A 272171-nucleotide genomic window follows, 5' to 3' on the forward strand; every position below is an offset into this window, starting at 1 on the left:
TGCATCTATGTGGGTGGGGGACATGTGTATGTTCTAGTGCCCAAGGAGGCCTGAAGAGCACATTGGATCTCCTGGAGCAGGAGTTACAGGTAGATGCGGTGCTGGGAAACTCCAGCGCTCCTGAAGAGCAGTGTTCGCCCTTAACAGCTGAGCCATCTCTCCAGCCCTGCAGTATTTTTTTAAGGGAAATAAGCAAATAAACAAGTATGGATCTAGAAAGAGCTGAACATCTATGCAGATCTGCTCAAAAGGCCAAACGGACTGTAGCTATTAAGTGAGACTCTTACTGTGTCTCTGTGGAAGTCAGGTCTCCTCGGGGGACAGGAACTGTGACATAGAAAGCTTAAAGACACAAGGCAGACTCCCAGGGAATAAGGGCTGCTCTTCCTGATCACACAGCCACAGTCCCCACTGCTGTGAGGGGCAGTGCTTGTCTCAGGAGCACCCTCCCCCTGAAGGACAGCAACAGGCTTCAGGCTAGAAGCCGGGCTCTAAGAGGTGCACGATCCAGACAGTGTAGTTTTTTGAGGGTGTCAGAGGACCCTACAACTCATGCTGCTTTCTCACAAAGTGAGGCCCAGGCCCCTCAGTTAGGCACTTGGTAAGTGCTCAGAGAGAGAGAGAGAGAGAGAGAGAGAGAGAGAGAGAGAGAGAGAGAGAGAGAGTCAGCTGAGACCCTATAGGATGGAAGAAACACCCAGTCCTGAGAGCAAGTGGAATTAGAGATGAGTGCAATTGGGGTGCATGATGCGAAATCCACAGAGAATCAGTAAAAAGTTAAATTTTTTTAAAAGGGCTAGAGCGATGGCTCAGTGGTTAAGAGCACAGGCAGCTCTTCCAGAGGACCCAGGTTCAGTTCCCAGCACCTGCATGCAGCTCACAGCTGTCTGTACCTGCAGTTCTAGAAGATCTGACACCCTCACATGACATGCATGCAAGCAGAACACTAATGTATATGAAATAAATAAATAATTTTTTAAAAAAGGCAACACAGACATCAGCATTCACAAACCCTCGAGCAAAAACATCAATTACATCTAGGAGAAAAGAAAAAGGGACAGAGGAAGGAAGGAGGAAAGGAAGGAAGGAATAAAGGGAGGGAGGGAAGAAGAGAGGGAGGGAGAGAGGGAGGGAGGGAGACCTTATCTTTGAACCCCTTCCAAGAGAAAATTCAAAATGACAATTATGAGCACTGCCCAAGTGTCAACAAAACATTGTAAAACTGTGCAAAGAAAAATATAAAAGTGTGGTCCATATTCAGCAAAGCTCAGTCAATAGAAGCTTACTCTGAGTGAGGGCAAATGTGAGATTTTGCAGATTAAAAATTTCAAAGTAACAATTGTGACAAGGCCAGAACGGTGTGTAGTGTACGTTCCTAGTCTCAGCTGCTTGAGAGGATGAGGCAAGAATTGCTTGAGCCCAAGAATTCAAGGCTAACCAAGCAACATAATGAGATCCCATCTCAAAACCAAAATTTTAAAAATCATTTAGGGAACTTTAAAAAATTATGTTTAAAGATCAATGAAAATTATGATAGCAAATATGTAAAGGAATATTAAAGACTACAGCAGAAGAACAATGTGGAAACCTAGAGCATTAGCCCTAACTTTGATGTAAGTAGCTATGAGTGCTTGTTCTTTTTTAAAATTTATTTACTTATTTATCACTATGTATACAGTGTTCCACCTGCATGTACCCCTGCAGGCCAGCAGAGGGCACCAGATCGCATAGATGGTTGTGAGCCACCATGTGGTTGCTGGGAATTGAACTCAGGACCTTTGGAAGAGCAGCCACTGTTCTTAACCTCTGAGCCATCTCTACAGCCATCTCTCCAGAGTGCTTATTCTTATCAACATTTTATTTGTTTGGCAGTCCTGGGGATTGAACTGTCACAGTGCCCCAGACCTTAGTAGTCCCCGAGACATTAGCACACCTGACTCCGTGATGGAAGTACCATTCAAAACACAAAACTCAGCACGTGGACAGCACCGCCTGCCAAAACTAAGACAAAGACCTAATCCATCGAAGGCCGCAGTTCTGGGAAAGCCGTTAAATGCACTAGCCTTGCTTTCTGGCTTCTGCCGTTCCACTTCTGGCTAACTGCTCTTGTTAACTGAAGTGTGTCAACCCAGAAACCGAAGTTTTTGTGCTTAAAATCTTACCCTGAGAAAGGCCTGGGGCTACACTGGGATCCCGAGCTACCAGTACAGTCGCCAGCTGGGGAATACTTTCCATTGGCTTAAATCGTGTCTGGGCAGCCTTCTCTGGTGAGCACCCCACAACAGAACTGGGGCCTCACAGATGCTAGGCAAATGCTCTATCACTAAGTCACCAACTTAAACACATTTAAGACATTTCACTCCCAGCACTCAGAAGGCAGAGGCAAGTGGATCACTGTGAGTTCGAAGCCAGCCTGGTCTACAAAGTGAGTCCAGGGCAGCCAAGGCAACACAGAGAAACCCTGTCTCAAAAAACTTTAAAAAAAAAAAAAAAAAAAGACATTTCACATCTAACATACAAGGTGTTTGGTAAGTTTGCAATAGGTGTAGGGTAAAAAATAACTTATTCCTTCCTAGTGAACAAATCAATGATGTGTTGATTTTATTTAGTGCGATTACTGATAACTAGGTAATACTTCTAACACAGGGTAAGATCAGAGTAACCAAAGATAATGCTATGCTGCCATCAACAGTTTTTAAGAGTTTAATTTTGCTGTTTTCAGCATTTATCGAGAATGTTTCTACAACTTTCAAACAATTAATAAAATAGTATATGCAACCAAAATTTATTCTGAAACTGATGCATACATTAATACTAATGATTAGCTGGGTTATAGTACTCATGAACTTGAAATATATATATTTATGTCCATATATATATATGTCAGCAGGGATATTTTCAATTGAACAATAGCATGATGGTGATTGGTTAGTATTTTTTTATTTGTAATTTCTTAGTGGCTAACTACTTTAAACAGTTTAGTTGCCTTTCATTGCTTTGATTCTTTGTGTTGTCATAATAATAACAACATTTAATAAGCCATCCCTTTTTATTTATACTAAAAACAACCTATGCTGCAGAAGCACTGTTTTCATATATTTCTTAAAATTATATCATGGTTTTATACATAACAATGTTATACATTTGCATTTCTCAAACTTAAAAAAGAAAGAATGAGAAGGCCCCACACCACTCCCAGTTAGTGCTGTCTCTGCCCTGTGTGTGTGGGCCAGAACGCAAACTCTGAGCCACTGCTCCAGCACGCGCCTGCCAGCAGCCATGCTCCCTGCCACGATGCCTGTGGACTCAAACCCTCTGGGGATTAAATGCTTTCTTCTGTAAGTTGCCTTGGTCATGGATGCCATAAAAAAGTAACCAAAACACACAGTCATAAAAAAGTAACCAAAAACAAGAATAAATTAATTTTTAAATTTTTTTTTAAAAAAGTAACCAAAACACACAGTCTTTGCTCTAGCACCCCCTGCTGGGCATCTGGGACCTATATCAGCACTACAGAGGGAGGCTTTTCCCACCCAGCCCTCCTCCCTTCACACTTTCCTTCTATATCCTCATGTGCCTGAAAGTGTCCCCAGGCCACTCTTGCCCCCTCTTCCCTTTACCACTCACAGATGTGACCCCTTGCCTTCTCTTTCCATCTCCTCACAGAACCTGAGCTGAGAAGGCTTTCCTCACCATGTAGTTGCTGGAGACCATGGGAACGCTCCTCCTAGCAGGTCAATGTGTCTCCCCCAAAAGACGTGGAAGGGCTTACGCCCGGAACCTGTGACTGAGATTTGGTTTGCAAAGAGTCTTGGGAGCTGACCACATAAGATGAGGCTGTCTCTAATCCATCCAACCCAACTGTACCCGATGCAAGGCCAACGTTTGGACAGAGACAGACAAGTGCACACAGAGAGAGGCGCATCATGGGAGAACGAAAGTGAATACCACAGCAATGTGTCAACAAGTCAAAGGATACAGAAGATTTCTCTGGAACTACCAGCAGAGAGAAGAGGCTTGGAGCAGACTTTCCCTCATAGCACCCAAAAGCAACCAGCCCTGCAAGATACCCTGACTTTAGCCTTGTCCCAGGACCAGGAGTGTGCACATGTGTAAGCATGGGTAGGGCAGGACCTCTTGTGGAAATCAGAGGATGGCTTGTGCAAGCCAGTTCTCTCCTTCCACTGTGTGGTGCTGGAGTTTGAACATGCCTGCCAACACACACGCGCGCGCGCACACACACACACACACACACGCGCGCGCGCGCACACACACACACACACACACACACACACACACACACAGGAGATTCTCAGACCTCTGGGGTGTTACCCTTAGGAAAGATTAAGGTAACCACCCTAACTCCACTGATAATTTTTGTTTGTTTGTTGTTTTTGTTTTTTGTTTTTTGAGACAGGGTCTCTCTGTGTAGCCTTGACTGTCCTGGACTCACTCTGTAGACCAGGCTGGCCTCGAACTCACAGTGATCCACCTGCCTCTGCCTCCCGAATGCTGGGATTAAAGGCGTGCGCCACCACGCCCGGCTCCACTGATAATTCTTAATAGAATGGCAAGAGCTTGACGTGGGTTCTGTTGGGATGTGGCCACTCATCACTGTGCATCCTCCCTCCATTACCTCCCACCTTGAGGTGGTACAGCCAGGGGAAGCCTCACTTGAGCCTGTGCTATGATCTCTGGACTTTCAGCTGCTGAGACTCCTCCCAGGAAATGTTAGCCTCGGGTGTAGCATCACCATCACAGCAAGTGGACTAATACAGGAGACCTCTGCAGGCTAGGAACTCCGCCATCTCGGTCCTGAGGTCCTGCACCATTCATTCTTCTACCTGTCTTCTTCTGTGGAAGAGAGGGTTTCCTTAAGCTGTGCCAAGAGCCCTTCAGATCCTGTCAGTGAAGACCAGCCCCCACTCCCTAGCCTGCATCCTCTGCAAGCCCACCCCACCTCACCCCACCCCACCCACCCCCATAGCTCTTAAATACCAAGAAACTCCCTTAAATTTTATCCTGAACTTTGTCCCTGGCCATCACAAGCGGTCAGCCATCTTATGCCAGGGACAAGCAGCAATGGACTCCTCATCACCAGGCGCCAGAGAGGTGTCCATCGACAGAACCCCACAATTAGTTTGCTTCCCAGGGTCCATCAGCTTAGGTGGTCCCATGAGTACGGGTGCCACTCTATACAGGGATGCACAGCACAATAGGGCTACACACCAGGCGCCACACAGAATGGATCCCTACCTTTGATTGCTTGGGAGCAGAGCCTGGGATCAGAGTTTACTTACTAGAGGATGGCTGGCCGGGGCAAGTCCCTAGAGGGTGAGGACGGCGAAGGGAGGGGCTGTACAGACGCTATGGATTATCTCCTTCCAAATGAGTGTTGAGGTTTAATCTCCATTATCAGTGATTAAGAGATATAAGACTCGGCCCTCCCAGGTGGATTAATCCACTCCTGGGATTAATGGACTGATGAGTTAATGGGTTATCTCCAAAGTGGCCCCGTTATGGAAGCCAGCTGGCTAGGTCTTGGCGGATTCTGCCAACAAGAACCTCACAGGTGCAGCCCCTTGACCTCGGGCCAGAACCATGAGCCAGAAGTAACCTCTTTTCTTGCTGGCTTACCCAGCCTGTGGTATTGTGTAATCAATCAGCAACAGAAAAAGACTAGGACAGAAAGAATGCGGTCTCAGAGTAAAGTTCAGCCCCAGACAGATTCAGGGAGGCTTGGGGACATCAGCCATACACTAGATTCTTGCATGAGTTAGCTGTTGATTGTGGGCTGTATCCAGGGCCTGCCAGACACCGTGGCTCAGTGGCGGGCCCTTCTCCTCAGAAGAGAGATCTGTTGGGATGCCAGACAGAGCACGTATGTCCCAGAGCACAACTGTCTCCTCTGCTGCCTCGGGCTTATCCACTGATCAATCACCATTCCGTTGTCTCTGGTGCGTGTCAGTCACCCGTCCAACATGTCCCCAAGTAACAGGGGATACAAATCAAGTTCTGAGAGGCGCCTCACTGTGCTGACACCCTTCTGGATTCCTGGGGGTGGAAAAACACATTCCCCGGCCCCAGCCCACCTCTGGGGTGCCACCCTGATAGAGTGAGGGGGTGATCTAGAAGCCCCTTCTTGATGGCCAGTTGGGTTTGAAGCCACACTGTTTCCTTAAAGCCTGGATCCCAGCATGAGCTGCACCTAAGCCCATCTCCCCCCTCTCTTGCCCACATTCCCCTCCACCAAACACTGCTCCTGCTCTCCCCCACCCCCCACTTAAACGCAGTGGCGATTTACTAGGAGCCCAGAGACAGGAACCAGGTAGCTGAGAGCGCCATCTAGTGGGTGACAGGGCAAGTCACTTAGAAGGATGGAAGAGCCTGGATTGTGGCCCTCCCACCCCCACCGCATGTCCCAGAGAAAGCCAGGCCAAGGTGCTGAACTGTGAAAGAATTAAAGGGTAAAGGCGAGGAAGAAAGACCAAGGCACTTCTGGGGGAAGGGGGTGCCTGGAACCCTGCCCCAAATGCCTCTGCCTGCCCCTAAAGGGACATCCAGGACACAATGGTCACTTTCTGCTCGCTTCTCTCTCTTCTGGAGCATTTAAATCTGGTTTTGCTTGCTTGCTTGCTTGCTTGGTGACTTGTTTTGAGGCAGGCTCTCATTTAGCCATAGCTGGCCTTGGACTCCTGATCCTCCTGCCCCCACCTTCCAAGTGCTGGGATCACAGGTATGTGTCATTGTGCACTACTGTGGGCCACGTAAAATGATCCATTTGGGAGCCCATAAGATGACTCAAACAGAGATTGACAAGCAGTGGAATTCGACCCTGGGGGCCCATCAAGCTGTCCTCAAGCAAGCACATGTTCAGACTCATATGCACACCAGATAAATCAAAATGGTTTGTTTGTCTTTTAATCCTGTTTGGTTCTGTCTGCTTGTTACAAGAAAAAACACTAAGGAGGATTTCAGAAAAGTCACCGCTGTCATCATCATCATCCCCTTTTGGACCGCACTGGCCTATGGAGCGTCTGGCTGCCCTTTCAGCCCTCCAGGAATCCCAGAGGCTGCTGAGGATCCGGAGTCAGAGCTCTGACCTTCCCTGTGCAGACACACCTGCAGGGCAATACGGAGGCACCGCCTGGCTGGAGATGCTGCATGCCCTGGGCTCTTACCCTCTGGTTCTGGGAAGGTGGGAGGAAGCGTGCCATCTGCTCAGCAAGGCTTGTTAGGGGCATAGAAAGTGGCCACCAAACAGAGAAACAAGACTTTCACTTCTCAATTTATACACTTCCCCAAAATCATGGTGGTATCTGGAGCCAGCCAGGCTTTGGGGTTTGATCACTTTTTTTTCTCTCTAATTTTTCAAGAGAAAATGCAATTGGGAACACCAGACATTGACTGCCTTGGAACGGAAGGCCATGTCATCCCCGGAAATGCAAGGCCGGTCAAGCTTGCGCTCCGAGCCAGCAAACAGCACTGCATGGGCTCCGCTGGTCTCTCAGTGTCTTGTCTTCAGTGACTTTCTCACTTCCATAGATCAGCCGAGGTATTGCTACAGAAACAGTCATAACTGGAAAATCCTAAAATAGTTCCTGTCTGGCCCTTTGGAGAGCAAGTTGGTCACTGGGCCAGTGAGACCGCTCAGCGGAAAGAAGCTCCTGCTTCTAAGCCTGACGACCCGAGAATGATTGCAGGAACCCACACGACAGAGAGAGAGAAAGAGGCTGAGTCTGCAGGTGGCCCTCTGAACCCCACACAAACGCACCAACACAACTAAAATAAATAACTGTTAAAAAAAGAAAAAAAGTAAAGAAAATGTTGGTGACACCTTAAAAAAATTACAACTACAAAATTGCAAGAAATATGAGAAACAGCGAATTGGGGTCAGTGGCGTGAATGTCCCAGCCAGTGGAACCCAGACAAAGGGAAGGGAAGGCGAGCTTCTGACCCATCAACACAGCACTTTGCATCAACAGCCCTAGATGGAAACAGAGGTAGCCACAGGTTCCAAGAGCCGTACAGGTGATGGAGAGCAAATCTCCTTCCTCTGGGTAGCAGGAGAGCAGGCCAATGGCGGGAACCCCCACTTTTATAAATAGAGGCTAGAAGGATGAAAAAGAGGAAATGCCTATTAAAAAGATGAAAACGTGGTGGGGCGGGGGCCCTCTTGGGTAAAGGCTCAGGCCTGATGACCTGAGTTTTTGACCCATGTGGTACAAGGAGAGAACCACCTCCTCCAAATTGCTCTCTGACCTCGGCGTGTACATACAAACACAAATGGACAAAGCTGGGCCGGGCAGCACGCACCTTTAATCCTAGGGCCTGGAGTTGAAGGCCAGCCTGATCTACACGCTGACACACCCTGACTCAAAAATCAATGAAGAAACCAAGAAGCCGAAGATGGGTTGGGCGTAATTACACAGGCCTGTAATCCCAGCTCCTTGGGAGAAGAAGGCAGGAGGATCAGAAGTTCAAGGTCATCCTTAGCTAGGCCGTGAGTCAGCTCCTGGCTGAGCTGCATGAGACTCCATCTCAGAGGATACAAGAATGTTAAAATTGGAGAGGAGCCAGAGATATGAGCAGAACATTAATTAATTTTTTATTTTAATCACGGGGGTCATGTTTAAATTGTTTGTTTGGGGGCTTTGTTGTTTTCGGTCAAGGTCTCCAGTAGCCCAGGCTGGCCCCGAGTTCTTCATGGTCCTCCCACTACCTCTCACATGCTAGGAATGTAGGTGTGTGCCAGCACACATCAGCCATCAACCCTTAGTGTCTGTGAGCTCCAAATTCAGGGATTCAGCAAACGTTTGATCTAAACTATTAAAAAAAAAAGGCATCTGTACTAAATAAGAACAGACTTCTTCGTGCCATTATTCCTTATTTACATAGCATTTGCATTGCATTGGGTCTTAGCAGAAATCCAGAGCCATTTTAAACTATAAGAGAGGATGTACCTAGGTTATATGCAAATATCATGCCATTTTATGCAAATCAGCATCTGCAGTTTCCGGTCTCTGTTGTGGGGAGGGCACTCCTCTGCAAATACTGAAGGACAGCTTTGTATGTTTAAAATATTCAAGAGGTGGGAGGTGTGGGGGGGGGGGAGTTGAGGTGAGCATTCTCTTAACCCCAGCACTCCAGGCTGAGGCAAGCAGATCTCTATAAGTTCAAGACCAGCCTGGTCTACACATTATGTTCCAGGCCATGGCTAAGCAGTGAGACCCTGTTTCCAAAAATAAAATAAAATAAATTATTTAAATATAAATATTTATGCCAAAGAATAACTTTAAAAGTTTTAAAGACACATGAAAGACACCTGCAATCCTAACACTCACAGGAGTAAGAGACAGGACTTCCAGGCTGTCACGGTCAGCCTGGACTCCATATTGAATACCAAACCATCCTGGGGCTGGAGAGATAGCTCAGCAGTTCAGAGCACACCCCGCTCTTTCAGAGCACCTGAGTTCGGTTCCCAATACCCATGTAACAGGGATCCCAGTGCCCTCTGCAGCACGTGAGTGAAAATCAGAAAACAATGTTTAGAAGTCAGGTCTCGCCTACTATGTGGGTCCCAGGGGTCAAACTCATGTTGCTGGGCTTGATGGCATCTTTACTGGATGACGCGCTGTCTCGCTGGCCTGTGATTGTCTTTATAATCTTGTACATGGAAGATCTTCCTAAACATATCTGAAAAGACAGAACAATGAAATGGTGCTCCATTTGGCCACGTAAGGATCTAAGATCAGAGCCAGCAAGATGGGTCAGGTCAGCAAGTCAGAGTGTGTGGAGGTAGCAAGAAACATGAAACAAAACAAAACCAAAAAAAAAAAAAAAAAAAGCTGTGCAGCCTCACCAACATAAGCAGCTGTTGGTGGGTGCCTTCCCAGATCAGCCCCACCCTCCTTCTTCCACCCATTTAGGTTTATACCCCCCACTTGCACAAGACTTGACACAGACTGCAATCCAGCCAATGAGCAGGGGTGGGGGGTGGGGGCGTGGCTCAGGAAGGAAGGGTAAGAGAAGGGAGGGCAGAGGAAGAAGGAGAAAGGTGGAGTGGGAGAGGGCACTCCAGGAAACATGCCTGTGCTAGTGAGCATGAGTCAGCTGCTGTAACAAACACACCCCAAATCTCTATAGCTTAACACAAGGTGACCCTTTGCTTATGTGAGTGCAACATGAACTTTCTGTTTGCTGTGTGGCCTGAACTTTCCCGTCTCAGGCCCAGGAGGCCCAGCTCTCCCCATCCTGGAACTCTGCCACCCTCCAATGAGGTCAGAATCGCTACATCCAGAAACGCCGTGGGAGCGGCATCTGTGTTTCTGCTCATATCTGACTGGTCAGATCGGGTCCCGTGGTCACATGACCCTCACAGCTGTAGGGGAAGCTGGGAAATGTCATTTATTCCATAGGGAAGAAAATGAGCCTGGTTAAGCACTGCCTAGCCACAAGGTCCCATCGGGTCCCTTCCTCCAACACAAAGGCTTCGGGGAACTGGAAACACAGGTTCCAGAGTTTAAAATTCAATAGAGGAAGTGAAGAGATGGTGGTTACTCTGTAATCTACATTTGGAAAGAGGAAATGGAGTGGGGAGCAAGACCAGAAAGAAAGGTGAATTTGACAAAGAGACTCAAGGCTGGATCTGCTCCAGGACCAACCTTGGGAACAGACCAGTTTCTAAAAGGAGAGGTGAGCAAGTGAGGAGAGACACAGTGATTTAAGAAACGGGTGGGAGCGTGAATCAGTGGGTAACTGCTTGTCAAACAAGCTTGAGTTCGAATCCCTAACTCTCACATAAAAAAGCAGGAGGTGGGTATGCTTACCCCGTAATCCCAGGAGTGTGCACACAAAAGAAACACTGGCTCAGAAGAACCTCAGGAGTCTGGGGATCTGAAAAGGCCTTAGGCAAGGATGGAAGAACCCAAAGGCAGCACACGCGTAGCCTCGGGCTGGCCTGGCAGTGGAGACCTAGGGCAGACAAACCTTCAGAGCCTGGGGGCTGAAGCACCTGGGCCTGCAGAGGCCGCATCTCATTTGCTCATTAGCAGCCTTGGAAGGGAGCAGCGAGGGAGTTGGCGGGGCGTAAGAGATCCAGAAGGGAAACAGAGCAGAAAACATTTACAAGTTCAAGATCAGACCCAATCGGAAGACTGAAGAGCCACAGTGCAGTGACAAGGCAGGTGCGTGGTTAGGCTACAGTAGAGGTAACATGGCTGAGCATGTGCAGGAGCTGCTCCAAACTCAGGGACCCTGGGAATGGATGGCAAGGGGATGAGAAAGGGGAGGTGAAAGTATCCCCAAGTGTTTTCTCTTGGGGTGCTGTGGACAGAGAGAGAGGCTGAGGAATAACGTTGGGGTTATGTTTAATAGTTTAATAGGTAAAGGGGCCTGCAACCAAGCTTAATGACCTCAGTTTGATCCTCAAGACCTCCACGGTGGAAAAAGAGAACTGACTTCCGAAAGCGGTCTTCTGACCTCTGCACACATACACGCGCACCCACGTATGCGAAACAAGTATGAGCCTGTTTTACTACATTCATCCTGGATATATTCGTATATTTTAATATATTTATCCTGGCAAAAAAAGAATTGGTTAAGTTGCAGCACTGAGCATCTGCAGGGGTGCATCACAGCGTGTGCAGGGCAGCTGTAAAGTACGTGGGAAAGTGGATGCAGTGACACCTGCATGCAGCAGAGTTAGTTAGAACCTGGGCCAGCCTCTGGGGTGGTGGTGGCTGAGCCCTCAGCTTCCTGACCGGAACCGGAAATAGCAGCTCTCTTTTGAGTTGGTTCCATGGGAAAAAGGACCTACCAGTAGCACAAACTAGAGAGCTTTGCTCTGCGACAAACTGCAAGCCCTCAGCCCCCAACAGCAGCGGGTGGAAGGTCCTGACTTGGACTGTACTGGGTTGGTATCTGATACTTCACCCCGTCTTCTGAGATTTATCATTTGAGGTGCTCTTGAAAACCCAGGAAGATACAACCCAAAGGAAGGGGGGGGGGGGGTGAGGCATAAGCAGACACTCTGACCAAAGCTACATTCTTAGCTCGTAGCCACTAATTCCAGCACCATGAGCCTGAGGCAGGAGAATTGCTCCAAGCCTAAGCTAGCCTCAAAAGCAAACTTGCAAACAAACAAAAAGACGTACACGAGCATGCGTACTGAGATTGAGAAGCTTCTCCAGAGCCAGTGAGTCCCACCCAAACCCTTTGGTGGCTGAGCAGCCAAGCAGGGAGGAGGGAGGGAAGGATGTTGCGGCGGGGAGGGGCTACTGTAGAGTCCTCCCAGGCAGCTCTTACAACTTCCAGAGGCAACCTCAACTTTAGCAGCCCCAAGATTAGATCCCACTCCGGGATGTAGAGGACAGTGGCTGATTCCTGGCTCAGGTGACAAGCCATGAGGCACACGAGAGAACCTCAGGGAGAGTGAGCGCCGCAGAAGCCAATGTCTCCCAGAAGCACCAGGGAGGCAGCTTCAACATGGCTGCAAACAAGCTAGCCGGCAGAAAGCAAGCGATAAAGCCCAGACAAGCTTGCAGTACCGCCTTCTGGCCACACCCTCTCTGGCCACTCCCTCCTCGCTCTGTACAAGCGCTGGGTCTCTTGATTGGACCCCAGAGCCAGTGGCAGGAAGAAGAAAGTGCAATGTCTGGAGAGCAGTTTGAATCCCTGACTGCCTCTCCACAGCTCAGACCCCATGGGCAGTGGGCTCGGCTCCCTTCAAGCCTGAGAGCACCGCTGCCCTTGCTCCTCCAGAGAACTGTGCGGAGGATGGTGCCTGGGCTGGAGCCACATGGTGACTACAAGCATCGCTTCCCACACAGTCTGTGCAGAAACCCTGCTTCTCCCTTCTGCCAGCAGAGCTTGTTGCTGTGATGGTTGGCAGTGTGGCATCACGTGAAAAAGAGCAGCTATGAAACTGTATTTATATCCGGGTGTGGAGTCACATGCCTAGAATTCCAGTGTTCAGGAGGTGGAGGCAACAGGGTCAGGAGTTCAAGGCCCACCTCAGCTACATGACACCTTGTCTCAAAAAATAAAAATCAAGGGGCTGGAGAGACGGCTCAGTAGTTAAGAGCACTGCTCTTTCAAAGGACCAGGGTTCAATTCCTAGCGCCCAGATGGTAGCTCACAACTCTCTGTAACGCCGATCTTAGATCTGATGCCCTCTTCTGGCCTCTGTGGACACCAGCCACACACGTGGTGCACAAAAGACATGCAGACAAAACACTTATACACATAAAAATAAATTAATCTTCTAAACATAAATAAATAAAAACAAGGGCCAAAGAGATGTCTCAGCAGGTAAAGACACTTGCCTGCAAGCCTGACGGCCCAAGGTCAGTCCCTAGAACTCACCTGGTAGAAGGGAAAAAACAACTGTCCTCTGACTCCACATGCATGATAGCAAGTGCACACACACACATACCTGCACACACACACATACCTGCACACACACACATACCTGCACACGCACACATACCTGCACACACACACACCTGCACACGCACACATACCTGCACACACACACATACCTGCACATGCACACATACCTGCACACGCACACATACCTGCACACACACACATACCTGCACACGCACACATACCTGCACACACACACACCTGCACACGCACACATACCTGCACACACACACATACCTGCACACGCACACATACCTGCACATGCACACATACCTGCACATGCACACATACCTGCACACGCACACATACCTGCACACACACACATACCTGCACATGCACACATACCTGCACACGCACACATACCTGCACACACACACATACCTGCATGCGCACACATACCTGCACGCGCACACATACCTGCACACACACACATACCTGCACACACACACATACCTGCATACACACACATACCTGCACATGCACACATACCTGCACACGCACACATACCTGCACACACACACATACCTGCACACGCACACATACCTGCACACACACACATACCTGCACACGCACACATACCTGCACACGCACACATACCTGCGCACACACACACATTAATTATAAAAATGGAGGAAATAATAGAAAAATACTCAATTCATAGTGTAATATTATTCTTAAGGAAAAAAACCGATATATGTCACTGTAGGGGCCTCTCAGTAAAATGGCTTGAGCTCATGAGATGACTCAGCAGGTAAAGGTGCCTGCTGCCAAGCCTGGCCACCAGTGTTAGGTCCCTCAGTCCCAAGTGATAGAAAGAGAGACTAGACTCCTAAAAGTTGTTCTTTGTCTTCCACACATACACACTAAACAAATGCTTGGTTGTCACTTCTCAAGAGGACATGGGGACAGGCCACAGGTACTTGTAAATACCCTTCAACACCCAGCTCATCCCCATTCAACACAATCACAATGTTAACAGCCCACACGGAGAAATGCTCCCAAAGCTGGGCTCTCAAACCAGCAGCAATACCCAGAAACTTTAGAGAGGCGTGCTTTTTACCTCTCCCCAAAACTGGCTCAGGCACTCTGGGTGTGGTGCCCTGAAATGCATCTTGCCAGAACTGCTGAGAACATAAGGCATGGGGGGGGGCGGGATCCTGGGGCGGGGGGAGACAGTGCCTTGGTGGTTAAACAGGTGTTCCCTTGGGGTTCAAAGCACAATCGTCTTCATCCATCAGTGGAGCTCAGGGTCAGCCGGGAAGAGAACGCAAAGGGCAAGACCAGCATTTGCCCTGTTTCTGGTTCAGAAGCCAGCAGTGGGGGGCTGGGGATGTGCTTCAGTTGGTAGAGTGCTTGCCTGGCATGTACAAACCCCTAAACTTCACTCCGCAGGGCCACGTGGTAATATACATCGTAATCCCAGCTCTTGGGAACTGGAACCAGGAGAACTAGGAGCTCAACGGCATTCTCAGCTATATGGCAAGTTCAAGGCCAATCTGGGATACAGGAGACCCTGGAAGGAAGGAAGGAGCCAGCTGTGTGCCTTGCCGGAGCATGTAAGCACAGTGCTGTCTTCTTTGCCTATGAAATGGGTCACAAGACCCCTATGGTGCCATCTTACACGAGGGTAAAATTAAACCCAGTGGGAAGGACAGCAAGAGAGCAGCAGCTCCTGATGGTAGGAAAATCCCAGAAGCAAGGGGAAAAACGTTTCTAAGACAGTTCACAAGGAGGCCTGAAGCAGGCGGTGGGCCCTGGGGGGGGGGGGCAAGGGCACAACAAAAGGTGATTGTGGCTGCTCTAGAAACCCACTGTGCTAGCTGGGCAGTGGTGGCACACTCTTGTAATCCAAGCACTTACAGAGGCAGAGGCGGGGGAATCTCGGAGTTTAAGGGCAGCCTGGTCTACAGAGCGAGTTCCAAGGCTCATAGAGAAACTCTGTCTTGGAAAAGAAAAAAGAAAAGAAGAAAGAAAGAACACTGTGCTGTGTTGTCTAGTTTTATACCAACATCACACAAGCCTCATCTGGAAGGAGGGGACCTTAGTTGAGAAGATGCCGCCGTAAGATCAGGCTGTAGGCAAGCCTGCATAATGTTTTCTTAATTATCAGTTGATGTGGGAGAGCCCAGCCCACTGTAGGTGGTGCCACCCCTAAGCTGGTGGTCCTGGGGTCTATAAGCAAGCAGGCTGAGCAATCCAGGAGGAGCAGGCCAGGAAGCAGCACTCCGCCCCCTCCCCACGGCCTTTGCATCAGCTCCTGCCCTGGCTTCCCACCTGGCTGAGTTCCTGCCTTGGCCTTCCTCCATGGATGGTAACTTGGTATATGTAAGCCAAATAAACCCTTTGTTCCCCCCAAGTGGCTTTGGTCATGGCATTTTGTCACAGCAACAGTAACCTTGAGACACCCACAAAGACTATCACCCATCAAAAGAAATACTAGGTCAAAAGTGGCAGTAGAGACTTTCTGAGCCCGACCTTGGGGCTGAGGTCAATGTTGAAGTGTGGAGTCCCATGAGGATGCCCTACACTCTCTGAAGTCACCAACTGAAGCCAGGCGACAGTGTCCTCTGGTTTCCCCAGGTGTCAGCCCCCTTGTCTCTCAAGGGCCACAGCATAAGTCCAAGCTAACTCTCCTCACAAGTAACTCCTGTCTCTGTAAAACCCCAAATGCATGCTTGTCCAGGGAGGCATGGAAGGGTGAGGAGAGATGGCAGCTCTTACAGCAGAAAAGAAGAAACTGTTTTAGAGCTAAAGATGGGCAGAAGTTCCAGGTCCTATAAGGAAGGAAGTCCTGGAGCCTACTTCCAAGGACACCAAGGGACCATGGGGCACAGCAAAGGGCACCTCCTTGACAACTGTGTAGACTGGAGAAGAGCCTGAGTTGGTCTCTGCTGTGGTCCCCAGCTAGCAGTGCTGTTTCCAGGGGCTGCAGGGTTCTTGGGTGGTGGGAGTAGTTCACTAGGGAGCAGCATTTGGAGATTCCATTGGGTCCTTGGTCCTTCATGATGTAAACAAACCCTGCCACAGCCTCCCACTGTTATGTTTTCCCAAGCAACCATGATGGCCTTAAGCTGTTTTTATCAGGTATCTTGGTCACAGTGACACAAAGGTATCTGGTCCCCAAAGCTGTGAGCTGTGCAAGCCCCCACCCCCACCCCCCGCCAAGGTAGGCTTTAGGAAGGGGCACCTACTGATGGCTGAGACTCCTGCCTGGAGTGAGACTGGATTGGACATAAAAGGCTGGCAGAGCTAAGAGCAATTTACATTTTGGAAATGAAACCGTCCCTGTTGGCACACATATCACACCCCCCAAGACAGGAATTACCATCACCCTTTTATAGGTGACAAAGTGAACTCACTGTCAGTTATTGAGATGAGATTCATGCCTTGGTCTCTGCCAAGATTCCTTCTGACTGGGAGACTTTATTATTTGCTTCTTACTGTGTGTGGCTTTTTTCGGTTGGCTCATCCTACTGTAAAGGGTATACTTGAGTTGTACCCTGAGTTCTCATTGTGGCCCCAACACACAACAGTTGGATGGACATGGGAAGCTGGCATCCCTGAGCTCAGAGGCTTGGCAGGTACCTCAGCCTAGCTCACACTTCAGGATGGGTAGCCTCCAAGCCAAAGGAAGCTCCATCTGGGGCAACACTTCATACCCCAGCTCCCTTGTGCCAAGCCTGGACCAGCAACACTCATTGGAAGAGACCGCACGACAGTGCAAATGGCTCCAAAATGCCTCTCCCAAAGGACAGAAAAACGGGGTTGGATAGTCTGGGACTTTCGCCTCTGGTCTGTTATGGTCTGGGGAGGGAAGCCTTAGGAAGTGTTAGAACCAGAAGAGTGGAAGCCAACAGGAGCTAGACCCAGGGAAGGTAGTGCCCAGCAGACCCAGGCAAGATGGTGCTTGGCAGACCCAGGGTCCTCCTGTCCATTTGGAGTGCTGATGACTCCTCCCTACTGTGAGCCAAACAAACTTCACATAGTCTGAGACTTTGTAGGCCACAGTGACTTATGAGTTCCTTGTATCCGGGGCTCAGAGAATGAGACCATAGTGGGTGATAGCATTTGTTTCCAAGGTTGGAAGGGCCCCGTCTGTCTGGCCCTTCCTGAGGAGGAATGCTATGTGTCCACTGAGCCACTGCAGCAATACTGTGTGTCCACTGAGCCACTGCAGCAATGCTGTGTGTCCACTGAGCCACTGCAGCGATGCTGTGTGTCCACTGAGCCACTGCAGCGATGCTGTGTGTCCACTGAGCCACTGCAGTGATGCTGTGTGTCCACTGAACTACTGCAGCGATGCTGGCAAATACTACCAAGAACAAGTGAGATCCACCCTGCACCAAGGATGATGCATAAGACCCAAAATAGCCCAGCATGAGTGTGAGTATACATCCACGGCTGACACCCAGACTTCTTGTGCTCAGGATGAAGCCAGCCCTGAACTTGGATCCTTGTGCTTGTGTGCCTGTTCTGCATGGTCCCCCAACTGCTGTCTGTCTGAGCCACACGAGGAACTCAGCCACCAATCAGAGTGAGGCTACAGCTGACCCTTTATATTTCATGATGGACCAGCTGGAAAAGCCACACACCATTAACGGTAAGTAAAAACAAATCATCAACAACAAAAAGAACAAAACCCAAAAGGTCAGGTCCTGGGAAAATGGCTTAGTAGGTAAAGAGTTTGCTTGTCAAGCATGGGGCCCTGTGTTTGGATTCCCAGAACCATGCAGAAGCCAGGCACAGCAACACACACCTGCTGCCAAGCAATGGGAGTGTGGTGGGGGCGAGGATCCCTAGGATCCCTGCAGCTTCCTAGCAAGCCATCCCAGCCAAACTGGTGAACTCTGGGTTCAGCGAGAGACTGTCTCAAAAACAGAAAGTGAGCTGGGCACGGTGGCACATGCTCGTATTCCCAGCACTCAGGGAGGCAGAGGCAGGTGGATCTCTATGAGTTCAAGATGAACCTGGTCTACATATCAAGTTACAGCCTAGCCAGGACTACATATTGAGACCTTGTCAAAACCAAACCAAAATAATAAATTATGACAACATGGAGCTGGAGCAGTGGCTAAAGGACCAGCACACAAGCCCAAGGATCCAAGTTCAGATCCCCAACATTCATGAAAATGCCAGGTAGGTATGACAGTCCATCTGTAATTCCAGAACTCAGAAGGTAGAGACTGGGGATGTCTAGAGCAAGCTGGTTAGCAAGGCCAGCCCAATCAGCAAGCTCTGAGTACACTTGAGAGGACTTGTTTCAATGAATAAGATTGAAAGTGATCAAGAGAGACCCTCTAGCTCAACCTCAAACACACACTCATATGAACACACACACACCTCACACATACACACTCACATGAACACACACACACCTCATACATGCACACTCATATGAACACACACACCTCACACATACACATATACACACATGCACAAAATAATCCGTGAATTAAATAAAGGGGAGGAGAGTAATTGAGCCAGACCCCTGGCATCACTCTCTGGCCTCCTCTGACACAGGTAGAGACTCAGGTCTAAGTCCCATCCCACAGGTGAACAGCAGGGGGTGCTTTGGGTGACCCTGAGCACAGACTGACCTTGCCAGGCCTCACTCCCTCCTCTATGAGACACAAGTGCCTCACATGCTGCAGCCAGGAGCTCTGCAGGGCTGGGCACCCCCAACATCAGCTTGGCACGTGCTCAATGCCTCACGGCCCTCCTCTGTCTCTGACAGACCTTATACCACACCCAGGGACACAGGAGAGTCACCTATGACTCCAGGACATACCATGAACTTTGTTTTTAAGGGTCAGATTCAGGCTGCTGTTCCTACAGCACAGGAGCAACAGAATCCTCAGGCCCCATGATCTCAAAGCAAGCCTGGAAGGCTCTCTGAGGAAAGGAGCTGTTGGGAATGGAGGGACAGCTTAGCAGCTAGGAGGGCTTGCTGCTTTTCCAGAGGATCCGAGTTTGGTTCTCCTCCAGCAACTGCCTATAACTCCTGATTCTAAGGGATACAATCCCCTCTTCTGGCCACAGACACCCACACACATATGCAGCATATGCTTCCACAGGCACACATGCATACGCATATATAATAATAATTCTTTAAATACCAAGTAAACTATTGTCTTCTTGTAGGGATAACACAAAACTATAGGCTGGGTACATTTTAAACTCTAGAAGGGCCGGGCGTGGTGGCACACACCTTTAATCCCAGCACTTGGGAGGCAGAGGCAGGTGGATCACTCTGAGTTCGAGGCCAGCCTGGTCTACAAAGTGAGTCTAGGACAGCCAAGGCTACACAGAGAAACCCTGTCTCGAAAAACAAAAACAAAACAAAAAGAGCCTCTAGAAGATGTTTGCCTCACAATCTGGAGGCTGGAAGTCCAAGATCAAGGGTCCTCTGGCCAAGCCACCATGGCTGAGAGGCAAGCACTGGGCAGAAGAAAGGAAATCAGACGGAACTCATTTTCATGGAAAGCCCACTCCTGTGACAACAGACCAGGCCTTCAGTAGCGTCACTAATCCCACCTGGAAGCCAGGACCCTCAATCCCAGTCACCTGTTCAAATCATATCTTTATTTTATTAGTTTCTTTATCATTTTACATATATGGGTGTTTGGCCTGCATCCATGTTAGTGTACCACAAGTGTGCCTGGAACCACAGAGGCCAAAAGAGAGCACTGGGGCCCTAGAACTGAAGTTACAGAGGATCCCATTAGGCCATGCAGGCACCCTTAAGAACTGAGGCACTGCCCCAGCCCCTTGTCTGATTTTTGAGACAGAAATCTCACTACATAGCCCAAGCTGGCCTCAAATTCAAGACCTTCCTTCTTGCCTCACCCTCCCAAGTGCTAGGATTACAGGCCCTCAGCAGCACACCTGTTCCCAGTGTTATAAGTGCAGTTCCCACTGACCCTGAGTTTTGGTGGGCGCTTCCAAACTTTAGCAGAGGATCAGCCCCATGGAGTGCCTGGGGGAACTGCCTTGGGTGTAGCCCTCACTCTAAACATAGCGCGAGAGATTTGGGGAGGGTGTGTGTTTGAGAAAGAGCAAGGATCTGAAGATGAAAAGGAAATGGCTGCTTCTAGACTCGCAGGTGCCCCTTCCCTGAGGGACCCTTTCTGGTGCCCGCCTCAGCTCTGAGGTGACAGAGGTAAGGGCACCTGGCTATTAGCAGGACAAAGGATGATCTCAGAGGGTTTGAGGACTAGCTCTCAGTTGCCTTGGAAACCAAGCTCCCTGTTCAGCCTCCCTAGGCATCTTTCTACCCACCAGTCTCAGTCTTTTTCTCCAGCCTTGATCCCAGCCAAGAATCAGTGAAGGGCAGGTCACACCCCGGCAAGGCAAGGGGTGGGGGTGGGGCACTGCTGGAAAGAAAAGAATCCCACAATTGCCAAATCTTTTAGGAAGCCCTAGGGTGAGAAAAAGAATTTCTGCTACTCAACATAAGAGGGGATATAAAATTAAAACGCAGGGCTGGTGGGATGGCTCAGCAGGTAATAAAAACGCTTGTTACCCAAGCCTGACAATCCAAGTTCAATTCCCCGGGTCCCACAGTACAAGGTGAGAATAGACTCCTGCAATTTGTTCCCCAAACTAGACACATTGTATCTTCACAAGCATGCTTGCGTGTGCAAACACACGCACATATCATCAGCTCATTGTCATAATAATAATATAAGTTTAATTTTTAAAAAAAGAAAAGACACAGCTTGGCTCGGCAGTTAGACCCAGGTTCAGCTCTCAGCACCCACATAGTGGCTCACAACCATCCACAATTCCAGTTCAAGGAATCTGATGGCCTCGTCTGAACTCCCCAAGCACCAGACTTATATGTAACACACCTACACACATACAGGGAAAACACTCACAGACATAAGATAAAATAAATCTATAACAAAAAAAAAAGTTTTTTTAAAGAAAAGAAAGGAAACCAGGGCTGGGGTTTAAATCAGTTGACAGCGTGCCGGCCTACATGCCAGAAGCTACAGGTTCCTTCCCAGCACCTCATGACCTGGATGTGGTAGTGCTGCCAGCAATCCCAGCACCATGGAAACAGGAGAATCAGAAATTCAAGGTCATCTTCTGCTGCATATTGACTCTTAGAGACCTTGTCTGGAAAAAAAATAGAAAAAAAAAAATTTTAAAGAAGAAACCCAGTTTTCAGCCTCTGAGAAGACAATTGTGCCAGCAATGGCTGAAACGTCACAACAAACTCTGAGGAATGTCATTTAATATCAAGCCATCCCTATAAGTGTGGTCTAAACACTTTTGTATTATTGGCCGGATTAGCGCCTACTGGCCTCAGCAGCATAGATCCCACCCAGGGCCCCACACGGGTACAGTCAGGCAGCAGCCTGTCACAATGATGTCATCCTCCTCAGGTTTTAACCTCCACCAAGATGGCACCAGGGACTGGAGAGTCCCCACCCCCATCTCCACTTCGGAAATTTTTAAAAATTCTGTGTGTGCGAGTACAGAGGCATATTCACACACACTCAGGCGTGTTGGGGGTTGGTCTGGTGCTCTGTATATTCAAATACTGAACTATGGGCCCCAAAATCTGTTTTCAGTCCAGATGAGGGCATTGTCATGTACATTGATCAATGTGTAAATTTTGCTCCCCAACTATCTCTGATTTTGTTGTGAAAGTTTGGGTTTCTTTTAAGACTCGGTTATGTTATGTAAAGGTGTTTTTGTTTTAATCCCAACGGTGGGATTTTAGTTCCAGCTTTAGTATGTCCACAGCTGATAACTGCTTCCTATAGGGCGTGGTCATTGCCAGGTGGTGATGGTCTGCTTCATGTAGGATGGAGAGGGCATGCCTAGGGTCTGAGGAAGATAAATATTCGAGAGCCCTGAGAGAGAAGGAATAGCATGTGGACCTGTCTACATACTAACCTTTCTCTCTTACCCAGGGTGAAGGGGTTGGTGGAAGGCAGGTAGAGGGTTCAGTACCCCAAATAAAATGGAGTTTAAAAACTAGTGTCAACAGTTAATAAAGAAGCTAGACAGCCAGTTCTAGACAGAGGAGGTAGGTAGGAGGGGACTTATGTTCCCCAGACTTGGGGTCTCAAGGGGGGAGCATTGTTGTTGTTAATTAAAGTGTAGTGTCTAATAAACGTTTATTATTAACTCTATAAATATTATTATGGTGGTATTTTCTAACCCACTGGCAACCAATGGAGGAAACAGACACTTGTTGTATTTTAAAATGAGCCTTTCCCTGGGGCAGAGCAGATATGACCTCCTAACCAGTCCTCCAATAACTCGCAGTCTCCGTTCCATCCCATCTGCTTCTAATAACTTCTATCTATGATACTTCCCACCCATAATCCCAAAATACTTGCTGTTGTTGTTCATTTTGGCTATCTCTTCCCATGAGGAAACTCAGAATCCCTTCTCTGGGCCATGTGGGTGAGCTCCTAGCCCACAGCAAGTCTCCACCTTGCTCTTCCTCCATCCAAAAGCCAGGGAACTTGAGCCATGCCTATCTCATTTGCCTGCCCAAGTGTGTTGGCTTTCTATTGGTCAAATAGGAATAAGTTTTTAGACAAGGTTACATAGTAATCTTGGGACACAAAGACAGCAAGCTGTAATTAGCCTCAAAATACATCAGGCCAGCCTCCAACAGCCCATAAGGTGGAGAGAAGAGAGGAATGGGGGATAAGAGGGGAGAAAATATAGAGAAAGGGCGTGGCCTGACAGAGCAGAAAGGACTAATATGACAAGGAAATAGGGGTGCATGGCTGGGAAACAGCAAGATTAGCATAGAGGATTAAGATAGATCATATCTGCCCAGTTATTGAGCTAAAAGCTCATTAATAAACCTTAAGCCTCTGTCTCATTTATTTGGGAGTTAAAGCGAGTAACTAGAAAAGCCCCCCAAAATATGAATTATCTTCATCATAGGTGTTGGTTGTTACTTCCGCCTTCGAGGTGGGAAGTCACAGCAACAGGAGCAGGACGCAGCAAAGTATAACACATGCTGGCGCTCCACTCCCTTTCTTCTACCCCAGCCCAGGGAATGGCGTCACCCGTATGTAGCCTCAATCGGTCTAATTAGATTGTCCCTCACGGACAGGCCCAGAAATTTGTTTTGTTTTGTTTTTGTTAGCATATCTGCCCCCAGTCTGCCTAGTAACCTATGATGTCATCACCAGCCCTACACTAGGTGGGCCAGCTGCCCAGGATATAAAAAGCGCAAACTCACTTTGTCTCCCTCTCTCCTTCTTCTGCTCTCTTCCTTCCTCTTCCTCTCTCTTGTTCTGTCTGTCTGTCTGTCTCTCTCTCTCTCCCTTGGTGTGCCCCTCCCCCTTCCCTGCTCTCCCACGCTTCTACAGTAAACTTCTCCATACCATACCTGTTGCCTGGCATCTTATCTTTCATATTTAATCACTGTAATTCTGAAACCCTTGATGCTGAGAATCAATACTGGGAGATCAATACTGGAGAGGGAATACCAAGCAAGAAATGTCACCATGGAGAAATCAGGTTGACACCCTTTGAACTCACCACAGTCAACTGTAGCATCATTAGATGAGGGGTAAATGGACCACAGGTGCCTCCTGTCATGATACGGTAACAAACACCCAAGGCTATCAACTTTCCAGAGAGCAAAGGCTTATTTTGGCTCACAGTGTTAGAGGCCAGGAGTTGTAGTAGTCTGCCATTGCTTTGGTAGGACCATCATGACAAGAGCACACAGTGCAGCAAAAGAGCAAACAAGATGGGTTTGTCACACTGTTGCCTTTAAGGGTACCCTAATGACCTAACAACAGCCTGCCCCTTAGAGCTTCCACTCCCCTCCAGCAGAGCTATATTGGGGAGCAAGCCCTTAACTCTAGGGGACATTCAAGACATAAACCACAGCCAGGCGTGGTGGTATAAGCCTGGAGCCCACCACTGGAGTTGTGAGTACAGGGTCAGCCTGAGCTACACAGTGAGTTCCGGGTCAGCCTCAGCTACATGAGACCCTGTCTCAAAACAAACAACAACAAAGAAGGTCCCAAGCATAGCACCAGCTGACAAGGAGGCTGGAGAGACGGCTTGGAGGTTAAGAGGGCTTGATGCTCTTGCAGAGGACAAGGGTTCAGTCCCCAGCACCCACACTGGGCAGCTCAGCACTGTCTCATCTCCAGCTCCAGGAGAACAAATGCCATCTTCTGGACTATAGACACACACACACTTAAATTTTTCAGTAGATAAGTATAGAGAGGGGGTGGGGACGCAGGTTATAAGACAGTGAGATACCCAGGATATAAGTCAGTCCTGGAGTCAGGAATGACTGGGTTTCTGGAAGGCCAGTGGTGTTACACGTTTGTAAAAGGAAGGAATGAGGGCTGAAGAGATGGCACAGTGGTGCTCTTGCAGAGGTCCCGAGCTCAACTCCCAGCAACCACATAATGGCTCACAAGAAAGAGGAGGAGGAGGAAGAAGAGAAAGAGGAGGAAGAGAAGGAGGAGGAGAGGAGGAGGAAGAAGAGGAAGAAGAAGAGGAAGAAGAAGAAGAAGAAGAAGAAGAAGAAGAAGAAGAAGAAGAAGAAGAAGAAGAAGAAGAAGAAGAAGAAATAGCTGTAGAGATGACTCAGCAATTAAGCGTGCTGGCTGCTCTTTTAGAGGACTTTGGTGATTCCCACCACCTACATGGCTGTTCACAACTATTTGTAACTCCAGTTCCAGAGAATCCAACACCATCTTCTGACCTCCATGGGCACATAAAAAAATTTAAATAATAATAAAAAAACTTTTAAAAAATATTAAAGAGGGAAGGTAGGCAGGACATGGTGGCACACATCTTTAATCTCAGCACTTGGGAAGCAGAGGAAAGCATATCTCAGTGAGTTCAGGGCCAGCCTGATCTACAGTAGACTTCCAGGGAAGCTCAGATTTCACAGTGGGATACTGCCTCAAAAAGATAATAGTAATTAATTAGATTAAAAATTTTTAAAGGAAGAGAGGCACCTGAAAAATCAGAAAGGCTTTCCCAAAAGCAGCAATCAAACCACCCCAGCTTTTCAGTTCCCAACAACCAACCACGGAGACAAAGGACACTTTTAAGACAAATAGAGATGGCTGATCCTGTCTCAGTGACTCCATTTTTTTTTTTTTTTCTGACTATGATAATTCTCAGCTTTGTGGTTACTTGAGAAAACACCATCTTTTTTGAGAGAGGGAATTACACAGGTCACAACACATGAAGTTACTTTATGATTGAGATTTGCTTTAAATGTTTCAACGGCAAGGGAAAAAGAGGGAGGTGGGACAGAGCCACAGGGACAAAATCCCTGCTGTGGTCCCTGGGGGCTGTGGGGCTGTGGGACAACCAGGGCTTCATCTTCCTGCTCCCTCCTCTGTGTGTGTATTTGACGTGTTGGTTGTGAAAAGGGAAATTTTAGAGAGAGCCTTTTATCTCTCCCGGTGTTCCTGACAGCAAGGCAGAGTCCTTTGTCACAGTAACTTTGAGTCGCCCAGGCCGATTCGGGAACAAACACAGCCATTCAAAGTCACCTTTCCTAAAGCCAGAGGCCAGGCTTGGAAACTGCAGTCCCCAGCTGCGGCTGTTCGCTGGGCTTCTTCTGTTCAGCAAACTGGCAGGTCTCAGCACCTGGAGACGATTGAACGCCCTTCCCCACAGAGACAGGCTCTCCTGTCGCCAGGGTTATTCCCCATTTCAAAGGTGACATCAGTGTCAAATGGACCCCACGGGAAGGCGGGCTGGATGCAGGACTCTCACAGCCACCTGTGCGAGGCATCCTGCTCCCTGTGGCAGCAGAGCTAGGTCAGGGCTCCGCACACCTCACCAGGAGTTTGGAGTTTTGGTGGCGCCACGGCCTGGTCCCAGATCAGCACTTGGGGGCCTGCGGTGTTCTCACATGGGCTGAGTCAGGGCTTCTTGACCGGGCAGGGGTGAAGGACGCAGGTAGTACCTATACCCCAGCAGCGCTGAAAGAGTCCCCTCTTCTTCTGGTGCCGTTTATAAATCAGAGTTTGGGTCTTCCAGTCTGGCCGAGCTGGTAGATGGGTGTGTTGAAGGACATTGGCTGCGGAATTTGTGATCTGGGCAAAGATTGAAATCATGGCTGGTCCAGAAAGTGATGGCCAATTCCGGGTCACTGGTGTTTAAAAAATATTTCAACTCTTATACTCTTCAAGGTAGAATGAGTTGTGTCCTGGCCACATATGGAGGCACTGCTTTGTTGGTCTTATACTACAAGGTAAGACCTTAAAAATAAATAAACAAACAAACAAACTCAAGCTGTGAAAGCAACATAAATGGATTTTGAAATGTCTGACCTCATCTGTTAAGTTCCATACCTTAAGAACCTGATGTCAACGCATTATGTAATACTCAATTTGTACAATAAATTATGAACCTTGAGAGATTTTGTGTGTGTGTGTATGTATGCATATAGGCACATGTATATATGCATGGGTGAGGACAGAGATCAATATTGAATACCTCAGATTACTCTTCATCTGATTTTTTGAGGCAGGGTCTCTCACAGAACCTAGAAGTCACCATTTGGTCTGGACTGCTACCCAGCACACCCAGGGACTCTAATGTCCCAATATCTCTAGCACCAGGCTTACCAACATGCACCAATGTGCCTGGGTTTTATGAAGGTACTGGGGACTTGAACTCAGGCCCTACTGTTGGCCAGTAAGTACTTTACCAACTGAATAACATCCCCAGGACCCAGATTTTTTTTTTTTTTTTTCTGAGACAAGGTCTTATGTAGCCCAAGCTAGCCCCAAACTCACTGTGTTGCAGAGTGATCTTGCTCCTCCTGACCCCACCTCCCAAGTTCTGAGATCACAGCCATATGCCATCCAACCAATTTAGGGACCAGATCAGAGGTTAGTGCCCGGGTCCCCCATCCCTGTGTGTCCGTCCCCACCACCTCCCACCCCGCTTCTGGGATTCTGCTCACTGTAAAGGGGTGAGGAGAAAAATTTGGAGCATGGTGCTAACCCTCAGTGCCTGTGGATAGCAGCCTGGTTTCTTTAACTTGAAGCAACGCTCCTCAGCTGCACGTAAGTCTGATTTGTCCAGAGCAAGCCGGAGTTTTACAAATAGCACCCTTCCAAGGAGAGTGCAGGCCAGGCTGGCGTCTCTCCGGGGAGGCATTGTCTAAACCCTGTCTTGTCTAAGCACTGGAGAGGCAGCTTTACAAAGAAGGCACGTGGGCTCAAAATGGAACAAACATTTGACCGTGTTCATGGGGACAAGGCTCTGTGCCCTGTCGAGGACGTCCTCAGAGCCATGACATTCTCTGGAACCTCCACATAATCAAGCCTGCATTCCCCAGAGAGTTCACTAAAATTCACCTTTCCCTGGGCTGTGGGGACTGCTCAGTCTATAAACTGCTGAGCTCAGATGCTCATGACCCAAGTAAAAAACCAAGCACGAAGTGACACGCACTGGTCCCCTCAGCACTGGGGAGGTGGAGACTGGAGGCTCCCTCAGGCTTGCTGGCAGCCAGGCTAGCCAATGGGTGAGCTCCGGGCTCATCAAGCGGCCCTCTCTGAGGGAGTGAGGGGGAAGGCCAGTAAAATGGCTTACCAACCAACCTTGATGTGCAAGCCTGGAGACCTAAGTTCAGTCCCCATGGAGATAGGGACACCAAATGACCACTACCCTTCATCACCAGCTCTCAGCACAGAGAAGGCCAGAGAAACCCCCTCAAGAACTAACATTTGGCCGGGCGTGGTGGCGCATGCCTTTAATCCCAGCACTCAGGAGGCAGAGGCAGGCGTGATCGATGTGAGTTCAAGGCCAGCCTGGTCTACAAAGTGAGTCCAGGACAGCCAAGGATACACGGAGAAACCACGTCTCGAAAAAACAAAACAAAACAAAAAAAACCTAATGTTTGGAATCCAAACAAAAACAGGTTTATCTCTACTTCAGTCCCACATGTCATGTCATGTACTAGGACCAGCACTTCTGGGTACCCACAGACCCTGGGTCTGTAGGAACACGTGACCCCGCCTCTGCTGCCATGGAGGGTGCCATGCAGGGAGCATTGGCTGTGCAAGGAAGGATCTGAGAAAAAGAGAAAAAATGGTCTCTCCAGAGGGGACGGTTTTACCTTAGGACAGTCCCCGAGAGCTGACAGTGCACAGCATGGGCAGAGCCCCGGCATTCCCCCACTGGACTCCATGGAACCCCAGGAACCAAAGTGGCCTGTCCTGCCACATCCCAGTAGGCCCAGCATGGAGCTGATTTTTTTCCCCTCTCTCTTGACTCAGTTTCTCATCCAGTTCATCAGACTTGGATTTTAAATTTGGGGTTGGGAATTAGGTCTTCTCTGGGGGTGGTTGGTTTGTTTTGAATGTATATGTGAGGGAGGGCTTTTGTGTGCTGTGGTGCACATGTGTGAGGGAGGGCTTGTGTGTGCTGTGGTACACATGTGGAGGTCAGAGGGAGAGTTTCTATGCTGTTCATTACAGCCAAACTGCGCCAGGAGCTTACCAGCTTCCAGCCAATTCCCTTGCTCCCTCCCACCTTCCACCTCCTTGAAGGAGCACACTGGGATTGTACACACTTACACTTCCAAATCCAGCTTTTTAAAACACATGTTCTGGGGAAAGAACTCAGGACATCAAGCTTGCACTGAGTGAGCCATTTCCCTATGGCAGCAGTGTGAACTTTTGACCTCAGATGCTTGCTAGTGTTGACCAAAATACCTCCTGCACCCTACCACTGAGCTACACTCCCCCATTCCAGTCATGTGATCTGTGGCAGGTGGCAGGGGTTGTTTCCCTAGAGCCCTGGGACCCTCTGTACCCATTTGATTTCTGTGAGACTTGGAGACAGGGTTAAAGTAGAACCACCTACCTACATGACTGACCCCTCCATAAAACTACACACACACACACACACACACACACACACACACACACACACACACACAGAGCAGGGGGTGGGACTCTGTACTGCACTCTCAGTGTTGTGAGCTGTCCATAGCTCCAGCTCTAGGAGATCTCTCTGATTCCCTCTCTGGACTCTGCAGGCACTCACAAAAATGGGACACACACACACACACACACACACACACACACACACACACAAATATTTTAAAAGAAGAAAACAAGAAAATCCAATAAATGTTTTTTAAGAGGTCACGTTGTAAGGTTGGACAGATGACTCAGCAGTTAAAAGGACTGGCTGCTCTCACAAAGGACTCATGTTCGGGTCCCCTGCACCCAAGGAGCAGCTCCCAACAATCTGTAACTGCAGTCCCAGGGGATCCAGCCCCGACTTCTGGCCTTTGCTGGCATTGCATGCATGTGGTACACGGACAGACATGCAGGCAAAACACCCATACGCATACAATAAAATAAATAAATTAAATAATAGTAATAACAATAATAACAACAACAACAATAATAATAGTTTACATTGCTAGCATAAAGCATTCTATGAGGTCCAGGACTCCTATGAACAAAAATACTCTGTCAGGCAGGACATACCTAGGGCTCAGGATGGGTCAGGCTCTCTGAGGGATGTGCAGGATTTAAGCACTGCAGGCCTGCTGCTTCTCTGCTACTGCAGAGAACCCTGCTGTGAACATCAGAAGAAGGTATTTAATTTTTTTTAATTAGGTATATTAATTTTATCTTATGTGAAGTCAGAAGTCAGCATCAGAAAAAGGTATTGGCTCTCCCGGAACTGGACCCAAATAGCACCCACACATGGAGTTACACTTAGGGTCTAAAGCATGAGGCCGTGTCAGTTACTTCTTGCATTGCTGTGACTCCAGTTCCAGGAGATCCAACACCTGATTTTTAAAAATTAAGCAAATACACAAAAGTACTTGTGTGTATATACGTTTAATGCATGCATGGGTACTATTTGGGTATGTGTGCACCATGGCATGTGTATAAAGGTCAGAAAACAGACTCAGCTCTTGGTCTTCACCTTCTCTCTTGTTGAAGACAGGTCTCTTGTCCACCAGTACATACATCAGGCTGCCACCCCGCCACCCCACCACCCGCCATCCCCCACCTCCGCAGGCTTCCAGGAACCTACTTCCCATCTCACCATAGGAGTGCTGGGCTTACAGGTGTGAACTGCCCTGTCCTACTTTGAGTGACAAACACTTTACCCACTCAGCCAGTTCCCAAACTCCATCTATAGTCCATCAGGCTGAGGGGGAGGGCAAAGTCACACCTAGTCAACTGCCCTTGAAAACCAGCTCTGGAAGCTGTACTCTCAGAACTCCTCACTCCTGGAGTCATCACAGCCGGACCAGTCTCCTGGGCTGCAGTCGGCTCCCACTGTCACTGGATGTGTGGGGAAGTGGGGAAGGCAATCTGGAAGTACTTCGTCCTAGCCGACTCCAGTCTTGGGGTCATGTGTGCAGCTGCATCCAGGAGAGGCCTCAGCCACCTAACCCAGGCCTAGGGCCCAGCTATGGAATCTCAGCAATATGCAAATGATCTCCAAACTAGCCGAATGCTTTCATACAATTGCATATGCTACATTTACCTTTCATTAAACTTCCCTCAGGGAAAGAGTCTTCCCCTTGGGGCAAAGTTAAACACACACACACACACACACACACACACACACACACACACACACACACACGGTCCAGGGATGTAGCTCAGAGGGTGGAGTGCCTGCCTTATATACACCTACCCCTGGGTTGGAACCCCGAGCACCATATAAATCAAGTATGGTAGCACATCCCTGTAATCCCAGCCAGATGATCAAGAGTTCAAAGTCATCCTCGACTTCAAAGCAAGTTTTAAAGCTAGCCTGGTGGGTTTAAACAGGCAAAACAAAAACAAAAACAAAAAACTAGGCATCGTGTTGCACGCCTTTAATCCCAACACTTGGAAGGTAGAGGCAGGCAGATATCTGGGTGTTGGAGGCTAGCCTGGTCTATCTTGCAACTTATAGACCAGCCAGGGCTAGTGAGATCATGTCTATACATAAATAAATAAGCTAAAAAGTGAAAAAAGGGAGGGACTAGGGAGATGGCTGGGTGGGTAAGGTTCACATTACAGAGTGTTAGGTCAAGGTTACAGGTTGCCAGCACCCACAGAAACGCCAGGTGGGCACGGCGCACCTTTAATGCCAGCATGTGGGAGACGAGAAAGATGACACCAGGAACAAAGCTGGCTGGGGAGATTTGTTGTTCTGTGTTTCCTGGGAGGCCCAGACACCACTGGGCTGGAGTGTGCACTTCTCCCCAGGGAAGGTCCAAGCTCCATCAGCTCCCAGGTGGAAAAGAGTGAAGCATGAGGTCAAAAGTTCCACCTCTCCCAGGAATGCTGGTGTCCAGGCTGAGAAGGGTGGAACCCAGAATGGAGATCCTGGCCAGAAGATCTCCAGTCAACGGGAGGTGCGGGAGAAAAGATTTCTCTGCAATGAGCATTATTGTTCTTTTGAGGAGTCAAGGTTCCTTCCTTTCTTTCTTTCTTTCTTTCTTTTTTTTTTTTTTTTTTTTTTTTTTTTTTTTTTTTGTTTTTTCAAGACAGGGTCTCTCTGTGTAGCCTTGACTGTCCTGGACTCGCTTTGTAGACCAGGCTGGCCTCGAACTCACAGAAATCCACCTGCCTCTGCCTCCTGAGTGCTGGGTGCGCCACACCACCTGGTGAGCTCAGGGCTCCTAAACCCCAGCCAGGCAGCAATGAGGGCCTGGCCTGACTAAGGTGAGTCGGTGGCTGCTTCGAGAACAGCCAGTAGCAGTAACAGAGTCTCAGAGCTCTGAAACGGAGAAGCAGTGGCCGGAGCCTGGTTTGGTTAGGGTGGACAGAATGGCTCCTTCAAGAACAGCCAGCCTCTCGCCTTCACAAATGGGCACTGTGGTAGATGGAGAAAGATGGTGGCAGCAATCTGCGCTGACACACCTCGAGCCAGCAGCACATGGCTGCCTGACTTCCGGGAGGCGGGGTTTCAGGGGTGAATGCGTTTGATTCAGTAGGGCTAGGGGTGCCAGGGACGCTTCATTTATATGCAGCAGCACAGTCCTATGATAAGAAGGGGAGAAGGGAGGCCACGTGTAGTGGCACACGTGTTTAATCCCAGCACTTGGGATGCAGAGGCAGGTGGATCTCAGTGAGTTCGAGGCCAGCCTGGTCTACAAAGTGAGTCTGGGCCAGTCAAGGTTGCACAGAGAGACACTGTCTCAAAAAACCAAAAAAAAAAGGGAGGGGGGACGAAGTACTTAATTATCCTATGGGGAGGGGAGAATGCCAGGTAAGGTTAGAGGTATGGATAAAAGTCATTGGCTGAAAGCTAAGGTACCATGACAACTCATTAGCATGGGGAGGGTATTTCCAGGAATCCCCAGGTGCACACTGAATGGGTTTCTTATTGGGAAAGGGTTGGCCCTGTAACTCCCTGAGGGCTGTATGACAGTCCTTAGAGGACCTGGGACTTCCCCAGATCAGGTGGAGAGGAAGGAACCCAGCTGAGGAAGGACAGAGCTCAGGGGCTTTCTGGTAATGCCGGCCTTAACCTGAACAGCACAGCCCTAAAGGATTAGTCAGAATAGCAAGCTTGTGGGTCAGAGAAGGCTTGCCTCAGTGTATGAAGTAGACAGGACTTGAAGACTGACATCAGAGTTGAGCCTCCACATGTAGGAGAAAACACACACACTCACACATATTCATACTCACGCACACATACACACACTCACATATAGTCACACACACACACTCACACACACATTCACACACACTCACACTCACATACACAAAGCATAAGAAGAAAGAGAAGAGCCATTAATAGCCAGTGGCTGCCTCCTCTGGATGAGTGTGTTTCTGTGCTGTGTACATACAGATCCATCGCTCCGCACACTGTCCTGAGGTAGCAGTGTACATCCCATAGGAGATGGAGGCACAGAGAGGCTAAAAAGAGTTCCAAGTCACAAAGCGAGTTGATGCAGGAGGCAGTGAGTGGCTTAAACCAAGGCCTCTGGCTCTGACGTACCTACCACCTGCTTCTGCTGCCACTCAGCAAAGTGTGGAGCTACCACCAGCCCAATATATATATATATATAAATGACATCCATGTGCTCCTGTCAGACTGTCACCAGGCTCCAGCTGGGCAGCAGACTTAAGCAGAAATGGAAATGGTTCAAAAAACAGATCTTACAGCCAGCGTGGAGCCTGGAGAAAGTGACGGGAAAATTAAGGAAAGCGCCAGGCTAAAGCAGCACAGGGGTTTCCTAAGGAAAGGATTATGTATCTCAGGCTGGGGAGGTTGGGAGGAGAGGGGAGGGGAGCCATGGAGGAGGACCCAGCAGATGTCACTGGAACAAAAGGAGCCTCTCAGTGGTCAAAAGAGGAGACTCAGAGACAAGAGATCCAACCTGGGTTCCCCAAAGTTAATCAGAATGACCCAGGCAGCAGAGTCCAGGACAGGTGCCAGCAGAAACCACCATCCCCAGACCCTGCAGTTATGGAGTATGATTCCTCTTGAGTGATTTTGGAGACTAGAGGACACTTAAAGGAGCCCAGAAAATTGAGTGCGGTGCACTACTGAGCCCCCAAGTCCCAGGCTGACACTGTGACTTAAGTGAGGATGCAGGAGGAGCCTGAGCCCAGACGCAAATCCACAGACCTTTCTGGAACCAAGCAGGTGGTGGCAGCTCGCTTTGATGCCAGGTGAAGAGGAAAGTGGGCTGGGGGAAGGGCTCGTCAAAAGAACAAGTCTCCAGCCAAATCGGCCTCTAGTAACTAGCTGTCTATCACCACTGGAACCCTACAGTCAGAAGCTGCAGGGGGTTCCCGGTCTGAACCTGTCATGGTCCCACTGGAGACAGAAATCCTATAAGTTCTCAAAAGGGAAATTCAACATACAGAATTATTAGCGAGCCAAGGTGACAAGGAGGAAGATCATTTGGAGGCTAGCCCTGGCCACAGAGTACAACTCCTTCCCCAGAAATAAAGTCTGGGGCGTAGTTCAGTGGTGGAGTGCTTGCCTAGTGTAGGGGAGGCCCTGGGCACAATCCTCAGCATTACAAAGGACATGGGACAAGGAAAATGGCTGGGAGTGAAGGGAGGGTGAGAACCTAATCTGACCATGGCATCCACAGGGGTGATCCTGTTGTATGTATGATGGCGGTGTGTGTGTGTGTGTGTGTGTGTGTGTGTGTGTGTGTGTGTGTGTGTGTGTGTGTGTTGGGAGGTGTTAGGACTAGATAGTTCTATCCAGTAGAGCCACTAACTAGACTTTGAGATGCTTATTAGAAAAGGAAGGAGGGGGCATGATAGCATACCCTGAAATCCAAACTCTTGGGTGGGAGAGTCAATAGGATCATGGGTTCAAGGCCAGCCTAGGATATAAGAGCTGACTTAGAGTTTCTATTGCTGTGAAGAGACACCGTGACTACGGGGCTGGCTTACAGTTCAAGAGGTTCAGTCCAATACCATCATGGCAGAAAGCATGGCTGCATGCAGGCAGACACGGTGCTGGAGAGGTAGCTGAGAGTTCTACGTCCAGACTGGCAGGCAGCAGGAAGAGAGACAGAGCCTGGTTTGAGTGCCTGAAACCTCAAAGCTCACCTCCAGTAACACACTTCCTCCAACAAGGCCACACCTCCTCCTGCAAGGCCACACCCCCTGATAGTGCCACTCCCTATGAGCCTGTCAGGGGTAGGGTGTTTTCATTCTAACCACCACAAAAAATTAAAAACAGTGAGCTGGAGAGACAGCTCAGCCATTAAGAGTGCTGGCTGGGTTAGATTCCCAGCATCCGCATGGCAGCTCACAACCATCTGTAACTCCAGTTCCTCAGGACCCAACATCTTCCTCTCGCCTCCAAGGGCACCAATCACACATGAACAGACATACATGCCGATAAAACACCCCTACACTTAAAAAATAGATTGGAAAAAAGAAACAAAACAAAAATTAAAAATAAAAAAAATAAAATAAAAAGGAAGGGAGAACCAGAGTAGACACACTGGCGGTGACTTGACACTGACACACCACTCTGTATGCAGCTCAGACTGGCCTCTACCTCTCGAGGTCATTGAAGATGATCTTTAACTCCTGGCCCCTCTTGCTCTACCCTCTGCATACTGGGATCGCAGGTGTGCACACCATAGCCTGTCTATGCAGTACTGGGGATCAAAGCCAGGGCCTCAGGGCCACTGGGCAAGCTCTCTCACAACTGAGCTACAGCCTAAATATGTTTTTCCTATAACTTACCCAACCTCAAATGTTTTATTATGGCCCTGAAGAATAGACCAAAACATCCAGGGTGCTGAAAAGGCACAGTAGAGACACTGACGTCATGCAGGACGCCTTTTCTGAAGGCAGCATCCACCTCTAGGGCTGAGCGGATGAACTGGAACTTGGGATTACTGAAATCAGGAAGCTAGGGGCACAGACTGCTAAGAAGCAGACACTGCCGGGCTGTGTGACTCTCAGGGACCCTGCGGGAGTCCGTCTGCCTGCCCGTCAAAGATGCAGCTCCAGCCACCAGGGCAGGAAGGAAGCGTTGTGTGGGTGACACCACATGAAGCCATGTGGCGATGCCCACAGAGAGCAGACAGGAAAGACCAAGTCCCTCCTTCCTACCACAGCCACACAGCTGCTCCAAACTCCCCCGCTACTGGAGCCCAGTGGGCACAGAACAGAAACACGGCTTTACTGCAAAGCCTGACAACTTGGGTTCTGTGCCTGTGACCCACACAGAGGAAGGAGAGAACCAACTCCTGCAGGTTGTCCCCTGACATCCATCCACACATGCACACATATCCCCGTGCACACACATACGCACACATAAGTAAACGTAATTCAAGTCAGCTTTTACATTTCACTTTTCTTTGTGTGTACTGCTGTGTGCCTGCCCGCCTGCCTGTTGGTGTTGCATGTCACACAGGTGCCCATGGAGGCCAACGGTGTCAAACACCCTAGAACTGGAGTTACCGGTGTCTGTGAGCTGCCATGTGGGTGCTGGGAAGCAAACCCAGGTCTTCTACAAGAGCCTTTGATCCATTTCTCCAGCCCCAAAACAACTTTGTTTTAAACAGGGTCTCACTATACAGCCCTGGCTGGCCTGGAACCTGCAATGTAGACCACACCCATTTATGCAGCCGTGGAACTCAGGATTCACGGATTCCAGAGAAGCACTATTACCAACTGAGCTATATCCCAACCCTGTTTGTTTTCTAGGACAGGGTATCACGTAGCCCAGGCTGGCTGCAAACTAAAGGTCATCCATCTCAGCCTCCGCAGCAGAGCCATCAGATGTGTACCTCCATGCCTGACCTTCAGTCCTTTAGCTCCTATTTGACTCAGTGTCATTTTATCTGGACTGTAGGATTCAGTTCTAAGGTATGGTATGGACCACAAGAGCCCCACGGTACAGTGAAGATTCAGGACCTGGGGGCAGCACCCCCATCCTAACATTAGGGAGGCTCAGGGAACAACCCTGAAAGAAAATAAGAAACAAGTTGGAATTTCTGAACTCTTCCTGGAATTCCAGACGCTCTTGCCATTGTCCCAAGTTTGGACCCAGGTAGAGGGCCTGGCACAACCCTCACAGCAAGAAGCCTTGGCAAGCAGAGCCAGGGCAACAATTTTAGGGAGGGAGGGAGGCTGATGCAAAGGGTAAGCTCCTGTCCCGTGCAGGGGGGACTTGGATGACCCCAGAGGACACTGCATTACGTGAAATAAGCCAGATCCAGAAACACAGCATGGCCTCCTCAGTCATGTGAGGAGCTGAAGGGAGGATGTCAAGAGTTCAAGGTCACCATAGGCCAGCCTGGGCCCTGTCACAAACACACACCAGCCCATGTTTTACGAGTAGAGAGGACCACAGTTCCCAGACACTGAGAAGGGGAAAGAACTTGGTCAGTGGCCCAAAGTCATAGTTATGAGCTCGGCTACACTGCAGAGTGACTAGAGCCCACCATGTAGCTGGGAGAGAAAAATGTGGTTCGGATTTTAGGGGGTGGGTTGTTTGCTTGTCGTTTGTTTGTTTGGAGACTTGAGCTCCCCATGTTGCTCAGGCTAGACTAGATTCCCTGAGCTGAAGTGAGCAAGCAATCCTCTAGTCAGCCTCCTGAGAGCGGCCAGGAAAGCGTGCACCACTCCCTGCCTGTGCTAAAGAGATTTCAAATACTTCAGTAAAGAGATGAGAGTTGGGAAGTGGGGGTGCACGCTTTTAATCTCAGCACTCTGGAGACAAAGGCAGGTGGATCTTTTTTAGTACAAGGCCAGCCTAGTGTACAGAGCAAGTTTCCAGACAGCCAGGGCTACACAGAGAAATCCTTTCTCACACACACACACACACACACACACACACACACACACACACACACACACACACACACACACGCAAGGGATGTCTAATGGTCCTGGATTGGTCTCCTCATAAGCTTAAGTGTATAAAGTGGTACACCTGCCTGTAATTCCTACCATTACCGTGAAGCAATTAATGACAATGAAAGGATGGGTTGAGTTCCCAGCAGTGACAGGAGGAAAGTGGGCCAGCGGGGGCTTGAGAGGCAGCCTACAAGGGCCCTGGGCCTGACTTGGGTTTGAGCCACCCGGAGTGGTAAGGCAACTGAAGACCTCCATACAGCGTCCAGTCCCCCGTGCTGTGAGAACCCATAAAGGCTTAAAGGAGCAAACCCACCCAGCTGCCTACTTAGTAATCTTTCCACATTTTGCTTGTACAAGGTCCCTCTTCTCTCCTCCTCCAGGGCCCCCAGTCACCTCTTAGCCTCTTGATCCAATTCCGAGCCAGGGGAGACCGCCCTGGGCACGTTGCTGTTGTCATTAGGTTGCCAGTATGTCTGCCCTGCAAATTAATGAATTCGCTCATCAGCTCATAAATCACCTCCTGCCACAAGCCTGGCCTGGGCCCAAGAGAATGTTCAAGCTCAGATCAGGCTAAAAGCAAAATAGCACTCCCAAACTACGTTCCAGGGAGCCCGCCCTTCCCCAACAGGTGTCCAGGGGAAGTCAAACGGACATCACCATGCAGGCTTTGTCAGAGCCTTGACCATGTTTGAGGGGCTGTGTGGCTTCCCAGGGCAGCACCGTGGAGGGCTGGTCACAGATGAGCAGATTGCAAATATTCAGGGAGCTGGACTTGGGGGTTCATACACAGGCAATAGAGACAGGAGGATTGGGGACTCAGGGTCAGCCTGGTCAGACCACATCTCAAAACAAATGGTCTGGAGAGATGACCCAGCAGTTAAAATCAATTGTTGCTCTTGCTCATGACAGGCGTTTGTTTCCCAGCACCCACATGGCCAAGCAGCAGCTCACAAGGTTCCGTAACTCCAGCTCCAGAGACTCTGACGCCATCTTCTGGTTTCTGTGGGTACTGCACATGCTTGGTGCACATATAAGATCAGGCAAATTCACGCCCATAAAATGAAAATAAAGCTAAATAAATAAACAAATACAACTGACAGAGCATCTCCCAGACTGACTGAGACACTGAGGCCTGGCCCCCTGAGCAGCGTTCACGCGGTTCCTGCCTGTCTTGGACAGGATTCGGATTAAGCACGGAACATCAGAGCACCCTGGGCCACAGACCCTATTGCCAAGCAGCCTGGCTGCGCCTTCCTTTGGGGCTCATCCTTCAGCACCCCTTAGCTGCAGTGAGGCCTGTGTGCCCCAGAAGCACAGCTGCAGTTGCCTCAACCTCTCTCCTTGGCGCCAGCTGTGCGTTCTACCCCTGCCTGTCCCCTGCAGGCCAAGGGAGGCCCACTGAATCCTATGGGCATTCCAGGAGCTTCCCCAGGCTCATTACCATATCAGGATGGGATAGAAGCACAGCCACACTCCACTGCCCTCTTGGTTGGTGGCCCCAGCGTCCCTGCTGCCTCCCTGGCCCATGCCCTCTGCCACTGATGGACACATCAGCCCAGATGGGGCAATTTCTTCTTCTAATTTTTTTCAAATGGGGTCTCGTGTAGCCCAGGTTAGCCCCAAATTTGAATCACAGCCAAAGATGAGGGTACATGGGAGCCAAGCATGTAACAGTCAGTGCTGTGTCACTAGAAAGAAGCCCAGGAAGGGTACTGGGTGGCTGGATTGCCAGTCTTCCTGCCTCTGCCTCCTGAGTGTTGGGATTACAGGCACGCGGCACAAACTCGTAGTTAGTCAAGACAACTTCTAATATGAAAGCACCATCGTCTGAACGGATGACAGGCCCTGTATCCGTAGTCCCAACCCCCACCCTGACCTTCATACATCCGAGGAACAATGGAAGCTGCAGAAATGGCCACCAAGCAGTCACAGGCTTTCAGCCCTGCAAGCCTGAGGCGCAGGGCAGGATAGGTTGGCCTGTGAGGCCAGTGCTGACTGAGGCTAGGAGAGGGGATGCCGAGGGGAGGGAGCCGCAGGGTGGACTTCAGGCTTGGCTAAACACAGCCGCCTAGTGATGAAGATAATTTATATTGGGGGCAGCTTTTCTAGTCACCCGCTCTAACTCCCAAATAATTGGCACAGGGACTTATTAGATGTATTAATAAGCTTTAAGCTCAATAACTGGGCAGATATACTTTTATACTAATCCTCTAAGCTAGCCTGGCTATGAAGGGGCAGGGCACTTGGCTGGGTTATCTCTGAAGAGATCTCGCAGCCCACCCCCACCCCCAAAAAAGGCTTAGCATGCCATCCTACCGCTGGGCACCGCAGCTCTCCTGGCGCCACTCTTCCCCTTTTCCCTTCCCGCTGCTCCTTGGGAAGCGTGCTGGGGCAGCAGCCCTGCTCAGGCAGCTGGCTCAGGTAGAACCCAGACCAACCTCCAACTGCCTAGGGCTGGGAGAGGGGCCCAGCGGTAGAGCTAGGGGTGCAGCCCTGGGTTCCTTCACCAGAACCACAAGATAAACAAAAACAAGTAAACGTAGCAGCCAGCTGTGAGAGTGGGACTTGGAGGGCTTCCCTGTCTGCCTCCCCTCCCTCCTCCCACCCCCTCCCTCCCCCAGCCCCCACCCCCACCCCACGCATCGAGCAGCCTCCGCTGTGATGTCCCTAGAATACAGGCCTCCTCTGGTCACAGGTTGGCCGTCTGCAGGAAAAGGGATTTGAAGCTACACCAGGCGTTCATGTTCACGCTTCTCAGCAGCCCTTCCCAAGGGGTGACCTGGAAGGCTCTAGAGAAGCTGAGTGGGCAGGAATAGAAAATTGGGAACTTTTGAGAATGCCCGGCCTGGAAGAAGCCTTGGGTTCTCCCAGTACAAATAACAACAAATAGAAGGCAAAAAAAAAAAAAAAAAAAGACACTAAGTGCAAGAGACCGGAGTGGTTGGAAGCAGCCACGTAAACAGAAATTACAGGCTAAGGAATGGCCACTGGGGGCCAACACCAGCTAATGTCTCCGTTCCCATCAGGCCCACCCTGGTGCTCTGGCTAAGAATGGAGGCCTGAATCCCAGCCCCATGGAGGTGGTCTTGCCTGTGACCTCAGCACCCAGGAAGCTGAAGCAGGAGGATTGCAAGGAGTTTAAGGCTAGCCTGGGCTGTGCACAGCAAGATCTTGCCCTCACCCAGGCCCCCAAATATAGAGAGGAATGTTGGGATATGTCTGGTGCTTTGTATTTGTTAGTTGCTTGCCCCTCACCCCCAGCTCCTTACTGCAGACTGTCATGTACCCCAAGTATTGCTGTTTAACCTTGCTTCCCTGTGTGACTAATAAAGAAGGCCGGTGCCTGGGCACAGCTGGAGGAGGGTAGGCATGGCAAAGGTGCTCAGCCTTTTGGGGAGGGAAGGATCTTGGGAAGAAGAAGGACAGATGCCAAAGGAGGAAACCTCAAGGACCACGGTAATGGGTTAGGAGGAGAGCATGTGGCCCCGATCTGCGTGGATGGAGGAGATGGAAAACACTAGCACTTATTTATGGATTGTGGACCGGGAGGTAGCCCAAATAGAAATCATTAGAAGCAGATGGCATAGGGAAGGAAGTTTAAGGGATTAATATCTGCCCTTTGCCAGGTGAACCAGGCTATTCAAAAATACAACAGGTGTCTGTCTTTTATTGATTGATAGCAGGTTAGAAAATATCACCATAATAACTATAAGCCTAATATTAAACATTTATTAGCCCATGCCATTAAATTAACAATAACAGAGGAGAAGAAAAGGAGGAGGAGAAGAGGAGGGAGGGAGAGAAAGGGAAGGTGGGAAGGAAGGAGGCATCATTGTAGCAAACACCTGTAATCCCAGCCCTTGGGAATAGATCCAGAAGGTCAGTCTGCTCTGCATGAGGCCCTGTCTCAGAGAGAAACAAAAAGACAAAGTGGGAGAGGGGGAGGAGTAGAAAAAGGATATATGTGTCTTTAACTCCATTTGGTGTGGTCCTTTATTCAATCAGCAAACAGTGACTACAATAAGGAAATGCAACACCTCCGGGGCCACACACACCTGTGTCAGACAGGATGCAATATGTCAGCTGCTGCCACCTCAGGGGCCACACACACCTGTGTCAAACAGGATGCAATGTGTCAGCTGCTGCCAAAACAGAGTGTCTGCTAAAAACTGCACCTGCCTGGGTACTAGACAGCCAGAAGCAACAGTGGCTGGGCAGGGTGGAGGCTACTACAAAGAAGCCAGGGCCTGCAGGGGTGGTTCAGCAGCCCCTAAGAGCTGCCCTTGCCGAGGACCTGAGCTCTGTTCCCAGCAGCCCTGTTGGGAGGCTGGCCACCATCTCAGAGGAGCTGACGCCATCTTCTGGCCTCCACAGGCACATGCACAGTGAACACACAGTGGTTGTTGTTTGTTTGTTTGTTTGTTTGTTTGTTTTTAAGTTTTTAAAATAAGTCTCAAAGTCCTGGTGTAGAGTTGAGGCAGGACCATGGCTGTCATCAGTGTAACTGGCCCCTTCTCTCGCAGTCACCATTAACACGATGTTCCTCTCCTTCCGGTTACCTCCTGATTCCAAGCTCCAGATATCACATCCACAGCCAGGCAATGGAGGGTGGTAAGAAACAAGATAACCAGCCGGGCGTGGTGGTGCACGCCTTTAATCCCAGCACTCGGGAGGCAGAGGCAGGGGGATCACTGTGAGTTCGAGGCCAGCCTGGTCTACAAAGTGAGTCCAGGATGGCCAAGGCTACACAGAGAAACCCTGTCTCGAAAAACCAAAAAAAAAAGAAAAAGAAACAAGATAACCTCCCACCACACCTCACCCCACCCCCACCCCAACTCCCTCCCAATGCCTTCGTGCCCTGTCAGCCTCTGCAGTGTCCTGCAGCCACCCCACCCCAGTCCTGCTTAACTTTCACTGGCCTCTCCTGAGAGGGCAGGAAAGGGGGCATTGTAAGAAGTGCACATTTCAGCCGGGCAGTGGTGGCGCACACCTTTAATCCCAGCACTTGGGAGGCAGAGACAGGCAGATTTCTGTGAGTTCGAGGCCAGCCTGGTCTACAAAGTGAGTCCAGGACAGCCAAGGCTACACAGAGAAACCCTGTCTCAAAAAAAGGGGGGGGGGCACGTTTCAGCTCAATTCTCTGAGCTTTCTGTCACTGAGACCAAGGGTGTGGCTATTGGGCCTGCCAAAAGCAACAGCTGGCACCCCACACTCCCATCCCCACCTCCACCCCCTGCCTGGCCTCCATTCACATAATCCTGATTGCTGAATGGAAGACAGGCCTGCAAGCCTCGGGAAGCCTCTCGATGATGCTGTGGGGCCTCTGAATGGAAAGGATGCAGACTAGAAACTGTCCAGCAGAGTTCGGAAGACTCGGCCTCCTTCCCGGGGCTTGCTGCAACAAGTCCGCCACCATCCTGCACCACTGAGACGGTGTAAACACAAACTGCAGTTGTTTTAGACTGATCCCCTGTGCTGGGGCCTCACAAAGCAAGCTAACATCAAAGTGGCCTCATTTGTTCCTTGTCTTTCTTAAGCAAAGCATTCTGGGAAATCAGGACAAAGAGATGACAGCCAAGGTTAACATTCAAGCTGCTGTCTTCTTTCTTTCTTTCTTCTTCTTCTTCTCTTCCTCCTCCTCCTCCTCCTTCTTCTTCTTCTTCTTCTTTTTTCTTTTGTTTTTGTTTGGGGGAATAGGGTTTCTCTGTGTAGTAGCCCTAGCTGTCCTGGAGCTTGCTCTGTAGACTAGACTGGCCTTGAACTCACAGAGAGCTGTCTGTCCAGAGCCTGGAGTCCCTTCTTCCCTTCCGAGAGCCCAGGTACTGATGTGTACAGGTACTGGACTGGGAGGACCGAAGCTTAGGCAGGTGGGTGGGTTTGCAGGACCCCAGTGCAGCAGTGAAGGGGGGATGTGCGCAGGGAGAAAGCCTTCGCTGATGTTAGGGCTCTCCCAGTGATACAGCTCTCTTTATTGGGGGAATGAGGGCTATATAAAGCTTGGGGAACTGCATGGGTGTTGTTGGATGAGAGTGCATCATTGGCTGGGACTGAGGTCCTGGGAATGCTTCATTTGCATGGAGAAGAATTCAAGGTGCTAGCCTGTGTGACTACTTTGAGGGGGGGGGGCAGTGGGGGAAAGAGGTAGGTGTGCAGGCACAGAACAGGGAAGAAGCAATCCTTACTCCTGCTGGGCTCAAGATTGAGACTTTCGGGGTGTGGACTCACCTTGACCTCAATCTAGTTCTGTGCTGGTTTCCACAGTCCACAGTGCCCCACAAAGATCTGCCTGCCTTTGCCTCCAAGTCCTGGGATTAAAGGTGTGCGCCACCATCACCTGGCAACACAGGCTGTTTTCAATCAGCACAATAATGAAATAATTTTCTCTGCTTTAGTTTACCGAAAGTAGCATCATAAACTGGCATGGTGGCGCACGCCTCTAATCCCAGCACGCAGGAAGCAGAGACAGGCGGATCACCATGAGTTGGAGGCCAGCCTGGTCTACAAAGTGATTCTGGGACAGCCAAGGCTACACAGAGAGACCTTATCTGGGGGTGGGGGTAGAGAGCATCAAAAAGCTAGGCTCTGTGACACCCACCTGTGACCCTGGCTACTTGGGAGGCTGAGACAGAAGGATGGTTTGCACCCAGGCAAAGAGTTCAAGACTTACCTGGTAACACAATGAGACCCCAAATCAATCAATCAACCAATTTCCTTACAATGTAGCTCATATAAGCAAAGTTGATAGCGCAGCATTTCCACTAGCTCTTTTTCTCTCCCTGTGTGACACACGCAGGAATGTTGTTGCTGTTGTTTTCTGCCAATCCAAGAATTAAAAGGCAAGAAGAAATTGTAAGTCAAAGAAAGCCAAAGCGGGGGCTGGAGCAATGGCTCACTGGTTAAGAGCATTAGTCTGCTCTTCCAAAGGACCCGGATTCAACTCTCGGCACACACATGGCAGCTCACACCTGTCTGTAACTCCAGTGCCAAGGGATCTGACACCTTGACACTAATGCACATAAAAGTAAATAAATTTTAAAAAAGAGAAAAGAATGGGCTGGAGAGATGGCTCAGAGGGTAAGGGCACTGGCTGCTCCTCCAGAGGTCCTGAGTTCAATTCCCAGCAACCACATGGTGGCTCACAACCATCTATAATGAGATCTGGTGCCCTCTTCTGGCCTGCAGGTGTACGTGCAGCCAGAGCACTGTATATATAATAATAAATAAATCCTTAAAGAAAAAGAAAAGAAAAGAAAGAAAAAGAAAAAAATAAAGCCAAAGTGTATTCAAAAGGAACAATTTAACCAGAAACACCCAGAACAGGCACAATGTAAACCTGTACTGCTGCCTGGAGAAAAAAAAAATGGAGAAAGAAAAGTAATCCATGCTGTTTGAGTTAAGCCAGAATGGAGGTTGCTTTGGGGCAGACAAGCAGCTGTGGGGCAGGGAGGGAATTAAAAGAAAGAAACAGGAAAAGGAAATGTTAACCTCTCTGAATCAGTTGTCAGCAGGGAGGGCGGACTCAGCTGAACCTCAGGGCCATAGCAGGGACTACAGGAATTCCAGGAAGGGAAAGTACAATATCTCATTAAAGGGATAATTATTCCGCCCATCTCTTAGCCTGCCTTCCTTGGGGTGGGCGCTGGGCCAAGTGACTGACTGGCCCAAGTGGATTAACTATACTTTAGGTAGGTTGCAATGCTTGGTCTCTACCCAGGCCAGAGATATCCTAGGCTTTTGCTGTGTCAGCCCTGTCTCAGCAGGTAACCGTAAAATCATCTAGGAGGTGGGTTAAAACTGGGGGGGGGGGCATCTCTAACCCATTTTCACCATGAAGATCTCAGGATTCCGTCCCTCAGCTTTTTGCTGGGCTGGAGTGCTAGTCCACACCCTGCAGAGCAGCTCCAGGCAGGAACAGCACTTCAGGAGGAACAGGAAGTGGAGATCTCTGGTCGCCTTCCTCACCAGAGAACTGAGGAGAGTGCTAGATGTCGATTCTGTGGGCCCTGCCCGAGCTGCCTGTCCAGTGTCCACTTCTTGTTGGCCTCGCCTCCTCCTGCCTTGGAAAAAAAGTTTTAAATTACATTCTTTGTTCGTTTGGTGTGTGTGTGCCTGCACTAGAGGTTACTTTTCAGAGTCCTCATCTTCTGCCATGTTGTGGCCTTTACCCACCCAGCCACCTTGTTGGCATAAAAAAGTGATTTTGAACCGATCACCTTGGGCTCCATTTCTTCTTTCCTCAGCTCTTTACTCTCTGCTCAGCTCACTGAGACACTTACTCTGTTGTGGGATGAAGTACCTGACTCTCAAGCCAGGCACCACTTAAGTAGAGGAAAATGGAGCTCAGTGAGTATGGGGACAGCCTGGTCTACATACATGGCAAGTTCCAGGCTAGCCAGGGCTACCTAATGAGAGCTTGTCTTTAAAAGAAGAAGAAGAAGAAGAAGAAGAAGAAGAAGAAGAAGAAGAAGAAGAAGAAGAAGAAGAAGAAGAAGGAAGGAGGAAAGAAAGAAAAAGAAAAGAAAAGCTGACTAAGAACTTTAGCCAATTTCTTACACTTTCATCCTTTGACACAGATATGCCCGGCTGGTGGTCCACTGGGACCCTCTGATCTTCCTCTGAGTTTTCGGTTCCCTGCTCCTCGTCCATTTTTCCATTGTGACATTTGCTTTTTTCTCTCTGAAGCAATTTATTCCACCACCCAGCTCCCAGTCGCTCCAGGACACAATCTTCACACTGTGATCCTGGGTTGGTGATCAGAATGGAAGGCTGAGCTAAGATGAGGGACACGGTAATGTCACATGCTGACTGATGGGGTGCACGTCAGCTAGACAGCACGCCAAGCCAGCACACCCCCATTGCCCCGGGCTGCACCGAGTCAGAGCAAACACTAGACGCACGGTGCAGACCAACTGAAATGTGTAACAAAGGAAAGTAAATGGCCGCAGAAACCTCTGGAAGGCAGGGGTAGCTAACTCTAAGAGGTAGGATGAGGCCTGGGTCTGGAGAGGCTCATAGCCTTAGCTGCTGCTGTGTGAGCCCCAGACAAAATGTGTGGCCTTTGTCAGCCTTGTCTTCCTCTTCCACATTGATAGAGACACCTCCATTCCTGAAATGCAGTCACCTCAGGCAGCCATTTGTCCAACAGCAGTGGTCAGTGGTGACAGGAACGTTTGAGCTCAGATCTGTGTGATACCCAGGCTGACACACTGATGCTCAACAGTTGGACAAGATGGCCTGGTGTCACAACACCCAGGAAGTGTTTCCTCTCTCTCCAAACAACCCCTAGACATTTCCCCTAACTTGACTTTACGGAGGCAAGAAGAATGTTCTACCTCCACCCAGCAGAGAGATGGGATGGAGACACCAGGAGGTGAGAGGGAGCCTGAAGTTGCACCCCAGCATCTGCAAGCCCCTCCCCCAGCCCCCAGGTCCAGGACTGTTAGTGACAACCCTTCAGGGACATCAGTCCTGAGCAGCAAGATGGATGCCTGTGGCCGCTGCTGACTCAGGAAAGCTAGGAGACCTGGTACTGCTCTCACCCTGTAGATAGCAGGCTCTCCCGTGACTGGGCCAGGAGAGTGGGTGTCTGAGATCCTGCCATAAAGCTGATCCTGCTATGTGTAAAATTCTAGGAGCTAGGAGTTTTAGCTCACGCATCTAATCCCAGCACTCAGGAGACGGAAGCAGAGGAATGCCCTGAGTTCCAAGCTAGCTTGGGCTACATAGTACATTCTAGGCCAGCCTGGGTTACAAAGTAAAACCCTATCTCAAAAGCTTATATGTCTCAGAGAGTTTCTCTGTAGCCTTGGCTGTCCTAGAACTTGCTCTGTAGAGCAGGCTGGCCTCGAACTCAGAGAGCTGCCTGCCTGCCTTCTGAGTGCTGGGATTAGAGGCCTACACTACCATTGCCCAGCAAAAAAAAAATAAATAAATAAAGTGTAGCTTAATTAAAGTGTTTTTTTTTTTTTTCGGGGGGCCAGGGCTGGGTTTGAGACAGGGTTTCTCTGTATAGCCTTGGCTGTCCTGTACTCACTTAGGTAGACCAGACTGGCCTCAAACTCACAGAGATCCACCTGCCTCTGCCTCTCAAGTGCTGGGATTAAAGGTGTGTGCCACCACACCCGGCAATTGAAGTGTATTTTAATTAAAAATTCCTCTGTGTACCTTGATCCCCTTGGGGGTGATATGACTGTTCTCTGCCGGGAATACTGGTGAAGGGCAGAGTCCCAGCCCACACCCAAGGCTCCAGGAACCTACATGCCTGTCCCAGGGGACTCTACTCCTTGGTGACCTCTTGGGTCCTGAGGCCTCCTCACAGTCAATAGGGCCTCAAGAGAAATAAGAAGGCATGGAGGAAGGGTGGGACAGAGGGCACCCACAGACCTGGCCAGCCAGGAAGTGGCATTTCTCCATGGTCTCCACTTCAGTCGCTGCAATGGACTTCCCTCAGCGCTGGACTGCAGGCTGTAAAATGACATGCTCTGTCATCCCAAATTGCTTCTGGTCATGGTGTTTCTTGAGGCATCCCTGATGGAACATTGTCACATCAGGCTGTCTGAGCTCAGAGATCGGCCTGCCCAACACCCTCACCTGTAAATTTCCTGCTATCTAAGGAGACAGTGTCTGCTGTCTCCCACCCTGTCCTAGTGCCTCTGCAGCCCCATGTGCTGCTGTCACATTTGTGTCCTGTCTGCTGTAAGTATAATCTCACCTTACCCTCACAACAACTTGCGGAGCTGGCCAGCCCCACTGTTTGAATTTGCTCAGTGAGGTCCTGAGGCTCAGAGAGGTTTAGGAATTAGCTCCGGGTCGCACAGCTGAAACCGCTAGAGCCTGTTTCCATCCAAGCAGAAGGCTCCCTGGGCTGCACTCTGAACGCTAGAAGACGATTTTGTTAGCCATCGACAGAGGGACTCTCACATCCTGCCTCCCTCTCCTGCTCAGGGAGATCTTCTCCAGGCAGAACCGGATCTGAGAGTCACAATCACTTCCCAGTCATAGTGAGAGAGGAAGTGTGTTATCCCTGAGGCCATACAGTGTGCAAGCAATGACATTACTGTCATTAGCAGCATCTGGTCAGACAGGAGCTCTGCTGGTCAGCTTTGAGGACACCTGAGCTGTCTACCAGAGGCACTAGGCTGGGGACAACTAAGGTCTAGGCCAGGAAAGGTGCTTCACTGGGTTTCAGCCTTACACTGCTTGGCTACTGACTTACCAGACAGTGGCTGACCATCTACCAATGGGGAGAGGGAGCCTTGGGAGGCCCACACATTAGACCTAAACACCTAGGGACCTTCTGGACTTTTTCCCTCACTGAAATCATGAATCCAATATGGGGGGAGATAGAGCGTTGACACCTTGAAGGTCCTAAATGTGTAGAGTACCTGTCCGGTCAGACTCCAGAAGGAGCCAGTGCTAAGGACTAACAACAGGGGGACCCTCTGGGGGCTCACCCAAGCATCCCCTGCATCAAGTGTCATCAAAGGGGCAGATGGGCTTCAGGGGCTTGGACTCCGAGATGTCAACAATACCCAGTGGCCCAAGATGGAGCCCCTCCCTCATCCTGCCCTATTCCCTTCAACCCAGAAAACCTCAAGCCACTTTCCCACTGCCCCAAGTTTCACAAGAGATGAGGGCGGTCCGCCTGGGAGGCAGGGAGAAGAAGGAGCCTATAACAGCAGCCTGGCATCTGCAGCCATCACGAAGAGTCAAGCCCCACATGGCCGTCCTCTTCTTCCTCCTTCCCTGTTCAGGGCTGTTGGTAACAGCTCTATGGGGATGTTTGTCATAGAGCCAGCCAGGCACCTGTGGCCTACATGCCTGGGGCTCCCCACACAGTCAAAACTCGTACTCACTGACAACACACACACACACACACACACACACACACACACCACACACACACACACACACACACACACACACACACATACACACGCTTTCTTCTTTCGGCACATCAGGCTCCCACTGGGCCCTGGTGTGTCCTCTCTCCCAGTAGCTCCAGGCCCTTCCCAGCAGCTCATGTCTGCAGTCACAGAGCTGAGCCATGAGAATCCCCAGTGTAGTCCTCCACCTCCAGCCTGGCACTGGTGGGAACCTGGAAACAGAAATGATGTGCCAAGGTGTATTCAATCACACAGGTGCTGTTACCCCTCCCACCAGGACATTCATGGGTTGCTCTCAAGGGCCCTACATAAGAAAAGAGGGACACCAGCTTGGCTGACACAAAAGCAGGATTCAGGGATGAAGATGGCTCAGCAGTTAAGAGTGCATACTGTCCGTGTGCACTTACCTACACATAAAGACACAGACAGACAGACAGATAGACAGACAGACAGACAGACGCTTCATTAAAAATAAAAAATAAAGGTGGGTGTAGAGTCTAACATCTTTAATCCTAGCACTCGGGAGGCAGAGGCAGGCAGATCTCTGTGAGTGAGAAGCCAGCCCTGGTCTACAGAGTGAGTTTCAGGACAGCCAGGGCTACACAGTGAGACCCTGTCTCATAGTTACTTTTTTATTGCTATGATAAAACACCATGACCAAGGCAACTTATAGAAGAAAATATTTATTTGGGTTGTGGCTCCAGAGGGTCAGAACCCATGATGGCAGAGGGAAAGCAGAGCCTGAACTGGGAATGGCGAGAATTTTTCTCAAAGCCCACCTCTGGTGACAGATTTCGTTTTGCAGGGATATCCCCCAAGCATCACTACCAAGTAGGTGACCAAGTGTTCAAACGTCCAGGATTATGCAAGACATCTCATTTAAACTACCACACCCTAATAGAGAAGGAGGAGAGGGTTAGGAGCAGCTAGAGAGATGGCTCAGCTGTTAAGAGCACTGAGTGCTCTTCCAGAGGTCATGAGTTCAATCCCCAATAGCCACAGAGTGGCTATCAACCATCTGTAACCCCAATTCTGGGTGATTCGATGCCTTCTTCTGGCCTCCCTGGGCACTACATGCGTGCACTGACAGGCAGGCAAAACATCCATACGTGTAAAACAGGATTTTAATTTGGAGGTGGAGGCTTGAGACATGGTGTTGCTATAAAGAGCCACCATGGCCAAGCCAGCTTAGCAAAGAAAGCATTTAGTTGGGGGTTTACGGTTGCAGTGCATCACCAGGAAGCATGACAGCAGGCAGGAAGGCACAGCGCTGGAGCAGTCCTGAGAACTTACACTCCCATCAAGAGGTAGAAAGCAGAGAGAGCCTGCGCCTGGCATGGGGTTTAGAAGCTTCAAAGCCCATCCCAGGGACTCATGTTCCCCAACAAGGCCACACCTTCTGATCCCTCCCAAAAGGTTCCACCAACTGTGGTGCAAGCATTCAAATACACGAATTTGGGGGCGCCACTCTCTTTCAAAACACTGCACAGGGGTTCTTTATGTAGTCCTGTCACTCCTGAGCTTGCTAAGCAAGTCAGGCTGTCCTCAACCTCACAGAGATCTTCTGTCTCTTGAGTACTGAGATTAAAGGCCTGTTAGACTAGGCCTAACAGGTTTTTTTTTTTCATTTAAACAAACAAACAAACAAAACAACATAACATAACATAATAAAGAGAGCTGGGCCAAACAGTTCCAAGACTGAAACTCCTTAAGCAGGAAGGTAAACAACTCAAAATAGGAAGTCCTTGAAGCTGACCAAATCTGCCAGGACTTTCCTGCCCGAGTATGCAGTACAAAGCCAAGAGTGCCTCTCAGAAGAGCAGAGCCAAGCTGCAAAGGAGATTCTGAGGCCTGACCATCAGCCTGGAAGAAGCAAAAACAGCCAAGCTGCCTAGAGGAGGTTTAGACCAACTGAGGCACCTGGAAAGGACACTCCCCAACCTGCTGAGCTGCCTGCAGGATGTGCAGTGAGCTCCAGGTTCCTAGTTTTTGTGAGCTGTCACCCATGTTGGGGTGGGCCTTGGTGACACAGCTGTCTGAGTCATTTCTGCTCCTGTAACCCCTCACCCACATTCCTATAAGTAACCCCAATAAAACCCATTGGTACACCAACTTGGACTCTGATGGTATCAGTATTTTAGTCTGCTGTGGGTTTCCTATCTAGGTTGAGTAGACACGTGTATGTTGAGTCTCCACAGGAAAAGTTTTGTCATACAGCAGTGGTGCACACCTTACACCTTTCTTTTTTGTTGTTGTTGTTGTTGTTGTTGTTGTTGTTGTTGTTGTTGTTGTTTTGCTTTTCAAGACAGGGTCTCTCTGTGTTAGCCTTGGCTGTCCTGGACTTGCTTTGTAGATCAGGCTGGCCTTGAACTCACAGCAATCCGCCTGGTATACACCTTTAATCCCAGCACTTGAGAGACAGAGGCAGGTGGATTGCTGTGAGCTCAAGCCTGGTCTAGAGAGTGAGTTCCAGGACAGCCAGAGCTACATATGGAAACTCTGACTCAAAATTAAAAATATAATAATAAAAGATAAATAAAAAGCAAGAACCATACCTTAGGGACCTGAGCCTATCCTTTAATTTGGTTTTTTTTTTTTTTTTTTTTTTTTTTTTTTTTTAAAACTCCTGGGATTTTATTTTTCCTTCCATCTTTGGAGAAAATTCCTACAGGGCTCACCCTTAGATTCCAATCCACACCCGGGGTGGAGGTGGGGGATGTCTGTCCTCACTTCCAGTCGAGGCTCTCAGAACCAAATGAGCAGTAACAGCAGGAGCAGGAGGGGCCAGGCTGGGGCTTGAGCCACTCTGCAGGACCAGGTGTGTGCCCACCTGCAGGCCTCAGTGCAAGCCTACAGCCTGGACACCTGCTGTTGCCTCTGGAGCCATGCACTTATTCCTAAAGCATGCTCACCCTGGGCCATCCAGCAGAGGAGGGGTCACCTGTGGGACCTCCTGTCTGGCTCATGGCCCCCACACACCCCACCCGCCACACTCTAGAAGGGAAGAGCCAAGGGTTTGGCTGCAGCCAGCAATTTCAGGAATGCCGCCCAGTGAGGGCATCGGGGACTGGATCAGTGGGCAACAGAGTCTCACTATCTTCTTCCTCCTCTTCTTCTTCTTCTTCTTCTTCTTCTTCTTCTTCTTCTTCTTCTTCTTCTTCTTTTCTCTCTCTCTCTCTGTCTCTCTGTCTCTCTCACTGTGTCGCTGTGTGTCTCTATCTCTGTCTCTGTTTCTCTGTCTCTCTGTCTCTGTCTCTGTCTCTCTCTCTTTGAGGGGAGATAGGGTCTCTATAGCCTTGGGTGCGCTATGTTCAAAGGATGGCCTTTGAATTCCTGATCCCCCTGCCTCCACCTCTGCTAGGATAATCTCTTAGTGCACTGCATAAAGGTTGTCTTTGTACGAGTCAAATGTTGACTTTTGTTGCAGCAGAGAGCTGAGTACTGTCCCTGGACTTTCGTATTGTTATTTTTATTTTTTATTTTATTTTTTTCTTTTTGAGACAGGGTTTCGTTGTGTAGCCTTAGCTATCCTGAACTCACTTTGTAGACCAGGCTGGCCTCGAACTCACAGTGATCCACCTGCCTCTGCCTCCGGAGTGCTGGGATTAAAGGCATGCACCACCAGTCTCAGTGTTTTGTAAACACAATTCCCTCACCTTCTGAGTGCTTTAATAGAGCACTGACAGCCTATAGCTAGGTAGGAGAGGAAATGCGGGACTTCCCTGGTGGAGATCGGAGCTGTGGGAGGGACTGAGAGGTGTGAGCTTCAACAGCTGGACCTGGAGGAAGTAAGGCACACAAGGACTGAGGAGAGGTAACGGGCCACGTGGCTAGAATGAACGGATTAATTAAATTATACAAGCTAGTAGGAAACAAGCCTGAGCTTTCATAAATAAATATAAGTCTCTGTGTCATTACTGGGAGCTGGCGGGCCGAGAAAGTCGATGCTAAACCTCCCAAGTCCTGGAATTAATTACAAGGTTCACTGTGCCGAGTTTACCAGGGCTGGGAACAAGCTCGAGCTCCTCACGTGCTGCACCAGAACTCTGCAGCACCCTCAGAACAGCAGGGAACTGAAAAGTGTCCTGGCAGCCAAAAGAGAAACTACATAAATGGCGGGAAAGAGCGCCTGTGACTATACAGAGTCACCACCAGCAGCTTCTGCCTTTGAGACATGCTATGAGCATCTAGATACATAGTGATGTCATTCCAATTAACATTCAATTCACATCCGTAAAGAAAAACGGGGGCAGGTCTGTGGATGTGTTTTTCTATGCCCACTCTTGCTCTGAATAATGACACAAAGGCCTTTATATTTATTAAGTGCTTCAGGCTGTATAGCTGGGCAGATACTCAGCTATCCTAACTTGACAATACTGCCCTGGCCTACTTCCCAGTCACATGACCTGTTACCTGGCACCTTCCGTCTTCATCCATGTATCGTTGGAGAATCTTTCCGGTCCCCACCCGAGACCCTCTCTCTGGGCCCAGAAGTCCCACCTTTTTTCTCCAGCCCAGCTATTGGTCATTCAGCTCTTTATTTAACCAATCAGAAGGTGATGGAGAAGAATGTTTTACAAAATACTGAGTCAGGAAATGCTTCATAATAATAACAATACCAAAATATCAAACTCTGGACTGCAACCAGATCTCTGAGTACAGAAATCAGCATTTGAATACACCGTGCACAGAAACATCCTCCAACAGGAGGTGGCTCAGTTATAAGACTGCCTGCCTTGCCTAGGATGCACTAAACTGTGTTTTCCACCCCTGGTTCGGCACATGCTTGTATCCACAATACTTAAGAGGTGGAGGCAGAAGAATCAAGAATCCAAGATTGCTGGGCGCAGTGGCGCACGCCTTTAATCCCAAAACACGGGAGGCAGAGGCAGGCGGATCACTGTGAGTTTGAGGCCAGCCTGGTCTACAAAAGAGAGTCCAGGATAGCCAAGGCTACACAGAGAGACTCTGTCTTGAAAAACAAACAAAACTACAAAAAAACAAAAAAGATTCAAGATCATCTTTGGGTACATATGGTGTTAATAGGCCAACCTGGGCTACATAGGACCCTTCCTCAAAAGCAAAAGGAAAATGCGGCAGTGCCTGCTTCAGACTACTAAGAAAAATCTAAAACAAAAATGCCAGGCAGTGGTGGTGTGCACCTTTAATCCCAGCACTCTGGGGGCAGAGGAGTTGAATCTCTGTGAGTTCAAGGCCATCCTGGTCTACATAGTGAATTCCAGAACAGCCAAGACTACATGGGGAGACCCTATCTCAAAAACACCGCAGTGTGTGCATTCGTGCATGCGTGCATACACATATAAGAAGATTATCTGTGGAGAGTTATGCTAAGTGACTTCACTTTCTTCTCCCTTGTATCTTCTGATTGCAATAATCAATTAATGCCTTACTGTCTGGTTATTTGTTTGAGTAACCTGGAATGACACAAGAATTCATGTGCATGCACACACATAACATGGTGCACGCCTATGGAGACCAGAAGACAACTTGAGAGAGTTGGTTTTCTCCCTCCAACTTGTGTGTCCTAGGGATGGAATGCACGTTGTTAGGCCTAGCAGCCACCCTTGCCAACCAAACCATCTCACCAGCCGGCCAACATTTTTAGACTTACTTATTTTTATTTTTTAAGTGGGTGACTGTTTTGCCTGCATGAATGTCTGTACACCATGTGCCTCCCTGGGGCCCACAGAGGCCAGAAGAGGGCATCAGATCGCCTGGAACTCCTGAAGTTACAGAGGATTGTTGCCATCATGTGGGAATCCAACTCAGGTCTTCGGGTAGAATAGCCTGCACTCTTAACCCCTGAGCCATCTCTCTCACCCCTGTGGAGGGTTTGGGGGCTTTTGTTTTGTTTGGGGGGGGGGTCAATACTCTGTGCCAGCGAATGCCTAATGAAATGAGTCAGTTTCCTACTTTCATTTGTTTTTAAAGCCCAGGATCACTTGGAACTCAATATGTAGCCAAAGATGACCAAGAATGAGTTAACTGCTGAGTGTGGGGGTTATAGGCGTGTGCCACCATACCTGGTTAATGCAGTCCTGGCATTCTACCAACTACACTCAGTTCCCATTTCTTTCTTTCTCTCTCCCTCTCCCTCTCTCTTTCTCTCTCTGAGACAGTGTCTCTCCACATAGGCCTGGATGTCCTGAAACTCACTGATCTATGTCCAGCACCATTTTCCTACCTTAAATGAGGTTCCCACTTGCAGTGCTCAAGAAGGGTCCTGCACACTGAAGAACTCAGTGAACACTTAGTGGCTGAGTGTCCACACCCCAGCACCTGCTGATGGATGCCCAAGCTACTCTTCCTAATGGACAGGGAAGCCTGGGCCATTGGGCGGCTTGCTCACATCACACAGTCAACAACCAACAACACAGGACTCAGAATTACAGATAGCTCACCTCCAAGGAACCTCTCCCTACCCTTCCAGAGCACCAGGACAAGACGAAGCTGAGCACCTCACACCACCTAGAGGTGCATTCCCTGAGGACACCAACCACCCACCCCAGCAGTCCTGCCTCCAAGGCCTGCCTAGCTTCACCTGGACATTGGCAGCTCTGGGGACTCCACTCACATTTGCAGGCATCCAGGTGGAATTACCTACTAGCCACACACCTGGCCAGAGCTTCTGAGACAGACACATACCTGAGATGAGCTTGACTTATGTCAAAAACCCACGAGTAAGGCTGGAGACACGGCTCTGAGCTTAAGAGCACCCACTGCTCTTCTAAAGGGCCTGGCTCTGATTCCCAGCACCCAAATGATGGCTCACAACTGTTTCAGAACTCCAGTTCCAGGGGGAATCTGGCACCCTCTGCTGGCTTCAGGTGGCACTGCATGCGTGTGGTACACAGACATACAAAAAGGTGAAACACATAAAAAATAAAAATAAAATAAATAATATTAAAATTAAAATAAATAAATAAAGATTTAAAGCCCAGGGAATGGTCAATTTTTTTCCTAGCACGCACACAGCACCAGGCAGGATCATGGTGGTGCACACACTCAGGACGTAGAAGCAGGAGTGTATAAGGCATTCCAGGTCCAGGTAATCCTCAACTACATAGTGAGTTCCAGAAGCGCCTGAGCTACTGGTTCTGAAAAAGCAAACTGACATGGGTGGAGGGTGGGAGTGGAGGAAGAAGTAAGAGGTTTGCTGAGTCAAAACCAATCCCCAGGATCCATACCGATGTGGGGTGGGCATGGAGGCCCAGGAGGCTAAGTAGGGCTCTCTAGAGTGAGCTGCCTGGCTAAAGCGAACCTATCTGCAGTCTCTGGATTCAGCAAGTAAGATGGAGGATAACCGAGAAAGACTCCCAACATCAACCTGGGGTCTCGCACAAATGCCCGAGTGCACCTGAACATATGTACACCCACATTAACGTAAACAGGCATGCACAAGCAAATGAGACAGAACGGCGTGCAATGAGGCAGTCTGTAGAGGGTCTGAAGGAGGAGGAAGACGTGAATTGGGATCCAGCATGGGAGCCAGGTTCAATGAGAGACACTGTCTCAGAAGATAAAGCCGGTGGTCCTCCAAGATGGTGCCCACCTTTAATGCCGGCATTTGGGGACAGGAGACGGATGTACCTCTATGGGTTTGAGGCCAACCTGATCTACATACTGAGTTCCAGGACGGCCAGGGCTTATGTTTCATTAGCCACGTAGTGGTGACATTCGTCTTTAATCCCAGCACTGGGGAGGCAGAGGTAGGCAGATCTCTGGATCTCTGTAAGTCCAAGGCCATCCTGGTCTACAGATCAAGCTCCAGGACAGCCGGGCATACATAGAGAAACCTTGTTTTACAAAATTAATTAATTAATTGAAGATGGAGAGCAATGGAGGAAAGATGAGCTATGTGGATCTCAGGGCTCCACATGCAAACACACGCATAAGCATCCAGGTGCACACCACACACTGAGCTAAAGTGTCAAAGGCTAAAAGCTACCTTTTTTTTTTTTTTTTTTTTCCAACAGAGGGTTTCTTTGTATAGCCTTGGCTGTCCTGGACTCATTTTGTAGGCCAGGATGGCTTGGAATTCACAGAGATCCACCTGTCTCTGCCTGCCAGAGTGCTGGGATGACAGGAGTGGGCTAAGGCTACCTACTTGACATCCTCTCAAAGGTCTACCTGTCCCTCCCTCACCTCCTGACACCCTCACCATGAACACAAACCACAGGTGCCACATGCAGCACTGGATGGAGTTTTATTTTAAAGTCAAAGGCACAGCCTAGAGGGGCTGAGGCAGTGACAGTGGATGCCCAGCCCAGAACCTCAAGGCTCTACCTGCAGCCAGAAGCAGCTGTGCTCATGAGGAATGGGTGAGGGAGAGAGGGGCTCCTAGGGAGCCCCTATCTCCTTCTTTAGCCCCACTAGGGGAGAAGCCAGTGACATAAAAGTGATGTATCTCAGAATTGCTCTAGAGGTCCCCCAGGGTCTCTCTCTCATTCCCAACATAAGTCTTTGGTGGACATAATTGCACAGGGTCCATAAAGTGACATATTGATGGGTATCCCCTCCCAGCGGCAACGTCCCAGGAAAGCACAGGCTCGGGGGCTCCTGGTTTCTTCCCCATGGCAACTGCATACTTAGGAGTGGGATAGGATGCCCTTCCTTAGCAGAGTACCCCCTGGGAGGGGCCTTCTCTCCTGATGAGGCAACAAGGGGGTGGGAGGAGTCCCAGCCCCACTCTGGTCAGGACACTTACTTCCCTGCGTCCCTAACTCTTATCTGGTAAGACATTAAAAAAAATCTCTGCTTATAAAAATACTTCTGCTCTGCTCTGTGGGGAGGGGAGGGCAATTCCTGGGGACCAGAGTGGGAGTCGCTGGCAGAAGTCTGGTGGCAGCACCGGGCTCCCGGGTCACAGCTCCAAAGGGGAAGGGGGTCACAGTGGCGGGAGCTAGGAGGGGGACAAGGGGCCGTTGGCTCGGCGTGGTGTCCCCTTGGTGGCAGAGGCTGGTAGCCGACCTGAGGAAGCAGGCACTGGAGAGCCACGGCAGGTGGCGGCCGCGCTCCGGAGCTTCTGCTTTCGCCGCTTGGCCAAAGGTGCATTCTCCACGCTCTTCAGAAAGAAGCCCTCGCGCTTGCCTCGGTTGAACGCCTAGGAAAGGCGGAGGTGAATGTCCCAACCCGGTCTGATTTGGCGGCCTGATCCTCGCTTTGGGGCGCATTCTATAGTGCCCAGATCTACAGGCCTTATGCCTCCAAGCCCCAGAGGTCAGAGCCCCTTACCCATCAGAGGCAGGGCTCCGCCTACCAGCGGCCCGCCCCTTACCATAAAAGTGGCGTTGACCCCTGAGCGCACTGCTGGCCCGGAGGATTCCAGCACATCAGGCGTCCGGAGCGGAGGCGATGAGCGCGCGCTGCCGTCTTGAAGCCAGGAGCTGCTTCGCAGCCCCTCCAGCTTCAGCCGCTTGGCTGGGTCCACTGTCAGTAGACCTGGTGATAAGGAGAGGCATGCTGGGAAGAAAGACTCACTCTGCTCCTGCACCTGTCCCTGATCCAGGGACTCGTCTACCTCACATAAATAATCCCATGGCCTCCCCGCCCTAAGCACGCGCCAAGCCCTCCAGCTCCGCACCTCGGACCAGCTCCTTGGCTTCCTCCGACACTCCCTGCCAGGCTTCCCCATCCAGTGAGAAGCGCCCTTCACGGATCTTGCACATGATCTCAGCTGCCTGGCTCTGCCCGCCTTGGCCGGAGGCCCCTTGGAAGGGAACCTGGCCCGACAGCATCATGTACTAGGAGGAGATGAAGGAGTGAGACCGGTCCAGACTGCAAGGCATCCTCACCAACCCACAGCGCCACTGCCTTCTCCACTACAGGGACCCAAGAGGGATGGGCCCTCAATCCGGTATCACAGAGATCTTGCTTTGCATCTGGACCTCAAAGACACGGCTTCTCCCCTGTGCCCATCAGGAAGATTAACCCCGGGCTCCTCAGAGAACCTTACCAGAATGACACCCAGGCTCCAAAGATCGCAGGACTCGTCGTAGCCCTGCTGTGCCAGCAGCTCAGGGGCCGCGTACTGCAGCGTGAAGCAAGGCGTCTGCATGGGCCCCGCCGGGCTCTGCGGCCGTAAACGCGCGAACCCGAAGTCGATGATCTTCACTGGGGCCCCAGGCGTGTCGTCCGCGTATAAGATGTTCTACAGGAGGGAAGTGGGAGACAGTCAGAGGCAGGGCCTGGCTCAGGTGCCAGTCGGTCCTGGCCACCGCCCGGATCCCGCACCCACCTCCGGCTTCAGGTCGCGGTGCACCACGCCTGCCTCCTCGTGCATGAAGCTCACAGCTGACACCAGGCTCCGGAGGATCTGGCTGGCCTCCGACTCGCTGAAGAGCCGCTTCTTGCGGATGCGCTCCAGCAGCTCCCCGCCCCGCAGCAACTCCAAGACTAGGTAAGTATGCAACTGCGGAGGGCGCGGCGGATCACTGCCACCACCTGCCGGCCCAGTATCTCGGGAGTCCCCATTCCCACTGCTGGACAACCCCTCCCCCAAAAAGAACAAAACCCTAACTGCTTCTTAGTACCTTTTTTAATCCAAGATTTAACCCGGTCCCCTAAGCCCCGCCTCCTGAGTCTCCATCCTCAGCAGTGTTCCGCAGACCTCAGACCCTATGCCCCTCAGATCCCCCTTCTGGGGTCTTCCTCTTCCCTCCCATCCCCTCCCCCACTCTATAGGCTGCCCCTAACAAGCGCCGGTCACCTGATCATGGAGCACCTCATGCAGATTCACCACGTTGGGGTGTAACTGGCACAGGCGAAGGGCGGCCACCTCGCGCTGCGTGCTCTCCTCCAGCCTGGGGACAAGGCAGGAGGGGTTACAGCAGCCTACTGGGCCCTTTACCCCAGGCCTCTCTGAGGGCTCGGCCTCCAGCGGGCTCCCACCTGCGGCTGAGAATCTTGACAGCGAATTCCTGGCCGCTCTGGCGCTGACGACATCTCCGACACACGGAGAAGCTGCCCTGGCCCAGCGCGGGCTCTCGAAGGTCCAACTCATACTGCTGGAAGAAGGGTGAGTCCTGGAGGCAAAGGAGGCTGTTAGATGCTCACCCTGGATCTGGGTGGCCAGGTCATGTCCGACCACCTACACCCAAGCTACACTACGAACAACTGAACCGGTGGAACCTGTCCAGAGCCCCGCCCCAACCCAGAGGACTCAAAAAAAAAAAAAAAAAAAAGCCAATACCACCGCCACCTCAGGCCAGCCCACCTGCATCATGGCACTCCTGGCAACTGCTGCCCTGCCAGGCCTGTATCCAGCACCAGGTGCCTCTAGCACATCCGTCATCACTGCGTTGTTGTGGTCGAAGAGGACGGATGGTGCCACGAAGGAGTAGCCCTGCAAGTATGAGTGTCAGGAGGGGTGCTCGTGAGGGCTGCTGTGCAAGTCAGTGCTGCTGAGGGGTGAGTTCATCCACAAAGGGGCAGTTAGGGGTAGTCTTACATCTGGGCGCACACAGCCTATGTGGACACATCTTATTTCACCTTGATGTATAACCACTTGGGGCCATGTCTACCCTCCTAGTGTGTGACACCCCCACTTTTCTCATCACAGTGACAGTCTTCTACCCCCAAAGTACCTAGCACAGACTAGTGGCCCAGGACTATACACAGGGCTGTACCTATTGCCAGACACACTTAGCTTAAAGTAGTTCAGCAATATCTGCTAAAGGTGGGGGGTGAGGGGTGACAACTCTCTATGTACCCTTTCAAACCAGACATTGGCCTCCTCCTCTGCAGGGGGCCTGCGGAGGGAAGGCAAAGAGGATAGAAAGTCAGTCTTTGCCTTTCAAATAGACCCACGTCCTGACAATTTCAAAGTTTTGTTTTTCTTATTATTTTGTTTATCCCTTGTTTAATTGTTTTTGTCTTGAGTGTCTTTATTTGTTTTGAGTCAGGGTCTCACTCTGTAGAACAGGCTGGTCTGAACTCACAGAGACCCCCACCTGGCTCTGCCCCCTGAGTACTGGGATTAAAGATCTGGGCCACCACGCCCGGTCTTTGCTTTGTTTTGAGACAGGGTCATGTTATGTAGTCTTGGTAGGCCTGGTACTCACTATGTAGCCCAGGCTGGCGTCAAACTCACAGCTGTCCTCCTCCCTCAGTTTCCCAATACTGAGATTACAGGTGTACATTACCATGGTTTCTTTAAAGCAGACTCCATGTGGGTGGTACTTTCTCCTCTTAAGGTCACTGCCTCACCCCCAGCGCCTACATTACATTATAGGTGCTCAACACAGAGTCTCACTCTGCTGACTTCAAATTCTCAATCCTCCTGCCTCGGCTCTCTGAGTGCCGGGATTACCAGTGTAATACCATCATAAGTGGCTGGACCCATCATACTCAGTATTGATCTAACTTTATTTATTATGTTTAAACTACGTTCTACAGGCTGGACCTGAGTCCTAGGCCTGGGGGACAGAGGAATTAATTCCAATGCCTAGGGTCTTCAGACCATTCATGACAAACCGCTCAGCAGTAGGTGCTAAGCTCAAGGGCAGTGCCGAGGAATAGAGATCCCAGGAAGCCAGGTGCTTTGACCAATGGGGAGCTTGCCAGGTGTCTGCTCGGGGGCAGGCAAAGTACAGAGGTGTGCCTGGGAGCCACTGGAAAGTACAGGGGCACTGTCTGGAACAACGGCCAGCAGCAGACACTGGACCACATCACCCTGGATGCCGAGCCAAGGCAAGTCTTGTCATTCAGCCCCGAGTTTCTAGGCAAGTACGTAGAACTGTGGTGTAACCATAGCATCTCTCCCCTGAGTGCCTATGTAGCAAAAGCCTCATGTATCCCAGGCTGTCCTCAAACCCCGTATGTAACCAAGGATGACCCTGAACTCCTGGTCCTCTTGCCTCGACTTCCTGAGTACTGGGTTACAGGTGGCAGCACCAGTCTGGTTTACGCAGTGCTGGGACTGAACCCAATCTTCACATGTGCAGAGCAAGCTCTCTGCCAACTGAGATACATCTTCAGCCCTTAATAATTGAAAGCAACATTTTAAAATTCATTTATTCTGTATGTGTGGGTGTTTCGCCTGCATGCATGGACGTCTGTGGACCACGTGTGTGCAGTGCCCACAGAGGCCAGAAGAGGGCATCAGATCCCCTAGAACTAGAGTTGCAATGGTTGTGAACTACCTGTGGGTGCTGGGAATTGAACTCCTGTGATGTTCAAGAGCAGCCATTGCTCTTTTTGGTTTTGGTTTTTCAAGACAGGGTCTCTCTGTGTTAGCCGTGGCTGTCCTGGACTTACTTTGTAGACCAAGCTGGCCTCGAACTCACAGCGATCTGCCTGCCTCTGCTGAGATTAAAGACATACCAGTGCTCTTAACCACTAAGTAATCTCGCTAGGCCATAAAGGAATATTTTTACATAACAATGAAATGGTGGGATGAAAGGAAAGGAAAAGCCTGGCCTGGAGGCACAGGCCTATATTTCAGCTACTTGGGAGACTGAGGTAGTAAAGTAGAAAGTTCAAGGCCAGCCTGGGCAACTCATCAAGACCATATCACAAAATAAAAAGCAAAAGGGGGCTAGTGGAATGGCTCAGTGGCAGAACACTTCTTAGCACAGGTAAGGCCTATGTCTAATCCCCAGTATATAAAGGGGAGCAAGGGCTGGAGAGATGGCTCAGCAGTTAAGAGCCCTGGCTGCTCTTCCAGTGGACCTGAGTTTGAGTCCCAGATCACAACTGTCTGTAATCCAGCCCCAAGGGATCTGACCCCCTCTCTTCTGGCCTCCTGGGGCACCAGGCATGCTTATTGTATATAAACATACAAGCAGACAAATAAATAAATGATAAGTGAATAAAAGTTTTTTTTTTTAAAGTTTTAAAAGGGCGAGCAGATGTTAACATGAAATGCAAAGCCATCAAACACAGCTATGGTGGCTTTCAACTGACAACCTCAGGTACCCCTAGGAAGTGGACAAATCCCCGGGGTCTATGCAGTGACCTGGGCAGGGTATCCTGTATATCCTCCATCTGGGGTCTGGTGGCTTCCCACTCACCTGAAAGATCCTAGGGTCCCCAGGTGGAGGGCTGCCAGCAGGCGAGTAGACTGGCTCCAGCCGAGTGAATTCCTCTGCGAAATTCCCCACATCCAGTTCTGAGCGGATCTGTGGCCGAAACGGGGCTGGGATCTTCCTGGCAGCCAGAGCAGCCCAATCCAGACCCTGGGGAGGAAAGAGCAGGAGTGAGAGGTGAGAACAGGCTGCTCCATTCTGCTTCCTCAGCTACACGGAGAAGGGCCGCGGCTACACGGAGGAGAAGGGCCTCGGCTACACGGAGGAGAAGGGCCTCGGCTACACGGAGGAGAAGGGCTGCGGCTACACGGAGGAGAAGGGCTGCGACTACACGGAGGAGAAGGGCTGCGGCTACACGGAGGAGAAGGGCCGCGGCTACACGGAGGAGAAGGGCCTCAAGGGCCTCTGAGGCTCTGCCTAGCCTTGAACAACTGCATCATAAGTGACACGGGCCTGACCTGAGTTACTCCATTTTGAGTCTAGCTGCCGAGAAAGAACGACTTTACATCTCGTTTCTACAAGCAAAGAACTGCCATCTGCCAGCACAGCCAGAGGCACAAGCTCATAAATATTTGTATCTAATATTTAAGGACACCTGGAAATATACCAAGCCATGAGCCGGGGGCAGAGCTCGGGTAGAAGAGCGCTTCTCTGTGCACAGAGGCCTTCTTAGTCTAGTCCTCAGAATATGTAACCTGGGCACACCTGCGACCCTAAACCTCGGGAGATGGGGGCAGGGGGTCATCCTCAGTTACACAGGGAGTCTGAGAGCCTGGTGGGACATCAGGAACATCAGACACAGGGCATGTCATGTGTCACATGGAAAGGAGGCCCTTCACCCGGGACTATGAAAAGAAGGATCAGAAGACCAAACCATCGCACTGCACGGCATGTGGACCAATGACTGGAGAATTCACATTCATAATTACGATGAGAATAAAAGGGCGGGTGAGACGGCTCCCTAGATAAAGGCTCTTGCCACCAAGCCTGACACCCTAAGCTCACTCCCAGGAGCACACATGGTGTTAGGAGAAAACTGATTCCCACAAGTTGCCCTCTGACCTCCACTCGCTTGTCCTGGCTTTTGCTTTCTTGAGACAAGGCCTCTCTCTATAGCCCTGGCTGTCCCGGAACTCACTGTGTAGACCAGGTTGGCTTTGAACTTATAGAGATCTGTCCTCCTCTGCCTCCCAAATGCTAAGATTAAAGACACAAACCATCATACCCAGCACCAAAAAATAAATAAATAAATAAAAAGATTGGAATAAAAGAACCTGTGGCCCTGGGCATAGTGGCGTGTGCCTTTATTCCCAGCACTCGGGAGGCAGAGGCAGGCAGGTCAATGGGAGTCCAAGGCCAACCTGGTCTACAGAGCAAGTCCAGCCAAGGCTACACAGAGACACCTTGTCTCAAAAAACCAAAAAAAAAAAAAAAGAACCTGTGGCTGCCAACAGTCAATTATTCCAAGTGACACTGGATTACCTGGCAGACATGAGCCAGTCAAACTGATGCAGCTTATGAATTCATTGTCACTCTGACGCTATGGAGAGATGCAAATGAACCCATCTGTTTCTGACAACATTCAGTGAACTGTCGGCGGACAGGATACGGAGGCCCCAGTCTCCTCAGGCTACCTTCACTGGGCCACTCCTCAGAAGCAAAGGTGCCAACACTGGAGTAGGCAGCCTGCCTGCCCGTTCCCTCCTTTTTCCCCTTACAGAGCTCCCACTCGCCACACTGTATGCTCCTGAACCTGTAAAGGAAGTGACACAAACAAGCTGGGCCTGGAGCTCAAGGAGTAAGAGCACTGACTGTTGCTCTTCCAGAGGATCCAGGTTCAGTTCTCAGCATCCTGCCAGCAGCTCGGGGTCTGTAACTCTAGCCTAATGCTTTGCTCTGGCCTCCACAGACACTGCTCACACAAGGCACACAGACAAATAAAAATGTATAAATATTCTTAAATAAACACTTTTCACCGGGCGTGGTGGCATACACCTTTAATCCCAGCACTCGGGAGGCAGAGGCAGGTGGATTGCTGTGAGTTTGAGGCCAGCCTGGTCTACAAAGTGAGTCCAGGATGGCCAAGGATACACAGAGAAACCCTGTCTCAAAAAAACAAAACAAACAAAAAAAAAAACCACTTTTCTTTGGATTTTTGCTTCTGGGAGTGAGCACGTGCCCTTTTACGTATGTTTAAGCTAACATAACACAAGTAACTAGCCTTCTGCTAGCATCCATTTCCCTGTCTTTTTTTAGCAACATAATCCCAATACAACCAAGATGCACCATCTTACAAACACTTCCTGGTAGCTGGTTGTGCCCAGTAGCTTGCAAGCAAACACTGTCAGGTGGAGCCCAGGAAAGCGCGATGAAGGGAAGGTGAGTAGCTGGCAAAGCCCTCCCTGCCCTTCCTCCCCTGCTTCTTGCCTGGGAAGCAGTTTAGGTAGCAAGAGCTTCAGGAGCCCCAAAGAGTCACAAAGCAACCCCAGGAATGAGTGACATATGCTAAAAATGGAGGAACCAAAAATAAATAATAATAAAGAGCTTGGACTCTCAAAGGCAGCCCAGTGTGGGCTTCTTTCATGTGAGGAGAAGCTCTCCCTCACCACCACCTCACTGTCTGTACACATACGTATGTATGCATACATGCATGTATGCATGTGCGCGCGCACACTCGTGCTCGCGCGCACACACACACACGTGGTTGTATGAGCGTGGTGTCGGGTAAGTGTGTATGTGCAGCAACCTCCAAAGAGCTTGTCCAAAGAAAGGGCAGAAGGGAGAGGACCCCAGTTCCAAGCGTCATGCCTCAGATATTTTGGGGCTCCTGCAGAATGTCAGGGAAGCCCTCTCCCAGCACCCAGTCTGAGCTTGGGGGTGTTCCAGAAATCCCCTGAAGGAAGTAGACCCTGTCCTGCTGCCCCCTGGGTTCCACTCCTGGCTATACTTCCGCTTTGGGGCCTTGCTGTCCCGGTCTGAGCGCAACCCAATCCCCAGGCCGGGGAGCGCCTGGCCCCAGGAAACACCTGCAAATGCTGCCGACATCAGACTGATGCCTAAGGCAAACAGAAGAAGGCAGCAGCTAGGACGACGCCTGCCCACACTGAGGTCTAGTGAGAAGGCTCAGGCTCTGTGGCAGCTCCTGCGTTCTCGGGGAGCTGCCCAGTGAGAGTGGCCTGAGGGTGGTGGGGGTCTCCACATTCTGCCCTTTGACCCCTTATCGTGTGGAACATCAGAAAAAGAAGCAATACATGTGTGCCACCCGTGTTGCAGGCCAGCCTTCACAGGCGTAGGATATGGGAGGTCGTAGGTTGAAGCCTCACCTGGAAAAAGGGGTGACTCTTGACTTCCTGCGCACCCTGGGGACCTGCGCCCAACCTCTTCTTAGGGTCCTTGCACAGCAGCCGCTGTAGCAGGTCCTGTGCCACAGGCCCAATCCGGAGGGGGAAGGGAGGGGAGCACTTCAGGATCCGTCTGGGAGGATGGGTGGGGTGTCAGGGGCAGCAAGCCCCCTCCCAGCCCAACCCAGGCAGGCCCGATAGCCCTCAGCTGCCCTCCAGGACCCGTAAACTTACCGAGACACCTCGGCCTGAGTGTTCTTCTCTCCCTCCAGTGTGAAGGGCGAGGCCCCTGTCAGCAGCTCGAAGAGCAGGATTCCCAGGCTCCACCAGTCCACAGCCTATAGGACAGAGCCTGAGTGAAGGGCCTCGTGCGCATGCGCTCGGCATCACCCCTGCCCCCTTCACCGGGACAACCCACCTTGCCATGCCCAGCTTTGCTTCGGATGATCTCGGGGGCCATGTACTCGATCGTGCCACAGAAGGAGAAGGTCCGCTCTTTCTGTGGAGCCGAGAGGACCCATTTGGATGCCTTAACCTCTCCCCTGCCCCAAAGGCCCTAAAAGGCTTAGAGCAGAACTTGCTCAACTTTGGATGATGCTGGGGAAAAAACAGTGGGAACCTTTGTACCATCCACTCTGCAGCCCCGCCCCGCCCCGGGTGCTGATAATGGAGGGAGCCGGACAAAGGCTTGGCTGGGAGCATCAGGGGCCAACTTTGCCATCCACCCACCTCCTCTGTCAGGAACTCCTTGCTCAGCCCAAAGTCTGTAAGGACGATGTGACCTTCCGAGTCAAGTAAGACGTTCTCCAGCTTCAGGTCGCGGTAGATGATGCCCAGCTGCGGGAGCAAAGGGGACACTGAGTGCCGGCTGCTAGTCGCCCCTACCCAGCCACAGCCCTTCGGAGCCCCACTGAGGATAAAAAAGGTGCCCTGAAAATCTTTAGCCTGCAGGGTGATCTCCAGGGCAGGATGAAGCCTGGCCAGAGCTAGCTACTAGATATGAAAAGCCACTGGGTCCAGGCATGTGAGTTCATGCCTGCCATCCTAGCATCCAGGAGGCTATGGCAGGAGGCCAGCCTAGGCTAGTCAGCGATTATCACAAGAATAAGATCTTCGCTAAGGCCCAAAAACAAAAACAAAAACAAAAGGAAGAAAGAAAGAAAGAAAAGAGAAAAAGAAGTAAGGGCTGCGGCTGGCTGTGGCTGGTTAGTGGAGTGCTTGCCTAACATAAGGCCCAGGGTTGGATCCCCAGCACTACATAAAAGTGGGCATGGTGACACACGCCTGTAATCTCAGTACTACTGAGACAGGGGCATCAGGGTTAGAAGTTCAAGGTCATTCTTGACTATATAGGGATTTCAAGGCCAGCTTGGGCTACATGAGATGGTGGGGAGAGGGTTTGGGGGGGCACTTAAACAAGAGGCCATCGAGGTGGCTCAGCAGATAAAGTGCTTGCCTGGAAAGCCTGACAGCCTGAGTTTGATCCCCAGAAAGGAGGAAGGAGGTAATTAACGTTACAGAATCTGACCTACGTACATGCTGTGACACATATGCACCCACACACATCACACATTCACGCAATAAATAAATAAATAAATAAATAAATAAATAGAAACAAGCCACTGAGGGTATAAAGCAGGGAGGCCTTGCCGCACAGACCCCAAAGTCTCCAAGATAGTGGTGTGACCAAAAAGCCCCATTTCAGAGGCCTTGGGAACTGAGGTCTGAGGTCACCACTTGAGGAAGGCGGTGAAGGTATGCTTAAGTTCCTGTTGGAGGAAAGCCCCTTCCAGAAGGCTCTGGAGTGGGAGACCCTTCCAGATGGTCAGAGGCCAAGGCAAGCAGCTCTTTCAAGGTCCCCACTAAGGTCCCACAGGAAGCCCCTCATTAGGCCCAGGGCAGTTCCCAGAGAGCAGCCAAAAGCCAGGGCTTTCCCTTACCTTGTGGAGATGGTCCAGGGCCAGCACAATCTCACCGCCGTACACTCGCACCTCAGCCTCCTTGAAGTACTGGCGCTGGTACAGGTGGGTGAACATCTCACCACCGCTCACATAGTCTGGGGGTGCAGGAGAGAGGTTGAGATGCTCACCTATAAGGTAGCCTAACTTAGCTCCCATCCCCCTCCAAAGCCGGAATGGGAAAGGTCCTCACCCAGGATGAGGTGCAGCTTGGCATCCGTCTGGAAGGCGTAGTGCAGTGTGACCAGGAAGGGCGCCTGGCGTACCAGCTCCAGCACTGAGCGTTCGGTGCGAGTATGCTCCTGGGTCTTGGCGCGCTGCACCAACGCCGCCTTGCGTAGCACCTTCATGGCATACAGCTTGCCCGCATCGTGCCCACCCGTCTTCCGCACCAGGAACACCTTCCCATACGCTGTGGGAGCAGCAAGCAAGCGAATGGAAGGTGGGCTGTAAGTGCGAGGGCGGTGCAGACTGGTGGGAAGAGGAGTGCAGGGGTGCAAAAGACTGACAGAGCCTTCTAGGGTGAACACCTCCCTGGAGGGTGTTCAGCTAAGCCAGAGAAGCAAAGTGCAGGGCAGACTAGCCTGGGGAGCTTGCAACTCCAGAAGACCTGAGGGGCGGGAAGGAGGCGGGGCGCGTGCAAACCAAGAATGATCAGAGCCGAGAAAGGATGAAAACGCTGGCACCTGAGGCAGAGGCGCACTTCCAGACAGCGGAGGGGTGTGCAAACCCAGACTCGGGAATTTGCAAAATACAGAGTGAGGCTCGCAAGGGGAGAATGGGAGAAGCTATGCAAAGCTATTGAGAGAGAGCTAAACCCCCAAAGAGACTAGGAAATCGCGGCAGGGGGATTCACGCACGCTCAGGACTTTGCAAAGAGGAGTCATGTCAACGCGGACGCCCTACAAGTGGGTATAGAACCCTGGTACGGTAGGGCGGGGCATGCAAGGGGAGCTATACCGGGAAAGGGTGGGGGTACCTCTCCATCAGCCAGGCCCAGGCCCAGGCCCAGGCGAGTGAGCGGACAGAAGGCCCAAAAATCACGCCGGAGGCACTAGCCCAGTGAAAGCAGTTTCTCACCTCCTGTGCCCAGCACCTTGAGCAGCGCGAAGTTCTCCACGCTCACCTTCTCTTCGTGCCCCGTCAGGTTGGCTGCGGGCACAGGGGGGCGAATGAGTCCAGCGGGTCGCTGACTCTTGCCACCCGCCCAGGGCAGCCGCATCGGGATCCCGCACCCACCTTCCGTGATCTGCAGCTCCACCGCACAACTCTCGTCTTCATCCTCGTCTCCCATGGCAGGCGGGTCGCTGGGGCCCGCGCGGCTGGGGCTCCGGGCGGCGCCGGTTACATGGCGGCTCCGGCCGGGGCGGGTGCTTCCTGGTGCCGCCTCCGGGGCCGAGCAGGCGCCGGCACCGCCTCTCGGCTCCCCGCCCCGCGCGGCCTTAGTCAGGCGGCTGGAACGTGACAGAGCCGGGATGCCGGTGGGCAGCCAGAGGCGGTGGCAGGGTCTCCCAGGCCCGGGACTGGTGAGAGCCGTGCAGGCCCCGTGGGTGATACCTGGCCACCCCTAGAGTAAGCCTTCAATCCAAGTCACCAGCAGAGGACACCTTGGGGAACGCTGCCCACCCAGGTTCATGGAGCCCTCGCTCCGGTCCCACATGGCAGGCAGCTGTTCTACTACTCTTCGCCTCTTGACATAAAGCCCAGCCTTCTTTAGGACCACTCTTTAATCCCAGCAAGTACAGCGGAGATCTTTATATTCCCTGGACCCACGAGCCCTAGGCTCTTGCTGCTGGGCCGACAATTGGGGGTGCAGTGGGGGAGGTGTCTTGAGAGTACACTTCAAAAACAGAAAGCCACTTTACATGGGTAAAGTTGCTTTTGCCCCAAAGGAGACCATCAGAGTTGGATGCCTGATCCTCACATGGTAGAAGGAGAGAACTGACTTGCACAGGATGTCCCTTAGATCTATATGCCTGCACCCAGATACAACGCAAACATACGGCATAATATAAAACAAATGTAATTTCAGAAGAAAACTAAAGAGGGAGCCAGCAGGGATGATTGCTCAAGGACCCCACTCCACCTTTCCCAGGGAGCCCCACCCTCCCTTGGGCAGCCCCAGGTGCCCTGACTCACATCCTGCCACCCAGTCTAATTGTCCCTGAATTAGTTTGCTTCTCTGTTGCTGTGACTGAAAAAAAAAAAAAAAAAAAAAAACACTAACTGAAAGCAGCTTGGGGAAGGGGGAGTTGCTTGGTTTACAGATACAGTCCTGTAATCTAGGGATGTCAAGGCAGGAGCTCAAGGCAGGAACGTGGGGACAGGAACTGACGCAGAGATCCCTTGGCTTGCTCAAGCTAGTTTTATTACATAACCCAAGCCCACCTACCTAGGGATGTACCACCCACAGTGAATTATGCCTTCCTGTATCAATTAGCTAGCAATGGAGAAAATGCCTCCACAGACATGCCCATAGGCCAATCTGATGGAGGCACTTCCTCAGCTGTGAGAGTCCTGCTTCCTGGGTGTCAAGTTTGACAAGCGAACTATGATGGTCCACCCCTTGTCAACTTTGGCACCCAAGCATATCTCTGTTAAAGCATAAGCTTTCCTTTCTTGTTTGTCCCCAAGAGCTCATGTTAATATCACAATATAAAAAGCAATCCAACTGGGCAGTGGTGGCACACGCCTTTAATCCCAGCACTCGGGAGGCAGAAGCAGACAGATCTCTGAGTTTGAGGCCAGGCTGGTCTACACAGCAAGTTCCGGGACAGCCAGGGCTACACAGAGAAGCCCTGTATCAAAAAAAAAAAAATCTAGATTATCTTTTTAAAATAGTCTAGTCTTTTAAATGTGGGCTGCTGTAAAATTCAAAATAGTTGCACACTTTATTTCAAAAGGGAAGCACCAAGACACAGATATGATATAATCAAATAAAGAAAAACCCAACATCAGGTAGTCACGTCAAAGCCTGTATCTCAGTGCCTAGCATCTGGGACTCACTCATGTTCTTCTGGCTCTGAAAGGGCTGGCACTTAGGCATTTCTACTCTGCTGTCCTGCTGTCTGGAAAGCTCAAGTCAGCTCCTATCCACAGCTGCTGCTCTCCGCGGCATTCACTTCCTTGTCCTGGACTCTCCAATAACCTGAGTCTCCATTGCATCTGAGAGCTGCACCTTCGCCAGAGGCCTCCTGGCCTCCCTTCCGGGGACTCTGACCCTGCCACAGGTTACCAAGCCTCAGCATGACACTTTCATGCCTTCAAGGCCAGGACCATTGGCACACATTGTTTGCCAAAATCTGCTGAAGACTTGGGGTGCAGCCTTGTCCCCACCACTAGGCCACAACTTCTCTGTGGTGACCCTGAGAAACACGTCCAGAAGTCTTTGCCTCAAGGATGGTGATTTTTTGATAATTTAGTGACAGCTGACTTTCCAACCCTAGCTAACAAACATCCATTGTCCCCACAAAGCAAAGCTTCACTTCCTCTGAAGCAGGGTTTCTCTGTGTGGCCCCGGCTGTGTGTGGCCCCAGCTGTGTGTAGCCCCGGCTGACCTGGGACTAAAGGCATGCGCTGCCACCGCCACCTGGATCACGGTTACTGATTTTTTTTTTTTTTTTTTTTTTTTTTTTTGGCTTGGTTTGGTTGTTTGTTTTTTTTTCAAGACAGGGTTTCTCTGTGTAGCCTTGGCTATCTTGGACTCACTTTGTAGACCAAGCTGGCCTCAATCTCACACTTTCACTGGTTCTTGATTAAAATGTATCACACAGACAACCTTGGTAGACCCTGAAGGGCTGTCAGACTTCTCTCTGAAACGTGACAGGCCAGGCCTCTTGTCTGCTTTTGCTTTTGACATGGTCTTCCCGGTTCCCACAAGTCTTCAAGCTCCGAGAACTCAATGGCTTTTCTAGCCCCAAATTCCAAATCCTTCTACCTTCTTCCCACAAAACAGCCAATGGCATAAAAGCTATGTGGTCAGGTCTATCACACCAATGTCCCTCATTCCAGGTACCAACTCTGCTTCTCTATGGCTGTGACGAAACACTCTGACCAGCTGGGTGTGGTGGCACACGCCTTTAATCCCAGCACTCGAGAGGCAGAGGCAGGCGGATCATTGTGAGTCCAGGCCAGCCAAGGCTACACAGAGAAATCTTGTCTCAAAAAACCAAAAACCAAAAAAACAAACAAACAAGCAAAAACAAAAAACCACTCTGACCAAAAACAACTTGGGGAAGAAAATGTTTATCTGGGTTAAAGGTCGCAGTTCTGCAAGCAAAGCCAAGGCAGTAACATGGAGCTAGGAACTGGAGGGAAGACAGCAGGAGAACACGGCTTGCTGGCTTCCCTCCTTTGGCTTTCTCAGATAGCTTTCTTTTTTCTTTTTAATATTTTTATTATTTTTAGTTATGTATGGGTGTGTGTGCCTCCATGTGGGCATGTGCACATGAGTGCAGATGCACGGAGGCCAGAGACATTCCCTAGAGCTGGGGTTACAGACGGCTGTGAGCTGCCCAATGTGGGCTCTGGGAACTGAACTTGGGCCTTCCAGAAGAGCAGCAAGTGTTCTTAACTATTGAGCCATCTCTCTAGACCTTCTGCTAGCTTTTTTTTTTTTTTTAATAGCCAGGCTCACCTGCTGGGGGTATACCATCACAGTGGACCATTAGCAGTCAAGAGAATGCCCAGTACGCCAGTCCGATAGTGGCAATTCCTCGCTTAGGTTTCCTCTTCCCAGGGGTCAGGTTGACAACTGGAGCTAACTATACCAGTTTCCCTTCCGAGTCATCATCCTAGGGACCCAGCTCACAGATGTGACACACAGTGACCTTTTATAGCCAGATTCTGAGCTCCCAGAGGCAGAACTCAACCCTAAAGGGGTGGAGGAAGAGAGAAAAGAGGTGCCCCGAGGGACGGGGTCGGGGCCAACCAAGGTCATTGTGTCCCAGATCCTAGATCCCAGGTTTCATCCACTGTTGAATGCCTGCCCAGGCCCTGCCCACCACGGGCTGCTCACCTGACCAGCACATCCAGGTTTTGGCATGTCCAAATGGCCACGCTATAATTCCTTTTGCTCCTGGTCCAGGCATGGCTCACTGGTCCACCAATAGAAATCTCTAGCAACTCCAGTCTCCCAGGGGCACCCAGAAGACACAGAACCCAGATTCGTAGGATTACAGCTTTATTCTCCTCTCCCCCCATGTCCCAGACAAGGCTCAGATATCAATCAGCCCAGGCCTGTCCCCAGGGAGTGGGCCTTGCCTCCCCATCTAGACCAGGCAGAGGGCTCTCTTGCCCAGTCTTGCCGGCATCCTTCAGCTGGGGGATCACCCAGCGATCGCCTCCTCAATGATGGCCGTATGGCAGAGCAAGAGTGCTGGCCAGGAGCTGCCTGTTGGGACCAGTCATAGCCCCTGTCCCAGCTCCTTCTCGGGGCCCTAGGATAGGTTGTGGGGGACCTGGGAGGCCAGGCCTCTTTGTTCCAGGACTCTTCTTGGAGTCCCTGGCTCTTGGGCTGCCTAGGAGACCCACTGACCCTACACTGGGGAGAAAGCTGCACCCCTAAGCCTTCCGTCCCCACAGTGTCACTGGCTGAGGGAAGAAGTAGAGAGGTGTTTCTCCGGTTTCCGCTCCTGGAGGACTAGAGAGAAAAGTTGGACTTAAGATTCCTGCCAAGAAGCTGCCCAGCAATCAAGACAGCCCACAGAACCCTAAGCCTTAGCCACCGGTTATTTCTCCACCTCCCTGAGCCAGCCTGCCTCCAAGCTCTTCCTAAATTTCAGCTTCTCTCTGAGGCTTGTCCCCAACCAGTGCACTCATTCAAATCCCAGTCTGCCCTCACATGCCCATGTGCAGGCACACGTGCGCATACACCCACACCATCACACACCCACACACACACACACCCCTACACACACACATCTACACACCCCTACACACACACACACCCCTACACACACACACATCTACACACACCTACATACACACACCCAGACACACAGACACACAGACACACACACCTACATACACACACCCAGACACACAGACACACACACACCCCTACACACACACACCCCTACACACACACACCCCCACACACACACACCCCTACACACACACACACCCCTACACACACACACCCCCACACACACACACACCCCTACACACACACACACACCCCTACACACACACCCCTACACACACACACACACCTACACACACACACCCCTACACACCTACCCCTACACACCCACACCCCTACACACACCTACATACACACACCCAGACACACAGACACACAGACACACACACCTGCAGACACACACACCCCTTCCCCAGCACTATAACCTCCTATCATGCCAGGGCTGAGCCTCTGCTGGCCCAAACTGCTATATGCTTACATGTGAAATGCTTGCTAAATTTAAAAACTTAGTATAAAAAAAATAATGGCCGGGTTTGGTGGTGCACGCCTTTAATCCCAGCACTCGGGAGGCAGAGGCAGCTGAATCACTGTGAGTTCAAGGCCAGCCTGGTCTACAAAGCGAGTCCAGGATAGCCAAGACTACACAGAGAGACCCTGTCTCAAAAAACAAAACAAACAAACAAAGGATATGCTAGCACACGACTATTATACTAGCACTAAGAAAGTTGACACAGAAGGATTGCCACAAATTTGTGGCCAACCTGGGCTACACAGTGAGTTCAAGGCCATTTTGGGCTATATAACAAGACTCTGTCTCAAAAACAAAAACAAACAAACAAAACCAGTAAGGCATAGTCAGGCATACCTACAATCCCACACTGAGAAGGTAGAGGCAGGAAAATCAGTTCAAGGTCAGCCTTGTCTCAAGAAAAAGAAAGAAAGAAGGGCTGGAGAGATGGCTCAGAGGTTAAGAGCACTGACTGCTCTTCCAGAGGTCCTGAGTTCAATTCCCCCAGCAGCCCCATGGTGGCTCACAACCATCTGTAATATGATCTGATGCCCTCTTCTGGCCTGCAGGTGTACATGCAGGCAGAGCACTGTATACATAATAATAAATATTAAAAAAGAAAGAAAGAAAATCTTGAGCTGGACATGGTAGATCACACACACCTTTAATCCCAGCACTCATGAGGCAGAAATAGGCAGATCTTTGTGAGTTTGAGTCTAGCCTGATCTACATATAAGTTCCAGGCTGCACAGTGAGACTCTGTCTCAAAAAGTAAAATAATTAAAAAGCCGGGTGTGGTGGCGCACGCCTTTAATCCCAGCACTCGGGAGGCAGAGGCAGGCGGATCGCTGTGAGTTCGAGGCCAGCCTGGTCTACAAAGTGAGTCCAGGATGGCCAAGGCTACAGAGAAACCCTGTCTCGAAAAAAACCAAAAAAAAAAAAAAAAAAAAAAAAAAACCAAAAAAAAAAAGTAAAATAATTATAAAAAGAAAATCTCATTTGTAATTTTTTGCACTGATTGCACATTGAAAAGGTAATCATTTAGGCAGAACTAAAGGAGAGGAGACGTGTCGTTAAAATCGTTGTACCTATCTTTATGGTTTCTGACAGGGTTACTAAAAAGGAAAAACAACCCCTGCCCCACCCCCCAAAAAAAACCCCACATGTCGTAGCTCAGATCATATTTCCTTTTTTCCCCCTTTAAGACAGAGTCTTGCCATAGAGCTTAGGCTGGTCTTGAATTTGTAATCCTTCTGACCTCAGCCTCCCAGGTGCTGGGCTGACTGGCTGTCAGTTGGGCTGCTGCCAATAGTGACTATTTTCAGGCAATGTTTGCCGTCTGCCTCCCTATGCCAGACTATTCCCTACGTACCCCCAGGAGCACACCAGCTGGTGTTTGGTAAAGGATTCTTCCTCATCAGAAGAAACTATTGGTGAACAAGACTTGCTAGAGACCCCAGATGGACACACACTCCCCGACTCACCCTCTCGACCGGCATCTGCTTCAGGTTCTGGGGGGGTCTTAATGGAACCGTCCCATTCCACACCAGATCCTGGGGATCAAGAGGCAGTCGCTGGGCCCTGGTGCCAGGCAGTGGTGGGCAAGGCACATGGGAACATAGAGACTAACAGGAATGAATCTCCTCCCCCCAAAAGTGCTGGGTCCTCCAGATGATGGGGCCTCTCATTCAGAACCTCTATGCCTCACCTTTACTGTGGGCGCTGGCTGCCCCCAGTGGGCCTGGCCTGCGCTGCCGGAACCGCTGCCTTGGGGTGTCCCCTGGACTAAATGACTCAGAGCTTCGCCCCCCAGGGAACCGGGAGCTGAGTCTTCGCCGCTGCCCACCTGACAGGGTCTCGTCTCCCAAGCAGAGAGAGCTCTGGACACGGCGCATGGGTGTCGGTGAAGAGGACCCTGTGAGATGCACATGCATGGGGAGGGGCTGTCACCCAAGTACAGGGAGGGGGCAGGCAAGCAGAGAGCCAGTGGGTCAAGGGACACGAGGTAGGAAGAACAGAGTGTAGAGGGAAGAGATCTGGCAGATGAGCCTGGCCAGTGTGCTGCTGGCTCACACAACAGCTCCCTGTGTGGCCTCCGGCAAGGCACATCAGCCTCTCTGGTCCTCAGTTTCCGTCTGTACCATCAAGGATAAATAACCCTTCCCTGAAGCGCCCTGCTGCTCTGAGGTCTTAGGCATGTCGGTGGGTTGTGTACAAATGGGGAGGTGGCAATACAGGCAGAAAGGAGGAGCCAGACAGGAGACTCTACAGGCCAGGAGCAGAGAGCAGCCAACAGCATCAAGGCAGGTGGAGGCAGGTGGCAGGGAAGGCCTGGGAGGCATTATGTGCAAGCCAGACAGTAGGGCAGATGCCAAGGGTGGGAGACATGGGATACGGACATCCTGGTCACCAGGCCCTCAGAACCCACCTGTCCCATCTGCCTCCCTGCCCTCAGGGAGCTCCGTCTCCAAGGGGCCCCCCAGGCTCTCGGTGCTGCCAGCCCCATCGGCCCCCAGGCGTGGCCCCCCATGGAGGGCCCCCTCCCGCCGGGGCCGTATCAGCCTCTTCACCTTGTCTGCCAGCCAGCTGCCCTTCCTAGGGGCAAGAGGGCATAAGAAGGGATAAGGAAACAGAAACAAAAACAAAAACAAAAAACGGAGGGAGAGTCATTGTCAGGGGATGAAAAGGGTCAGGCAACCCCTTTCTAAGACCTGCACCCCAGCCTGGCTCTTGGGGAGCTGGGGGGTCAGAGGGTAGGGCAGGGCAAAGGTTAGCAGGATCTCGGTTCCGAAAGGTGGGGCCTCACTTGGTGCGGGGCAGGGGCCCAGGTTCCAGCACACGGTACTGGTCCATGATTTTCTCCACCAGCTTCTGCTTCTCACGGCGCAAGGCATTGAGCTGGTCCCTGGTAGGAAGAAGAGAGAATGGGTTTACAGAAATCCTGGCAAAGCCCTGGCAGAAGAAGATGTAACCCAACACTGCCACATGGCAGGTAAGACTGCCCTGTGTCTGGGACTTTTCCCTAGGACCCGAGGGCGGGTTGGGGGTGTTCCCTGAAGGACCGGGGGTCGTGGCCCTGCTCACAGGTATTCTCGCTGCTCTCGATGCAGATGGTCTCTACTCTCCAGACTGCGCTCCAGCAGCTCTCTGTTCTCCCGGCTCAGGGCCTGTACCTCAGCTAACAGCTGCCTGTTCTCCTCCTCCTGCGCGCTGCGAAGCTGGGTCAGCAACTGCGGGCAGCAGCAAGGCCGGGATGAGTACCGGGTTTGAAACTGTCTCAGCCTGGCTTGCCGACTTTGGCTACCCGCGACACTGCCACCATACCTCACACTGTGTGGTCAGCCGACAGGCGCTCAAGTCCAGCTGCTGGTTGGACTCACGCAGCTGCTGGCTCTGCATCTCAAGCTGTGCTCGCTCCAGCTCCAGCCTCGCCAGGCGGCCCCGCAGCTCCCCGCGTTCACCCTGGAGCTCCCCTCGCTCCCGAGATACCTCAGCCAGTAGCATCTGAGCTCTTCGGAGGCAAAGACAACTGCTCTCCAAGAGCCACGCCCACAGAGAGGAGGCGAAGCAGGGAGCAGGGGCAGTGGCTAACTCACTTCTCAAGTGGGAATGCTGAACTGGGGGTGGGGGTTGGGGTGGGAGTACGTCCGCCACAGAGCTGATACCTCTCGTGTTCATTCTGCAGTCTCCGCAGTTCCTCCTCCAGGCCCCGCTGCCGATGCCCATCCTGCATCAGGCGCTCACGCTCTGCCAGGAGGGCCACCTCTTGTGCTTCCACATTGGCCCTCTGGGCTTGCAACTGCTCGTGCCTGTGTGGACAAGGGGCCCAAAGGGGCTGCAGCCTTGGCAAATAGGCACTACCTTGTGGGAATCTGGGAGTCTGACTCCTCCTAAGCACAAGCAACACACCCCACAAAGCCTCAAGGCACAACACCATGCCAAGTGCCACCATCCAGCCTCAAAGTTGGGGAGCCAGACCCCCCCAAGAGAGCAGCTGTACGAAAGATATGCCAAGTATGGAACTCCCCTTGGGACAGATCTGTTGAGGAAGACAGGCAAGAGAGCCTACAGGAGAGAGAAGTGGGTCATTTGGGGAGACTCACCGGCCCTGAAGCTCACGGTGGGCCAGCTCCAGTGCACGCATATTGGCCTTGAGATCTCGGTGTCGCACCAACAGTCCCTCAAGCTCCGTCTCTTGCCTTCGCTGCAGCTGAGCCAGGGCCTCATGGTCCCGAAGCAGAGCCTGCTGCTGCCCACGAGTCTCTTCCTGGGCCCGTCGGGCTGCCCGCACCTCTTCTTCTAGCACCCCCAGTTTCCTGTGCAGCTCCTGGCCCTGAACCTCCATCATAGACTTTTCAGCCTAGGGTGAAGCAGACGGGCAGGACCGCTGCAGTGAGGGCACCCAGCCCACAAGAAATAAGAGGAAAGGCCTGAGACAATAGGGCACAGGCCAGGAGCCAGCTGTGAAGGAAGCAGATGGACGCAGAAGAACAGGCAGGGGTTAAAAGCCATAGAAAGAACCGGGCCGTGGTGGCGCAAATCTTTACTCCCAGCACTCAGGAGGCAGAGGCAGGCAGATCACTGTGAGTTCGAGGCCAGCCTGGTCTACAAAGTGAGTCCGGGACAGCCAAGGGTACACAGAGAAACCCTGTCTGGGAAGGGGGAGGAGAGGGAGGGAGTCGTAGAGAGGCATCATGGTAGCAGGGAAAAGCCAAGCCATGCAAGACGCCCAAAACAGGGATGGGACAACAGGGAAGGGGTAAAAGACTAATAATGACCAGCATGGAGGGGGGGGGGCTGAGATGGTGAGGTGATGGGTAAGGGCAGTGGCGACAGCTGCAGGTGTGGATTCAGAAAGGGAGAAGGTACAGACTGCAACGGTGGAGGTCAGAGAGAAAGCGCCGTGGAAACAAGTGGGGCAGTTGGCCAGGCCAAGGAAAGCGGGTACAAAAGGGCACAGATGGGCAGGAGACAAGGGCCTCGAGCTGCTGCCCACCTGCAGACGGCTGCTGTGCTCCTGCGCCCGCTGACTCTGCAGCAGGAGCTCCTGTGCACGTCCCTGCAGGCTCCCCAGCTGCCCCTCCAGGTGCTGCAGCTGCCCCTGCAGAGCCGCCTTCTCAGCCACCAGTGTGGCATTCTGCCAGAAAGGGAAATTATCAGTGGCTAAGCGGCTAGTCGTCCCCCACCCCCGACCCCCCAATCCCCTGGGCAGTCCATATCCTGTCACTCACACTTCGCTCCACCTCAATGAGCCGACCGTTCTGGGTTTCCACAGTCCGAGGCTCAGTTTGCGCCTCAGTCACCAGGCCCACGGGGTACTGGCGCAGCTGCAGGGACAGGGTCCAGGGGACACAGATCACAGGTCACACACACACACACACACACACACACACACACACGTAGGGAAGTGTTGGAGCCCAAGCCAAAAGGCAGACCAGTCACCCCAAGAAGAGGTTTAAGAAATAGAGGAAGCAGCCCCACCAGGATATGAGGTGAGCCCTAGCTGCCACCAATCCAGAGGTAAGACCTGAACCCTGGCAGCCCTGGTTGCTCTACTCCCAGGTTGGGGCTGGGGGGGGGGGGGGGGAGTCTGCACCTCAGTTCCCAGGATGGTGTTACCTGAATCAGCTCCTCCTCCAACTGCAGGGCTCTGGCCTTGAGCTCCATCAATGCTTCCTCCTTACTGGCCGAAGCTGCCTGTAGCTCAGCTTCTAGCCGCTGCTCCAGACCCTGGTACCTACCAGGAGAAACCTTAACACCCAGCCCTTACTGCCGTCTCCCTCCCTGCCTCTAGCTGCTATGCCCACCTCTGGTGCTGGCTCTCCTGTTCTCGAAGGAACTTCTGGCGCTCCAAGGCTGCCTGGTCCAATTCTCCCTGCAGGTGCTCCAGCCGGGCCCCCAGCTCCTGGCCCCGGGCTACGGCCTTCTCCAGCTCCTGAGGGCAGACAGAGCAAGCTCAGCAAGTGGAGGTGAAGGTGAGGAACATTCCTCTCCCCCACAGATAGAGGAGGGCTAGAGACAGGCCCAAGGAGGGGTTATTTTGCACTCTGCCTTGTTCTGTTAACCTGGCAAATGTCTTTAAGCCTTTGTGGTCTCTATATTCTCAGCTGGCAAACATGGTTTACATCTGTAATACCAACACTCAAGAAGCTACGGCAGGGGGATGGCTACAAAGCTAAGGCCAGCCTGGGCTACATATGAAGGTCTAGGCTCGATGGGAGACCTTGAATAAAGGGCCTGGAGGCGGAGTGCCGGTGGCTTTGCAGAATGGATATGACAGGGTGTGGCAGCAGCCCCTGAGTGAGGAGTCAGGGGTGCACACTAAGCATGTGGCTTCACCTCTTTGAGCCCATAGTTTCGCATGTACCCAGGAGGGTGATGAGCGCTGCGAGCCGCCACACCAGCCATGTGCAGGGCTCAGTGGAGGTGGGCCTGCATAGCACCCTCCACCACAGTCGGAACAGGAACTAACCACAGTGCTGGCATGCAGAGGTTGGTCAGAGACTATGGCATTTGACGGTTGGGCCACACCATTCCAGGGTAGGGGTGGAAGGCCAATTCTGACCTGTGAGCTCCTAGGGGAGGGAGGCCAAACCATTCTGACTCCTGGGGACCCTGGAAAGATAAAGCTACGCAAAGGTGGCACTGCCCAGCCACTGGCCACATCCCATCTCTGAAACTAATACTGCTGTTAAGCCATCATCCTAGGTAGCAACTCTCCACACCCTTGCCCAACAGATGTGGGCATAGCCTCTGGTTAAAACACTATAATTCTGCTGGCTGTGGCGGCACACACCTTTAATCCCAGCACTCATGAGATAGAGCAGGTTGATCTCTAAGTTCAAGGCCAGCCTGGTCTACAGGGTGAGTCCCAGGACAGCCAGGGCTACACAGAGAAACCCAGTCTCAGAAAACCAAAAAGAAGAGCCGAACTACAATTCCCATAAGGCCCTGCTGCCTGTCTGGCTCCTAGGGCCCTGACACTGCTAGAGATAAGAGAAGCAAAGTACAGATGAAAGTGGAGACCTGGGGTCCTGCCCATTCCTGTTCTGGCCATAGCTCTACCCAATGCCCTGGGAGGCCTCTGTGCCCACTTGAAAGCCTTAGGGTCCCTTCTCTGTCTGCCCTGCTAGCCAGCTCCTTCAGTGCCACATCCAAGTAGTTCCCGGAACTGTTTGAGTCAGGAAATCATGACGATTCTCTCTACACCCAGCCTCTCCCACCCTCTAAGTCCTCCAAGCCACTGGCTCTTCTGGGCCTGCCCTTACCTTCACTGCCAGCCGACCACTAGTCCTCCTCCCCCAAAAGCAAACGTGTCCTGAGCTCCAGGCACACCTAAACTCTTGCCATCCACTGTTTTATGAACTCCTAGGACATAGGAACTATTTCTCCCCCATGCTCCTTGTTCTTTTTTATTCTCCCTCTTTGGTTATTTATTTATTATTTATCTCCAAGACAGGGTCTTGCTTGCATTCCTATCTCTATGAATCAAGCTAACCTCAGACTCACAGAGACCCTCCTGCCTCTGCTCCAAGTGCTCGGGATTAGAGGTTTGTACCACCACATCCAGCCCTATATAGCTGTATAGCTCAGGCTGGTCTCTAACTCTCAATCCTCCTGCCTCAGCTTCCCAGTGGCACGACTGCAGACATACACCACCACACGAGGGGCAGGCACAGTTTTGTTTCCACTTCACAGATGAGGACATTGACACTCAGAAGTGACGTGCTCCACGCCACACAGCTGACGGTCAGGAGTGATGGTCAGGAGTGATGGCGGATCTCTGGGTCCCGCCCTATAGTATGTACCCCAGAAAGACCCTCTCTCACCATTCGCTGTGCAGTGCCTAGCCTGTGCCAGCACCGCCCCCATCCTGTCTCCCATCCTCACCATTGGATGGGGCCTATAGGAAGTGTTCTTCCTGTCTGTGCCCTGGGATGGAACTGGAAACTGCTCAAACTGGAGCCCTCAGTCCCCAGTCCTGGTACCCACAGCTCTATTCTAACACCTTTGCCATTGCCCTGTGCTGTCCTTGCCTTTGCCTCCCCATGTGGACTGACCATTTTGTTCATCTCCAGCCTCCAGCGGTACCATTCACTCAAAACAAAACCTCCAGCCTCTCCCTCAGCATAGAAGAAAGCTTTCACCCTACCCAACAAGAAATCTGCTTAATTCTTCCCCAGTTTCACCTCTCCTGACTTCTCCGACTCACACCTGGATCTGCCCCTCTCCACCTCTCCCTGGAAGCTTTCCCTGATGTATCCAGCCTTCACCCATGACTCCCTGAACTGTCCTGTCTCCTCTGCATATGGGCACCCCTGCTACACACACACACACACACACACACACACACACACCCTGGTACAAAGCCTTAACTGGCCTCACAAAGTGTGTGAGTGAATAAAGAATACAAACATTTCTAGATTCTCTTCCCCCCATCACTGACCCTGTGCCCCTGCCAGCCTCTCTTGTCATGGTTACTACTGCCACTGCCTCCTGATGGGCCCAGGCTCCCCATCTACCAAGGTGACCCTCCTCAAACTCAACCCACACACACCCTGAGGCTTTCCGTGCCAGTGGATGGAGTACCAACCCCTTCAGAGGTGACTTCTAGGTCTCCCAGCATCTCCAATGCCTTAGATTCCTTGTCATCTACCTCATCAAAGTTCTTTTGTTGTTGTTGTTTTGGTTTGGTTGGGTTGGGTTTTTTTCAAGACAGGGTTTCTCTGTGTAGCAGAGCCCTGGCTGTCCTGGAATCTCTTTGTAGACCAGGCTGTCCTCGAACTCAGAGATCCGCCTGCCTCTACCTCCCAAGTGCTGGGATTAAAGGCGTGTGCCACCACAACCCTGCTCATCAAAGTTCTTAATCTTCAAGCAATCAAGTAAAATATTAGTAATTTTCCCCAGGTGCCTCTCACACCCACACAGACATTTCTACCCACCACTCCTAGATACAGAGCTAGCACTTCATCTTTATAATTGGTAGTAGTAGTAATAGTAGTAGCATTTTTTTTCAAGACAGGGTCTCTCTGTGTAGCCTTGGCCATCCTGGACTTGCTTTGTAGACCAGGCTGGCCTCGAACTTACAGCGATCCGCCTGCCTCTGCCTCCTGAATGCTGGGATTAAAGGCGTGCGCCACCACCACCTGGCTGTAGCATTTTTTTTTTTTTAAAGACAGGGTTTCTGGGTAGCCCTGGCTGTCCTAGAACTCACTATGTACACCAAGCTGGGCAGGCCTTGAACTCACAGAGATCTGCCTGCCTTTGTCTCCTGGGATAAAGGCATGTGCTATGACTGCCCAGCATCCTTCATCTTCAGTGAACGTTTTGTTTTTGTTTTCTCTCAAGACAGAGTTTCATGTAACCCAAGCTAGCCTCCAGTTCACTATATAGTCAAGGATGCCTGTGCTGTCGACTTGACATAAGCCAGTCATCTGGGAACAGGGAACCTCAACTGGAAAAACTCCTCCATCAAATTGTCTACAGGCACGTCTGTGGGGCATTCCCCTGGTTGATGATTAATGTGGGAGAACCCTCACCACTGTGAGTGGGACCATGCCCAGACAGGTTGTCCTGAGTTGTATGAAAGAGCAAGGTGAGTAAGCTATGAAGAGAAGGCAGCAAGCAGAGCTCCTCCACTGCCTTCATTCACTTCCTGTCTCCATGGTCCTTCTTTGAGTTCCTGCCTCAACTTCCTTCATAAAAGTCCATGATCTGTAAGATGAAATAAACCCTTTCCTACCCAACTTACTTTTGGTCATAGTGTTTAACACAAACTAGACGAGTGTGGTGGCGCACGCCTTTAATCCCAGCACTCGGATGTAGAGGCTGGTGGATCGCTGTGAGTTCGAGGCCAGCCTGGTCTATAAAGTGAGTCCAGGGCAGCCAAGGCTAACACAGAGAGACCCTGTCTCGAAAAAAAAAAAAAAAAAAAAAAAAGCAAACAAACAAATAAACAAAAAGAAAGAAAGAAAGGAAAAACAAACTAGAACAATGGCCTTGAACTTCTAATCCTCCTGCCTCCGAGTCCCAAGCGCTGAGATAACAAGCATGTGCCACTGTGTGTAGTGTATGTGGAGTTGGGAATGGAGTCTGGGCTTTTGTGCATGCCAGGCATCCTCTCTCCAGAATGGACTCCATGCCCGGCTCCTGAGGAACTACTGTTAGGTCACTTACAACAGGCCTCGGCAAGTATGAGTCAGCCCGTCCCCATCATCACCCTGCTCTGCCGACAGACTATGAGAGCTGTAAGGCACAGCCTCTCTGTTTTATACAGGAGGAGAGGACCCAGGGCAAAGGGACAAAGACTACCACACTGAGTACAGGATAGACCACAGGACTGGCAGTGTGAGTTCCCCCTGTAGCCTAGCCCATCAAGGACTGGCTCTCGGCTGTATCAGCTGTGGCCTGGATGTTCCACTTTCTGTCCCATCTCAGTGCAGTGAAGGATCCCACGCTGCACATCCCAGAAACCGGCCCAGGTCCTCTTGCCCCTGGCCCACTCCCGTACCCCCACATACCTCCCTAAGGGCTTGCTTCTCCAGGTGCTCCCTCTCAGCCTTCTCCAGATGACATCGGACCTGGCTCTCCAGAGCCTGCACCTGCTGCTCCGCAGCCTCAACTTGAGCCCGCAGTCTGGGCCCCTCGCGTTCCCACTGTCTCCGCTCCCGGCCTGCTGCTGCGAGTGCCTCTGCCAGCGCCTCTCGCTCCCGAGACACAGCCTCCAGCTCCAGGCTGGCTGTATCCACTGCTTCGCGCAGACAGGCCTGCTCTCGAGCCTGGGCCTCTGCCTCCTGGTGGGCCTCAGCCTCTGCTTTGCGTGCTCGGGCCAGCTCCTCAGACAGGCAGACTGCTTCCGCACGCCGGGCCTCCAGTCTTTGGGCCTGGGTTTGCAGTTTAGCTTCAAGGTCCATAACCTCCCTCCTTAGTTGTGCCACCTCTGCTCTGATGGCCTGCTCCTCTGGGACAGCACTGGCCAGGGTCTCCTCTGAGACTGGCTCCTCCCCAGACCAGGCAGCAGGAGCTCCTTCTGATGTTTGCTGTGGCTTCTGAGGGATCTGTTTACTGACCAGCCCCTTGGGCCTCTGTTCATGCCCTCCTGCCTCTGTCTGCTGTTCGGACAGTTCTGGCCCCTGATTCAGGGTCTCCTGATCCTTCAGCGGCTCCAGGAGGATGAACCCTGAAGATCTGGACCTGCACTCAGCGCTCTCCTGTTGCACGACCTCGGCCTTGGGTACCAACTCCTCTTTGAGAGCCTCCTTGCTTCCAGTCTCTCCTAGCAACTCCTGCACATCAGTTCTGATCTCTGGACCCTGTGGAGGGGCCCAGACAATGGGGCTCCGGAGAGAGATTCTATGACTGGACTTCTCCAGGGACTCAAGTGTCTCCACAGTAGGGTCTGACTCTTGTGGAGTTAGGTCTGAGGTGTGGGGATCCGGAGAAACCATCTGGAAAGGATGCTCTGCCTCTGGGTGTGAACCAGGTGCCTGGGAACACTCAGATGACCTTGTGACGTCAGAGTCTAATGTTGTGGAAGGCAAGTCCAAAGATTCAGGGCCTTCACCTCCTATCTGGCAAGCCTGGCTTCTGAGGCTGTGGCCTGGGGCCAGGGGAGTTGCAGGAGCACCACTGGGCACTGGCAGCATGGACTCCTTGCCCTGCTCCTCCAGCAGAGGGTGCTGCGAACATATGAGAGAGACAAGGGGGACTGTTAGGAGGGGTGGGGGTGGTAACCAGTGAGGATAAAGATGCTGGAGGGACCTACCTGGCTGCCCAGCTGCCTGCTGAGCATCTGCAGCAGATCGCGAAGCTCCCGGTTCTCCTGTTCCACTGTCCTCAGGCGCCCAGCCTCCACTTCCCTCACCTCATCTTGCAGTGAGGGTGTTGCTCCCGGTAGGGGAGCTGGAGATATGGCCAAGTCAGGGCTCTCTCCACGTTCCCTGACTCCTCACCGACACCTCTCAGAAACGGACTAAGGGCCTCTGAGAGTCTGCCTCCTTCTCAGGTCCTTATCCTCCCCCACAGACCGGACTCACCCTCACCAGGGGAGCGTGGGGTTGCCTCCAGACTCCTCTGAAGTTCCAGCTCCAGCCCCACATTCTCCTCCACCAGCTGCTCCAGATGATGCCGCAGAGAGTCTAGGTCCTGGGGTGTGGAGGAGTGGGTCAGCAAAGCCTTCCTCATCTGGCCCAGGGCAACTGTGCAAGTCTGAACATCCCAACAGGCTACAGGAATCACTTAGAGAAACCTGGGGCATCACTGGAGTCATGGGGACCAGCGACAATAGACTGATGGACAGGTCAGCCTGGCTCACCGCATGGGCCTCGCCTAGCCGCGTGCGCAGCAGGAGGTTCTCCCGCTGGGTCTCATGCAGCCTGGCTGAGCGCTCTCGGGCAACCTCCAGCTGTTCCTCCAGCAGGGCCTTCGAGGCCTCCAGGGCCCCAGAAAGCACCCTCTCCTCCTGGTGGGAAAGCCGAGAGAATCTTTGATGAGCTGCAACCCTTATCCTCATCAGCGCCTGGCGGGTTCAGTTTCCTTCCCCTGGGACGGCTTCAGAACCTGCCTCCTTTCCCTACGTTTCTCCCTAGCTCTCTCAGCTGTCTCCCCAGGTGCCCCGCCCTTCCGTCCCCGCCCCAAAGAAAAGCTTTCCAAGGCCACATCCCTCCAGACCACACTCATCAGTACTTGGTAGTATCTCCCTGGAGACTCCCCAGTTCTACCCGTGCCCCATGGGTCTCTTCAAGACCCGCCCCTCGATAGTCTCCTCTTCTCCCTTCTATCCGCCCACTTCTCCCAGCCATCACGGTCTCCCCCAACAAAGCTGGACAGCCCCCTTCTGCATGCCCCACCACCAGACCACGCGCCACTATGCATCATGCTCCGCTCCCACCCCATCCCTAGCTCACCTCCAGCCGACTCCTGAAGACCTCGGCTGCCTGAAGCCTCTCACGATAGTGCCGCAGCTCCTCCTGCAGGCGCGGCAGGCGGCCGGCCCTCTCGCGCAGTGCCTCTGCCTCCTCGCGATAGAGCTCTGCCCGCTTGGCTTGTCCGGACAACGCCTGGACCTGGGCCAGACGGTGTGGAGCTAGGATTAGCCCAGAGTGGTGAGGGGACCACGATGGAGAGGGGACAGTGGCAAGAGACATTCGAGCGCACCTCCTGGCGGAGCTTTCGAATTTCAGCCTCCAAGCCCTGCACCTCGGCCTGGGAGTCCAGCAGCAGCTCGGCCTTCTCCTCCCTGGAGGGATGGAGTGATGGAGGGTGTCTTCCAGCCGTAGCCCCACACCTGGGTCATACCACGCCCCCAGGGTTGGGGACCCATCCAGGTTCCACTGGCTCCTTCCCCAGCCTGCAGACACTCACACCTCCTGCCGCAGGCGTCTCAGCTGGGCCTTGGCATTGGTCAACTGCAGAGCCAGATGGTGCGAGGGACCCTCCGCAGAAGCTTTAGCAGGAGCCTCTGGCAACAGCAAGCCGGCTGGCTCCCTCTCCAGCAGCAGTTCAGCCAACCGCTGGCGCAAAGTCAAAGGTCAAGAGACACCTCCCAAAACTTCTGCACATCAGACTTCCAATCCCCACAAAATCATTCTGGGTTATGACAACTGACAGACCCCAACATCGGCCCCAAACCCCATCTCCCCTGCTCAGCTCCATGTGACTGTCGCCTGACCCCTACCTGTGCCCCCAGATCACGCTCTCGCACTAATTTGGACATCATCCCCGTCAGGCTCCTTAACTGCATCTCCAGCTCCGCAGCCGCCAGCTCTCCAGGCTCTGGGCCAGCCAGAGGCAGTACCACACCAGCACCAGGCTGGGTCACCTGAGGGTTCGAAGAGCAATCCATCAAAAGGAGTTAGACTCCGCCCCCAAGACTAAGGGCCATGACTAGGTAATAAAGGTGGCAAATTTCCAAGATGGCCAGCTTTTTCCTCAACCTGCTGACTATAGACAGAAGTTGGGCAGCTTTTGCCTCCAGCAGGAGGCACCCTGCTGATGGATTGGCTCAAGAAGATCAAGGCCTGATCAAGACATGTCACACAACAATTTTGAACCAATCAATTATGGGTCTTCAAACCCACCAACCCTCAAGTAGAGGGAAGAAGACTCTTCAGAGACTTTAAAACCCTCGGACCTCCAGAAAAGAGAGGGTCTTTTTCTCAATGATGGATGTGTGCTGCATGTGTGTGTTTGCTCGTTCCCAATAGATGACTTTCTTTTTTTTTAGATGCCTTTCTTAACTGCCGATCCTGTCTGCTGTGTATGAGATTTTTCTGCTGCCACCTGCTGAGCTTCAGGTTTTTCGCCCCCTGCCTTTTAATTCTTTTAACTAGCAGAGAAAAAACTAACCCAATCAAGACCCTAGACTTTATCACTGCATCAGTACCTCCTGGATTGCAACAGCCAGCTCGCTCTGGACATCAAGGCTGAGGCCTCGGATGTGACGGATGAAGAGCTCCCGGTGTTCACACTGTGGTAGACAGGAGGCCCAAAGCTGGCACACAGGGGCTCCCTCCTCCTCCTGTCAGAACCCCATTCTCCTCGCCTCTCCCTTCCCCCCTCCTCACCTGCACTGAGGCCCCCAACAACAGCCGAAGGATGCCTTCCAGCTCATCCACTGCCTCTTCTGCTGGGCACAAGCCACAAAGGGTCAAGTGGGGACATGGGGCAGGGACAGAGGCTAGAGGGCAGGTAGGACACAGTACCTGAGAATGGGTCAGACCCCAGTGTCTGGAGGTCTGGGGGCGGTGACAGGATCAGCAGCTGCAGTTCCTCCTAGAACAGGCCGACACTGAGAAAGGCACCTTCACAGCAGGCAGACAGACTCCCTTGTCAGGTCTTCCCCATGCTTTACCTGGTAGAAATCCCTCAGCCGCCCCCACAGATGACGGAGGTTCCACATCCGACAGGCTGCAGGACCGTCACGGTCCCTGACCATCCTAAGTCCTCCTCGGGAGCTGGGAGCACTGTGGTCACCCAGGGGACATGGATGAGAGCTTGGTTTGAGGACTTCTCCCACCAGACAGGCCTTGCCCTTTACCCTCAGGCTCCTCCCACCATTCACTGCCCCCCTCCCCCTCAGACCCGTTGTCCCCATAGCTCTTACATGATGCCTAGCACCCGAAGGAGTAAGGCCCCTTCGCTCAGCCTCAGGAATCTCTTCTCTGTACAAAAAGGCTCCTCCTCTCCCTCTTCCTCCTCCTCCTCCTCTGTTCCCCCTGATTCTTCTGCCTCCCCCACCAGCCCAGCCAGTCCCAGCACCTATGGAGACAAACAAGAGAAGTCAGCTGAACAGGTGGAAATTCCCCTCTGACTAGTAAGTCCATCCTGAGTCCACCTTCTGTCCCAACACACTCTAGGATCCCACTCACCACCACCAGTGCCCTTGAATGCCTCTGGTCTCAGATCCTAGACCCCTCCCTGCCTTCCACTCCTCTGCCTGCTGCACTCTATCCAACCCCAGCAGCCCCTCCCCCAGCTCCCTGTCTGCCCTGACACTCTCTCTTCCCCTCCCAGCTCTCCCACCTGACCCTCACCCAGGTGGCCAGACTCCCACTCAGGAAGTCTCTGAGCCTGGGCCCCTTGGCCCCCTCCATGTTAGGGGTCAGGGTGTAGTCCCTGTCACGCTGTGGCAGCTACACCTGCTCTGAGAGGAAGAGGAAGTCCCCAGCTGGGGGATCCCAGCGGCCTAGCCACAGACCCTATGCAGCTTCCTTCTTCCGGGCTTCTGCAGGGCTACGAGTCCTCGGCAGCGGCAGTGCAGGCGCACACACAGACACACACCACCGACACACACACACACACACACACACACACACACACACACACACACACACACACACACACCCTTCGCCCTTCGTCCCTGGGTGTCAGATTAGACTAATTACAAAGCTGTAAGTTAGCTGAGGGGAGGCCTACAGGATTCCTGATTCTACAGGCAGTGATGGGAAGACCTTTCCTTTCAGGCCAAGAGAGGGTGACCGTAGCCTGGCACTCTGTGGTCACTAAAGGGGTTTTGGCCTTGCCGTGGAATCTATAGGTCTGGCTTCACTTGGTATCTTCTTCAGCCTCAGGGCAATCCATCTCAAACCTTGAAACCTGCCACAGACGCCGCATGTCCCAGCCAGCTCCTGTTTGAATCCCTGAAGGGAATGGGCTATGGGCTGGTAACCTCTGCTGCCAGCCTCAGCTTCCTGTCTGTAAATTCCCTAGAAGGAAGCAACACATCACTAGTCAGTGTTGTGCCTACTTAGTGTGTACAAGGCCCTGGGTTCAATCCCTAGCACCCTGTAAACCAGGTGTAGAGATAGATGCCTATAATTCAGCTCTCGGAAGGAAGGGACAGGAGAATCAGGAGTTCAGGGCCATCCTGGACTACCCATAGTGAATGCTAGACCAGCTAAGACAATTTAGCAAGACTGTCTCCCAGAATAATGATAATAGCAGGTGTGGTGGCACAGATCTTTAAATCCCAGCACTCAGAAGGCAGAGGTAGGTGGATCTCCGTGAGTTCAAATCCAGCCTGATCTACACAGTGAGTTCCAAGACATCCAGGGCTCTTTAGAGAGACCTTGTCTCAAAAATGAGTAAATAAGCCAGGCATGGTGACGCACACTTTTAATCCCAGCACTTGGTAGGCAGAGGCAGACGGATCACAGTGAGTTCAAGGCCAGTCTGGTCTACAAAAGAGAGTCCAGAACAGTCAAGGCTACACAGAGAAACCCTGTCTTGAAAAAAAAACAAAAACAAAACAAAAACAAAAAGTAAGTAAATAGAAAATGATAGTGATTTAATCCCAGCACTCGGGAGGCAGAGGCAGGTGGATCGCTGTGAGTTCGAGGCCAGCCTGTTCTACAAAGTGAGTCCAGGATGGCCAAGGCTACACAGAGAAACCCTGTCTTGAAAAAAAAAAACAAACAAACAAAAAAACAAAAAAACAAAAAAAAGAAAATGATAGTGATAATAGTCACACAAAGTATGACGCTGTAGTCCTACTAAGTGCTTTCACAGGGCAGTCACAGAGGGCCTCCCAGAGGAGGCAGGAGATTAGTGCTGACTGAATTCACCAGGACCCCGGCTGAGAAGGAAGGCTATCCAAGGAATCGATGCATGACAGCTTTGAGGCAACTAGAAGCAGAGATCAGGAATTACTCGTGTTTTAGCTTTTCTGGTCTGTCACAATCGGCATTTCTAAAGTCAGGGGACAAGGTACTGTTGCCCTTCAGCTGGCTTCATCCCTGACGCAGCTGTCATGACAGGCACAAGCCCACACTTCCAAAGCCTCAGCAAGGATTCCTGGAGAAAGGTACGAGCACCGTGAAGGACCCTGAGGCCCTTCAGGGAGCACTCTGAACCCTCAACCCATATGGTAAGAGCACGCTGGGGAGGGCCCTGTCTGATCTGAGTTCACCCCAACACCTCAGCAATGTGGTCCTGGTTTTCAAGTCCCCAAGCTGGTAGTGGGACCTGTTTGAAGCAGTGCGGTTCTGGGATGTATTCTGCAGAGCAGGAGATAGCAGGGAGCAGGCCTGAGGACTCACAGCAGAAGTGATCGCAGGAGTCGCATCTCTGTGGGAATTCTGCCATGGAGTCACAGATTCATTTCGATTCCATCATCCTGTTCGTGTGTGCATCGGAATCTTATATGATGTGAACCGGAATCTAATCAGAAAGCAGCTCTTTCTGGGAAATATAAAATAAAAGTCCTAGTGATGAAGAGCCTGGGACGCGGTTAGCTTTTTTTTCTTTAGGGGCATTTTTAAAATTACACTTGACGACATCTTAGAGACGACGTAATACAAGGTAATAATAACAGCGATGGAGCTGTGGTGGCCCAGGCCTGTAATCCTAGCTCAGGAGGCAGAAACAAGAACATCAAAATTTCAAGGCCAGCCAGGTCTACAAAGCCCATGCCTTTAATCCCAGCACTCAGGAGACAGAGGCAGGCAGATCGCTGTGAGTTCCAGGCCAGCCTGGTCTACAAAGTTAGTCCAGGACAGCCAAGGCTACACAGAGAGACCCTGTCTTGAAAAAATATTTCAAGGCCAACCTCGGCTACATCTAAGGACAGGTGAGATGGCTCATCAGGCCTTCAAGTCTGACAGCTTACATTCAATCACCAGGCCCTACAGTAGAAGGGGAGAAACATCTCCTGCAAGCAGCCCTCTGATGGTCACACACTCATAGTAACCAAAAATCAAAGTAAATACAAGTAATAGAAATTACAGCAAACATAGGCTTTGCATGAGCTGCGCATGGTTAACAAGTACTTGGCTCTTATTAACCCATTTGTGCTGGACTTCTCAGTGAAGTAAAAACTATGGACTCATCTTATAGAGGGGAAAAAATACTTGGGGCATAGAGAGGCTAAGAGAGCTGCCTAAGGGTCAACAGCTGTGAAGTTGGTGGTAGACCAACTGGAGGAGAGCAACAAGGCCACAGGATAAGGAGCAAGGAACATCAGGTCAAGGTGAGCTGGGGCTGACCAGGCAGCAGGAAAGCACACAAGATTGTAAGGAAGAGGCTCGTCCTCGGAACACCTGGGAAAGAGGACTGTCTGAAGTGCTGGGCAGTTCACAATGGGGCGGTGGGGGGCTCAGCATACACGCTTGTTGAATGAGCCAGCCAAGCCCTGACCCTTCTAGTAACGCTACCCAAAGGGTTGTCAGCTTCAGGCCTCTTGAATCTTGTGCCATTTGCCTCCTCCTCCAAGTCCAGTCCAGGGATCCCCACAAATGCTGTCACATTGGCCTCACAGGCCCTCGAGAGCCAGCCTGACATGGTGACTGGGCCTCACCTCCACCACGTCTTGCTCAATTCTGAGTCACACCCTTCCTGAGCCCTGAGGCAGAGACCATGTCTTGATTGCTCTTACTTCCTTCATCTAGACAAGCCTGGCTGCACCCCCATCTGTCCTCAGACTGCTGAGTCAGGTGAGGCAGGCTGGGCAGCAGGGCACCCCATCCCTTGGCACAGACATCCTTGACCCCCAAGGGTGCTTCTGGATACAGAGTGAAACTCATGTTGGGAGACTGGCAGAGCTCCCTCCTTTGGCTTGAGTCTTCCTTTAAAGCATTTTTTCTACATGTATGCCATGATTGTGCTGGCTAGTTTTACATCAATTTGACACCAGCTGGAGTAATTTTGGAAGAGGGAGCCGACTGAGAAAATGTCCCGCCAGACTGGCCGATGAGTAAGCCTCCAATACATTTTCTTGATTGATGATTGCTGTGGGAAGGCGCAGCCCACTGTGAGCATCGCCACCCTTGGGCCTGTGTGCTCTAGGAAGCAGGCTGAGCAAGCCAGCTAGTAAGTGACATTTCTTCACAGGCTCTGCTTCAGCTCCTGCCTCGAGTTCCTGTCCTGACTTCCCTGGGTGATGGACTACAAACTGTAAGACGAAATAAACCCTTTCCTCCTCAAGTTTCTTTCTTTCTTTCTTTCTTTCTTTCTTTCTTTTTTTTTTTTTTTTTTTTTTTTGTAATGGGGTTTTATTGCAGCAATAAGCCTCTGAGACAATAATTAAAAATGTTTGAAAAGCTGGGAGTGGTGGCTCACACCTTTAATCCCAGCATTCGGGAGGCAGAGGCAGGTGGATCGCTGTGAGCTCAAGGCCAGCCTGGTCTACAAAGCGAGTCCAGGACAGCCAAGGCTACACAGAGAAACCCTGTTTCGGGGGGGGGGGTTGAAAAGCTGGGCTTTAGTGGCACATGACTGTAACCAGAAGTTGGAAAGCTGAGACAGGAGGCTTATGAAATTGCAGCCAATCTGGACTATATAGTTGGACCCTGTGGCAAACAAAACAACAACAAAACATTACATAGTGGCTCATACCTGTGATCCCAGAGCTTGGGAAGGCTGACTCCCAGAAGCTTATCACAAGTCAGAAGCCAGCCTGAGTGGGCTAAGTGGGACATTCTAGGCCAGCCCCACAGCTTTAATCTCAACACGCAGGAGCAGAGGCAGGTAGATCTCTGAGTTTGAGTCCAGCCTGGTCTATAGCACAAGTTCCTGGACAGTCAGGGCTACACAGAGAAACCCTTGGGGAGAAAAAAAGTACAGAGAGAAACTAAGTGTCTATTATCTATCACTCTACCTGCCCTGGCTTGAGGTAGCCACTGGTCTGCTTTTGTGTCCTGAGGATACATGTGAGCCTGGCACACACATGGCCACATGTCTTCTTCATTGCTTCACAGTGTGTTTGCAATCTTGTTTGTTTCTCTGGTGGTGTTGAGAGGGGGCCTATTACTTCTAAGCAAGCAGTACCGCCTGAGCTGCAGTCCCAAGCAGCCAAAATCTGTTGTCTTTCTGTTCAGGGAGCATATGCCTTTAGTTCCAGAACTTGGGAAACAGAGGCAAGCAGATCTCTGTGGGTTTGAGACCAGCCTGGACAGCTTAGGGATACACAAGAGAGTCTGTCTTGAAAAAAACAAAAACAAAATAATAAATAAGTGTATGCTGCTGGAGGAGGTCAGAGGACAGCCATGGGTGTCAGTCCTCATGTTTGAGGTAGGCTCTCCTCACTGCAGTGTGTGCCAGGGTATGTGGCCCGTGACCTTCCTGAGATTCTCCTGTCATCACCTTCCATCTCCTCAGAACAGATGCTCAGAATTCATATCTGGCTATTATGTGGGTTCTGGTGATTCGAACTCAAATTCTCACACTTGTATGACAAGCTGGCTTAGAATTTATCACATATCCCAGGCTGGCCTTGAACTTGTGATAAGGCTTGGGATTCAGATTTCCCAAGAGCTGAGATCACATATGTGAGCCACTATGTTAGTTTTGGGGTTTTGTTTTGTTTTTTAACAGAGTTTTGCTTACATAGTCCAGATTGACTGCAAATTTGCAATCCTCCTGCCTGAGTTTTTCAGGTTCTGGTCACAGGCACATGCCACTAAATCTCTGCTTTTTAACATTTTTGAACCATCTCTCCAGCCTAGCATTGGCATCTTAAGAACTGCACAGCTCTGGGCCACTGCTGTCTTTTTTTCATTAAGTCTCCTGGATTTGTTTGTTTGTTTTCAAGACAGGGTTTCTCTGTGTAGCCTAGAGACAGGCTCTGTAGACCAGGCTGGCCTCAAACTCAGAAATCGACCTGCCTCTGCTTCCCGAGTTCTGGGATTAAAGGCATGGGCCACTGCTCATCTTCTTTTGGTCTATTGTTGATAAATGTTGGACATGTTTGCAATTTGCATTATGAATTACAAAGACACAACAGCTGGCTTTCTCAGAGGTCTTTTTTGATCAGTTCCCTAGCATGGGAACTGTAATTCCAGCATTGAGGAAGCTGAGACAGGTGGTGAGTTTAAGGCTAGCCTTGGCTACATAATAAGACTATAGCTTTTAAACAAAATATCTGGCTAGGCATGGTGGAGCACACCTTTAATCTCAGCACTCGAGAAGCAGAGGCAGGCAGATCGCTCTGAATTTGAGGCCAGCCTGGTCTACAAAAGCAAGTCCAGGACAGCCAGGACTGTTACACAGAGAAACCCTGTCTCAAAAAAACTAAAAAATTTTAAATTTAAAAAAATCTGTTGGGCATCATAGCACGCCTTTAATTCTAGCAAAGGCAGGTGGATCTCTGTGAGTCTAGGACAGCCTGCTCTATATAGAGAGTTCTAGGCCAGCCAGAGGTATATAAAGAGACTCTTTTCTCCTCTCCCTCCCAAAAAGTTAATAGGTCTGGTAGCTCAAGCCTGTATTCCTATCATTTGTAGGCACAAACATGTGTGCGCGCACACACACACACACACACACACACACACACACACGGCACACACACATACACACATGGCATGCACAAACTCACACACACACATAAGCTTACACACCACACACATACACACACATGCTACAACAACCTATAGCACTACAGCCTATAGCACCCCCCACCACACACACACACACACACACACACACACACACACCACATACACACAGGCATGTGCGCGTGGCGCACACACACACACACACACAAAGTGAATAAATATGTATACTTAAGTTTAATTAAATATTCTTATTTTAACTGGTTTATAAAACTCATACAAGAAGCAGAGAAGATACAAATTCAGTCTAGGGGCTGAGGGTGTAGCTGAGTTCCTAGAATATTTGCCTCTCATGCAGGAAGCCCTTGGTACCATCCCCAACACTAGATAAATTGAATTAAACCAAATGTCGAGGCACATGCCTATGATCCAACACTTGGGAAGAGGAAGGAAGATCAGGAGTTCAAGGTCATCCTCAGCTGCATAAAGACTTTGAGGCCAGCCTGGGCTACAAGAAGTTCTGTTTTAAAAAAAAAAAAAAAGCTGGCTTGCCGGGTGTGGTGGTGCACGCCTTTAATCCCAGCACTTGGAAGGCAGAAGCAAGTGGATCACTGTGAGTTCAAGACCAGCCTGGTCTACAAAGCAAGGTCAGGACAGCCAAGGCTACACAGAGACCTTGTCTCAAAAAAAAAAAAAAAAAAAAAAAAAAAAAGCTGGCTTTTTTTCCCCCGACATCTTAGTGAGGCTGCAGTGGTTGTCGCCACTCTCCTAGCTTCACCCAAGGACAAGAAGAAGAAGAAAGATGCTGGAAAGTCAGCCAAAAAAGACAAAGACCCAGTAAATAAGTCTGGTGGCAAGGCCAAAAAGAAGAAGTGTTCCAAAGGCAAAGTTCAGGACAAGCTCAACAATTTAGTCCTGTTTGACAAAGCCACATACAACAAACTCTGCAAGGAAGTTCCCAACATACGACAAACTCTGCAAGGAAGTTCCCAACTATAAGCTTATTACTCCAGCTGTGGTCTCTGAGAGAGACTGAAGATTCACAGTTCCCTGGTCAGGGCAGCCCTTCAGGAGCTGCTTAGTAAAGGACTTATCAAGCTGGTTTCAAAGCACAGAGCCCAAGTAATTTACACAAGAAACACAAAGGGAGGAGATGCCCCAGCTGCTCGTGAAGATGCATAGGCTAAATCAGCTGTACATTTGGGAAAATAAAACTTTATTAAATTAAAAAAAAAAAAAAGCTGGGCTTTGTGGCACAAACCTATATTCCCAGTCATAAGGGAAACTGAGGCAGGAGGATTGCAAACTCAACACCTGCCTAGACTTTGTAGTCTAGAAGTTCAAAACTACGTCTCAAAATACAAAAGTAAAATTAAGCTGACTGGCAGTGGTACAATCCCAGCATTCAGGAAGCAGAGGCAGGTGGATCTCTGTGAATTCAAGGCCAGCTTGGTGTATAGAGGGAGTTCCAGGACATCCAAGGCTATACAAAAACTCCTGTCTCAAAAAACCCAAACCCAAAACAAACAAACAAAAAAGGAAGAGTTATGAGGTTTGGCTTAGTCAGGAAAAGGTCTTTCTGTATAGCCCAGGCTGGCTTCAAAACCACGATCCTTCTCCCTCAGGCTGCTAAGAGCTGGGATCACAAGTTTGTGTCACCCGCCCACTGGTGGCAGTTTTTAAGAGGGCTCAGTTCATGCTGCTGTCCAGCAGAGGGACCTAAGAGAAGGGCAAGAGCTGAGAATGTCAGACAGACAAATGGACAGTGGTGGGGTCTGTTGGGGTGATCTTTTTGTGCACTGTGTGAAGATTGTCTTTGTGTTATTCAAATGCTGATTTCTGTACCAGGCTGAGATCAGCATACCGCCCAGGCTTTGGTACTGTTATTTTTACGAAGCATCACCTGTCTCAGTGTTTTGTAAACATCTTCTCCATCACTTTCTGAGTCATTTAATAAAGAGCTGAAAGGCCTTTAGCACAGCAGGAAAGCCGCCTGTGGAGGGAGAAACAGGTGCTGGGACACAGGAGGGGTAACAAGCCACGTGGTAGAAAGTAGATTGGTATAAGTGGGTTAATTTAAGTTATGTGAGCTAGTTGGGGACAAGCCTAAGCTAAGGCCAAGCTTTCATAATAATAAAGTGTCTGTGTTATTGCTTGGGAGGCTGGCGAGTCGAGACAGTCCAGCGAGTCCAGACAGTCTGGCAATAATTGGAGCCCAAGGTGTCTCGGGGGAGGGGGAGGACGTTAGGACTCAGTGCTCCTGCCCCTGCCTGGCTGCCTTTCCCTGCATGCCCTTCTGGATCTGCACAAGGCACCGCTGGGAAAGACTGCAGCCTTCAGTTCACTTCTGGTTCTGACGTTTCTGCATAGTCATGATCCAACAGGAAGGGCAGAGGAGGAGAGCTCTGCAACTGGGGCCAGAGGCCTGGGCAGCCAGCCTCAGTCACAGCAAGGCTTCTCCTCTCTAGCTGAGTGGCCCAGAGTCACACGTGGTACCCAAAAGGCCTGGCTGCAACCCAGTTCTGTACTCAGGTGGTTCGCGGCTCAGGATTCAGAAAAGGAGCCTCCAGGACTTCCTGGCATCTCCGCAAAGACTCCCTCCTTCCCAGCCGCCTGTGGAAAAAGCTGTTCAGATACAGAAGTGCTCAGCGACCCATGCTGCCCAGGTGGGAGGCCAGACCCAGCTGGAATAGAGCCCAGAGACCTCTGGCCACAATTTACCAGGTGTGAGCACCCACCATGTGTGTCCCAGTGCCAGCTGCAGCCCTAACAGTTGAAGAGGGAAGGCCAGCCCAGGCCTGCCACCTGTCAAGTGGCCAGACCTTCCTTCCTGCTCTCGCCAAGACCCTCACTTCCGGGGCACCTTCCCTGACTGTCCCCAGGGCTCTAGACATCATTGGGACATAGGCCTCCATCTCCCTGTATGTCAAAGCAAGCTAGAAGCTCTGTACATGACCTTCAAGGCCGTGAAGAAAAAGCTCCTTTGCCAGGAGTGGTGGCACATGCCTTTAATCCCAGCACTCAGGAGGCAGAGGCAGGTGGATCTCTGAGTTTGGTCTACAGAGTGAGTTCAAGGACAGCCAGGACTACACAGAGAAACCCTGCACCCACAAGGCAGTTCACAATCATCTGCACCTCCAGCTCCGGGAACTCCCACGCCCTCTTCTGGCCTCCATAGGCAATGCATGCAGGTGGCAAACAAACATTCAGACAGACAAAACACTTGCACACATAAAAATAAAAATAACCTTCAGAGTTGGAGAGATGGCTCAGTGGTTAAGGGCACTGGCTGCTCTTCCAGAGAACCGGGGTTCAATTCCCAGCACCCACATGGCAGCTGACACCTGCCTGTAACTCCAGTGCCAGGGGGTCTGACAACCTCACACAGATATACATCCTGGCAAATCACCAGTGCACATGAAATGAAAATAAAGATAAATCATTTAAAATGTAAAACCTAATTAATCTTCAAAATAAGATACAAATAAAAATTTGAGGGCTCGAGAGATGGCTCAGAGGTTAAGAGCACTAGCTGCCCTTCCAGAGGTCATGAGTTCAATTCCCAGCAACTACATGGTGGCTCACAACCATCTATAATGTGACCCGATGCCCTCTTCTGGCCTGCAGGTGAACATGCAGGCAGAGCACTGTATACATACAAATAAATAAATCTTTTTAAAAAAATTTTTTAAATAAATAAATAAAAATCTTCCTTTGTTTCTGTCAGGTATTTTGTTACAGTGGCACTAATCCGATCTTTCTTCTTCTCTCCTTCACTCCCTCCTGGAACCCTCTGTCTCTCTATGTTCCTCTGTCTCTGTCTCTCTATGTCCCTCTGTCTCTCTGTCCCTCTGTCCTTTTCCCTTTTCTCACTTCCTCTCTACCTCACAGGGACCACCACCACCACACACACACACACACACACACACACACACACACACTTCTCACTTCTACCACATTCAGTCAGCTACCCACTTCTCACAAAAGACTTTTTGAAGGAGAGATAACCCTGTTTTTTATGATCCCAAGTGTGGGATCGGAATGGTCTTGTGAGAGAACAGGTGAGTTAATCCACTGGAAGACCAACCACCTCGTGCAGGAGCTTGATTGTTGCCAGTAGAAGAGATCCTGTGAACAGACTCTGGGAGGAGATATATAAATGAGCTCAAAACTGGAGGTGGGGCTTTTGGAGACTTCAGATAGTTTTTGGCTGTTGATCGCTCCACACTGAGATGCTCCTAGAGAGAACCACTCGAGGGAAGGCTTCAGGGCTCTGGCTCCTGCTGAGGTTCTGGGTTCTGGTTACTCCAGGTTCCAGAAATCCTGCTGCTTATGCCAGGAGAATCCTTCCTCAGAACTGATATCCTTATGGTTTTGCTATTGTGTTCCTTAATCCTCATTTCCTATTGTTTTGGTTAGTTGGGTTATAAGTGACGTATGCTTGGTTAATAAATTGTAATAAAATATATTGGTTAAGAAAACTGAGACTAAAAAATAAATAAATAAATATAAATAAAATAAAATAAATTTTAAAAATTAAAAAAAAAAGAAAACTGAGACTACAACTTTTCCTTTTTTCAAGGACCCCCAGCCTGTGGAAAAGATGTCCCATATGTGGCATATATGGTCACCACAAGACAGTCCAGCTCTGCATCTGTATTAACCTCTTGTCGCCCAGCTACACAGAAGTTGTTTTATTATCCCCATTTACAAGGCAGAACACTATGTTCAGACAGCATCTTTCGTTTACCTGAGGCCATATATCCAGGAATCTATGGTGCCCAGATGCAGAAGGTACCCAAGTTCACCCTCCCGACTAAGAGAACTCCCGTTGCAGAGATAAAGGAAGTGAGCCTCAAGCTAGGTGTGGTGGGGCACGCCAGTGATCTGAGTAGCCGGGAGATGGAGTCAGAGGATAAGTAGCTCAAAGGCATCTACTGGTCAGCTGCATAGCAAATTTGAGGCCAGCCTGGGCTACATGAGACTGTCAACAGAAGCCAAGAGGGGGACGCAGAGATGACTGTAAGAGCACTAGCTGCTCTCCCAGAGGACCTGTCTCCAAGTCCCAGGACCCATGTGGTAATTGTATCTCCAGTTTCAGGAGACCCACAGCCCTTTTCTGGCCTCCAAGGGCAGGACACACATATGCCTCACAGACATGTAAGCAGGTAAAACACACATTCACAAAAAACAAAGCGTTTTTCAATTTTTCTTGATTAAAAAAGAGCACTTGCTGATCTTGCAGAGGACCCTGGTTAGGTTCCCAGCAGCTACAAGGTAACTCAGAGCTGTTTGTAGCTCTCCTTCCAGGGGATCTGATGATCTCTTTTGACTTCCAGGAGCACCAGCCATGCACAGTGCACATATGTGTATGCAGGTAAAACACTCACACACATTTAAAAAAAGAGAGAGAGAAGGGAGAGAGAGGGCCTCTCAGGTGGTGCTCACCTACAGTTACAGCTGAGGCAGGAGAATCACTTGAGCCCAGAGTTCAAGATTAGCTTGGAGCTAGGCAGTGGTGGTGGAGGCCACCAGCTCCTTGGGAGGCAGAGGCAGATGAACCTCTGTGAGTTTGAGGACAGCCTGGTCTACACCAGAGAGTTACAGTTACAGGGCAGCCAGGGCAACACAGAGAAGCCCCTCCCCACTTTGGTTTTTTTAGACAGGGTCTCTCTGTGTAGCCTTGCCTGTTCTGGACTTGCTTTGTAGACCAGGCTGGCCTTGAACTCACAGGGTTCCACCTGCTTCTGCCTCCCAAGTGCTGGGATTATAGCTGTGTGCCACCACACCTGGCTTTTTTTTTTTTTTTAAGATTTATTTATTGCCAGGCAGTGGTGGCACATACCTTTAATCCCAGCACTTGGGAGGCAGAGGCAGGTGGATCTTTGTGAGTTCAAGGCCAACCTGGTCTACAAAGCCAGTCCAGGACAGTCGAGGCTACACAGAGAGACCCTGTCTCAAAAAACCAAAATAAATAAGTAAATAAGTATTTATTTACCATATATACACAGTGTTTTGCCTGTATGTATACCAGAAGAGGGCACCAGATCTCATTATAGATGCTTATGAGCCACCATGTGGTTGCTGGGAATTGAACTCAGGACCTTTGGAAGAGCCACCTCTCCAGCCCAAGCAGCCCTGTCTCTAAAAACAACAACAAATTAGCTTGGACAACATGGTGAGAACTTGTGTGTGTGTGTGTGTGTGTGTGTGTGTGTGTGTGTGTGTGTGTGTGTGTGAGAGAGAGAGAGAGAGAGAGAGAGACAGAGAGAGAGAGAGAGAGAGATCAGTGGGAGTGGACTCTGAGAGCTCCTAACACACCCACCCCTGATCCCCCACTGACTGTTGAAAGAGCAAGGCAGACATCCAGACACAGCAGCTAGCAAGGAGGAGCTCAAAGCCGCCTGGGGTCACCAGCCACCCATGTAATGAAAGATACACGGTGAGACCCTACCACCATTAAGCACCTATTAAGCAGGAAACCCAAATCCTGACTGAAAGTGAGCAGTGAAAATGTATGCAGACTCCTCAGCAAGGCCCTCCAGGAGGGACAATAAAACACCCAGCCTTTGCCCTGGCAGCCAGCCTTGGTGAACACGCCCTGAGGAAAGAAACCAGACTTCCCTCATTCTCCTCACTTTAGGCTTTATCACAAACCGTCCTCACCTCACAGAACAGCCAGCCCTCTAATATGTACCTTCGTGTTCATTGCTGAGGCTGGAAGCCATTCAAAGACTCAGAGATGACCCTCAACACAGGAAGGCAGGGCACCTTGTGTGACTGTGAGGGGACCAGGGAGTGACATCCAAACACGCCACCTCAGAACTGCACAAAGCTGCCCTGCTCAAAACGGAGAGATGGCTTCCCACTGGATGAAGTCACCAATATTAAGAATCCATCTTGCACCGGGCGTGGTGGCGCACGCCTTTAATCCGAGCCCTCAGGAGGCAGAGGCAGGTGGATCACTGAGTTCAAGGCTAGCCTGGTCTACAAAGTGAGTCCAGGACAGCCAAGGCTAATAGAGAGACCCTGTCTCGGGGGAAAAAAAAATCTTTCTTGTAGCCAGGCATGGTGGTGCATGTCTTTAATCCCAGCACTCGGGAAGCAGAGGCAGATGGATCTCTGTGAGTTCAAGGCCAGCCTAGTGAGTCCAGGACAGCCAGGGCTACACAGAGAAACCCTATCTCAAAAAAAAAAAAAAGAAAGGAAAAAGAAAAAGAAAGAAAGAAAAGAAAAGAAAATTGAGCCAGGCATGGTGGTGCACGCCTTTTATCCCAGCCCTCAGGAGGCAAAGGCAGGCAGATCGCTGTGAGTTCGAGGACAGCCTGGTCTACAAAGTGACTCTAGGACAGCCAAGGCTAACACAGAGAGATCCTGTCTCGAAAAACCAAAAAAAATTAATTAATTAATTAATTAATTAATTAAAGAAAATTGAACCAACAATCCAACATCCTCATTGCTTTAATTGTAGAAAAAGGAAGGAATGTTAGGGTTCTGCCCCAGTCTGCCTATCTGTGATGTCATAGCCTATCTGCCACTGGGCATGACCCTGCTCAGTATATAAAAGGACAGACCCACCTCACCCCTCTCTCACCTCTCTCTTATCTCTTACCCTCCTTTACCCTCTCTTTTATCCTCTCTCTCCCTATCTCTCTCTCTCTCTCTCTGGGGTACCCCTCTCCCTTTCCGTCTCTCCCGTGCTCATTTAATAAAGTTCTCCATCTAATATCTGATGCCTGGCATCTTTTTGTTTTGTTTTGTTTTTCTTTTTTTTAATATTTATTTATTTATTATGTATACAGCATTCTGCCTGCTTGTCAGAAGAGAGCACCAGATCTCATTATAGATGGTTCTGTGTGACCATGTGGTTGTTGGGAATTGAACTCAGGACCTCTGGAAGAGCAGTCAGTGCTCTTAACCTCTGAGCCATCTCTCCAGCCCCAGTTTTTTTATGTTTCAAGACAGAGTTTCCCTGTGTGGCCTTGGCTGTCCTAGACTCACTTTGTAGACCAGGCTAGCCTGGAACTCACAGTGATCTGCCTGCCTCTGCCTCCTGAATGCTGGAATTAAAGGCATATGCCACCACCGCCTAGCCACTGGCTTTTTTTTTTTTTTTTTTTTAGATTTATTTATTATATATACAATGTTCTGTCTGCATGTACACCTGCAGGCCAGAAGAGGGCATCAGATCTCATTATAGATGGTTGTGAGCCACCATGTGGTTGCTGGGAATTGAACTCAGGACCTCTAGAAGAGCAGGCAGTGCTCTTAACCTCTGAGCCATCTCTCCAGCCCCCTGGCATCTTATGTTTAATTATTAAAAGTACTTGTGTGTAGTATATGTTCGTGTGGGTGCATGCACATGTATGTGTGTGTGCGTGGATGTGTTTTGTGGGTGTGTGGGGTTGTTTGTGTACAAGCATGTTTTGGGGGGGGTGACAGCGCACGCCTTTAATCCCTGCACTCAGGAGGCAGAGGCAGGCAGATCATTGTGAGCTCAAGGCCAGCCTGGTCTGCAAAGCGAGTCCAGGACAGCCAAGGCTACACAGAAAAACCCTCTTGAAAAACTAAAAAAAAAAAAAAGGATCTTATGAACGTGCTATGTAGACAAGATTGCACTGTGCTCCTGACCCTCCTGCCTTCACCTTCTGAATATTGGGATTATAGATATGCCCAGGGTTTTTTTTTTCTTTTTAATTTTTTTATGTGTATGATGTTTTACTTGCATATATGTTGTGTGCCACATCTGTGCCTGGCACTTGCAGAGTTTATAAGAGGGTGTTGGATCTCCTGGAACTGGGGTTGCTTCATGGTTGTGAGCTGCCATTGTGGTCCCGAGTTCAGCAGATCACCATCAGGTCTGGGTCCCAAACCCAGCAGATCCGACTGGGCACTTCCTGCTTCTGGGCAGGAGCAGATGGACCTCAAGATCAGAGGTCCTGTCTCTCATTCAGGGGCAACTAGAGTACTTTAGGGATGAGGCTTGTGGCTTGGGCACAAAGCCAGGTTCCCAGCCTCTGGGGCAGGGAGCTGGGAAATGAGTTCCCACACCTGATGTTACAGTTTGCTCTTTTCAGAATGAGACTGCAGGTCTCAAGAGGAAGTGGGGATTCAGGAACCTCACAAGATCTAAGTGCTACAGCTCTTTGGTTCATCTACCTCGCCAGGCATGACTGAGGATGCAGGCAGATGACCCAAACCCACTGGCAGACAGGGTGAGACGCAGGCTCCGCAGGTGCTCCCCCAGCGGCCAGCACCGGCCTTGTGCGGCGGCGACCGACAAGGACAAAGCAGGTGGTTCCAAATGCTGGTGCATCTCCCAGGAGCCCTTCTTCTCCCAGAACGATGAGTCTCAGACAGTTGTATGGAGTGAGAAATCAAGCCCAACTTTACTTGTGGATCAGAGAGTTATGAGCCCTGGGCAGAGGAGGGGTTCATGAGGGTAACTGTGCATGATTCACTGGGGCAAAGGGTGCCATGATACTTCATCTACATACAGTGGTACAGTGCCTCAGTAACAGCCCGCCCTTATCACAGAAAGGGAAAAAGAGTACTTAATTATCCTATGTATCAGAATGGCGCCTAGGTGTAATTAAGGGCCATTTGCTGGAGGCTGGGATCTCAGCACGGGGTGGAGGACTTCTGGGAATTCCCTGTGCTTGTTATCAGGAAAGGGGTTGGGCCTGTGTTTTCTTTTAGGATTATGCAGGCGAAGGGAGAACTCTCCTGAGAAAATGAAGTCTGATCTTCATAGACCAAGCACAAAACTGATACCCGGAGAAGCCAGACTTCAGCCTCATCGGCAGAGTCGCACATGCCATGTGGGTGCTGGGAACGGAACCAAAGTCCTCCATAACGCGTGAAGTGCTCCTAACCCCAGAACCTTCGCTCCAGTCCTCAGTTTTTAATGCTAATTTCTTTCTGTTTGCCTTCTTTTTGCAGTGAATGCAAGGCAAGTGTCTGCCACTGAGCTTTATCCTCAGCCCTTCTGTACAATTCATCTGCAGAGCATGTCAGACAGCCCAGAGACTTGCTTCAGCTTGATTTATTATAAAGAGCATTACAAGGCTTGGGTGTCCGTCGGCAGGAGGTTGCTTACCACGCAAGGTCGAGGCTTCATCCCAAGCCATGCAGAGGAGCAGAGACAAAGTTTCAGATGGAGCGACGAGAGAACAGGGGAGGCGTGGGAGCACACTGCCCTGCTTGTTTGGTAGTTTGGAGGATCTTGCCAACCTCCGTCATCTGAGTCCTCAGAGTGACATCTCCATGCAGGCAGGACTGAAGTTCCACACCCTCACTAAAAAGTAGGTGGACAGAAATGGTCAGGCTGGGTGTGGAAGCCAGCTCAGCCTGTCGGCTCAGATTCTTGCTGGCCCCATCTGCAGCACCACCTCCCTCCAGGGGATGGGACAGGTCCCCTCCGGAATGATCAGGGTCTCATGATCTGTTATCAGGCAAGGCCAGGTCAAAGAGTTGTTGGTATGTCTGGCTCCAAGATGGAGAAGAGAATTTATAGAGTCTATGAGCAGCTTTGGAGAAGAGAGATTTTGGTTTCTATAGCTGCCTTGGGAAGGGAGTTAGAAGCCAGTGACCATGGTCAATAAACAAAAAACATAGCATTGTATTGAATAGATAGGTAAACAGATGATAGATACACACACACACACACACACACACACACACACACAGGATTGCATTGTGCCTAACTTACACTTTGTATGCTATAGTTCATTCCTACGGTCCAGCACATGTGAGGCTGAGACAGAAGGATTTCAAGTTCAAACTGGCAAAGCAGGAAGATGGAAGTGTGAGTCCCCCAGTAGTCACCCAGCTGCCATTGCTCCGCCTACCTCTGTTCTGCCCAGTAATTGGCTGTCAGCTGTCAGCAATTTCATTTTAACCAATCTGAGAACATTAGGAAGCAAAGTTTACATACAACGATGCACATGAGAATGTACGATGGACTGTAACCAGATCTTCTTCTTCTTCCTTTTTTTTTTTTTTAACAATTTTTTTGTTTTTGTTTTATGTGTATTGGCGTCACGTATGTCTCTGTGAGTTTGTCAGATCTTGGGGTTACAGACAGTTGTGAGCCATCATATGGTTGCTGGGAATTGAACTCAGGACCTCTGAAAGAGCAGTCACTGCTCTAAACAGCTGAGCCATCTCTCCAGCCCCTGTAACCAGATCGCGGGGGTGGGGGGCGGGGGGGGGACAGTATTTAGCATTTGAATACACAGCAGCATCAGACCAAACCACAAAAGTCCTAGAACTCACTATGTAGACCAAGCTCAAACTCATAGAGATCCTCCTGCCTCTGCCTCGGCCTCTGCCTCTCTCTAACCCCTCCATAACTTACTTCCTCTCAAATTCATGGTCTCTTTCTCTTTAACTGTTAAAACATATATGCACATCAGTGTCTATATTACACAACATGTTGAGTCTGTTCAGTGTAGCGTGTATGTACATGATCTTAGGACCAATTGGATAATCAATTAGGGACATCACCCTGGGGAAGATTAATTCTCAGCAGTCATTAGTTGCTCATAGCTCTTTGGCTAGGGTGAAGCCTGTGAGATTTCCCCTCTACATGTCAGCACATCCTTTGGTGCCTTTGCTTAGGTCTTATTTAGGCAGCTGCACTGTTGCAGTGTCATGGGTGTAGTTTCCCTGTCAGTTCTAGGAAACAGGATCTCACAGAAACGTACTGGTCCTCTGGCCCTTACAATCCTTCTGCCCCTCTCCTATGAGTCTCAAGTGAGGGAGGTCTTTATTGTTTTCTTTTTCTTCTCCTCCTTTTTCTCTTTCTCCTCCTCTTCCTTCTCCCTCTTTTTTTTTTTTTTTTTTTTTTTAATTCCTTAAGTCTTTTTGGGGGGTGGGGAAGTGAGCTTGGTGGTCACATTTACAATTCCGCTACTCAGGAGGCTAATGCAGGATTGTGGATTCCAGCTCAGCTTGAGTTATATAACAAAAACTTGTCACAGTTTGGTGTGGCAGCACATGCCTTTAGTCCTGGCACTCCAGAGGCAGAGACAAGTGGATTTGTGAATTCAAGGCTAGCCTGGTCTACAGAGTGAGTTCCAGGACAGCCAGGGCTATGTATTGAGATCCTGTCTAGAAAAAAGAACAAAAAACAAAATAACAAAACGCACAGAGAGAGAGAGAGAGAGAGAGAGAGAGAGAGAGAGAGAGAGAGAGAGAAAACTTGTCCCCAAAGAGTCAATCACTGAGCTGAAAATACAGCTCAGTGATAGGCGGTTTAACTCAAGACAGGCCCTGAATTCCATCCCCAGTAATAGACAGACAGACAGAGAGAAGCATACATGCACGCATGTGCGCTCTCACTATCTGCTATGTGCTGGTAATAATGTGCTACTTACTTCATAAGTTATCTCACAGGCCACACCAATCATGTGAGGTAGCCAGGATCATTTCCTTTTCTTCTCTCATCTGTGAAATTCATTCACTCATTCATTCATTCATTCATTCATTTTGGGGGACATGCACATGCTATGATGTACCTATATACGTTACAGGGCAATTTTTGTCACTTGGTTCTCTCTTTCTACTATTCTGGCCCCAAGGATCAAATTCAAATCATGAGGCTTGGTTGGTGGCAAGCACCTTTACCCACTGGGCCATCTTGCCATCCTTAGTCCCTTTTTTGAGATAAAGAAAGTGCAATCCTAGAAAGCCACTTAGACTGGCCATGGCTACCAATGTCCAGTAGTGGGTTGTGACTCACACTCTGGAGGTCCAAGCCTAAAGTCTGAGGATCCCACTTGGTGACAGTGCCATCCAGGCAGGGCTACCTGGGGGCTTGTAGAAGGACTTGGGGGTCCCCTGAAGCTCTGAGAAGTATGCAGGTCCTGTTCAGTAGCACTTCAAAAAGATTCAACCCAAAAGGGCAAGCACCTCAAATGTTGAGTTAAACCTTGGCCCTGAAAAAAAACCACCACCAACAACAAACCTTGGCCCTGGGGGATCCTGGCTGCTCAGTGGCTTTATTTAGGGATGTGCTAGGGTTTTAATGTGTCACCCCATTTCCGTGCTGGAAATTTGGTTGGTAGGGCAGCAGAGGAGGGGTGTAGGACTAAGGAAGGTGATTAGGTCACACAGACCAGCCCTGCTGGGTGGCTGGATGTTTTACTTTACTACAAGAGTGAATTTGTTCTAAAAGCAGGGAGGCAAGCTAGTTCACTCTTTGCCCCCTGGACCTTCCACCACAGGACAGGCCACACAACTAAAAGACTCTCTCTCACCTGGGGTGGTAGCATACATTTGTTTGTTTAAGATTTGTTTATTTGGCCAACCTGGTCTACAAAGTGAGCCCAGGACAGCCAAGGTCACACAGAGAAACCCTGTCTCGGAAAAAAAAAAAAAAAGTTTATTTATTATATGTATATAGTGTTCTGCCTGCATGTACACCTGCACACCAGAGGAGGGCATCAAATCACAATATAGATGGCTGTGAGCCACCATGTGATTGCTGGGAATTGAACTCAGAGCCTTTGGAAGAGCAGACAGTGCTCTTAACCTCTGAACCATCTCTCTATCCTGGTACCAAAGAAGCTCACACACACACACACACACACACACACACACACACACACACACACACACTTGGATAGGGTATGGTGTTGTACAACTGTAATCCTGTAATCTCAGCATTTGGGAGGCAGAGGCAGGCAGAACTCTTGAGTTCCAGGCTAGCCTGGTCTACATAGAGACTTCCAGGCCAGCCTGGAATACACAGTGAGACTCTCTCTAACAATAACAACAAGAGGAAGTGAGCAGGACGTGGTAAGACAACACCTACAATTCCAACACTTGAAAAGTGAGCAGGACAGTGACTTCAGGGTCATCTATGGCTGTGTGGAGTTCGAGGCCAGCCTGGATTACCTAAGACCCTACCACACATAACACCTTGTGCTGCTCTCTGGCCTCCAGGACCCAGTAAGGAACAAATCTCTTTTCTTCTTCTTTCTTCATCTCCTTCTCTCTTCCTCCCTTCCTTTTTCTGGTGTGGAGGGTGGGGTAGGTTTTTCAAGACAGGATGTCTTTGTGTAACAGCCCTGGCTGTCCTGGAATTCAGTTTATAGCCCAGGCTGGCCTGCCTCCTGGGTTCTGAGATTAAATGTATGTGCCACCACACCTGGCTCTTTTTTTTTTTTTTTTTCCTTTTCAAGACAGGGTTTCTCTGTGTAGCTTTGGCTGTCTTGGACTCACTTTGTAGACCAGGCTGGCCTCGAACTCACAGTGATCGCCTGCCTCTGCCTCCCCAGTGCTGAGATTAAAAGTGTGTCCCACCACTGCCCCACCTAGCTCTTTTTTTTAAAATTTAGGTGTATGGGTGTTTTGCCTGAAGGTATGTCTATGTTTATGTGCATAACACCCACAGAGGCCAGAGGAGGGCGTCAAAAGCCCTGAATTGGAGTTACAGATGGTCGTGAGCTACTGTTTGGTGCTGGAATTGAACCCAGCTGTTCTGGAAGTGCAGCTCTTAACCTCTGAGCCACTCTCCAGGCCCAAATCTCTCTCTTAATGGCTGACTCTCACGCTTCCAGCTCCAGCAGCACAAGGCAAGTGTGTGTCAGGGTTGGTTTAGAACATTCTCTTCAGTTGTTTGGTTTTAATATTGGTCCAGAAAAGACACCAGTCCCTCTTCCAGGTGCAGCCTCAGGCCTCCCAATCCCTCAGGCTCAATCCACAAGGTCTGGCTAGCCTTACCTCAGGCCTGAAGCCCAGCCTTACTGCACTCTCCTGGCAGGTGCTGAGCTACTCCAGGACCTGGAGCTGTATCAGGGCTGCCTCAACTCCTAGACATTCCAACGCAGGAAGGGGAGGCCAGGTGCTGTGCAGCCAGGGCCCTCCAACTCCCGCAAGGCTGTCCTAAGGTGCCACGGGGACCCTGTCAGCCCCTTTCTCTCAGCCTAGAGACCCAGCCAGTGAGGAGACTCTGAAGGGGGACACTTCTTTACAGGTCTTGTAAGGATGGAGAAAAACAGGCAGCCAGTGAGAAATGAGAGTTGGTATCTGTGAGACTGACTCACTGCTGAGGCTGCCAGCAAGAACTGGAGGCACAGCTCAGGGCCCATGCAGTGGTCTGTGGGAGGAAGGCCTGTTCCTCAGCTCCTTCATCTGACCCTGGGAAGGAACAAGTCTCTGTGCTGTGCCTGTCGAGGTCACTGTGACCCAAGCATCTTAAGAGACAGATTAAGAAGTGGCCAGTGACATGAAGGATGCTGGGTGGGATGAGAGAATCTCAGTGCATTGGCCACTCAGGTAGCTGAGCCATGGGTCCCCTTAGTAGGAGAGTCCCAGAGTCACCACCTAGGCCTCTTCCCTTCAAGCTCATAGCTGCACCTGGCCCAGTGCCCTCCCTCTGGCATCTCATCACAGATATTTCCTTTTATTTTTTTTCCAATATTTATTTATTTATTATTATGTATACAGTGCTCTGGCTGCACATACACCTGCATGCCAGAAGAAGGCATCAGATCACATTATAGATGGTTGTGAGCCACCATGTGGTTGCTAGGAATTGAACTCAGGACCTCTGGAGAAGCAGTGAGTGCCCTTAACCTCTGAGCCATCTCTCCAGCGCCCTCCCCCCCTCCTTTCTTAAATTAGTTTTTCAAGACAGGATTTTCTCTGTGTAGACTAGGCTGGCCTCGAACTCACAGAGATCCACCTGCCTCTGCCTCCCCAGTGCTGGGATTAAAGGCGTAAGCCATCACACCCTGCTCATCACAGATCTTTCAATGCCTCTCTTCTGTCTCCTAGCTCCACACACTGGCTCAGACTGGAATCTGACCTGTGTCCCAATAAGTCCTGTGGTGACTGGGTAGCTTCGAGGCCTGAGTCCTGCTGACTGCCAGATGGCCTCACACAAGCAGCCTCAGGGCCCAGACAGTCTGCTCCTGCTGTGACAGGAGGCCAGTTCAAACTTTTCAACCCAGCATGACTCTCCCCTCCACTCCCACCTCTAAGCTCACTCAGGGCCTCTTCCGCCTTGCATGGCCTCCCACCACCTGGCTGCTGTAGAGCTGGTCTGGTCCTGAGTGCTGGACAAGCCTGGTATGCACCCCACTACAGTCAGGTGTTCAGTATCTACCTGTTGGACTAGAACCTCCTCCTAAACACAGTGAGGGGCTTCCCAGCCATCCCCTGCCCCCCTGAACATGGATTCCTGAAGCCCCAAGCCCTCCCTTGGGCTCACCGCTGGCCACACCTTTCTAAGGCTCCTCCCTCTGGAAGTCTCCTGTTCTGAGCCTGGTACAGTGTGTTCAGATGAAGCTGCATCAGTACCAGGGGTGCTCCTGGAGCAACTGGAGTCTGCAAGATGGGAGGCCTAAGCAAAGTTTGCTGCCCTGTGTATTAAGAGTAAATGGAGGGCTGGAGAGATGGCTCAGAGGTTAAGAGCACTGGCTGCTCTTCCAAAGGTCCTGAGTTCAATTCCCAGCAACCACCTGGTGGCTCACAGCCATCTATAATGAGATCTGGTGCCCTCTGCTGGCCTGCAGGCAGAACACTGCATATATATACATATATAGATACATATACATATAGTAAATGGAATCAGGCAGCTCCTAGACCAAGCACCAGCTGTCCCAGGATGTACCAGCAAAGCCAGTCTGGCTTCCTCTCAGCTTCCAGGCTGGTTATGAGGATGCTACCTTCCAGAGAAACCTGTCCTAATTGTCCCTCCACTTTCTCCCTTAAACCCCTGCCATTGACCTCAGCTGTACCTGTGGCTACACCAAAGACAAGGGCAGCAAAACAGACAGTTCCCAACCAGAGGCAAAGACACAAATGAGATAGTTTATTGCGGAAACATGGTCAAGGTTCCATTTAAGTGGCCCCAGTGAGGAGGTGCTGGGCCTTTCAGCCCAGAACTGGGTGGGAGAGATGGGAAGGGAATAGAACCTTTCTCTGGTCAGGGCCTCAGAGTTGTGAGAGGATGTTGGGAGCCAGGCTGCAGGTGAGGCCTGTGCCATCCGGCTCCACATTCAGAGCCTTCACGACGCCATTGTCTATCACCATGGAGAACCTGCCGGAAAGAGGTACAGCTACAGAAGCCCAGGCGGCAGCAGCCAGGGCCCAGAGTGCCAATGGGGAGTGTTCCCGCTTTACCTCTTCAGTCGGCGGTTCCCAAAGAGAGGCACCAAGGAATCGTCCAGTAATAAATCTGTCTCCTAGAGGACAGGCAGAGGCAGGTGTCAGGAGCCCCCAAACAAGCCAGGGGCTGTTCCCCACAGAAACACGTCCCTCCAGGAACAACTGCAGGCTCAAGGAAGGGGCGGTACACTCACCTTCCCGAAGGCTCCAGTGGGGTCAGCTAGAAGCCGAACCTGAGGGAAAGAGGGTAAACGTTACAAGGAGACCTTCAGTGAGACAGCTCAGTGAGTGAGGGTGCTTGCAGCCAAGCCCAACAACCCAAGTTCAATCCCCACGTCCCCCCATGGCAGAAGGAGAGAACCAGGTATCCCAGGTCATCTTACAGTTTCCACTTGTGCACCATGGCATGAGTGCCCACCCCACACACAAACAAGTAGATATATTGTAATAAAAAAAAAAAAAAACTGGAACCCTCCTACCTGGCCCCACACCTCACCTTGCCTTCTGCCTGGTGGGCTCTACCCCACTGTTCCGTCACAAAGACATCATTAACACTCAGGCAGGCCACCACCTGTACTCCCTTGGCCTTCAGAGCTCCAGCCTGCTCCACAAACCCAGGCAGGTGGGTCTAAGAGGAAAACAATGGGTCAAAACAGAGAGACAACTGCTGGTGTTCCTCTGCCTGCTCTTCATCCTCCTATTTCCTAATACCTCTGATCAGGGTACAGGACCCAGGTGAAGCAAGCCACTTCCTCTTTGCCTTGGCTACCAGGAAGCCCGAACCTAAATATCTAATGGTAAAGACCATGAAATCCCATTGGCAAAACTTTTGTCTCATTAGCCCAAGTCCCAAGCAATTTTCGCCGTGCTTGCACCAGCAGGATCAAGCAGAGGTGTTAGATTTAACTAACGCCCCCTTTCCCCCGACCCTCCAGGTTCCAGCTTCTGAATCTGGAAAGGAGAAGCCTCACCTTAGAACAGCCGGGCGTAAACGCCCCAGGGACTCCAAACAGCACGCCTTTCTTGCCCTTGAACAGCTCTGCCAGGTTCACCTTCTTTCCGGGCTCCCCTTCAAAAACCTCCACTGAGGGGATGGCGTCTCCCACCTGGAGACAAGGACTCCAGGGTGAAACGAGTAAAGAGAGGCCCAGCCAACCACAGCCAGGCAGCTAGACCTTGATGGAACCAGCGCTCCCCACAGCAGAGACCATGCTGACTGTCGGTCACCAGAGGTCCATCTCTGCCTCGGTCCCCTGTATCTCCCAGTTGGCCCAACATCTTACAAGTTTCAAGGAAGCTTGGCTCTGTGTAAGGCCAGTTGGTGGCAACAGGGAAGGAGAGAGGCCTTGGCAAGTTTTGCAATGCTGTGTAAACAAGCCACCCAAGACGGATCAACGCACAGAGGAGGGGTACAAAGGGCTGTGTCTGGGGTTGAGAAACTGCCTGGCAACAGGGAGGAAGAAAATCCTGTCCATAGACCAAGAGAAAGGTGTTGGAAAGCCAGGGAAGATGCCCAAGCCAAAGAGTTCAAGACATAAGCTTTCAGGGTAGGTGAGGAGTGTCAGTCCACCCGGAGGCTTCCTAGAGCCACAAGAGGAAACAAAAGAAAGGTAGGCAGGGGTCAGCAGGTAAAGGCACTTGCCGCCAGGCCTGCCACCTGAGTTTTATGCCCACAACAGACATGGTAGAAAGACAGAACTAACTCCTGAGAAAAATTATCCTCTACACCTTTAATCCCAGCACTCTGGGAGGCAGAGGCAGGTGGGTTTGAGGCCAGACTGGTCTACAAAGTGAGTCCTGGACAGCCAAGACAGAGAAACCCTGTCTCAAAAATTACAAAAACAAAAAACAAACAAACAAAAAAAACTGTCCTCTGACCTCTACATGCACACACGTGTTAACAAACTCACACACTAAATACATACTAAGAAGGATTTTTAAAAGAAAAAGAAAAAAGAAAGGGCCTTTAATCCCAACACTCGGGAGGCAGAGGCAGGTGGATCTTTCGGAGTTTGAAGTCAGTCTGATCTACACACCAGGTTCCTGGCCAGCCAGGCTTATATAATGAGCCTTCCCCAGCCCCCCTTCCTCTCTCCCACCCACCTCCCTCTCCCTCTTCTATGATTAAATGATGAAGTCCAAGAACAGGAGAGAGAATAATTTCAAGAAGCTCCCAGAAAAACCAAAGAGCTGGGGGTGGGGGTGTCTCACTGAGGGAGACAACGAGAAAGTCAGACCCCTGCTCACCAAGGGACCATAGCTCTTTCAAAAGATGCAGGGAAATGGCTCTAATACTATCACAAAAAGGCTGGGGCTTTAGAAAAGGGTATGAGGGGTTTGAAAAGCGGCAAAATAGATACTACAAGAATGTGGAAAATGACACAGCATTCGATCGCTTGAAAAAATGGTAGGGGCATGTCCCTGGATGTCGCATAGTGGATATGAGAGGGCGGCTCAGGGAATGTCCCAGGACGGAGGGGCAGCGAGAGGGTCTGGTAGAAAGCATGAAGAAAGCATCATCGAGGACAGCCCCCGTGTGGCGCCCAAAGAGACCGAAGAGCTAAAACAGGTCACCTTGATCGGGGCCATGGCCACCACGGAGCTGCTGAAGCTACAGGCCCCGCCACACTCTGTTGCTTTCCGGCCTGCTCTGCCTGCCGCGCACGTCCAGGTAGCCGCTGCACCGAGCACCGAACTGGCTTTGCAGCCCAAGACGCGTAGCGCCAGCAGTGCCATGCCCTCCCCGTCAGTGCAGCCCACCCGCTGATGGCTCTGCCCACAGGAGGTGGAGGCCGAGACCGCTCCGCCCACACCAGCTCGCCGCACCCACCGCACCGGCTTATAGGGGCTGGGCCGTGACGCGCGTTATGACGCGACGGGGCTTCCAGAGGTCGTATGTCTTATTTGCGCGCAGAAAGAAAAGTCTAGTCGGCCGGTACAACAGTTTCCGACCCTTAGTTGCAAAGGGGTCGGGAGACAATCTGGCTAAGCCTCAAATGTGCTTGTTTTACACTGAACGATAGCCCCGCAATGCAGCTGCTTTGCATATGATTTGCACTGTAGGTACAATTTACAGCCAGAGCGGTTCAGCGTAAACTGTTGCAATTTCCCCGAGAAACGCTTCCGGTATCAGGACTTGACCCAACTAAGTCGTCCCCATCCCTCTGCTGCCGCAAAGCCCCAGAAGTTCCAGTTTTAAGTTCGCCACTTCCGGTCCGGCGGAGTATCCAACAGAGTCAACAGCGGAAGTGCTATAAAGAAGTGTGGACTCCTTCCGGTTCCGGCCTCGCGAGCTCAGTGTGGCAACATGAAGCTGCTCACCCACAATCTCCTGAGCTCGCATGTGCGGGGTGTCGGCACGCGTGGCTTCCCCCTGCGCCTGCAGGTACTTGCATGAAGATTTGTCGCCCTAGTAGCTCATGAGAGCGACACCAGGGCCCGCCCCTACCTTGCTAAACCTTCCCTCCTCGCAGGCCACCGAGGTCCGCATCAACCCCGTGGAGTTCAACCCTGACTTCGTGGCGCGGATGATCCCCAAAGTGGAGTGGGCGGCGCTTGTGCAGGCTGCTGACACCGTGAGGACCCCGCCTCTTTTGCTACCCTCGGGGGAGAGCGGGGAGGCTTGGACTCCGGGCCTCTTCCCTGTCGGGACGGGAGTGGCTTTTGTTTTGCATACCGGATGACCACGTAAGCCTCCTTTCCACAGTTAAACCTGGCCGAGGTACCCAAAGAGCCGACTGAAGGTTATGAGCACGACGAGACGTTTTTGAGGAAAATGCACCACGTGTTGCTTGAGGTGAGAAGCCTGCCCATCACCTGCTTAGCCCTCCTACACGGAGGCTCCCTGTGCTCAGCTCTGCCCTGCTCCCTCTCAGGTTGATGTACTGGAGGGGACCCTGCAATGCCCAGAATCTGGTCGTCTTTTCCCCATCAGCCGCGGGATCCCCAATATGCTGCTCAACGATGAGGAGACTGAGACATAACCTTGCTAGCTACCACTTTGGTGTTTTGTGACCATGTGTGTCTGTTGTACAGTTTGTTAACTAGGTATGTCATATGTGACCCGGATGATCCCCCTCACCCCCCAGTGACTCACTGACCACCGTGTACTTGAGCTCCATAGTATATTTTTTTTTCTCATTAAAGGTTCAAAACCAAAAGCGGTTTCTCTTTGCAGCAAATATACATTAAAATAGAGTCTCTGTACAGCCAAGGGCTCTGGGCCCCGGCTTGCCCCATGGCCCTGCGCCTCCCTGGCCAAACCCAAAAATAAATATAGTGTTATTGCTCTGCAGGGCATTGAGGCAGTGCTGTCTCCCACCCCTTGAGGTGGGAGCTGATAGGGGGCCCTGGCCACCCCAGGGGTTCAGGGGCTGGAGCCTGCTTGGAGTTATTGCTTCAAGGGGGGGCACTAATGCCCAATGCGAACGAGGAGAGGAGCGAAGGGACAGGGGCCTTTGCTTTCCGAGCCCCACTCTGGTCTGGAGAGGAGGTCGGATTAAGCAGCAGCAAAAGCATCACCCACCGGGAGACTGTGGCCTCCATCCCCTTCCCTCCCTGAGATCAGTTTCTGCCTCCCACACATCCCCTGCAGCCCCCTATGGCTTCCGCAAGGCCCCCCCGGACACTCTTGGGGGCACATTATGGCTTGCAAGGGGCAGCGCTGTGCCCACACCAGGGCCTTCACTTTCCTGGCTTCTGACAACCCCCCCCCCCCCCGAGGGGAGAGGGGAGGGGAGGGCCTGAAGCCTGCTCCCAGGGGTGGATGGCATTGCCCTGGCCCTGCCAGCAGGCTGTGGCACTGCCCAGACTCCAGCTTTGCCCCCCTGGGGCTAACGCCCCATGCAGGGCAGATCCTGCCGGCTACCCCACCCTGTCCCACCCCTTGCCTTAGTCCATCATGGCCTCAAGCATTTCCAAAAACAGCTTGTGCATGGGCACCTTGCCCTCCAGCTTCACCCCATAGAAATGGGCCAGGACTTTGCCTGCTGTCTGGCGGAGAAGTGGCAGCGTGAGCAGCAGCCTGCCCGCCCGCCTCCGCTCAGCACCCCCTCCAGGGCCAGCCCGGCCAGCTTCATACTCCAGCAGGGCCTCGTGCAGGGCTTCACGCAGCTGCTCCACAGCCTCAGCATCTTCGATATGCACAGAGTCTAGGAGGGGAGAGAACCGTTGGCTGAGGTGACGAAAGGGCAGGACTCACATCTGTCTGGGCACTGCTGGATGGGGTAATACACTCACTGCTCTGCCTGTGAGCCAGGGCCCACCCTTTCTCACCTGTGGCCACCGAAACCTCCACACCTTCCCTTCCACTATTTCCTTATCGCCACAGCACTAGGGCTTAAGAATCCTGTGTACAATTCAGGACCTTGGCTTACTTGGTGATTTTCAATAATTAAGCCTCACTTGTCCTTATCTACAAAAAGGGATTGTGCCACCATGGTTGACAGTAGTTGGAGGGCCTTATGGGGAGGCCTGTGCCTGTCTGGACACTCACCAGAATTGGCAAGGGCCAGAGCTTTCAGCAGAACGTACTCCTCCCGCTCCAGCCGTAGTGCTTGCAGTCGCCGTACCAGCTGCAGCAAGGCTGCTCCCAGATCCCCCAGACCAGCTGCCCGCGCCCCCTCTTCATCCAGGACCAGGTCCTCGGCAAAGGCCAGCTCATCCTGCAGTGGCAGTGAGCGCTGGGCCACACCCAGCACCAGCACCTCCATCCACACACTCTGCAGTACTGACATCTGGTCAGACAGTGACAGTGAGGAGAAGCCTGGAGGGCAGGGGAAACAAGACAGGTCAAGAATTCAGCAGGGTTGGATGTGGCCTACCTGTTCAGGGAGGCTCTGACCACCAGGCCCTTTACCTGGGATGCTCTTGGCCCAGCTGATGGTGACCACTATCTCTCGATCAAAAAGGTCACAGAGAGTGGCCACGGCGGGGAGGTGTCCGTCAGGGCTTGCAGGGTCAGGCATGGCATACAGCTTCTCAGGCTCCACCACCAGCAGATGAGACACCAAAGCGTTCACTGGGGCTACAGTGACAGGTGCAGGACAAGAGTCATGAACACAGATCTGACAGATCTCTGAAGCCCCCTCACAGCCAAGTGCCTTCCCAGACACTGAGCGCTGCTGGTAAGCCAGAAGACACTGCTCACTTCTCAGAGAAAGGCTGTGAGCAGTAGAAAATCTCTCACCGAGGCTTGAATGTTGCCCCAGTCTAGCATTTAGGAGGCCCTAGTTTCCCCAACACCTTAAAAAAAAAAAAAGAATCCCCCTTTGCTGATTTGTGTCAACTTGGTGTGTGTGTGTGTGTGTGTGTGTGTACACCTGGGAAGAGAATTTGGGGGGTGGGGTTTCAAGACAGGATTTCTCTGTGTAACCCTTGGCTGTCCTGATCTCACTTTGTAGACCAGGCTAGCCTCGATCCCTGCCTCTGCCTCCCGAGTGCCGGGATTAATGCCCTGCCCAGCTGGAAGAGGAAATCTTAATTGAGAAAAAGTCTCCCTAAGACTGGCCCACAGGCAAGTCTGTAGGGCATTTTGTTAATTACTGATTGATGGGGAAGAGTCCCAGCTGCTGTGGGTGTTCTCCTTTCTGGGCAGGTGGACCTAAGTGTGTAACAAAGAATCCATGGCCTCTGTATCAGTTCCCGCCCTAGTTTCCCTTACTGATGACGTGTGACCTGACAGTTGTAAGCTGAAATAAACCCTTTCTCCCCAAGCTGCTTTTGGTTATGATGTTTTACCACTGCAACAGAAACTGTGAGACACCCCCACCTGGGTCACGCTTCTGCCTGGGTGTCTGACCTATGAAGTAGTTCATTGTCCTTGAAGGTACGATTACAGCCACCTACGATCCCAAACTCCCAGTCCTGGTTTGCCTTCTGACTGCTGGGGTTAAAGTGTGCATGGTGAATTCAGTGCTCAGGGTCAGACCCGGGGCTTTGTGCATGCCAGACAAGCACTCTGCTGAGCTGCATCCTTGGTTTGTGAAGATATTTCCATAATTATCTTTTGGGGAGGAAGGAGAGAGGGTAAGACCTGGGTCCCAGGACATGTAAGGAAACCAAACAGACCTCTCCAATGGCTGCCCCACCACCACCACCCCAAAGCTTAAGAGCACAAGGTGTCACCTGTCTTCCGGGGTCCTCCGGCTACTGCCAGAGGACCGGCAGGGAAGGGGCCTGGGAAAGGCAATGGGTCCACCTCTGGCCTCCGCTTGTACTTCTGTCGCCCACCCCGGACACGGTCCAGACGCACACCTTGAATTGTAAAACCAGACTGTGTTCTTGAAATACCTGCCCCACAAAACCCTGCCTCCCCGACCCTCTCCCCGGGCTTCCACCCGACCCACTGGATCACCCCCACCTCACCCAGGCACCGCCCAGCGCTGCTCACCCTCCTTGAGCATGCCCACCCGCAGGCACTTGGTGAAGCGGCAGGCCTGACAGGCCTTGCGTCTCCGCTTGGTGATCTCGCACTCGTTGGAGGCCGGACAGCTGTACTCGATGCTCCCTGCCAGGAAGAGGCAGGGCTCCAGTGGTGGCCTCCCAGAACCCGGAGGGGGCCCAGGTGACAAAAGAGCCCAGACTCACCCAAGGCGAGCACCAGTCTGGGGGTGTGGGGAGGAAAGGGAGGGCAGGATGCTATGAGCAGGGCAGGGAGGGGGAGAGCCACCGGGCTGGGAGAGCCCTGCTTGGATGAGGCAGGGCCCCGGGAGGTCAAGCTGAAGTGTTTGCCCTGAAATCATACTTCTGGGCTCCTCATGGGCTGTCAAGGGCCACAGTGACTTCCAGGCTAGATCTGTGGCTCCACTGAGTCCTCAATTCCCCTGCCTAAAGCATTGCTTTCTACTCCTAGAAACTCTGCTTCTATGATTGGCTCTCCTGGTCCTCCGCCTTCTGGCAGCTCTATGGTTTCTGTATATGAAGTGAATGCAGCCCTTGGGGCTGTCCTACCTCCCAGACCTTCAGCCTCAACAGTGCAGTAATCTTCATGCACAAGTCCAGAGGGCCCCAGGACACCCTGAGGGTCCTCCAACCCACCCTGAGGTACTAGGACCCCACCTCTTCTGTCAGGCCTGCAACCACCTTCCGCTGCTCGAGAAACCTGAGTAGCCTCTTCCCTTCCTCTTGACCAACGACCAACCCACTGGCAGTGTTGGGAGTCTCACCTCTCACCCACCAGAACCCAACTCCTGCCTGCAGCTTCCAACTTGACCTGTCACCACTGTGGTTCACTGGCCGCCTGCTGCCTCTGTTCTCTGCATAGGAGCCTGAGGGATCTGACGCTCTCCTCTGATCAAATTCCCAGTGAGTTCTCTTGAGTCTAAGTGAAGCACTCTCCTACAGGTTCTCATGGCCCAGGAAACCATCTTTTCTCATTTTGATCTGCACTGCTTGCTCCTCAGATGGGGGCAGCCTCAGGCCTCAGGGCATTCTGTTCCCTGCCTGACCCCTGGTTTTGACAGCCACATTTGCTCCTGGAGAGGCCTTCCTGGGCACCCTGTGACAGCAACTTCTGGCCTGCAGAAACCCTCCAGCCTGAACACCATCTGATACGTAACACGTGTGTTCAGTTACCCTATGGCTTTCAGCTCGTTTTGTTTAGGTTGGATAGCTCGGCTCTTGTCTGTGAGACAGTTTCACCCCTCAGCCCAGTCTAGTCTTGACTTTGCAACAGCCCTTCTGTATTGGTCTCACAGGCATAAGCCACCATACCTAGCTGTTTTGGTTTTAGTTTCTGTGTGATTGTGTGTGGTTGCACGTACATGTGGATAATTGTGTGGAAGCCCTGGATTCCTGTAAGGTGTCTCCTTCAATGGCTCGCCACTCCCCCCCCCCCCCACACACACAAGACAGGGTCTCACTATGTAGCCCTTGTTAGCCTTAAATTCACTATATAGACAGGGCTGGCCTCAAACTCTGCCTCCTGCGCACTGGGATAAAGGTGTGCGCTGCATGCCTGATAGCTCCACTTTATATTTTGAAGCAAGGCTCTCTCACTGAACCTGGTGCTCACCGACTCAACTAGAATGGCTCAAACCTTCCTGTTGCTTCCTCCCAACATCTGACTTATGTGAGTACCAAGCATCCAACCCAGGTCCTCTTGCTTGGGCACCAAACACTTTACCAAATGTGCCATCTACTCAGCCCCCTCTTTTGTTTTTCTGTTTTTGTATGTTTTAAAACAGGGTCAGATGTAGCCCAGGCTAGTCTCTTAACTCACTATGTAGTAGATGACCTTGGACCTTGATCCTTCCTGCCTCCAAATGCTGAACTCGCAGGCATGTGCCACCACAGCAGAGGGGCTGACTGTCTTGCTACATGGCCCATATGTATTCCATATGTAGCCCAAGTTGCCTTGAGCTCACAATCTTCTTGCCTCAGCCTCCCAAATGCGGGGATTAGATGAATGCCACTGTGCAGTTTATCCTGTGTGCTTTCTCTCAACTTACTTAGGGTCAGCAGCTCCAGTTTTCCCAAGGTTAGCCACAGAGCCTGATGTACAGTAGGTACCAGGCTGGCCCCCTTAGCTTCCCGGGGCTGTCACAAGGACCAAAGGCCACAGGGACCCACTGGGTCTGCCCTGCTTCTCTCCTCCTATGCCTGGCAGGGCTGCTACAGTCAGCTCAAGATGCCTCCTCAGTGAAGCTACCCCTCCAGTCCTGGTCCTGACAGGCCCTTAGCACACACCCTGCTCCTTGCCTTCCAACAACATGACACAAATCAAACAGGACAGTTCTGACCAAGTCAGTCTCATCTCCCCAGCCTCAGCCTGAGCTGTGTCTGGAACACAGGCCAGGGTAATAAAGAGTAAAGGACAATCTAGGTGGGAGAGCACACACCTATAATTCTAACACTTGGAAGCCCAACGGAGGAGATTCACAGGATGGAGGCCAGCCTGCACCATACAGCATGGCACTACTTAAGAAAGAAAAATAAGAGGGCTGGAGAGATGGCTCAGAGGTTAAGAACACTGGCTGTTCTTCCAAAGGTCCTGAGTTCAATTCCCAGCACTCACATGGTAGTTCACAACCATCTATAATGAGATCTGGTGCCCTCTTCTGGCCTGAAGGTATACATGCAGACAGAACACTGTATACATAATAACCCCTCCCCAAAATTTAAAACACAAAAACAAACAAACAAAAAACCAGCTGGGCAGTGGCAGCGCATGCTTTAATTCCAGCACTCTGGAAGCAGAGGTAGGCAGATCTCTGTGGTCTACAAAGTGAGTCCAGGACAGCAAAGACTACACAGAGAATCCCTGTCTTAAAAACAACAACAACAAAATTCCACATATTTGAGGCAATGTGCAGCTCACTGGTGCAGTGTGTGCTTAGCATTCATGAGGCCCTGAGTTCCACCACTAGCAACCTCCCTTACTCCCCCCACCAAAAAAAAAAAAAAAAAAAAAAAAATCACACTCCGAGAGCCAGGTTGAGAAAAATGGAACCAGGCCTGATGGCACAGGCCTTTAATCCGAATACGTGAGAGGTAGAGACAGGCAAATCTCTATGAGTTCAAGTCTAGCCTGGTCTACATAGTGAGTTCCAGGACAAACCCTGTCTCAAAAAACAAAAAACAAAAACAAAACAGAAAGAAAGGAAGGAAGGAATGAAGGAATTTACAGCGGTCAGGTTTGGCTCACGGTCAGAATGAAGGTGGGTGGGAGGCACTTGGCTCTGGCCAGCGAGAAGCAGTTTAGACCAGTGCACTCAGCCAAGTTGAAAGTCACTGGAACCAGTCATAGTGGCACAATAACACCTTTATATTTTTTTTAAGATTTATTTATTGCCAGCAGGCCAGAAGAGGGCACCATATCTCATTATAGATGGTTGTGTGCCAGCATGTGGTTGATGGGAACTGAACTCAACGACCTTTGGCAGAACAGCCAGTGCTCTTAGTCTCTGAGCCCTCTCTAGCCCATATTAATGCCTTTAATAAAAATATCTGAGAGGCAGAGGCAAGCAGGTCTCTGTGAATTCAGGGCCAGCCTGGTCTACAGAGTGAGTTCTAGGACAGCCAGGGCTACACAATGAGACCCTGTCTCAAAACAACAAAAACCCCACAAAATACGTCACTGGAATATCCCTATCAGTGGTCCAAAGTCCAGGTTACTAGTGACACACAGAGGCGGCCGTCTGGAGCTTAAGAGCTTGGCTGCACCAAATACCAGGGCTGTCACTTTCTACTTGAAAGAACTGAATTACTACAAAAGCCTCCTGTGCTTCAGCTCTTTTTTTTTTTTTTTTTTTTTGGTTTTTCGAGACAGGGTTTCTCTGTGTAGCTTTGGCTGTCCTGGACTCGCTTTGTAGACCAGGCTGGCCTCGAACTCACAGCAATCCGCCTCCCTCAGCCTCCCGAGTGCTGGGATTAAAGGCATGCGCCACTACGCCCGGCTTGTGCTTCAGCTCTTAACACTGACCCTTTCTTTTTTTAAAAAAGATTTATTTATTTATTATGTATACAGTATTCTGCCCACATGTGTGCCTGCACACCAGAAGAGGGCACTAGATCTCATTGTAGATGATTGTGAGCCAGCATGCGGTTGCTGAGACTTGAACTCCGGACCTTTAATACAGACAGTGCTCTTAACCTCTAAGCCATCTCTCCAGCCCTTCTTCACAGGGTTGCAATATAGCGCTGAAATCCTGAAAGTAAAAGAGGACAGCACCTACCACAGGATAAGCACTCAAGGAAAAATACATTTTAAAACCAGTTTGCCAGTCGGGCGTGGCGGTGCATGCCTTTAATCCCAGCACTCGGGAGGCAGAGGCAGGTGGATCGCTGTAGGTTCAAGGCCAGCCTGGACTACAAAGTGAGTCCAGGACAGTCAAGGCTACACAGAGAAACCCTGTCTCGAAAAACCAAAAAAAAAAAAAACCCAGTTTGCCGCCCGGTAAGATGGATGATTCACTAAGTATGGGCACTTGCTGCCAGGCCTGAGGACCTGAGTTCAATCCTCGGGTCGGATATGGTGGAATCAAGAACCTACTTCACAAGTTATCCTGTGACCTCTGCATCCGTATACTGGATGCAAGTGTACACACACATGCACACACAAAATAAATACATGTTAAATCAGTTGCAAGTGGTGTCGGCCTGTAACCACAGCACTCCTGGGAGGCTGGAGCAAAAGGATGAGAGCGCTAGGCCTGGAAGACACACTGAGTTTAAGGCCAACTACAAAAGATGTCTCAAAAAAAAATTTTTTTTTTGTAAATTTTGTTATAGCCTCAAAGTAGCCAATGGTTGCATAAAAACAACAGGCCAGCCCCAGAGAATGTTCACATCAATGTCTTCACCATGTCTTCAAATTCTGACGTGCTCTCGTGGGTGAGAAAAGAAAAACCAGCGGCTGAGGAGTGGGGAAGCCTAACCTTTGTTTGTTTGTTTTTTATGAGACAGGGTTTCTCTATGTGGCCTTGGCTGTCCTAGACTCACTTTGTAGACCAGGCTGGCCTTGAACTCACAGTGATCTACTTGCCTCTGTCTCCCAAGTGCTGGGCTTAAAGGCGTGCACCACCACCCCCCCAAAAAAAGGCGTGTCGTGTGCCACTAGGCCCAGCTGGGAAGCCTAATTTTTAAAAGCTGGATGCCAGCCGGGTGTGGTGGTGCACGCCTTTAATCCCAGCGCTCAGGAGGCAGAGGCAGGTGGATCGCTGTGTGTTCAAGGCCAGCCTGGTCTAAAAAGTGAGTCCAGGATGGCCAAGTCTATATACAGAAACCCTGTCTTGAAAAGCAACAACAACAACGCTGGATGCTGAAACATAACAAACTGTTACCAGTTACTCATAAAAACCCGCCCTGAGTTAGCAGTATGGTGCTTTGGAGGAATCAAGAAAAGTGATTCTGTGCTGTATGAGGCAGCTTCCAGAGGCAGTAAGAAAGTCAGAAGCCAAGTTTTACAGCAGGTGCAGGTGCCTGCGTTCCGGATTATATCCTATTCCAACCCAATCCAGCTAACAGCTTTTTCTTTCTTCTTCGTCTTCCACTTTTTTGGGGTTTTGTTGTTTAGTTTGTTTTTTCCAAGGCAGGGTTTCTCTGTGTAACCCTGGCTGTCCTAGAACTCACTCTGAAAATCAGGCTGGCCTCGAACTTAAGAGATCCACCTGCCTGTGCTTCCAGAGCACTGGGATGAAAGGCGTGCGCCACCACTGCCCGGATTTTGGTAGAGGCTTTCACACAGCCCAAGCTGGCCTTTAACTTACTGCGCAGTTACTGATGACCTTGAGCTTCTGATGCTTCAGGTCCCACCGCCAAGGTGCTGAGATTTTAAGTATGCAACGCCACACCTGGTTTATGGTGCTGAGACAGAACCTACAGCCCCCTCCATGCTAGGCAAACCTTCTACTAACTGCAGCTGCATCCTCAGCCATGCCTCTGAACAAGGGGATGTCCCTCAGAAGTGCAAGGAAATTCGAACTCTACACTGCCAACCTCAAGCAGCACCAGACAGGCCCAGGGCCTCTGCGTACAGCACTGTACCAGCTGGAAGGTGCCAGGCCCAAAGGGCACAGGACAAAGGGCACAGAAGCAGGGGATAGGGGTAGGGGCTCACCCTGGATGGTCCTCTTGAAGAAGGCTTTGCAGGCCTCACAGGATGCCACACCGTAGTGGTAGCCGGAGGCCACATCCCCACAGACCAGGCAGAGGCGTTTGGGCAGAGAGCTGAGCACTAGCTTCCCACTGCCCTGCTCACCAGACCCTGCCCCCTCCCCATCCTCTTCCTCCTTGTGCCCTGGGAGGCATCGGGCTGGAGCTGGCCCCGGGGCCAGGGTCCCGGGGGGTTCGGTCTCAGTCTCTGAGGAACCCTTTGGACTGTCAGGGCTGGCTGGCTCTGCCTTGATGTAGAGAGGCTCGATGCCCACCACCTGGCCGGACATGGTGCTGGTCACCTGCAGGAAAAGACCATCAGGGTCACAGGAAGGCACCCTGCCACATGGGTTGGGCAACACTGGGCCGAGGCCAGGCTTCCAGGCTTAGCCAGGGAGAGGGAGGAGGCAGAGTCCAAGGAGGGCTGCCCATGTAGAGGGCCCCCAGCTGTCGCCATGGGAACAGAGTCTCCAGAGCCTCTGGGGCCAGTAACTGACAGCAGGTCCTCCTCTTGGGAACCTGGGAGAGGACTGGCAAGTCTAGCTCCCTCCCAAGCCAGGAAGCAGGGTAACCTCAACCTGCAGGCGACTCTTAACCTCCAAACATAAGCGTGATATCTCTCCCCAGTTTTCTCCAGGTGTTAGGAGGGCTCCGTCTAGGTACTCTCAAGTATTCAAGAGCACTCTGAGGAACAGGGCTGGGATAGGGGGTGAGGGTGGTTGTGATGTGAGTTTCCACATGTCCACACATGCTCACTCTCTCCTCGGGCCCTTCACACTCCACTCACACATGGCCTTTAACCAGTCCCAACAAAAGATCACACTCATAAGCAAACTCACACTCAAGTCTTATAATCACTCTCCAGACTCTTGTGTGAGAACCTCTCACCTCTGACACGCCACCCCCTTCCTGCCTTAGCAATCCCAGTCCAGCCACGCTGTGTAGGGCGCGGCTCCACCTCCTTGCACCCCAGGCCTGCACGGTTCATTCTTAAACTCCAGCTGCCGCAGAGTCCACCACCTCCCGTGACCTCCCGGGGCGCCCCCACCCGCCCCCAACCTGTGCACACCTCTGGGAAGTTGCCTGAAGTTACTTGTCTCCCCTCCTCGACTGCCCGCGGGGGACTTCTATCAGGTTATCAGGAAGTAAGAAGAGGCGACAAGGAAGAAGTTCTCCCCCGCGCTACGGTGACCTATGACCCAGAGAGGAGGGTGGCCCAAAGCCCCTGCAAGCTCCCCCACGTGTCCTCTAGGGCCCCTTTCAACCTCAGCCCACCCCGAAGACTACCGCAATGCTCTAGGATCGACCTGAACCTTGCCCGGGGGCTCGCTCCGAGGCCCGAGACTAACCCGAAGCCAGGACCAGAAGCCAGTCCTGACCCGGCCGCCAGACCGGGCGCGACCCCGCCCGCAGCCCGCCCCCCGCCCGCAGCCCGGCCCCCGCCCGCGCTCGCACATGGCCCCCGCCGCGCCCGCCCACCCCCGCGGCCGCCCTCCCCTCCGCCCCCGGACCTGGGGCTCCGGCAGGGCTGGCGGGCAGGCATGGGGGCCGAGCGGCCCGGAGCGCCGGGGTGAGCGGGGGCCGCCTCCTCCGGTCGCGCCGCCCCGCCGCGCTGCGTTTTCCCCCCCTTCACTCCGCGGCGCCGCTGGCTGCTTGTAGGACACAAAAGGACATCGCGGCCGCTTCCTACTCCGCTTCCTCCAGCTGACAGCGGAGGCGGAGTCGGCCGTGCGCATGCAAAATAAGGGGCGGGGCCAGGCGCCTTATGCTAATATTCCAGGGAGGCGGGCGGCGCCTGCGTACCCGAAGGCCAGTGGGCGGGCCTTGGCGACACACACGCGTGCGCGGCCGCCCCGGGGGCGGGGCCTAAGCCAAGGCAAGGCTGGACAACTCGAAGTCGGAGCGGGGAGCCGGAGCGCTCTTGCGTCAAAGAGGTGGGCGGTGCTACGCCTTAGAGGAGTGGGCGTAGACTTTCAGTGAACTCGGCCGGCGATGAACGTGAATGTAAATGAGAGGGCGGGTTTGTGGTACTGCATATGCATAAGGGGTGGGGCCTAACGGGGGCGGTGCCCCCCTCCACTGTTGTTGGGACACTTGACAGACTTGGTAGATAAGCACACCTGCGAACCTTCAGGTAGAAGCTAATCTAAAACATACAAGTATCCCTGGTTTGCGAATTCCTGGAAGTCCGTACCGGTGAGACGCGAGCGGAGAAAACTCAAGGTCACTGCGGTGACCGAATGAAGGTCACGGGGAAAGGCGGAGCCACGTGCGTCCGCCTCACGCAAGCAGCCACGCACTGACTCCGGAACCGTGCATAGACTCTTTAATTTATCTAGGGCTCAAATTCCATGCAGATAGGGTCGAGCTTGGGTCCGGGGGACAGGACAGGACATTTGAGCTGGGGGTTCACTCAGGCAGACAGTACAGCCTCCTCTCCCGTCGTTTCTTGAGCTCATTGATGTGGCTCTGAAGCTCTTTAGTGATGAAGTGGCTCCTGCCGATCTTGGTTTTGTATGCTAGGAAGAAGGCAGAGCTGAGCGCAGGGCAGTGAACAACCAAAGGCAAAGGCTTTTCCCATTAGGAAGTTACTGTGATTTGAGGAACTACAGGTGATATGGGGTGGCAGTTAATGCTGGGTTTAAATCTGTGTTACTTTGGGAAACTTTGGATCTCCTAGATGCCATGTGAAGAAGGGAAGGGAAGATGCTGCAAGCCTGAACCAAGGCATTGAAGCTTCACAGCTGTTCAGCCTCCTCCTGGGCCACCCACCCCAACTGGCCCTTGCTTCCCTCTATGTGTCCATATATTTATTATCTGGCTACCCAGATAGTCCAGTATGCAATAAATGTACCCAAGTGATCCACATGTGTCACAGCTCCCCCCACCTGAGAGTGAAGCAGAGCTAAACAAAGGTCATTGTCATTCCACTGGACAACTGGAGAAAGCAGGCCTGCTAGAAAGGGGCTCCTTTTAAGTTCTCTGAGTCCCTCCATTGAGTCTGTCTGTGCCTAGTCTCTTGACTTTTAATTTTTAAGGAGCCCTTGGAGTACTTGTGAGTGCTAAGGGAATCTGACAAGACATCACATCCTGACAGCACACTCCCACAGCCCCAAGTCCTGCCAAAGCCACCAGGATCTTTTGTGGAAGGTAAAGTGCTCACTAATGAGGGCTTTGCTGAGAATTTCCAGAACTTCATTCTCCATGAGTTCCATCAGTGGTATCGGCAGCTGGAAGAGCAACAAGAGGCTCACACAGACCTAAGGACCCCAGTTCTGTGGGGAGCTGAACCGCTCCCCACGTGACCTCCCAGCCTGCCTGCTCCACTTCCCTGAAACCCGCTCCGCCCTGCCACTACTACAAGCCTCAACCTGCCCACCTCCTACCCACTACCCGCGCCCAGCAGTATCCCCAGCCCCCTCCAACCCTGTTCTGTTGCTCTGTCCAGTAGGCTTGATGCGGCATTTCCTTCATCAGACTGACTGATGACTCTGAAGAAGACTTAGCTGGAGAAATGAAAAGAGAAATCAGTCATCTTCGCCAGGTGTGATGGCGCACGCCTTTAATCCCAGCACTCAGGAAGCAGAGGCAGATGGATCTCTGTGAGTTCGAGGCCAGCCTGGTCTACAAAGAGAGTCCAGGACAGCCAAGGCTACACAGAGAAACCCTGTCCCAAAAACAAAGACAGACAACGAAATCAGTCGTCTTCAGGCTCCTAGGTCTGCCTGGAGCACAGTTGCATGAAGTTGGCACATGGTGGTAGTGGGGTTCAGAAATTAGTTCCACACACTACCTTCATTGAAGACTATATGGGACACTGGTTTCAACCCTAGGTGTTAGAATCTTACCCAACTAGGATCCAGAACCAGCTGTCCTACTGTGTGAGTCTTGGAGACACCTTTTAATCTGTCACTTGTAAATGGAGTACACAGGGATTCCCTTTTGTGGGAATTGTGTGTCCTGTGTAGGTGCGTTGTTGAGAATTGAACCCAGGACCTTGTATGAGCTATGAAAGAACTCAGCCAGTAAGCTACATTCCCCAGCCCAGAACGGCCTATTATGGCAGTTGTGGTGTATAAAGATCACAGTACAAGAAGTCCTATGCCTGACATATAACAAGCTCAGTATATGTCAATTGTTATATTGGTCCTAAGCTTGTTTATCTAGATAGGTCCTCACTGGGGGACCTAGCTGTCCTAGAGCTACACTGGGTTGGCTTAGAACTCACAGATAACTACTGGCCTCTGCCTCCTGAATGCTGGGAACAAAGGCGTACACTTCCATACCTGGGTTGTTAAGGTGGAAATGGAAGGCAGGGTGCAGAGGATGGACACACACAAGTCTCACACAATGCTTGTCATGCTGTGATAAATACTTTTTCCCCCTTTTTAAAATTTTAACCAAGTCAGAATAGTAGTGAATGTGTGTGATCACAACACTCTGGAAGATAAAGGGAATCCAAGGTCATCTTGCGCTACAGATGTTCCAAAAAGAAACACAAAATAAAAGTAAAGTAACTATTGACAAAAAAAATCCCAGCCAGGGAATGAACTCTGTCTTTTTCAGCTGGCACAGTGATGAGGTTAAATACACAAGTGAGAGAGGGCTCGGAACGCAGCTCAGCGGTGGAGAACTTTCCTACCATGTGTGATGCCCTCTGTTCGAGCGCCCAACACCACATTAAACAAATGAGAAAACCACTAGATCTTTACTGCCCTGTCTGCTGCGCTTCCTTCAAGTGTTTTCCTGCCTCATCTTTGTAGGACGCCTACCCGGTAGGGGGCGCCCAAAGAATGGCTGAGTCTAAGCATGAAGGATTCCCACCTGTGCCCCTCCCAGGAAATCCTAAGGGCTTGGCCCCATTTCTCAGGAAGGGAAATTAGTTGAGACTCTCCGGCTAGCCCCACCCCTGTGGCACACCCATCGCCTCCGCGAGGCTACACTGACCTTCCAGCTGATCTTCATCGGTGAGATCGCGCTCCAAGGATCTGCCACGGCGCAGCTCTAACTCTAAACGCGCTTGCTTCTGGATCTCCTCTGCGTTGAGGTTGAGGTTTTCCATCATAGAAATGGTCTGGCTGAACCTGCGCGGCTTGCCTGCCGCTCTGGGCGTCTCGTAGTCGTCGAAGTCTTCGCAGACGTCGGACACCGACACATTCGCCACGGATATATTGGCGGTGCTCCATAGGTCACGAACATCTCCAAACAGGCCCGACTTGATCGAGCTGCGGTGATGGTGTGGGTGCTTGGGCACAGGCTGCGGGTCACACACAAGGAAAGAAGCCAAGGAACTCGGGGTGCTGGAGAGGACAGGGAGAATGGGCAGGAATGGAGACTCTAGCCAAGCACCTAGGCTCAATGGCAGGTTACTGTAGAGGCCTAAGGTGCGTCTGGGCTTGAGGGACTCAGAGTTCTTACTTTGAAAGCGGCTTCCTCCATCGTTCCGCACCAACGGACCAGTCTTCACAGGGCTCTTCGAGAAAGGGGGTGTCACGCTCCAGGCAGGGGGAGGGGCAGAGTCTCCTCCCGGATGGCGGTAGTGGTCTCGCGGGAGGAGACTTCAAACTGCCGATGTCATCAAGACCTTAACCGGCTCCCACCCCCAGTACTGACATCAAGATTGGAGGTGCTCATTCCAGTTCCAAGTCTGGGTCTCCTTCAGGCAAGGACAGGAGTTTTGAGTACCTAAGCTCAAGCAACGCGACCACGATGTGACCGGTATGAGTACCCAGAGATGGCAGTAGATACACCCTCATGGTGGCGCGAGAAAAGCAGCTACACACCCACTCGGGTCCCAGAAGCACTCACTGGGTGGTGCAGACTTCTTGTTTTATTGATGCAGGTTTTGAGGCACAGTCGTGAGGTGTGATGGACAAACCCAGCCAGGGCAGCGAGACAGAACGTCTTGGTTGGTGGGATTTGGAAATGGCTGGATGTAAGGAACCAGCGGGGGAAGAGTGGTGGCATTCGGCAACCCAAGGTCTCCTCCCAGGGTTGGAACAAAAGAGGGCTCTTTGGTCAAACAAGCCAAGCATGCCTGAGCATCAGCAGATACGAAACCCCTGGCAGGGGAGGGGCAGGGTCTCGGGCCAGAGATCCTGCTCCTACACCGGCACAGCCTTGTCACGGAGACGCGCAGAACCCCGGGGTCTAGCAGGTTTCCTGGGGGGGTTGGGACGGCGGCGACCCCGAGGCCCACGAGGCAGGGCGCAGCCACGCTCACTCTGAGTGTCTGAGGACTCATCTATGAAGGCCAGGTTCTCGCTGGGGTAATCCAGAGCTGAAGCCGTGGGTGGGGAAGGCGTCTCGACCTTCTCTACGAGAGCTGGGGAACCCGGCGTGCCGGTTGCCTGGACAACACCAGGCGGTGCTGGCAGAGAGGAAGGCAGGAGTGGTTGCTCCTTCTCTGGCGGTGGGGCGTTGGGCCCAACTCGCTGGGTCACTCGTGCTGTCACTGTGCCGGTCCAGCTAGCAGCCTGCGCCGTGAGGCCACCCATCTGCACAGAGAGAAAAAGGTGTTTGACCGACTGCAACTCAGGACGTTGCCTTTTCACCAATGGCATCCACCTTTCCGCCTGACCCTTGAACCTCAGCCTAAGAATGACGCAAAGGCACATTCCTGCATTGGCCTGAAGCATCGCCCCCTACGCCAGGAGCCTTTCTAGAAAGCCTCGGTTTTGTTTCAGCCTTCGCTGCCTCTCTGTAGTCAGCTGGCAAAACGCAGGTTTCAGATAAATTACAAAAGCTGTATGTTTCATACAATATTTGGGGCATATTTTTAAATCTTATTCGTTGTTCATCTGAAATTCACATATAACTGGCCTTTCTAGTTTTGTTGTTTTTTAAACAGAGTCTCATTCTAAAGCCCAGGCGGGTCTGAACTTGCAGCAATCCTCCTGACTCTGCTCTGCTTACCAAGTGCTGGGATTTACAGGCATGTACCACCGCTTTTCCTCTCTGATTTTTTTAAAGCTTTATTTATTTATTATGTATACAGTGCTCTGCCTGCATGTACAGAAAAGGCCATTAGATCACATTATAGATTGTTGTGAGCCACCATGTAGTTGCTGGGAATTGAACTCAGGACCTTTGGAGAGAGCACTTAACCTCTGAGCTACCTCTCCAGCCCCGCCGCTCCAAATTTTTATTTGCTAACCCTGGCGGCCCTATCCATCCACAAAGGCCGAGTCTCCGACAAACCTGAATTTACCCCAGTGTTCCTGGTAGCGCATGCTCCAGGTCTCAGTTTCAAAGGATTCCACATTTTGTGGGAGAGCCAGCCTGGTCAACCAGCTGCTAAGGGCACAGCGCACAAGTGACATGCACAGGGCATGCGCAGCAGAGAACGGGAGCACATACCTCTGCCCGTGTGCGGCGGGACACCGCTCGCAACCAGTTGCCGATGGTGGTGAGCACTGAAGCGAAGTAGGCTAGGCCGAACAAGATCCAGAACCACACCAGTGGCTGATAGGCTGGAGAGTTCTGTCCAGTGCCGTTGCCTAGATGGTTCACGGGGAGGGAAACATAAGTTGATGGGGGCAAGCGTGTGAACCTCTGGTTTACTGCTGGTTTCTGCACTTTGTTGAGAAAGTGCCCCTCCCCAGAAAATGGGGATGTGCTAGAGTGTGTGGATGTATGCAATATGAGTGTGCACGAGTTGTAATTGTGTATAAATGCATGCAAGAGGGGTTGAACTTAATGTATGTATTAGTACGTGTGAGACTCAGCCATGCAGGATGTAAGTTGGTATCAGGTGCTGGCTGCCTGCTGAAAGAACGTACGGTGCATTCCGTGATGGAGGTGGGAGCTGGGGCAAATGCTCTACAGTGATGCATAGGGGGAGTGCAGGAATAAAGTACTTAAGGGAAGTGCTGGCCAAAGTCAGCCTCACCGGGCACATAATCGCCAAAGCCCACGGTGGTCAGTGTCACTACAACAAAGTAGATGGCTTCCAGCTTGCTCCAGCCCTCCATATAGGCGAACACGAAGGTAGGAGTGAGGACAAAGAGCAGGCAGCCAATCAGCAGGAAGAGAACAGCAGACAGCATTCTCACCAGCCCCGGTGGCACGTGCCACTTCTGTGGGGAGGCATGGTCGTTAGGGCCATTGAGGTGCCAATAACCCCCAATTCCATTCTCCCTAGCCCACCCTACCCCCCCCCCAATCCTGGTATACCGTGAGAGGCTCCCGCTCTCTAGGAGTGCCAAGGACCTAGAGAAGAGGACTCTATGAGGGACATGGTGCAGCTCACCAAGAAGATTGCTTCGATGTGACCGATGCCCCGGCGCAGAGAGGAGCCCAGCCGGTCCCCGACTCCCGCCAGCAGCATCCCGAACAGCGGGATCCCCACCAGTGCATAGAAGATACAAAAGAGTCGCCCGGCATCTGTGTTTAAGGCTGTGTTGCCATAGCCTAGACAGAGGGGGCAGTGCAGAAAATCTAGGCACCACTTGGTACCCCGGCCTCTCCCGGCACCTTCCCCCATCGGGAAATTCCTTGCCCTTTGCCTCCCTCCACATGCCCCTTCTCCTCCCCCACCGATGGTAGTGATGATGGTCCCCGAGAAAAAGAAGGCGCTGCCCAGGTTCCAAGCTGATGAGTAGTTGCTGCTATTGGTCCAACTGGTTTCTGGGTTTGCACCCCCTCCCAGGGCTTCCGCCACGAGCTGCAGGACAAGGCGCACAAGGAGGAACCTCAGCCCTTCCCTCCAGCTGGGCTAACTCCCAGCCCTCTCCCTTCCTTACGCACTTATTGGCTGTGTACCCCCTTCCTCGACCTAGCTATCTTTTTTGCGGTTGGTTGGTTTGCATTTTTTTTTTTTGGAACAGCATTTCATTATGTATTCCAAGCTGCACCGAAACACGCTGTGTAGTCCAAGCTGGAACTATTGATCTTTTCCTGTGTCAGTCTTCCAAGTGCTGGAACTACAGGCTTAAGCCACTATAACTGACATAACTGTGACAGATTCCTAACTTTACGGTGAGGGACATACAGGATGGCGGTAGGCTGCCTGCTTTCTAATCTTCACAATCTCACGCAAGTTAACTCGTGGTGCATCACATGGGCGTGATCATCAGAACACCAATATCATGGATCTGGCATGAAGAATAAACACTGAGCCAGGCAGGGGTCGCACACACCTTTAATCCCAGCACTTGGGAGGCACAGGCAAGTGGATCACTGTGAGTTCGAGGCCAACCTGGTCTACAAACTGAGTCCAGGACAGCCAGGAATACACAGAGAGAAACCTTGTCTTGGAAAAAAAAAAATCCTAGCACTGGGAAGCAGAGGCAGGTGGATCTCTGTGAGTTTGAGGGCAGCTTGGTCTACAGAGTGAGTTTCAGGACAATCAGGGCTACACAGGGAAACCCTGTCTTGAAAAACTAAAAAAAAAGAATAAACACTGGGTATTTGTTGGGTGACATTCCACACTGTCACTATGTCCTGTGGGTGACTTCACCACTCTCTCTTCTCCTGAAGAAACTGAGTCTGAATGCACGGCCTTTAAACAATGTATTGAGGGCTGGAGAGATGGCTCAGAGGTTAAGAAAGAGCACTGGCTTCTCTTCCAAAGGTCCCAAGTTCAATTCCCTGCTCACAGCCATCTATAATGAGATCTGGTGCCCTCTTCTGGCCTGCAGGTGTACATGCAGCAGAATACGGCACAAATAATAAATAAATCTTTAAAAAAATAAACAATGTATTAAAAAGATGAGGCCTTCTCTCCAGAAAAGTTTACATATCATCACACTTCATGGCTGATTTTAGGATGTCTATGTGTATGTGCTTGCATACACAGGCCACCTCATAACATCTAAGCCACACCCAGTATTTTATATGGCGCTCAATAAGCATGACTGAATAAGGAAAGTGACAGGGACAGGCTTTTCTTGCCTGCCTGCAGATTCCTCAGGGGAAGAGTCTGTCTGGAAAGAGCTTGCCTTGGGAGCTGGGATGTCAGAACACCAGAAAAAGACATGAAGAGGGCCCTTCCCCAAATTAAGACAGGAGAGAATCCACAGGGAAGTTCACAACCTGCCTCACCTCGCTGATGACAGTCCCCATCAGCAAGACCCACTCCAATTCCATCCTTAAGTAGCTGCTGCAAACCCTCAAGGCTCCTAGTTGCCCAAAGGAGAGTCTAGACTCCTTAGGCCAGCACTTGTTTGTTTGTTTGTTTGTTTTGAGAAAATGTCTCGTGTAGCCTAGGCTAGTCTCAAACTCACTCTGTAGTTAGCCAAGGATGGCCTTGACCTCCTGGTGCTGGGATTATACGTGTGAGCTACCTTGCCTCGTTTTTTTGCAATGCTGAAGAGCCAACCCAAGCCTGCAGCATGCCAACTGAACCACAGCCCCTCCCACCACCTCTCTTTTTTTGTTTGTTCATTTTGTTTTTCGAGACAGGGTTTCTCTGTGTTAGCCTTGGCTGTCCTGGACTCACTTTGTAGACCAAGTTGGCCTAGAGCTCACAGCCATCCACCTGCCTCTGCCTCTCGAGTGCTGGGATTAAAGGTGTGAATCCCCATGCCTGGCTTCCTCCTCCTCTCTTATTGGAGGTTTGTTTGATTTTGTTTTGGAGGACAGGGTCTTACTCAATAGCCCAAGCTAACCTGGAACTTATTAGTTTCAGGCAGCCCTCCTGCCTCAGCCTGAGAGCTGAGGTTACAAGTGCCATAAGCACTTTTTCCAAACTGGTCTCAACCTTTCCCCAATCTTCCCTCTTGAGATTCTGATTTTGCACCCCAAAATACAGCAACCTTCTCCCCAGATTTTCTGAGGTGACTCCATTTTCTGTAATAATGATTTTTGAAGAAAGATATAAAATGTCTGATTAAAAGTGGTTTAATTTTTTTAGACTTTTTTATTTTCTTGCATGTATATATGTATGTCATGTGCATGCAAGTGCCCAAAGAGGCCACAAGAAGATGTCAGATTCTCAGGATGTAGAGTTACAGGTGCTTATGAGCCACTGTGTGCTGGGAACCACAACGTCCTCTAGAAAAGCAACAAGTGCTCCAAACTGCTGGGACATCTTTCCAGCCTCGGTGATTTAATTTGCTGTTGTTTTGTTTTGTTTTTCCAGACAGGCTTTCTCTGTGTAGCCTTGGCTGTCCTGGAACTCACTCTGTAGACCTGGTAGGGCTGAAACTCAGGGATTCACCTGCCTCAACCTCAAGGCGTGGGCTACTACCTCCAGGCTCCTGCTGTTTTTGTTTGTTTGTTTTTTGAGACAGGCCTTCTCTGTGTAGCCTTGGCTGTCTTGGACTCACTTTGTAGACCAGGCTGGCCTCAAACTCACATCAATCCTTCTGCCTCTGCCTCCCAAGCGCTGGGATTAAAGGCTTCATGATTTAATTTTTATTTAGGAACATTCCACATTTCCAAAATTCTCAATTATCCTATATATTCTTTCTTTTTTTTTTTTTTTTAAAGGACCAGGCATCTGCTATCTCCAGCATCTTGCCAGCTCCCACACTGTTGCTATGCTGCCCCTGCTTGGGAGTATTTGTCCCCACACCCTAAATTCTGTCCCTCTCATTTGGTGCTTTCCAACTGCTGGCTCTCCCCCAAAGCCTCTGCATCTCTCTTCACTCCCAGCACACATACAGCCCAAGGCCCAGCAACCAGTGGGTGCTCAATGAAGGAAGGAACAGCCTTTGCTTTCCACTGCTTCCTGCATGGATCTGTCTGTCCCTGTATCTGTGCCTTGGATGTGACACCCTCCACAGAGAAATCTCATCTGCTCCACCCCGTGGTGGTTTGTATCTCTATTGCTCCCCTCACATAGCACACATAGGTGTATAATTGCTTCAGGATTCACTAATTCCGGGAGTGGCTCCTGGTGTGGAAGAGAAGCCAAGCACCAGTCACATACCCTTCCAGGTTCTCTGTCTCCCTTTTTCTTCTTTCTCATCCCAGAATAAAGCCTTTCCATTGTGAAGATAAATAGGTCAGACTCCCTCCCTCCCTCTGCCCTGTGGTCTGGCCAGCCGCACTTTCCACCCAGGCACTTCTGAGCAGAGCTTGTCCTGATTTCTGGAAGTGGGAGAGACACATGCTACCCTAATCTTGGCAGCGGATCCTGCTGTCTTAAGAACCAGGTGGAACGCCGAGGCTTGCATGCAGACACTCCGCAAAGAACAGGCAGGGAGCGAGGGATACTCTTCTGTCAAGTGAGAAATATTAATTTATTAAGGTTAAACCAGAGCGTTCCAGAACAGTGCCTAGAAAAAAGCAAACAAACAAGCCATATGAGCTCACTAACTGGACCCATGAAGGCTGAAATCCAGAGCTTCCCTTAGTGGCAGGAAGGAGACTGATTAAAAGGCTGGAGAGATGGTTCAGTGGTTGGGAGCACTGACTGTTCTTCCAGAGGACCTGGGCTCAATTCCCAGCACCCACATGGCAGCTCACAACTGTCTGTAACTCCAAAATCTGACACCCGTAGACATACAATGTACATAAAATAAAAATAATTTTTTTTAAAGTGGCATGGGAAAGCCTGACAGCACCACAGCTTGCTTGACCAGTAAGCATTAGTCCTGGGGAGGAGGGGCCCCTGAACAGGCATCCATAGTGACATGAACAGAAGCCCTCTAAATTCATCTGTACTTGTTTAGTGCAAACTTGGGAGCACAGGGGGGAGGTTTTCACAATATTCTTGGGGGTTTCTCTAAAACTCAAAAAATGCATAGAGACTAGTGTGGGAGGGACAGCCAACATTAACAAGCAAAAACTCAGCAGGGAGCCAGGTGTGGTTGCCCAAACCTGTAATCCCAGGGCTCTGGAGGCAGAGGTGAGACAAGATAACCCAGAGTTCAAGGTCGATTTGTGCAACACAGTGAGTGCCAGGACAGTCAGGGCTACAGAGCAAGCTCCTATCTCAAAAACAAACAAACAAACAAAAATCATTACCAGGGTCACATTTAAATTAGTCACGTGTGACTGAGCATACAGGATTTGGTCTGGTGACCTAATGGTGTTAGACCCGCGCAAATGTAGCAGCCCACGTGCGTCAGCCATTCGCCCATCTCATTCATTTGTTCCCCTTCCATCACCATCACACAGGGAAGGAGGCATTCCAGGAGCACAGTCACATTCTGGGAGCCGCAACAACATGGCCGGCGTATTGACAACAAACACCTGGATCCCTGCTTAACGCCCCCAGAGATATGCGGGGACCTAGCCTGTCCTCAGAGACCCACGCCAGCCAGCAGCACGCTGAGCATCCCGCTGCTGACCAGCCCTGTTAACCCACCTTGATGAGTTCCTCCAGGCTCTTCTGGCTCACACACGGGTGGTCCTTCAGAAACTGGTCTCGGCCGTCCTCCAGCTCCTTCTGAGCCTGCTGTTCTTGCGGCTGCTCCAGAGCCTGGAACACTAGAGCCCCAGATACCAAGTAAAGCAGTACAAGTGCCAACAAGGCCAGGAGTGTGGTGCTGCGCATGGCCCTTCCAGAGGCAGGTCCAGCTCTGCTTCCTGTTTGGGAAGGAGGAGCAGGGAGCTCCTGGGGAGCAGTGGTCACTGCAGGCCAAATCAAGGATGGGATCAAGAAGAGATCTGACACCCACACCCCCCTCCTCTATGTCAGACTCCCCAAGGTTTTGAAGGCCCTATCTTTACGGTCCATTGATGTAACACACACACACACACACACACACACACACACACACACACACACACACACATCCTCTGGCTAGACAACCTGGCTCTAAGTACTAACACCTAGCTCCTCCCCCCTCCTCCAGCCTCCTTCTTACCTCCCTGGCCTAGCCATCAGGAGAGTGGGAGGAGGAAGGAGACACTAAGGAAGGCAGGATGAGGGAGAAAATGTGGGGGGTTGTGAGGCATCATCGAGCCTGCCTTGGAGAAGACCAAGGGAAGGCCAGGGCGTTCCAAGGGAAAGAAAGAGGAGAGGTTGGAGCCGGCAGAATGGGAGACAGGAATAGCAAGTCCATACTTGGCTCTCCCAGTGCGGCTGTGGCAGCCTCCTAAGATGCATTTGTCCCCTCTTTCCTGAGTCCAGCCTAGCAGGGATCAGTGGGGTGGGGAATCCTCCAGGGTCTCCACCCGTCCTTCCGCTGGGCTTTCGAGGAACCCAGAAGCGAATCTGGCTGCAGGGTAGCGGCAAAGCCCAGATCCAGGAAAAGGAAAGGTGGCACCAGGCTCCCAGAAGAAGCCAGGCACAGGGTGGAAAGGCCAATATGGATACAGCAGCCCACGGGACAGCTGTCACCTAGGGGGCAGTGGGAGATGGTAGGCGCACACACACATATACGCACCCGCTACACGTGCTACAAAGATCTTTGAGCCCACACTCCACCCTGCGGCTCTAGCCTCGTGCTGCCCAGGCTGCATACATAGCACTGCACCATGCTCCTGCAGACCCCGGCACAAATGACCACCATGGCACCATGGGCGTGCCCTCCTTGCAGAGCTACCTTAGAGGTCCATGCACACGAGTGCACACACACACACACACACACACACACACACACACACACACACACACACACACACACACACACCGGACTCGCGTGACACTGCACGCCAGCCAGTTGCTCCCATCACCTCCCAGCCGCGTCCTTACGCCGACGCTTCCGAGCGTGACCAGCGACTGGACCAACCACTCTAGGAAGACATCCACGCGCTGGAGGTGGGTGTCCCGCCCTGCCGCTTGCCCCCCAGCTCCCGAAGCCTGGGATCCAACCCACGTTCCCGCGCCTGCACCGCACTTACTGTCTGGCCCCTCTGTGGCTGCCGCTTTGGCTGCGACCAGGTCTCCCGCGCCGCCAACCGGGTGCAGGCTGGGCCACCAGTGGCAGCGGCAGTCCAGGGACCGAGAGGGCGGCCGTCTGACTGAGAACCCCCCTCCCGCCGTCAAAAGCCCCCTCCCTGGGAGCTTAACTCTACCAGAGCTGCGTCTCCCTACGTGCCGCACCCTCGCCACCGCCACCGGCTCAGGCGGCCAACCGCCTTGCACCCAGCCCTTTACCTGCACCTGCAGCCTCTGAGCTTCCCAATCCTGGCTTGTCTTAGCCAGTGAGTGGCGGAAGAGCGGAGTTCAAACTTCCAGACTGGGATCAGGAGCCCCAGCGCTTCCCTAACCTGGACATCAGCTGGCCCTGGGCTCAGGACAGCCACCACACTCATCTCCTGGAATCTTCTAGGTCTATTACTGGACTGGGAAGAGCCCTCATTTCTCCGCCCATGGGGATAGTCTGGTCCTTGGGCTCCGCACTTAAAAGGGAGAGGCCCTTAGGGAGAAAGGGGTATGTGTGGGCGGAGGGAGGGGAAACCTCTTTGAGGCCACCTGGATTTAAGCAGCAGTATGGGTTGCGTACCAGCTCTGGGAAGTCACTGATGGAGCATCTTCTGCTCCTCTCTGACTGCATCCCCATCTCTGATCCTCTGGGCCCTGGAGCCAGTCCCCGGGGGGCCATGTGCTGCCTGCCGATCCTAGCAGAAGAGTGCTAGCATTTTCTGAACAGCTAAAGCTGGGTCCTACCCTGTCTCTGCCCTTCTCTGGTCATGTTCATATCCATTTCTTTACTGCAAAGTCTCTCTCCTGTAGCAGTCAGAGATCCGATGTCCTTGTGGTCAGTACCTTTGTTCTTGTTTTGGGTTTTTGTTTTGTTTTTGTACACAGAGTTTCTCTGTAGTCCCAGCTGTCCTGGAATTTACTCCATAGACCAGGGTGGCCTTAAATTCAAGAGCCTCCTGAGCGCTGGGATTACAGGCATGTGCCACCACCATCCAGTTTAATGGTCATGGTCAGTACTTTTAAGCCTAGAGTTTAAGGTGACCAATCACCCCACATGGTAGGGGAGCAGCGCAGGTTACCAAGCTCTCTAGAGTCTTCCTGTTCCCTCTTAAGTAAACGGGGTGATTACTTATCTCTGGGTGCTGATTGGAGCATTTAAGAGGTCGGTGTTTTTCTTTTCTTTTTTCTCTCTTCTCTCCTGTCTCTCTCTTGGTCTCTCTCTGTTTTTTGAGACAGGGTTTCTCTGTGTAGCCTTGGCTGTTCAGGTTGGCCTTGAACTAAGAGATCCACCTGCCTTCTGAGTGCTGAGATTAAAGGTGTGTGCTACCACCACCTGGCCTTTTCAGTTTTGTTGTTGTTGTTGTTTTTTACTTTTTCAAGACAGGGTTTCTCTGTGTAGCCCTGGCTGTCCTAGACTCACTTTGTAGACCAGGCTGGCCTCGAACTTACATTGATCAGCCTGCTTATGTCTCCCTAGTGCTGGGATTAAAGGCCACCACACACCCGGCTCTTCAGTGTGCTATTTTGGGTTGGTTTTGTTTTTTGTTTGTTTTGGTTTTGGGTGTTTTTGTTGTTTGTTTTTTGAGATAGAGTTTCTCTTTGTTTTGTTTTTTCAAGTCTGGGTTTTGGTTTTCTTTTCTTTTCTTTCTTTCTTTCTTTTTTTTTTTTTTTTTTTTTTTTTTCTTTTTTCTTTTTTTTTTCTTTTTTTTTTCTTTCTTTTTTTTTTTTTTTTGTAGCCTTGGTTGTCCTGGAACTCACTCTGTAGACCAGGTTGGCCTCAGACTCACAGAGATCCACCTGCCTGGGCTGAGGTTGGAGTTCATAAATGCTTAAAGCCTGGCACACACAATTAAGTATCCTATAAATGTTGGGAATTTTGCTTCCAACCAAAAAGTGATGGTTCAGCCTAATGCTGGAATCCTGAGCCTCTGCTGTTTTGAGACCTTGCAGACCTGGCCCTAGGATAGTCCCAAAGAAAGGGCTTTGAGGCAAATTCATTGCTAGGCCAAGATCTCAGAGGAGTTGGAATCACCGGGTTTATGAGCAACTGAGTCACAGGCTCTGATAATCATTCCTGAGCCATAGAACAGATCTGCCAGGATGTCAGGAGCCCAGGCCAGGGACTAAACTCTTGGGGGCAACATGAGGCATGCATGTTCCAGGGGCTGACTCAGTATCCAAGTGGCCAGGCAACCAGGGTTAACCCATACCCAAGTGAGGAGATGGAGGCTGTGCAACAGCAGCACCCCTCCATATACCTCACACTTGAAGGCCACATTACAGGTGGTGACAGAAACTAGGTCTCAGGCCAGTGAGATTCCTCAGTGCAGCATAGGCTTGCTTGCCAATAAGCCTGAAATCCCAATTTTGATTTCTGGAACTCATATGGATTTTACTGACTCCATGTCTGTGTGTGTGTGTGTGTGTGTGTGTGTGTGTGTGTGTGTGTGTCCATGTATGCACACGCACTTAAAATAAATGAATACTATAGGAACTAGGTCTCCACAACACTCAATCCACTAGAGGAGGAGATGGCTAACAGGCCGGAAAGATGGCTCAGTGGCTGAGAGCACCTGCTGACACTCCTCCAAGAGACCAAAGAAGTTGTTCCCAGCACAGGCAGGCTCACAACAGCCTCTAACACTAACTCCAGGGGCTCTGATGCCCTCTTCTGGCCTCCTTGGGCACCACACACTACAGGTACAGATACACCTATACATAAAAACAAATTGTTGTTTCGAGACAGGGTTTCTCTGTGTAGCCGTAGGTGTCCTGGAATTCTCTCTGTAGACCAGGCTGGCCTTGAAGTCACAGAGACCCGCCTGTCTCTGCCTCCCTAGTGCTGGGATTAAAAGTGTCCACCACCATGCCCGGCTTCTTCTTCTTTTTTTTTTTTTAATTTAAAAGTAAAAGTAGTCCCAGCACTGTTGAGGGGTAGGGGCAGGCAGAGGCAGGAGGATCGCTGTGAGTTCATCTAAAACTAGGCCAATGAGATGACTCATCAAGTAAAGGTCCTTGCCACCAAGCCTGATGACATAAATTCTATCCCCCCTCATCCACATGGAGAAAGGAGTGAACCAACTAGTAAATTGTCCTCTGACCTCTATATATGGGCCATGCCCATATGTGCTTGTTCATACATACACAGAGATATACAGACAAATAATTATTAAAATACACATTATTTTAAAAAGGTTGCTGCTCCTAAAAAAAAAAAAAAAGAAAAGAAAAGAAAAAAGAATAAGCAGGGTGTGGTGGCACACACTTTTAATCCCAGCACTGGGGAGGCAGAGACAGGCAGATTGCTGTGAGTTCAAGTCCAGCCTGGTCTACAAATCGAGTCTAGGACAGCCAACCTACACAGAGAGACCCTGTCTCAAAAAAACAAAAACAGCCGTGCATGGAGACGCACACCTTTAATTCCAGCACTTGGGAGGCAGAGGCAGGTGAATTACTGTGAGTTTGAGGCCAGCCTGGTCTACAAACTGAGTCTAGGACAGCCAGGGATACACACAGAGAAACCCTGTCTCGAAAAACCAAAACAACAACAAATTTTTTTTGTTTGTTCGTTTTTGTTTTTCGAGACAGGGTTTCTCTGTGTAGCCTTTGCTACAAATGTTAAAGGGCTGGTGAGATGGCTTAGTGGGCAAGGACACTTGGTACCAAGGCTTACAACCTGAATTTGTTCTCCAGGAACCACATAGTAGAAGGAGAGAATTGCCTGTACATACATGGGCCCACACACATACACAATTAACAAATATAATAAAATTAAGGCTGCCTAAAAGCCACATAATTACAGTGCTGTGTAGTTCACAACAGGGTTATGGTTCTCTGCACACCCAGTGGACCGTTTCGTGGAGATTTTATTCCCTGACCCCTCCCATGGAGATTCAACCCATGGCCTTGCACATTCCTGGAAAATACTCAACAACTAAGCCACGCCCCTGGCCCAAGGAAGTGATTGTCAATCAGGACAGGTACACGTCTACCCCGGGTATCTGAGCTGATGCTAAGGAGGAGAATTGCTTGGGCCCAGGAGTTTTAGGCCAGGCTGGACAGCATAGAGGCAGCTATTCTGAGCCAGGAAAGCTTTGAGAACAGAGGCCTGTGCAGCAGTGTTCCTGTCACTCCATGCCTGCTGGCCTCAATGAAGGTAAGTGGCACCTGCCCAGCCTAGCAACCTATGTCAAGGGCCAGGGCTCCATCAGCCTGAGGCCAAACAGGCCAAGGTAAGAAGGAACAGAATTCAGACACTTGACAGGTGAAGGAACTGGGCACAGACTCTGTTTATTGAGTGGTAGGCACAGGAGAGGTAGCTGGCTCCAGTGTGGAAGCAGAGGTGGCAGGTCATGCCAGGGCACTGTGGGTATCTGGTGTCCCGGGGGCCTTGACCCTATCGTAGGGAGGTGGCACAAGCTCACTACCATAGGAGCAGCAAGGAGCTGGCCAGAGGGGAAAGGCAGCCACAGTCCCCTGGCATTCTGGGCAAGAAGCAGCAGATGTACTTGGCACAGGGGCTGGGAGTAAGGGGAGCTGGGGCCTGGGCGCTGTAAAGGGAGAGAAAGGAGGTCACGTCTGTGGCGTGGAATAGAGGCTGTGGTGGTGGCTGCCAGGTCGTGGCACCTGGGAGAAGAGCAGAGGAGTGGTCCTCGTCTGGCTGGCCCCGCCCCAGCCTGGCTCACGCCCGATGGCACCATACCAGCTGCCAGAGCCCAGGCTGCCGGACATGCTGCAGGCAGAAAAGCAAGGTAAAAAAATCTCAGGCAGTGCCCAGGGCCACATTCAAGAGATGGGAGAGGAGAGAGGCTGAAAACAGAGAACCCTAGGTCAAAGGGCGAACTGCTAGGGGCAAGGGCAGGTGCATTTAGCACTAGGAACCCAGAGGAGGCTTTCACTAAGAACAGGTTGGGGAAATAAAGGCCTGGCTATTGGTCCCCATGGCTTCATGGAGCCGGGCGGGATCCCAAGGCACCTCAGGCAGGGTTGAGGCTCCTACCTGGTGCTCTCACTCCGGCTGTGCTCCCAGGAGCAGCCCTCATCCTCACAGTGCCCAGCCCGGTCAAAGAAGTAGGAGCGGGAACCAAAAACCTGCCCACTGAGGATCCGACTGGTGCTCTGTAGGTATAGGCGGAGAAGTCGCTACTACAGACATTTTCTTTCTGCCCCCCGCCCCCGTAACTGTCCCAGGACACCCAGACCATTATTTTCCGGTGTGTCTAAACCTCTCTACTGGACCAAGAGGTGGCTGGGGGCCCTACCAGATCCTGCGGGGGCCGGTGCACTCGGAAGAAGCCCACCAGCAACGCGGTGGGCAGCAGTTCCCACACGAAGAGGATGAGGCCAAACACCAGGTAGCCTTTGTTGCCTAGGTCATTGACCAGGTCTGCCTAGGGGGAACCGGGGCTGAGGACAGCCTGCCGCCACACAGCCCGTGCCGGCGGGGCCTTGCACAGCCAGGAGGCTGCACGCTCTGCTTACTGAGGAAGGGACAAACATGACCAATGCCTACCTGGTCAGATACGTTGTACCAATCGTAATCGAAGGCATCTAGCCGGCTCCGAGGGGCCAAGGCCAGAGCTGCCAGGTTGTAACAGGCCCGGCTGGCATAAAGCAGGACCATGGCACCCCCTATGGCAGCCGCCTGGCACACACTGGTCCCCTAGCAGAGATGACAACAGAGGATCTTCAGGGAGAGGAGGCTCCCATCTTCCTTTGCATCCTAAAGAGGCTCTGTCCAAGGATCCCCCAAGGATGCTACATCAGGGTTAGTGGCCCTACCTTGGCCTCTAAGTAGATGCTAGTGGAGGGGGCTCGCCGGGCGACGAGGCAGAGGCAGGCAGCAAGCGAGAGGGCACAGATGACGAAGAGGGAGTCGCTCACCAGGACACGTACCAGCAGAAGGACCCAGGGCTGTGCCTGGCGCTGGCGGGACAGCACTGCACACAGTGCGTTCACCAGCAAAAACAGCAGTGAAGCACCCACGAAGGCCCCTCGGACAGCCAGCCTGCAGCCCACAGCAAAGTCAGGCCCAGATCATGGGTCTCCTTGGCCCTCACCAAGAACCCTGACTCCTCAGGGGACCCCAGGGTCACTCAGAACTCAGATGGTCAAATGCAAACTCTGCTGGTCTAATTTTGCATCTGAGGAAACTGAGGCTCAAGAAGGTGAGGTGATTGAAAGCTATGGCGTCACAGAAAGGCCACCAGATGGGAAGGGGGGGGGGTGTCAGCATCTGGATCTGGGCCCTGACTGGGCCTCCTTCCAGCTGCGTGACCTTGAACATGTTGCTTTGTCTACCTGGGGCCCAGTTTCCTCGTCTCTCAAATGAGGGTAAAAATTTCATCTCAGGTGAGATGTGGAAAAGACGCTTGTGAAGTCTCTTTATAAACTGGAAGGAGGACACTGTGCAAAGGGCAGGGGTGGTGCAGCCAAGGTCACCACAAGTGCAACAGGACTTTATATATTCCATGGATGGGAGCCTTCATCTTTCTCCATAGATGATGTTGGTGTTCTCTCCCCCTGACAATATCACAGCTGTCTGCACCAGGTGCTTGCTTGCTTTCTTTCTTTTTCCCAAGCTCTTATCACAAGCGTTCCTGATGTTCTTCTCATCTCAACCCTGATGAGTGGGCTCCTCCCTGCCTCTGACCCACTAACATCTCCAGTACTTACAAGCCTCGGCTCATCTCTGGCCGACGCTTCGCCTTGGCCTTGAACACCACCTGGGAGCAGAGATACCCATCACGACTTTGGACCCTTGGGCTTGCCCCTCCTACTCCCACCACACCAGTTCCCGTGATTACCTGGGCAAAGTAGAGGTTCATAAGCGTCAGTGTGAAGAACTGCAGGCAGACAGGGCAGCAATAGAGAAGCCAAAAAGGCAAGGGCCCCAGGCGGTTGGCCCTGGGAGTATCTCGGAAGTAGAAGGAGAAGAGTGTAGTACGCAAGGCTGCCCAGAGCAGACAGAGTGCCAGGAACACCGTCTGATAGCTGAGGCGCTTGTGCCCATAGAGAAGCACCAGCCAGAGCTGGGCATAGACAGAGAAGAAGAGCAGGGCATATAGGGCAGTGTAGGCAGCGGTCAGCCCCAGGGTCACTGTAGGCGGCAGTGCAGGGACCAGCCCGGCTGCAGGGACCAGGCCAGACAGGTTACTCTCCATGTCAAGGAGGGAGGCCTGAAACCCGGAGACAGAGATGGAGGCCTGGCCAGAAGCCAGGGAAATAAATACGGAGGGATGGGAACTGCAGGAGGCGGCGAGAGATGGGGACTCTGGAGGAAAGAAGTTGGGACAGCCAGGCCTTTCCTCCTCAACAGAGATGGGGGCGGGGAGGATGGGCAAGGGTAACCTGGGCCCTGTACCCGTCACTCTGGAGTGTGTAAGGGTGGTCTTTCCTATCCAGGGCAAATGGAGTGGGGGTTGGGGGTGTCCCTCCCTGGGCCAGCCCCAGAGCAAAGATGGGAGGATGCAGTGGCACAGAGAGTCCCTGGCCTTGGTCGCTCGTGTCGGGCTGGCAGGAGGGGGAGAGCCGGCCGATGCCCGTGAGCTTAGGGCAGCGGCCGCTGCGGGGGCGCCCAACGCCCCGCTCTCCCCCTCCTCAAGCTTGGTTGCTCTTTCCCCTCCAATAATCCGGATTGGGGGGCTTCTTCTTCTGTCCTCAAGATTCCAGATGTTGTTTCCCCACCGCGTCCACCCTCAGCCCTGGTGAATAAGAGGAAGTCGATGTCAGGTCTTCAGGCTGCGGCTGGGGAAGCGGGATTCGGTCGCCGGGACACCAAGGCTCCAGCTCCCCGGCTCCCGCTGCTCCGCCCCACTCCTGCGCCTGCGCGAGCGTCCGTTCGCTACGCAAACTACGCAGTGGCCGGCGGGGACTCGAAGCCATGCGCCGCGCCCGGCGTACATCTCGTCGAGAATCGGCGCAAAGTGCGCTGCCGGCGGGCGTCCGGGGTTACGGATGGCGGCGGGCGTCCGAGAGGCGGAGACCAGGCCGCACGCACCAAGCACCCGGGTTACCTGTGCCCTGGACCGCTAGTTCTTTTTTTTTTTTTTCTTGGACCACTAGTTCTTAACGTTTAGGGGACCACCACCTCCCACGCTTAGATCCCCAAGCCTGCTTCGGGATCGGTCCGTGTGGGGGAGGCAACGACTTCCCCGCAGAGTCGCTGAAGGAAACTTCCGCCCACAACCAAGATGGCACCCGGGCCCCGCCCCCTAGCTTCTGTCTGTGGGGCCCCGTGCTCCGGCCTGCGGGCGCTTGCACCTGTTCTGGCAGCAGAGCTCCCTACAGCCCCACGGATCGCCCTCCTGGGGCCCCCTGTTCCTTCTTCTGCACCCACGTTCCCGAGATGGCGGAGGGAGTTGTCCCCGAAGCGGGCAGCGCGAGGCCTCCACAACCTGGAGGAGGGAGCCGGACTTCCCATCCCGATCACTCGGTCCAGGGGGAGCAATAACCATCGCAACGACCATTGCATCCTACGTGTGAGCTTCAGTGAACGGCTCTACAAGTAATCACTGAGCTGTTTACAGAGTTTTCACCAGCTCCCCAGGGAGGTGTCATTAGCCCCATTTTACAGGAGGGAATTCGAGCCCAGAAGGGCTGGAGGACTTATCAGCCGGAGCAGGCCTCCAGGATCCAAATGGGAACCCCAAAGCAGCCCTCGCTGGCTCCTGCACACGCCCTAGACGTGAGGAAGTCCGATCCCGGAATCCGGAGCCTGGGGAGCGACGCGGGAGGAAGGCGATGGAGACCTGCAGGTCGACGGCAGGGGTGGGACCTGACTTGGGGTAGCCCCGCCTCTAGAGCGACCCGGGATTTACTTCGAGAACTGATTGGGTCAGATCTGTGACAGTTCCCGTCGCCTAGGAAACTAGGGCCCGGCGCCCTTAGAACTAGAGGGAGGAGGCAGGCCCGGGTCAGGGGCCTCGAGATCGGGCTTGGGGTGAGACCTACTCGCGGTCGTAACGGGCAGGCGGGAAGCACCAGGGCCTGAACAGAGATCGGAAGAGAGACTTAGTGCTCCGGGGACAGCCAGGCCAGACCAGACCCAGCAGACAGATGAGGGATTGGAAAGACTGGTGGGGCGTGAGGGCTGCTCCCGTGGGAGAGGGAGCCAGGGGTACCTCGCTCCCGCTTCTCATCACAACTGTTTGCCTAGCGGTGTGCTTAGTATTTCTTACCTTGTCTCTCCAGCCCAGAGTATGTTCCAGATCCCAGAGTTTGAGCCGAGTGAGCAGGAAGACTCCAGTACTACAGATAGGGGCCTGGGCCCTAGCCTCACTGGGGACCAGCCAGGACCCTGCCTGGCCCCAGGTCTCCTGGGGAACATTGGTCATCAACAGAGACGTGCAGCCAACAGCAGTCATCATGGAGGTAGGTTACCCACTACCATCATCATCTGCCTGTCTCTTGTCCCTCACTCAAGTTGCCCCTTACAATCCCTGTTGCAGCCATACTTCCTGAAGACTTGTGGGGAAGCCCCACATAGCTCTGAGCCTCAAATTGCTTCTTCTACAAACAACTGTCACCACTGTTGTAAGACCTCTGGGTTAATTCACAGAAATGTTTGACAAATTTAATGTGCCTTAATGATCAAGCTGGTTCCCTGAATGCTCAAAACAGACTCCTTATTATGGCCTCAGGATAGACATAAGTGGGAGACAGGTAGATCCCCAAAGAGGAAGTGGCTTTCGTAAGGTCATCATAAGAGGTGTTGTTGGAAGGGCCTTCCGGTGGCCAGTAAGTTCTTTCTTTCTTTTTTTTTTTTTTTTTTTAGAGATTTATTTATTATGTTCTGCCTCCACGTACACATGCGTGCTAGATCCAGGCACTAGATCTCACTATAGATGGCTGTGAGCCACCATGTGGTTGCAGGGAATTGAACTCAGAACCTTTGGAAGGGCAGCCAGTGCTCTTAACCTCTGAGCCATCTCTCCAGCTCCCAGTAGGTTCTTTCTTACCATGGCTCACCCACAGCAGAACTGTTCTTGCATAGATGGGACAGGCAGGTGACCCTAATTGACAAGCAGAACACTAGCGATGGTTGGAGAGTGTGGGTGCCAAGATGGAAGAAGAGGCATTGGAAGATACTGGTGGTTTCTCAGTGTTCTCCACTCCCCATTGTTGACCCTGTACAGACACAGAAAGAAATCTGAGCTCAACTAGGTATGTCCCTGGCTTTCTAGAGCTTAAGTTATCACCCCCCACTTTTTGAGACAAGCCCTCATGTATCCCAGAGATACTCAAACTTGCTGTACAGTTGAGACTAGCCTGATCCTCTAACCTCTACCTGCCAAGTACTGGGATCCCAGGTGGGCCACCATGCCTGGCATTCTGCACTTTTTTTGTTTTTGTTTTTTCCAGACAGGGTTTTTCTGTGTAGCCTTGGCTGTCCTAGACTTGCTTTGTAGACCAGGCTGGCCTTGAACTCACATTGATCCACCTGCCTCTGCCTCCCAAGTGCTGGGATTAAAGGTGTGCCACCACCGCCTGGCGTCTTTTTTTTTAATTATGTATTTATGTGTGCCTGTGTATGCATGTTCAAGTGCAGGTGCCTTGGGGTCCAGAAAAGGGTTTTGGATCCCCTAGAGCTGGAGTTACAGGTGGTTGTGAGCTGCTGCCCCAGGTGGTTGCTGGGAATAGAATTCATATCCTAAGCAAGAGCAGTAAATGCTCTGAACCACTGAGCCAAGCCATCTCTCTAGCCCCCCACACTTATTTTAACCTTGGGATCTCTCTCTCTGTCTGTCTCTCTGTCTCTCTCCAGAGATTCTCAGTGTTAACAGCCCTGGCTGTCCTGCACTCACTTTATAGACCAAGCTGGCCTGTAATTCACAGAGATCTGACTGCCTCTGCCTCCTGAGCACTGACTGCTCTTCCAAAGGACCTGGGTTCAATTCCCAGCACCCCGCATGGCAGCTCTCTGTAACTCCAAGATCTGACACCCTCCCACACCCTCCCACATACATGCAGGCAAAACACCAATGTACATAAGATAAAAATAAATTATTATTTAAAAAAAAAAACAATTGGGGAGAGGCAAAGAAGGGTAAGTGGAACTCTTTCCATTTCAGTCTGCACAGGTCTTGAAGGTTACTGTAAGAAAAGCTTTGAGGGGCTGGAGAGATGGCTCAGAGGTGAAGAGCACTCACTGTTTACTCTTCCAGAGGTCCTGAGTTCAAATCCCAGCAACTACATGGTGGCTGGAGATCTGGCTCAGAGGTTTAAGAGCACCGTCTGCTCTTCTGAAGGTCCCAAGTTCAATTCCCAGCAACCACATGGTGGCTTACAACCACCTGTAATGAGATTTGGTGCCTTCTTGTGGTGGGCAGGCACACGTGTGTATAAGTAATAAGTAATTAGTAAGTATAAGTAATAAATAAATCTTAAAAAAAAAAACCCTACATAACCATCTGTAATGTGATCTGATGCCCTCTTCTGGCCTGCAGGTGTACATGCAGGCAGAACACTGTATATGTAATAAAGATTTGGGGGGGGGGCGGTTTGAGACAGGGTTTCTCTGTGTAGCCTTGGCTGTCCTGGACTCGCTTTGTAGACCAGGCTGGCCTTGAACTCACAGCGATCCGCCTGCCTCTGCCTCCCGAGTGCTGGGATTAAAGGCGTGCGCCACCACCGCCCAGACAAGAAATATTTTTTTTAAAAAAAAAGAAAGAAAGAAAAGCTTTGATTGAAGTCCTGGGAAGAAGTTTTTCATTCCTTCTTCCAAGTGCTGGGATGGAACCAAGAGCCTTTGCATGTGCTGAGCAATGCTCTTCTACTGAGCCACATCCCCAGCCCTAGGTCTGTAATGAAGACAGTGACAGCCTGGATGTGGCGTAGGAAGGACAGAAGTGCTGATAAAGGAGGTCACCCCGCACCCCTGACAGATGGAAGAAAGAAAGACGAGAGAAGGTCAGGTAGGGGCTTTTAGACATGTCGGTGGGATTCCAGAAGGCTGCTGGTGAGAGCTGATGTGAGTAATGTTTGTGACTGCCAGCCAGGAGTGGGGTTGGGGGGTGTCTGTGCACGGAGGAATGTGGTGGGGTACGCTGGCTGAGCCCAAGGAAAGAAGCTGCCTTGGATATTATACCTCCACCAAGGGGTTGCGCCAACAGGAAGGAGGTGGCAGTTGGCTGGCATCAGGCTCGGATGAAGTGACAGGGTGTACGTTATGACATGGCATGGGAGGAGGGTGGGACACTTGTCATAGTAGAGAGGGCAAGCGAGGGACAGGGAGATGAAGTCTGAGATCAGGAGGACCAGTCAGGGTCAATACACTTAGAGAGTCAGGGAAGGGACTGGCCGAGAAGCAGAATAAAGTGATAGGATGAGCCAGCCAGAGGCCCTGGGAGGGGTGGGGGGGGGCAGTGGCAGGCTCTGAAAACAGCTGTGGGGAGGGCAGTGGAAGCAAGGCCTGCTGTATCAGGGAGCAGAGAGAGGTGCGCCCCAGCTCCTGAAGGAGAGCTGCTGTAAATGCAGACTGCCAGGGGAAGCGGCTATGGGGAAGGAAGCGGCTATGGGGAAGGAAGCGGAATGTTCTCTTTCCTCTTTCCCTCTGGGTTCCATGCTAGGCGGGGCTAGACCAGAGATACTCCCTGAGGCTGTGTGTGTGGTGTGTGTCTGGGAGTGTATGAGTGTCAGGGGCGGGGCGCGGTGCTCATAGGCATTTTCAGTGGTGTGTTAGTATCCGTCTATAATCTCAGCACAGATGAGTGGGAGGCCAGCTTGGGCTACTTAGAAGCTGTCTCAGCAAAACAAAGCAACACAAGTGACTTCTTAAGATATTTGCAAGGGTCAGACCTGCCAGAGCCATGGAACTTTTGGCTGTCCCTGTGTGCAGAGGCGGCTCACTCTGGTCCTACCTTGTGGACATCCCTAGGGCAATGTCTCGGACAGTGGAAAGGGGAGGAGGGCCATAAAATGGGAGAAGCAGCCATTACTGGCCTCTGGGCAAGACTGCAGCAGCTAAGGAGGGCCCCTTAAGTGCAGATTGAGAGGTTAACTGCTTCTGCCTTAACTTCCTAATCTGTAAAATGGGACTAACTGGTCCTGCTTCACAGGGCTCCAGTAAGGGCACCTGAGTTCACGTGAACAATGCTTAGACGCTGCCTGGCACAGCGGAGGTGTCATGGAGGCCCTGTGCCCTATCACCTACCACAGCTGTGGTTATCACTGTTATCGTGAGTTGGCTTGTTCTCTGCAGACCTGGGGCAGTAGTGAGGGCTGGCACCATGCATGCCCTGAAGACCCAGTGCTCTTGCATGGCAAACCCACAGTGTAGGTTAGACTCCGCATAGGGGTGACCTGAGAGGTATACAGGTAGACAGCAGGGACGCAGGGGAGGTTTAAGGTAGGGTTGGGTTAAGTTGGGTTTTAGGACAGGGATCGGGAAACCACAGACATGGCCTAAATCCCTGTGCTTTAGCCGCTGAGCTAGGAGTAGTTTTGTTGTTGTGTTTTGAGGCTTTACGATCCCATCCCGGCCAGGGCCTCCAGCTCGCTAGGCAAGCATCACTAAACCACATCCCCAGCCTTTGTTACATTGTTGAGACAAACATGGCACTGTGTTGCTCAGGCTAGCCTAAACTCCTCCAGAGCTTAAGCAGCCCTCCTGCCCCAGACAACCAAGTAGCAAGTAGCTGGGACTACAGGCTTGTACCACCTCCAGGAACAGGTTGTTTTTTTTTTGGTTTTTTTTTTTTTGTTTTTGATTTTTTAAGGCAGGGGTTCTCTGTGTAGCCCTGGCTGTTCTAGCTCGGCTGGCCTCTAACTCCTCCCACGGGCTTGGATTAAAGGCGTGTGCTATCACACTGAGCTGGGAACAGTTTATATCAATTGAAATGGTTGACAAAATCCAGAGAACAAACTACTTTACTAAAGCAGGTAAAAACCATATAAAATTAAATTTCACTGTCACTGAAAAAAGTGCAGCTGGGCACGTAGGTGTTTCTGGGGACATTTTGTCTATGAATCCAGCTGTGAGCAAGCTGGGCTGTTACAGACGCCCTGGCAGAATGCTTGGCTGGGACAGGCCCCAGGCTGGGACTCTAACATACCTTTCCTCAAGGCACCTGCACAGGTCTGGGCAGGCCACTGTGGAGACAAGGCAGGCACAGTGGCCTGCCCTGCCTGAGGTTAGAGCCTCACTGTGCTTGCAAGGGTCTGATACAGCAGTGCTTTTGGTTTTTGGGTCGTTTGTTTTTGTTTTGTTTTGTTGTTGTTTTCGAGATAGGGTTTCTCTGTGTAGCCTTAGCTGTCCTGGACTTGCTTTGTAGACCAGGCTGGCCTCGAACTCACAGCAATACGCCTGCCTCTGCCTCCCCAACTGCTGGGATTAAAGGCGTGCGCCACCACGCCCGGCCATGCTTCTGTTTTTATTATTCTTAACCCCCTCAGCATGTTTTGGGTTTTTTCTTACAAATTTATTTATTTTGTGTGTGTAAAGTCATGTATGGAGGTCAGAGGAGAGTTTTCAGGAGTCAGTTTGGTTCTCTCCTCTTCTACCTTGTGGGTCTCAGGAACTGAATTTAAGCCATCAGGCTCGGTGGCAACCCTTTTCCTCGTTTGCCATCCTCTGGGCACTCCCACCAGTTTTAATGAAGTATGCTAGGATGCTTCTTGCACTGTGAATTTGCTGGTTCAGCCACACCTGCTTACCCAGAAGCCCTATAAGGAGCTTAAAGCTAAAGGTGCATATCAGCCAATCTTTCCCCACCTCCCCCACGCCCAGTCAGTATGTGGGCAGGCCCAAGCATTCTCCAGGAGAGGAGCCACCCATCCAGTCCCCTGAGGGACTGAGGCGGGTCTGGGCCACACCCCACCCACCTTCTTTGTCTTAGGAGCTCACAGAACTTCCAGGTTCTTTCCAGTAAATGCAAAGATTTTCGTTTTGTTTTTTTTTTTAATCTCTTTAAGGAGCTGGACTGGTGGCACAGGCCTTTAATCCCAGCACTCGGAAGGCAGAGGCAGGCAGATCTCTGTGAGTTCGAAGCCAGCCTGGTCTACAAACCAAGTCCAAGAGAACCAAAAAAATCATCAGCAGCAGCATTACCATCATCATCATCCTCCTATTAAATGGCTCAGTTTGTAGAATGCCTGCCTAGTGCACACAAAGCCTTGCCTTCCAGCCTCCGCAGCACATAAACTCTAGTTGGGAGGTGGAAGCAGGGGGCCCAGAAGTTTAAGGCCAGCATTTCTGCCACCGGAGACCCCGTCTCGCTAGTCAGTAAAAATAATCTCGACACAAATGGTATCGTTTTGTTACTGAGGTGCTTGGCATTGCTAGCATAGCCTCTCGACATACCTGACACTCACTGGGGAGGGAGAAAAATGACTTTTTCAAAGTGGGCTGTGGCTGTGTTGAAGGGAAGCCGGGGCCGGAGATGAACAGAGAGAAGACTGCTCACTGTCTACCCGATGTGACCTGGGTAAATGGCACACTCTTTCTGTTCGCCTTAGTTTCCTACCCTGTAAAATGAGCTAAGAATTAAATGAATCAATCCAAGGGACGCTTCCAGCCTGACCTGGTCGGTGTCTCGACTGATTGTCGGTTGGTCTGTGAGGTGGTGGGATGGAACCCAGGGCCTTGAGCATACTATGCAAGGATTTTATTTTTTCTTTTTTTCTTTCTTTCTTTTCTTTTTTTTTTTTTTTTTTTTTTTTGAGACAGGGTTTCTCTGTGTTAGCCTTGGCTGTCCTGGACTCACTTTGTAGACCAGGCTGGCCTCGAACTCACAACAATCCGCCTGCCTCTGCCTCCTGAGTGCTGGGATTAAAGGTGTGTACCACCACACCCAGTTTGATTTTATTTTTCAAGATGGTGTTTTTCTATGTGACTCTGGCCATCCAGGAACTCCTTGTATTGAACAGACTGGCCTTGAACTCGGAGATACCATGGCCTCTGCATCTAGAGTGCTGAGATTAAAGATTGTACCACCACACCTGCTGCTAAACAAGGGTTTTGTTTCGGGACAGGGTCTCTCTGTGTAGCCCTGGCTGTCCCGGAACTTTGTAGACCAGGCTGGGCTCGAACTCACAGAGATCTTCCTGCCTCTGCCTCCCGAGGGCTGGAATTAAAGATGTGTGCTGCCACTGCCCAGCTAAACAGGGATTTTCAGACTGCTCATGAAGGTGGATTTGTTCAAGGACTGGCCACGGTTGTTACAGTGCCCAAGCGCCAGTGCAGGTCAGAAAACAGCCTGTATCGGTCCTCTTCTCTTCTCTCTTTACATGGACTCCAAGGCTCCCACTCAAGTCCTCAGGCTTGTACTGAAAGCTCTTTTATGGGCTGAGCAATCTCGACAGCTCTTGTTTTGTTTCCTGATGGAGGAGGTGGGACTGAGCTCAGACCAAAGCCACCAGGAAGACACTCACCTTCCCACCTCCAGCACAGCCTCCGGTTGCTGTGACTCTAGTTGCTGTTTCGTTATTCAGTGTAGCTAGGGTGTACCACCAAGAGACCCAAGTGCGTTCCTCTCAGTGTCTGGCTTCTTTCTGTGTGAAATGAGGAGGGCTCCACATCTGCCACACAAGAGCCAAGAGGCCAATGGGCGCTCAACGGACAGGGTGGAGTGCCCTCCTGTCTTATCTGTGACTCTGAGACAGGCTGTCCCCATGCCACAGAGGAAGACACTGAGGTGCCAAGGAATCGGAGAAATGGGCCAGCGTCTCAAAAGGGAACCCACCCAGCGGCTGAGTTGCCCTAGTGAAAGCACACACGCTATAAATGAGCAGCAGCGGTGTTCTGTTCTGATTAGATGCTTTAAGTGGATCCATGCCAGGGTTTTCATGACAGTCTTCTTACCTCTGGCTTTTTGTTACATGTCTGTATCTAGGATCCTCAGGCCTGTAGCTGAGCTGCAGAGTTTGCCAGCTGACTTTTAAGAGAGGGAGGCAAATTTACCAACCCCTCCAAAACTGAGGGCAATTTTACCTCCTCTCAAGCCTTCCCTGCTGACACCTGGGTGTGGGCAGTAGGCTGGACCTAGCCCTGGACTCTGCCCCCTGGGAGTGGCTCTGGGTCTTCATTAGTCCTGACAGAGGGCACATCTGCGTTCCGGTGTGACCTTCACACAGCTGCGTTAGTATGTAGGTTAGGTGAGGCTGTGCCTTCACGAAGAGGAGACGAAGTTGGAATTGAAGGGTGGCTGGGCACGGCAAGAGCCGCACAGCCTGATGGGCTTTGGATTCCAAACACAGGGACTTCTGGCCTCTAGAGCTTAACAGGTGTTTGTTTGTTTGTTTTGTTTTGTTTTGTTTGAGACAAGGTTTCTCTATGTAGCCTTGACTGTCGTGGGCTCACTTTGTAGACCAGGCTGGCATCGAACTCACAGCGATCCACCTGCCTCTGCCTTCCGAGTGCTGGGTTTAAAGACGTGGGCCACCACTGCCCAGTGAGCTTAACAGTTGTTAACCTGAGTAAACTTGACTTCTCTGAACACTTTTCTGTTATTGTGTGTCGTGTCTGCCGCCCCGCCCCATCCCCCTCCCCTTTGTAGGACAAAAGACCTCATGTGCTGTAGTCTAGGCTGGACTTGAAGTCAACCTCCTGCTCGCACCTCACCAATTCTGGATTATAAATTTGCCCAGTTCGAGCCTTCATATTCGGTCTGTAGAGCCAGGTAGTAAGGAGGATAGTTTAGCACATAAATGCTCCAGTCTCAGAAAAATAAAACAGAAAACCCCACAATTCAGGGCAGTCTCCAAAGAAGGTACAATAGGGGACGCAGAGCGTTCTTGTTCTCCAAGACCCCCGCCAAGACGGAGCAGGACGCCTTCTGCCTTAAGGGTTCCTATGAGACCATGTGATAGTTGTATCTTATGGCCCTATTTTGTGAAAGGCACAATAGAATGTCCTTGTGTACACTAAAGGCGTCCTTCATTACCTGCACTGAGCTCTCTCCATTCACAAAGGAGGGACTGGGGCTGTTGGAGGGCGACCGGGGTGCGGACAATAGCAGGTCGAGATTCACACCTCTTTCACTCCGACTTCCGCAGGCGCTGGGGCTATGGAGACCCGGAGTCGGCACAGTTCGTACCCCGCGGGGACCGAGGAGGATGAAGGGACGGAGGAGGACCTCAGCCCCTTTCGGGGCCGCTCGCGTTCTGCTCCCCCCAATCTCTGGGCTGCGCAACGCTACGGCCGCGAGCTCCGAAGGATGAGCGATGAGTTTGAGGGTTCCTTCAAGGTGAGCGCTAGCTTGGGGTGCGAAGAGACCTAGACCCTCGGCCACCTGCCCCTCCTGCAATCTAGGGCATGTCGGTATTTGTAGTTTTAGAGCCACCAGGTTTTCCCTCTCGTATTCTAGAGCATGCCGGGACTTTGTAGTCCAGGGATTTCCTCCCACTTCCTTCTTTGTCCAAAACCCCGCCCCCAGCCCCGAGACGCGCGGCACCTGTAATCCAGCCCGCCACGAGAACTGGGATCTGTAGTACAAAACCCACTTCAGGCCAAAGTTCTGAGCCCCGAGGTTCGTAAAGTATTTCGCTTACTGATATCTGAGCCTCTCCCCAGCTTCTTGAGCCACTTTAAATTCTTGGTTTCAACCCCATCCTCTAAACATTAGATCTCTGGCTCTGCGGTTTCATTTAGGGTCCCGGCACACGACTCCTCCCGCGTTTCTGGATGCCCAGTGCAGGGCAAGTCGGTGGTCTTTATATTCTGATTTAGAAACTGGTGGTGGGGACCTGATTCTGGATGCCAGGGTGAGGCTCGCTCATTTCACTCTTTCCTCCTCCCTCCCTGAAGGGACTTCCTCGCCCGAAGAGCGCAGGCACTGCAACACAAATGCGACAGAGCGCCAGCTGGACGCGTATTTTCCAATCCTGGTGGGATCGAAATTTGGGCAAAGGAGGCTCCGCCCCCTCCCAGTGATCTTATGCTCCTCATCCCCGGAACTCTACCCTCTCCCGTGGCCCGCCATATTGGGTGTGGGCGGAAGTCTTCCAAGGCCTTAGGGGAAAAAAAAAAAAGAGGATCGCTGTGTCTCTTTAACAGCGAGAAGAGCAGAACAGTCTGAGTCTCTTCCGGTGCGTGCAATAGCCACGAGGAGGTGGTTCACGTTGAGAGTTTCAAAGTTTTCCCACCCCCTCAGCCTCCGGAATTTTCCCCTCTCCGGTACCGGGCTGCCCTCAGGCGCTTGTGCTAAGTTTCCAGCCCGGGTAAACCGTGAATGGGCTACTGCCCTATTATCCGAACTGGGGACCCGTGATCGCCACAAACGTGCTTTATAATAAAGCCCGCACCTGTGTCGCCTCGTCTCTGTTCTTCGTTTGGGGTTTGCAAACCGGACTACCATCGCTGATAGTTTTAAGAGAGATTAGTTTTACACATAGGGGAAACAGGCTCTGTCCAAGAACCCAGAAGAGGTCGAGGTGACCATGGGAGTCAAGCTGCTGGGCTTGGGGGTAGGGGAGCGGAGCGTGGCTGGACCCCTGGGACTGACTGCAAGGCCCTTATCTCTAATATGGTAATTGGGAGCCTCAGCCCAGTCGGCCGCTGGAATTCAGCGTTCTGCAAACCATGTCGAGGCTCCCCCGGGGCGGGGGGGGGGGTCATTTGCTCCTATTTGGGTCAGTCCTTGTGAGCAGCTACTGTGTGACCGGCCTGGGGCCAGCGCTGCTCAGGGACCTGGCAGGGCACCCGGGGCGGCACGATCGCTAGGGAACGGAGAAGCTTCTCACGGGGACCTGGAACAGGGCCCAGAACTCAGTTCAGAGATTTATTGGCGCCCCTTTAGCCCAGGCCAGAGCTTTGCGCTGGATATGCAGATAAATTGCGCCACAACTGTGCTTCCCGGAACATGGGAGGGGGCGGCCCCCAGGGCAGGGCCTCAAGGAGTAGGCCAGACTTGAAGGTGAGGCAATGTTTAGTTAGGACTGACACTCTCAGCAGAGAGATGCATGAGGATGTTGGGACTTGGTATGTTTTTTAGGACCCCTACCCAAATGGAGTGTTTAGGGAAATGGAGGTTAGCCAGTCAGCAATATGGGTCATGGAATACAGGAGTGTCAGGTCTGGGAACAGGACATGGTCTGACAGCTTTAGAAGACACTTGGGCAATGGCAGGCATCTCCAGGAGAGTAGAGGGAAGCCCAGCCCTGGCCACCCAGTTTCTCTGGCCTTCCCAGCTGATCTGTTTGCCTGGGGCTGCAACAAAAACAAAGCAAAGCAAACACTTCATTGGCAGGAGATAAGCCCAGATAAGAGGCTGCCTTCCTCTGGAGGGAGCAGCCAGGCCCCAACCGCCAGGAAGCTGGGAGAGGCCTTGAAGAAGTGCCAGCCTGCCCCAGCTGCAGAGCCTGGCCCATTCGCTTGCCACAGGGTCTCTGGTGTTTCTGGCTCGTCCCAGGCTCGGAGCAGATCCTCCAGGCTGGTGAAGACCATTTAGCTCAGAGCTAGTCACGCAGGTCATCCTGCCTCTCAGCAGGTCTCCACTTAGCTGCAGCCCAGAAAATGCAGCTTCCATTCAGGGCCTGTTTCCATATCTGTAAAACAGGCAAAAACATCTCCCTCATAGGGGTGAGGGGGCCACTAGGGCACCCACGGAGTACCACAGCCCTGCCAGCGACAGTCCTTAAGACTATCCATAGAGCCATGAGCCTTCCCACCAATCTGAAAAATCAGCACTCCATCCCTGTGGAACCCTGAGCAGCCCTGGCAGAAGATGCTGGGTGTTTGGATTGTGTGAGGCAACAGGAAGGGGGGTAGGGAAGGCTTCCTGAAGCAGGGTCTGAGCCTGCGCAAAGAGAGACAAAGAACAGCTGAGGGAGAGGAGAGTAACGGTGCTGGGGAACCTAGGGGCTCAGGGCAGAGGTGGGAAGGCCAGAGAAACCTCTAGTGGGGAACAAGGTCAAAGGAGTCTGGCCAACCATGGCATAACCTCATTTTATAGATGAATAAACTGAGGCCCCAGAGGAAATTGCAGAACCAGAGCTTAAGCCCGGAGTGTTTTCATCCAAAGCACACTTTACACGGGGTCCCTGAAGTCCACTTTTATTCATGTAAAAAAAAAAAAATCTCCCAAGTATAAAGGGTTGGCCTCTACTTCCCAGAGCTCCAGGGCCGCATCCACCTACTGCTCCTTGGGAGCTGGGGAGCACCCATCTTGGGTGAGTGCTGTGGAACACAAGCCCCAGCCCTTTCCATAGGCCTGAGGTTAGAAAGGAAAGCTGAGGACCAAAGAAGCCCCAAGAAAATGAAAATGAAGGGAGTTAGTGTGAGGCATTTGCCTCAGATTATAAAAAAATAAAATTTCTAAAGATAAAAGGTTAAAAACAAAACCCCCAAAGCATTAGTGTCTTCTACCCACAGCCCAGTGCCCACCCAGTCCTGTGGCCACCTCTTGCTCAGCCAGTTCAAAGCTGGGTGTTCTCCTCCTGGCTCTCCAAGTCAGCACCGGATAGGTGCCCACCACTGCCCGGCGCATGGCCATTGCTGGCACAGGCCACCAGGGGGCTGTCTCCCAAGCCTTCTGAGGTCTCGCCCAGCAGGCACCGACGGATCTCCTGGGGCAACCTCTCCCGCTGTTCCTGACACTCCTGGGTCAACTGGGCCAGCAGCTGCAAAAGGACAAGTGTCCCAGAGGGGCCAGGCTGCCCAACTCCGCCCGCCCGCCTGCCCGGCCCGCCTCCTCCCAGGCCTCACCTTGGGCTCCTCTTCCACTAGCTGCTGGAGGATTTGCTGCTGCTCGGCCACCAGGCGTTCATGGCGCTGCTTCTGAGCCTCTTCCAGCTACAAGGGAGGGCAAGAGTTCAACTGCAGGAGGGGCAAGGCCTGGGGGCACTGAGTCAGGGAGAGGGGGTCCTGGCTCCCAAGGACACTAAAGGTGTTGACACGATGCAGGCACCAGGGGCTGTTGGTACAGTCCCTGGATAAAGGCATCGGGAGCCTTCCAGAGAGCAAGCGACGTGGCACCAAGCCAGGCACGCAAGAGCTGAGTTTCCGATGAGTGAAGGAAGAGAGGTGGGGCTCGCTCACCCGTCTGATGGAGTTGACTGACTCAGTGATGTGCCGCCGATTAATCTCTGTCAGTTCCCTGCAGAGGTGGAAGGGGATGGCTCAGCGCCCAGGCTCTCGTCCCTGCCTCCCCTCACTCAATGGCTCCCAGCCCCAGCACACTTACACCTCCTTCTTATGTTTCTCTCTCGTCTTGGCCTCTGAGATACTGTTGTTGCGCTTTCTGTCCAGGATCTTCTGAAGCTCCTTCTTCTCCCTGGAGCAGCAAAGAGGGACAGGACGGGGTCGAGGCAGGACGCTGGTTACCGGAGTCCCACCACACTCACACAGGCTCTCCTGCCTTTACCTTTCATTCGTCTCCTTCAGCTTCTTGAACTGAGTTGTGTGTGCATCCAGGACAACCTCCCTGAGCCGCTGCTGTGCCTGGGGACACAGGCAGCCAGCAGGTAACACAGGGCAACCTCCTGGGCTAGCCAGGAAGCTGACTCCCCTTACCTACCACATGCCCCTCTCACCTGTCTCAGGTGCTCCAGCCTCCGTTCGGTCTCTGCATCTGCCTGGGCCTCCCTCAGCTCCAGCAGGCTCTGTACCTGTCGGTTCTGGAACTCTCGATACTGTTTGGCCTCTTCCTCCTCTTCCTTCATGTCTTCCACATTGGTGGCCCTGCCCCTGTAGCAAGAACCTTCTCAGTAATGCCAGGTTTGGTGTAGGACAGTTAGAGCAGGGCTCAGTGCCAGCAGACAGTGGCCCGCACCAGCCAGGTGAGATACACTATGCAAATCACGAGGCCCAGTGGAGTCAGCAGCTGTAACTGGTACCTCCACACAGATGCTAGGTTCCCACTTCCTGGCAGGGGACTTCAGAACAGGTGTAACTCCCAGAATGGAGTGAGGACCTTCCTATCATCCAAGCATGCCCACCCAGCGTGGAGACTCGCATGTACACCTCCCTCCAATATTCCTGGGAGCACACAACACAGGTGGCAACAGGCTGCAGGGCACTCACGGGGCACTGGGCGAGGGCCGGCACTTGCCCTCAGCCCTGGCCTGAGCCAGGCCATCCAGAAGGCGGCGAGTGAGGGCCACGGCCTTGCGCTGGTGCTTTTTATGCAGCTCCCTCAGGTCTCTGTCCTGTCGGCTCCGGAGCTTCACCATAGCCTTGCTGCTTCGGAGCTCTTCCAGGGGGGTAAGGGTCATCTCTGCAAGGGGGAGCAGAAGAGGTACGGTAGCCGCTGAGGTGGGCGGGGCTAGGAGGGGCAAATGCCCATCAGGTGGTCCTACCCCAGATCAGGCTGTGCTCCTTACCAGAGAGGATGCTGGCAATCAGGTCATCTCGTTGTCCTGAAGAGCAGAGGCTGTGGTGAGTAGCTGAGGGATCCCCTTGGCCCACCCCTCACACAGGCTGCCCCTTACCTGGGCTACTGAGGGAAGTGCTAGTAGGAGAGCTTGTAGGGCCTGAAGGCCATCGGGGTGAAGTATCCAGTGGGTTAGGTGTGGGGTTGGAGACCCCTGGCTGTTGAGGCTGGGTCTCCTCACATGGCTCTCTACTGGTCTGGGTCTGTAAGAGAGAAAACTCTTTCTGAAAATGTTCTCTTCACCTCACGGGTCCTTCGCCTCCTGGATGCCCTATGCCCCTACCAGCTCCCTCCGCCTGCACCATGAAGAGATAAACAATAGGCGCCCCCTAGACCCTTGTCCACACCAGCCAGGAAGGCTCCGTGTTACCAGATCACTGCAGGTCTTCAACAACCTCCAGATGGTTCTGGAAAAGCCTGGCCCAGCCCCAAGAGTCCTCTCTCTGTGTCCCTCCCCACCCCTGCCTGGCGGTTTGTCCTCCTCCTGGATGCTCAGCTTCTGATTTAATCAGCAAAGGAAGCAACTGCCGAGCGGGCACCAATCTCTTCCACTAACAGCTCCTCATAGCCCTAATTGCAGTCATCTCTTTCCTGGCGGCCACAGGCCCCATGGGACCGGGTCAGGACATGCGGCTGAACCTCTGCTCCTGGCGCCTCCCCACGGAAGCCACCATCTCCCCGTGGCTTCCAGTGCCCCAGTGTGTGTATACCCAAGGTTCTGACCCCACCTGGAGCTTGAGAAAATACCAGTCTAGACACAACCCAAATCAGTGCAAATGCTGATGGTGTACATCCTCTTTCAAGAGCCCACAGCCGAGCTGAGGGTAGAGCGTTTGCCTGGGGCTGCGCAAGACCCTCGGCTCCAGCCAGCACCTGGGAGGCAGAGGCAGGCGGAGTCCTGTGAGTTCCAGGCCAGCCTGGTCTACGGAGTGAGTCCAGGATAGTCAAGGCTACACAGAGAAACCCTATCTTAGAAACAAAAACAAACGACCCTGGGCTCCATCCCTGTCCAGCACTGGGTGGAGGTACGGAATTGGAAACCTGACTGACTCAGTAAAATGCTTGCTATGAAAGCATGATGTCCCACGGTCAGATCCCCTCATGACTATAACCCCAGTGCTGGGCAGGCAAAGACAGGCGGGTCCCTGCGTTCACTGGCCAGCTCGTCTAGGTCAGTGAAAGGTCCCTATCTCAGAAAATAAAGGTAGAGTGTGTCTCTGGAAAACCACACACACACACATGTATATACACACATACCAACATGTTAACACACAAAAAGCAAAAGCCCACAGCCCTTACACCCGCTGCAAGCCATCCAAAGCCCCTGTGCAACATGGCAGAAAGGTCAAGCTTTAGGGGCTGAAAATGGGCTGGAGGCCCAGCCAGGCTGTATGGCGCTGAGCGACTTCCCATAGCCTCAGCGTTCTATCTCTGTGAGGGAGCACGGCAGCGAGCCAAGGATGGGACTGACCTCACTCTAGGCCTGACAGCAAGCTGCACCTGAGCAGCCACTTGACTTCATTTCCAGGTTTGAGTGAGACAAAAGAACCCAGAAAAGACAGCAGGCTTCCCAGGCATGAGCCGGGCTGCTGGCACAGGAAACCGGGGTCTGCACTAAGACACTTAACAGCAGTTTGGAGAGGGGCATCAGATGGCGGGGTGTGGAGCTGGGGTACTTGTGGAAGCGTTGCCCACTGCTGCTCACTCACCTCACCTTCCCCAATGAGAGCAGCCAGCTGCTTGGCCCGCTGGTCCATTAGGTTGACATGTTTGATGGGGTTAATCAGGGCCTCCGCATAATCTAGAGGGAACAGTAAGTCCAGTCTTCAAACCAAAGCCCAGGCCACACTCTTCCTGCCAGCACAGGGCTCCAAGGTTGGGAAGTCTGACCCTCACTTGAACTGGGGCACCCAATTTAGCCATTCCCCGAGCCCAGCTCCCAGCCTTCTGGGCCTTGCTGTGGCCTACCACCCCGTCTCACCCTGGTGGTCGTCTGGGATGTAGTCAGAAGCTTCAGTGTAGATAAGCAGGGCAGGCAGGCACAACGGCTGATTGGCCTCATTTCGCAGACAGACATAGTGGTATCCTGGGTGGGCAGGAAAGCAAGGTGGGCTAGGTCTGGCCAAATCCCCGAGCCACCGCAGTGCTACCCAAAGCCCATGGACTCACCTGAGCGAATGGCAGAGACCGGCAGAATGCGGTGCCCAACGAATCTGCCCCCCTCCTCAAAGGCAGCAATGCGAAGTGAGGCCAGCGTGGGCAGCACAACCTGTGGATCCCAGACTGCTGAGCCACGGGGCAGAGCCAGGAAAACCAAACCACAGCCACCAAGGCTGCACCCTCAGAGCACAGCAGCCCAGCTCAAGGGATGACCAGTGGCCACGAGAGTCCTGAACCAAGAACACAGGTAGCCAGAAGCCATCCACGGGATGAGACAGGCCACACTGTGGTCCTGCTTAGCAACTATACTGAGCCATGTTATAAATTCAGGACACACCTCAACCAGGTCAAGAGTAGAGGCCACATTCCCATGGGACCATAGGAGGGAGAGCAAGCTTGTAGCTGTGGTGTCTGTTGAGTGCCTCCTGCCTTAGAGATGAGGCAGTCAGTGTCTGTTCCTCATGTAGGGAAGGAACAGGAGTGACAGAAGATAGGACATGCTGTCATTACCCTACAGCCCCTGTCCTTTCCTTATCCCAGCTGTCACCCAGTACAGCACAGGGAACCCAAGCCTGTTCCTGGGACGTGCAGGGTCTGGGATGCTACTTGCCCTTCCATTTTCTGACCACTAGTCACTACTAGGGTGCCCGGCCCCTACTCTCAGACTGAGAGCACAGCCAAGTCAGGGTGGGTTGGCCTGCCACATAGTGAGCTCACCTTGGGGAAGTCAAAGGGCTCCTCATCCCACACAGGGTTGAATGAGTTCCCCTGAGATGTCCGTGTGCGGTATTTGCGTCTTGTATCAACTGGGAGACCAAACATGTCCACCTCAACGTAGATGCCCACCTTCCTGTCAGACAGGAACTGCCCTGAAATCACCTGGGGAGGCACAGCTCAGGAAGGTAAGTGAGGCAGCTGCTGTGTGTCTTGCCCTTAGAAATCCCTAGGCCCAACCCCTCCTGGGCCCCACCTTGACCCGCAAGGCGTTGGCCACTATGCCATCTACGATGACCTCAGTGAAGGGGTCAAAAGACTTGTCCGGCCGCCGCATGAACTCAGGCTTGAGCAAGTACCCACTGCGCCCGTTGTACTCAAACACGCCTGCGTTGAGCTGCATCGGCATGTCTGTAGGCAACACGGGCAGGGTCGGTTGGTTAGATGGCCTAGTTGGGGTCAGCCAGAGTTCAAAGTCCAGGACCAGGGAGGAGTCCAGATGGATTCAAGGGTCCTCAAGAATAAGACAGGTGAGGGTCCATAGAATCAGTTAAGGTGAGGGCTCCGGACAAAGTCTGGGTTATATTTTGGGACCTAGGATTAGGTAAATCAGAAGCCAGTACAATGGGTCAGGGTCAAGGAGGGTGTGCTCGCCAACTGGGGGCCACAGTGACCGCAACTGGCATCACTTTGGAAGAGGGAACCTCACTTGAGAAAATGCCTCCCACCAGATTGACCTGTGGGCACACCTGTGGTACACTTCTTTCTTGTTTTCTTTTTTGATTAATGATTGATAATGAGAGAGCTTATCCCACTGTGGGCAATGCCACCCCTGGACGGCTGGTCCTGGATGCTGAAGGCAGCCTGAGCAAGCCACGAGACGCAAGCCAGTAAGCTGCACTCTTCTGTGGCTTCTGCTCCAGTTCCTGTCCTGGCTTCCCTTGATGGACTTGTAAACTATAAGATGAAATAAGCCCCTTCCTTCCCAAGTTGCTTTTAGTCACACTGTTTTATCCCACCACTAAAAACCCTAAGACAGAGGGCCAGAGCTCACCCAAGGTCTGGAAGTTGAGGGCAACAAGCTGGCAACCCACGTTCCAGAAGAGGTGAGGCATGTAATTGGAGGAGTCCACACGGGTGCCCTTGGGGTAGATGCGGCTGAGCTGCTGTTTGTTGTATCTGGGGTTGGTGGTCAGGGCCATAAGGAAACGAGACAACTCTGCTGCCAGTCTCCACCTCAAACCCCAGCGCCATGCTCCAGGGATCCCACTCCCAGCCAAGCTGCCCTTGCTGCCCCGACTAAGCCTCCACACCTCAGCCTACTGAGGACCTCATGCCGACGGCTTCTGTGGGGTCCCATGCCTGAGGCATCCACAAGTCCCTGCCTGGCCCCCCGCTAGCCCCGGTGCCTGGAGAGGATACTCCACAAACTCCATGGGACTCTTGGTCAGCTGCTCCATTGCCTTGGTCTCTACGAAGGATGACATCTCGAAGCACTTGTTCCTTTCTGAAATGGCAGAGGGAAGATTTAAGACCTGGCAGGGCCTGGCACAGCCAGCTCCCAGTCACCCAGCCCCACTCACTTCGAGCTGCCTCAAAGGACTTGAACTTGACAGGCTCAATGTAGTTGACAAGTGTCGACATCTCCTCAGTGGCATTGACCTCACTGCTGGCTGTGCCCTGTGGCCCCCAAACTCAAGGTTAGTAATACCAGATGTCCCTGATTCCCCCCCCCCACCACACACACACACACACCCCAAAGATGGGCTGGCCCTTTCCCACGCTTGCAGTAGTATTGGCCAGCAGCTTCCTGTAAGATGCTGACTTATCACCTAGACAAAGGGCTCACACTGCCCTGCATACACACACCTTCCCACAACAGCCACAGTGACTTGTCACCTCTACTCCCCACAATTCCCCTTGAAATGCCCTCCTCTTGCACCAGTCTCTCCTGCCACAGGGCCTCGACACATGCTAGTCTGACCAATTCAGGTCTGTCTGCCTCAGCTTCCCTGTCAGGGCACTGTCCCTTTCCCTGACCCTGCAATTCTGCACCCTCTCCTATTTAAACTCTTACATCTATTTACTACTTATTTTGTGTGTGAGAACGAGTGTGTGTAAGTGTGGGCACTTGCTGCCATCGTGCACACACATTGATCAGGGGACAACTTTTGGGAATCAGTTGTGTCCTTCTACCTTGGGTTCTGGGTATCAAACTCAGGTCACCAGGTAAGCGCTATTACTTGCTATGTCACCTTACCAGTCCTATGCGCTAAACTTTTTTTTTTTTTTTTTTTTTTGGTAATTATTTTTATTTATTCATTTAGAAATAGGGTCTATGTTGCTCTTGATAGCCTAGAACCAGGCTGGCCTCAAACTCAGAAAGATCTACCTGCCTCTGATTCCTGAGTGGTGAGATTAAAGGCATGCACTACCACACTTTGTTTTGGGTTTGTTTTTATTTTCGGTTTTTTTCTTTTGTCTCATTTTGTTTTTTCTGAGACAGGGTTTCTCTGTGTAGCCTTGGCTGTTCTGGACTCACTTTGTAGACAAGGCTGGCCTCAAACTCACAATGATCCGCCAGTTTCTGCTTCCTGAGTGCTGGGATTAAAGGCATGCCCCACCCACGCCCAGCTCATTTGTTTTTTTGAGACAGGGCTTCTCTGTGTAGCCCTAGCTGTCCTGGATCTTACTCTGTAGATAAGGCTGGCCTCAAACCCAGAGAGATTCACCTATCTGCCTCCCAAGTGCTGGAACTAAAGGCACGCACCCCTACATCCAGCTTTTATTATCACATCTTTTTTTTTTTTTTTTTTTTTTTTTTTTGGTTTTTTGAGACAGGGTTTCTCTGTGTAGCCTTGGCCATCCTGGACTCACTTTGTAGACCAGGCTGGCCTCGAACTCACAGTGATCCGCCTGCCTCTGCCTCCTGAGTGCTGGGATTAAAGGCGTGCGCCACCACGCCTGGCTTATTATCACATCTTATTTTTTTTTATTTATTATATGTTAGGAGGACAAGCATGTGGAAGCAGATGCTTTCACTACTGGAGCCATCCCATTGGCCTCCCGCCCTAACTCTTGTAGACTCATCTGCACACCTCCTCAAGCTGGGGACCTACACAGACCAACAGCAAACAGCCAGCACAGTGGCCGCCACAAGCAGCAGGTGCCCAACAAATGCCCCCTCTGCCTGCCTGTGGTCCTAACCTCATCAGTGGTGGGCTTTTTGGGATCTGTTGTTTCCTCCTCCTCTTCATCTTCCTCCTCATCCTCTCGGTCAGCAGGTATGAGAACATTAGGTCCGCGGCTGAGGCCCTCCTCACCCACAGACTTCTGGGGCTCCAGGTTGGTCTTCTCAGGTCCCACCTCCTCCCCATTGCTTAGGCCAGGGCAGCTGTCAGAGCTGGGGGACCCTGTACAAGGCCAAGGGGCAGATGTCAAGACCACAGGCTGAGGCGGAGGGAGCCTGCAGGTTGTACTCAGTGAGGGTGGGAGGTCAGGGTGCCCTTGTAGAGAGGTACAGCTTGGGGAGAGGGTAGGGGTCAGGGTCTGGGTGGCATTAAAGGTGGTGCTTGTCCAGGGGTGTCACAGGTCAGAGTTATATACAGCAGGGAACCAGAACAACAGCCAGAGCAGCTAAATGGTAACATGGTGGGGTTGCAAGCCGGGCTCAGCCAGAGCCATGCCCGGTGGGAATTACTGGGGTGAGCAGTTAAGTGTCATGTGATGAGGGACCTCGATAAGGTGCCTGGGCACAGGTTAGCTGAAATCTTAAGTAGCTGGGGCCAGAGAGATGGCTCAGTGGTTAAGAGCACTGTCTGCTCTTCCAAAGGGCCCTGGTTCAATTCCCAGCACCCACATGGCAGCCCACAACTGTCTAAAACTCCAGTTCCAGGGGATCTGACACCCTCACACCACTGCACATAAAGGGAAATTAAATTATGAAAAAGAAAATTAAGTAGTGGGGTGAACAGAGTCAGTGAAGGTTACAAATGAACTGTTAAGGGCCTGAAGGAAGAGGGTCAATGAGGTCAAAGGTCAGAATCCAGAGCCCTGCCCTGGCCGGGCAGCAGTAGACATGTTGGAAGTCAGGGATCACCACTCAGCCAAGAGGTGGTAAGAAAGGAGGTCAGGGGCTGAGTGATGGAGACAATTGGGTGAGAGGTTAAGTTAGGATCAGGGCTGGAGGTCAGGCCAGGCCATACCAAGCTGAGGTGAGGAGGGCTCTGTGGCAGCTGAGCTCTCGCTCAGGGCTGAGTTGCTCTGCTCCAGTGGCCGCTTGCGAATTGAGCTGTCAGGGACGCCTGTGCTGGGCCGATGTCTCTTCTTATTCTTCACCAAGATACGGCCCATCAGGTCCTGTGGACTAGGCAGTGGAACGCCCGCAGATAGCTGGGCAGTGTGGACAAGTCAGGATCTGTTCGGTCACCCTTCACCTCCGTACACCCTACCTTAACTCCAGGCCCCACCCCACCCCATACCGGGTACTTTTCCAGTGGGTCAATGAGCAGTGCATCCCCAAAGATAGAGCGGCAGTACTCGGCCATCTTGGCCTGCTGCTTGGCCCTGTGGAGACAATGTCAGCGTCAGAGGTTCCCAGGGGAAGCTGACACAGGTCAGGCCAGAGGCCTGCAGAGTAAGGAGGCACCCCCAGGATCAGAGGTGATGAAAACACAAGGGTTGTGTTGGGGTCCACCCAGAGTGCCTCCGTCAGAGGTCTCTCTAGAGATTCCCAGGGCAGGCCCACTCACGAGTCCACATGGTTCTCAAAGGAGAGGATGACAGGGTAGGGTGAGGTCTTGAAGGCTGACTCAGCAATGGCCTCAAGCACATCACGTAATGGCACCTCAGTGGTCATGGTGAAACCGTGGGTGATGAAGGGCTCCTCCTCTGGCGGCCGTCCCTTCCACACATCCAGCTCCACGCAGCGGCAACCCCACAGCAGAGCCTGGCGGTACATCTCCACCGACGATGTTCCAGCCAGCTGGCCCGCTGCAGGTGAGGCTGTGTCACTATCCCCTGGCCAGCCTGCTCCATGTGGAACCAACCCATACTGGAGACAGAGAGACCCCCGACACAGCCCAGTTCCAGGTGGTACACTCTAGCCAGCACCATCTCCCGGAGAAGGCCTCAGGAAAAGGCAGACATCCTAAACCCCAGTCCCTGGTGTTCACCAGGTGGGCGCAGAGCAGGCATTCAATGGCATTTGCAGACCTAACTGGTTCCTCCTCCAAGGCTCACATTCTCTCACATAAACTACTCCCAGCACTGCCCCACTACCCTGAACCACAGAATCCCCAGACACCTTCCAGAGCTTCCTAGGACCCAACTAGTATTTACTATTATCTACTCCTGCCACCCACCTCTGGCCTGCACCAGCCTCACCACCTCCTGCCTAGGGGATCACAGCCCCTCCCTGCTCCAGCCCAGGCTCCACAGAACTTCCAAAGAACCTCTCTGCCACTCACACTGAACCGGGAAGCCTTCCGGACCAGGGCTGAGCCCAGCCTTCTCACACCAACTGTCTCTGACTGTTTACCTGCCCATAGGCCCATGTTCCCCCCACTCCTGGGACTTCTTTTTCGTCTTCTCCTGGAGCTGTGCATATGGTAGACCAGTACTCTATCCCTGAGCTGCACCACCGTCCCCCTCCCCCAGCCTAACTTCTAACACCATCTTCCTCCTGTGCAGGCATCGTGCAGGCTGCTCGGGCACAATGCCAACAGAAATGCCTTCAGTCCCTCCCCAGGGACACTCCAAGATACCCACCCGTAAGGCATACCCCACAGAGATCCTGACTCTGGGGCAGGGTGGCCGTTCCTGTCCCTTCCCCAGATTTGGCCAATGAATGACAGAGTTGAAAGCTCTCCCGCAAAGGAGAAACGTGTGAGGGCAGAGGACGTGGGTGTCTGCGCTTGGCGCCCCCTCTCTCTCTCACCAGTGAGATAGGTGTTGTGTGAGGAATTGATGAAGTAGGCGCTCAGTGGCTGCGTCATGTCCATGCTCAGATCGAGGGCCTCTAGAGGCAGCACGCCGTTCTCCTCCCCTCCCAGGTAGCGGCTGAAGCCCTCCATAGACATCTGGTCTGGGGATGGGGTGCCAACAGGTCAGCTGGGCCTGGCCCATCCCCCCCACTGCCCCACCCCCCTACTCCCCACCCCCACTGCCCCACGCCACTCACCGCGCTCCAGGAACTGTTGGTTCGGCTCATACTTCTCAATGAGCAGCCGAGCCTGTGAGGGCCGCAGCGGTGGGTACAGCACTTCATTGAGTCTCGGGTCTCTTTGCTTCTGGTTGATAAAGTCCATGAGCTGCTCCAGGGTGAGGTATGGCTTGCCCTTGGCACCTCTGGAGGGGCCCAGAAGCTGAGTCAAGCTGCAGCCTCAGCTCCGACCTGGTGCTAAGCCCTCACTCTGGGAAACACGAGTGGGAAGGCCTGCGCCTAACTTCAGCAGCCACAAATAGGTATTCTGGGCCTCAGTTTCCCTGTCCGCTCTCCTGACCACTCAACAGTGTCAGGCAGAAATAGACTGGCATCAGCATTCATAAGGGCTTTAGAAACTGTTAAATGCTCAACCCATCACTCCCAGCCTCTAGACCCCAGGACCAGTCATGGCTCTGGTCCCTCACACTATTTTGGTTCAGGCAAGTAGCAAGTACCACAACATGCCTGAGCCCCTTGGATCCCACTCTGAGTAGGCCCCTGTGGCAAAGGGACAGCACAGAGTTCCAGAAAACAAATGAGTACCCTGAACAGGCCCCACAAACCTGCCCACCCACACCCCTTTTTACTGGGCCAGAAGAGCGCTGAGCAGAGGCCAGAGGCAGAGCCACTCATGCTGCTTACATCTCCAATAGGATCTTGTCAATATCGGGTCGCAGACACAGCTTGTTCAAGAACCGCTCAAAGATTTCCAAGGAAAATTCATCAGGTCGGATGGCCTCACTCTGAGAGGTGAGGAGTGTGTGGTCAGTTCCAGAAAGTGGGCACCCACTGTGACACCCCACCCTGCCCCACCCTCACCCTGGCCCTGGCCCCACACACCCGGTTGAAGTTGAGGCCACAGGACTCAAGCGCAGTCTCCACCCGCTTCTTGTCTGCTGAGAACATCTTCAGAATGCTGATGCGGGCAGGAGGGGTCAGGGTCAGTAGGGGGCAAAGGTCACCAAGGTCAGGGCAGGATAGAAGATGCCGAGGGGAAGGGGGTGCTCACTTCTTGACCGGAATCCGTCCATCCTGGTTCACCTGCAGCTTCAGCTTCGTGTATCTGGGAAGCAGGTACAAGGGTCAGATCTTGAGACGGGTCAGCTGAGCCCCCAGTGCTCCCCCGGGGAACCCAGGGCTCACGCTTTCCGCAGGAAGGTGTTCCGGGAGGCGTTCTGGGCCAGTATGTTCATAGCTAGTTTAAACAACTCCTCCGACCAGACCTGGGAATTAGCACACAGGGAAAGACGTGAAGGGAACAGAGGGGCTAGCCCAGCCGTAGCCTACATCCCCAACAGGGTCTGGGGCATAAAACGTCAATCAGGAGGACACAGCTACCGAGTGGTGGCTCATGCCTGTAATCCTGGCACTTGAGAAACTTAAGCAGGAGGGATGCTCTGAGTTTGAGGCCAGCCTGGGCTACATAATGTCTTCCAATGAAGCATCTGCTCTCTCTCCTGGGTTATCTCCTGATCCCAACCCACCTTGACGGTGTCATCTTGCACAGCCATGAAGTTCAAGAAAGTGATGTTTACTGGGTCTGGCCCAGCCACCACCGTCATCAGCTTCTCCTCCAGCCGGGCATCAGGGCCCCCAAAGCCCAGGACTTCTCGAATCTTGGGGTCCTGTGTAGTGAAAGCCAAGGGTGAGGAGGAGGGGTGTCTTGTCCCCTGACAACCTTGGCCCCATCAGTAGAAGGTCTAATGCCTCACCTTGGGCAGGCGGGCATAGCGACCTGTCCTTGTGTCCCTGATGGAGCTGATGTCCAGTGTGTCCACCTCCTGGGGAAAAGAGAGCCAAGGTTTATGTCTAAGAAGTATGAAGGGTCCTTAATCTTGCCACGCAGGGTGGGGAATGGCCACCCCAGGACAGAGGGCTAGACAGGGGTCACCCAAAGGGGCCTAGGCCAGAGCCAGTAGCACCATTACCACTCTCACCATATTAGGTCCTGTCCAGTATAAGAAGAAGCCATTGGGATCCACACGCAGGGTCACCAGGTTCCGACTGGAGGCCTCCTGAGGGCAGTACAAGAGAACAAGAGTCAGGAGGGAGAGCAGGCTTGGCTTCTGCCAAGAGGGAGCTCCTCCAGACTATGGGTGTCCTCAACACAGCATCTCAGGCTCACCCCAACACTGCTCCCAGCTTCACCTTTGCCACTAGGTCCCCGTCCCCATCACCCCGCCTTTGCCCCGCCCTTCCCTCTGCTTTCCTTTCTGTTCTACTCATGAGGCCTCCAGGAGCCCATCCTAGCCTCAGTTTCCCTGGAAGGCCTGAGAGGTCGGGGATGCTGGAATCCTCTGCCGCACAGCTCTCTTCAGCATACTCCTGCTGTATGAAAGCAGAGAGCTTGGGAGCCCAGATCTAAAGCCTCTCTGTTTCCCTTGAGGCCTCACAGTTAACTGGCTGGCCACCCTAAGATCTGTCTCTAAGCTCATCATCCACCACACTGTACCTTATGGGATCCTCAGAGTCTCCAGGCTCACTCCATCTTATAGAAGAGCCCCCATCCCCCCACCAAGTAGACTAAGCAGGGAGTTTAATCTTCTCTCTGACAGTCCTATGGGGACTGGCAGAAGGGCAGGGTATTAGGAATATGCCCATTTTCTGGAAAGGACCCAGTCACTAATGCCCAGAACTGCCCCATGTGCTTAAGACCAGCAAGGACTTCCACTCTAGTCAGTAGAATGCCCCTTGAGCCAAAAGAGGATTTGAATCCCCAGACTGTTGCTCTACACAATCCTGCCACCAACAGTGCACACGCCCAATCCCACACCCCCCAACTATGAAGCACGTCCAATTCTACACGCTGAATTTTAAAACCCCTTCTTCATGCTCCCCAAAGCCCTGTGAGGTGCATCCTGCCATCACCCCCATTTTACATTGGAAGAAACTGAGAGGTCAGGATTTTCAAGGTATACTTGCCAAGTCCTGAGGCTTGGGAAACCGAGAGTCAGGACCCCTGCAGGACCCCTGGCTCCTGGTCTCAGCATCAACCTCACAGCAGAGACCTCAGTTTCTCTCTTGGGGGAAGGGGGTTGCACAGCCCCACCCATGCAGTCTTGGTTTACAAAAAGATAGCAGCTGATCTGGGGACACAGGTCCCGAAACCCATGGGATTCACAATCTGTCAACTCTAACGGGAGCACACTGGGTCCCAACCCCTTTAGGAGACTCTAACCTTGCCCTGGGCCTGACTACCCAGCCTCCAGTAGTGCTAGAAAGGGGGAAATTTGTGGGCATTGTCCCTAGAGCCCCTGTGGTACCTTCCTCAGGGGCCTAACCTTCGACAGACACCCAGGACCCTGGCTCTTCAGTTCCAAACTGTGTTCGGCACCCCTACCCCACCCCAGGCCCGCTCCCTGTTTCCACTTCCTTATTTGGGTTTATCACACTGCAAGGAAAAGGAGAAACTTTTCCCTTTAGGCTGGGCTGGGGGAAGGGGTCTTGGGGGGGCCCCTGAGGGTGCCCTTGCCCAGCACACCTGCAGCTAAGGCCACGCCCCCAGCCCCTCCCCTTAGTTCCCACTCCTGCCCCACCCAGCCGGAAAGAAACCTAGCGTCTTCCAGGCCTATGGCCCTACTGGGAAGCAACAGTAAGGAAGCTCAGGCCGCTGGGTTGAGGCCCTAGGGAGCGAGGGGCCCAGGGGGTAGGGGAGGGACCGGTACGAAAACGTGGGTGAGACATGGGACCCGAATAAGAAGCCGCAGGTGGGTACTGGTTAAGTACCAGGGGAAAAGCAGTAAAAAATGGGGGCCAGGATTTATTGGTGTCCAAAGTCACAAAGTTAAGGAGTGGGGAGCAAAGTTCCCAGAGTTGCAAAGGGGACAAAGTCTCCAGTAGGGGTGACTTGGTACTCCCACCTGAACAGAAAGCTCACTGGAATCCAGAAGCAGGGAAGGGGTACCAACCAGGACAGGGTGAAAAGTGGTGAACAGAACTGCTCGGGCGAGGCACTGGGAAGAGTGGGGTCCCAGTGACACCCCACCCAGGAAAAGGATGCCATATGCCCCCTGGGAGTCCAGTGTCGGACGCAGGGATCTGGAGACCAGAAACAGGACTAGAATTCGTCTGGCAAGGGTGGGAAAGTGAGTGAGAAGAGAGACAGGATTTACTGGGGTTCAAAGTCTCCATGCCAAGGAGTGGAGAGCCCAGTTGACCACAACTGAAGGACCAGGTTGCGGGGGGGACAAAGTCTTCAATTACCGAGACGACAGGGGACTCAAGTTTCCGGAGTGCAGGAAGGCTGGAATGGGGGGGTGCTGTGGTCAGGCAACACTTAAATGGGGATCCCTGGCATCTAGCCGAAAGTGAATGAAGGAATCCTCCGATCTGGGCAAAGCAGGGGACAGCCACTCTTACCTCGTCCCATTTGATGAACTTACTCCCGCGCCGTAGGGTCTCCACCACGGTGGGCGGCTCCAGCTGCAGCGCGTGGACGCCGGGCCTGGCGCCCGCCATGGCCAAGCCAGAGGCGGCTCTGGGACCTACGGAGCCCCGACGGGAACCGACGGTGCCTCTGCTCCCTCTACACTCTCGCGCGCGGCCCGCTCCGGCCCCGCGGCGTCAGCGCCCGCCCGCCCGCCAGCCAGTCTGTCCCGGACGGACCGGAGACTCGGCGCCCGGCCCCGCCCCCGCCAGGCCCCGCCTCGTCGGGCGGTGCTGCCCCCTCCCATCGCTGTGGGCCAGCCCGCCCGGCGGCGGCGCCCCCTGGCGGTCGGGGCGGCGACTGCAGCCGAAGGGAGGATGGAGCTGAGTTTGGGGGTCTTTATTGGAGGGTTCAGTAGGACTTTACTTTCCGGGGTATTAGTTAAAGTGAAACAGCTTAGGGCCACGGCACTATTGAGGGTGCACCTGGAAGGACGAAAGTTGGAGGTGCTCAAGATGGGCCAAGGTCAGCCTGTTGAGGGCTCCAAGTGGAAAAGGCGGAGATGATAGAGCTGGGGGTTAGCACAGCCTTGTCCCCTACCCCACTCCAACCATACTCCACAGGAAACGTCATCCCATCACTCTTTATTCCCCCCCACCCCACCCCAAGGGCCCTCACTTCGCCTCATCCTCTCCTGCTGCTGCAGCGCAGTACCCTCCCCCCTCCTAGGGAGCACTTAGCTGGCTAATGGGCCTCCCGCCGGCAGGCGCCCTTCCTCCCCCTCCCACCCCCCCCCCGTCCCTACCCCTGGAGGCCCAGAGCTGCCACCTCCTTTGAGGACCCAAGCATCCTGGCTTTCCAGAGAAAACCTTGGCGCAGTTCCTGCGCTGCTGACCCTGTGAAGGGAGCCAGTCTCTGTGAGCCTCTTAGCTGAAAACTGCAAAGTGAAGGATGGTTGTTTGCCCAGAGGAGGCAGAAGCCTCGTGGGTGTCCCCAAAGGAAGGGTTGTGCGGCGTCTGGCCCACTGCAGGTGCCCTGAAATCTGTGTTCCAGTGTTCGGAGGAACAGAAGGGGCAGGCGCATGGGCACCGGCAGGGGTGGGGGCTGCAGCCCCTCCCGCAGGGCTTGGCTGGGGGGAGGCTCCTGCCTGGGGGCCCCTGTGGGAGCCCCCCCAATACAGAAGAGGCAGCAGCAGCAAGTTTAAAGTAGAACTCATCCAGAGGGGCCAGCCAAGTCACCTAGAAACCCAGAAAGAGTTGGAGCTGGCTCTTGTTGGGGGAGGAGGGTCAGCGAGGGAGGAGCCTCCCTACCGGCGCCTTTGCCCCAGGCTCTCGGGCCTCAAGGGGAGCCTTGCCTGGCACTGGCTGTTCTCCATATCGTCACCATAATGGCGGCAAACCTAATGAGTCTCGTCTTTGGTTATGGCCTTGTGCAGTGGTAAGATGATTATCTCCAAGTGAGGCCCAGAGCGGGGAAGGGACTTGCCCAAGGTCACACAGCTTCCTGAGAGGATTTTACCCCTCATTCTGACTTCCTGCCTCTGCTCCCGGCTCTGCAGGAGGAAAAATGGGGGGGGGGGCGGTGCAGGCCTGTGATTCTCCTCATCCTCTCTCACAGGGCTATAAAAGGGTTACCCTTTCAGAGCTCCAAGCACTGCCAACCTTCTGCAGAGGATAGAACCACTCAGGGTGGAGGTTGGTCTCTGGACCCACAGGTTTGGGTTTAAATCCAGGACTCCCTCTTTGTGCAGACGCTGGTTGTCAGGGTGGAATAAACACACACACCCCTCTCTAAGTAATGAGACAGCTAGGAAAGAAATCTGTGGCAATGTCAGGGGAAAAGATGAACAAAAGGACCGGCGCTGGCCCAGGGGACCCTGCTCACCAACCCTAGGGTCAGGAGGACCTGGAGTCAGGGCCTGAACCTCAGGCCTTCTGCAAGGAGGCCTTTCCAGAAGCTTCTGGAAGCAGGTCTTTGGAAAACAGGATGGAAGCTGTTTGTTGGGCCAAGCCCTCTTCTTCCCCCACCGCTAATCTCTTGAGGCTGGGCAGCCCCCCATTAGAAGCCTCCTTCCTCCTCCTTGAATGCTTTCTTCCAGCTCTGAAATGGTAATAGAGCTTCTCGGCAAGCAGTAATGGGGGACGAAAGCAGCCTTTTCCGGCCTCTACCCTTGATTAAGGGATTGGTCTGGGCCCACGGGTCCCTCCCCAGGGCCTCTGCTTAAGGGAGGTGCAGCAAGCATCCTTAAGCTGCATGCTGGTGGGAGGGGGCCACATCACCCTGGAAAAAGTGGAGCATGGGAAGGGAAGCTCCAGCCCAAGGCTGGAGGAGAGGCTAGGCACACTCCAGTCCTAGGAGGGCTGGTGGGTGAGCATAGCAGGATAAAGCTCCCGGACCTGAGCTCTGGGTCACAGGGAGGTCAGGATTCTCTGCCTCCTGGTAGAGAGGCTCCTGGCACATGTGAGTGAGCTGCCCACTTCCTGGGCAGAGTCAGGACTTGAATCCAACCCCTTGTGCTCCAAGGCTAGGGTTCTGTTGAAGCAGCCCACATTTCAAGAAAGCTGCAGGCCAGCATACCCATGTTTCTTCTCACAGTGACTGGCCATAGGGAGAGACAAGACGGAGCAGCCATCCCCAACAAAACAAGGATGCCCTGGGGATGACACAGGAGGTGGCCAGAGGGAAAAGCAGGATGGCCATGCCTCTGTGAAAACCTGGCATTTGAAGCAAACTGGAGACTTTCACATCAACCGTGAAGATCAAGGGCCGGCAAAGTCCGTGCTCAGTAGCCTCACCTTGCAGGCACAGAGGGGGCTAAAGGTCTTCAGAGTCATAGGCTCCACTCTCCATATCTGTTGGGCACTAGCAACCATTAAAGTATCTTTAATCCACGAGTTCCTGCAAGGCACAAACCAACCAATGCTGGGGTTCAAAACGAAGTGCCCTGCCCTTGCTGGGGTGAGTTGGGCATGCAGGAAATCTGGTCCTGGGAAAAGTGACTGTCCTATTAGTTCAGGCATGGAAGGAGGTCAGGCTTGACATGCCCTACAGGGCAACAGCAGAAACCAACCTACCCAGCCCCACAGGCTAGCTGAAAGTAAGCTAATGTCAGGCAATGGGCTGGGGTGCTGGTGGGAGGCAGGGGTGGGGTAGGGTGGGGGCGTCCGTTTACTCCAGTGCTTCCCCTCCTGAGCACCAGGGGAATCTGGCCCCAGCCAGTCTCCTCAGTGAGCGGCTCGCTTCCCACCCTCACACACAAACACCACCCCTAGCCTCCCTTCTCATTTTACTTATTTATTTACTTCTTGTCTCCTGTATCCCAGGCTGGTTTCAAACTCACTAAGTAGCCAAGGAAGACTTTGAACTTCCAATCCTCTTGCCTCCACAAGTGTGATTACAAGTGTGCACCACCATAGACAATTGTGTGTGGCACTGGAGATGAAGCCTAAGGCATTGTGCATGCTGGGCAAACACTGCACCAAGGGAGTGAGCTACCTCCCCAGACTTGATGCCCTTATTTTATTTTTACCGTGCTGGGAATCAAACCCACGCCCTTGCACATGCTAGGCAAATGCTCTGCCCCTGACCTATATCCCTAGCCTTTGTGGTTTCTCTCCAAAAATAGCATCAAGGGGTCTAGAGAGATGCCTCGGCAGCTAAGAACACTTGCTCCTGCAGAGAACCCAGGTTCAATTCTCAGCACCCATATAGTGGCTGAGAACCATCCATAACCCCAGTTCCAGGGAATTCAGAGCTTTCTTCTTACTTCCACAAGCACATGGTGGTACACCTACATACATGCAGACTAAACAGTCATAACATACACATAAAATAAAATCACCTAAAAAAAAAAAAGCAGCACAAAGGAGGAGCCTAACCTCCTGAGTCTGAATGCAGTACCAACTGCGATCCTAGGCCAAACTTACCTCTCTGAACTCCACCTTCTCAAGGGTTTTTTTCTCCAAAACACTGGGGTGAGGACCTGCTGTGCCTGTAATCTTGAGGTTATTTGGAACTAAAGAGGGTAAGCCAGCCATAGAGACATCCAGAAATTGCAATACGACCTCCTTGGGTGGTATAAGATGGGGTGGGGACAGGGCACTAGTAGAAACTCTGCCTTAAGTGTGTTGAGGTGTGTGTCACACAGCCTGGCCTCAAAAATCCCAAACCCCCATGTATTTGACTTAACTCTGTGCTGTCACCAGTGAAGTCCCCGTGGGCTTTCCTGGTTGACGGTCCCCATAGCCTTCAGAGGAAAGCCATTCTTCTTTCACAGGCGTCGGTTCAAGTCAGCACAATATAGTCATCTACTTAAGTCTGAAGAGTTTTAGGAGCTGGGGTTCTGTAGGGATCTGACAGCTTCCTAAGGCCTTGGGTTTGACAAGCAAACAAGGTGTACCAGCAAACAAGGTCCTCAGAGCTCTCGGCCACCAAAACTCGCTGTCTAGAAGAAAGAAAAATGAACGAACGAAACAGTTTCAAGATGCAGGCAGAGTAAAGAAAGGAACGTGGCTTCCTAAAGTGCGAAAGTTGGAGGAGCTATTGAGAGAAATAGCTTGCTGCCCAGACAGCGGAGCAGGCCGGGCAGGGGTCCGGATAAACGTTCATTTGGGGTCAACTGATATTTCTTTTATAATCATGAGTTTTGGCTTCCCCACGTGCTAGCTCTTAGCACCGAGTTTCCTACTTTGCACACGCTCAAGCTGCAGGGTGCTCAGGGCCACGCCCAACCCAACCCAGCTAGCCCGGAGGGGTGCGCCCCAAACAAGTTTGCACTTCGCGGCGGGCTGGGCAGCTGGGAGGGACAACATCGTAGAGCAACGGACTACATTGCCCACAATGCCTAGCGCGCCGCCATCTCAGCCGGTGGGCGGTGGTCGTCCCAGGTCCTGGCTATTGTAAGCCAAACGGCTAGCTCTACACGCCCCAACCCCGACTCCTCCTTGAGGGGCGTGAGACCCAACCGAGTAGGGCGCCTGGCACCTGGGCAGTGCGTAGACGCCTTTGCACACCCCCTATCCCCGGAAGCCCTTGTCCACGTGTCGACCCGCGCGCGGAAGTCCTCTCGCTCCTTGCTGACCAAGGGTCTCGCACGTTCCTCGCTGGATCTGCGCCCACTCGGCCTCGTGCCTAACCCGCCTCTGTTTGCGCCTCAGTGACAGAATGACACAGTGTCAGAAGAAGACTGTGGTCCTAGCAGGCGTGCAGATCCAGGCACCGGGCACCTAGAAGTCTAGATTTGGGACCAGAAGTTAAGTTAAAAGAGACGGGACAGACAGCCTAGGACGCTGCAAAGTAGATCCTCCCCTATCCCCTTTCAGGAGGCGGGGTTGGGGGGGGGGGCTCTGAAGTGGGGCTGGCCCTTTAAGGGGGTGTGGTCGGGGGGCGGGAGAAGAGAGCAAGACAGAGAAAGCGGCATCGGCGGCTGCTCGGGCGGCGGCCGCGGGGGACAAAGGGCGGGCGGATCGGTGGGGAGGGGGCGGGGCGCGGCCAGGCCAAGCCCGGGGGCTCCGCATGCTGCAGCTGCCCCCGGGCGCCCCCGCCGCCGCCCTCGCCGCGGAGCCGCGCGGAGCGTAGCCCGCGAGCTAACCGGAGCCTGCGGCCCGGAGCCAGCCGGCGGGCGTCCGGGAGGCGGCGGCGCAGGGAGGGGCCCGAGCGCGCACGTGGCCCCGGCGGCCGCCATGGCGGACAGCGGCCCCGCGGGGGGCGCGGCGTTGGCCGCTCCGGCCCCCGGGCCGGGCAGTGGCAGCACAGGGCCCCGAGTCTACTTCCAGAGCCCCCCTGGGGCCGCAGGCGAAGGCCCGGGGGGCGCGGATGACGATGGCCCGGTGAGACGGCAAGGGAAGGTCACCGTCAAGTACGACCGCAAAGAGCTACGGAAGCGCCTCAACCTGGAGGAGTGGATCTTAGAACAGCTCACGCGTCTCTACGACTGCCAGGTTTGCTCCCCACCCCGCGCCGATACCCTAAAATCGGACCTTAGACTGTCCGCCGGGAAACTCTAGTCAGTCACAACAGTAGTGGGAGCTCAACGGCTAAGCCACCCGTCTTAACACTCGCTGCCCCAGTGCGCTTTTTCTTGCCTGACCTAAGTCACTCTAGCTTTCTCCGCTGCCCCGGACCTTGCGTCCTTCGTGGTACTGACCCAGGTTAAGCGTGGTGTCCTCCCCTAGCCTAGAAGGAATAGCTAGCCTGGCCTGGGACTGGAGGCAGGGGTATAGCTTGGGCTGACGTGAAAGGTCTAATGCTTAGTCTAGTCGGGGCTCGCATAGACACTAGCCGAAAGGCAGAACTGTAACTGTTTCGAGTGTCATAAAGGATCTGAGTTGTTCTAGTGGGCTAGCCTGCCATTCGTCTGCCTGTGGAGACAGGTTAGCCAGCTTTCCGGGCTCTGGTTCTCCACCCCATGACTCCCTTGCTTGTTCAGATGGTGACTCAGGCCCCCAGGGGTAGGGTGGAGGAGTGGGCTTGCCCTGTGATGCCTATCCTAGCCCAGCCCGGGAATGCAGCTGGCTCTAAGTGTGATAGCTGCACCTTAGGGCAGGAGGCTTGTACCCTTTTCTTCTCAAAGCATGGGCTCTTTGTTTCCCCTTTATCAAGCATGAGTCTTTCCCATTGACCCTTCACCCTCACTTCCTCCTCCCTCCCAGGAAGCTGTGACAGGTGTTTGGGGGAGGGGAGGGGGCTGTGATGAATTGGGACAGCTGGCCCTACCAGTGCTCTAGTGAGCTAGAGGTCCCGGATGCTGAGAAAGCACATCTGCTAGGTTCACAGCCCAAGATCCCCAGCCCTGTCTGTCTGGCGCCCCTGGTGCCCACTGGCAGGGACAGGAAGTTCCCCCTCATTGGGCAATTTGCCTTGGCACAGACGTGATCTGTTTTCCTTCTTAGAGCAGCTGTCTTCTGCCGGGCAAGGAGGGCTGGGCTGGTTTTGAGTTGGGCAGGGAGGACTCTCCACCCCCTCTCCTGGCTGAGGCTCTTGTCTGTCGTCCTTCCCAACCCCTACCCCCACCCCAGGAAGAGGAGATCCCAGAGCTCGAGATAGATGTGGATGAACTCTTGGACATGGAAAGTGATGATACCCGGGCTGCTAGAGTCAAGGTAAGCCGAGGTCATCTAGTGGAGGGCTGCCCGTGGGGAAGCTTGGCCCTGGAGCCATACCTTGGTTTGGGTCATCTTCTGCCTCTGGAAAAACAAGGCTCATGGAACATGTTCCTAAGCGGCCTCAGTCTCTTGGGGGAGAGAACATGAGTGAACAGTGAGCCCGTGTCCCCAAGAACTTACTGTGTTCTCCCTCACCAGGAGCTGCTAGTTGACTGTTACAAACCCACTGAGGTAAGTCATTTTCCCTGACCCAAGGGTGGGCATGTATGTTTGGCAGATGATCACCTAGGATCCTGGCCTCTCTAACAGCCCCCACCCCCACTCCCGCCTTCCTATCTAGGCCTTCATCTCTGGCCTGCTGGACAAGATCCGGGGCATGCAGAAACTGAGCACACCCCAGAAGAAGTAAGGGTCCTGACTCAGATGACCGTGACTCCCTCAGGACAATCGCTGCTTCCCAACCTCGTAGCAACAGCAATACGGGGGGACCCTGCAGCCAGGCCTGGTGCCATGAGCAGGGATCCCTATGCCCCTGCCTAGGGGCCACTTCCCTTGACCTCAGTTTTCCATTTTGGGGGTTTTTTATTGTTATTAAACTGATGGGACTTTTTGTGTTTTTATATTGACTCTGCGGCGCAGGCCCTTTAAAAATAAAGCTAGGATACACCTTTGGAGCAGCTAACAGGCTTGGCTGGTCTTTTACAGGGGACAATACTGCTCTACAATTGTCACCAGCTCAGCTACTCCCCAGGTGACCACAGGCCTTCTTGCAGGCCATGTAGCCATGGTGATAACACATGCTGGCTCCCAGATCGGTATTCTAAGTGGCTAGGGAACTGTGTTGCTACCAGCAGTCCTGAAAGTGTTTTACCACACTGGGCAAGGGTCTCCAGGTTGCTTGGTTGAAGCTAGACCTCAGGGCTCTGTATCAAGGAAAGGAAGATGAGACTGGAGCTGGTTTTGTTTTCTCCCATGCTGAGGATCCACCGTGGGCCTCACTCCCGTTAGACCAGTGCTCCACTCCGGAGCTATTCCCCAACGCTGGAGCGCAAGTCATAATTTAAGTCTCTTAGGATCCACAAAGAAACACAGACTCACTCTTGGGTTTTAAAGGCTTTTTTGTTTGTTTGTTTTGTTTTAAAACAGTCTGGTCCCCGACAGGGGCCTCCTACCCCTCTGCAGCCCGCTACAGTTCTGAACGTCGCTCAATCTTGAGCAGCTCCACCTCAAACACCAGGGTTGCTCCACCTGGAGGGATAAGTGTGGTCAGACTGGGACATGGGGCCCTAGGAAAGTGATGGGGTGGAGGGGGTATTAAGGGTATATTACCTGGGATCTTTGGGGGAGCTCCCCGCTCTCCATACCCTGTCAAAAATACACAAAGATATTAAATAAGTTGTGGCTAGCTCCCTTCTAGCCCACATAAAGGATAATTCTGCCGTAGGGAGAAATGGAAGGTGTGGTGAAGGCTGGGACACCAAAGAACTACAGCCGAATGCAAGCCTTGCCCAATCCTGGCTGCTAAACACAAGTCGGACTTGGAAGTGGCGTATATCGCAGTGACTAGATAGGGTGGGGACCAATAAAGCTGAAGAAGCTTTAGCCCATCTTTAGGTGCAGCCCACCTTCCCTTCCCCCATCACCCACCCAACCCCAAGGGCCTCTTACCCAGCTCAGATGGGATCACCAGCTTCCGCTTCTCCCCTTCACACATCCTGCAGGATGATGTTGGCTCAGCACGTGAGGCACCCAGACCCCCTGCCCCACAACTGGGCCTTTCACCCACAGCTCACTTCCTGGATCACTGCAACATGTACCCCAGACTTACCCCAGCAGCCCCTGGTCCCAGCCCTTGATGACCTGGCCAGTGCCAAGGGAGAAAACAAAGGGCTGGTTCTGTGGTAGGCTGCTGTCAAACTCTGTCCCATCTTCTAGCTTCCCCTGTGAGACCATGGGAAAACTAGTAAGGAGAGAGGTGAGCATTCCAGAACTCCCTTCCACCCCACTTTTCTCAAGGTGGTCACCATAGCATTGGTGGTCACCTTCCTTAAAAGGTAAAATGCCTTGGGTAGCTCATGTACAGTAATGTACGTGCTGGCATCTAAACGGAAAGGGAAAGGCATGGGGAACCATGGAAAAGAGCTCAGAGGACAAGCGGTGGTGTGCTCAAGGTCATCTACACAATTGGGGAAAGAATGAGATTCCAGAGTCCTTTCTGGATCCCAGAAGATCCACCCTGACACATACCGTGTAATGCATGTGTAAGACATCTCCCTTTCTAGACTTGATGGGGCAGTGGTCCACGCGTTTCTTCACTCCGATCTGCAGCTTCCGTTTGCCTTCTGCCCCCGTGGCTGTGGCCAGGGCACTCAGGCAAATGGACAGTATTGTCAGGACCCAGCTCAGCCTCATGTCTCTGTAGGCACAGGCCACCCCATCCCCGACCAAAACGGGGGGGGGGGGGGTAGAGGGCATCATGGAACTTAAGCCAATGTCATCCCCATTGTATCTTCTTGCCTGTTCTGGGGAATCCCACTGTCCCCGGTCACCACCCTCTCCCCTGGGCTCTTCGGCCACACTTACCAGTCCAGTGAGAAGGGGGCTTGGCCGAGGACCCCAGCAGCGAGGGGAGGGAGTCAGGGGAGGCCACAGCAGCCAGGGCCCCGTCCCTTTGCTCACTACCAGACCTTCTCTCCCTCCCAGTCCCCATTTCCGTTTTTCAGTTCCCGCCAGTCCCTTTACGTAAAGTCCAAACCCTATCTGGTTGCACCGGATTTGTCCCCACCGGACGACCCCACTCCCGCCACACCCAGCTGCCCCCTGTCCAGCACACCCACACCTCTGCGGCGGCTGGAGGTGGCCGGCCCCGAGGTACCCACACATCTCCGCTAGGCGGCTCTGGGGAGGCACGGTCCTCCGGAGGCATCCCCCATCCCGGTTCCGTGCCTCCTCCACCAGGGGCTCCCCCCCAGCTCTGAGCTCTCGGGGGCCTCCGAGGCACCCAGACTGGGCTCGAGTCAGCGGGGCGCCGCGCCCGCTCCACCCACACAACCTCTCCAGGGGGAGTTCTCGGTCTACCGCGACCCCAGGCGCGGCCACCACGAAGACCGCCCCCCCGTGGACGCCTCTGGCCATTACTCAGGCTTGGCTCTTCGCAAGGTTCCCTAGCCCCACCCCTTAGGACGCTTGGCTCCGCCCCCTGACTTACAACCCCGCCCTCAGTAATGCTAGGCCGCTTCTGAACAGGGGCCACGCCTGCCACTGGCTGAAGCCCCGCCTCTAACGCCTGGGATCCCACGCCCTCAGTCTCCGACCCCAAGGCTCCACCTTCCACCTGCTCCAGCTCCTCCTCTAAAGGCCAGACCCCGCCCCCCAGACCTCCTAACCCAGCTACAGAACACTTAGTTCCGCCCTCCACCCTCACCGGCTCCGTTGTTCTTCCCACCGCTGTCCCGCGTCCCGCCCCGAGCCCCAGGGCTCCGCCCCGTACGGCATGTGAGCCCGCCCCCTGCGGCATTGCCAGCCGCCGGACCCTAGCCCCAATTTCCTCGTCTGTTATCCCTCGCTGGCACGCAGATTCCGGCCCGCTTCGGACTGGCCTGCCCCAGACTACCCTCCTGCACCCGGATCACCCAGCCCGGGCTGTGGCCCCCCGCTCACCTCCTCACCGCGCCCCCGGAGCCAATCCCGCTCGAGCTGTCACCTCTGCGCAGGCGCGTCCTCGTCGCTACAGGGCGGGACACGCTGCCCGCTCTCATTGGACCGTCCAAAACCCGCTGGGGCACTCTCAGGGCGTGGCTTCTCGGTTGGCCCCGCCTCCTAAGTTATATTTTAAAACGTCACTTCCGGCGGTCGGGTCACCTGTTGGGTTTGGTAAAACGTGGTTTCTAAAAGACAGAAGGTGGTTCCGGCCAAGGTGACATAGTCATGCAAGTAGGAGTGCTGGTGCTCAGAGGGATTCTTGCCAGCACCGTGCAGACTTCTGTCGTCATGACTAGACACGCCTTTGGCTAGTTGCTGTGAAAAGAGCCCAGGGTTCAGAGCGACACCCCAGGTTTGAATCCTAGGTCTTCCGCTTCTGGCCTGGCTGTGTGACCTTGACCAAGTTCATTCTCCCGGTGGATGAGCTCCCACACGTCCCTGACCTATGTGGACCCCTTCCATCGTGTAGTCTGCAATATCCAGGCTCACCTTTGGCTAAACAATCACTGCTCACAATGGCCTCGCTGGGCCTGGTCTACCAGTGCCCAGTAGACATTTTTCAACCAAAGGAAGCCTAACCTGAATAGGCTGTGGAGTCGAGTGACTTCATACCCATCTCAGGCCAGTTTAATCAGGATGCTGACTTGAAGCCGAAGGAAGAATACTGCGTATCTGACTTAGCTTATGGGCCTCAGTAAAATGGTGTGGTGTCTCATGCCTGTAATGTCAACACTTTGGAGGTGGGGGCAGGAGGATCTAAAATTCGAAGATATTCCCAGGTATATAAAATACTCTTGGCCAGGTTGGGATACATACATGAGACACCATCTCAAAAAAAAAAAAAAAAAAAAAAAAGTTATAAAACAGCATCAGAGCTGAAGACGTAGCTAAGTCAGTAATGCTCACCTAGCGTGTGTGAACTCAGGTCTGGTTCCCAGCAGTACGTAAGCCAGGTGTGGTGGTGCAAACCTGTCACTGCAGACTTGAGAGGTGGCTGCAAGACGCTCAGAAATCTGTCATCCTCAGCTACATAGGAGTTTGAGGCCACCCTGGGCTAGGTGAGACTCATAAATGGATAAATAAGTATCATTAGGAATTCTTTAGTTTACCCTACGCCTGTCTTGGTCCTGTCTTGGTCCCTTATTTAGGGAGGGTGGCTGCTTTCAGTCAATTTCTGGCCACAAGTCCTGTAGCAGGGCAAAGCCTTGGTGCTTGGCTGGCCTTCCACTCCACCCAGGGCCCTGGAGAAGGGTGGACACCGAGCCTTGGCCAGATAGATTAGGAATCGGAGGCAGCAGCTGATGAACCCTAGGGTACCAAAGGTCACTCAGGTGGGAGGACTGAGGGCGTGGATGTGCTTCTTTTTCTCTTTTGGAGACAGGGTTTCTCTGTGTAGCCTTGGCTGTCCTGGACTCGTTTTGTAGACCAGGCTGGTCTCAAACTCACAGCGATCCACCTGCCTCTGCCTCCCGAGTGCGGGGATTAGAGGCACATGCCACCGCACCCGGCTAGGATGTGTGTCTTTAAAAGGGCCTTCCAGCCATATGAAAACGAGACATGAGGCATGAAAAGGGCAACCTCGGGAACAGTAGTGTAAGTGAGCCCAACAGGGAAGGTGGGCATTACTACCTACTGTATGAAGCAGCACACTCTCGTCTAGAGCCCAAAGGGTTCCAGTGGCAGCAATTATCTGTCCTTTCCATGTAAGCATAGGGAACAGCTCTTATGGTCTGAGTCCCTCCTTAATTTCTGGTCAAGGAAAGCAGAATTCTTGCGGTATGTAACAAGGACTTAATAAGTCTGTGGTTGTGGCTTTGCCTGGGAACTACTGTCAGGTCCTGGTGCCCACTGGCACAGTAAAACAAGAGAAAGAACTGAGGTGCAGCATGGATTACCTTCCTGCCTGAGCTGGCCCGCCCAGAGAGTGGCAAACAATGACATAAGCAGCGATAGTGCCTTCCATCTCTTTTATCAGGAAGGGGTAGGGGTGCGTCACAGTTACCATAGCAGGACCCATGTCCCATTATTTGTTGAGGTTTGGGGTCTTCATAGTGAGGGGAGGCAGAGTCGGTCTGAAGATGCTCACTTGACCAGCATGGTTTAACTGAGATAGTACCATGTATCCCCTAATGTGAGACATGAGGTTCCTTGCCCATTATTAAATGGCAGCCCCGGGAGACCAAGGATGGCAGGAGAGCTCTCTAAAAGGTCCAGGTCCTGGGGCAGCTTCCTCCCAGGCTGGGCTGGTTCCCCCATGCCCCCCTCTTCTTCCACTAGGAAGGGGCCTGTGAGGCAAATGGCCCTGCAGAGTCTAAATACAACGTGTCACTTTCGCAGCTTCCGGCACCTAGAAAGTAGAGGAAGGCATATTAGTGCTGGCTGGAGCCTAACCCCAAGCTCTTCTTTTGTGCTTACTCACTTTTCCTTTTTTCAATGTTGTTAAATGGGCTGGAGAGATGATTCAGCGGTGGTTAAGAGCTTGGCTGCTCTTCCAGAGGACTGAGGTTCCATTCCCAGCACCCACATGGCAGCTTACAACTATCTACACCTCTTGTGCCAGGGGATCTGGCACCTTCACACACACATGCAGGCAAAACACCAATGTACATACAAATGAATAACTTTTTTAAAAACTGTGGCTGTGTGTGGGTAGGTGGGTGCGTGTGGTACTTGTGGCTTAATCCTCCTCCTTCTTATTCATCCCTTTTGCCAGGCATAAGGAGGCAGAGGCAGCCAGGTCTCTGAGTTCGAGGCCAGCCTGGTCTACATAGTAAGTTCCAGGACAGCCAAGGGTACACAGAGAAACCCTGTCTCAAAAAATCCAAAAAGGAATGGGGTATGGTGGCCCACACCTTTAATCCCAGTACTCTGGAGGCAGAGGCAGGCAGATCTCTTAGTTCCAGGCCAACCTGGCCTACATTGAGAGTTCCAGGCCAGCCAGGACTACATAAAGATCCTGTCTCAAACAAACAAAAAGCTAAATATTCTAAAACCAAAAGCAGGATGAGGTAGCACAGACCTTTAATCCCAGCACTCCATCAGAGGCAGGGAGATGTCTGTGAGTTCAAGGCCCGTCTGGTCTACATATTGAGTTCAAAGACAGCCAGAGCTATGTAGAGGGATACTGTCTCAAAAGCAAAAGCAACCAGCCAAAACCGTCTTTTGCCATTTTTGTTTAGGTATGTGTATGTTTGACTGTATAAGCATGTGTATATAGGTGCCGAGGAGACCAGAAGAGCATATCTGATCACTGCAGCTGGAGTGGCAGCCCCCAACCAAGTAGGTTCTGGGATCTAAACTCAGTCTTCCGCAGGAGTAGCAGCCACTAGGAGCCATTGCCCTCCACTTGTTATTTTTTGAGACAGAGTCACTGTATGTGACACAGATTCTGCTACTACGGCTGCCAGGCACACTCCAGGGTCTCCTTTTGTCTCTGCCAGTTCTTTAAATGCAGGGTTACAATGCATCACTCCTATCTTTGTTTCTGTTTTTCTTTCTTTCTTTCTTTCTTTTTTTGGTTTTTCCAGACAGGGCTTCTTTGTGTAGCCTTGGCTGTCCTGGACTCACTTTGTAAACCAGGCTGGACTCGAACTCACAGCGATCTGCCTGCCTCTGCCTCCCGAGTGCTGAGATTAAAGGCGTGTGCCACCACGCCCGGCACTCCTACCTTTTTCATGGGATCCAAACTCGGGTCTTCGTGCTTTACCAGCTGAGCCATCTCTCCACCCCCTACTTATTTATCTATTTACTTATGGTGTCTTTTATATAACATATGAGTGTTCTGCTTGCACGCATGTGTGTGTACTTGCATGTATGCCTAGTCTCTGCAGAAGGCTGAAGAAGCCATTGGAGCTCCTGGAACTGGAGTTATGAATGGTTGTGAGCCACTATGTGGGTGCTGGAAAACAGACCTGGATCCTCTGCCAGAGCAGAAAGCGCTCTTCACCACTGGGCCCGTCTCTCCAGCCACTGGTAACTATGTGAGCCAAGCTAGCTTCAAAGTCAATGATGTCACCAAGGACTGAGCTTGGGCTTCTGAGTGCCACCATGCACGGTTTCGTGGGGTGCTGAAGATGAAGCCTGGGGTTTCTTGCGTGACAGACTCTAGACGGAGCTAGATCCCCGGGTCCTCTTTAGTATTGTTTGTTGAGACCACTTTTGCTCTACAGCCTAATTGTCCTCAAAATCATAATCCTCCTGCCTCTGCCTCCTGAGTGCTGGAATTACAGGTCACCACCAGACCCAGCCACAGTTCCTTTTTGTCTTCCTGTGCACTTGCTTTTGTTTTTTAAACAGGATTCTACATAACCCAAGCTGGCTTCAAATCCTCTCCGTGGCTGAGGATGACCTTGAGCTCCTGACCCTCCTTGCCTCCACCTGAGTGCCAAGACTTCCGGCACGTACCAGCACACCCCCTGCCAGCCCTCCTGACGCATTTCCTTTTTGAACCCCATTTTATCCTGGTACTCTCTGAAAGCTTCCAGGGCCTGGCCCGTGTATCAAACCATGGCCTCCTAATGGAACACAGAAGAGCTGGGTAAGCACTGCAGGTGAGGGTTAGGGTTAGGGTTAGGGTTGGCATTCTCCACTGGGGGCGGGGGGTGGCATCACCTTACCAGTGACTTGTGCACCTAGTCTGGAGCAGAATTTAGCATATGTGCAGTGAATGTTTAGCACATGCAACTGGCCCCTTCTTTCCTGGTCTTTCTTCAGCTGGCAGGCTCACCTGGACCCTCTCCAGAACACAGCCTTACTGCCTTCCCACACAAGTGGCACCCGACAGACGCCTCACCTGCAGGTGTCTGGGTTGAGCTCTAAGCCCCGCCCTTGGCAACGGAGGAAGCTGCGGCGTCTGCAGCGGCAGCGGCAGGTCCGGGGATCAGGGCGCTGGCGGCGCTGGGTGCAGCGTGGACAGAGGGTCCTGGGGCTGGAGTGGGATGGATGATGTCAGCTGGGGAGGGTGCTCCCGGGGCAGAGTCCCAGCCCGGAACAGAGCGGGGCTGGGGACGGTGGTGGGGTATGGCAGCCCTAGGAGGAGAAGCAACATGTCTGGGGCGGGAAGAGTCTTCCCAGGAGCTAGGGTTGGGACAGAGTGCATGGATTTGGGGAATATAAGAGGAAAGGGGAGTCAGGTAAGAGGAGAAAGCAGAGGGGGCTGGACCCTCCTCGCTCACTTGTACACAAGAATCCCAGGAACTCACCGGTCTGGCTTCACAGCACTCTCCTTCTTTTTTGGTCTGAAAAATGAGAGAGAGCAAGATCAGGAAACCCAAGCCTCCTGCTCTCTTGGCATGATCCATGCCTAGTTCTGGCTCTACTCTTCGTTACCTGGTCCCTACTATGGCATAACCCCACGCCTGACACCCCCCACCCATGCTACATGCTACACTTTGTGAACTTGAAGTTGGACCTGGCTGGCACCTGCATTCACATTGGCTGTGTTCTTCCAGGGACATCTCCCCCAGCTGACTGCTCGGGTACTGGATCATGAGGATCTGTGCTCAGGAGAACGAGGAAGAGACAGTGAGTGGTGGGGGGGCAGTAGAAAGGCAGAGAGAGGGGAGACTATAAGGGCTAGAGGAAGAATGGCCAGAATTTCCCACCTCTTGTATGCCTGTCTCTGGGCTGACCCAGCCCCCAGGGCTCCACTGTCCCATCAACATGCCTGACCACAGGCCGCAGTACCTGCATTCGAACTCGGGATTGCCTAATGGGCACACATTCCAGGCCGTCGTCAGGACAGCAGCCGCCACAGCGCTGCACAGTCACACAGCTGGGCACTAGTTGTTTGACCACACTGCCCACGAGCTCCATGCTCAGAGGCACCACCACCTCCCTGGGCTGGCATGTGGCACGTGCATAAACATCTATCCACGGCACCACTGTGGGCAGACAAGATAGGTTAAGTGCTTACCTGGTTTCCCACAGCTGCTTTGCGCATGTAGCCTCTCGGATACCCTACCACCACCACCCCAACCTTCCTTTCAACCTGTCTTCCTCAGCCTTGTTTCTCAAGAAACCATTAAGCCCCCGACTTCATTTTCCTCCTCTATGAAATACCATTTCCCAAAGGAGTTGGGATCGCATAAGATAAGGGACATGAAATCGGAGTATGTGCCAACCCCTCTTAGTACTGGCTGGTGTCAAGTTATTGATAATTATTATTATTATTATTATTATTATTATTATTATTATTATTATTATTATTATTATTACCTTTCTTCTGGTGGCTGGGGCCATCAAACTGGGACACGGGGGCCTGTGGGAAAGAAGATACCTGGGCCCAAGATGCACTCTAAAAAAGCTGGCCCTGAGGCTGTGTAAAGGCTCCGTCCTTGAGTCTTCTTTCTTTCCAGACTGTTCTGTTCCCAGGACCTTGGCTCTAATTTTTCTTGTACACTAAGCCATCTGGGACTTTCCTTGGCCCAAGACTCACCCGGCATATTCTGGGAATGGCACTAAACTCCAGGCTTTGGAGCTGGGCTTGTCTGAGGTGAGAAGTGGAATAGTGGAAGGCAAACCGAGCTCCCTAGGGCACTGAGGCAGCTCCGCCCCGCTAGCGCCCATGGGATGGGGTGGGGCGGAGGAGTGGCCAAGGGGTAAGTGCTAGGGCTAGCGGGCCTGAGCAGAGGAGTACCCCTACCGGGATATTCCCAGTAGGAACAGCGGATCCCCTCTGCAGAAGCAGCGGGCGCCTCTCCACTTCCGCCAACCTTGAGAGGGCACCTCGGGCGGGTGAGCGGGATGTCGCGGACGCATGTACCTGGGTGCGGGCCAGCTGCAGCAGCGCAGCAAGGAGCAGGCGGCGGAGCAGGGGGCTCATGGTGCCCGAGGGGGCCGAGCGCCAGGGGTGCCCGCATCGCGCTAGCCAGGCGGCGCGGGGGACGGCGGCAGCCAGAGCTCCATGGCGCGGGCCCGGGCGCCGGGACCCGAGGCTGGGCGCAGGGGGCGGCTCCTCCGCGGCCCCCTCCGGAGCCCTGGGCGCAGGCAGCGCAGCGCAGCGCCGCGGCGGCGGCCGGAGAAGCGGGACGAGCAGAGGGCCGGTGGCAGTGCTGGTGGCGGGGACGGCGGGCGGCGGGGACGGCAGGGGGCCTGGCTGGGGCTGGCGGGCAAGAGGCTCATGTGACCTAGACACGCGCTCCCCACCGGGCCGCAGGCGGAGGCGGGGCGGGGGCGGAGCCGGCCCCCTCCAACCTCTGCTAGGGAAAGGGGACGCAACGCCCTGGAGGCTGTGCTCTGGGGGTCGCGGGGAAGGAGATGTGTGATTTGAAGGACCGAATCCGACAGGAGTCTGAAAATGAGTTTATTGCACATATGGAGGGAAATGTGTAGTCCTGGACCGGCAGCAAGGAGAGGACCAATGCAGGTCTCACCTAGGCGAGCCTCTCAAGAGCTAGTGTTCTGGGGCACGATCCTGGGGCCTTCTGGAGGCAGGGAGGGTTCTGGCCTAGGCTGCTGCCTTCGCTGGCGCTCCTGCTGAATCCTGTCTCTGTTGGCCCTGGAGAAATGATAGATCCAGAGAGGAATCCTGGATGGTGGTGCTGGAGAAGGGAGCAAGGAAAGATAGAGCAGTGACAGACCTGGCCCTGGCCCGAGTGTCATTGTAGATGGCTGTGATGATCCGATCCTTTTCATCCATGAAGCTCCGGTGCACTTGCTCCAGCTTCCTGTGAGGGGATTGCAATTAACCCTGGGTCTCCAGACTCTGCTGTCCCTGAAACCCTGGTCCTCAACCAGGCTCTAGTGTCTGTCACACAATCTTACATCTCTCCCCATAAGAGACAGTCCTGTGATCCGTTGAAAAGAAGACACCAAGTGGCCCAGGTCCCAGGTCTGGGTGGTACCCTAAGCCCCTGGCTATCCTATGAAGGTTGGTAAAGCAGTTCTCAAATCGGGGTGCCCCCCCCCCCACGAGATTAGAAAGGGGACATCTTTCTCTCATCTCCATTGCTGAACTAGACAGTACCAGCAGCGGGCACCATCCTTTGAGATTCTGTGTTGCAGAAAACTGGTATGACAGCATGCATGAGAGAGTGGGGTGAGGCCCTGGCTGCTATTGAGAACTGTCTCTGTTGCACTGCACTTGTCCTTCCTCCCTCCCTCTCTCTTTCTTTCTATATTGAGACAAAGTTTAATATAGCCTAGGCCAACCTCAAACACAGTATGTAACCAAGGATGACCCTAAAGTTAGAAACTATTTTTTTTTCTTTTTCCCAAGAGCTGAGGACGTAACCCAGGGCCTTGCCTAGCAAGTGCTCTACCACTGAGCTAAATCCCAAACCCCAAAACTCTTTTTTCTTTAATTTGCCAGGTGCACACCTTTGAGCCCAGCACTTGGGAGGCAAAGGTGGGTGGATCTACAGAGCAGCCTGGTCTACAGACAGAATTCTAGGACAGCCAGGTCTACACAGAGAAACTCTGGGGGAAGGGGAGATCTGTGTGTGTGTGCACATGTATATGCCATGTGTGTGCAGTTTTGCTTGAAGGCCAGAAGAGGGCATGACACCTGTGGACTATCATATGTGGGTGCTGGAAACTGAAGTCTGGTCCTCCATAAGAGCAGCAAGCAATTTAACCACTGAACCATTTCTCCAGCCCCCAAGCTTCTGGTGTGCTAGATGCTGGGGCTCACAGGTGCGCAGCCCCATGCCTGGTTTATGGCATCCTAGAGTTAGAGCCCCAGGGTTTTGTCCTTCTCCTCTTTATGCATGGCTTTGGATGGCTCCAGCCCCACCAACAGCCAGCATCAGAGATTAGCATTGAAGTTATGAGAAACAGAAAACAACTCTAGCCCTTGCGTGCAGTGCTGCCTTTACCCAGCAAGGCAAAGCTCCAAAGACTGATTTCACAAAGTTCTTAACTTGAAAGAGACGAAGTATGTGGGTTATAGGCTGCTGGGGCTGGATGGACCACACCCCTCCTGACCCACCCACTGCCCGGTATCCCAGGGAGGACAGGGGGGGCACCTGAAGGCGACATAGTGCAGGGCCATGCCGGCCACCATGAGCAGGACGCAGTACCCCAGGACCCGCTGGTTGTGCTTTTGCTGCTGCTGCCTTGACTCAGGCCCCTGTGGCCTCACAGTGTGAAACTGGGCCCAGTATTGTGCGTTGGGGGGTTCCCAGGAGCTGCTGAAGAACAAAAGAAGGAAAGATGAAGCTGTTAGCATACTGCCCTAGTCTGCCTAGCAACCTATGACATCATTACTTACATGCCTCTAGGAGTGGCCCTACCCAGGATTATAAGCAGACAAACCCACCTTGTCTCTCTCTTGTTTCTCTCTTCCTCTCTTTCTCTCTTACCTGTCTCTATCTCTCTTCCTCTGTCTCTCTGTCTCTCTGTCTCTGGGGCGCTCCCCCTTCCTCCTCCCCCCCATGCTCATATAACAGATTTTTCATATCATATCTGTCCTGTGGTACATATTTCATATTTAGAATTTCATATCTTATTTTTCATATTTAAAGGAAGCTCTCTGGAAGGTTCCAGGGTAAGGACAACTGTACCTGTGCGTCTCTTGGCTGTACCTAGGCTGGGCCGTGGTCCCTGAAGACCTTGGGGGACTGGCTGAATGTAGCTGGTGGTCATAGTTGCGACGACTGTCTTCGCGGCTGAGCACGCGATACGCCTCACTCAGTTCCACAAAGCGGCTATGCAGGGCTGGGTTCCCAGGGTCTCGGTCAGGGTGCAGCTGAGGTGAGGCAGGGTCCCCTTATCTCATTTTCCATGTCCCTTTCCAGGACCTATCTTGATGTCCACCCAAAAAGACTGGCATCTCTCCCACAGGCCTTGCCTGGACAATGACCCTCACTCACAGGCTTGCTGACCCCTCCTAAAGGCCAAAGTCAGAAAGTATAGACTCCTACTCCTCTCATTCAAGAAAACAAACAGAGCCAGGCATGGTGGCGCATGCCTTTAATCCCAGCACTCAGGGAGGCAGAAGCAGGTGGATCTCTGTGAGTTCAAGGCCAGCCTGGTCTACAAAGTGAGTCCAGGACAGCCAAGGCTACACAGAGAAACTCTGCCTTGAAAACAAACAAAAGTCAAGAAAACAACCAAATGTGACAGTTCATATCTGTAACCCCAGTTCTAGGGAAGTGGAGACTGGAGAACCATTCAAAGTTTGAGAACAGTATGCTACAATGTGAGAGCCTGTTTCAAAAACAAAGGGGGAAAAAAAAAATACCAGGGAGAGCCCTGGCCTCCCTTGATCCTTTAGCCATGGAGAGCACTGAGCACCTCTTATCCATGCAGACGGAAGGAATGTGCTACCAGCTAGAGATATAGACCTATCCTAGGAAGTTGGGGTATCCCTGTGTCTGGCTAAGATCTCCTCTTCCTCCCTCCTCACCTTGGGGACACCAATACCTCTTTTGACTTGGTGAAGAAAGCACGTTTAACCTCTTCCGCACTGGCACCAGGATGCACCCCCAACAGTTCATAGTAATTAGTAGGAGGGGACCTGCAGAGAGAAGCCAAACCTGCAGAGGCTGGGGAGGGGTGGGGGGGGGACCACAGCGCTGCCCCACCCCCTCCCTGACTGAGGCCCCCCCCCCAGGAACTGACATTAGTCCCAAGGCACATCTAGCCCCAGATTACCCTTGCTTTTGGACTGTTTGGGGGATGGTCAGGACCTCTCATTTTCAAAGTGCAGTCCTCAGAGTCTACACCACAAACCCAGAGGCCTCTGCTGCCTAGTATTGTATTGTATTGTTTTGTTTTGTTTTGAACAAAACAGGGTCTCACTACCCCTGTCCCCTATCTAGGCCCATAGCTCCCCAGGTAGACCAGACTAGCCTTAAACTCACAGAGTTGCCTTTGCCTCCCAAATTCTGGGACTAAAGGCTTCTGTGTACTGTCGTAGCTTTCTTTCTTTTTCTTTTATCTTGGGTATATGAGTATCTGTCTGTATGCATACCACTGGTGTCCCCAATAGGTAGGAAGAGGGTGTTTGTGAGTCACCATGTGGATGCTGGGAATCAAAACTGGGTCCCCTGTGAAAGCAGGCCCTAAAAACTTTTTTTAAAAACTTAAAAAAAAAAAAAAAAAAAGATTTATTTATTATGTATACAGCATTCTGCTTGCACACCAGAAGAGGGCACCAGATCTCATTATAGATGGTTGTGAGCCACGATGTGGTTGCTGGGAATTGAACTCATGACCTTTGGGAGAGCAATTAGTGCTCTTAACCTCTGAGCCATCTCTCCAGCCCCTAAAAACTTTTTTTAAAACAACAGGTTTTGGCGCTGGAGAGATGGCTCAGGGGTTAAGAGCACTGTCTGCTCTTCTAAAGGTCCTGAGTTCAATTCCCAGCAACCACATGGTGGCTCATAACCATCTATAATAAGATCTGGTGCCCTCTTCTGGCCTGTAGGCAGAACACTGTATACATAATAAACAAATCTTAAACAAAAGTAAAAAATAAACCAGCAGGTTTTGAGCTGGATGTGCTGTGGCAAGTGGATCTCTGTGAGTTCGAGGCCAGTCTGGTCTACAAAGCAAGTCCAGGGCAGCCAAGGCTACACAGAGAAACCCTGTCTTGAAAAACAAAACCAAAGACCAGGAGTTTCTGTGATACAAGGTGGTGCCCACCTGTAATCCCAGCACTTGGGAGGTAGGGGCAAAGTCAGAAATTCAAGCTAGTCTCTTGACTCCTAGCAAGTTTGTGGCCAGCCTAGCCTACATGTGACTCTGTCTCCAAAGGTTGGGGGGCTAGGGGAGTGGGGGGACAGGAGATGATAAAGTTTTTTTTAAGTAATAAATATTTCCTGGCCTCTATGCATGAAGTTCTTGTTTGTTTGTTTTTTGAAACAGGGTTTCTCTGTGTAACAACTCTGGCTGTCCTGGACCTCGCTCTGTAGACTGGCCTTTAGGCTGGCCTCGAACTCAGAGATCCATTGGCCTCCCAAGTGCTGGGATTAAAGATGTGTGCCACCATGCATGAGGTTCTGTGTTCCAGTGCCAGTACTGAGGAAAAGAGGATTTTTTCAAGTGTAGTGGCTGTGCCGGAACTCTAGACACCCTGGAGATTGAATATGGAGGTTCACCTGAGCAACATAGGAAAACTCCATCTCACTGGAAAAGAAAAAACCAAACTCCAACCCTCCACCTCATTTCCGCCCAACTAGCATCTCCAGATCCCTGGGCCCAGAAACCTCAATCTTTGCGCCCTACTTCCTCTTTCCCAGCGCATGCAGAGTTAAGCCTGACAACATACCAGAGCTATGGAAAGAGCACTGAGTTTGACTCGAGCTCAGATTCATGATCTGTCACTTAACTCATTTAATCTTGGGGTTCAGCTCTTAACGCTTGATGTTCAGTGTCCAGCATTAAAGGAGAAGGTTATCTGGGACAAACCTCGACAGGTACTTTGCACATAATCTGGGGACAACTATCTCATAACGCAGGGCGGGTTCAACAGAAAACCACTGAGCAACAAGGCCAAATTCCGGGGCTCAACTCACCGCTGCCCTGTGGCGGCTGTGAGAAGCCGGGTGGGAGGGGTGCGGGGCCACAACCGGCATAGGCGCAGGGGCAGCTGGAGCAACAGGGACGGCATGATGACGGCGGGCGGGCAGCTAGGAAAGGGAAGCCCCCAAGAATGCGCTGAGTTCCGATCGGGCCGGTCTTGGGCATCCCGGCAGAGGGAAGAAAGTTGCCTCAGTCTCTCACAAAGGCAAATTCGGGGAAGGCCTATTTACTCGAGAATCAGACATGGGTGCCCTGGCCCTTCCAGAACAGCCCTCCAAGCCTGGACCGCCCGCTCGGCACCCCGGGACACCCCCTCCCACCCACAGCGTTAGGTGGGCAAGCGAAGGAGGAGCCTCGGTCAAGCCCCGCCCCTGCCCCACTCACTGGCTCCGTGGTCGCCGCCATTTCCTGAACCTGTACAGGCCCCGCCCCCGAGCCCTCAATGGCGTAAATGCTCAGCCCACGCTTATTGGGCAGGAAGGTGAGGACGTGTGGCAAAGGGCCCGCCCCCGCACGTTCATTGGCGTAGGAAACTGGCCCGCGGAAGTGGAGTTGCTGAAAGGAACGGGTTTCAACTAAGGCTCTGAGCCTAGAGGGTCACATGGAACTTTTTTTGTCCCTTTTCTGCCACGTTGTCAACCCCTCTCACCTGTTGGGATTCAGGAATAGCCACAAAAACCACTCAGACGCCAGTCTCCGAAATGGATGGTATATTGAACGCACACTCCATGACTGATTAATCAGGGACACAGCCAGGACTTGGGAGAAACTGCTACCCTGAGCAGTTGTCAGAACCAGTTTTCTTTTCTTTGTTTTTGTTTTTCGAGACAGGGTTTCTCTGTGTGGCCTTGGCTGTCCTAGACTTACTTTGTAGACCAGGCTGGCCTAGAACTCAGAGATCCACCTGCCTCTGCCTCCCAAGTGCTGGGCACACAGGTGTGTGCTACCACGCCCGGCTCAGAGCCCAGTTTTCATATGGAACAACCACAAACAGCTGCATTTGTAACATTTAGGCTATCTAGAGGAAGGCAGGGGTAATGTCACAGGAGTGTAGGGAGTTTCCAAGACCGCTGGGCCTGGTGATGGGAGCTGCCAAGCTAGAACAAGAGGTTTTGGTTAAGTCAAGGGACATTAGGTCAAGTTTAGCTTATGAGCTAAAACGGCGGGACAACTGTCAAGCTTAAGCCCAACAACCCACCCCAGGTTCTCTTGGAGGATCCCAGACTTTCAGGAAAGCAGCAGAAGCCAGCAGAATTCAAGAATAAAGTGCTTTATTTATTGTCTTCAGAGCTGTAGTGACAGGGCTGGGACTCTAGGAACACCTTTGCTGGGACGTCCCAGCACCTGACCAGAGAGGCGGATGGCGGCTGTAGAGGAGGATGGCGCCTTTGGCCGAGGGGCAGAGTTGCGCCCACATCTCCGTCTCCTGAAGTCTCTGTACCCTCTGTGGGAAATCAATGAGACCCAGACATCAGGCCTCCCTTCCTATGGGGGCTGCGCCCAGAGTTACTGTCCGAGTTCCTGGGCTTTTCCCTTAGGTAGGAGCCAAGCTCTGTGCCCCCTGGGAACTCTGGGAGTCACAGAAGTCCTCTCTGCCTCATCCAGATATCCTTCCCTCATCCCTAGACCACCCTGAAGGCCTCTACTCCACACCTGTGTCTCCACAAAGATGATTCCTGTAGACTCATGGGCCTCAGGTCCCCCACTCATGTAATGACCCCTGACCTCCTCTGAGGTCAGGCTGCACCTAGACAAGGACATGAGGGTGACTCGGTGGGCGTCCAGACCTTAGGACCCCTCCAGCTGCCTCAAACCCACTCCTTCCCTACCCACTTCCCCCAAAGCCCACTCACTGGACGTAGAACTCTGCACTGGCTCTGCCCGCGCTGGTCTCATTGCAGGCAATGCCCAACAACAGTGGCTGACTCAGGGTGTGGAGGGGCAGGTTCACCTGCAGTAAAGAGTCCCTCCGGTCAGGCTGACTTCTCCATGGCCCAGGCTTTTTGTTGGTTGGTTGGTTGGTTGGTTTGGGTTGATGTTTTGTATGTTTGTTTTTGTTAAGACAGGGCCTTGTGGGCTGGAGAGATGGCTCAGAGGGTTAAGAGCACTGGTTGTTCTTCTGGAGGTCTGAGTTCAATTCCCAGCAACCACAGAGTGGCTCACAACCATCTAAAATGTGATCTGAAGCCGGGCGTGGTGGCACACGCCTTTAATCCCTGCACTCGGGAGGCAGAGGCAGGCGGATTGCTGTGAATTCGAGGCCAGCCTGGTCTACAAAGTGAGTCCAAGACAGCCAAGGCTACACAGAGAAACCTGTCTTGAAAATAAATAAATAAATAAATAATTTAAAAATGTGATCTGTTCCCTCTTCTGGCCTGCACATGTACATGCAGGCAGAGCACTGTATACATAATAAATAAATAAATCTTTTTTTAAAAAAATTAAAAAATTAAAAAAAAGACAGAGCCTCATGTGGCCCAAACTATCCTTAAGCTCAATATTCAGCAAAGATAACCCTGAATTTCTGAAACTTTTGCTTCTACCTCCTGAGTTCTGGGATTATAGGCATGCACAGTATTTTGTTTACATGGTACAAACGCCAGGCTTGTACATGCTAACCCAGTGGTTCTCGACCCCTTGTGGTTGTGACCCCTTGGGGTGAAGGTGGTTATCACAGGGGTTGCCCATTGGAAAAACACATATATTTATATATGATTCCTAACAATAGCAGAATTACAGCTAGGAAATAGCAATGAAAAATTTATGGTTAGGGGTTGTCACACATAAGGTATTAAAAGGACCACTGTGCTACCCAAACAATACCAGCTAAACTGAGCTATATCCCCAACCCTCAATGGCTTGTGACTCTTGAATTTTTGTTTTGCTGTCAAGTGCCCCATAAGACAAGTCACGGGCCCAGCTGTAATGCCTCACTCACTCTTCCTCATCACCAGCTAGGCCCATGCAGACCCCGACTCCGGCCCAGACCTGTGGGTTTCTACCCCCTCCCTCATGCCCACTATGCTGCCTGGGGCCCCATCACTCACCTCATCACAGATCTCCTGTAGGACACTGGAGAAAAGCTCCCGAACCACCAGCTCCCCAGGGAGGTCCTTGTGCTGGGGGCTGCCGCCGGAGCACAGGGCCTGTGAAAAGCTCACGCTCAGCCTTCATCCACACTACTTCCGCACTGCTTTTCCTTTTGCTGGCCATGAGGGCCTAGGGCAGACTCCGAATGAGAGCTTTGGCAACCCCTACCTCCCCCCCCCCCCCCCCCCCCCCCCCCCGCCCTCCTAATTTCAAATAAGCACTCAGAAGTCTAGCTAGGAAGAAGTACACGGATTGGCTAAGAAAAGTCATCTCTTTCCCTAGCTTCCACAGGCGCGTTCCAGATTAGACCTATGGCTGGGTCTCCCAGATACAGGGAACACCTTGTCTGAGCCCAGCTGGGCCCACACAGTCTCCCAGAAAGCCCTCTAGCAGGGCATGCAGCTTGGGAGGCTGCAGGCTCAGAAACACCAGGCCAGTTTTCCCTTTACGAGAAGATGAAACCGGATCTAGAAGCGCTTGGACTTTGTTTCCTTGTTCCCAGCCATTCATCTTACCTGAGGTTCAGGGTGGCCACCTGGTACGTCCACCAGCCCAGGTGCCTCGGCCACCTGCTGAGAGCGGCGCAGGAAGACAAAGAGGTCATCAGCCGTAACCAAAGTGGCACCCACCCCCAGCGGGTCTGCCAGATAGGCTTGCTTGTCACCCCAATCTGCAGCTCCCTGCTGTCGCAGCCAGGAGGCTGAGCTAGACCAGTTGGTGCCCAGGAAGTCCCGGTAGGAAGTTAGACCCAGGTGCAGGAGCAGCTGTGGTGCAGATGAGCTGGATGCCAGTGTGGCTGAGTGAAGGCGGAACTTGGGGGCATCAAAGATCCAGGGTTGGGCCTGTCGCCGGGTCTCCCAGATAGCGGTGATGGTCTTGTCTCCTCCAGGCAGTGGACGACGGTCATAAGCTGGGCTCAGCTCCACTGCTACCTGCTCCTGGGACAGTCCTCCAGGAGGGCACAGCAACAGCAGGGACACCTCAGGGTCCATGGTCTCACAGGGCAGCTCTGGGAGAGGACACAGGTGGCTATCCCGTCACTCTAGGGAACAAGCTGACCCTCTCTTCCTCAGAACTCCGGAGTAGCCAGCCTTTCCTAATTACTCATTGCTTCTGTCAGCTAGATTCATCCTAGCAAAAGTCCTGAGCCCAGCGAGCGTCCGGAATCCGGAAACCTCTGGGCATCCCTACCACCCAGCAGCAGTAGGTCCCCAAAACGCTCAAGGCGCCCCCAAACCTAGGAGTCGTATCTCCTACCTGGAGGAGCTTGATCAACTCCCAGGGTCTGGAAGCTGGCTCTCGGAATTCTCCCGCCCGCCCAGCCGGCCCCCAAGCTCCACCCGTTTCTCCCAAGCGGAAGTACACGCCCCCTTTCCTTTGTGGCTTCCCATTGGCCAGTCCGTGTCCCGGCCTGTGCCCCACCATCCGCAGTCGAAGGCCAGCGTAGCTCTCTTGTGGTTAGCTCGCAGCCTGATCTGCGCCGGGGGCAGCAAAACCACGATCTCATTTCAGAGTACTGCATCTAGTCTGGATCCCTCGGGCCTCGGGCATCGTGGCTGCCAGTGTGACCTTGGGCAAGTCTCGCCCGCTTGGGCCTCAAGTTTCCTTGTGTGAACTAGGGTGGGGTGAGCAGTGTGGTTCTCATCCTAAGCCTTTGGGACTTTCTGGGCGGAGTAGCCACAGGTCCCTGCTCTCTACAGGTTTTGGTCATGAACGCCCCTGGTGGAAGGAGGCAGGAAGGTAGAAGGACTCACAGACCCCGGGAACAGGTGCGCACCTTTCCATAGTGAGAGGGTAGGGGAGAGACCCAATGAGCCTTGGCTTCTTGCTGGGGTAGACTTAAGAACCAATGGCCCTAGAGTCCACAGGAGCTGCTCTGGTCTGCCTTTGCAGTAAGACATTGAGTGCTCAGGGCTAGCTATTGAAACTCAGGCTATCACTGGACTCTTTCAGGACCGAGATGTACAGCTGTCTAAGGCTCTGTCCTATGCCCTACGCCACGGGGCCTTGAAGCTGGGACTTCCCATTCGAGCTGGTAAGTGAGCTTGGTGGAGGATAGGAGGAATGGTGGGAGTTCAGGGCGCAACTGGAAACCCTGTCTCTTCTACTATGTCTTTCCTCCTCCCCACCCCCCCCCCCCCCCCCCCCCCCCCCGACAAGGTTTCTCTGTGTAGCCTTGGCTGTCCTAGTCTCACTTTGTAGGCCAGGCGGTCCTTGAACTCACAGGGATCCGCCTGCGTCTGCCTCCCGTGTACTGGGATTAAAGGCGCTGCCTCCCGTGTGCTGGGATTAAAGGCGTACGCCACCACACCCGGCTTGTTTTCTTTTTAATTTTCTTATCGTATGAGTGTTTTGCCTGCATGCATGTACATCTGCACCATATGCATACCTGGTTATTTGGTGTTTGTTTTTTTTTTTTGCTTTTTCCAGCGGGGGGGGGGGTGTTTGTTTTTGTTTTTGAGACAGGATTTCTCTGTGTAGCCTTGGCTGACCTGAACTCTAGGCCAGGCTGGCCTCAAACTCACAGTGATCAACCTGCCTCTGCCTCCTGAGTGCTGGGAATTAAAGACATGTGCCACCACACTCAGCACACATATCTGGTTCTTTTTTTGTTTTGTTTTGTTTTGTTTTTTGTTTTTCGAGACAGGGTTTCTCTGTGTAGCCTTGGCCATCCTGGACTCACTTTGTAGACCAGGCTGGCCTCGAACTCACAGCAATCCGCCTGCCTCTGCCTCCCGAGTGTTGGGATTAAAGGCGTGCGCCACCACGCCCGGCCCTTTTTTTTAAAGATTTATTTATTATTTGTACAGTATTCTGCTCTCATGTGTGCCTGCATGCCAAAAGAGGGCCCCAGATCTTGTTAGAGATGCTCGTGAGCTACCATGTGGGTGCTGGGAATTGAACTCAGGACCTTTGGAAGAACAGACAGTGCTCTTAACCTCTGAGCCATCTCTCCAGCCCGCATACCTGGTTCTTAGGGAGGTCAGAAGAGGGCATTGGATCCCCTGGAACTGGAATTACTGATGGTTGGTGATTGATTAAAATGAAGTGAGCTAATGTCGACGAAGATATATAAACACAGATTTATTGGAACAGCGTGGGAGGGGAGGAAGGACAGCATCGCTGGGGGTCAGGGGAAGGGAAGGAGAGACAGAACAGGGAGGTGGGAAAAAGGACAAGGGGCAGCTGAACCAAAATGTCTGGATTATGTGGTAAAGGGTCTCTGGGAGAGGGAAAGCCCACCCCTAGGTAGAAGGCAGGGCATGCCAGCCATGTCTTGCAGCTGGGAATCTGACCCCAGGTCCTTTGGAAGAGCAGCCAATGCTCTTAATTGTTGTACCATCTCTAAAGCGCTGTGTTTCGTTTTTTGAGACAGGTATCATGTAGCCTAGGCTAGCCTCACCTTGAACACTTGATTCTTCTGCCTGTACCTCCCAAGTGCTGAAGCTGGTCACTTTCCCATGTAAGTTAAACAAAAAGAAGCCAGAGGAGAAGTGTGCCTCCTTAATAGTGCTCTTCCTAGCAGGCGCAAAGCCCTGGTTCCCATCCCAGCATAGAATAAAACAAACCACACACCTTTAATCCCAGCACTTGGGGCGCAGAGACAGGAGGATCTCTGAGTTCTAGGCCAGCCTGATCTACAGAACGAGTTCTAGGACGGCCAGAACTACAGAGAAACCCTGTTTGGGGCTGGAGGGGGAAGGGCAAGGGGAGAAAAAACAACTGAAGGCCCCAAAAGGGAAGCCTTCCTGAAGGTCACACAGAGGAAGCTGATGTGACTTCCCAGGCCTGGCCTTTGTTCATGATGCCTGCGGCTCCCTGTTAAGCATAGTCTTGGCTCATCCCTGCACGTGACCACCTGCAGATGGCTTTGTGCCCCTGGAAGCCATCCTGCGGCTGCCGCAGTTCTGCAGCTTCTCAGTTGAGGATGTGCAGCGCGTGGTGGATACCAATGGAAAGCAGAGGTTTACCCTGCAGCCAGGCGAGCCCAGCACTGGGCCCCTCATCAGAGCCAATCAGGGCCACTCCTTACATGTGGGTGCCAAGGGGCAGGGGGGAGAGCCAGGTGGGACCTCAGTTCATGAAGGGGGTCTCACTGCTGCCCATTCACACACTCACTCACAGGTACCTGAGTTGGAGCTGATGCCCCTAGAGACACCACAAGCCCTGCCCTTGATCCTAGTCCATGGTACATTCTGGAAGCATTGGCCATCTATTCTACTGAAGGGCTTGTCATGCCAAGGAAGGACACACATCCACTTGGCCTCAGGATTGCCTGGGGACCCTGGTGTCATCAGTGGTCAGTGTCACCATCACCTATTCTGTCCTTCCAGGTCCCCCACCAAGGGTCATAGCTTTTGTGTGAGGCCACCACACAGCCTTGCATGGAGCAGTATCCCCACCCCCCCAACGCCTACCCTACATATGGCCCCACTCTAGTTGTCCTTGCAGGCATACGTCCAAATTGTGAAGTGGCAGTGTTCATTGATGGACCCCTAGCCCTGGCAGGTAAGTGTGGGCCTTGCAGTGGCTCTCCCAGGTCGTCAGCAAGAGGCACTGGTCACATCTCTAGCTCTGTGAGCAGATGGAATCCCCTTCTTCCGCTCATCCAACGAGGTGATCCTGACCCCAGGGAATGCTGAAGGCTTCCTGCTTCCCAAGTACTTCAAGGAGGCCCTGCAGCTACGACCCACTCGTGAGAACCAACCTCCACCTACCCTGTGCCTTTCTGTTCTCAAGCTCTTTGACAGTTTCCCACCCTAGGCTGCCTCAGATGTTCCTTTCTCTTAGAAACTTTTGTCTCTACCACAGGAAAGCCTCTTTCCTTGGCTGGCGATAAAGAGGCAGAGTATCGAAGTGGCTCCAAGCACAGCTCCAGAGGAGGAAGGAGAAAGATCTGACAATAAAATATTTATTTATTTAAAATTCTGAAACGGCACAGAAGTTCCAGTTTGAAGCCAGAATTCCTTGTCCGTTATCCATGTCTGGTATTCCTCATGTGCTAAGGGACTGCATGTAGGTCAGGGGTGTGAGCTCCTGCCAACACAGCAAGAGGAGGGGCTCTGTGTGGCTCAGCCCACCATCCTTCAGCTGGGTGGTGGTAGCATCTACCTCAGCCAGGGCCTTATCCTGGCGGTGACAACAGGTGCAGGTGCTTGGCATGCTCCATGCTGGGAGTAGTGGGGCGGTAAGTTCAGGTGGGTGTGGCTTGGGAGGGTCCCTGGAGGTGGTGAACGGAGCAGGGGCAGCCTGGCTGCCCTCAGAAGGCCTCGTGGCCACCTGTGAGCTGCAGGAACAGATCCTCATCGAGATCCTCCCCGCGGGCCCGCTCTCGAGTGGACAGGAAGATGTAGCCTCCGATGTACTCGTGCACGATGCGGCAGCTAGCAGACACACAGCTGAAGGCCACGTTGATGTGTTCATCAAACTCAATGGCCACCTGCGGAGGAGGGGCCACGGGTCCAGTGGGCGGGGCAGCAAGCAGCAGCCTCTGCCTCACCCTGGTTGGGTCTGAGCAGGCTACCTGTCCCTGTCCCCGCCCTCCCTCGGGGCCTACCTGCCGAATGTCCCAGTTGACGTTCCACTGGCGCATGTTGCTGAAGCGCCAGGTCTTGACCACATCACCCACGGCCAGGTCAATGCGGATCAGTCGGTTGTTGGCAATGCCCAGGATCTCATCTTTCCTGCTGCCCTTGAACCTGAATCCCAGGGGGAGAGAATGTGAGTGAGAGCTATGCTGTACGCTCTCCCTGGAACCCACCCATGCGTACACTGTGCCGGGCTCTCAGGGTGGAGCACAGCCTCGCCTGCCTGCCCCAGCTCTGCACTTCGGCAGCTGCTCAGCCTGAAGCAGCCATTCCGTTTCTCTTAGCCTTAAGGTCAGGCCAGGCATGGTACTGCAGCTCTGTCATCCCAGCAAAGGGGCTACTCTCCATACATGGTGCGTGAAGCCGGCTCACAAACAGGAAGGGGAGGATGGGAAGATGCCTACGTCAATAAACACAGCACTGCCTTGCACGAACAGAGACCCACGGTTCCTAGGACCCGTGGTGCCTGCTTATGATCCTTGGGGCTTGTTGGCCAGCCAGCCTGCCCTGCTGTGTGAATGCTGGGCCAACATGAGACCTTTCTCAAAAACAAGGTGGACAGGCTAAGATTGCTCCATGGATAAAGCTCTTGCCACGCACAGAATACACAGCCCTTGCAACTCTAATGTATCTGCAGTGTGCCTGCGGCAAGCTGGGAGGCAGAGACAGGAGAGTCTGGACAGTGGGGCCAGCTAGCCTGGAATACACAGTGATGAGTAAGAGCTGCCTCTACCAAGGTGGAAGGTAACCCTGACCTAAAGGCTACCCTTTGGCCCTCATAGAGCTGCTACAGCATGTGTATGAATACACACATACAGATTTAAAATAGCATGAAGAAAAAAATAGGGGTGGAGTAGGAAGATGGCTCAGCAGTTAAGAACACCAGCTGTTCTTGCAAAGGACCCAGGTTCAGTTCCTAGCACCCACATGGTGGCTCACAATCGCCTGTATCTCCAGTTCCAAGGGGATCCAATGCAAGAGCACCATGAACACATGTGCTGCACAGACATATATACAAGCATACACTCATACACAGAAAAACAAAAGAAATAAAGGGGGAAAAAAAAAACTAGCTGGTCGCTACCACACCTGTAACCCCAGCATGGAGAGGCAGAGACAGTTGGATCTCTGTGAATTTGAAGCCAGCCTGGTTCAGGACAGCCAGGGCTACACAGAGAATTCCTGTCTCAGAAAAAAAGAGAGAGAAAGAAAAGAAAAGAAAAAAAAAAAATAGGACCAGTACGATAGCTCAGCCACTCTCAAGCCTGATGCCTTGAGTTTATCCCCAGGACCTACATGGTGGGAGGAGAGAACCAGGTTCCTTTGAGTTGTTCTTTGACAGGAGAGATGGCTCAGGTGTTAAGAACACTTGCAGTAAACCGGATGTGGTGGCCCACGCCTGTAATCCCAGCACTCAGAAGGCAGAAGCAGGCGGATTGCTGTGAGCTTGAGACTAGCCTGGTCTACAAAGCAAATCCAGGACACCAAGACTACACAGAGAGACCCTGTCTCCAAAAACCCAAACCAAAAACCACTTGCAGTGCTTGTAGAAGACCAAATCTGGACTCAGCACCCACATGGTAGCTCACAACACCAAAAAAAAAACCCTAGGTCTCTTTCATTTCTTTTTTTTTTTTTTTTTTTTTGTCCTGAAACTCATTGTATAGACCAGGCTAGCCCAAACTCTCACAGAGATCCACCTGCCTCTGCCTCTCAAGTGCTGGGATTAATGGCATGTGCCATCACCTGGCAAAACTAAATCTTAAAAAATTGTAAAAAAACAGCCAGGCGCAGTGGCACACACCTTTAATCCCAGCACTCGAGAGGCAGAGGCAGGTGGATCACTGTGAGTTCGAGGACAGCCTGGTCTACAAAGCAAGTCCAAGACAGCCAAGGCTAACATGGAGAAACCCTGTCTTGAAAAAAAAAAAAAGTAAAAAAAGAAAAACAAGAAGGGCAGCCCCTGAGGAACACCTGAGGTGCACCTGCATACAAAGCAGGGGGCATTATAATAGCATTTGGTAACATTAGGCAAATAGTTCATGCCTCCAAATATGACTGCATAAGTGTATATCACTGTCAACCACATCTCTCTGCAGACTTGAGAACTGAGTTCTCAGGGGTTGCCCTATGACACCATCCCATGTCACCCCACCCTGCAGGACAGCTGGCCAAGACCTAGAGAGGGAAGCATCCATGATAGAACTGGGATAAGCACTGAGTTTTCGCTTCCTGACCTATGTTCTCTCTGGGATATCTACAGCAGTGCACATGGGGGAATACACAGACCTCCCAGAGAGAGGCGCCCACAGAGAACACAGCGGGAGAGACGTTGGGTCCTGTGCCTGGAACCCACTTGGCATATGAGCACACAGCATCGGGCAGCAAGTGAGACCAGAGATGGCACTGGGATCCTACCTGACCATCACATAGGAGATGCCGAAGTCAGGCAAAGATTGCCAGGCCTGGATGAAGCGCAGCTGGGCCTCGATCAGGGAGAGCTGGGCCACATTCTGGTGAGCTTCCAGGATCCGTGGGGTAAGCTGTGGGGCCATATTGGTAATAGATTAGTAGGGCTTCCCTTTATCCAAAGTCCCTGGGATCCCCTCACAACCTGCCTGCCCTGTTGAGGGCACGGTATACTGAGCCTAGAGCAAGAGAAGGCAGCCATTGTGGGGCCACCAAGGTGCAGATATGGCTGGATCAGGTCCTACAATAGGCCTGGAACCCCTCCAGAGAGGTGTCTGGCACAGCACAGGGTTTTTTAAGGAAGAAGGTTCTGCTGGAAGTGGCTAGGTAAACCTGGTGGGTCCCACCCCCACACTCCCTCAGGCACCTGCTTGGCCTTGAACTTTCGCTGGAATCGGGGAGCCACAAGGCCATGGGGATTAAGGCCCTCAGCAGAGGCCTCCAGGCCCTGAGGTTGGTTCCCTGAGACTCCACTCCCACCGCCTGCCCGCTGCAGGTTAAGGAAAGCCAGGATGGCCTGCACCTCGCTGGCATAGCTGCTGTCCGCCATGGTGCGGCCCTTGGAGGCCAGTCGGCAGGCAGCCATCCACTGCGCATACTGCTGTTCCTGGAGCAAGGAGAGAGAGGGCTGTGAGTAAGCTCTGCTGGGTCCACTCTTACCCTGAATGCCGCTCCAGCCCTGCTCCCTGCCCCTCTCACTCCTCTTCCCGCCCTTGGTCCAGCCTGCTCACATCCTGGCAGCGCAGGTAGATCTCACTCATGCCCTCCGGTGAGGGTACCAGAAGTTTAATGCAGAACTTCTGCCCAGAGACATTGACGTCAGGGACCACTTCACAGCCTGCAAGGAGGAAGTGGCTGTCTAAGAGGCCCCTGTATGAAAGCCAGCCCCACTACCTACAGACAGACAGCCTCCTTAGGGCAGATAGTACCCACCAGGTCCCTAAGAGGAAACAGACTGAGAGCAGTTGCTACCGGAATTCCCTCACCCTTGAGGTTGAGCTGCTGAATAGGGTCCCCAGGTGCTTCATCTTGGCTCTTATAGTAAGAGAGTGTGGTGTCCTTAAATACCACCCAGTGCTGGCGATAGCCCTTCAGGGTCAGCTTCCGGGGCCTGGAGGGAGCAGGAAGCTTGTGAACCATGGCTTCCCTGCCTTCCCCCTCCTCCACTCTCTCCAGGCAGGCCCCACACTTAACCGGAAGATTCGGAGATGGTCCTTGAGTTCTGGGATGGCGGTGAGGCTATCCTGGAGGAAGAAGAGAAGTCAGAGGGAGCCTTGGGTCCCCTACCTGTCCCTGGCCCCAACCCTGTTCCCAGGGTGAGCCCCTCCTCACCAGCATGTCTGACGGTGCTGACCCCTTCAGCTTCACCTCCAGGTTGTTGAGGGCCGCGTCCAGGTCATCCAGCCCCAGGTCCCCAGAGGCCGGCTCATCCACATCCCCACTCAGGGTCAGCTTGTTGATGTGGTACTAGGGACACAGTTAGAGCTGAGTCTGAGGCCCACCTGCCCCCACAGGACCCCCATGAAGGCTGTCGTGGGGGAGGGAAGAAGTCAGATGGACTTCTTTGAACTTCTGGAAGGCCTTTTGAACCTGTACCCAGTCACCCTCCAGGTCCCCAGGCACCTGCAGGGCAGCAAACACCATCATTTCCTCCTCAGTGCAGTCAATTTCCTCTGTCAGCAAGTCCCAGCGGGCCTGCTCATACAGCTGGGTCAGCCGCACTGGGTCTGTCTGGAGCAGAGGGGATGGGGAGGCTAGTTAGAGGGCGCCGGTCCTGGATCCCCAGGCTCAGCCTAACGTGGCAGCGGAGTCCAGCTCTACCCTGCTGAACTGCCCACTGCCTAGTGCAGCTTTCTCCATAACCTTCTGTTCTATGTGCAGGCCAGTCTCCTGCTGAGGGGTAGGGAAATGAGAGGAAGCCAGCCCCTGAGTAGTGTTCCCAGAATAGAAAGAAGTCAGTTTCCCCTGAGGTAGCTCCCTCATCTCTCAGGAGAGTACAGGCCACAGGAAAGCACCATCACAACCTTTGGTTTATTGCAGGGTGACAATGGACCACTAAAGGCGAGAAGGAATAAAAGGGCTCTAAGTCAGCCGGGCTTGGTGACGCACGCCTTTAATCCCAGCATTCGGGAGACAGAGGCAAGTGGATCGCTGTGAGTGGATTGCTGTGAGTTCAAGGCCAGCCTGGTCTACAAAGAGAGTATAGGACAACCAGGCTACACAGAGAGACCCTGTCCCGGAAACAAACAAACAAACAAAAGGCATAGGGTGGAGAAATAGATTTGAGAGTTATCTCTCTGACAGACACTCCAAACCAGTAAGGAGAGACAGTACAGACACTGGCAAAAACACCAGCAGAAGCAGCACTGAGGAGGGTAGTCACTAAGAAGGAGGCAGACGCCATGAGTCAGTGGGAACCGTGAATCAGGCTCACAGGAAAAGCTGGACAGCTGGTTGTCTGGGGTGAGTGTTAGGGGACAGAAAATGGAAAATGGGCACTAGAGAATTTTCTGCAACAGGAAAAAATGTTTTAAAACTGGATGTGATGGTGGTTGCACAGTCATACACAATGACCAAAACCAAACTGTTCAAGGTAGGTGGGGCTTGAGGCCTATAAGCTACACAGTGACGCTGTGGGGCAGTCTTTTGGCATAGTGGCTACACTGTAAAGAAGTAGGCAGTGCCAAGGCTGCTGAGCCAGGAAGCTGTCACTTGCTGTTGGTGGAGGCCCTGCTTCAGCTGACTCCGCATGCCCTGAGCCCTACACCTTTCTCCTCGGAAATGTGTGCACAGTGTCCCAAGATGTACGTTCAGCGTCAGATCTGTGGCTCCCAATCCTGATTCAACCAACCACAGACTGATAATACTGAGGGGAGGAGATTGGACCTAGTGGAGTGTGATGGTTTATCCCTGTAATTCCATAATTTGGGAGGTTGAACAGGAGGAATATCACAAGTTCCAGACCAGCCTAAGGACATATGAATTCTAGAACAGTCTGGAGTACAGAGTGAGACCATGTTGCCCCCCCCACCTCCTCTCTCTCGTTGTTGTTGGTGGTTTTTTTTTAAAGACAGGGTTTCTCTGTGTAACAGCCCTGGCTGGCCTAGACCAGGCTGGCCTCAAACTCACAGAGATCCGCCTGCCTCTGCCTCCTGAGTGCTGGGATTAAAGGCGTGCGCCACCACGCCTGGCTTGTTGTTTTTTGAGACAGTCTTATTATGTGGCTCTGGTTGTCCTGGAACTCACTATATAGACCAGGCTGGCCTTAAAACTCACAGAGATTTGCCTGTCTGTCCCAGATTCTGGGATTAAAGGCTCACCACACCCTGTGGTGCTGCACTTCTTTAATCCCAGCACTCAAACTCAGGAGGCAGAGGTAGGAGGATTTCTACATAGCAAGTTACAAACTAAACAGGACTACACAGTGAGGCCCTGTTTCAAGAAAAGAAAAAAAGAGTTGTGTAGTGGTGGCACATGCCCTTAATCCCAGAACTTGGGAGGCAGAGGCAGGTGGACCTCTGTGAGTTTGAGGCCAACCTCATCTACAAATCGGGGTCCAAGACAGCCAGTGCTACACAGAGTAACCCTGTCTTGAAAAACAGAGGGGGGGTGGAGAAATATGTATTGGGTAGGGAAGTACTAGTTACCTAGAGATGGCAGAGATGGCTTAAAGTACAGGGGAGAACAATAGTTAAGCAAAGGCACTCTTAAAAGGCCAGGACCCACCCCCACAAATATTGAAAAAATAGTTTAACCCTACTAAGATACATATAAATTATTGTTACTATTATTATTGTTGTTGCTGCTTGTTAATTTGAGATGAGGCTGGTGTTGCCCAAGCTTGCCTTGAACTCGTCATGGAGCTGAGGCAGCCTTGACCCGTCCACCTTCCTGCCTCTGCTTCCCAATTTACTGGGATTACATCACCGCGCCTAGTTTTTCTCACCTGCTCTGGAAGTGGAGGTATTGTGCTGGGTACTGTGTGGAAGAGCTGGGTTAAGATAACCTGTGCCCCATGGGAGAGAGCCAGCTCCTGACACTATTAACAATACTCTGCCATGCTTACAGAAAGGAGCCAGCAGAGCTTTCCTCTGAGAGGCTCCACCCAGCAGTGGTTCAAAACAGATGCTGAGACTCATAGCCAAACAGTGGGTGATGCATAGGGAGTCTTATAGAAAAGAGGGGAGGAAAGAGAAAAGGACCTGGAGGGGGCTGGAGAGATGGCTCAGATGTTAAGGGCACTGACTATTCTTCCAGAGGTCCTGAGTTCAATTCCCAGCAACCACATGGTGGCTCACAACCATCTATAATGTGATCTAATGCCCTCTTCTGGCATGCGGGCAGAGCAATGTATACATAATAATAAATATTAAATATTTTAGAAAAGGAAAGAAAGAAAAGGACCTGGAGGTGGCAGGAACTCCACAAGAAGACCAACAGAACCAATTAGCCGGGGCCCAGAGGGGCTTGCTGAGACTGAAGGGCCAACCAAGGAGCATGCATGGGCTGGGCCTAGGCCCCCTACAGAGATGCAGCAATGAGCAGCTCAGGCTTCATGTGGGTCCCCTAGTAAGGGGAGCAGGGGCTGTTTCTGACATGGGCTCTTGTCTGCTTTTTGGTCACTCGCCCCTGGCGGGACTGCCTTGCCAGGCTACAGGGGAAGAGGACACACACAGTGACTTGTGTGTGACAAGTGATGTGACTTGATGAGCTGGGGTGGATAGGAAGGGAAACTCCCCTTCTCTGAGGAATAGGGGAAGGAGATGGGGAGGGAGGTTGGGACTGGGAGGAAAGGAGGAATGGGGCTATGACCAGGATGTAAAGTGAATTAAAAAGAAAGAAAGAAAAGAAAAGAAAAAGGAAAAAAAACTGACTTGTACAAGCCAGGCATGGTAGGTGGCACACGCCTGTAATCCCAGGATTTGGGAGACAGAGACAAGTGGATTACTGTGAATTCCAGGCCAGCTTGGTCTACAAAGAGAGTTCCAGAACAACCAGAGCTATTACACAGAGAAACGCCATCTTGAAAAACCAAAAGAAGAGCCGGGCATGGTGGTGCATGCCTTTAATCCCAGCACTCGGGAGGCAGAAGCAGGTGGATCGCTGTGAGTTCGAGGCCAGCCTGGTCTACAAAGTGAGTCCAGGATGGCCAAGGCTACGCAGAGAAACCCTGGCTCAAAAAACCAAAAGACAAGAAAGAAAGAAACAAAGAAAGCAAGCCCTGTGCAGACCCCCAATAGCAAGTCACAGTACGTGGGGAGAGATGTCCAGGTCAACCTCTCTTATCACTATGGACAGTTAACTTTGGGGATAGGTAAAACTCAGTGGTGGAGGAGCCCAGCCCTGCAGGCCCTGGGTTCAACCTATGATACCATATATGTCACTTATCAGCTCCAAAGAAATGTGACCATGAAAGGAAACACGAACACAGCTATTCTGGCTTCTGCTAAGAACAGTGTTTATGTTACTATTTGTGGTCATAGCCATGTTGTTTTCAGCAAACACTATAAACACCAGTAGATTAGTAAGACTCTGGGAAATGTGTATGCTGGGTGGCGGGGGGGGGGGGGGGGGCAGAGAGGAGGGGAGGAGAGCAGGATAGCCAAGCCTTCATCTTTCTGACAACCAGTAGCTGAGTAGCTGTGTGTAAAACTGCAAGGTCATGGAATAGGGGTCTGGGCTCAGGAGTACGTGCAGAAATTTCGGCTATTCAGGAGACTGAGGCAGGCGGATGGCTTTGGCCTAAGTTCAACTCTAGCCTGGGTACCAAAATGAGGCGCCACTGAAGGCAGGAGGGTAGGAAGGAAGGAGGGAGGGAAAGAAGGAGAAAGAAGGGTTCTTTATACAGAAGTTAAGTTGTAGGCTGGAGGCAGCTGAATGGCAGAGACCTTGCTTAGCATATATGGGCTCTGGGCTATAGCCCCAGCATACACAAAAAGTAAAGGTTGTACATGTCACCGGGCGATGGTGGCACACGCCTTTAATTCCAGTACTTGGGAGGCAGAGGCAGGTGGATCTTTGTGTGTTTGAGGGCAGCCTGGTCTACAAAGCGAGTCCAGGACAGCCAAGGCTACACAGAAAAACCCTATCTCGGGAAAAAAAAAAAAAAAAGTTGTACCTGTCTGCAGTATACAGCACCTGGGAGGCTAAGGCTGGAGGACTGCTTCTAGTTCAAGGCCAACCTGGGCTATAATATGTGAGTTCCAGGGCAGTAGGCTTTGTAGAAACCCTGTGGCTGCACTCCCAAAGGACCCAGGTTTAGTTCCCAGCACCTACATGGTGGCTCACAACTGTTTTAACTCCAGTCTTAGGAGGTCCTTCACCCACTTCTGGGCTCTGCAGGCAACAGGTACACACATGGTGCACAGACATACACACAGGAAAATACACATTAATAAATAAACACACCTGTAATCTTAGCACTCCAGGAGGCAGAGGCAAGTGGATCTCTCTGAGTTCAAGGCTAGCCTGGTCTACAAAGTGAGTTCAGGACAGCCAAGGCTACACAGAGAAACCCTGTCTCAAAAGCACAAACAAACAAACAAATAAATAAATAAATAATGGGCATGGGGGAAGGGCTAACAATCGAGATGTAATATGAATAAATTAATTAATTTTTTTTTTTTTTTTTTTGGTTTTTCGAGACAGGGTTTCTCTGTGTAGCCTTAGCTGTCCTGGACCCACTTTGTAGAACAGGCTGGCCTCGAACTCACAGTGATCCACCTGCCTCTGCCTCCCGAGTGCTGGTAATAAATTTTTTAAAATGGGCATGGTAGCATATGCCTTTAATCGCAGCACATAGGAGATAGAGGCAGGTGGATCTATGAGCTCAAGGCCAGTTTGATCTATATAATAAATTCCAGGACAGCCAAGGTTACACAGTGAGATACTGTCTGTAAACAAAATAAAATCCAAGAAAACAAAGCTGGATGTAGACCATGTTTGTAATCTCAACACTTCTGAGGCAGAGGCAGGAGAAACAGAAATGCACTCCAGCCTCCGCTGAGAGTGAGTTTGGAGAGGCCAGGAGGTGGTGGTAAGTGCCTCCCAGCAGAGGCAGGCAGATCTCTGTGAGTTAAAGGCCAGCCTGGTCTACAGAGTGAGTTCCAGGACAGCCAGGGCTACATAGAGAAACCCTGTCTCAAAAAAATAAAAACAAAACAAAATTCTGACACGTGTGATGGTTTGAATAAGAACGGCGCCATTGGGCTCAAAGGTTAAGAGCACCAACTGCTCTTCCGTAGGTCCTGAGTTCAATTTGCAGCAACCACATGGTGGCTCACACCCATCTATAATGTGATCTGATGCCCTCTTCTGGCCTGCAGGTATACATGAGACAGAGCACTGTATACTTAATAATAAATAAGTAAATCTTTTTTTTTAATTTTAATTTTTTTTTGGTTTTTCGAGACAGGGTTTCTCTGTGTAGCCTTGGCCATCCTGGACTCACTTTGTAGACCAGGCTGGCCTCGAACTCACAACAATCCGCCTGCCTCTGCCTCCTGAGTGCTGGGATTAAAGGCGTGCGCCACCACGCCCGGCTAATAAGTAAATCTTAAAAAAAAAAAAAGAGTGGTGCCATCTGCTCAGCTCTGTTTCTCCAGCCCCATGCCTGCCTGCTGCCTCCCTGCCTCCCTGCCTGCCTGCCTGCTGCCTCCCTGCCTGCCTCCCTGCCTGCTGCCTCCCTGCCTGCCTCCCTACTGCCATGATGAAAATGGACTAACCCTCTGAAACTGTACTCAAGGGCCCAATTAAACAATTTATTTTATAAGAGTTGTCTTGGTCATGGTGTCTCTTCACAGCAATAGAACAGTGATACCCTGCTTCAAAAAGTAAGAACAAAACACTTAAAACAAACAAACAAACAAACCAAAAACAAACAAACAAACAAACATAAGGGTGCTGGAAAAATGGCCCAGTGATTAAGAACACTGACTGTAGCCAGGCAATAGTGGAACAGGACTTTAATCCTAGCAGAGGCAGGCAGATCTCTGAGTGCTAGGTCAGCCTGGTCTACAAAGTGAGTCTAGGATAGCCAGGGCTACACAGAGAAACTCTGTCTGGAAAAAACAAACCAAGGCAGGGCATGGTGAGGCACACCTTTAATCCCAGCACTCAGGAGGCAGAAGCAGACAGATCTCTGTGAGTTCAAGGCCAGCCTGTTCTACAAAAGTGAGTCTAGGACAACCATGGCTGCAGAGAACCCTGTTGGCTCAATTTTCTTAACAATTATATTTCATTATGAAGTCATTAACAGAGCATACCTCACTTACAACCCGACTAACCCAAACAATAGGAAAAGGAGATTAAAGAACGCAATAATGAAACCTTAAGGATATTAGTTGTGAGGAACGATTCTCCTGGCATAGTCAGCAGGATCTGAGCAAACCCACAATTCAACCAAGGTGGCTGCTGGAACCTGGAACAGCAGCTGAGGCCTGGAGCCTCAGCCAGAGTCCAAAGCCTTGAAGCTTTCCCTGGAGGTGTCCTCTCTAGGAGCGTCTCTTGAACTGCAGGGATGAACAGTCAAAACAATCCCAAGTCCTTCCTCTCAAGCCTCTTTGTGTGTGTGTGTGTGTGTGTGTGTGTGTGTGTGTGTGTGTGTGTGTGTGTGTGTGTGTGTGTACACACATATATATCTCCTCTCAGAGTCTCTATTAGGATGTTTTCAGCTGGCAACATCCAAGCTCCCCCATGAAGTGGTTCGACTTCTAAGGGGATAAACATCCTGCTCTCTTTAGTCTGTTCCCCATCCCACGCTTGGGATCAACACAAAAACATGTTTATCTCTCCAACAAAACCCTGACTCAAAAAAATAAAAATAAAAAACCAGAACTAAACCAAAACAAAAAACCAAACCAAACCAAACCAACCAACAAGCAAAACCCAACAACAACAACAAACAGCAAAACAAAAAAGAGCACTGACTGCTCTTCTAAAGAAACACCCAGGTTCAACTCCCAGCACCCACATGGCATTTCACAAAAGTCTGTGACTCCAGCCAGCTCCAGGGAAACTGACACCCTCAACCGACATACATGTAGGCAAAACACCAACGCACATGAAATAAAAATAATAAATAAATGAAATTAAACACTGTAATAAAAACCTATATTATTCAACTCCAGCTTTCCCAGAGAATAAGGAGGGGTAAAGGAGGAGTGGGGCAGAGGCGGCTTTGCTGCTGATGCTGAGAACCTGCAGGGATGGAGGTAATGTAGTTGCATCCGGGCTGGGAGCAAAGTGCACAGAGCCTGCTCTCCCAGAGGGGCAGGTGTGGTGGAGGAGCAGGGGCCCCAAGTCACTGAGAGGCAGTAGAGCTGGGGAAGGAGCAGAAAGGACAGTGACAGCAGGCAGGGTCCACAGGAGGTGGGAGGAACCGGAGTCTCAGGGCACAGGCATGACAGGGGGCCCTGGGGATGCTGCCCCAGTCAGTCTCTACTAGGGCTGCAGCTGTGGGGGTGGGGGAGTTTACTGAGGTTAGTACGAACTCCAGAGAGGTCAGATGGGTCAGACCAGTTTCCCAGGACCTTCACTCCATGCCCAAACAAGGACTCTTTTTTTCTTTTTCTGTTTGTAGTGCTGGGGCTGCCCCCAGGGTCTGGCACCTGCTAGGCAGGTTCTCTACCTCTGGGCTACATCCCCATTCTGTAATCAAGACCTTGTCATACTGTGCTGGTCAGTGGTGTCAAACTGACTATACTAGGAGCACCCAGGAGATGGGCCTCTGGGCATGTGTGTGGGAATGATTTTATGTTAATTGATGTGGGAAGACCCATCCACTGTGTGTGTGTGTGTGTGTGTTTGTGTGTGTGGAGAGAGAGAGAGAGAGAGAGGGAGCGCTGAGCACCAACAGCTGTTCCTTCACTGCCCTCTACTTCCCAGCTGTGAGCTGCTTCAAGCACTTCCCCTGACTTCCATGTCTTAACGGACTGCACCTTGAGCTGTGAGCTAAAATAAACCCTCCCTTTTTTCAAAGTATTTTATCTTGAGCTAAAATGAACCCTCCTTTTTTGAGTTGCTTTTATTAAAGTATTTTATCTCAGCAGTGGGGAACAAAACCAAGAAAGATAATTTAAAAACTATTTAAAGAACTATTTTACAAGTGACCATAATCTCAGTACTCAGAAGGCAGAGTCAGGAAGGCTTCCCTTAAGGGACAAAGTGACATTTTTTTCCCTTGGAGACAGGGTTTCTCTGTGTAGCCTTGGCTGTCCTGGACTCAGGCTTTGTAGACCAGGCTGGCCTCGAACTCACAGGACTCGCCTTCCTCCGCCTCCCGAGTGCTGGGATTGCAGGCATGTGCCACCACCACACTCAAATAAATCAACGTGGGCTTGGGAAGCAGCTCAATGGGTTAAGACGGGAGCCACACAAGCCTGATGCCCAGGTCGACACGCAGAACCCACACGGAAAAGCTACATAGGTTAAGACGGGAGCCACGCAAGCCTGATGCCCAGGTCGGACACGCAGAACCCACACGGAAAAGCTACATGTGGACCCAATCTGTGTTTCTCTTTTTCTTTCTTTCTTGCTTTTCCCGAGACAGGATTTCTCTCTGTTATCTTGGCTGTCCTGAACTCACTTTGTAGGCCAGGCTGGCCTCGAACTCACAGCAATCCTCCTGCCTCTGCCTCCTGATTGCTGGGATTAAAGGCATGCGCCACCACACCTGCCTGTAGACCTAATCTGTAACACCAGTACTCCCATAGGCAGATGGGACACAGAGACAGGAGAATGGCCTGGATGCCTGTGGGCCAACAAGCCTGGAGTACCCAGTGTAGCCACAGAAACAACAAAAGAGACCCTGGTTCAGCTACGTGGAAGGTGAGAACTGAGTTGCAGGAGCTCTCCTTTGACCCCTGCGTACTTGTTTCCGCATGAGCACACCAGCGCTTACACACAGGCACTCACACGCATGCATGCACACACGCACAAATAAGTAAATTTAAAATAAGCACATAATAAAAATTTTTTTTAAATATATTCCTTTCTAAAGAAATACCAAGGGGGCTGGAGAGATGTTAAGAACACTGGCTGTTCTTCCAGAGGTCCTGAGTTCAATTCCCAACAACTACATGGTGGCTCACAACCATCTGTAATGAAATCTGGTGCCCTCTTCTAGTCTGATGGCTCACATGCAGGCAGAGCATTGTATAAATAATAAATAAATAAATAAATAAACATTAGAAAGAAACGCCAAGAGTCAGGTGTGGTGGCACACACTTTAATCCCAGGAGGCAGAGGCAAGCAGATCACTGTGAGTTCAAGGCCAGCCTGGTCTACAAAGGGAATCTAGCACAGCCAAGGCTATACAAAGAAACCCTGTCTTGAGAAACCAAAAAGAAAAAAAAGAAACATCAAGACCCTGAGAGGATAAACTACTCTGATTTGTCTCTCAGACACGGGGCTGGGGAGGTGCTCAGAGTGAGTGAGAGTAGCACTGGCTGCTTTTCACAGTAGCAGGGCTCAGCCCCAGCACCCACATGGCAGCTCACAACTGTCTGTAACTCCAGTTCCAGAAAATCTAATACCCTTGTCTGGATTCCATGTGCATCAGGCACATCCATGGTAATAGACATATATGCAGGCAAAACACTAAGACACCTAAAGTAAAAATTAATCTTTTTTTTCTTTTGGTTTTTCTAGACAGGGTTTCTCTGTGTAGCGTTGGCTGTCCTGGACTCACTCTGTAGACCAGGCTGGCCTGGAACTCATAGCAATCCACCTGCTTCTGCCTCCTGAGTGCTGGGATTAAAGGTGTGCACCACCACTGTCTGGCTGTAAAAATGAATTTTAGAAAATACTTAATATACCTATTACCTTGGTTTGACTATTATGCATTTTACTACATGTACTGAATTACTACAATTTACTCCATAAAGATTTACTGATCAAATAACTGAGTTAATAAAAAATTCAATTTATTAAAAAGACCATCAAGATAGTTCAGTGGGTGAAAGCACTTACTGCCAAGCCTGACAACCTGAGTTTTAATCCCTGAGACTCACATGGTAGAAGGAGAGAACCAACATTTGCAGGTTGTCCCTTGACCTCCGCACATCTCTCTCTCTCCCTCCCTCCCTCCCCCTCCCTCTCTCTCTTTGTCTCTCTCTCTCTCATACACACACACACACAGATAAGGAAATATGATTTTTGTTCGTTTGTTTGTTTTTCGAGACACGGTTTCTTTGTGTAACCTTGGCTGTCCTGGACTCACTTTGTAGACCAGGCTGGCCTGGGACTCAGCGATCTGCCTGCCTCCACCTCCTGAGTACTGGGATTAAAGGCATGCACCACCATGCCCGGCCAATAAATATGATTTTAAAAAAGAAGGGCCTGGGGAGATGGCTCAGTTGTAGAATATTTACTGTGTAAGCAAAAGGACGGCGTTCAGATCTCTCCCCACCCCCCAGCCTATAACCCCGGCACTCAAGGCAGAGACAGGCAGAACCTCAGGCCTTCTTAGCCAGCCAGGCCAGCTGAATCCATGAGCTCTGGGTTCTGTGAAAGGCAGTGATAGAGGAACCTGACAATGACCGCTGGCCTCACGTGCACACGTGGAAAGTTGAGGAGAGGAGAAACAGAAGCCAAAGAGCCTGGCTACACCTGCAGGGAGAGAAACCCTGAACCGGAAGCACAGAAGCTGTGAGAGAAAGATAATTCCAGAGGAAGGGGCGTTGGCTATGGCCACACCACAAATGATCGGTAAGATTCAGGCTTGTAATCCTAGCCACTGGAGGGACTGAGGCAGAGAGACCAAAAATTCAAGGCCGGGCAGAGCTACAGAGCGAGTTCAAGGCCAGGGTCCGCAGCTTAGATAACTCAGCAAGACCCTACCTCAAAATTAAATTTTAAAAAAGGGGTGAGGGCTGGAGAGATGGCTCATCAGTTCAGATTACTGGCTGTTCTTCCAGGGCACCCAGGTTCAGTTTCCAGCACTTAACATGGTAGCTCACAACCCTCTGTAGCTTCAGTTTCAGGGGATCTGACACCCTCTTCTGGTTTCTTGTCAGTACCAGGCACACATGGTATGCAGACATACATACAGAGAAAACATCCTGGGCTGGAGAGATGGCTCAGCGGTTAAGAGCACTGATTGCTCCTCCAGAGGTCCTGAGTTCAATTCCCAGTAACCACATGGTGGCTCACAACCATCTATAATGTGATCTGATGCCCTTTTCTGGCCTTCAGGTGTACATGCAGGCAGAGCACTGTATACATAATAATAAAACAATAAATCTTAAAAAAAATCCTTACACAAAGTAACAATAAAATAATTTCAAAGGAGTTGAGCATGGTGGTGCACACATTTAATCCCAGCACTTGGGAAGCAGAAGCAGGCAGATCTCTGAGAGTTCAAGGCCAGCCTGGTCTACAAGGCAAGTCCAGGACAGCCAGGGCTTTGTGTGTAACAGAGAAGCCCTATCTTGAAAAACAAACAAAAAAGATAATAATAATAATAATAATAATAATAATGATAATGATAATGATAATAATTTCAGTAGTTGAGCAGTTGCCTAGCATATAGGAAACCTTAGGGTTCAATCCTTGTTACCGGAAAAAAAAAAAAAACCAAAAAACCAAAACAAAACAAAAAGTGTAGGTGGGACGCAGCCACGGGCCAGGCTGCAGGGTCAGGATTGGGGGTGCTGGGGGCAGGTGTCCTTTTGTATGTGGATGTGGGTAGAAGGTACCAGGGCAGTTTGGCTGAGAAGAGAGTATTGAGGGATTCTGTGGACATCCTGAAACCAAGTGCTCTGTAGACCATCATGTGTGTGTTTGCAAGAAAGGGCCACAGTAGAAAGAGGAGCCTGTGGGGCCCTGGGCAGCTTGTGGAGGCAGAAGCTTAGTGTGCAATGTTGCTGAGGAGAAACTAGGTGGAGAAGCCTAGGAACAGGCACAAAGGCCTCCCCTCAAAGCTCCTTTCCTGCCTACCAGGCCATGCAGGCTCAGGGAGCCTCCTTCTCCACACCAAAGACCATGATCCCCGGCACCCACCTCTTCCATAAACACCCAGCAGGCAGATCCCAAGGAAAGCAACACTGAGACTCGTCTCTATTTGCCTTGGCATTGGAGGTCTTGCAGGGCATTGGTAGGATCAGCACACAGAAGCACGGATGAACATACGGCCAGACAAACTGACCCCTACAGTGGCTAACCTCCCAGGGCTAGACGCTCTTGTCCCAGAGCCTGGCTCACCTTGGGATCCAGGTCAAAGAAGCTGTAGTACTTAAATCTAAGCCAGAGCACGTCCCCAGCCTTGACACCTTGCTGCATGAGGCACCTTGATGAGTCCAGCCACCTGGGTATGGCAGAAGCAGAGTCAGGGTACAAAGAGGAAGAATCCAGAAGCAGGAGGCAAGCTAGAGCCTGGTATGGTGACCTAGGAGCAGTCCATGTACCTGCTGTGCAGCTGGGTCTTGTCAGGCAGGGAGCTGGGCCTTGGCAGGCGCTGGAGCAGAAGAGGATCAGGTGGTGGCTGTGGCCGGCTCAGCATACGGTAACAAGCCTCTGTCTGGGCACTGTCTGAGAAGTGTGCTGGCATGCCTCGGAATAAGGTGGGTGCCACACCTGCAGGAAGGGTGTGATTCAATTGGGCCTGGCCTCACAGCCCTTCCTCACTCTGTTCTGACCCCAACTCTGGGCCAGCCGTGCTCACTCACCCCTAGCTAGGACGACCTTGGTCAGGCCAGGCGTACTCACTCACCCCCAGCTAGGACGACCTTGGTCAGGCCAGCCGTGCTCACTCACCCCCAGCTAGGACGACCTTGGTCAGGTCATGCACCTCTTCTTCAGGCTCCTTCTCCTTTTTCTTCTTCTCCTTCTTTTCGGGAGCACGCAGCAGAGATAGCTCTTCCGGGTGCCTGATACCTGACAGGAGCAAGGCCTCAGCACCCAGGGTCTGCTAGGTCACCTCCCTACCTTCCTATCTAGGCACCTGGGGGAGGTCACAGCCCTTTGGAAGGCTGAGGAACAGGCTCTGGCAAAAAGAAGGTGGCTGGGTCTGGGAAAGAGAAGGGGACCCAGCTACTCACTGAGGAGGCGACAGATGGCGGCCACAGTCTGGAAAAGAGGCTTGGAGAAACTGGCACGCAGACGCAGCACACGACGGTTGGGCAACCGCAGGATGACAGGTCGGTGCTGTGGCCCAAAGAAGAGGCGGGCATCTGCCAGGATCCCATACTTGTCCAGTGTCCAGTGTGTCTGCAGCAGCCACTGTCTCTTCTGCTCCCACCAGATGGCATGGTCAGACCAATCCTGCTTGCGATCTGTGAGGACCCGAGGTGTCCGTTGGCCTTCAGAGGCCCTGCCAAGCCGTCTTCACTTCTATCCCAGCCCTGGTGTCACAGGTGGGCCAGGTTGGGTTTGCTCCAGAGCAGCTGTTTGCTAGATGACTCTGGCTGGTCCTTTTGGGCTCAGGAGTTACATCACTTCCCAGGGGAGCCCCCCAGCCCCAAATATGGCTACCCCCAAATCAATGACCTCACTTCACACACTACTGAGTTTACTCTTTACAGCTCCATGTATCTCCTGGGATGCTTGACTCAGTGCCCTTTCTCTATAGCCCTGGCTGTCTGCTGGGACTCGCTCTGTAGACTAGGCTGGCCTTGAACTCACGGAGATCCACCTGCATCTGCCTCGCCTGTTCCGAGATTAAAAGCGTGCGCCACCACACCCAGCAATGGTGATGCCTGCCTGTCTTCAGGGCCTTTGGTATCTACTAGTTACTACCTTGGTCGAGGTGTTTACCCTCTCAAGCTTCCGTTTCTAGTAGGCAACACAATCACCCACCATGGCTGCTAACCAATGCCTTCTACATGCAAAGCGTTGTGCAATTTGGATACTTAAGTTAGAAACATGAAGGTGAGCCAGGCGTGGTGGCGCACGCCTTTAATCCAGCACTCGAGAGGCAGAGGTAGGTGGATCGCTGTGAGTTCGAGGCCAGCCTGGTATACAAAGTGAGTCCAGGATGGCCAAGGCTACACAGAGAAACCCTGTCTTGAAAACAACAACAACAACAACAAAAAAAAAAAAAAAGGAAAAAGAAAAAGAAAGAAGAAACATGAAGGTGTCACTTGTCATCTAGCCAGAAACTGGGGTCATAACAATGGATGACACAGGAGGATGTCTCATCCTGCCCCAGAGAAGTGTGACTACAGAAACACACGGCCCGGAAAGCTACTCTGAGCACTCACACAGCCTCCTGGAATTTGCCAAACCCAGGTTCTTGGCTGCTAGGTTCTTGTTTAGCCCTGTTTTCGGACTTGATTTAGACTTGCTGTGTAGCTGAGGACAAGCTTGATGCACTGGTTCTTCTGCCTCCAGCTCCCAAATGCTGGGATTACAGGTACACAGCTACTTGATCTGTTGCTGAGGATCCAACCCAGGCCTTTGTGTGTTTGAGGCAAGCCTTCCATCAGCTAAGTTTCTAGGCCTTTCTCTGGATCTCCCACTGATTTTTTTATTCCTGCCCCTGTCCTGACTCATGCCAGCCCCTGACATACCTCTCCCACATCTCCTCCTCCTAGCTCCTCATGACTCGGAGCTCCCTTCCTGAACCCTCCACTCTGCCTCCACTTCCTCTCACTGTCTGTCTCTTTTTTTCCCCTGAGATAGGGTTTCTGGAATTCACTCTGTGCCTTGAACTCACAGAGCTCTGCCTGCCTCTGCCTCCTGAGTGCTGGGAACCACCACCTGACATGCTCTTAACCTTTTGCTGTTAGTTTTATTTTTCATTTTTATTTTTTAAGGGTTTATTTATTGTATGTGAGTGCTCTGCCTGCATTACTCCTGCAGGCCAGAAGAGGGCACCAGATCACATTGTGGGTGGTTGTGAGCCACCATGTGGTTGCTGGGAATTGAACTCAGGAGCTCTGGAAGAGCAGACAGTGCTTTTAACCGCTGAGCCATCTCTCTAGCCCCTTTAGCCGTTAGTTTTAAAACTTGCTATGTGGGCTGTGTGTTCACTAGGGCTGGTACTGGCCGTGGCTTTGTTCTCCACAGGGGTGTAGTCGGCAACCTCTCCTTCCCCTCAGCAGTGCCCTCTTGGGGGGGGGGGGGGGGGTTGAGGAGGGTCTCCTGTTTTATGGTTTCTGTGGGGATCTGCATGGCATGGACCTCTCTACTGGAAGGGGCATGCTCACTGCTTCCTTCATTCCAGACTCCTGTTCACCTGGCCCCGTTGCCAGTGCTGGAACACTAAATGCAGTGAGACTAGCTACTGCCCACTGTGGCTGGGCAGAGGCGCCCTTCCTCCTCAGGTCATCCAACCACCAAGGACTCTTCTGGAGACTCCAGCGCCATGCTTTCAGTTCTTCTAAAAGCTTCTAGTTCCACTTTGAGTTAATCTTTTCTCTGCCCTCCCTATCTGGACTCTGGAGCCCTCATCTCTCCTCAAAAGCAATGGATGGCCTGCTTGAGTCTCCCTGGCTGCAATCTGCCTCCCCTGAGGACAAAGTGTTTTGCAAAGGTCTGTCTTAGCAGCACTGCCCCACCCTTTGTTTCCAAGGGGAGCACCTAGTCCCACAGGGCCTTCTGAGGCTGACAGGGCACCACCTGGGCTTCCTTCTTGTTTTGTCACAAACCGGGAGCCTCTACTGTCAAGACGCCCTAACTCGGAGCCTCCTCAAGTCCTTGGCATCAGTGCTAGGTCTCCCCTAACATAGAGGCCTCTCTGAAATCTGTTCTTCCTACTGTCGCCCAAGGAAGCTCTCACCATTGGGCACTGGCATGCCGGAAGGTTGGCCTCATCACTGACAGGCAGTGGAGGGTGAGGATAGCACCCCTAAGGCAGGGGACTGAAGTGACTTGGCCCGAGGAGCCCAGGAGTGGTAGGTGGTGAGGTCTAACTGGCTCTGTGTCAGCCCTCTTGGGGCTTATGCTGTGCCCTGGGACCCACCAACCTCTCAAGCCCAGGTCAAGTCTCCAGCTCTGTCTGACATTTCGTTTCTGTGGGACCAACACTCTGTTCCCCACTTCTGCTTTCACAGCCTCTTTGGGCCCTGCTTCAGGTAGTCCCCTTCCCTGCCTCAGCCCTGTTATTTGCTGTGTTGGGACCTGTCCTGCCCAGTCCCTCTAGCTCCTGTCTTGGACTATACATAGAGAGTTGGCTGAGTCTGGACAGCCTGCCTTCCCCCTGTCCCAACCCCAGAGCCTAGGACCCAAGCTCACAGTGGGATGCTGTCTGGCTCAGGCTATCAGGAGCTCGTGGTGGGATGGCTTCCGGCTCTGCCTATCAGGAGCTTTCCTGCCGCCCTCCCAGGAAGTGATAGCTCTCATTCTCTGCTAGGAAGGTGGATGAGAAGCCCCCATGGGGCCTTCTGGGTGGCTCTGGGTGACTGATATCGCCCCAGCCTACTCTGCCGTAACTTCCTGTGGGGGCAGGGCCTTCACCCACTGTCACCAGCCTGCCAAGTTGTTTGCTGGGGAGGAAGTTTAAGAGAGTGGGCCCCCAGGTCCCTAGGAACCTCCTAGCCATTCTTCAGACCTCAGGAACATAAGTGAGGCCTCAGCACAGGCAATGTATACAGGGGACCATGCTCTGTCCCATGGAGACTGGATAGAACCACAAGGAGTTGGAGGAAGTGTGGAGGGAGGGGAAGTTGAAGAAATATCTTCCTTGGAACCAAACAATTAAGCTGTTGCCTGAGTCACTATGACAGGGCAGAGATGGCCCACAAGTGCCAGGACAGCTGTTATGACTGCCCCTGTGCCAAACTGGATATGTGGGGGTCACGGGGACTCACTGATCTCCTCCACGGTCTTCAGAAGTACCCCACCAATGTGCGACTCTCCTGTGACTCGGAGGGTGACAGACTGGGCCTCAGGGTCCTCCTCGCCCACAAACACCCGCAGCTCCCAGGAAGAGTCGATGTAGTCCCCGGAGGCTGTTTTCATTCCCGCCATGGCTGTGGCAGCGTCTGCTGAGGTAAGGTGAGCAGACACTGGGTCCGGTTGGGCTGCTCAGAAGCCAGCAGGAACCCCGTGATACCTCAGGGAGGTGGGTGGGCCTTAAGGGGCACACAGAGAATTACTGTGATCACCCAACCTAAGACACTTTCACTATCATAAGTGGAGACGACATTATCCAGCCAACTCAGATCTCACAGGTAGGAACATGAAGGCCCAATAAAGACTCACTCAAGAGCTCCCTGCTAGACACTGGAACAACTCAACTCTCCTCACAACTCCTCCAAGCCCACCTATCCCAGAAAACAAGTCCTGACCCACGGCTCATGACCAGCCCTCTAGCTCAAACAAGCCTCTTAAGTGTGGCTGCTGTGCACAGAATGGCCGGGCAGGGGACAAAGGAGTCCTCCTGGGACGTGCACTTACCTAGCCAGCAAAGGGCTGCAGCTGCAGGTGGCAACGGAGCACCTGTTATCCTTGGTCTGGGGTTGCTGTCGCCTGCTGAGTCGCTTCTTTCAGAAGTCAGCCTGTGGTGGCCTTATCACGACCCAGGGCGGGCTGCTGCTGGGTTCAGGAAGCACACTGCCAGCACGCAGAGGGCGCTCAACAGGGCCCTTACTTTTGTTACCACAGGAAGTGAGGGAAGAACAGCACCGGGTGACACCACAAAGCTCTCCCCACCCCACCCCTAGACATCCACTGGTTGCATCTATGGCTTGCTGAGTGGAACTGCCGATGGCCAGTAGGTTCGCCTTTTCAATCTCTCCTACCCCAGCTAAAACTTGTTCCCAACAACCCAAGTGGACAGCAATGTGTCAGGACGTTACCTACCCAGAGCCTCTCATGAAACCTCCATGGGATTCCCTCCAGGACTTTTTAGAGGGCTCTGGGCTTTGGTGGCCTAGCAGCCTTGTGTCCACACCCACACTGGGATGCAAACTGCTCCAAGTGCAAGGCTCTCAGCGGTAGCTGAGCAGGAAGCCAGCCTTTTCAGGGTTAATGGCCCTTGTTTTTGGTTTTTCGAGACAGGGTTTTTCTGTGTAGCTTTGTAGAATTGTAGACCAGGCTGGCCTCAAACTCACAGCTATCTGCCTGCCTCCGCCTTTCCAGTGCTTGGGATTAAAGATGTGAGCCACCATGCCTGGCTGTGGAGAAGCTTTCTTTTTTTAAAAAAAAAATTTTTATTAATTTATTCTTGTTACATCTCAATGGTTATCCCATCCCTTGTATCCTCCCATTCTTCCCTCCCTTCCACTTTCCCCTTATTCCCCTCCCCTATGACTGTTCCTGAGGGGGATTTCCTCCCCCTATATATTCTCATAGGGTATCAAGTCTCTTCTTGGCTACCTGCTGTCCTTCCTCTGAGTGCCACCAGGTCTCCCCCTCCAGGGGACATGGTCAAATATGAGGCACCAGAGTGAGAAGCTTTTTGTTACTGGTTTCTCTGCTGAGCCCTGGCTGTCCTGGAACGCATTCTGCAGACCAGGCTGGCCTTGAACTCAAGAGATCCACCTGCCCCTGCCACCTGAGTGCTGGGATTAAAGGTGTATGCCTCCTTCCCACAGGTAAGGCTAAGTGTGAGTAGGGGAGGCTGCTCTGTTGAGTCTTGGGGGGCAGGACAGGAAGCCAGTTCATGTAAACACAGGATATAGAAGCACAGCCTGCTGCTGGCCTCAGCATCTTGTTAGCCCAGAAAGTGGCATTCTGGGAGCAAATGAGGAAGTTCAGTGCTGACCAGTGTGGAAGAAGAATGATGTGCTCAGGACTACGGCAGTGTGGGCCTTTGTCTGTAGGTGGAGGACATCCTCTCCCCAAGCTTCGTGCTCAGAAACAGGTAGGTGTACCCCCTGCTGGCAACAGTCTACAAGACCTTAAACAAAATGTTTCAAAGGCTCATTCCTTGCAGAGACATTTTCAAAGCAAACCGCAGACTTTAGGCCAAAAGGTGTCAAAAGTTGGCTCGTTGAAGAAACACCTATCAAAGCTGCCCTGGATAGATCCCAGAGGCAAGCCCCAGGAGGTGTCCTAGGTAAGACTCCTGTAATTCACATACCCATGGCTTAATACCCAGGGATCACCCACCCCACCCCCACACTCATTGGCACATTCTAGTCTCTCCTTTTGACCCAGCTTCCTGATCTCCCCCCCCCCACACACACAGGGTTTCTCTGTGTAGCCTTGGCTGTCCTAGACTCACTTTGTAGTCCAGGCTGGCCTCGAACTCACAGCGATGTGCCTGCCTCTGCCTCCCAAGTGCTGGAATTAAAAGCGTGTGCCACCCATGCCTGGCTTCTTTTTTATCTTTTAAGTTGGATAGAACTTTAGTGAATTAAAACCTAGCTCTTCAACTCTCGGCTGTTTTTATTGTGACCAAGCGCTAGCTCAGTCTTTTTTCTTTTTTTTTTTAAAAAGATTTATTTATTATGTATATAGTATGCATCAGATCACATTATAGATGGTTGTGAGCCACCATGTGGTTGCTGGGAATTGAACTCAGGACCTCTGGAAGAGCAGTCAGTGCTCTTAACCGCTGAGCCATCTCTTCAGGCCCCACTCAGCCTTTTTTCAAGACTCCTTTCCTCCAGCTGAAAAGGACGTGAGGACTCCAGGTCTCAATCTGGCTAAGTGCACCAGGTCACCAGAAAGCTCCCTCGCAGTCAAGGCCTTCCTCAGTTAGCCTCCAGAAGGCTGAGGAAAACCTGGCGACCAGATTCTCAGGCCAGCTTCTCTGAAAAGAAGCCACAGGGCAGCAGGAGCTGTTGGCTGTACTGCTCTCAGGAGGGCTTCCTGACCCACTCTGGGTGTAGGCTGGATTTAGTGTTCCCTGCACATAGGTGCTTTACTCTGATACTATACTGCACAGACAAGCATACATCAACCAACGCTGATCAGCAGCAACACTTCCACCTGGTGGCCACTCTGACAAAGCACACTACTCACTTTTCAGCCACCTTTCTTTCAAGGCCACCAAGAAAAGAAGGCCTTGCTCAGAATGCTGGCTTCCAACTCAGCACCATGGTGTCCACATTGTACAGCCAAATCAGACTGCAGAAGAAAGTCACTGCAGACCACAGCAGCATATAACCACGCCTGGTTGGCTTGTTTTATTGAGGAGGAGGAACATGGAGCAACAAGTGAAGACAGCTGGGACCCTCAATTGGGAAGAGTACCCTCCCCTCCCTGTATGCACCACTGCCCCAAATAAAAAATAACCAACTATAGGGGAGCAGCCGAGACAGTGACGGGGCTTGGGGGGGTGGGCAGGAAAGGACATTCAGAATTGAGGGCAGCAGTGAAGAGACCATGCGTGTGCTGGGAGGGCCCATGGTGGCGCTGGATGAGTCTGTCTTCCTTGCAGGCATGTATAAATATAAAGATAAGCTTTTCTCCCCCCCCTCCTGCCCAGTGCTGCTTGCCACCGTCCCAGCTCGCCTTCCTCATCAGCGAAGGGAAGAGGGGAAAAGCAAGTTATCACCGAATTGCGATCAGACCCACATCCATCAGCTTCTGGATCTTCTGTGCTATTACAGGGTTCTTTAAGTGTCTAGGAAAAAAGATGGGAGTTAGCTGAAACTTGTTCTAAGAGAGCTCCTATTTACACTCCACCCAAGTTCCCTGTCCTTCAGAGCATGCTCAAAGACCCTGTGCAGGCGACACCAGGAGCCAGGCAGCTTGTACTGGCTGCCTTGTAGAAGCAGGCAAAGGCTCTCCTCAGCAGGCAGGCAGAGAACCTGAATGGCCTACTGTGTGCCTAGACGGCTTGAAAGCATAGAAAAAAATGGCCTGCCTTAAAGAGCTTTAGGTTGTGAGACTAACAAGAAAAGAAAGCCCGGAGGCTCACTGCACCGCCAACTTTTTCTGTTAAGACTGATACAAATTGGGGCTAAAGAGATGGCCCAGTAGCTACTGATAGAGAGATGACTCAGAGCAGTTACTGCTCTGGTAGACCTCAGTTTGGTTCCTAGCACCCACATAATGGTTCTCAACCCTGTGTAACTCCAGTTCTAGGGTGTCTGATACCCTCTCTTCTGACCTTTTCAAGCACTGCGCACGCACGCACACACACACACACACACACGCGCGCGCGCTACCCACATGGCAGCTCACAATTGTCTGTAACTCCAAGATATGACACCCTCACACCAATGTACATGAATTAAAATTAAATATTAAAAACCACATACATACAACCTAGATAATACATTAAAAGACTGATAGAACACCGGGTGTGGTAGTGCACTCCTTTAATCCCAGTACCCGGGAGGGAGAGACAGTCGGATCGCTGTGAGATCGAGGTCAGCCTGGTCTACAAAGAGAGTCCAGGACAGCCAGGGCTACAAGAGAAACCCCATCTCAAAAACAAAACAAAACAAGATTGACAGAACCCCACCTCCCCAGCATGCCCACTGGACTCACTCGCTCAGAGCCTGGGGGTCCTTCTGCATCTGCTCCAGGATGAGCCTCATGGCCGGGTCACTCATTATCTGTTGCACCTCAGGGTCAGCCATGGCCCGCCGCTTCACATCCTCAGGGCTGTCGTGTCTGTTGTACTGTGCCATCATACAGCGTTGGTAACCGTCTGCTGCTTCCTGCATTCCAGAAAAGACCAAGGGAGGTGGGAGTCAACACTGCCTGGCTCACTGCTTCAGCAGGTTCAAGACAACAGATCACTGACAAAGGGTAAGAAGGCAAGTAGAGACAGGAGAAACTGAAGCATGCAGGACACAAAGGAGCACAGGAAACACCCAAAGCAGAAAAGGCAGGGGCGACACTTGCAGGCCAGCAGCAGCCCACCTTACAGCTGGAATCCAGGTCTAGCGCCTTCTGGTACACATCCATGGCTTTTGTGTAGTCCTTCATGGCTTCCAGGGCTGCTGCTTTCCGTGTGTAACCCTTGACTACAAACAGGAGATTATGAGGCACCAATTCAATAGCTCCTGGCTGAGCTCCTCCCCTTCTGCCTACATGCACCAAAGCTTTAACCTTAATCTCTGGGGGCAAAATCAGGACACAGAAGAAAAATGAAAGGAACTTACTAAAGGTTGGTTCCAGTTGGATGCACTCCTCACAGTCCTAGGAAGGAAGAGAACCAATGAGGTTTTTTCCCTCCAAGATGCACAGCAGCCAACTACTGTGCCCTCCTAAGGACCCAGAGGTCTTGGCTTTGGCTCTGCTGCATCTGCCAAATCCAGGCCCCTTGGCTCCTGGAGAGCAAGTTCAACAAGAAAGTAGATAGCTGGATCAGAGCACCGGGAAAGAGCTCCAGCTCACCCCACGTGCTGACGGCTGGACGCAAAGCTAGTACTATGGGCAACGCAAACGAGTAGAGCACTTCTATTTGAGAGCAAGCATATGAACAACACTCGCCCACTGCCTTGAGACGTATGTTCAAAAGCCTTACACACTTTGAACAAACCGAGAGATGTTAGTAAATGATCTGTGAGCTCCAGACCAGCCAAGGTTACCTGAGTCTCTATCTCAAAAACAGAGATAGAAAGGAAATACAGCACCTAGTCCAACTGTCATCAGAGAGGCTCTCTGGTAGCTGATGGGAACAGATGCAGACTCTCATAACCCAACCTTGGAGAGCCCAGGTGGTGGTCTCCACCCAGTCCATCCCCTTGAGCTTGAGAAAGCCCAGGAAAGAGGAAGGGGAGGAACTGTGGAAGGCAGCAGGGTCAAAGACGTCAGTAGAGCATGGCCTGAGGAATAAACTCAGCAGAGCTCATGGAGCTCAAGTGGCAAACATGAAGCTTGCAGGGCCTATGCTAGGTCCTTTGCGTGTATCATGACTGCTTGCTTGGTGTTTGGGGGGACTCGTGACAAGGGGTGTGGGGGTGTCTCTGACATTTTGCCTACTCTTTGGACCCTTTTCCTCCTATTGGGTTGCCTCGCCCAGCCTCCATGAGGGTTTGTGCCTGGGTCTTATCTTGTGGTCCACATTGGTTGAGGTCCCTTAGAGACGGGGGAGTGGATGGTGGTGGTGATGGTGGAGGATGTACTGGGAGGGGTGGAAGAAAGAGAAGCTACAGTTGGGATATTCTGTATGAGAGAAGAATAAATAAAAAGAAAAGAAAAGCCAGGCAATGGTGGCGCACGCCTGTAATCCCAGCTCTAGGGTGCTGGAGAGAGGCATATCTCTGTAAGTTTGAGGCCACCTTGATGTGCTGAGCAAGTTCTAGGACAGCTAAGGTCACACAAAGACAAACCCTGTCTTGAAAATAAAAGAAAAAAACCCCAAGGGGGGGCGACAGGGCGAGTAATCAGTCAGGAAAAGAAAAGTGATGCTGTCACCTGAGCCAATCCTTACCTCTCAGGGTTGCCATTGCCTCACAGGCTAATCAGGTTTTGTTGTCACCCTTGAAGGCCTAACTAAAGTGATGTCACTTTCAGGCTACACCCAAAGATGATGGCATCAAAAACAAAATTTGAAGATAAACAGTGGCACATCTCTTAATTTCAGTTGAGAGGCAAGGCAAGAGGAATTCAAATTTGAAACCAGTCTGGGCTTATACTAGTGAGACCCTGCCACAAAACAAAAACAAAAACAGGAGCTAATGAGCTGGGTGTGTTAAGAAGTACAAACTGGTTGGGCAGTGGTGGCGCATGCCTTTAATCCCAACACTTGGGAGGCAGAGGCAGGCGGATCGCTGTGAGTTCAAGGCCAGCCGGGTCTACAAAGCTTAGTCAAGGCTACACAGAGAAATCAAGTCTCGAAAAACAAACAAACAAACAACAACAACAAAAAGAAAAGGGCTGGAGAGGTGGCTCAGAAGTTAAGAGCACCAACTGTTCTTCCAGAGGTCCTGAGTTCAATTCCCAGCAACCACATGGTGGTTCACAACCATCTATGATGAGATCTGGTGCCCTCTTCTGGTGGGCAGAACATTGTATATATAATAAACACATCTTTACAGAAAAAAAAAAAAAGTACATGTAGCACACGCCTTTAATCCTAGCCAGGACTACAAGAGAAACCGTTTCTAGAGAAAAAAAAGAAGTCCAAGCACAATGACCTGCATTAATTATCCAGTACCCATGTAAAAAGCCAGGCATGGGAGTGTGCTTGTAATCTCAGTGCTGGGGAAGCCAAATCTCACTGAGATGCCTGATCTATACTCTTGAGAAACAACTACCAAAGTTACCACTGGCCTGCAAGCACACATAGCCACACAGAGCCAGGTATGATAGCTACTGGCTATAAACTTAGCACTCCAGAGGGACAAGAATTATGAGTAAAATGTCAGCATGGACTATGTAAAGAGAGTGTCATGAAAACAGAAATGGAGACTGGAGAGATGGCTCAGCAGTTAAAGGGTACTTGCTGTTCTTGCAAGGACCTGAGTTCAATTCCCAGCACCCGCCTGGTAACTTGTAGCCATCCCTAACTTATTCTAGGGGATTTAATGCCCTCTTCTGATCTCTAAGGACACCAGCACATATCTGATGTACAGAGCCGGGCGTGGTGGCGCACGCCTTTAATCCCAGCGCTCGGGAGGCAGAGGCAGGCGGATCGCTGTGAGTTTGAGGCCAGCCTGGTCTACACAGTGAGTCCAGGATGGCCAAGGCTACACAGAGAAACCCTGTCTCGAAAAACAAAAACAAAACAACAACAACAACAACAAAACATATCTGATGTACACACATACACCCACACACCCATCTAAGCAAAATACCCATACACATTAAAAAACTCTTAAGGGCTGGGGTTGGGTAGACACAGGCCTCCAACTTCCCACAAAAACTACGTAGTACTGTCAACCTAGAATCTTTATTATTATTATTATTATTTATTTTTATTTTTATTTTTTGGTTTTTCGAGGGTTTCTCTGTGTAGCCCTGATGTCCTGGAATTTACTCTGTACTCAGAGATCAGCCTACCCGTGCCTCCGCTTACTGGGATTAAAGGAGTGTGCAACACCACTGTGGCTCAACCTAGAATTACAAAAAAAAAATTTTTTTTTTCAGAGACAGGGTTTCTCTGTGTTAACAGCCCAGGTTGCCCTAGACTTCCTTTGCAGACCAGACTGGCCATGAACTCATAGAGATCCACCTGCCTCTGCCTCCCAGGTGCTGAAATTAAAGGCGTGCACCACCACGCCAGGCAGTCAACCTAGAATCTTAATAAGAAAATTAACCTGGGCTGGAGAGATGGCTCAGAGGTTAAGAGCATTGACTGCTTTTCCAGAGGTCCTGAGTTTAATTCCCAGCAACCACATGGTGACTCACAACCATCTGTAATGGGATGATGCCCTCTACTGGCCTGCAGGTGTACATGCAGGTAGAGCACAGTATGCATAATAAATAAATACATCTTTTAAAAATAAAAATAAAAATTAACCTACTAAGGAAAGGACAAGAGGAGGCTTGGCTCCCTGCAAAGGCTTATAGTAACTACAGGCCTCACCTCAAGTAACCCCAGAAGAACTCCCAGGCCTCACCTTGAGTGCCAGCTGAAACTCCAGCAGCTTAGTGTAGCAGGCAGCTCGGTTGCTGTACAGTTTGGCATCTCTTGGGTTCCGTTTAATGGCTTCCGTATAATGCTTCATGGCCTGGGGGTAGTCCCCTAGAGAGTTATATAAAGACAATTTCTATTAGCTTGGCTGGCTTGGAGCTCATTATGTAGCCCAGGCTGCAGTCCTACCTCAGCCTCCTGAGTATTAGGACTGCAAGTGTCAATCACCAAGTCTAGCTAGCTAAGGATGATTTGCTTCTGTATTTATTTGGTTTCTGAGATAGGGTTTTTCTGTGTAGATTAGGCTGGCCTCAACTTAAAGAGATCCTTCTGCCTGGCATAGGTCACCAACGCCACCCCCACCCCAGCTGCTTTTGTTATTTTGACACAAGGTCTCATTCTGCAACCTCCAACATTCAACCTCCTAATTGCTAGGAATATATACATATCTCCACTCGCACAATAGGGGTTTTTATAGTCTGAGAATACAGCTCAGCGGTGCACAGCCTACCCCAGATTTCACTACAGTAGCTGCAACCCCAACTACCACCACCACCACCACCACAAAAAAAAAAAAAAAAAAAAAAAGAAGAAGAAGAAGAAGAAGAAAGAAAAGAGGATTTTGGGTTTTTTCAAGACAGGGTTTCTCTGTGGAGCTGTCCTGGACTCATTTTGTAAACTAGGCTTGTCTCAAACTCACAGTGATCCACCTGCCTCTGCCTCCCGAGTGCTGGGGTTAAAGGTGTGTGCCACCATGCCTGGTGGATTTTTATTTGTTTTTAAGACAGGGTCTCACTATGTACCATCAGGTGACCCGAACACTTTTTGGTAGACAAACCTTGAGAGTTCAAGAGTTCCTACCTCTGCCTGAACACTGGGATTAAAAACACAAGTACCCCCTCCTCCAAAATTGGTAGGGTGATAGTGGTACACATCTTTAATCCCAGCACTTGGGAAGCAGAGACAGGTGGATCTGAATCTGAAGCCAACCTGGTCTACAGAGAAAGTTCAAGAACAGTCAAGGCTATACAAAAAAAATCCTGTCTCCGCCCCCCCACCCCCAAACAGGGTCTCTTTGTGTAGCCTTGGCTGTCCTGGACTCGCTTTGTAGATCAAGCTGGCCTCGAACTCACAGGGATCTGCCTCCCTCTGCCTCTTGAATGCTGGGATTTAAGGCGTGTGTTACCACTGCCCAGCAAAAATGCCTGTCTTGGAAATAAAAATAAGTAAACAAATTAAATAAATCTAAAAAGAGAAAGAAAGAAAAATCAAGCCCCTCCCCACAAGCCCCAACGTTCAGCAGAGCTGAGGCCTCACGCACAGCACCTTTCTGGAAGCACTCATTGCCCCTGCTCTTCTCCTCCAAAGCCAAGTCGGGGTTGATATAGGCGAGTCGCTCTTGCTCCTTCAGGATCTTCTCTGCCTAAAAAAGCAATCATTGCCATAGAAATGTAAACACCTAAATACTGATTAGACTGAAAGGCCAAATCAGAATTTGAAAAACTGAGTTTACATTATTTGTGTGTGCGCATACTTTCACACGGCAGATGACAACTTGGAGTGGTGGTTCTGAAGTTTCCTGGCACATGTGGGGTCTGTGGATTGAACTCTCCTCCCCCCACTTGTGCCACCACGCCCAGCTCCTAATTAGAATTTTGATCTTCAGAATTCTTTGGCAAGAGTCCCCTCTCACTGGGCGTGGTAGCACAGGCCTTTAATCCCAGCACTCTGGAGGCAGAGGCAGGTAGACTGATGTAAGTTCCAGGCTAGCCTGGTCTACAAAGTGAGTTTAGGAAAGCCAGGGCTACACAGCGAAACCCTGTCTCCAAAAAACAAAACAAAACAAAACAAAACAAAACAAAATAAATAAATAAATAAATAAGTCTGTCTTATCTCATCCTTGGGCTGAATGTTACTCAGTGGAACACATAGGTACCACAACACACACATTTTTCCTTATCAAGGTACACTGTTACAACAGAGTAGTACTTGCATTATTTCGTTCAAAGCTTTGCCTTGCTTAGGTTGGGGATTGTAGCTTAGTTGGAAGAGTGCTTGTTTAACATACATGAGAGGGGGCTGGAGAGATGGCTCAGAGGTTAAGAGCACTGGTTGTTCATCCAGAGGTTGTGAGTTCAATTCTCAGCAACCACATGTTGGCTCACAACTATCTATTATTAGATCTGGTGCCCCCTTCTGGCCTGCAAGTGTACATGCAGGCAGAACATTGAACACATAATACACCTCTAAAAAAGGAAAGAAATGTCCTCTGCCTAACACACACGAGAACCTACATCCAACCAGCAGAACTACACAACTCTGTTGTGGCAGCACATACTTGTTTATGATCTTAGCTCTCAGGAGGTGGAGGCAGAGGATGAGTTCGTTCAAGGTCATGGGAGGCCAGCTTAGGCTTTGCAGCTTTTGTCTCTTCAAACAACAAAGCTTTACATGATGGGACTTGCCAAGCTGGTGGAAAAAAAGAACTGACTACCACAGTCCAAACCCAAATATGGGATGTAGCTAACCCCACACGAATAAATGTGTAAAATGCAAAAACAAAAACAAAACCACCAAGAGAGCAACCCTATGAAAGTAAAAGAGTACAATGAGCCGTCTGACACTATTTGTGAGGAGCTAATGAAGGACTGGTTGGGATCTTCACTTTGCTACCCAGGCTGGTCCTCACCTGCTGTCTTGGGACTCCATTGTCACCAGGCTGCGCTTGACAAAGCATTTTCTGAAATTACTCCCTGTGGTAGCTTGACCATGAATGGTCCCCATAGGCTCATATATTCAAATGCTTAGTTGCAGGTGTTGGGGGGGGGGGGGATATATGAGGTATGGAATTGTTGATAAGAATTAGATGGAAGCCAGGTGTGGTGGTGTACTCCTGTACTCCCAGAATTTGGGGACACAGAGGCAGGTGGATCTCTGTGAGATTGAGGCCTGCATGGTCTACAAACTGAGTTCAGGACACTCAAGGCTACACAGAGAAACCCTGAAGAGATGGGGTGGGGTGGGGGTTAGAAGGTGTAGCTTTGTTGAAGAAAGTGGGCTTTGAGGTTTCAAAAGCCCATGCCAGGCCAGTCTCTCACTTTCTCTGCCTAATGATCAGGATGTAGCTCTCAGCTACTGCTGTAGGCAGGTGTGCTTGCCACTATACTCCTCATGGTAACAGACTAAAACCTCTGAAACTGTCCTGTCCCCCCCAAAATGTTTTGTCTTCTAAGGGCTGCCCTGCCAGGTGGTAGTGGCAGTGCACACCTTTACTGCCAGCACTCAGGAGGCAGAGGCAGGTGAATTGCTGTGAGTTTGAGGCCAGCCTGGTCTACAAAGAGAGTCCAGGATGACCAAGGATACACAGAGATATCCTGTCTCAAAAAAAGAAATAAAATGATAAGACATTGACAACCATTAGGAACATGACAGCTAAGGCTGGAGATATGTCTCAGTGGTTAAGAGCACTGGCTGCTTTCCCAGAGGACCTGGGTTCAATTCCCAGCACCCACATGGCCGCTTACAAGCGTCTGTAACTTTAGTTTCCCCTAATACATGTAAACAAGACACCTACACACATAAAATAAATAAAAATTTTTAAGGAACAAAACCAAAAATCCACAAACAACAAAAAGAGCCCCATCCATGACAGCCCCATTCTTTTCAGACCCACCTGCTGGCACTTCTTGAGCACCTCTGGGGTTCGGTGCTCTGCCAGAGATTTGTTGTAGAAATGGATAGCATCCTTGTACCTTTCTTCTTTGAAATAGGAATTGCCAATTCGGGCATAAGCTCTGATGAAGACAAAGGGAAAAGGGCAGACTCAAAAACAAGGTCAACCCTCAAAGAAAATACACACTGATTACAAGCAAACCTGGCACCACAGCCCAGAAACCCTGTCCTCTCAACAGAGGTCTCGGCCCCCAGCACGGCGGGGTCAGTGACGTACTTGGCGATCTGTCGGTAGTCCTCTCGATTCTCTCTGCCTACTTCAATGGCCTTCTCACAAAGCTCCCGGCATTTGTTGTAGTCCCCCTTCTCAAAGTGCACAGCTGTCAGGCAGAAAGGTGACAATAGTCAGTCCTTGTTTCTCCCTTTAAGTGTGCGTAACAGTTCTCTTTGCCCTGGCTTCTAGGTCTCACCTGCTTGATTAGTTATGTAAGTCATATTTGTGGGGTCCAGTTCCTTGGCCTTGTCATAATGCTTCAGGGCCTTGTCAAAATCTTTCTTCTTGTAGGCATCATTTCCCAACTCCTTTTCTTTCAGTGCCTAAATGGGGTTGGACAAAGTTGAGTGCTTAGCATCTCTACCAGGTGGCAGCAATAGCAGCAGAGGCCATACTGTCTCAGGTGTCAATTAGCATATGCCACCAACATGACCAGGAAGGAAGTGCTCCCTCAAAAAGGCCTCTTCATATACTTAGCCAGAGCCAAGGGAGACAGAGCTCAAGTGTACTTTATCTTTACTTCCTGACCCCGGCTCCTTTTTCTTGAATCTTTACCAGGCAGCAGAGGGCTTGCTTCTCAGAGAGAGAGGAACTCCTCTCAACTCAAACAACTGAAAAAGATGGTATAATTTGGTGGCAGGTTTTTATGAGGCACCCATAGGCTCGCTGTTGTGGCCATCTTGAGATCCTAACTGTTAGGGACAGCGGGCACAGTAAGAGGATCACAGAGGGCTGAAAGAATAGCAGGAGCCTTCAGCACTCTTCAGAATCACTCTCTCCACCCACACAGAGGGCCTTTTTCCAGCTGAGACACCCTGAGCAACCAACACTCACCCATTTAAGAGTACTAAATTTGGCAGCAATCCGCTGATCCTGACTATGAGAAGGGAAACAGTTCTTTAGACACACATCTCCTGCTCTGGAAGTGTGTTGCTACATGAACACCCACTTCCCACATCTAATGAGGAGGCCAAGGCTCAGCACTGATGCACACACAGTGCCCTCACAATTCTATCTGTTCTAATGAGTGTTCATGCTGGTAGCACATGGTAAGGGTGCATTTTCATTGCTGGAGCACTCAGAAATTCAACATTACTACTAGGAAATGGCTTGTGAAGAGCATCATTTTCAAACTTACACTTAAAACACCACAGTCTTGCTGGATGGTGGTGGCGCACGCCTTTAATCCAGCACTCGGGAGGCAGGGGCAGGTGGATCCCTGTGAGTTCAAGGCCAGCCTGGTCTACAAAACAAGTCCAGGGCAGCCAAGGCTACACAGAGAAACTCTATCTTGGGGAAACAAATAAACAAACAAACCACAGTCTCTCTATGTACCACAGCCTGGCTTATAACTCATGATCCTCCTGGAAGCACAGACATTCTTTCTGATGTATCATATTTATCTAGAAAAGAATATGTTTTGTGGCTGGAGAGATGATTCAGCAGTTAAGAGCCCTTGCTGCTCTTCCAAGGACCTGGGTTCAATTCCCAGCACCCATAGGAGAGCTCACAACTGTCCACAACTCAGTTTCAGGGGATCTTGCACCCTCACACAAACATATATGTAGGCAAAGCACCAATGCACAATAAATAAATAAATAAAATACATATGAACTGGGCATGGTGGTGCATGCCTTTAATCCCAGCACTCAGAATGCAGAGGCAAGTGGATCACTGTGAGTTTGACGCCAGCCTGGTCTACAAAGAGGGTCCAGAATAGCCAAGGCTTGATACAGAGAAACCCTGTCTTGAAAAACAAACAAAAAACCTAAAACAAAAACAAAAGGTTTCTGGGGGTTGGAGAGTTGGCTCATCTATTAACAGCACTTGTTGCTCTTGGAGAAGACTCAAGTTCAGTTCCCACCACCCACACAGTGGCTCACAACTGTTCATTGTTAAGTCCAGTCCCAGATGACCTGACACCTTCTTGTGACTTCCATGGGTACTGGCATGCATATGGTCAGATACATACATGCAGGTAAAATACTCAAACACATAATCACATAAATAATTTTTTGGGTGGGGGTAAGTTTTTGAGACAATGTTTCTCTGTATAGTCCAGGCTGGCACCAAACTCAGAGATCTTCCTGCTTCTGTCTACTGAGTGCTGGGATTAAAGGCATGTGCTGTCAATGCCCAGCAAATTTTTGTTGTTGTGGGCTGGAGAGATGGCTCAGTGATTAAGAGCACTGGCTGCTCTTCCAGAGGTCCTGAGTTCAATTCCCAGCAACCACATGGTGGCTCACAACCATCTGTAATGAGATCTGGTGCCCTCTACTGGTCTGTAGGCAGAGCCCTGTATAAATAATACATGAATCTTTTAAAAAATTTTGTTGTTGTTGTTTGTTTGCTTGTTTTCTCAAGACAGGGTTTCCCTGTGTAGGTAGTCTTGGCTGTCCTGAAATTCACTCTATAGGCCACAGCAGCCTTGAACTCACAGTGATTCACCTGCCTCTGCCTCCCTGAGTGCTGGGATTAAAGGTGTGTGCCTCCCTGTCTGGCAAAAGATTTATTTTTATGTATGAGTGCTCTGCATGCATGTATGTCTGTATACCAAGTGCATGCCTGGGGGCCACTGAGGATGAAGAGGGCATCAGAACCCCTGCCAGCTGGAGTTACTGATGGTTCTAAATCACCAAGTGGGTGCTGGGAATCAGCAAGTCTCCAGCAAGAACTACTCTTAATTGCTGAGCCATCATCTCTCCAGACTCCTAACTTATTTATCTATTTATGTGTTTAAGCACAGGTGCCATGATGTGAAAAGGTCAAAGGACAGCTTGCAAAATATTTAGTTCTTTCGGCTGGGCGTGGTGGCCACACGCCTTTAATCCCAGCACTTGGGAGGCAAGAAGCAGGTGAATTGCTATGAGTTCGATGTCAGCCTGGTCTACAAAACGAGTCCAGGACAGCTAAGGCTACACAGAGAAATCCTGTCTTGGGGTGGGGGGGCGGAAATATATATATAGTTCTCTCCTACCATGTGGATCTCAGGGATGGAAATCAGGTTAAGGTTGGCAGCAAGCATCTTTTCCTACTAAGCCATCTCACCCGCCCTCTGATATATTTCAGGTACAATATTCAGGTACAATTTCACTATGTTGCCCAGGCTGGTCTCAAAGAACCTGCAGCTCAGGTGATCCTCCATCCTCAGCCACTCAAGTAACAACAATAAGCTTAGCACATACTAAGTATTCAAACATGGACTAGGCAAAGCCAACAGGTCAGGTGGTAAAGTGCTTGCCTAATAGGCACAGGGATCTGAATTCAATTCTCCAGAAAGAGTCAAGGCAGGCAGGAAGGAGCCCTAGAGAGATGGCTCAGCAGTTAGAAAAACTTACAGAGAAACCACAAAGGTGGCTTACAACCAGATCCAGGGATCTGACACCCTCTTCTTGCTCCATGGGTACTAGGCATAAACAGTATGGTCCCATAAAATAGTTAAGTTTTAACAATTGGCCATAGGGAGTGTCACCATTAGGAGGCGGGGCTTTGAATTTTAAATGTTCCTGCTAGGCCCAGTGTGAAACACACCATTTCCTCCTGCCTACTTTCCAATCAAGATGTAGAACTCTCACCTCCCCAGCATACTACCATGCTTCCCCCCATGATGATAATGGACTAAACCTCTGAAACTGTAGTCCAGGCCCAATTAAGTATTTGCCTCTGAAAAGACTGCCTAGGTTGCCAGGCAGTAGTGGCACACACCTTTAATCCCAGCAGTTGGAAGGCAGAGACAGGTAAACCTGAGTTCAAGGCCAGCCTGGTCTATAGAATGAGTTCCAGGACAGAGAAGACTAAACCGAGAAACCTTGTCTCAGGATTTAAAAAAAAAAAAAGGTGCCTAGGTGATGGTGTCTCTTCATAGCAATGGAAACCCAAAGTAAGACAATGTGGTGCAAAGAAATATATATAGGCAAAACACTATACACATAAAAAATAGAAAGCACACAATTTTAACCCCGGTATCTGGGAGGCAGAAGCAGGTGGATCTCCGAGTTCAAGGCCAGTCTGTTCTGTATAGTAAGAACATGTTCCAACACTACCTACCAACCAACCAAGCAACCAAATAAAACATAAAAATTTACTAATTCCAGCAGCTGGGAGCAGCAGCATCCTGAGTTTAAGGCCAGCTTGGGATGCAAAATGAAAGTGTCAAACCCAGCGCTTCATGTATACTAGGCAGGCATTCCACAAACTGATCCATCATCCCTAGTCCCAAACTATTTCTCAGCTTCAGTCTGCAGAATGCCCATTTAACTCTCTTCTTCTTTTAATTATGTTTACAACATTTTGCGTGCATACACTCCTGCATGCCAGAAGAGGGTACCAGATCTCATTGTGAACCCACCATGTGGTTGCTGGGAACTGAACTCAGGACCTTTGGAAGAGCAAGCAGAGCTCTTAACCTCTGAGCCATCTCTCCAGTCCCAACACTCTTATTTCTAGTTGACTTGGTTGTACACAAATATGAGATAGTTTAAGAGGAGAAAAAACAAGACCTGTTTCTTATTCTCTGGAAGATCTTCTTCCATTGGTTCTGGTTTGGCCTCCTTTTTGGGAGGAGGTGGGGGTGGGGGTGTTGCTGCCTCCTCCTCTTCGTCCATACTGCCCAGATCAACACCAAGGAGGACACTGAGAGTAGTCATGACCCGGGGATCTTGGAGTTTCCTGTGGGGGGGAAGAATGGGCTGGAGAAATGGCTCTACAGGTAAGAGGACACACTGTTCTTGCAGACAGTCACTCTGTTCCCAGATTCTGTGCTGGGTAACTCCCACTCTCTAAGAGATTGTATGCCTCCTGTCTCCTCAGGCACCTGAACTCACACGCACATCCCATATATAGACACAATCACACATAACTTAAAAAGCCAGGTGTGGTGGCGCAGCACTTGGGAGGCAGAGGCAGGTGGCTCTCATAAGTTCAAGGCCAGCCTGGTGTACAGAATGAGTTCCAGGATGGCCAGGGCTACATCCTGTCTCAGAACAAATAGAAATTAGTAAGTAAACATCTCCAAGATTAAGAATGCCTATGGCAGAGCCGGGCATAGTGGCGCACGCCTTTAATCCCAGCACTCGGGAGGCAGAGGCAGGCAGATCGCTGTGAGTTCGAGGCCAGCCTGGTCTACAATGTGAGTCCAAGATGGCCAAGGCTACACAGAGAAACCCTGTCTCAAAAAACCAAAAAAAGAAAAAAAAAAAAAAAAAAAAAAAAAAAAGAATGCCTATGGCTCTATCATGAGGGCCAGAGTTCAGATCCTAGCATCCCAAATATTTGTAACTCCAGCTATAGGAGGGGGGAAAAATCTTTTAAAAAGCAAGACAAGTCAGGTTTGGTGGTGCATTCATTTAATCTAGCACTTTAGAGACAAAGGCTGGTGGGTCTCTCTTGAGTTTGTGGCTGGCCTGATCTACATAGTGAGTTCCAGAATACCCAGGGTAATATATAAAAACTGTCTCAAAAAAAAAAAAAAACCAAAACAACAAAAAGCAGGAAAATCATCCAAGTAGCTTAAATTACAGGTGCAGACCAACACTGGCCGCTACAATTGCCCCTAACTTGTTCACTGTTAATAAACTCCTATACACAGATGACCCTTACCCACTGACACATGATTAGAGCCAGGTGTATAGCTCAGAGACACATTTGCCTAGCGTGAGCAAGGCCCTGGGTTTGATCCTCAACACTATAAAAATAAACAAAGCTAGAATTCTAGGAGAGGCAGGATTAGAAGAAACATTGCTGGGTACTGTGCTATTACAAACTACCTGACCCTTTCTGTTTGTTAGTTTTTCGAGGCAGGGTCTCTCTGTGTAGCCTTGGCTGTCCTGGACTCTCTTTGTAGACCAGGCTGGCCTCGAACTCACAGTAATCCATCTGCCTCTGCCTCCCCAGTGCTGGGATTCAAGGTGTGCGCCACCATGCCCGGCTACCCAACCATTTCTATAAATTACACAAGCTGCTCTCCCCTGTGGTCTAGACTAGAGCTTCCTCTGCTAGTGTTCCTGTTGCTCCACTTACGTGCCCAGGTCTGAGGGCTTGTTCTGTAGCTGCTCTATGAGCTCCCGGTAGGTGGGGTCATTGAGCAGTGTCCTTGTCCTGGGATCATTCTCCAACTTCTGGTACAAATTAGGCAAGTTGAAAGGATTCATGAATTTCCTCTCTGTCCAAATGAAAGAAAGTGCGCCAGAATGAAATGTTTGAGTCACCGTGACACCATACATATCCCACCCACCACCTTCACTTTGGGGAGGGCAGGATTGTTTTACATACAAGAGGATGTGGGTACCCACCTGACAACCTGGCCTCCATGTTCTGCAGGCCCTCTTTAAGCTGGAGGTTGTTAGCTTCATGTTTTAAACCTTCTTCATAGGTTCGTTTGGCTTCTTCAAATCGGTTTAGAAACTCAAGGGCTGCTGCCTTTCTTGAATAACCCTTAACATCCCCAAATTATAGAAAACACAGGTCATGCACAGATAAATACAAATCAATTTAAAAAGTCTACCTGGGTTTTGTTTTTATTCATTTAATACATAGAGGTGTGTTCCTTGCATGTGTGTCTGTACACCACATGTATGCCTGATATCTTACAGAGACCAGAAGATGGCACTGGATTCCCCAGGACTGGAGTTAAAGACAGTTCTGACCCACTATGTGGGTGCTGAAAATTAAACGCAGGTCCTCTGGAAGAGCTACCACTGCTCTTAACAATGAAGTCATCTTGCCAGTACCTCCTCCACCTCAAGACAGAGCCTCATTATGTAGCTCTGGGTGGCCTTAAACTCTGCTCTGCCTGCCTCTACTTCCCAAGGGCTGGGATTAAAGGTATATGCTACTCTGGTTGGCCCTCCTGTCACGTACTTTTTAGACCCAAATGATAGGTTCAAGATGGCCAACCAGCAAATAGGGAAAGGATACAACACCAATGTTAATACTAAAACAATCTAGACAAAGGTGCATTAATTATGCAATCCATGGCCACAAGCTGCCAGCTTCTTTAGTAATGTTTTATTTCTTAGCTGTACAACTAATAAAAATCTATTTTACAATTAATGGTAACAGACTTGGAGAAATGTGTTACCTTCGAGGGGTACCTTCAGATAGGGTGGGCAGGCAAGTCATAAGGAGCAACCTAAAGTCAACTAGACAGGTCAAGAGGGCCTGCTAATAAGGGACTGCAGATCAGACCCAAACTCCTTAGGGAAACTGCAAAGCTCTGCAGCTTACCTTGCCCCAGTCAGGCTTCAGATCAACAGTCTTGCAGCCATCCTCGTAGGCCTTCTGGTAGTCCCCTTTCTTGGCGTAGGCTGCCGAGCGATTGCTATAGAGCACATGGTTCTGGGGATCTAGTTTAATGGCCTCAGAGTAGCACTGTAAGGCATCGTCAATGTTCCCAGCACTCAGGGCCTTATTGCCCTTCTCCTTTAGCTCATTCACCTGGGGAGGAAAGGCAGGTGTCACTATAGCTTCCCCCCCAGAACCTCCATCCTCTGCCCTGGGGTGTTAGCGTATAGTCGCTCTTCCTAAGAATCAACTAGTTCACCTCTACTGATGAAGAGAGAAAAATGCTCATCCACCCATCTTCTCCCACACCTCTAGAAATGAGCAGGGAAAACAGTAGAAGCATGAAGACTTCTCTGCCCTCCACTGGCTGAGAACCCAGCCCCTCCAGAGCACAGAGGCTTCCTTTCGAAAGATCTGAACAGTGAACTGCGTGCAGAAGAGCTGAGCAAGCCACATGGAGGTGCACATCTGTTCCAAGCTGTTGAGTTATACTAGTAACCACCACCTCAAAAGACTCAAGATGGAGCCAGGCATGGTGTGCATGCCTTTAATTGCAGATCTGAGTTCAAGGCCAGTCTGGTCTACAAAGTCCAGGATAGCCGTGGTGACACAGAGAAAGCCTGTCTCAAAAAACCTCACAATGGGGACCCAATGAGATGGCTGAGTATGAGAAAACACTCATGACTGACAATCTAAGTGTGACACCTGGACAGTAAAGGGTGGAAGACACCCAACTGCTTGAAGCTCTCCTCTAACCCCCACGTGTGCATGTGCACATCTGCACGCACAAATCATATACACATGCTCTAGTGCCCTAGAAGCTTCAGAATAAGAGGCCCTTGATCCTCTACTGTCACCTCCCATTATCAGCAAGAGCCAAATGGGACTTTACTGTGTTGACCCTGAGGACAGAGCTGGTCCACCACCAGGCTCCCGCTGAGGCTTTACTATCACTCTACCAGGATCAAGACAAACAACATCTAATCCCATCCTCTCTGTTGCAAGGAGTGAAGGAGACCATGCTTAAGCAGACGCTGACTTTCCTTTCTCACAGTCACCACAAAGCCAACTCCCAGCCTTCCCCCCTCCCCTTCCCAGCAGGTTGTGACAGGGTCTCAGTTAAATTTCAAAGGCTAGTCTTGAGATCTTCCTGTTCTGGCCTCCTACTAGCTGAGATTAAAGGTCTAAGAGGGCCTTTCTTTTCATTATCTGTGTGTGTACGTATAAAGGGTTTTTCTTTAAAGATTTATTATGTATACAGTATTTTATCTGCATGTATGATAGAGGGCACCAGACCTCATTAGAGATGGTTGTGAGACATCATGTGGTTGCTGGGAATTGAACTCAGGACCTCTGGAAGAGCAGCCAGTGCTCTTAACTTCTGAGCCATCTCTCCAGCCCCATAAAGGGTTTTTCTTAACCATGTTGACCTCCAAAAGAATGCTAAGCAATGGTGGTCCAGGCCTTGGGAGGCAGATGCAGGTAGATTTTTGAGTTTGTGGCCAACCTGGTCTACAGAGTGAGTTCCAGGACAGGCACATAGGGCCACATAGAAACTCGGAAAAACAGTAACAAAAACATCCTGCATATAAGTGCAGCTAAGGGAAAATTACAGCTCCGCAACCTCCTACCCCCCTACCCTTTGGTTTTCCAAGACAGGGTTTCAGTGTAGTCCTGGCTGTCCTCAAACTCAGGGATCTGCCTGCCTCTGTCTCCTAAGCACTGGAATGAAAAGTGTCACCACCACCAGGCTGGCAGCTCCCTTTTAAAGGCAAGCCCAGAGTGAACAAGAGCAGAGTAGGATTCACACTTATACCATGGGGGTGGGGATAGAATTTACTTGGTAGCCAAAGCACCAAGTTAGATTCCAGGACTAGGCATGGTAACATATATCTATTATTACAGGACTTATGAGGTAGAAGAAGGAGAGTAAGAAGGCTCTATACAGTAGGTCCTGGGCCAGAAGGGGATACATGAGACCCTAACTCAAGCAAGCAAGGCCAATCCTTATTAAGTCATATACTCATGATAACATAACATTTTCTTCTTTCAGATGCTTTTAGAATCCCATGGCACACAAATCAGAGCTTCCAGAGAGCCGAGGTCTGAGGTAGCTGGGTTTGCCCTGTAATCTCAGCATTTAGGAACAAGCAGGAGGCCCTGTTCTCAGAGAAAGAGCATGAAAGGCAAGCAGAAGTAAAGCAAAAGACACAAGAAAACTGTCAAAATTCTAATCCTTTATAGGAAGACCAAGGGAAAAAAAGTGAAAATACGTATCTTGGGCTGAAGAGATAGTTCAGTGGTTAAAGAGTACCACCTGCTCTTCCAAAGGTCCTGAGTTCAATTCCCAGCAACCACATGGTGGCTCACAACCATCTATAATGCAATCTGATGCCTTCTTCTGGCATGCAGACAGAACATTGTATACATAATAAATAATAAATCTTTCTTAAAAAAAAAAAAAACTATCATGAGGGCTGGGCGTGGTGGCACACATCTTTAATCCCAACACTGGAGAGGCAGAGGCAGGCAGGTCTCTGTGAGTTTGAGGCCAGCCTGGTCTACATAGCGAGTCCAAGACAGCCAAGGCTATACAGAGAAGCCCTGTCTCAAAAAACCAAACCAAATCAAACGTCTCTTTGTTTAGGGTCTTTCTATGTAGCTCTGGCTGCCCTGTAACTCCACAATGTAGACAAAGCTAGCTTCAAACTTTTTGTTTTGTTTTTTTCAAGACAGGGTTTCTTTGTGTAGCCTTGGCTGTCATGGACTCGAATTGTAGACCAGGCTGGCCTCAAACTCACAGGGATCCACCTGCTTCTGCCTCTTGAGTGCTGGGATTAAAGGCGTGCGCCACCACACCCAGCCCACTAGCTTCAAACTTAAGAGAGCCATCTGCCTTCAGAGTATTGGGATTAAAGACCTGAGCCACCACACCGGACATTAAATATAATGTTTTGGGCAGTGGGTGGCGGCACATGCCTTTAATCCCAGCACTTGGGAGGCAGGAGCAGGTGGAAGGAACTCTTTGAGTTCACGGCCAGCACAGTCTACAAAGTGAGTCTAGGACAGCCAAGGCTGTTACACAGAGAAACCCTGTCTCGAAAAAACCAAAATAAAATGTTTTCTTTTTTTTTTGAGACAGGGTCTCACTACACAACTCTGACTGTCCTAGTACAGAGATGAGCTTGTCTCAGCCTCATGAGTGCTAGGACTAATAGTATGCATCACTACACCTGGCAAAAATAAATTATTGTAGGATTTACTTGAAAGAGTTCAGTTCATAACAAATGAGATGTAATATGAATAAATTAATAATATATATTTTAAAAATTAAAAAAAAAGAAAGTTCTGCTCTTCAAATGCACAATTTTCAATATTCAAAGTTACTTTTTGTGTGCATGTCGGTGAACAGGGCAGAAGTTGGCAGTCAGGGCGTCTTCCTCTATTGTTCCACCTTACTCTGAGACAGGATCTCTGAATGAACCTGGAGCTCACAGACTGGCTGGTGAGCCCTGAGCTCCTCCACTCTCCCCGACCCCAACGTTTTAGTGGTTGCTGACAATCTGAACTCAGGTCCTCACTCTTAGACATCAAAGTCTTTACCAACTGCGTCCTCTCCAAGGCCAACACTCAAATCTGCCCAACCTTATCGTAAGCTTGCAGTTCTGAGCTCAACCATTCCTTAGCAGTCTACGTGCTCAGATGCACACCTGTGTAACTGCTGGCGGGATTTTTTTTTCCTGAGGGGGGATGGGGTGGGTGTATAGCAGCTATAGTGGACCATAAGCTCTGAGCTCTCCAGGTCTTGGGTTCAATCCCCAGCACCACACATTAGAAAAATGAATGACTGATAAAAGAGAAGAGCCACTTTTTGTTTGAACAGCTTGGTGCTGCTTATTCCAAAAAGCGTTTTTCTTGTCTGTATTGCAGCCTGTCTATCCCAGATATAACTTAATTACATCAGGACTACACAAAGTTGATTAACCTCTCTATTTCCAGTCTCACTAGCGAAGCAGGGAGGCCCCACCGTCCCTTACAACAAACAAAAGGTTTTAGTCTGCACATCACAGTAAAAGTATTAAGCTGTTTTGGGGGGGGGGGTGCGCGTTTGGGTGAATCACAACGGTTCAATGACAGCTCTCAAGGTAACAAAACCTCTCCAGGCCTCTCCCAGACGCAGGCCACTGTGGCCTGAGCTAAGTCACCAAGGTAAGGACAGGTCTGCCTCAGTGCCCCAGATGCCGGGCGGGAGAGGCGGAGTCTTCTAGGCCCTCACTATCGGCTCACAACTGTCTAAAACCACTAAATCCTATGTAATCGGGAACGGAATTTCCAAGTGTCAGATCCTCAAGTCACTCTACAGTCACCAAGAAAAAAGGGGGGAGGGGCGACATATGCATCTGGAGCCTCAGGGAGACTCGGAGACACTGTCCGCGCCCGCCTCCCCTGCAGTCGCGCGGGCCCCTTTCCCGGGCGCACGCAAGATGCTGTGTCCCCCGAAGGCTGCGCGGGTGATCGGTCACTGGGTCCCTCCAAGTTCGCCGCGGCCGAACGGGGGCCTCCTCGCGCTGAGGCGGCCCGGCATCTACAAGGCTCGGAGCCCGACCGCGGCCCGGGCCTGCTCCCGCTCCGCTCGGCGGGTCGCGGGGGCGACGGGCGCTCCCCCATTCTTCCCTTACATGCCCGACCGGGGCCCTCTCGGTCGCACGGCCGTCCCCCGACCTCTCGCTTCACCCCGCCGCCAGGCCTGCGCTTCCCCGGGGCTCCGGACGCCCCTCCCCCTTCACCTGCTCCATAGCCTGGCCCGGAACCCCGTTGAATCGAAATCGTCCGCTCCGCGTTCCCAACCGCACGCGCCGCCTTCTGGAACCTACTAGAAGCTGCCGGGACCCCCAAGTTCCCGCCCCTTCCTCGTCTGCTCACTGGTTGAGCGCGCCCAGGAGCTCTGTGCTCTTTTGCTATTGGCTATAAGTTCAGTCAATCATCTGGCCTTCTCTTTCATTGGTCCTCTGCGGGTCTTTTCTTCAGCCCTGCCTCCTCTGCACCTCGGGATTGGACGCTCTGCGACAAGCCCCGCCCATCTCAGGGCTTGGCGATCTGTAGGAGGAGCGGGCTTTCACGATACGGATTGGTTCGTGAGTCCATCAATTATGGCTGACCTGGCCGCGCCCATTGGTCCTGTTCTTTCTGGAAATTTCCACGTCTCTTATTGGGCTGAAGGACTCCGAGACAGAGCGGCCTTCAGAAAGAAAAATTCAATTGGTGGATGGTGAGGGGAGAAATTGGCCATACTTGGCGCTGATTGGTTTAGGCCGTTGCCCTGTAAGGAGGAGCTCGGCCGCTGGTTCGTGGGAGTCGGGAATGTGGCCGGGTGTTGCCGGGGCTTTGACTGCTACGTCCTGGGCTGTTCTCCGTTAGCCTGAGAGTGGTGGTGGTGGTGGAAGCCGGGCGGGCCTGCTGACTGCCTTAGCCGGCCCGTACTTCCCCTCATCTTGGCTGCTAAGCCACGAACTGTCCCAGAATGCCGCGGGGCGGTAACAGGCCTGTGCTGTGCCCGCGGTGGCCCGGCTGACGGGCAGCATGTCCTCACTTAAGCCGCACACCCTCACTGAACTCAGTTGCAAGTTGGACCTGCCTACTGAAATATTATTTTGGTTGCTGGCTTGGCGTGTGGTGTGGGGAAAATGAGACTGATGAGGGATCTAGAGAGGGCTTGGATGAGAGGCCTGGGCTCTGCCGGTGCTGTGGTATGTGACAGCGCCAAAGCACGCCCTCACCGTTGGGTTATCTTCATCTGTTGGCCGTACCTAGTTCTGCCAAGCCAGATGTGGTGGCCCCTGCCTTTAATCCCAGCCCTCGGGAGGCGAAGGCAGGCAGATCGCTGTGAGTTCGAGGCCAGCCTGGTCTGCAATGCGAGTCCAAGATAGCCAAGGCTACGCAGAGAAACCCTGTCTCAAAAAACAAAGCAAAAAAAAAAAAAAAAAAAACAAGATGAGAGGAACCCAGCAGTGATGGCACACAGCATTCGGGAGGCAGAGACAGGAGGCTGTTTCTGAGTCTCTGGGCTAGCCTGGTCTACATAGCGAGTACAAGAGCATCCAGATCTATACTAGAGCTACATAGTGAGCCCCTATCTCAAAGAGAAACAAACAAACAACATGCACACACAAACACACAGAAGAGGGTGGGAGGGAGGGACGGACAGACAGCGTCTTGGGCTGGCTTGGAGTTGCCAGCCTTTCCCAAAATCTCAAAAAAGAGGGGAGCAGGGAGGAGGACAACACACAGACAGACAGTGTCTTGTGCTGGGTTCCCAACTCTTTCCAGGTGCCAAATCTCTCCTAAGTCTGTTTTGTTTGTTTGTTTGTTTTCATTATTACTCTGTAGCCCAGGCAAACTCAATTCCTGGCATGGATTTGCCTCAGTCTTCTGTGCTAGAATTACTACCTGAACTTATCTTTAATTCCAGCACTCAGGAGGCAGAGGCAGGTAAACCTCTGAGTTTGAGGCCAGCCTGGTTTACAAAATGAGACCTTGTCTCAAACCCCTGCAAAAAAAAAAAAAAAAAAAGGAAAGGAAAAGAAAGTGGAGGGACTGAAGAAATAAGTGGGTTGGCAGTTTAAGAGCCCTTGCTACTCTTGTACTCTTGGAAAGGACTCTGGTCAGTGCCCAGCTCCTGCCTGACAGCTGACCAAAACCCCAGGACAAGGGGGCCAAGTGTCCTATTCTGGCCTCTGAGGGCAGCACACATACAAATGGTGCACAGACATGTATGCAGGAAAACAGCTACACACCCATACATACAGGCTTTAAAAAAAGGCAGAGAATAATTGAAGACACATTAACCTCTGTTGTTTTTGTTTGTTTGGTTGGTTTTTCGAGACAGGTTTTCTCTGTGTAGAGCCTTGCCTGTCCTGGACTCACTTTGTAGACCAGGCTGGCCTCAAACTCACAGGGATCCACTTACCTCTGCCTTCCGAGTGCTGGGATTAAAGGCGTGCGCCACCACGCCCGGCTCAGGAGTGAGGATCTGAGATAACCCTGGCTTCCTTCTCTGAGGACGAGGTTCTGTTGGGAGTTCTTTGAGGTCCACTAGGCTCAGTGGTTCTGACTTGTAGGTCTCCTGCAAAGAGCCCGAGTCCTGAGGAGCTGGGGGAGAAGAAAAAGAGAAGGAAGTTCTCCTCCCGGGAACCTGCATGCAGCTCCAGGCCCCATGCCAGATGCTTGGAGGACCAGAAAAATGGTAATTATCTAATCATTATCAGACAACTGAGGGCAGCACGGGGGCTGGGTGTCTCCACCAGCCTCATGCCTATAAATACCATCTCAAGTGACTCCTAGAATCAGCTTCATGTCAGAGCTTCCTCCCAACTCCCAGGCTTGTCTGAGCAGCTGCCTCCTGATTTCTTCCTATAGTGTCTGGCACACACTTCAGGAGTTCAGATCAAGTCCCAATATGTCCTCCAGCCTGGTAGTCCGTTGATGGTAACATCCCTAGTCCTCCAGTACTTTTCTCTGTAAGCTGAATGTATGTTTGATTTTTCTTTTTTTTAAATCCAGGAGAGTTCTAGCTGTGTAGCCCCAGGGTGACTTTGAGCTTGGAAATTTAACCATTGTTGGCCTAGAAGCAAACACCAATCAAATCGGTCAAGCTCAACATTCTTCTGCCCCAGTCTCCCAAGTGCTGAGCTCTCAGGTCGGGATCCACCAAGCTCAGCTTCCTTGAATCTTTTCACACCCAACACACCTCCATCAGCTAGAGGGACCTACTACCTCTACCTGGTGACTCCCTGGTGTGGTAGCCAAAGTGAGAGGGGACAGACAACTTTTAGGATCTTTTTCAAGAGGCTTCCCAGCCCTTGAGTCAGGTGTGCAGGCAGGTGGGTGATAGATGGAGGCTATGTCCTTCAGAAGACCAAGGCTAGCCGCCTTGCCATGGCAAGCAGGAGCTCGGAATCCCATCCCCCAAGGGTTAGGGAGTCACACTGTCTCTCAATTGGGGACCACTAAGTGAGGAAGGAGGCTCAGTTTCTGGGATAACATTTCCTGACACTGCAATATGTGCATGAGCATTTGCCTGTATGTATATCTATGTACCATGTGACAGCCTGGTGCCCATAGACACCAGAAGAGAACATCAGATGCTCTTGAACTGAAGTTGCAAGAGATTGTGAGCCACCATGTGGGAACTGGAAATCAAAACCAGGCCCTCTGCAGGAGTGTAAGTGCTCCTAACCATTGAGCCATCTTTTTAACCCTGTCTTTTTTCGAGACAGGGGTTCTCTGTGTAGACTTGGCTGTCCTGGATGCGCTTTGTAGACAAGGCTGGCCTTAAACTCACAAAGATCCACCTGCCTCTGCCTCTCAGAGTGATGGAATTACAGGCATGAACTATCATACCTGGCTCTTATCTTGGCCTTAAAAAAAAAAAAGTCTATTTATTTGAGATAAAGTATCCCTAAGTAACCTTTGCTGGCCTGAAACTTGCTATATACTGGTTTGGCTTTAAACTCACAGAAATCCTCTTGCCTCTGACTGCCAAATGCAGGGATGAAAGGTGTCACCACACCAGACCTTGTTAAAAGTCTTTGAGGCAACATCTCTTGTTACTGAGGCCTCCACTTTCTGATCCTTCTGCTTCTACCTCCCAAGTGCCGGGGTTACAGATGTGAGCTGCTATCTGTCTTTGTCTGTTCTATTTTATTTATTTTTATTTTATTATTTACTATTTTGTGTGTATGATGTATGGTGTGGGTGTGACAGAGCAAATATATGGAGATCAGAATTTGGTTCTTTTCTATCACCATGAGTTTTGGGAATTGAATTTGAATTGTCAGCTTTTTGGGACAAATGATTTTATCTACTGAACTAGCACATGAGGCTTACTTAACTGTTTTTGATGTAGGGTTGTATGTATCCCTGGCTGGCCTCAAACTCATTATGTAGCCAGTGATCGATCTGGGTCCTTCTGTCTCCACCTCCCTAGTGCCAGGGTTACAGCTATGAAGCACAGTGCCCAGCTACTTTGACCTTTTTATTTTTATTTATTTATTTATTTTGTTGTTGTTATTGTTCTTCTTCTTCTTCTTCTTGGTTTTTGGTGGGTTTTTTGTTTTTTTGGTTTTTTTTGAGACAGGGTTTCTCTGTGTAGCCTTGGCTGTCTTAGACTCACTTTGTAGACCAGGCTGGACTTGAACTCACAGCAATCCACCTGCCTCTGCCTCGGATTATTTTTGTTTGTTTATTTGTTTTTGAGATAAGATTTTCCTGTGTAGCTTCAGCTGTTCTAGACTCACTTTTAAAAATTTATTTATTTATTTATTTATTTATTATGTATATAGTGCTCTGCCTGCGTGCACACCAGAAGAGGGCATCAAATCACATTATAGATGGTTGTGAGCCACCATGTGGTTGCTGGGAATTGAACTCAGGACCTTATATAAGCCGGTTGGAGCCTGGTGTTGTGGCCCTCACCTGTAATCCCAGCACTTGGGAAGCAGAGGCAGGTGGATTGCTGTGAGTTAGAGGTCAGTCTTGTCTACAAAGCAAGTCCAGGATAGTCAAGGCTACACAGAGAAACCCTGTCTTGAAAAAACAAAACAGGGCTGGAGAAATGGCTCAGAGGTTAAGAGCACTGCCTGCTCTTCCAAAGGTCCTGAGCTCAATTCCCAGCAACCACATGGTGGCTCACAACCATCTATAATGAGATCTGGTGCCCTCTTCTGGTGTGCAGACATACATGCAAGCAAAATACTGTATATATAATAAATAAATAAATCTTAAAAAAAAAAAAAAAAAAAAAAAAAAAAACAACCCAACAACAACAAACAACTTGTTTTACCTTATGTGTATGAACGAGTATCCCTGCTCACATGTTTGTCTGTGCACTACATACATGCAGTGACCACAGAGGCCAGAAGAGGGCATTGAGACTAGAAATGCAGTTGTGGATGTGAGCCTGTTGAGTTGAACCTGGGTCCTTAGCAAGAACAACTGTTCTTAACATCTGAGCCATCTCCTCAGGTGTCTGAATAATGTAAATTCAAAATTCAACAAAAACCAAGCCATGTATTTCAAGGTCAGCCTGGTCTACACAGCAGTTTCCAGGTCAACCAGAACAACACAATGAGAACCCTGTCTCAAAACAAAAACAGCCAGGCATGGTGGTGCATGCCTTTAATCCCAGCACTCAGGAGGCAGAGGCAGGTGGATCACTGGGAGTTCAAGGCCAGCCTGGTCTACAAAGTGAGTCCAGGACAGCCAAGTCTACACAGAGAAACCCTGTCTCAAAAAACAAAACAAAACAAAAAAATCACTTAAAATTTTTTTCTGCTTTCTTTAAACCAACTGTCTCATAAACATGTACCTTCATCCTTTATCCTGGATAAAGACAGTGACAACCTCTCTCAGCCAGCTCCTCTCTGGTCCACTAGAGCTCAGGAGAAAACCTGCCAAGCTCTCTCCACATGGTATAGGACTGTCACAGGCACCTGACATGATTCTCAGGGACCCTCCTTCATGGGAAATAGATAGCAGAGGGACATCCTGCTCCAAGTAAGTTGCAGTTTACAGTTGCAAGCTGTCCTGTGTTCTTTTTTGGTTTTTTTTTTTTTTTTAAGATTTATTTATTGTATATGAGTGCTTTATCTGCAGAAGAGGGCATCAGATCACATTATAGATGGGTTTTGAGGCACCATGTGGTTGCTGGGAATTGAACTCAGGACCTCTGGAAGAGCAGGCGGCGCTCTTAACCTCTGAGCCACCTCTCCAGCCCTTGTCCTGTGTTCTTGCTTGTGCATCTCCACAATGACGTACAGTACAATGAAAAGTGGCAGGTAAGAAGGTAAATAAAACAGGGAGCAAGTGATACAACCTGCATGAGGCCAAATGAAAACTGTTACCACCCAGAACAGACATTAGGACTGGGACGGCCAGAGACTACCATTCCTCTGCCTGATGAAACAATAAGATGCCAGAAGATGGCCTGGCCATCACCTGGAAGCCGCAGGGAACATTAACTGTGGAGGACTTTGCTTTGGGTATGTGTGTGAGAGAGAGTGTGTGTGTGAGCAAGTGGCATGTGTTTGTACTTTGAATCTTTATCATTACATTTAATTTATTGTGTGTATGGGGGATCGCAAGTGCCACAGTGTACTTGTGGAGGTCAGAGGACAGCTTGTGGGAAGGGTGTTGGCTCTCTCCTTCCATTGTGTGGGACCAGGAGGTTGAACCCGGGGCTTCAGGCTTGGTGACAAGCCCCTCCACCAGTTGAGTCACCCACTGACCCTGCTTCACTGCCTCAGGCTCCTTCACTGGAATAGAAGCTTACCATTTTGGCTGAGCTGGCTGACTAACTTGCTTTTGAGGTCCAGTTACAGTGTTGGGGATTTGAATTTATGTCCTTATACTTGCAGAACAGGCCACCCACTTAAGTTTTACTGTGTAGCCTGAGTCGCCTATGACCTGCGTAGCTGAAGATGACTTTGAACCCCTGATCTTTTTTTTTTTTTTTAAGATTTATTTATTATGTATGTATAGTGTTCTGCCTGCATGTACACCTGCAGGCCAGAAGAGGGCACCAGATCTCATTACAGATGGTTGTGAGCCACCATGTGGTTGCTGAGAATTGAACTCAGGACCTCTGGAAGAACAACAGATAGTGCTCTTAACCTCTCCAGCTTCTGATTTTTCTTTTCTTTCTTTCTTTTTTTTTTTTTTGGTTTTTCAAGACAGGGTCTCTCTGTGTAGTCTTGTCTGTCCTGGATTCACTTTGTAGACCAGGCTGACCTTGAACTCACAGCGATCTGCCTGCCTCTGCCTCCCAAGTGCTGGGATTAAAGGTGTGTGCCACCACGCCCGGCTCTGATTTTTCTTTTTATTTCTTTTTTATTTTGTTTTGTTTTTGGGTCAGGGCAGGCTTCTCTGTGTAGCCCTGACTGCCACGGAACTCCATCTGTAGACCAGGCTGGCTTTGAACTCAGAGATCCGCCTACCTCTGCCTCCCGAGTGCTAGGATTAAAGGCCACCATGCCCTGGTTGGAAGTGAGTTCTTAATTGTCCTGTCTTTGTCTTTCCAGAGCTGCTGTTATAGGGCTATTACCGCTATGCCCAGTTTCTAATTATCTATCTTTGTTTGGCTGGGGTTTTTGTTTATTTGTTTGTTTGTTTTTGTTTTTTGAGACACAACTATGTTGTGTAACAAGAGTCTTCCAAGACTGAAACATTGCACCCTGCAGGGAAGCTCCTTAAGCAAGAAGGTTAACAAATCTAAATAGCTTCAGGAGGTTCCCCCAAACCTACTAGATCCACTAGGTCCCTCCTTGCCGGAGTAAGGAAAAAAAGCTTCAAGTACTTCTCAGGGGAGAGGAGCCACGCTGCAAAGAAGACTCTGAGGCCAGACCATCTGCCTGGGAGAGGTAGAAACCAGCCGAGCTGCCTGGAAGAGGGTTAGACCAACAGAAGGGACACTCTCCAACCGGGAGCTGCCTGCAGGCTGTGCAGTGTGCTCCAGGTTCTTAGCTTTAGTGAGCTGTCACCCATCCTAGGGTGGGCTTTGATGGTGCAGCGGTTGTTGAGTCATTCCTGCTTTTTTAGTAACCCCTCACCCACGCTCCTGTAATATAACCAGTAAAACTCATTGGTTCCCCAAGTTGGATTTTGGAAGTATCTGTCCTTTAGTTTGTCGTGCGCTTCCTGTCTGGAGTGAGTAGACTTGTGAGTACTGTCTCCCCAGAAAGTGTTTCGTCACTACTGTTTCCCTGGCTGTCCTGGAACTTGTTGTGTAGACCAGGGTGGCCTCGAACCTACAGAGTTCCACCAACCCCTGCTTCCTTGATCTGGGATCAAAATGTGCCACTATTCCATCTACTGTACTTCAACTCAGTGAAATGTAGTTTTAAAAAAATCTATTAGGGGGTTGCACATGATGGTACACGCCTGTTATCCCAGCACTCGAGAGGCAGAGACAGGTGGATCACTCTGAGTTTGAGGCCAGCCTGGTCTACAAAGCAAGTCCAGGACAGCCAAGGCTACACAGAGAAACCCTGTCTCGAAAAATAAAAACAAACAACAACAACAAAAAAACCCCAAAATATAATTTTTTTTCAATTAAGGAAAAAAAGAGGGGGCTTGAGAGATGGCTCCATGGTTAAGAGCACTGACTGCTCTCCCGGAGGACCAGGGTTCAATTCCCAGCACCCACATGGCAGCTCACAACTGTCTGTAACTCCAACATCTGACACCCTCACATAGATATACATGCAGGAAAACACCAATTCACATAAAATAAAAATAAATTATTAAAAGAGAGAGAGAGAGAGAGGGTTGTACCCAGTGGGCAGCAGCTGGCAGGGGTTCTGGCTTACCCAGAGAGTTCCAGGGATTAAGCCCATAGGGACATGGGTTTCAGGCCCTAAGTGGAAGGCAGCTTTCTTAGGAGCCAAAATGTCTTTGGGGTTGGACTTTGTCTTTTCCCAAAGTCTCCTACGCAGTCACTGACTGGAAGTTGGAGGCCATGAAGGCCCTTCAGGCTGCCCACATCCTAAACGCTGGCACCTGTGAATATGGCCTCTGGCAAAGGGACTGTGAGGCTACAAATGGGCAAATACCAACCTTTTCCTGCATACAGATGGGGCCAGTGTAATCATAGCCTGGAAAATGGTTCTCCCTCTACCCACCACATGAAAGACAAGAGAAGCCTGGCTTACCACCGGACTGCAGGAAAGGGGCTACAGGAAGGGCCAGGTGACCTCTACCCATTGGAAAAATCCTGGGACAAGCTCCTTTAGAGCTTCCAGGAAGGAATGACGCCAGAGGCATGTAATTCAGGTGACTCACACCAGATTCTTGTCTTATGGAACTTAGGATGACAAATCTGCTTTAAGTTGCCAGATCTGAGGTGACGTTTCCCTAGGAGGCCTTCACTCTCCTTTTTGTTCTGTTTTTCAGGAACAAAAATATTTTGTTGTTGTTGTTTGTTTGTTTTTTGGAGACAGGGTTTTTCTGTGTAGCCTTGTCTGTCGGGACTCACTTTGTAAACCAGGCTGGCCTCGAACTCACAGCAATCCACCTACCTCTGTCTCCTGAGTGCTGGATTAAAAGCATGTGTCACCACACCTGGCCAGGAACAAAAATTTTTATCTGTAAAAATTTGGGAGCACGGCCTGGAGAGATGACTCAGCCATTAAGGCTCACACAATAAGAATTTGTTAAAAAAAAAAAAAATTATGTGTAGCTAGGAGGAGGTAGCACCTTTAATCCCAGCCAATACTCAGGAAGCAGAGGCAGGTGGATCTCTGTGAGCTCAAGGCCAACTTGGTCTACAGAGCGAGTTCTAGGACAGCCAGGGCTACAAGAAGAAACACTGTCTCAAGACAAAACAAAAGAACAAAACCCCAAAACCCAAAAATAAAATGTTTATGTGTTTGGGTGTTTCCCTGCATGTGTGTCAGTGCACCACTTTTCATATCTGGTGGCTGGGGAGGCCAGAAGAGGGCGTGGCATCCCTTGGAACTGGAGAAATAGACTGTTGTGGGCCACCCTGTGAGCCCTGGAAATGGAACTCTGGTCCTCTGGGACAGCAGCCAGGGCTCTTAATTGCTGAGCCATCTCTCCAGTCCCAGGAGTTAAATCTCTCTCTCTCTCTCCTCTCTGTTCTTTTCTTCTTTCCTTCCTTCCTTTTTAAAATAAAAAGCAGGGTCTCACCGGGTAGCTCTGGCAACAAGTTCTCAAGTAGTCAAGTGGACCAGGATGGTGTGGAGCTGAGTAAGAAGTAGTGGCTAAGCTGGGCAGTGGTGGCACTTGCCTTTAATCCTAGCATTTGGGAGGCAGAGGTAGGTGGATCTCCGTGAGTTCGATGCCAGCCTGGACTACAGAGAGAGTTCCAGGGGCTGTTACACAGAGAAACCCTGTCTTGAAAAACCAAAAGACCCTGTCTCAAAAAACAAGAAGAAGAAGAAGAAGAAGAAGAAGAAGAAGAAGAAGAAGAAGAAGAAGAAGAAACAGCAGCAGCGGCGGCGGTGGCTAATCTTTTTTGTTTTTGTTTTTTTTTTAGACAAAGTTTTGCTTATAGTCTGGGCTGTCTTGGACTTGCTTTGTAGACCAGGCTAGCCTTGAACTCACAGAGATCTGTCTGCCTCTGCATCCTGAGTGCTGGGATTACAGGTACCTCGCCTGCCACTGTAGTGGCTAATCTTGAACTCCTGATCCTCCTGCCTCCCTCTGTCTCTGGAATGTTGGGATTACAGGCGTGTGTCATTAGGCAAAATGAGAGTAAAGATTAGTTTAGCTCACCACAGAACGCTCCTAGGCACCCAGATTTTCTTTTATTTTTTTCCTTTTCTTTCTCTTCTTTTTTATATTTATTGATGTATTGACAGATTGACTGAGACAGGGTCTAGCTGTGTGGCTGCCCTGTAGTCAGGCTGGCCTTAAACTTTCCTGGATCCTCTGCCTCCTGAAATTCTGGAATTATAGGTATGCACCAGGTTTCTGCCTTTCACATCTCACTAATGCTTTGCTGGCTACTCTGGATTTCAGTAGGCTTCACTTGGCCCTCGGAGTTTAGGGGAGGCCAAGCTCTTCTGCCCGGCTCGGGAGAAGTCCCCCGATCTAACAAACTGTCCGTTACACCTATCATTTCCCTTTAGCGGGCTGGATCCTGCTACTGTATGAACCAGATGAGGTGAACTGTGGGGCGTCAACACAAGCCCTGATCTCTCAGCCTGCAAAACACTCGGTAGGGATCCAGTTGAGTTTGAGCCAGGACACCTCAGCGGAAAAATCCGGGCGCCGAGTCACTGAGCTTCAGGAGGCTGGCTAGGACCACACCCCGGAGAGCACAGACAGGTTGGGTGCGCACGTGTGTGTAAGAGTGCGTGCGCCCAGAGGGACCAACCGGGACTACAAGTTCCAGAGTGCCCAGCGGCGCGCCGCCCGCGGTCTCTAAGCAGGTCGCCACGGGCTGGCACGCGCCACTCTCGTCCCAGAGTAAATAAGGGACTGAGCGCGACTCTTCGGAGCACCGTAAATAGAGTCCGAGTGGGCGGGGAGACGCCCGGCACCGCCTGCTCATGTTGCTGCAGAGCCAAGTGTCCGGCCGCCTGGCACAGCTGCGCGCGGCGGGGCAGCTGCTAGTCGCCCCGCGCCCCTGGCCCGGCCGCTCGGCTGGTGGCCCGCGGCGCCGCGGCAGTGTGTGCGGTCCCCTGGTGGCGCGGGGCGCGCACAGCTACTGCGCGTGGCTCTCGGCGGGAGTTGGGGCTTGGGGGGCGGCGGGGCGTGGAGCCCGGGTGCGCACCTGGGCCCCCCTGGCCATGGCCGCGAAGGTGGACCTGAGCACCTCCACCGACTGGAAAGAGGCCAAATGTAAGTGTGAGCGCAGGGCGTGGGCCTCCTCGGCCGAACGGCACCCCACGAGCACCTGAGACACTTGGGACCTCCCTTAGCCCACTACCATGCCCAACTCCCGTACCAGGTCACCCCTTGACCAAGCGAATGGCCTTACCTCAGCAATAGTCCCCAGGCAGCCCACCCCCAAGATCGTCTGGGACCTGCCACCTTCCCCCATGCACTGGAGGGAAAGTGTGTGGCCTAGGGCCAGAGCCCACTTCCCCAAGGTCAGGGTTGGATTGTGCAGAGGCAAAAGTGTGGAATCTTGGCCTGCTGGGTAAGGTTAGCAAGCCCCAAGAGTAGTAGCTCGGGTGCCGACTTTTCTGCGAAGTGTGGTAGGTGCCCATTTTGCCCTCCCGCTGGCTTCTGGCACCTTGCCAGCACTCTGTCCCCCTTCGTGGGGGAACGGGCTCAGAGAACCTGGAGAGCGGGCTGACATTGGGGTGCGGAGGCGATGAACTGGTGAGAATCTCTGACTACCCCCAAGAATGAAAGTATTTCTTCTCCTGGGACGGGCCTACCAGGAAGGGGCCATGGATCCTGGACGACCGAGTCTCTAGATGGAACGCAAAGTGCAGAGTCCCAAATAGCCCTTAGTGGCAGCCCAGCTGCCCCTGCCCTTCAGCGCCAGTCCCTCTTCTATGGCTCTGGGCAGATGCCCTTCCAAAAGAGCTGCCTGCCTCATTGGTTGGCCTGCTAGTGGGCGTGACTACGGGGGCTGGGCCACCTGGGTCAAGCGGAGTTGAAGGTAACCTCCGATCGAGTTGCACGTCTACCCAGGATCCTAAAGCACTTGAGGTCCGTCCGCTCTTGGAGTAGGTGGAATTTGGCACTCCCTCAACCTTGGCCGCGAGTCGGGGGCTAGCCCAGAACTCCAGCAGAGGGTGTCGCTGCCCCTCCTTACAGTCCTGCTTACCCATGGAGAGCAGCGACCCAGGGAGGTGGCAGAGGGCTGGGATGGTACCATGCCTAGTGTAGGGTCTGCCTTCGTTTCTAGAGTCCAGCCCTCCTTCCCTTAGCTCCCCCTTGGTGACCCTAAAAACCAGCCCAGCCTGGGAAAGCTGATGAGACCTGAGGTTCCTCAAGTGTTAGACTGAGGCTGTTTTGTCCCCTTCTGTGCCAAGCGTGGTCTGTTTAGGCCAGGCGAGCTGGTCGCTGAGGCTGTGGAGGGTCTGACCGCTGCTTTCCAGTTCCAGTGGGTATATTGGGATTACAGACACCAGTTCTACTGCGTCTGGCTTTTAGGCTTGTGTGTGGGTTCTGGGGAGCAAACCCTGGTGTTCAGGCTTACGTCGCAAGTGTGTTTGCCCACCGAGCCATCTCCTCTGCCCTCATTCAATAAACTTTGACCTCATGCCCTGTGGGGTCAGCTCTGTAGGACTCAGCAGTGAGCAGGCAGGCAACTGTCTGCCTAATGGAGAAAACTATTGCACAGGATGCTGGTCCCATGGGCAGCAGGAAGAAACTGTGCTGTTTGGGGTCATCTGAGCTGGGAAGTCAGAGATGGCTTACCAGGGACCCCAGGTAAAGCAGCTGGCTGGGGAAGGGCGTTCCGGGTTCAGGAGATGGGCTAGATTTGGAGGAGGTGGTTCCATTGTGACCCAATGCAGTTCTGAGGCAGCGGTGACAGTGGCTGGCAGGTGAGACAAGGCCTCTCGTGTTTTAGTTACCTGGTATGTGGAAGAGGTTACGCCAAACCTCCATGTCTGGGATAGCAGGTACTGGGCATGGAAAACTGGGGGTGGCCTGGTCAAAGACTTCCTTTTATTTATTTATTTTATTTTTTTGTTGGGTTTTTGTTTGTTTGTTTGTTTGTTTTGAGACAGGGTTTCTCTGTGTAGCCTTGGCTGTCCTGGACTCACTTTGTAGACCAGGCTGGCCTGAAACTCACAGAGATCCGCCGGCCTCTGCCTCCCTAGTTCTGGGATTATAGGCATGGTCTTTCTATATAGCTCTTACTGAGATTACCTGCCTCAAAGACTTTGTTTTTTGTTTAATGAAAAAAAAAAAAGCCTAGGATTGGCATCTTTGCCTCTGTGTCCTATTCCATTTTACAAATGTACCCCAGTTTGCATATGCGTTCTTCTGCAGATGGGCATTTGGGCTTCTTGTATATAAAGTGACTCAGAGCGTTCTGACACACGTGCTCTATAGCGACACCTCTCGATGGGGACTAGGAGCCTCTAGGCTAGCTCTCTCCTGGGTAGTCTGTCAAAGGCTGGCACAGAGCGATTTAAACGCACACAGGACTGGTGCACAGGCAGTTCAGGGCACTGGGTGGAAAACTCCTGAAACCCTAGGCAGGGCCTCCTAACCCTGTGGGAAAGCCAGGGCACCATCTTGGGGTTACTTGGTGGCACTTGTTCTCATCCAGAGCAGCCAGCTTGCTAGTTTTTGCGTGGCTGTGACCACAAAAATCTCCACTTAAGACAGAAGAGGAAAGGTTTTGGCTCCTGGTTGCAGGTCTTCATGGCGAAGTAGCTCAGGCCGTGGTGGTGCCTGCCTGTGACCCTAGCACTCTGAGTTAGACCCAGGAGGATGAGCATGTTTGGGAGGCTGGGGAATTCAGACTCAACGCATAAGCTCAAGCAGCAGGAGGACGGGTGAGAGGCAGGAGGGCAGGACGGCAAGCATCTGGACCCTCCCAGAAGACTCTGCTGTGCTTGACCTGTGGCATGTCCACTGCTTGCGGGGATCCAGCTGGAGAGGCCTTGCCCAAGGCTGAGCTTCTTCACCTCCATGTTGGCTGCCTGCTTCTCCGGGCTCACTAATCCTCCACATCAGGCCGGCCACTAAGCTGTCCTCAGGAGCCATGTAGGCTTTTTGGCTTTGTGTTGTTTCTGAGGCAGTGTCTCCTGTAGGCCACACTGGCCTCAGTCTCTCTATCCCATTTAAGGGAAGAAAGAAGAGAGGTTTGTTTTGGTTCCTGGCTGCAGAGTGTCTCTGGCTCAGGTCATGGCGGCACATGCCTGTGATCCCAGCACTGCCTGCCTATGCATGATTCCAAATACAGATTACAGGCCTGCACCAACAAGGCCTGGCTTGTGTGACCTTGAGGGTCAAACCAAGTGCTGAGCCATGCGGTGCAGATCTCCGCCAGATCTGATTGCACTGGTTAATTTACCTAGTTGCTTGGTTCTTGGGTACCACAATCCCCCCCTCCCCCTGTCCCAGCAAGGACCTGTTTAGAAGACTGGAACTAGGGGTTGGAGAGATGGATATGGCTTAGAGCCCCGATTGCTCTTTTAGAAGACCTGGGTGCAGTCAGGCATGGTGGCGCACACCTTTAATCCAATACTTGGGAGGCAGAGGCTGGTGGATTGCTGTGAGTTCAAGGCCAGCCTGTTCTACAAATCGAGTCGGGGACAGCCAAGGCTACACA

General features: G+C 51.5%; 19 protein-coding genes and 2 pseudogenes across 42 annotated transcripts in view; 7 read left to right on the plus strand and 14 right to left on the minus strand.

Annotated features, from left to right (window-relative positions):
- The first annotated feature begins 26511 nt into the window (after positions 1–26511).
- Positions 26512–26708, plus strand: LOC127190013 (ATP synthase membrane subunit K, mitochondrial-like; annotated as a pseudogene).
- Positions 26709–58479: 31771 nt separating this feature from the next.
- Rps6ka4 (ribosomal protein S6 kinase A4) lies at positions 58480–70360 on the minus strand. 2 transcript variants are annotated; one of them, XM_051145986.1, is made up of 17 exons: positions 70202–70360; positions 70043–70114; positions 69156–69374; positions 68945–69060; positions 67734–67841; positions 67423–67503; positions 67239–67342; positions 66987–67137; positions 63649–63813; positions 60852–60980; positions 60527–60660; positions 60345–60438; positions 59874–60047; positions 59592–59786; positions 59220–59379; positions 58914–59077; positions 58480–58739 (listed from the first exon to the last, which is right to left on the minus strand). In XM_051145986.1, the coding sequence occupies exons 1-17, from the start codon at positions 70254–70256 to the stop codon at positions 58539–58541; spliced, it is 2322 nt and encodes a 773-aa protein (XP_051001943.1). In that variant the 5' UTR covers positions 70257–70360; the 3' UTR covers positions 58480–58538. The 2 variants fall into 2 exon arrangements, with proteins under 2 accessions (XP_051001943.1, XP_051001944.1); XM_051145987.1 differs by lacking the exons at positions 68945–69060; positions 69156–69374; positions 70043–70114; positions 70202–70360 and having other exon boundaries at positions 67423–67601; positions 67734–67837.
- A 1691-nt stretch (positions 70361–72051) lies between these two features.
- Positions 72052–91086, minus strand: Ccdc88b (coiled-coil domain containing 88B). The gene is made up of 27 exons (XM_051146891.1): positions 90927–91086; positions 90497–90651; positions 90245–90356; positions 90096–90165; positions 89958–90016; positions 89777–89860; positions 89069–89212; positions 88756–88904; positions 88549–88630; positions 88299–88457; positions 87707–87853; positions 87429–87537; positions 87158–87294; positions 85914–87071; positions 81201–81328; positions 81013–81130; positions 80625–80720; positions 80390–80530; positions 79497–79753; positions 79059–79202; positions 78718–78904; positions 78478–78623; positions 78200–78298; positions 77822–77988; positions 77102–77308; positions 76864–76946; positions 72052–72183 (listed from the first exon to the last, which is right to left on the minus strand). Exons 1-27 carry the CDS (start codon positions 90984–90986, stop codon positions 72052–72054), a joined length of 4530 nt encoding a protein of 1509 aa, XP_051002848.1. The 5' UTR covers positions 90987–91086.
- Positions 91087–94578: 3492 nt separating this feature from the next.
- LOC127189788 (40S ribosomal protein S25-like) lies at positions 94579–98357 on the plus strand (annotated as a pseudogene).
- A 15602-nt stretch (positions 98358–113959) lies between these two features.
- On the minus strand, positions 113960–117071 carry Prdx5 (peroxiredoxin 5). Its single transcript, XM_051145988.1, has 6 exons — positions 116853–117071; positions 115250–115384; positions 114775–114906; positions 114473–114511; positions 114294–114355; positions 113960–114210 (listed from the first exon to the last, which is right to left on the minus strand). The coding sequence occupies exons 1-6, from the start codon at positions 117012–117014 to the stop codon at positions 114105–114107; spliced, it is 636 nt and encodes a 211-aa protein (XP_051001945.1). The 5' UTR covers positions 117015–117071; the 3' UTR covers positions 113960–114104.
- Positions 117072–117386: 315 nt separating this feature from the next.
- Trmt112 (tRNA methyltransferase activator subunit 11-2) lies at positions 117387–118438 on the plus strand. Of its 2 annotated transcripts, none has more exons than XM_051145995.1 (4): positions 117387–117663; positions 117752–117853; positions 117985–118074; positions 118213–118438. In XM_051145995.1, the coding sequence occupies exons 1-4, from the start codon at positions 117586–117588 to the stop codon at positions 118243–118245; spliced, it is 303 nt and encodes a 100-aa protein (XP_051001952.1). In that variant the 5' UTR covers positions 117387–117585; the 3' UTR covers positions 118246–118438. The 2 variants fall into 2 exon arrangements, with proteins under 2 accessions (XP_051001952.1, XP_051001951.1); XM_051145994.1 differs by having other exon boundaries at positions 117408–117663; positions 118154–118438.
- A 554-nt stretch (positions 118439–118992) lies between these two features.
- Esrra (estrogen related receptor alpha) lies at positions 118993–129573 on the minus strand. 4 transcript variants are annotated; one of them, XM_051145993.1, is made up of 8 exons: positions 129383–129481; positions 128941–128998; positions 127837–128173; positions 121669–121785; positions 121404–121532; positions 120136–120303; positions 119773–120042; positions 118993–119428 (listed from the first exon to the last, which is right to left on the minus strand). In XM_051145993.1, exons 1-8 carry the CDS (start codon positions 129412–129414, stop codon positions 119169–119171), a joined length of 1371 nt encoding a protein of 456 aa, XP_051001950.1. In that variant the 5' UTR covers positions 129415–129481; the 3' UTR covers positions 118993–119168. The 4 variants fall into 4 exon arrangements, with proteins under 4 accessions (XP_051001950.1, XP_051001949.1, XP_051001946.1 ...); XM_051145992.1 differs by having other exon boundaries at positions 128941–129063; positions 129383–129442; XM_051145989.1 differs by lacking the exon at positions 128941–128998 and having other exon boundaries at positions 129383–129573.
- A 618-nt stretch (positions 129574–130191) lies between these two features.
- Catsperz (catsper channel auxiliary subunit zeta) lies at positions 130192–133627 on the minus strand. The gene is made up of 5 exons (XM_051146893.1): positions 133557–133627; positions 132799–133429; positions 131298–131372; positions 131035–131101; positions 130192–130390 (listed from the first exon to the last, which is right to left on the minus strand). The coding sequence occupies exons 1-5, from the start codon at positions 133625–133627 to the stop codon at positions 130281–130283; spliced, it is 954 nt and encodes a 317-aa protein (XP_051002850.1). The 3' UTR covers positions 130192–130280.
- Positions 133628–133879: 252 nt separating this feature from the next.
- Positions 133880–143105, minus strand: Kcnk4 (potassium two pore domain channel subfamily K member 4). 3 transcript variants are annotated; one of them, XM_051145998.1, is made up of 7 exons: positions 142867–143015; positions 141130–141395; positions 136410–136536; positions 136123–136283; positions 135763–135949; positions 135231–135370; positions 133880–134368 (listed from the first exon to the last, which is right to left on the minus strand). In XM_051145998.1, the coding sequence occupies exons 2-7, from the start codon at positions 141316–141318 to the stop codon at positions 133976–133978; spliced, it is 1197 nt and encodes a 398-aa protein (XP_051001955.1). In that variant the 5' UTR covers positions 141319–141395; positions 142867–143015; the 3' UTR covers positions 133880–133975. The 3 variants fall into 3 exon arrangements, with proteins under 3 accessions (XP_051001955.1, XP_051001954.1, XP_051001953.1); XM_051145997.1 differs by lacking the exon at positions 142867–143015 and adding an exon at positions 142611–142741; XM_051145996.1 differs by lacking the exon at positions 136410–136536 and having other exon boundaries at positions 142867–143105.
- Positions 143106–146921: 3816 nt separating this feature from the next.
- Positions 146922–151108, minus strand: Gpr137 (G protein-coupled receptor 137). 5 transcript variants are annotated; one of them, XM_051146003.1, is made up of 7 exons: positions 150896–151108; positions 149311–149441; positions 148417–148642; positions 148148–148297; positions 147897–148025; positions 147635–147753; positions 146923–147367 (listed from the first exon to the last, which is right to left on the minus strand). In XM_051146003.1, the coding sequence occupies exons 1-7, from the start codon at positions 151106–151108 to the stop codon at positions 147208–147210; spliced, it is 1128 nt and encodes a 375-aa protein (XP_051001960.1). In that variant the 3' UTR covers positions 146923–147207. The 5 variants fall into 5 exon arrangements, with proteins under 5 accessions (XP_051001956.1, XP_051001960.1, XP_051001959.1 ...); XM_051146002.1 differs by lacking the exon at positions 150896–151108 and adding an exon at positions 149442–150668 and having other exon boundaries at positions 146924–147367; positions 148531–148642; positions 149311–149360; XM_051146001.1 differs by lacking the exon at positions 150896–151108 and adding an exon at positions 149442–150668 and having other exon boundaries at positions 146924–147367; positions 148519–148642; positions 149311–149360.
- A 140-nt stretch (positions 151109–151248) lies between these two features.
- Positions 151249–161884, plus strand: Bad (BCL2 associated agonist of cell death). Of its 3 annotated transcripts, none has more exons than XM_051146004.1 (4): positions 151249–151391; positions 151828–152007; positions 160630–160820; positions 161381–161884. In XM_051146004.1, exons 1-4 carry the CDS (start codon positions 151274–151276, stop codon positions 161504–161506), a joined length of 615 nt encoding a protein of 204 aa, XP_051001961.1. In that variant the 5' UTR covers positions 151249–151273; the 3' UTR covers positions 161507–161884. The 3 variants fall into 3 exon arrangements, with proteins under 3 accessions (XP_051001961.1, XP_051001963.1, XP_051001964.1); XM_051146006.1 differs by lacking the exon at positions 151249–151391 and adding an exon at positions 151416–151576; XM_051146007.1 differs by lacking the exon at positions 151249–151391 and adding an exon at positions 151644–151712.
- A 1470-nt stretch (positions 161885–163354) lies between these two features.
- Plcb3 (phospholipase C beta 3) lies at positions 163355–179594 on the minus strand. The gene is made up of 31 exons (XM_051146008.1): positions 179383–179594; positions 176961–177038; positions 176736–176804; positions 176508–176648; positions 176167–176246; positions 176033–176086; positions 175864–175939; positions 175666–175766; positions 175000–175166; positions 174757–174903; positions 173570–173810; positions 173300–173384; positions 173024–173210; positions 172026–172231; positions 170402–170498; positions 170241–170325; positions 169873–169997; positions 169075–169229; positions 168822–168983; positions 168114–168213; positions 167926–168030; positions 167654–167745; positions 166003–166147; positions 165895–165930; positions 165596–165788; positions 165106–165259; positions 164937–165013; positions 164757–164846; positions 164612–164669; positions 164279–164365; positions 163355–164193 (listed from the first exon to the last, which is right to left on the minus strand). Exons 1-31 carry the CDS (start codon positions 179479–179481, stop codon positions 163990–163992), a joined length of 3696 nt encoding a protein of 1231 aa, XP_051001965.1. The 5' UTR covers positions 179482–179594; the 3' UTR covers positions 163355–163989.
- Positions 179595–184903: 5309 nt separating this feature from the next.
- On the plus strand, positions 184904–186901 carry Ppp1r14b (protein phosphatase 1 regulatory inhibitor subunit 14B). Its single transcript, XM_051146009.1, is given in 5 exon segments — positions 184904–184937; positions 184940–185328; positions 186406–186489; positions 186691–186723; positions 186833–186901. Coding segments are annotated over 5 exon segments (609 nt in total).
- Positions 186902–187574: 673 nt separating this feature from the next.
- LOC127189289 (peptidyl-prolyl cis-trans isomerase FKBP2) lies at positions 187575–190291 on the minus strand. Of its 5 annotated transcripts, none has more exons than XM_051146010.1 (6): positions 189372–190024; positions 188740–188908; positions 188321–188433; positions 188161–188207; positions 187822–187857; positions 187575–187740 (listed from the first exon to the last, which is right to left on the minus strand). In XM_051146010.1, the coding sequence occupies exons 1-6, from the start codon at positions 190007–190009 to the stop codon at positions 187679–187681; spliced, it is 1065 nt and encodes a 354-aa protein (XP_051001967.1). In that variant the 5' UTR covers positions 190010–190024; the 3' UTR covers positions 187575–187678. The 5 variants fall into 5 exon arrangements, 4 of the variants coding, with proteins under 4 accessions (XP_051001967.1, XP_051001970.1, XP_051001969.1 ...); XM_051146013.1 differs by having other exon boundaries at positions 187576–187740; positions 189332–189642; XM_051146012.1 differs by lacking the exon at positions 189372–190024 and adding an exon at positions 189076–189223 and having other exon boundaries at positions 187577–187740.
- Positions 190292–192135: 1844 nt separating this feature from the next.
- Positions 192136–197121, minus strand: Vegfb (vascular endothelial growth factor B). 2 transcript variants are annotated; one of them, XM_051146020.1, is made up of 7 exons: positions 196958–197121; positions 196411–196453; positions 195880–196076; positions 195616–195689; positions 195396–195431; positions 194987–195222; positions 192136–192541 (listed from the first exon to the last, which is right to left on the minus strand). In XM_051146020.1, exons 1-6 carry the CDS (start codon positions 197015–197017, stop codon positions 195009–195011), a joined length of 624 nt encoding a protein of 207 aa, XP_051001977.1. In that variant the 5' UTR covers positions 197018–197121; the 3' UTR covers positions 192136–192541; positions 194987–195008. The 2 variants fall into 2 exon arrangements, with proteins under 2 accessions (XP_051001977.1, XP_051001978.1); XM_051146021.1 differs by having other exon boundaries at positions 192137–192541; positions 194987–195121.
- Trpt1 (tRNA phosphotransferase 1) lies at positions 196816–210653 on the plus strand. 2 transcript variants are annotated; one of them, XM_051146019.1, is made up of 7 exons: positions 207231–207521; positions 207706–207787; positions 209618–209787; positions 209878–210052; positions 210205–210261; positions 210338–210448; positions 210565–210653. In XM_051146019.1, the coding sequence occupies exons 1-7, from the start codon at positions 207462–207464 to the stop codon at positions 210651–210653; spliced, it is 744 nt and encodes a 247-aa protein (XP_051001976.1). In that variant the 5' UTR covers positions 207231–207461. The 2 variants fall into 2 exon arrangements, with proteins under 2 accessions (XP_051001975.1, XP_051001976.1); XM_051146018.1 differs by lacking the exon at positions 210565–210653 and adding an exon at positions 196816–196929 and having other exon boundaries at positions 207453–207521; positions 210205–210476.
- On the minus strand, positions 197451–203092 carry Dnajc4 (DnaJ heat shock protein family (Hsp40) member C4). Of its 2 annotated transcripts, none has more exons than XM_051146017.1 (7): positions 203047–203092; positions 202656–202769; positions 200560–200653; positions 199698–199882; positions 199161–199322; positions 197775–197861; positions 197451–197692 (listed from the first exon to the last, which is right to left on the minus strand). In XM_051146017.1, the coding sequence occupies exons 2-7, from the start codon at positions 202748–202750 to the stop codon at positions 197581–197583; spliced, it is 735 nt and encodes a 244-aa protein (XP_051001974.1). In that variant the 5' UTR covers positions 202751–202769; positions 203047–203092; the 3' UTR covers positions 197451–197580. The 2 variants fall into 2 exon arrangements, with proteins under 2 accessions (XP_051001974.1, XP_051001973.1); XM_051146016.1 differs by having other exon boundaries at positions 197452–197692; positions 199161–199325.
- Positions 203943–207104, minus strand: Nudt22 (nudix hydrolase 22). The gene is made up of 6 exons (XM_051146015.1): positions 207010–207104; positions 206268–206761; positions 205710–205808; positions 204516–204613; positions 204316–204409; positions 203943–204106 (listed from the first exon to the last, which is right to left on the minus strand). Exons 2-6 carry the CDS (start codon positions 206742–206744, stop codon positions 203975–203977), a joined length of 900 nt encoding a protein of 299 aa, XP_051001972.1. The 5' UTR covers positions 206745–206761; positions 207010–207104; the 3' UTR covers positions 203943–203974.
- A 296-nt stretch (positions 210654–210949) lies between the features above and the next one.
- Positions 210950–233251, minus strand: Fermt3 (FERM domain containing kindlin 3). Of its 3 annotated transcripts, none has more exons than XM_051146024.1 (15): positions 233148–233251; positions 232559–232732; positions 228848–229081; positions 228564–228683; positions 228215–228383; positions 228012–228114; positions 215433–215540; positions 215142–215276; positions 215004–215053; positions 214796–214920; positions 214541–214647; positions 214177–214416; positions 213759–213883; positions 211310–211451; positions 210950–211192 (listed from the first exon to the last, which is right to left on the minus strand). In XM_051146024.1, exons 2-15 carry the CDS (start codon positions 232716–232718, stop codon positions 211013–211015), a joined length of 1998 nt encoding a protein of 665 aa, XP_051001981.1. In that variant the 5' UTR covers positions 232719–232732; positions 233148–233251; the 3' UTR covers positions 210950–211012. The 3 variants fall into 3 exon arrangements, with proteins under 3 accessions (XP_051001981.1, XP_051001980.1, XP_051001982.1); XM_051146023.1 differs by having other exon boundaries at positions 232559–232735; positions 233148–233226; XM_051146025.1 differs by lacking the exons at positions 228564–228683; positions 228848–229081; positions 232559–232732; positions 233148–233251 and adding an exon at positions 228520–228539.
- Positions 233252–235800: 2549 nt separating this feature from the next.
- Stip1 (stress induced phosphoprotein 1) lies at positions 235801–257337 on the minus strand. The gene is made up of 14 exons (XM_051146026.1): positions 257191–257337; positions 252347–252556; positions 251413–251554; positions 251141–251282; positions 249622–249790; positions 245319–245445; positions 245126–245228; positions 244850–244970; positions 242503–242599; positions 241163–241287; positions 237758–237794; positions 237516–237619; positions 237138–237310; positions 235801–236265 (listed from the first exon to the last, which is right to left on the minus strand). Exons 1-14 carry the CDS (start codon positions 257197–257199, stop codon positions 236193–236195), a joined length of 1632 nt encoding a protein of 543 aa, XP_051001983.1. The 5' UTR covers positions 257200–257337; the 3' UTR covers positions 235801–236192.
- An 11017-nt stretch (positions 257338–268354) lies between these two features.
- Macrod1 (mono-ADP ribosylhydrolase 1) overlaps positions 268355–272171 on the plus strand; it is an 899697-nt gene continuing 895880 nt past the window's right edge. For both annotated transcript variants that reach the window (XR_007830644.1, XM_051146048.1), the window contains exon 1: positions 268355–268765. Coding sequence is in view for 1 of the 2 variants with exons in the window: in XM_051146048.1 (XP_051002005.1) it covers positions 268474–268765 (292 nt within the window). In the remaining variant the exon portion in view is untranslated. The remainder of the gene's footprint in view (positions 268766–272171) is intronic.

The sequence above is a fragment of the Acomys russatus genome, chromosome 5 (assembly GCF_903995435.1).
Source record: "Acomys russatus chromosome 5, mAcoRus1.1, whole genome shotgun sequence".
In the NCBI taxonomy this organism is placed as follows: domain Eukaryota; kingdom Metazoa; phylum Chordata; class Mammalia; order Rodentia; family Muridae; genus Acomys; species Acomys russatus.

Excerpts from the sequence above, each read along its gene's own strand:
- Rps6ka4 (XM_051145986.1), bottom strand. The coding sequence starts at position 70,256 with ATGGGAGACGAGGATGAAGACGAGAGTTGTGCGGTGGAGCTGCAGATC. Across the intron at positions 67,138-67,238 it reads ACTCAGGCCGAGGTGTCTCG|ACGGATCCTGAAGTGCTCCC; the intron begins GTAAGTTTACGG and ends CCATCCTCCCAG. Across the intron at positions 60,048-60,344 it reads ATGAGGTGCTCCATGATCAG|TTGCATACTTACCTAGTCTT; the intron begins GTGACCGGCGCT and ends CGCCCTCCGCAG.
- Ccdc88b (XM_051146891.1), bottom strand. The coding sequence starts at position 90,986 with ATGGAGGGGGCCAAGGGGCCCAGGCTCAGAGACTTCCTGAGTGGGAGT. Across the intron at positions 87,854-88,298 it reads TCTTCAGGAGTCGGCTGGAG|GAGGAGAGGGTGCTTTCTGG; the intron begins GTGAGCTAGGGA and ends CTTTCCCACCAG. Across the intron at positions 87,072-87,157 it reads GCAGGCAGCTGGGCAGCCAG|CACCCTCTGCTGGAGGAGCA; the intron begins GTAGGTCCCTCC and ends ATATGTTCGCAG.
- Prdx5 (XM_051145988.1), bottom strand. The coding sequence starts at position 117,014 with ATGGCACTGCTGGCGCTACGCGTCTTGGGCTGCAAAGCCAGTTCGGTG. Across the intron at positions 114,907-115,249 it reads TTACGCCCGGCTGTTCTAAG|ACCCACCTGCCTGGGTTTGT; the intron begins GTGAGGCTTCTC and ends TTTTCCTCTTAG. Across the intron at positions 114,211-114,293 it reads GGGAACCGCCGACTGAAGAG|GTTCTCCATGGTGATAGACA; the intron begins GTAAAGCGGGAA and ends TCTTTCCGGCAG.
- Trmt112 (XM_051145994.1), top strand. The coding sequence starts at position 117,586 with ATGAAGCTGCTCACCCACAATCTCCTGAGCTCGCATGTGCGGGGTGTC. Across the intron at positions 117,664-117,751 it reads GCTTCCCCCTGCGCCTGCAG|GCCACCGAGGTCCGCATCAA; the intron begins GTACTTGCATGA and ends CCCTCCTCGCAG. Across the intron at positions 118,075-118,153 it reads TGCACCACGTGTTGCTTGAG|GTTGATGTACTGGAGGGGAC; the intron begins GTGAGAAGCCTG and ends GCTCCCTCTCAG.
- Esrra (XM_051145993.1), bottom strand. The coding sequence starts at position 129,414 with ATGCCTGCCCGCCAGCCCTGCCGGAGCCCCAG. Across the intron at positions 121,786-127,836 it reads CTTCAAGAGGACCATCCAGG|GGAGCATCGAGTACAGCTGT; the intron begins GTGAGCCCCTAC and ends TCTTCCTGGCAG. Across the intron at positions 119,429-119,772 it reads TCTGGCCCTTGCCAATTCTG|ACTCTGTGCATATCGAAGAT; the intron begins GTGAGTGTCCAG and ends CTCCCCTCCTAG.
- Catsperz (XM_051146893.1), bottom strand. The coding sequence starts at position 133,627 with ATGAGGGTGTATCTACTGCCATCTCTGGGTACTCATACCGGTCACATC. Across the intron at positions 131,373-132,798 it reads GTCAGTGTAGCCTCGCGGAG|TCTTCTTCAGAGTCATCAGT; the intron begins GCGATGGGTGTG and ends TCTCCAGCTAAG. Across the intron at positions 130,391-131,034 it reads TCTCAGCAAAGCCCTCATTA|CATACAAAACCAAGATCGGC; the intron begins GTGAGCACTTTA and ends CCTTCTTCCTAG.
- Kcnk4 (XM_051145996.1), bottom strand. The coding sequence starts at position 143,024 with ATGAGTGTGGTGGCTGTCCTGAGCCCAGGGCCAGCTGATGTCCAGGTT. Across the intron at positions 141,396-142,866 it reads CTCAGAGGCTGCAGGTGCAG|TGACCACTGCTCCCCAGGAG; the intron begins GTAAAGGGCTGG and ends TTTGGCCTGCAG. Across the intron at positions 135,371-135,762 it reads CTTTGGCGATTATGTGCCCG|GCAACGGCACTGGACAGAAC; the intron begins GTGAGGCTGACT and ends TGAACCATCTAG.
- Gpr137 (XM_051145999.1), bottom strand. The coding sequence starts at position 149,798 with ATGGAGAGTAACCTGTCTGGCCTGGTCCCTGCAGCCGGGCTGGTCCCT. Across the intron at positions 148,026-148,147 it reads GGTACAACGTATCTGACCAG|GCAGACCTGGTCAATGACCT; the intron begins GTAGGCATTGGT and ends GGTTCCCCCTAG. Across the intron at positions 147,754-147,896 it reads ACCGGCCCCCGCAGGATCTG|AGCACCAGTCGGATCCTCAG; the intron begins GTAGGGCCCCCA and ends CTATACCTACAG.
- Bad (XM_051146004.1), top strand. The coding sequence starts at position 151,274 with ATGGGAACCCCAAAGCAGCCCTCGCTGGCTCCTGCACACGCCCTAGAC. Across the intron at positions 152,008-160,629 it reads CAACAGCAGTCATCATGGAG|GCGCTGGGGCTATGGAGACC; the intron begins GTAGGTTACCCA and ends CGACTTCCGCAG. Across the intron at positions 160,821-161,380 it reads AGTTTGAGGGTTCCTTCAAG|GGACTTCCTCGCCCGAAGAG; the intron begins GTGAGCGCTAGC and ends CCCTCCCTGAAG.
- Plcb3 (XM_051146008.1), bottom strand. The coding sequence starts at position 179,481 with ATGGCGGGCGCCAGGCCCGGCGTCCACGCGCTGCAGCTGGAGCCGCCC. Across the intron at positions 169,230-169,872 it reads CCTCAACTTCCAGACCTTGG|ACATGCCGATGCAGCTCAAC; the intron begins GTGAGCTCTGGC and ends TGTTGCCTACAG. Across the intron at positions 164,366-164,611 it reads CAGTCAACTCCATCAGACGG|CTGGAAGAGGCTCAGAAGCA; the intron begins GTGAGCGAGCCC and ends CCTCCCTTGTAG.
- LOC127189289 (XM_051146010.1), bottom strand. The coding sequence starts at position 190,009 with ATGCCGCAGGGGGCGGGCTCACATGCCGTACGGGGCGGAGCCCTGGGG. Across the intron at positions 188,909-189,371 it reads GAGCCGCCTAGCGGAGATGT|AGACATGAGGCTGAGCTGGG; the intron begins GTGGGTACCTCG and ends CTGTGCCTACAG. Across the intron at positions 188,434-188,739 it reads TCTTACACATGCATTACACG|GGGAAGCTAGAAGATGGGAC; the intron begins GTATGTGTCAGG and ends ATGGTCTCACAG.
- Vegfb (XM_051146020.1), bottom strand. The coding sequence starts at position 197,017 with ATGAGCCCCCTGCTCCGCCGCCTGCTCCTTGCTGCGCTGCTGCAGCTG. Across the intron at positions 196,454-196,957 it reads TGCAGCTGGCCCGCACCCAG|GCCCCCGTGTCCCAGTTTGA; the intron begins GTACATGCGTCC and ends TCTTTCCCACAG. Across the intron at positions 195,690-195,879 it reads AATCCCGAGTTCGAATGCAG|ATCCTCATGATCCAGTACCC; the intron begins GTACTGCGGCCT and ends TCCTGAGCACAG.
- Dnajc4 (XM_051146016.1), bottom strand. The coding sequence starts at position 202,750 with ATGCCGTCCCTGTTGCTCCAGCTGCCCCTGCGCCTATGCCGGTTGTGG. Across the intron at positions 199,883-200,559 it reads TCTTCACCAAGTCAAAAGAG|CTGCACCCTGACCGAGACCC; the intron begins GTATTGGTGTCC and ends GCCTCACCTCAG. Across the intron at positions 199,326-199,697 it reads TACAGCCAAGAGACGCACAG|CAGCTCCTGGGAACCCCCCA; the intron begins GTACAGTTGTCC and ends TTTGTTCTTCAG.
- Nudt22 (XM_051146015.1), bottom strand. The coding sequence starts at position 206,744 with ATGGACCCTGAGGTGTCCCTGCTGTTGCTGTGCCCTCCTGGAGGACTG. Across the intron at positions 205,809-206,267 it reads GTGGCCACCCTGAACCTCAG|GCCCTGTGCTCCGGCGGCAG; the intron begins GTAAGATGAATG and ends AGCTTTTCACAG. Across the intron at positions 204,410-204,515 it reads AGTGCAGAGTTCTACGTCCA|GTGCAGCCTGACCTCAGAGG; the intron begins GTGAGTGGGCTT and ends GTCCTTGTCTAG.
- Trpt1 (XM_051146019.1), top strand. The coding sequence starts at position 207,462 with ATGAACGCCCCTGGTGGAAGGAGGCAGGAAGGTAGAAGGACTCACAGA. Across the intron at positions 207,522-207,705 it reads CTCACAGACCCCGGGAACAG|GACCGAGATGTACAGCTGTC; the intron begins GTGCGCACCTTT and ends GGACTCTTTCAG. Across the intron at positions 210,053-210,204 it reads GGACCCTGGTGTCATCAGTG|GCATACGTCCAAATTGTGAA; the intron begins GTCAGTGTCACC and ends TTGTCCTTGCAG.
- Fermt3 (XM_051146024.1), bottom strand. The coding sequence starts at position 232,718 with ATGGCGGGAATGAAAACAGCCTCCGGGGACTACATCGACTCTTCCTGG. Across the intron at positions 228,115-228,214 it reads AAGACCCAGCTGCACAGCAG|GTGGCTGGACTCATCAAGGT; the intron begins GTACATGGACTG and ends TGCCATACCCAG. Across the intron at positions 211,452-213,758 it reads ATCTCCTATGTGATGGTCAG|GTTCAAGGGCAGCAGGAAAG; the intron begins GTAGGATCCCAG and ends CCTGGGATTCAG.
- Stip1 (XM_051146026.1), bottom strand. Across the intron at positions 249,791-251,140 it reads AAGCCCTCAGACCTGGGCAC|GAAACTCCAAGATCCCCGGG; the intron begins GTAAGTGGAGCA and ends TCCCCCCCACAG. Across the intron at positions 236,266-237,137 it reads GACCCCCAGGCTCTGAGCGA|ACACTTAAAGAACCCTGTAA; the intron begins GTGAGTCCAGTG and ends CTTTTTTCCTAG.